Raw genomic sequence first — 229115 nt, forward strand, 5'->3', positions numbered from 1 at the left:
GATTGCCATAAATTCAAGGCCACCCTGAGACTACACAGTCAATTCTAGGCTGACTTGAAAGAGTGAGAAATTGGAGCCACATGCTTCTGGAGAACGCACTGAGGAACTGTGGGAAGATGAACTTAGAAGAACTTGGCTCCCTTCCTCAGGCCACAGATACCGATGGAGATCCTCACATCTTCTGGGTCTGGCCATGTCCAGACAATAATTCTGGGAGCTTTTTAGGTTGGGTAGTTCTGGACAGCAGCAGTGTTTCTCTCTCTGACATGGCAAGATGGTGTAGCCTTAACTGAACAAAAAACACAGAGGGGGTATAGCTCAGTGATAGAGCACATGTTTAACATGTGGCTCTGGGTTTGATCCTTCACACCAAAAACAAAAATAAAAACAAACTGGGCATGGTGGCTGGTGTATACCTTTAATCCCAGCACTTGGGTAGGAAAATCACTGAGTTCCAGGCCACCCTGAGAGTACATAGTGAATTCCAGGTCAGCATGGCACCCTACTTTGAAAAACAAAATAAGTAATTAACCCATAATAAATAAATAATACATAAATAACCCATGTTTTCAAAGAATATTCTTGCTGCCAACATTGTTTCCAGTCCTGAGGTCATAGTACACTATTACCTGTTCTAAAGTTGACCTCCTAGCAGCGCCTCCTATTGTCCTGGGAAAAGCATGGTACCTCCTTGAAGCAGTGAGTCTATGGAATTCCGTAGAAGAACTGGAGCAAGGCCTTGACACACCTGGAGGTAAAGGGTTACTCAGATTCCTGGAGTTAATCACCATCACCCTTCATTCTATTCCATTCCAGGGATCTACATTTGACTGTCAACTGCTTCATTCTCTGAACAGTGTCACATAGTGCTACTCAGAAAAAAATTTTTAAATATTTATTTGTTAGAGACAGAGAGATTGACAGAGAGAGAGTGAGAATGGGCACGCCAGGGCCTCTAGCCACTGCAAACTCCAGACATATGTGCCACCATGGGCATCTGGCTAACGTGGGACCTGGAGAATCCTACCAGGGTTCTTAGGCTTCACAGGCATGTTCCTTAACCGCTAAGCCACCTCTCCAGCCCAGAAAATGTTTTCAGAACGAAAGAAGTTAATCCTCACAGTAAATGCTGTCAGTTGGCTACTGCCATTTCATTCCATTATAGAGATTAGCAAGTGGGGCCCAGAGAAAAGCCAGTTTCCTAATGCCACACGACTAGTGAGTGTCCGGGCTCTGGTTCCCAAGACCATAGGCTCATTACATTAGTACTTGCCTGTTGCCGCTTTAACAAATCACTGCAAATTCAGTGACAACACAAACTCATGGTCTGGAGGACAGAAGTCCTAAAATCAAGGGCGCAGACACTTGGTGTTCTTCTTTTGGGCGGGGGGTTCCAGAGCAGAATCTGTTTCCTTGTCTTTTCCAGCTTGCAAGGGTTCTTGGATTACTTGGTTTGTGTGTGCATCAGTCAAGCTCCTCATTTTTCCTTCTGGAAGTCCTGTCTGTTACAAAGACCACTGCAGTTCATTGGACCACCTGGACAATCCAAGCAACCTTCCCACTCTCTCTTAAATTGTTTAAAAATTTATTTATTTATTTATTTATTTGCAAGCAGAGAGCAACAGAGATAGAGAGACACACAGAGAATGGGCACGCCAGGGCCAGTAGCCACTGCAAACAAACTCCAGATGCATGTGCCCCTTGTACATTTGGCTTGCATGGGTCCTGGGGAATTAAACCTGGGTCCTTTGGCTTTGCAGACAAATGTCTTAACTGCTAAGCCATCTCAACCGCTAAGCAATCTCTCTAGCCCCCCCCCCCCCTTTTTTTGGTTTGTCAAGGTAGGGTCTCACTCTAGCTCAGGCTGACCTGGAATTCACTATGTAGTCTCAGAGTGGCCTTGAAATGACGGTGATCCTCCTACCTCTGCCTCCCAAGTTCTGGGATTAAAGGTGTGTGCCACGGTGCCAGCTCCCCTCCCCCCACCCACATGATATTTTATTTTATTTAAGGGGTAGGGATGGGTGAGCAGTGAAATGCTCCAGTAGGGAAGGCACACATACCAGGGATGAGAAGGCTGCCCAGAAACAGGCCTTGGAAGAGAGTGTGGGCAAAGAAGACTTCATCCGTCTATGTTTTCCAAGTCACTTCAAAACAGCTTGAGGGCCTCATGGAAGGAGGATCCTCTTGCTCTAGCTGTGAGCTACTGGATTCAAGGTTAAGAATGATCTTCCTCTGGAGATCTGAGGAGGTTGTGCTCCTCCTGCTGGGCATCCTGGGCCCCGGTCCTGGCATCTGGGATGTGCACTTTGCCCTCCAGGTGCCCCTTAGTCTTCTGTTTCAGCAACTCCTGGTGCTGGCTTAGCTGCTCCCGCAGGAACTTCGGCTTCTCGCACTGACTGGAACTCTTCCCACAAGCCGAGGCTGCGTCTCTAGCTCCTGGTGGAGGCCCCTGGTAGTACTGTACTTTCCTGGTCTTGTTTCCATTTGACTTGGGCTAGATCCTGCACTTGGCTCCGAAGGCCCCGCATTTCCTTTTTCACCCCCCAACCCCCGCCTGGCGTTGCACCAGAAGGGCTCCCATTTCTGGGGCAGTGGTGAACTGGGAAAGCAGGTGACCTGGCTGAAACCTGTATTTCCTCTCATAGTCACCAAGCACAGTAGGATGTGCTGAAACCACCCCAATCCAGGACACTGATAGTCACACCAAACATGTAAGCAGCTCCCCATTCTTGGTTTTGTTTTTAAATTCTGAAAGGCAAGAAATGAACCTTTTGCTACGCCGAACTCTATATTTATTGCATTTTTCTAAAAAGCTATTGCTTAGAGTGAGTCTTGAGAAACTGGGAATGTTGGGGCCGACACAAACTGGCGCTGTCCCCTCTCGTGGCCAGTGGGATAACGGGACTGAAGGAGCTCGCTCTACGCAAAGGCTCCAACAGTGTTCATCGACTTTCCTCCCTGGACCCGTCATGCAGACACCAGGGGACAGACCTTGAGCATTGCGGAGGTGATCGGAAGGGGGGTGGTGGAGGGGGCGGTAGGGAGGGTCCCCTGCAAGCTGTGTTCCCCGGGGGACTCGAGCCTAGCCTAAAGCCTGCGGCAGCGCGACACTGCCCTCAGGTGGCCGCAGACAGCATCACACCCATGGAAAACGCAAAAGTCAAATTCGACTCACCCGTAAGGACTGGATAGTAACGTTAATATTCGGAGAATTATTCTTTTCCTGCTAATGGTGCATTCCTACTTGTATTCACGTGTGGGTCACCAGAGCACTGAAGTTATCAAGATTCCTAAGGAAGCCAGCTCCTCAGGTTTGGGGACAAGCGGACACCGGGATCACACTGGGCATGCGGAAGCCTCAGGGAGGGTGGAGCTCTCAAGGCTCTCCGACTACGTCATCGCACTAATATACTCTGAATGGACGGCCTCGCACAGGGGAGGTAGCGTGGCCGAGTGGTCTAAGGCGCTGGATTTAGGCTCCAGTCATTTCGATGGCGTGGGTTCGAATCCCACCGCTGCCACATCCCTTTGGTTTCCCTTTTTACCCCCATTTCAGCACCGTCTTTGCTGTTTCCTCTCTTCTGACGCTCTATTTTAAATCATGAGATGGAAAGGAACTACAGCGCTAAGCCTGTTCATTCTTTAGTATACAAACATCTTACAACTACCAACTCACCACTTCTCTTCCTTTAAAACCCAATCAGCTAACAAAAAGTGCTCTTCTTTTGCCTCTTGGAACCCAGACTGAGATTCCTTGAAAGTTTTCCGCCAGCTGCTTGGTCTTATTTAATGCTTCCAGACCAGAGGCCAAAAGGAGTGGGTCTCTCCCAGGGACAAGGGGTAATTGTTGAGTGCTGACTGTGATCCTGACCCGAGTTAAGGAAAGATCCCTTGCTGACACGCATAGACCTCTATTGGTAAAAATGTCCCGTGACTGTAGCGGGGCTGGAGCCGCTGGGGTGGAGTTTATGCAGAAGCCTCCCACGTGACTTCTAGGCTTGGTTTGGCCCCTCATTCAGTTATTCACTCAATGACTACGGAGGGTCCACCAGGCATGGAAACCGAGCTCGGCCTGAACAAGACACTAAGTTCATTAATTACGCCCGTTAAGAGCTCTGCACTGGGCCTTCAGCTGGCCCAGGGGAAGCAAGAAAGTGACATTTATAACTGCAACAAAACTGGGTTTCCAGGAAGAGGGAACTGGGCGCAGCAGAGGAGTGGACAAGAGATGCGGCTGGCGCGGTGGACCATGAACTACTAGTTAAGGATCTGGATGTCATCCTGAGGGCTCTGGGGACCCACCCAAGGGTTTTAACCTGGCGAATAGCATACTCCAATTTGGCTTTACACAGTTCAGCAGGCGCCTGGGGTCCTGTAAGACCATGGGAGTGGGTCAGGAACAGGGTCCTAGCTGGGCGTGGTGGCGCACGACTTTAATCCCAGCAGGCTGAGGTAGGATGACTGTCTAAGTTTGAGTCCAGCCTGGCACTACAGAATGAATTCCAGGTCAGCCTGGGCTAGAGTGAAACTCTACCTCGAAAAAACAAAACAATAATAATAATAATAATAATAATAAATAAAATGCGATCAATGAAGCTATTTTGTCCATCATAAAATTCTATTGTTACTTTTTTATTTTCCTCCAGGTAGGGTCTCATTCTAGTCCAGGCTGATCTGGAATTCATTTTGTAGTCTCTGGGTGGCCTAGAATTCATAGCATCCTCCTACCTCTGCTTCCTGAGTGCTAGGATTAAAGGCGTGTGCTGCCACGCCTGGGGTATCCTTACTTTTTTTTTTAAAATATTTTATTTACTATTTGAGAGACTGAGAGAGGGAGATAAAAAGGCAGATAGAGAGAAAGAGAATGGGCGTGTCAGGGCCCCCAGCCTCTGCATATGAACCCCAGATACATGCGCCACCTTGTGCATCTGGTTTACGTAGGTCCTGGGGAATCGAACCTGAGTTCTTAGACTTCGCAGCGTGCCTTAACCACTAAGCCATCTCTCCAGCCCTGTATTGCTTTTATGAGATTCAATTTTTTTACAGTTTTTTTTTTTCTTGCCTCTTCTGGTAGTGAAACCTAGGCTTACTATTCTGAGTCATCTCCAGGTTCATAACGTGAGAACCTGAAACTGCCAAATTGTTTTAAGCCTAAGCTGGTGTCCTCCCCGACCGTGGCTAATCAACCCAGAAGACATCGTGTCAATGATGAGCCTCACATTTGTGTCGCGAAGGATCAGAGGCAACGTTACTACAATGGATCAAACCCTAGGTTTCTAAAATCCATCTTAAAACACGCCTAGAGAAGCCGCTGTCCCGGGAACAGAGCAGACAGGACAATTCCAAAAGCACCACCAACCAGTAATAACCCCCGGGTCCGCAGACCCCACCGCGAGGCGGGGCTGGGGATGGGGCCAGCGGGGCGGGCGGGACAAAGCTGAGTTACCGCAGCCCAGAAGGGAGCGGACCTCGGGGAGGGAGGAGTCAGGCCCGGAAGGGGAAACCACATGGTGGGTAGAGCGGAAAGGAGCGAAATCAGGGCCGGGGTGTGGGGAGACCGGGCTGAGCTGGACCGGCCCCGGGGAGAGGGTCGAGGAGGCAGGCGAAGGGGGAATGTGATGCTGGGCCTCCTGGCACCTCGCCGAGCCCGGGGCTGGAGCGAGAGGCGGGACCAGGGCTCGGAGGTGGAGGGACGGTCCGGCCGAGACTAGGGGCGGGGCTGGCGGCGAGAGCGAGACCCGGGCTAGAGAGTGATCAGGCGGGGCCGGGAAGCCCAGGTGTGCGCCCACGCGGACCGCGGAGCCTGGTTGGTTGAAGACCCAAGTGTGAGGTGTGGGCGTGACCAGGACTCGTGGGCGGGGTCAGGGCGCAGGGGTGGGGACGTGGTCAGGACTCAGGGGCGGAGTCAGGGTGCAGAAGTGGGGACGTGGTCAGGACTCAGGGGCGGGGTCAGGTGCAGAGGTGGGGACGTGATCAGGACTCAGGGGCGGGGTCAGGGCGCAGGGGTGGGGTCGTGGTCCGGACTCAGGGGCGGGGTCAGGGTGCAGAGGTGGGGACGTGCTCAGGACTCAGGGGCGGGGTCAGGGTGCAGAGGTGGGGATGTGGTCAGGACTCAGGGCCGGGGTCAGGTGCAGAGGTGGGGACGTGGTCAGGACTCAGGGCCGGGGTCAGGGCGCGGGTGGGGACCTGGTCAGGAGTCAGGGCCGGGGTCAGGGCGCAGATGGGGACCTGGTCAGGAGTCAGGGCCGGGGTCAGGGCGCGGGTGGGGACATGGTCAGGACTCAGGGCCGGGGTCAGGGCCCAGGTGGGGACGTGGCCAGGACTCAGGGGCGGGGTCAGGGTGCAGAGGTGGAGACGTGGTCAGGACTCAGGGGCGGGGTCAGGGTGCAGATGGGGACATGGTCAGGACTCAGGGGCGGGGTCAGGTGCAGAGGTGGAGACGTGGTTAGGACTCAGGGGCGGAGTCAGGGTGCAGAAGTGGGGACGTGGTCAGGAGTCAGGGCGGGGTCAGGGCGCAGAGTTGGGGACGTGGTCAGGACTCAGGGGCGGGGTCAGGGCGCAGAGGTGGGGACATGGTCAGGACTCAGGGGCGGGGTCAGGGCGCAGAGGTGGGAATGTAATCAGGATTCAGGGGCGGGGTCAAGACGCAGAGGTGGGGCGTGGGCAAGCCTCAGGGGCGGGGTCAGGACTCGGGGGTGGGGTCAGGGTGCAGAGGTGGGAATGTAATCAGGACTCAGGGGCGGGGTCAGGACGCAGAGGCTTGCCTAACCTCCCGGCCCCGCTAGAGTGAAGCCGGTGGGGGGCCGGTGAGGGGGTCAGAGGTGCTGCACCGGCGCCGGCCGTGGGTGTCCGCCGAGGAGGTGCAGGGCCAGGCCGAGCAGTCCTGCGCAGAGCAGCAGCACGAGCAGCAGCCGCAGGAGCGTCCGGGCCGTGGAGCCCCGGGGCTGCGTGGTCGGAGTCGTGGACTGCACGTATCCTTCCACCGCGTCCGCAAAGCTGAACTTGTCAGGCGCGTAGCCCAGCTGGGCGCGGGCCTTGGCGATCTGGAAGGTGTGCGTCACGGTCATGCTGAGCACCTGCGGGAGAGGAGGGACAGCCAAGGGTTGGGCTAGTGGGAGGAGCGAGCATCCTCTGCTGCAGATGGACAGAAAGGGAGGACAGAGATGGCTCCTCCATCACACAGGGATTTAAAACTATCGGCAGCTGCATCTTGTTCCTGTGATGCCCTGATGGGGGGGGGGGAATTCCTCTCTAACAACTGTTTCCTTGGAGGGCACTGCTTCCAGGATGCCTGTGCTGGGCCTGCGATGAATTCTTGGATATCAGCAAGGAGGGGCCAAATGCCTCCTGCCTGTAGCTGCCGTGTGGCTTCTCAGGCAAACGTCTCCAAGGAATGACGTTGGTTTCTTGTCTCCAGCCCAGACCATCCCGCAGGGTGGGCCTCGGGGGCAGCTTTCACACCCTCCTGGCTGATTAACTGAGTCCCTATGCGAGGAATTCAATTATGCACAAGTGGTTACTTTCCAAGTTCTGAGCTACGTTTTCCTCGCTGCCAATTGGCCAGAGACCCACCTGCTTCAAGGGTAAAATACATGACAGCTAACAACTAGGTAATGTGTATTCTGTTTGGCGTGAGCTAAACCCTTTATACACTTTTTTTCATTTAGCCCTCTGAGGTGGCACTGTTTCCTCTTTGCACACCTGGAAGTTGAACGTCAGAGAGTGACTTGCCTATTTACTAGACCATGGTCTTCTCTGCTGTGCTGGAGCCTGGAGATGCCACCTGACTCATTTACTTCTGTCCTGTTACTCTGCTGGACAGCAGCTGCACGACTTTCTCACAACACTGACAGGCCCCTGGGGTCAAATCCCTGGTCCTGGATACTTCATTGGGGGAGGGAGAGAGGCCAGTTTTTGTCTCCTTTTGCCCCAAATATTGAGTGCAGGCTTTTAGGAATGTGTGAGTAAGTTTGCTCCAGCTGGCTTATTTAATATTTCAAAAAGAATTGAACAACTATTTCATGGAGAACCGGCTATGAACTAGGCAAGCAGATCCTGATACAGTGCCCTTGAAGTTCAGACTCGATTGTGGCCTCCTCCCAGACGTCCTCAGCCTGGCTCCTGCATGCTGGGAAGTTCCTCAGAGCATCCACAGAGTAGCTCTTGTTACCATGTGTTGAATTTCCTGGTGTCTGAGATATCTCCCTCTTTGAACCATGAGTTTCCCAAGCTAAGGACTGTCTTCTTACCTACAGTGTTCAAACTAGTGCCTGGCACACAGTAGGTGCTCAGTAAACTGATGCATGGAAATCTATAATCAGATTGGAGGGGTGATTGGCGTGTCATAGACTGACCAGAAGAGGGCGCCTGAGCCACAGCCTCAAAACTTCTCAGCTTCTTTGCCCCAAGGCAAAACAAGGAAATCCACAATTTACAGAGATGGCTAATGACTCTGCAGCACTTTGGCCGCTATTTTGCATTGGTTTGATTGTCCGTACGCTTCACACACTAGGGGTTAAGCTTTAAGTATAGGTTCAAATCCCAACAACAACACTTAAGCTAGTGATTCTGGTAGGTAACGTCACTGTGCATTTTATCTCCATTCCTGTACTGGGGCTTGACAACACATCTACAATTTACAACACAGTGTAAATGGACTAACACTGAAGGTACTTAAGCAGGGCGTGGTGGCGCATGCCTTTAATTCCAGCGCTCAGGAGGCACAGGTACAAGGATCACTGTGAGTTCAAGGCCAGCCTGGGAGTACAGAGTGAGTGAGTGCCAGGTCAGCCTGGGCTCTTGATACCCTATCTTGAAAAGAACCCCTCCCCTCCAAATTAGTACTGTGTGTGTGTGTGTGTGTGTGTGTATGTTGCATGTATGTGGACGTCAGAGGATGACTTTGGGTGAGAGAAATTGGATAGGTAGTTTAAGGTAGTAGGGCCCCCAAAGGTGAGCAGTTTGTTTCTTTTTTCTTGGCTAAAAGTGGGAAATGTCCCTGAACCTGTAAAGAAGGATCTGGTTTTCCTTTAGATCCTTTTCCCTAAATTACTTCTAGCATTCTGAGTCTTTTTTTTTTTTTTTTCCTGACCCACCAACCAATCAAGGTCCTTCACATACATTTAAACCTAAACAGGGCCGGGCGAGGTGGCGCGCCTTTAATCCCGGTACTTGGAAGGCAGAGGTAGGAGGATCACCGTGAGTTCGAGGCCACCCTGAGCTATAGCGGTCCTCCGCCGCCAGGCCCCAGCGCGGGAGAGCGCGAGGAGAGCCGAGGAAGAGGAGGCGGCGGAGGGGAGCGCGGGCCGCCCGGAGCCGCACTTTCTGCGCAAGCCGCCGGGCCCTAACCGCCCCCGCTCTCCGGGTCTCCCCTCCTTCTCCGAACCCGCCCATCGGGGGTAGGATGCTCAGCCGGGCGACGACGACGACGAGGCGGCCACCGCAGCTGGGGCCGCCGCCGCCGGAGCGACCGGTGATTTGGCTTCTGCACAGTTAGGAGCACCAAACCGATGGGAGGTTTTGCCAGCCACGCCTACAGCTATAAAAGAAGAAGCTGGTAATCTAGTACAGATTCCAGGTGCAACTTCCAGTGGGCAGTTTGTCCTTCCCCTTCAGAATTTGCAGAATCAACAAATACTTTCAGTCACACCAGGATCAGAGAAAGAGAGAGAGAAGCAGGGAGATGGTAAGGGAGGGAAAGAGAATGGGCGCACCAGGGCACCCAGCCCCTGCAAAGGAACTCCAGACCGTGCGGGGGCTTTGGGTCCAGGTGATCAGCTCTGGGACCTCATGGAAGTTACCCAGTGACAGGGCCACGGCAGTGGGGGGTGTGGAGAGGGAAGGAAGTGCAGGGCCTGGGGCTCCACCTACCTCACTGGGGGTGAGCAGAGGTGGAATGCTGCAGAGGGGCCTCAGGGCCAGATGAAGGTACTCCGACACGGCGGCTGTGGGGAGAAAGAGGTGAAGGGGCCCTGGCTCTTCGCCAATGCCAGGGACCCTGGGACACATCTACCGGGGGCAATGCTTACTTTGCTAGGGTCCCCTTTGCAAGGCAATGGGTTTCTTTAAGTAAGCAGCACTCACACGTACGTGTACCTTGTTATCTGGGAGATATGTCAGTATATCATAAGTAACTTTATATTACAGGGCAGAAGTTTTCAAATGAATCTGACAATACTTAAATCTCTGCTTTTTCTCTCTGTCTGTGTGTGGCTCCAGAATTTGATATGTGGCTCCAGTCTGGCCTTGAACTCTCCACCCTCCTGTCTCCCCTCCCAGTGCTGCACCGCGGGCGTGACCACCGCGGCCCGCTCTCTCCTGTCTTGCTAAACTCACTTGTGCTTCTCGCCCTGGGCTACATGCTGGTTCACCTTAGGAAACGCCAGTTTGCACCCCTTCCTGCTGGTCCTGACATCACTGGGGATTTGTTCTTGAAAAAATTATTTATTTATTTGAGAGAGAGAAAGGTAGAGAGAGAGAGAGGGTTGGGGAGAGAATGGGCACGCCAGGGCCTCTAGCCACTGCAAACAAACTCCAGATGCATGCGCCACCTTGTGCATTTGGCTTATGTGGGTCCTGGGGAATTGAACTCATGTTCTTAGGCTTCTCAGGCAAATGCCCTAACAGCTAAACCATCTTCCAGTCCCTTGGGGTTTTTGTTTGTTTGTTTGTTTGTTTCAAGCTAGCCCAGGCTGACCTAGAATCCACTATGTAGTCTCAGGGTGGCCTCGAACTCATGGTGATCCTCCTACCTCTGCCTCCCCAGTGCTGGGATTAAAAGTGTGCACCACAACGCCTGGTCTTACCTTGGGGATTTTTTGAATGGAAAAGCCCCAAAGTGTCAGGACAATCATGCTTAGGATTTTAGCCAGCATCCAGAGGAGAAAGAGAGGAAAAAAGAAAAGCTATGCTTTTTTTTTTTTTTTTTTTTTTTTAAAGGGAGGGTCTTGCTCTAGCCCAGACTGACCAGGAATTCACTATGTAGTCCCAGGATGGCCTGGAACTCAGGGCGATCCTCCCACCTCTGCCTCCCAAATGTTGAGACTAAAGGCATGCACCACTATGTCCAGCTTTTTAAAGGCATGCGTCACCACGCCTGGCTTCAGCTTTTTATTTTATTTATTTTTTTCAGCTTTTTATTTTTTAATGTTTATTTATTTATTTGCAAGCAGAGAGAGAGAGAGAGAGAGAGAGAGATTATAGCACACGAGAGCCTTGCTTCTTCAAATGAACTCCAGATCTATGCACTACTTTGTGCATCTGGCTTTAGGGGGGTCCTGGGGAATTGAACCCAGGCTAGTAGCTTTGCAAGCAAGCACCCTTAGCCACTGAGCCATCTCCCCAGTTTTGCAAACAAAGGACCATATGGTATTTTAAATCCTAAGGAGGAATGATGCTTCCCTTTCTAATTTGCCAGGGAAAAAGGACGTTGAGTCTGTCCTTCAGTGACCTCCAAGCCTAATGCCTGACTAGCCACCTGTCATCCCCCTGGGGGAATTGAGGCTGTAAATTAATTTAGAAGATGGGCATTGACTAGATCTAGCTGCTTCAGGATGAAGCAGAGCACGGATGGTTTTTAGGGATCTACTCATGCTAACTTTCAGCCTGTGGAGGATGATCAAAGGGGACCCAGAGAGATAGAGTTAGGTTGTCTTAGGACTATCTGAAAGTGGATCAACTTTAAATGAGAGGAGATAAAATCACATAATGTCTAAAGATTAATAGGATCACTATTAAGATTATAATGAAGCGGAATGGAGAGATGGCTTAGCAGTTAAGCTATCTGCCTGTGAAGCCTAAGGGACCCAGGTTCGATTCCCCAGGCTCCATGAAAGCCAGGTACACAAGGTGGTGCATGCATCTAGAGTTCGTTTGCAGTGACTAGAGGCCTTGGAGCACCCATTCTCACTCTATCTCTCTGCCTCTTTCTCGCTCTCAAAAAAACAAAAAAGATTATAATAAAGGGCACTGGAGAGATTGCTCAGTGGTTAAGGCACTTGCCTGCAAAGCCTAACGACTGCAGTTCGATTCCCCAGAACCCACATAAAGCCAGATACACAAAGCGGCATGTATCTGCAGTTCATTTCAGTGGCTACTGGCACTCTCATTCTCTCTGTCTATCTCTCCCCTCTCTCTCTTTTCTTGAAAATAAACAAATAAATAAAAAATAATAGAGGAACTGGAGAGAGGACTTGCTTGTGAAGCCTGATGGCCTGGGTTCAGTTCCCCAGTATCCATGTAAAGCCAGTTGCATAAAGTGGTGAATGTGTCCGGAGTTTGTTTGCAATGGCAAGAGGCCCTGCATACCTATTTTCTCCTCTCTCTGCTTGTAAATAAACGATAAAATATTTTTTAGAAAAGATTTCAAGGGGCTGGAGAGATGGTTCAGCAGTTAAGGAGATTGCCTGCAAAGCCTAAGGACAGGTTCAGCTCCCCAGAACCCACCTAAGCCAGATGCACAGGTTGCACATGCGCACAAGATGGCACATGCATCTGGAGTTCAATTGCAGTGGCTAGACGCCCTGGTGCCTCAATTCTTTCTCTCTCATAAATAGGATAAATTTAAAAAAGATTTTAATCCAGGCGTGGTGGTGCACTCCTTTAATCCTAGCACTTGGGAGGCTGATGTAGAAAGATCGCCATGAGTTCAAGGCCACCCTGAGAATGCATAGTGAATTCCTGGTCAGCCTGGGCTAGAGTGAGACCCTACCACGAAAACATCAAACAAAGGGGGCTGTAGAGATGGCTTAGCTGTTAAGCACTTGCCTGTGAAGCCTAAGGACCCCGGTTCAAGGCTCGGTTCCCCAGTACCCACATATGCCAGATGCACAAGGTGGTGCACGCATCTGGAGTTTGTTTGCAGTGGCTGGAGGCCCTGGTGTGCCCATTCTTCTCTCCCTCCCTCTCTCTATAGCTCTCAAATAAATAAACAAAAAAATAAAAATAAAAAAATCAAACAAAGGGCTGGAGGGATGGTTTAGAGGTTAAGGTGTTTGCCCGCAAAGCCAAAGGACCCAGATTTGACTCCCTAGGACCCACGTTAACCAGATGTACAAGGGGGCACATGCAACTAGAGTTCATTTGTAGTGGCTGGAGGTCCTTGTGCACACATTCTCTCTCCTTCCTCTGTCTAATAAATAAATAAATAAAAATATTTTTAAAAAATGGTCTGGAGTGGTTGAGGTGCTTGCCTGCAAAGCCTAAGGTAGACCCAGGTTATAGTCTCCAGGTGCCATGTAAGCCAGATGCATGCATGGACTTTGTTTATGGTGGCTAGAGGTCCTGGTGTGCCCATTCTCACTGTCTCTGTCTCTGTTTCTCTCTCTCTGGGTCTCAAATAAATGAAAAATTAAAACAAAGAAGTTCTAATTCTATACCCTTTGGATGCCTTTCTGGCCTCCCCTGGCCCAAACAGTGAGGCGAAGCATGCATGCCTGTGTGCACACGGGCCACATGGGGGGAGGGCTTCAGTAAACTCTCACCTGTCACATAAACCAAGGAGGTCGGCACCTGGATCCAGGGCTGCCTGTATCCCAGCTTCTCAAACTGCAAGGGAACATGGCCTGAGATGAGAACAGGTTGTTCAGGGACTGGTGTGGAAAGATCAGCTGCTCCCTGTACCCAACCTGGCAGAGGACCCCCACTGGCCCTAAGGGCAGACCTTGAACAAGCCCCAAGCCTGTATCAGTCTAGATATAAAATTCACTCTTTGGCCAGGGCAACTCAAGCAGGAATTAAATTTGTATGGTGGGTTTCTAACCTGGGATCTTTCAAAATTGTTGTTACTATATCTGCCTAGTTATAAAGATGCTCCCAGGCACTTGAGTAGAATAGTATATTTTCCCCCTAGAATTGAGATTTTCTGCTATCAAAGAAAAATGAATAGGGCTGGAGAGATGGCTTAGCAGTTAAACGCTTGCCTGTGAAGCCTGAGGACCCTGGTTCGAGGCTCGATTCTCCAGGACCCACATTAGCCAGATGCACAAGGGGGCGCACGCGTCTAGAGTTCGTTTGCAGTGGCTGGAGGCCTGCCTCTCTCTCTCTCTCTCTCTCTCTCTCTCTCTCTCTCTCTCTGCCTCTTTCTCTCTGTGTCACTCTCAAATAAATAACTAAAAATGAACAAAAATTAAAAAAAAAGAAAAATGAATAAATAAAACCCAGCAAGTGTGTGGGGTAGAAGGAGATGCAAGAAGAGGCAGGTTGGCACAGAATGAATGGAACTCTCTCTAGATCAAGAAGAGGGACTAGCGGGGGCAGGCAGGATGGGAAGAGGCCACAGTCCCCTCCCTGTGCTAGGGAGAGGCAGAACCAACAACCACCCTGGAAAAGTGCCTCAGTGAGAGGTTATCGTGTAATACAGCAAAAACACACATCCACACAAAAATGTGCACATGAGTGTTCCCTGTGGTATTATTCATAATAGCTCAAAAGGGGAGAATCCCAAATCTCCATCAACTGATGAATAGATATGACAACATGTGGTAAATCCATAGACTGGATTTTCTAGCCATAAAAAAGGATGAAGTCTTGACATGACTTATGCCACAACATGGATGAACCTTGAAAGCTAAGGCAAAGGAACCATGTAAAAGATCATGAGCTGGGTGTGGTGTCACACACCTTTAATCTCTGTACTCTGGAGGCAGAGGTAGGAGGGTCTCTGTGAGTCTGAGCCCAGCCTGGGACTATATGGTGCATTCCAGGTCAGCCTGGGCTACACTGAGACCCTACCTGGAAAAATCGAAAAACAGGATGACAAATCCTATGAGTCTGTATATGTGAAACACCCAGAATAGGCAAATCTATAGAGTTGTGACTAGCTGGAGGTGGGGGTGGTGTGAGAGCCAAGGTGAGGTGCGTCAAGTACAGGGCTGTGACAGCTAACGGGCAGGTTTGTTTTGTTTTCTGAGGATGAGGACCCATTGTTCTTTTTTTTTTTTTTTTTTTTTTTTTTGAGGTAGGGTCTCACTCTAGCCCAGGCTGACCTAGAACTCACTATGGAGTCTCAGGCTGGCCTTGAACTCACAGTGATCCTCCTACCTCTGTCTCCCAAGTGCTGGGATTAAAGGCGTGCACCACCACGCCCAGCTATTGTGGGTTTTTGTTGTTGTTTTAATATTTTATTTTGATTTATTTATTTGAGAGAGAGAGAGAATGGGCATGCCAGGACACATGTGCCACCTTGGCATCTGGCTCATGTGGATCCTGGGAAATCGAACCCAGGTCCTGTGGTTTAGCAGGTAAGTGCCTTAATCTCTAAGCCATCTCTCCAGCCTCAGAGTTGGTTTCTAATGTGAAAGTTGGGGTTTTGGATGTAGGAAAGGATGAGAAGGAAGGCAGGATTCTCACTGGGGTCGGGGGTGTGGACACTTACCAGTGGAGCTATCCACTCAAAGAGGTTGACGTTGTCCCCGTCGTTGATGTAGTATGCTTGTCCACTCTGAGGGGGACGTGAGGGAAGGGGGTCAGTCGGTTGTTTGCCTCCCAGTCTGACCCCACCCTTGGGGATGGCTCCCTGTTGCTGCTTCAGTTCCCTCGTTTTCTTGAGTAGCTCCCAGGTCTGAGGACAGACCTGTGCTACTCCCTGTGAATGCTGGGGCCACCACACTGACAAGCTGTGGGACTCTGGTGAGGTCACTCAACGTCTCTGGACCTTAGCTGCTTCATCTGAGGAGCGGGAGGAAAATAATGGCCTTCCCTTGTCATTGTGAAGATTAAACACAATACTCTATGTGCAGTTCTTATTTTGCAACTAAGATCAGCCAAGAGCCATTGATGCTCTATGAGGAGCCCATCCCAGCATCCCTGGGACTCCTCTAGGGCGGGGCCCCTGCCTACGAGCTGCAGGGTCGCAGGACACTCACGGCCACATAGCCTTTGGCTGCAGTAAGGGCCTCAGCGGCCAGCACATGTGCCTGCACCAGATTCTGGACGTGGACCCAGTTCATCCGCATCCCGTGGTCCCCGAATCGGAACATGAACAGTCTCTTCTTAATGTGGTTCTGGTGCAGGGCAGGGGCAACAGAGGTGGGCTCAGCTGGTGGTTTTTCACTCCATGTACCTGCTCACAGCGCCCACGTGTCCAGCGCCAGGCAAGATCCCTGACTCCTGTGTCCAGGGACCTCCAGTCATCACCACCTGCTTGTCTCACAGTCAACCTTGGACCACCTCTGACCTTCCCACTGCTCTCACACCTCCCATTCAAACCATCCGCCAAACCCGATGCCCCATATTTATTTTATTTTATTTATTTTTGGGTTTTCAAGGTAGGGTCTCATTCTAGCCCAGGCTAACTTAGAATTTACTGTGTAGTCTCAGGGTGGCCTCCAATTCACGGTGATCCTCCTACCTCTGCCTCCCGAGTTCAGGTGCTGGTATTAAAGGCATGTGCCACCAAGCCCAGCTATGTATCTATTTTTTATTTTGTTTTATTTATTTATTTATTTATTGAGGTAGGGTTTCGCTTTAGCCCAGGCTGACCTGGAATTCACTATGGAGTCTCAGGGTGGCCTTGAACTCACAGTGATCCTCCTACCTCTGCCTCCCGAGTGCTGGGATTAAAGGCATGCACCACCACGCCCGGCTTTTATTTTGTTTTTGAGAGCGAGGCCATCTTTTCCCTTGGGTGCTCAAAACCCAGCCTTCTCCAAGGGCCTTCCCCAGCTCTCCAGTTCTCTCACCCCACTCCATTTTTTTTCCCACCACTGTGCCTGGCACCTTCCAATATGCCTTCAGATCCAATATGCCTATTGTTTAATCTATCTCTTTGTGTGAAAATAAGACACCTCACAAAAGGAGGGACCGCGTGCTTTGTCCACTGATCTGTCCGCAGACTAGACTAGCGCTGAGCACACAGTAGGAATTCAGTAGGCATTTGCTGAATGAATAACTGAATGCGTGGAGGAGTCATTGCAGCTGCCCCTTACCCCTGTGAGAACCATCAGCTTTGAGGCCCCAGCAGAGGACTGTTTGAATCGGCTGAAAACGTCCCAGGGCTCCCCATGGCCTTGCGCTCACACACCAGATGCTTCACAGGGACGTCTTGCTGCTTCCTGCACTGATCGAGCCCTGTCTCACTTCTAGGTTTGGGTCTACGCTGCCTCCTCTGTTTGGCCTACTTGGCTGAACCACTCTTTCTCCTCCCCAGAGTCGTCTTTGGCACCCCCTGCCTGGCCCTGGTGTCCTTCTACCCAGCCCTCCCACACTAAAAATGTGACTGTTCTGTCTGATGGGTTTCTAAAGATAGGGCCTAGAGGCCCTTGTACCTATATTTGTAGCATCCAGCTTCTTCTAGAATTTTCTAGCATAAAGACCCTTCAACGGTAGCCTGAGATGAACCACCACCCTACAGGGAGCCAAATGAGAGTGACAGTTCCCTGTCCCCTCCTCAGTGGGCAGGCTTGGCCAGCACACACGGACAGTTATGACCAGGCTGCTAAGGGGACCGGCTGGGGGCAGGGACATCTCCTAGCATGGAGGGTCTCAGGCTGGGAACACTGTCCCCAGACAGACATGGTAAAGGAGGGCTGTGAGGGCCCGATCAATGCGCACAGCAGTCTGGCTCCCTCTGCTTTGCTCTCCAGAAGGCTGGGATGACATACCGCCACCCGGGGTAAGTGCCTCTGCTCTTCGGGGCCGTAGATCCCGGGAGGTCGCAGCACACAGGTGCGAAGGATGCCTCCTCCTAGGACGCAGGGGAGGGTGGTCAGGAGTCTGAAAGAGCAGCTCATAGGCATGGGAGCCAAGGCTAGCTACACCTCCCGCTCCTTATCTAGTATGGGAGGCCCAGTCTTTGGCAGAAGTCTGTACAGGTGATGCTGTTAGGCTGTTCTCACCTGGTAGTGACTCTGAACATCAGTGATACTGGGACACCAAATCCTAGGAGAAGACTCACCCCAAGAACACTGGCCATCAGCTCTTGTCATCTGTCTCTCAAGCTGCCTGACTCCATCCTTTCTAAGTGTGGTAGTCATATTTGTACAAATCTGTCTTCCAGATACTACGTTATATATCCCAGGACCAGTGTCTCCTCGTTACAACCAAACATTCCAATGGCTATATCTCTCAATTCTGTCCCTTCATAATGAGGCCAGGTGTAGTGGACCCCCAGAAATATGCCCACATTCCAGAACCTGTGAGTGATTTTGTTTGGGAGAAGGGCCTTCATATGTATAATTAAGGATCTCAAGTTGAGATCTTCCTAGACTGTCGGCTGGGTTTCAGTCCAATGACAAAGGTTTCAAAGAGATTCACAGAGAGCAGGCGGAGAGATGAGGCCATGGAAAAATGGAGTCAGGGCCAGGCTTGGTGGCGTACTCCTTTAATCCCAGCACTCGGGAGGCAGAGGTAGGAGGATCACTGTGAGTTCGAGGCCACCCTGAGACGACATAGTGAATTCCAGGTCAGCCTGGACCAGAGAGAGACCCTACCTTGAAAAACAAAAAAACAAAAAACAACAACAAAAAATGGAGGCAGGGGCGGGAGTTTTGTAGCCACTGGCTTGGGGCTACCAGAAGTGGAAGAGACCAAGAAGGGCCTTCTCTAGAGCCTATGGAGGGAGTTCTGACCACTGTCCTCCAGAAGGCAAGAGAACTTCCTGTTGTTCTAAGCCACCATGGGAGTGACAGAATAGTAACCAACCCTGGCAGAGGCAGGAGGAGGACACGGACTGCCACTGAGCTGGGACCCTATCTCAGGACTGCTCTTCAGATCGGCGCCGTCTATGTCAAATGACAGGGACAGTCCCAGGAACCAGCCTGGGTTGTAGGGAATGCAGATCACCCCAGGTGACCATGGCTGGCCTCCTGGAAGGCAGGTATCAGGTGAGCTTTTCTGTAGTGTCCAGCTAAGTTTAAACTCTCAGTCCCGAGGGCATGGTGGAGGGAGGTCAGGTTGCAGCTGACAGTGCCCAGCGGGACACTGGGCAGCTACCACGGTGGGGCCGGCCCAGGGCCTCCCTGACTCCCCTGAGCATGGAAAGCTGTGGACACACGTATGAATACTTCCCAGTCACAGATTAGGTGTCTGCGCCTGATAGGGGAAGCCCCGGAGGAGAAAGTACTTCAATTGCATGGGATCAAATCCCCAGGGAAACAAAGTGGATGTGACAGGAGTGGCGACATCTTAGGGCAAAGTGCCCATACTCAGGAACCTGCTCTACCATGCCTACAGAGCAGCACGGTGGGTAAGACGCACGCTATGGTGCCCAAGTCCCTCTTTCCCACCCAGGAGCTGTGGGAACTTGAATGACGCCAGTGAATCACGCTTTCCTCACCTGTAAGTTGGGCTAATAATTTCAAGTGTTTCTTGCTCTCCAAATCCATTTGCCTTCCAAATTTAGTTTGCTTTCTTTTCTTTTTTTCTTTTGTTCCTTGGTGCCATTGGGCCTTGCACATGCTAGGCTAGTGCTTTATCATTGACCTCCCACCTTTTTTTCCCCTTTTGGTTTTGTTGTTTTCAAGGTAGCGTCTCACTCTAGCCCAGGATGACCAGGAACTCACTCTGTAGTTCCAGGTTGGCCCCAAACACAGGCAATCCTCCTACCTGTGCTTCCTCGGTGCTGGGATTAAAGGCATGCACATGCACATCCCAGCGCCCCCCCCCCGCCCCCGCGCCGCTTTTTTTTTTTTTTTTCTGAGGTAGGGTCTCACTCTGGTCCAGGCTGACCTGGAATTCACTATGTAGTCTCAGGGTGGCCTCGAACTCTTGGCGATCCTCTTAACTGTGTCTCCCGAGTGCTGGGATTAAAGGTGTGCGCCACCACGCCCAGCTTCCAGCCCCTCTTTTTGGACATAGGATCTTGCTAACTTATTTGGGCTGGCCTTGACCTCATTCTGTGACCCAAACAAACCTTGAACTTGGGATCCTCCTGCCTCAGCCTCCTCTGTAGCTGGGATGATAGGACTGTGTCTCTGAGCCCAGTTAGATAATAAAAGGAAACCAAGTTGTCTGGGTCTTTTTAGCTTCTGAATTTCAGGTAAAGATAGGGTGATGGCAAGGAAGTGACATGAATACATTGGGAAGGCCAGGGACACCCAAGATGCGGCTCGCAGGATGCTTTAAAGAGTGAAGTTAGCAGGTACACAGGACCTGGCAGGTAGGAAGTACTCAACAAGCAGGGACTGTTCACATCCTATTATTGCTTCTCCATCGCCAGAAGAGATAATGCTTCTTGCCTTCTTGGCAGGTGAGGCACATTTTTCTGGAACGTTATTGCAGGTTAGCTTCAAGGCTCCACATTTGCACCACCCTTCCAAAGAGCTCTGGCTCCCGCATCCCTGACGCGCTGCGCTCCCTTCCCTAAAGCCTCCTCACAGTAACCCTACGCCAACCAGACCGCACCAAGTCTCTTCCCCGGCAGATCATGCGCACATGATGTGACTGTCTGGCTTGCACCCTGCTGGAGGTGGTGCACAGTAGGTGCTCAGAATGCTCTGAAGAATGAAGGCCCCAGGCCAGGGGAAGCTGTCCCTTGGGAAGTCACTGGGCTTCAGATCGATGTCAGCTAAAAGCTGACACACCAGCTTAAGAGAGGCAGTAGTGATCACGCACGCTTGTTGTGAGCAGGGAGGTCCCTGTGGCACTCACCCAGGAGAGGTGTCCCATTAGCCGTGAGGGTCAGCTGGTCAGCAATAGCTTTGGTTCGGGAGTAGTGGTCCATGTGCTGCCAGAGGACAGGGAGAACAGCCACCAGACAGGAGTCAGTGTCGTCATCAGCAGCACCTGCCCAGTCCTACCTGGCCTGACCCATGGTCATACCTTGCTTGTGCCAAGGAAGCAAGTGTCAACCTCCAGTGCCTGTCCTGTGTTGGATGAGCACTGGATGAGCTACTCACTCACATGTCATTATTATTAATTTTTGTTGTTTGTTAGTTTTTGTTTTTTTGAGATAGGGTTTTACTCTAGCCCAGGTTGACCTGGAATTTACTATGTAGTCTCAGAGTAGCCTTGAACTCACAGCAATCCTCCTACCTCTGCCTCTTGAGTGCTGGGATTAAGGGCGTACGCCACCATGCCCGGTTTCCCATGTCATTCTTTAGTGTTCCTGTGGTGTTCTCACAGGCATTATCTCATTTCCCACTCACTACAGAACTACAACTATGGTGTCATCATGCATGCCCAGGTGACAAAACAGAGACTCGGACTACAAGGCCACTGCATAGGGCTGCAGAGGTTAAAAGGACACAGGTTGGAGGTCAAGCCCAGGTCTGTCTGATTTTGAAGGCATGAGAAGCTTGAGGCATGCAGTTTGGAGGTCCTTCCTGCTGGGATGCACCCTCAGTTGTGATGTGAACCTGCTTCCAACCCCTCAGTGAGTCTTGGGCCTGCCACCCCCCTCCCTCTCCTGGGAGCCAGTACCTTGTCCAGGGGGAAGTATGGCACAGAGTCCTCGTTGCCCCAGTCTATGGGCTTTCCTCCAAATGCCACGTTGACAGTGCTGGTGTACACAAGCCTGGGCACCCGCCGACGGACACACACTGCAGTGACAGACATCCCCCCCAGGCCAAAGTGTGAGCAGGGAGCCCACAAGAGTCTCCTGGGGTAAAGCCACTGGTCTCTGCCCAGTCCTCAGCACATCCCCAACCCCAAGGGCTGCCTGGGAGCACAGAGCCTTCTTCCCTCAACCTGGGGTACAAATGGAGCCCCGGCTTCATCAGCTCCTGGGGGCCAGGTCTGCTTTCCCTCCCAGTGTGGTTTTGGCCCCTGGAGCTGCCCTGCCAGAGGCAGTTTGGAAGAAAGGGCACACTTGGTGGGACGGACAGAAAAGACACTCCAGAATCAGGGAAAAATGGGACTTCAGGGGACCCAGACAGAGATCTTCTATTTGGTACTTCAGTGACTTTCTCATGGCCCACCCCAACCCTTGAGTGCCCCTCTCAGCTCCCCGAGTTTCCAGACACACTGAGATTTCTGACACTTGCACGCAAGCAGGGTGTGCTGACACGCACAGACCTCGCTGGGGCAGGCAGGTGGGGCAGGAGGGTCCCTCCTCTGCTTCCCAGCCCTGCCTCCCCCCACCCCTCCGAGCTGGGTCAGTGGCAGGAAAGGGAAGAGGATGGGTCACAGGGCAGGCCACACTCCACTCTGAGCACCTACCATTAATCACTAGTTTGGTGCCTCCAACATTTATAGACTCAATCTGCTCTTTCTGCAGCTAAAAAACAAGATGGAGGTGGGAAGTGATGTGCTACCTCCTGCCTGGTCGCGGAGGCCACGGGCAGGGCTCAGGGTTGGCAACATTCTCACTGAAAGATACTTGGCACCAGCGGGGGGCAGGACAGTGCTAATGCAGGGCTTGGCACAGGCAAATGACTCAAGGCATGGTGAATCCTTCTCTAGCTCCCCATGCCTCATTCTCTTTTATCTGAGAGATGGATGTGGTAATATTGGGCATGCCCTGGGGATGACACTGGGGTGTGAAAAGCAGAACTGATCTGTGGTGACAGGTTCTCCGGTGCCAGGGACAAGGCCAGCAGTATAGTTCTGATTTCATTTAATCTTTACAACACACCACTAACGTGTGTCAGACTGTATTTTCAAACCATATTTATTCTTGTTGCAATGGTTCATTTTAATAAGGTTAAAAATTCAAATGGCAAAAAGGATAGCCAGTGAAGGAGAGTTCCCTCTTACTCCTGATTCCAGATCTTTCTCTCTTCTCCCAGAGGTACTGCTGCTAACAGTTTTGTGTGTTTGTACAGAGAATCTGTGTGTAATATCAATGTATACACCTGTGTGTTTAAATAAGTATTAGCCTAGCTTATTTTTATTTTATCTCACTTTCTTTCTTTTTCTTTTTCTTCTTCTTTTTTTGCTTTTGTTTTTGAGATAGGGTCTCACCGTAGCTCAGATTGTCCTGGAATTCCCTATGTAGTCTTAGGCTGGCCTTGAACTCACAGCAATCCTCTGATCTCAGCCTCCCAAGTGCTGGGATTAGAGGTGTACACCACCATGCCTGGCTTTATCCTAGCTTTAAAAAAATTATTTGAGAAAGACAGAGAAAGAGGGAGATAGAATGAGTATGAGTGAGCCAGAGTCTCTGCCATCGCAAACAAACTCCAGATCCATGCCTCACTTTGTGCATCTGGCTTTACAATGGGAACTGGGGAATTGAACCTGGGCTATCAGGCATTGCAAACAAGCACCTGTAACCGTTGAGTCTTCTCTCCAGCCCTATTTTAGTTTTTTTTTGTTTGTTTGTTTGTCTATTTGTTTCATTTTTCATGGTAGGGTTTTACTTTAGCCCAGGATGACCTGGAACTTACTCTGTAGTCCCAGGCTGGCCTTGAACTCACAGCGATCCTCCTGCCTCTGTCTCCCAAGTACTAGAATTAAAAGTGTGTGGGGCTGGAGAGATGGCTTAGTGGTTAAGCGCTTGCCTGTGAAGCCTAAGGACCCCGGTTCGAGGCTCGGTTCCCCGGGTCCCACGTTAGCCAGATGCACAAGGGGGTGCACGCGTCTGGAGTTCGTTTGCAGTGGCTGGAAGCCATGGCGCGCTCATTCTCTCTCTCTCTCCCTCTATCTGTCTTTCTCTCTGTGTCTGTCACTCTCAAATAAATAAATAAAAAATTTTTTAAAAATCTAAAAAAAAAAAGTGTGTGCCACCATGCCCAGAAAAACAAACAAACAAAAAAACCAAAAAACAAAAAAACAAACAACTATTGCGTTGGAGAAAATGGTTCAGCAGTTAAGGTACTTGCTTGCAAAGCCAAGGGACCCAGGTTTGATTCCCCAGGACCCACATAAGCCAGACGCACAAGGTGGCGTATGTGTCTGGAGTTTGTTTGCAGTGGTTGGAGGCCCTGGCACGCCCATGCTTTCCCTCTCTCTCACTCACTCTCTCTCTCTCTCTCTCTAAAATAAATAAATAAAAATAAAATATGAAAGTGTTTATTTATTTGCAAAGAGAGGGAGAGCATGGGCGTGCCAACGCCTCTTGTCACTGATAGGAGCTGCAGATGTGCGCACCACTTTGTGCATCTGGCTTTTTGTGGGTACTGAGGAATTGAATCCAGGCTTCAGACTTTGCAAACAAGCACCTTCAACCCCTCAGCTATCTCTCCATCCCTATCCTAGTTTTTCTTTTTTTTTTTTTAATTTTATTTATTTATTTATTTATTTGAGAGTGACAGACACAGAGAGAAAGACAGACAGAGGGAGAGAGAGAGAGAATGGGCGCGCCAGGGCTTCCAGCCTCTGCAAATGAACTCCAGATGCATGCACCCCCTTGTGCATCTGGCTAACGTGGGACCTGGGGAACCGAGCCTCGAACCGGGGTCCTTAGGCTTCACAGGCAAGCACTTAACCGCTAAGCCATCTCTCCAGCCCCCTATCCTAGCTTTTTAGAGGCAAACAGGAAGATATCGCTTTTGAACTCTAGACACTGGGATATTATCAAGACCTTTGAGTCACCTCAATCTCTGAATGGCTGCATGGAATTTCATGGTTCATATACAACACAATTTCTGTTATTAGTTTCCCCCAAATGAAATAGTAATAGCTGGGATATTCCTAGTGTTTCATTATTAAAAACCATGGTATAAGGCGGGCGTGGTGGCACACGCCTTATACCTTAATCCCAGCACTTGGGAGGCAGAGGTAGGGGGGTTGCTGTGATTTCGAGGTCACCCTGAGATTACATAGTGAATTCCAGGTCAGCCTGGACTAGAGTGAGAGCCTACCTCGAAAAACAACAACAAAACAAACCATGGCATAAACATACAAATAAGTTGTAGTTCTTGAGTCAAATGGTCTATGTGTTATACCGTTATTCTGTTCCCTCAAGAGCTTGTGGCATTAATTCATAGTGGTAGAGTCCTCCCTTTTCAGGAGAGGAAAGAAAGGCTCATAAAGGTTAACATAAAGGTCACAAAGCTAGAAGGTGACGAAACTAGTATTTGGGGCTGGAGAGATGGCTCAGCAGTTAAGGTGCTTGCCTGCAATGGCTGATGATCTGAGTTTGATTCCCCATTACCTATGTAAAGCCAGATGCACAAGGGGGCACATCTGGAGTTCCTTTGCAGTGGTTGGAGGCCCTGGCACCCATTCATTCTCTCTCTCCTTGCAAATAAATAAATAAAATATTTCTTTTGTTTATTTTGGTTTTTTGAGGTAGGGTCTCACTGTAGCCCAAGCTGACCTAGAATTCACTCTGTAGTCTCAGGGTGGCCTCAAACTCATGGTGATCCTCCTACCTCTGCCTCCCGAGTGCTGGGATTGAGGGTGTGCGCCACCACGCCCGGCATAAATAAAATATTAAAAGCAACTAGTGTTTGGTGTCATGCTGACTGCAGGCTGCGAGCAACCCAGGTAATGCCTAGAGGAAAGAAAGAGCGATAGGACTTGAACTCTACTCACCTTCTCAGCGCCAGACATGCCATAGGAGGCCACGTGAAAAACACAGTCCACTCCTTCAAAGGCGCGGTACAGCGCCTCTTCATCTCGGACATCCGCCTGACAGAAGAAAGAGATGGGGCAGGAAGCTAAAATGCCAGGCAAACTGGCCCAACCCAGGCCAACAGCTGGAGGGCCAGTGTTCACAGCATGTCCCCAGGGCATTGGTGTGTTACTGGCTGGCCCCCACTCCAGCTCTTGGGCCTAGACTTGGGCTGGGTATTTCACATGCTCTCAAAACCCTTGTAAAGTGGACCTAAGTACTGAACCCGGCTGCACATGAGGACCCAAGGCTCAGGGAGGAACCGTGTGAGCGCAGCTGCCCGTTAAGAGTTAGCGCCGAGCCAGGCTCCAGAACCTGAGAGCTTAAACTTCGCCTCTGCTTCCCCATCGGCTACCATCCCCTTGACTGCCACCACCTGCGCCCCCCCCCAAGACCCCCATCTCTGCACCTGGATAAATTCAATCCCTGGGGGCAGAGCCCACTGGGGTCTGCGGAGGTCAAGCAGGATGACTGAAGTGCCGCTCTTAGCCAGGCTGGAGCCCAGGCTAAAACCCAGGTAGCCTCCTCCTCCTGTCACCAGAAACTTCTGTCTGGGGGCTTGGGTGGGTTTGACTTGAGTCTTCTGCTGCAGCCCTGGTGGTGGGGCTGTCACTGATTCACTGGTGTTAGAATGAGTCTCAGACCTCTCTCTGGACCCAGGTCCCAGTGCTGGCCCAAGTAATGGTACAGCCTCTGGCCCAGGTACTGACTTAGCTCCGGACCTAAGTACTGATCCAACCCTTGGCTGAGTTACTGACTTAGCTCCTGGTCTAGGTCCTGACTCAGCTCCTGGTGCAGGTACTGACCTAGCTCCTGGTCTAGGTACTGACTCAGTTTCTGTTCCAGCTCCTGGTGCAGGTACTGACTCTGCTCCTGACCCAGGTACTGATTCAGCTCTCAGTACAGGTACCAACCTAGCTCCTGGCCTAGGTACTGACCCAGCTTCTGGCTGAGGTATTGACCCAGTTCCTGGCCCAAGTCCTAGAGCAGCATCAGGCCTAGAAACCAGAACAGCACTGGGGCCTGGAGCAGGCCCTGGAACAGTACCAGGTCCTGAGCCAAGGCCTGACTCGGACCCTAAAGCAGACCCTGAGCCCAACACCCCTCCCCAGGCCTGGCAGACAGGGCAGCTTTTCTGGCCCTGCGCTGCAGCTCGACAGGCCTCTGGCAAGGCGCCTGCAGGGTTGCTCTTCATCCTCCACAGAGTGCGCAGCCCACAGGGTGTCCACCTGCGGAGAAATCAGAAGTGTTCTCAAGTTATCCCAAGACACACAGATCACGAGCCGCTAAGACCGAGGGAGCTCTGAGTAAAGCAAACCTCTGAACGACTCAGACCCTCTCAGAGCCCCCGAGAACCTCCAGGTGGCCCCTGATCCCAAGGGAGTCAGAGAAGGCAGCCAGGCCTTGAACTGCTGCATGACTGACATTTACAGAGCCTTCCTCAGTTTCCTGTGGGTCCAGAGGAAGAGAGAGCCAGTCATGCCACGGGGAACCTCACCAGACTGGGAGGTGTGTTTTTTGACTTGGAAGGTGGGAAGGCTTCCTGGAGAAAGAGGAAGAAGCACACGGTATCCAAAGGGCTTAGCACCTGGAAAAGTGTTAGAATCCCAAGTTCTGCACGGGGAGCCCCCCACGTGCTGCCTCCAGTGCCCCAAGACAGCAGTTGGTTGATATCACGGGGTCTGCCCAAGCCCCCTGCAGACTGTCAGTCCTTCATACCCACCCACCTAAGCAGGAGGCTGGACCAACAGCCAGGTCATTATCATCGGAATAAAAGCAGTGGAGGTGAACTGTCGACCTACTGTGTGTCGGGCCCTGCAGCTACAGGTAGGTTAAGTCCGTTCCACATGGTGCATACTAGCCACGCCAACGAGCAAGCGTTTGCTGAGTTGAGTGACTGAAAAGCTCTAGCTGGTGGACCGCAGGGCAGGGACCCTGGACAGTTACAAGAACTGTCTCCTACGCCACTGCTTTATTGCCCAAGCTCTGTGACAAAATACAGTCGTGCCCCCATATGAGGAGGGGGAGAGGGGCAGGAGGAGGTGGAAGAGGCATCTTGAACTAGAATGATCAGAGGAAGGATGGTGGGGTGCGCCTAAAATCCCAGCACTTGGGAGGCTGAGACGGTGGGCCGGCCTGGGATCACAGTGAGACCGAGAGAGGTGGCTAGCGAGGGGGAGAGGGGGCAGGGGCAGAAGGGAAGAGCGTTGAAGGGCTCAGTCCACATGCAGGTCCCTGGGGATCCCAAGCAGGGCTTGGTGGAAGGACCTGAGACCCACCCCAGGAACTTCATCCTTCTGGAGCATGCTCCCTACGGGGGGCAGCGGATCCCCTCCCCTGGTGGGCGCTCGCCGTCCTTCCCCAGCCCGCGCTCACCTGGCCGGGCTCCCGGGCTCCGCGCGCTGCGCTCCCGGCGCCTCCTCGCAGGTCTCGGCGCCCGGCGGGGCGAGGTGGGCGGCGCCTGCGGGGACCCGAGCTTCCCTTCGGCGAGGAACCGCGCAGGCCCCGCCTCCGAGGGACCCGTGAAATGGACCGTGGGGAAAAGACGCCAGGGCTCCTCCCAGAACCCGAGAGGGTGCTTTCCACTCGCCAGCCATGCAGGCTCCTACTCTGGTATGACTGGTGTCCCAAAAGAGAGGGGGCCATGTGGCCACGGCAACACCCAAAGGGAGAGCATCATGTGAAGACTAGAATTAAGATGGTGCCCCCCCCCATCTCCCCTTATCCCACACGAGCTACTAGAAGTGAGGAGCCTGGCCAGGTCATTCCTCCTGCCTTCAGGGAGAGCCTGGCTCTGCTGGCATATTGATCTTGGACTGCCAGCCTCCAGACTGTGAGGTGATGCATCCCTGTTGTTGCAGCCACTGTTTGTGTTTGTGTTTTTGTTTTTGTTTTTGTTTTTCGAGGTAGGGTCTCACTCTAGCTCAGACTGACCTGGAATTCACTACGAAGTCTCAGGCTGGCCTTGAACTCACAGTGATCTTCCTACCTCTGCCACTGGAGGGCTGGGATTAAAGGTGCCACCATGCCCCGCTTAGGGCATCTCTAGCATTTTCCCTGTGTTTCTGGTGACCCAGAAGTCAACCTTGCAAGATGAACCTGACTGAGATTCACTGTGACAGGAGCTGTGGTCACAGCTGTCTCGCTGGGCACAGTAGAGCGTGGCCAAGGGAGCTTGTCAAATCTCAGTAAACTGAGTGTTTTATCTGTTCCTTTGATTGCTTTCTTAAAATTTTATTTATTTAAGAGAGAGAGAGCAAGAGCTCGCGCATCAATGCACAAATGCCTCCTGCCACTGCAAATAAATTCCAGACATGTGTCACTTTGTATGTTTGGCTTTACATGGGTACTGGGAATTGAACCCAGGCCATCAGGCTTTGCAAATAAGCACCTCTAACCACTGAGAAGTCTCTCAGCCCAATGATGGCATTTTTATTTATTTATTTATATTAAGAAATGATTGAGCCAGGAGCGGTGGCACACGCCTTTAATCCCAGCACTCGGGAGGCAGAGGTAGGAGGATTGCCATGAGTTCGAGGCCACCCTGATACTCCATAGTGAACTCCAAGTCAGCCTGGGCTAGAGTGAAACCCTAGCATGAAAAAAAAAAAAAAAAAAGATTGATTTTGTTTTTTTTTTTGTTTTGTTTTTTCAAGGTAGAGTCTTGCTCTAGCCAAGGCTGACCTAGAATTCACTAGGTAATCTAATTGTGGCCTCAAACTCAGTTATCCTCCTACCTCTGCCTCCCGAGTGCTGGGATTAAAGGCGTGTACCACCATACCCGCCTTACTTGATGGGCTTTTGAAAATATTTATTGATTTATTTGAGGGGGGGAGTGGAGAGAGAGAGAGAGAGAATGGGCATGCCAGAGCTTCTAGCCACTGCAATGAACTCCAGACACATGTACCACCTTGTGTGCATCTGGGTTTATGTGGGTACTGGAGAATCAAACCAGGGTCCTTAGACTTTGTAGGTAAGTGCCTTAACTGCTGAGCCATCTCTCCAGCCCAGTTTGATGGATATTTCTCCCCAAGATGTGGGTTTGCTATGTCTGCATCTCAGGCTGGTCTTGAACTCCCTATGTAGTCCAGGCTGGTCTCAAATTGGCAGCAATCCTTCTACCTTAGCCTCCTGGGTGTGCTTGATGAATAAATATATATATATATATATATATATATATATATATATATATATATATATAAATTCTCCATTTTTTGTTATAATAAAATGTCTGAAGCTGGGTAACCTTACAGAGGAAAAACATTTAAGTTTTGTTCAAAGTCTAGAGGTCATTACCAGGCTATATCTGGTGATGGCCTTCTAGCTGGCAGAGACCTGAGATGACACAGGACATCACAGAAGAGAAAGGGCATGTATATGTGTCTCTTTTGCATTCTCTTGCTTGTCTTATAAAGCCTCCAGGGTTCATTAATTGGGGGGGGGGGCTCTGCTTTCATGACCTTAGCCAATCCCAGTCACCTCTCACAGGGCTCATCCCTGAGCATCATAGCAAGTTTCAACAGAAGTATTGCTTGGTGGACACATTCAAATCCCATCCATGTCAGAGCAGTACCCCGGTGTAACTTCCACTCAGATGAAGCTGTAGCCCATTTCCAGCAGCCTAATCTTCATGGGAACCATTATTCGGATTTTACCTCCATGTAACTTCATACAAACGGGATTCTGAACCATGTACTCTTGTGTCTGCTACCACTGTCTGGGAGTTTAATGCATCTTGTTGAAGGCAGGTGTTATTCATTCATCTCTCTCTCCATACGGGTATTGAACACAGGGCCTCAAGCATGCCAGGCAAGAGCCTTGCCAACTGAACTACATCCTGAGCTTGTTCTTCATTCTCTTTCCATTTATGTGTCCTTTGCCACTATGTAAATACATCACACTGTGACATGCATGACCTCATAGTGGGTGATGCTACCTGCACAAGACCTGCCTTAAAGGAGGGGGGAAAGGGCAGGAGAGATGGCTTAGCGGTTAAGCGCTTGCCTGTGAGGCCTAAGGACCCCGGTTCGAGGCTCGGTTCCCCAGGTCCCACGTTAGCCAGATGCACAAGGGGGCGCACGCATCTGGAGTTCGTTTGCAGAGGCTGGAAGCCCTGGCGCGCCCATTCTCTCTCTCTCCCTCTATCTGTCTTTCTCTCTGTGTCTGTCACTCTCAAATAAATAAATAAAAAATGAACAAAAACTATTTAAAAAAAGGAGGGGGAAAACTAACACTAAAATGGAACAAGGGAAGCCAGGCATGATGGTGCATGCCTTTAATCCCAGCACTCAGGAGGCAGAGATAAGACAACCGCCATGAGTTCAAGGCCACCCTGAGACTACATAGTGAATTCGAGGTTAGCCTGGGCTAGAGTGAGACCCTACTTCAAAAAACCAAAAATAAATAAAAATAGAACAAGGGAAAAAATAGAACAAGGATTAATTGTAAAGAAAGGATAAGCCAGGCGTGGTGGCGCACGCCTTTAATCCCAGCACTCGGGAGGCAGAGGTAGGAGGATCGCCACGAGTTCAAGGCCACCTTGAGACTACAGAGTTAATTCCAGGTCAGCCTGGACCAGAGTGAGACCCTACCTCAAAAAACCAAAAAAAAAAAGAAAGGATAGACTCAGTGGAGGGGGTACATGGTATAGTGTGTATATGCATGGAAGTTGTCAGTAAGCTTAAAAAACCAGGTGTGGTGGAGCATGACTTTATTTCCAGCACTCAGGAGGCCAAGGTAGAAGGATCGCTGTAAACTCAAGGCCAGCCTGGGACTACAGAATGAGTGTCAGGTCAGCCTGGGCTAGAGTGAGCGCCTACCTCGAAAAAAAAATTTAAAAATATATATCCAAACATGTCATAATTTCTTTGCCCATTGTGCATGGATGGATGGATATTCTGATTTTTCTCTTTCATATAAACATATATATATATATATATTTTTTTTTTTTTTTTTTTTTTGGTTTCTCAAGGTAGGGTCTCACTCCAGCTCAGGCTGACCTGGAATTCACTATGTCGTCTCAGGGTGGCCTTGAACTCACAGTGATTCTCCTACCCCGGCCTCCCAAGTGCTGGGATTAAAGGAATGTGCCACTATGCCCACCTTGATTTTCCTCTTTTTAAAATATTTATTTATTTGAGAGAGAGAGAGAATGGGCACACCAGAGCCTCCAGCCACTGCAAACGAACTCCAGATGCATGCACTCCCTTGTGCATCTGGCTTACTTGGGTCCTTTGGCTTTGCAGGCAAATGCCTTAACTGCTAAACCATCTCTCCAGCCCAGATGGATATTTGAGTGGTATCCAGTTTGGGGCTCTTACAAATAAAGCTATTGAAAACATTGCTGAGTCTGTCACCACTTCCTGCATAGTGGAACTGCTGGACATACACTTGCCATATGCTTTGCCTTAGTAGGAAGTGCCAATTTTGGGGCAGGGATTAAAGGTGTGTGTGCCACCACTCCTGCAGTTTTTTTTTTCTAAAAAATATGGAACACTTCATGAATTTGCATGTCATCCTTGCACAGGGGCCATGCTAATCTTCTCTGTATTGTTCCAATTTTAATATATGTGCTTCTGAAGTGAGCACTGTATATATATAATTTTGTTTGTTTTTTGAGGTAGGGGCTCACTTTAGCTCAGGATGACCTGTAATTCACTATGTATTCTCAGGGTGGCTTTGAATTCATGGTGATCCGCCTACCTCTGCACACCTGGCTATTTTTTTTTCCCTGAGTTTTGAGGTAGGGTCTCACTCTAACTAAGGCTGACCTGGAATTCACTATGTACTCTCAGGGTGGTCTTGAACTCACAGTGCTCCTCTTACCTCTGCCTCCCAAGTGCTGAGATTAAAGGTGTGTGCCACCATGCCTGGCTCTCTGTTTTTATTTTTGTTTGTTTTTGAAGCAGGGTATCACTCTAGCCCAGGCTGACCTGGAACTCACTCTATAGATCAAGCTGGCCTTGAACTAACAGTGATCCTCCTATCTCAGCCTGTTGAGTGCCAGAATTAAAGGCATGTGCCACCATGCCTGGCACGCCAATTTGTTTTCCAAAGTGGTACAGCCCACTCATGTTCTCTTTCCCTGAGCCCAGCCTGCGATGTGAGCGTCACTTGCTCCGTGTCTCCACACAGTCAGCGGTTTGGTTCCAGCCATCCTTGTGAGCATGTGTGCATCTCGCGATCCTAGTTTGCATTCCATGACAAGTAAAGCTGTTGAGTGCCTTCCCATTTTCTCTCTTTTCCCCCCTTTATTTATTTATTTATTCTCAATTTTTATTAACATTTTCCATGATTATAAAAAATATGCCATGGAGCCGGGCGTGGTGGCGCACGCCTTTAATCCCAGCACTCGGGAGGCAGAGGTAGGAGGATCGCCGTGAGTTCGAGGCCACCCTGAGACTAGAGTTAATTCCAGGTCAGCCTGGACCAGAGTGAGACCCTACCTCGAAACCCCCCCCAAAAAAAAATATGCCATGGTAATACCCTCCGCCCCCCATTTTCTCTTTTTTGAGGGATTCTGGAGGTTAGGTTTGTGGAGACGGTCTCACGTAGCCCAGGCTGGCCTTGGACTCCTGTTTCTACTGCCTCTACCTCCCAAGCGCTAGAATCACAGGCATGTGCTACAATCATAATCATGGCTGGCAGTTGTATTGTGTGAAGGGGCCACTGAAGATTGACCCCAGGGCCTTGTGTATGCTAGACAAGCACCTACCACAAACACCCTCAGCTGTTGAACAGTTTTTCATATGCTAATTGTCTAATTTGTGCTTGAGTATCTGTCCATTTTTAAAAATCATTTTTATTTGTGTGTGTGTGTGTGCCATGGCAGACATGTGGGGTTCAGAGGACAACTTTGAGGTGTCTGTGCTCCACCTTCTTTGAGACAGGGTCTCTTGCAAGTGCAAACAAATTGTCAGACTGCAAACAGACTACAGACAGTTAGGTTAGCTGGTCTTCAAGCTTTAGACTCTCCTGGCTCTGCCTCCCATTGTTGGAGAACATGGTGTTAGAGTCAGTTTTACGTTGCTGGGATGAACATCCAAACCAGGCAGTTTAGGGGAGTGTTATAGTCAGGTTCACATTGCTGGCAGAAGTCACCCAACCAAGAGCAGCTTGTAGGAAAAAAGAGGTTTATTGTGGCTTACAGACTCAAGGGGGAAGCTCCATGATGGCAGGAGAAAATGACGGCATGAGCAGAGGGTGGACATCAACCCCTGGCCAACACAAGGTGGACCACAGCAACAGGAGAGTGTGCCAAACACTGGCATGGGGACACTGGCTATGATACCCATACGCCTGCCCCCAACAATACACCCCCTCCAGGAAGCATTAATTCCCAAATCTCCATCAGCTGGGAACCCAGCATTCAGAACACCTAAGTTTATGGGGGACACCTGAATCAAACCAGCACAGGAAGGAAGGGCTGTATTTCAAGCTTACAGACAGGGGGAGGTCCATCAGCGGCGGAAGAAGCTGCTTCCATCATCCAGGCAGAGACCATCGCCAGCCAGCACACACCAAAAGCAACAGGCACAAAACTGACAGCAAACAGCAGGGGCCCCCGGCAGAGCTCAAACCTCTCTGCATCCCTTTGAGCTAGAAAATCAGATCCCCGCCCCCCCAATACACCTTAGAGCTGGACACCAGGATCCATGCCCAGTGACACCTCCTCTAGTCAGGTGGCTGGAGACAAGATTTACTAAAACATCCTGGTCGATGGGGGACATATGTTCAAACTACAACACTTGAGATCACAGATAGTTGTGCCCCTTGCATCTGGCTTTATGTGGGGGCTGGGAAACTGAAGCTGAGCAGGCAGGCAGGCTTTGCAAAGAAGTGGCTTTAGCAGAGCCATTTTCCTAGCCTCTCTGTCCATTAAAATTTTTTTTTTTTTGCTTATTTTTATTAATTTGAGAGCAATAGCCAGAGAAAGAGGCAGATAGAGAGAGAATGGGCACGCCAGGGCCTCCAGCCACTACAAATGAACTCCAGACATGTGCGCCCCCTTGTGCATCTGGCTAACGTGGGTCCTGGAGAATCGAGCCTTCAACTGGGGTCCTTAGGCTTCACAGGCAAGTGCTTAACTGCTAAGCATCTCTCCAGCCGTCTGTCCGTTTTGTTAAACAATAAAGGTATTTATCTTTCATATTGAAGTTCTTCATATAGTCTGATATGCTTTTTTATTTTATAAAAATTATTTATTATTGGGGGAGGGAATGGGCATGCCAGGGCCTCCAGCCACTGCAAACAAACTACAGACATATGCGCCACCTTGTGCATTTGGCTTATGTGAGTACTGGAGAATTGAACCTGAGTCTTTAGGCTTCATAGACAAGCACCTTAATCATCAAACCATCTTTCTAGCCCAAGTTGTATTTATTTATTTTTTTATTGATAACTTCCATAATTGTGAACAATATCCTATGGTAGTGCCTTCCCTCCCCCCATTTTCCCCTTTGAAACTCCATCCTCCATCATATCCCCTCCCCCTCTCAACCAGTCTTTTATTTTGATGTCGTGATCTTTTCTTTCTGTTATGATGGTCTTGTGTAGGTAGTGTCAGGTGTATTTTTTTTTTTTACTGTATTTGCATGTATTCATACACATGCACATGCCAGGACCTCTTGCTACTGCAAACAGATACCTCTTTTTCATCCAGCTTATGTAGGTTGCTTGGGAATTGAACCAGGGGCAGCATGCTTTGGAATTAAGTGCCTTTAACTACTAGGCGATCTTCCCAGCCCCATGAGATGAGTCTTTTTTTTTTTTAAATTTTTTTATTTGCAAGCAAAGAGAGACAAGAGGAGAAAGAGAGAGAATGAACAAGCTAGGGCCTCCAGCCATTGCAAACAAACTCCAAATGCATGAGCCACTGTGCATCTGGCTTTATGTGGGTACCAGAGAATTGAACTTAGGTCATTAGGCTTTGCAGGCAAGTGTCCCAACCACTGACCCATCTCCCCAGTCCCTGATATGAGTCTTTTTATAACAAAAAATTTAAATTTGCTGGGCATGGTGGTGCATGCATTTAATCTCAGCACTTGGGAGGCAGAGGTAGGAGGACTGCCATGAGTTTGAGGCCAGCCTGAGACTACATAGTGAATTCCAGGTTAGCCTGGGCTAGAGCAAGATCTTACCTTGAAAAACCAAAAAATAAATCTTTTAATTAATTTACTAGAGACAGAGGGAGAGAGACAGATAGAGGAAGGGAGAGAGAGAGAATGGGCATGCCAGGACCTCTAACCACTGTAAACACACTCCAAATATGTCTCCACCATGAGACCTGGTGAATCAAACCTGGATCCTTAGGCTTTGCAGGCAAGTGCCTTAACTGCTAAGCCATCTCTCCAACCCCCACAAAAATTTTAAAAAATACTTTATTTATTTATTGGAGAGAGAGAGAAAAAGGGAGAGGGAGGCAGAAAGAGAGAATAGGTGCACCAGGGCCTGCAGCCACTACAAATAGACTCCAGACACATGCGCCACTTTGTGTATCTGGCTTATGTGGGTCCTATGGAATTGAATCTGGTCCCTTAGTCTTCACAGGCAAGCACCTTGACAGTTAAGCCATCTCTCCAGTCCCTGATGTAAGTATTTTAATAAAATTTCATCTCACTCAATATTTACACACACAGAGCCGGTGTGGTGTTACACACCTTTAATCCCAATACTTGGGAGGCAGAGGTAGAAGGATTGCCATGAGGTTGAGGCCATCCTGAGACGACATAGTGAATTCCAGATCAGCCTGAGAGCCTACCTTGAAAAAAAAAATCTACACACACATGCATGTACACACACACAGCTCAATGATCACTTCAAGCATTTCAAATCATTTTGATTCTATTAAGGAATGAAAAGTTAAGTCTTACATGTGCACACAATGCAGCTGGGTCAAAGGCTTCTCTCTGGGCTGGGCCCTGGGGTAGGCTTCCATCAGTCTGTAGCAGAGGGGGGAGCCATGATGAGACTGGCGGTTTCTTGTCCCAAGCTGGGCTGTCAGTGACTGCCTTGGCATGCACCAAGGTGGTGGTGGGAGGCATAAGAAAGACCCCAGAAAAATAACCTCTTCTGGCTGCTCTCCTTAGGCTCTCACATTCCAAAGGGTGTTCACTGATTTCCACGTGTCTTCCAGGTGGCAGGTTCTGAGACCCATGAGGCGTTAGGAGAGCAGCCTCCGTGGGGAGCCACCATCGGGAGGAGTTAGGAAATTGAGCTGAGTGTTGTGACATGGTTGGTCAGGATGCTACCAGAGGAAGGCTAGAAGCTTCCAGATCTGTCTGGAGGTTTTTAGCTCTGAATGCGTCACAGGGACATCTTCACAGTGGAGCTGTGCCTCGATGGATGAGCAGAAGTCACCAGGCAGGGGTGCAAGGTGGACATCCAGGCAGGGGGCTTAATGCAGAGCTTCCCGGTCAGTGACAGTCTTGCAGCTGGACTGTAGCGGTGTGCTTGCTGGGGGACAGGGCAGGAGGCTGAGGTAGACCCAGGTCACCCCATGTCCAAAGGACAGAGCCTTTCCACCCTCTGCTTCTGGGACATCCTGCCAAGAATTGTGTTTATTGTGGTGATCTCAGTCACAACTGCCATATCAGACAGCTTGTCTCCAGGCCAAGGAAGCTCCATGCATGGTTCTCCATGTGGGATGGTTTTGTGATTAGAAATCATAGTTTCTGATCCCTCCCTACAGTGCCAGCTTTCTACCTAACAAAGCATATGCCTAGCCCTCAGTGGGCACTCAGCGGATACAACGACCCTTCCTTCCCTTACCTGAGAACACTTGTCTAGCAAAGAGTGACGTTTGGTTCCGTGTTGTTTTTCTTCTGCAGATGGGATCTGGAAGGCAGGAGGTGAAAAAAGATGACTCCCCAGGAGAGGAGAAGGCAAGGGGATGGGGAAGGATAGCATGCTTTCCCTCACGTGTGGAATCTAGAGTTAACTGCATGACATAAAAGCAGACAGGGACCAGTGAGAGGAAGACGGCGGACAGGGAAAAGGAGTTCACACAGTGGGGGAGGTGACTGTGAGCAAAGAACAGTGATGTGTACCCATGAAATGTTACACTGAAATCCATTATTTTGTATACTAACAAAAATATTTAAAAACTTTTTTTTTTTTTTTTTTTTTTTAGGTAAGTTCTCATTCTAGCCCAGGCTGATCTGGAATTCGCTAAGTAGTCTCAGGATGGCCTTGAACACACAGTGATCCTCCCACCTCTGCTTCCCAAGTGCCTAAGTGCTGGAATTAAAGGTATGAGCCACCATGCCCAGCACACAAATATTTAAATAATTACATTTTGGTTTTTCAAGGTAGGGTTTCACTCTAGCCCAGGCTGACCTGGGATTCACTATGTAGTCTCAGTGTGACCTCGAACTCATGGTGACCCTCTTATCTCTGCCTCCCGAGTGCTGGGATTAAAGGTGTGTACCACCACACTTGGATTTTTAAAAAAATATTTCTTTTTATTTATTTGCAAGCGGAGCGAAACAGAGAGAGAAGGGGCATGCCAGCGCTTCTTCCATTGCAACTGAACTCCAGATACATGTGCCACTCTATCTGGCTTTATGAGGGTACTGGGAAGCAAATGTGGGCCTTTGCAAGCAAGGGCCTAAACCATTAAGTCATCTTGCTGGCCCTCTCCATCTTAGTTTTTGAGACAAGGTCTCTTACTGAACACAGAGCTTATTTATTTGGCTAGCTAGCCAGTAAGCACTAGGAATTCTGCTGTCCCTGCCTCCCCAGCTCTGGGATGTCAGGCACACAATGCCACAGTAAGCTTTCATGTGGGTGCTGGGGATCTGAACTCAGGTCCTCACATTCATGTGGCAAGCACTTTACTTACTGAGCCATCTCCCCAGCCCCCTCCACACTCTTATTAAAAAATATTTTTGTTGGGCTGGAGAGATGGCTCAACGGTTAAGGCACTTGTTTGCAAAGCCAGACTGCCCAGGTTTGATTCCCTAGTACCCATGTAAACCAGATGCACAAAGTGGCACATACATCTGGATTTTGTTTACAGTGGCAAGAGGCCCTGGTATACCCATACTCTTTCTCTTTTTGCAAATAAATAAAATGCTTTTATTTATTTATTGTTTTTTTTTCAAGGTAGGGTCTCACTCTAGCTCAGGCTGACCTGGAGTTTGCTATGTAGTCTTAGGGTAGCCTCCAAGTCACGGTGATCCTCCTACCTCTGCTTTCTGAGTGCTGGGATTAAAGGCATGCACCACCATGCCTGCTCATTTTTATTTGAGACAGAGACAGAGAGAAAGAGAAAGAGAAAGAGAAAGAGAAAGAGAAAGAGAAAGAGAAAGAGAAAGAGAAAGAGAAGGTGTGACAGGGTCTCTAGCTACTGCAGATGAACTCCAGATGCATACAGCACCTTGTGCACCTGGCTTATGTGGATCCTGGGGAATTACACTTGGGTCCTTTGGCTTTGCAGCCAAGCACTTTAACCACTAAGCCATTTCTCCAGCCCTCCTGCAGAGATGGCTTAGTGGTTAAGGTGCTTGGCTGCAAAGTCAAAGGACTTTGATTCAATTCCCCAGGATCCACATAAGCCAGATATACAAGATGGCACATGTGTCTGGAGTTCGTTTGCAGTGGCTGAAGGCCCTGGTGTGCCCATTCTTTCTCTCTCTCTATCTGCCACTTTCTTTCTTGCTCCCTCTCATAAATAAGTAAATAAATAAATAAATAAATAAATAAATAAATAAATAAATAAGTGGCAACCTCTGGCTCTCACACACATGTGCACACACAATGTATGCATGCACCCATGTATACACATATGCATCCCCCCCATGAACATGCCCACATGAGCACACCCTAAGTACATACACACACACATGCAAAAAAGAGGGAACGGTTTCCCACATTTCAAGGATTTTAGGGAGAAGCCCTTGTAGCCAAGGTGCCATGTCTAGGGTGGGCACTACCTTGGTTGGGGTAGAGTCTTCGTGGCTCCACTCTAGGTCAGATGGAAGATCTTTCAGGCATACCTGACAGCCTGGGCTTGCTCAAGGAAGCTTCTAGCTTTGTTGATCTCCTGGGCCAGTGTCCTTAAGTCATCTCCTTCAAACAGTGGCAATGTGGGATCCTTGGAAAGGGGAAAGGAATGTGAAGTTCAATCCATTACATGACTAGCTTTGCCTACATTGGTAGCAGACTCTGAATGCAAAGACATTTGCATAGCTGGGCAGGTAGCTCACACCTGTAACCACAGCACTTGGGGACTAGAGGCAAGAAAAACAGGAGTTCAAATCCAGTCTCAGCTACATAGTAAGTCTAAAGGCAGTAGGAGCTACCTGAGACCCTATTTCAAAAACCATGATGGGGCTGGAGAGATGACTTAGAGGTTAAGGTGCTTGCCTGCAAAGCCAAAAAAACCCAGGTTCAATTCCCCAGGAACCACATAAGCCAGATGCACAAGGTAGTGCATGTGTCTGGAGTTCATTTGCAGTGGCTAGAGGCCCTGGTGTGACCATTCTCTCTCTCTCTCTCTCAAATAAATAAATAAATAAATAAAATATTTTAAAAATACCATGGTGAAAACCAGCTGACAAGCAACATCCCCCCCATCCATTTGCAGACCCTCCCTTAACAAGGTTTAACCTGAGAACTTGGGTAGTGTTTGTCACATTTGCCCCTAGAAGAGTCAACTGAAGAAAGGACTCACATGAGGTCAGTAGACTTCAGAAATTACACCATGTCCTATAAAACTAACCATTACTAAAGAGGAATCTGAATTCTGATTGGTTGTCTTATTTGACAACCTGCTGCCCTGGAAATATTTTTTTATTTTTTTGTTTAAAAATTTTTTTTTAATTTATTTTTATTTGAGAGCGACAGACACAGAGAGAAAGACAGATAGAGGGAGAGAGAGAGAATGGGTGCACCAGGGCTTCCAGCCTCTGCAAACGAACTCCAGACGCGTGGGCCCCCTTGTGCATCTGGCTAACATGGGACCTGGGGAACCGAGCCTCGAACCGGGGTCCTTAGGCTTCACTAGCAAGTGCTTAACCGCTAAGCCATCTCTCCAGCCCTGCCCTGGAAATATTATCAGTGACAACAGTGCATTCCTTAAAGTGTTAAGTCTGTGGCCAGGCACACGCCTGTGACCCTAGCCCCCAGGAGGCTGAGGCTGGAAGATCGTGGCTTTTAGGCTGCAACTACCTGGGAGGTTCAAAGCCACCTTGAATTACGTAGTGACATCCTGTCTCAAAAAACCAAGGGCTGGGGGATCTGGGTACATAGCTCAATAGGTAAGAGTGCTTGCTGGGCGTGGTGGCGCACACCTTTAATCCCAGCACTCAGGAGGAAGAGGCAGGAGGATCACTGTGAGTTCAAGGCCACCCTGAGACTCCATAGTGAATTCCAGGTCAGCTTGGGCTAGAGTGAGACCCTACCTTGAAAAACAACAATAACAAAGTGCTTGCTTAGCATGAATAAATCCCTGGGTGAATGTGGTGGTAAACTATGATCTCAATAATCCCAGCACCTGGGTGGAAGAGGCAAGAGAAGCAGAAGTTCAAGGCCAGCCTCAGCTACATAGTTGGTTCCTGTCTCAAAACAAAGCAAAACCAAAACCAAAACCAAGGGCTGGGAATCTGGGAGTGTACTTCCATGTCCTCATCCACAGTGCCTGTCCAAGCCTTGGGTTTGATCCCAGTGAAAAGAAAAAAGGAGGAGGAGCTGAAGCAGACATCTCAGTGGGTGATAGCACTGCTGTGTGGGTGGGATGACCCATGTTCACGTCTCCCAAACCCACACAAAGCCAGATGCAGTGGTGAGCACCTATGACAATGGCACCTCCCCCCCCCCCCGCAAAATAGGGAGCAGCGATAGGAGAACTCCTGGAAGCTTGTGGGCCAGCTAGCCTGCTTTATGCAACAGTAAACAAGAGACTGCCTTCACCCAGGCCGAAGGTGAGGACTGACACCCAAAGACCTCCATATGTGAACTGCGCATGTGCATACCCATGCTCGAGACATGTGCATCCCAGCCACATGCAGGCCATTCTACAAAGAGAGTGGGGAAACAAAGAGAAGGAGGGAAGAAAGGAAAGAGAAGACAAAAGAAGGGCAGGGAAGGAAAGGGAATGGAAGGGAGAAAGTTAAGCTGGGAGCCATGGCACATTTATCACCAAAGCACTTGGGAGGTGGAGACAAGAAGACTGGGAGATCAAGCCTGGCTGAACAGCAAAACACTATCGCAAAACGAACAAAATTAAACATGCACACCAGTTTTCTGTCAAAGGGATAAGGATCACTGGAACCTTTACATTTTTTTTAAAAATATCATGGCTAACCTACCACTTCACTAGATCTGTTGCCTAACAGATGACCTGAACATCTGTGAGCCTGGAAGACAGAAATCCACAGCTTAAGCATGTGGATAACGTGTGTTGAGCTCTGGCTCACTCTGACTTTGGCAGTTTCCTCAACTCCTTGAGGCTGTTTGATCTAAGTGGGTACAAGAGTGGTCAGGAGGCCTTAAAGAGGTTGTCTATGTAAAATAATGTGAATCACGCAACACATGTAAGATAGTCTATTAGTAATGGCACCCCAAACTATCTTTCTAAACCTCGAGGGGTGGGCTTAGAAAGACAGCCATCTGGAAACATTCTTTTAGGTCAACATTTTGTCTTACTTTTCTTTATTTATTTGAGAGAGAGAGAGAGAGAGAGAGAGAGAGAGAGAGAGAGAGAGAGAATGGGCTCACCAGGGCTTCCAGCCACTCCAAACAAACTTCAGATGCAAGCACCCCATTGTGCATCTGGCTTACATGGGTCCTGGGGAATTGAACCTAGGTCCTTTGGCTTTACAGGCAAGTACCTTACCCACTAAGCCATCTCTCCAGCCCAACATTTTGTCTTACAAGAGAAGCAGAGATCTCCGTTAGAAGGAATCCACAGCTGTTGATATTTAATTAAGCTGCTTTAACAAACATATTCAGCAGCTGGTGACCTACCCTTTCCTCAATGAAGCCTCGAGTGAGCAGGCTACAAATGCCACTGAGCGTGTCCTCATCCACAGGGCAGTGGTAGCGCCCACCAGTGAGGGAAGCCAGCTTCCTCAGGAACTCTACTGCAGCTCTGGGTGGGGATCACAGAGAAAGAGACTGACAGAGGTTAAGGGAGACAGGCTGAGTCCCAGAACTATGGGGGGAACATGCGTCATGTGAGGTTTAACACCAAAGTGGCCTGGAAACTGGGTTGTAGCTTGTACCTTTGAGACCTTTGTTATCACTGATCATATGAGACCCCTGTTAGCATCACCGATCATACTAGACAACTTGTAATATCACTGATCATACAAGACCACTGTTAGCATCACCAGTCATACGAGACCCTTGTTAGCATCACCAATCATACCAGACCACTGTTAGCATTGCCAATCGTACTTTCCCAAGTAGTGTATGGAGAGTCACCAGGCCACTGGTACCATTTAGCATAGACACCCTCAAAGCACATAGCCAACACTTTCTGCCCCCATTCCTTTACTGGGCAGCTCTCCAGTGCCTACTATGTGTTAGGCCTATAAGAGACACAAACATGACTGTCAAGGAACGTACAGTTTAGACACAGAGTATGTAAGTAATTAAGTTTGCTAATAATAGAGCTTTTTTTTTTCCTGATGGGGACTGAACCCAGGGCTTCACATGTCACATTACACCAAGCTGCACTCCAGCCCTGATAATAAAGATTACTTTGAAGGTGTTGTATCTTGACTAACATATGTTATGGGATGTGCTCATTTATAATAACAGTGCTATACTAATGTTTCCTCTCTATCTTCCCCCCATAAATATTCACAGATGTTTTCTCAAGAAAGGTCAGAAAGCCCTGGGAGAAGTTCAGAGTCTCACTGCCCACCTGTCTGTGCAGTTCAGGGAGATGGTATGCACCTTCACATCTCGATCCTTGCAAAGCCTTTGGACAGCACTGAGAACAAGGCTGCAGCTTGTGTCTGGCTTTCCGTCAGTCAGGAGGTACAGTCCCTGCACGTCGTGAAAGCTGAAGGCTTTCTGAGACAGCACAAGACAGGTGTCAGGCGTGGGAAAGGGGTGCTTATTAGGAAGGGCAGAAACTGACTATGTGGCATAGCCACTGCTGTCCCCAAGGAAAACATTGCTGACTGGATGGCGACACGTTTGTCCACTGAGATCAACATTCTGAGTGTGAGGAGATGGCTCAGTGGGTAGAGTGGTTTCCATGCACGCCTGAGGACCTGCGCTCAGATGCCATGACCCATGTAAACATGCCAGGTGTGTGCCTGTGATCCCAGGGTTGGGGAGGCTGAGGTCAGGGATCCCTAGGGCTTGCTGACTAGCTAGTCCAGTTGAATTGGTGAGCTCTAGGTTCAGTGAGACCCTGTCTCAAAGAATAAGGGGATACCCAATAACCTCTGCCCTCCACACACGTGCGCACTCTCTCACACACATAAAGACAAAGACTGAGATCCCTCTTGAGTGTGAGAGAGACTCAAGAAGCTTCTGAGGTCTAGGAGGATCTAATTCCCATCGGGTTCATCCCAAGCAAGCCCCAGAGCCTCTGTGAACCTCTGCATCTCCACCTGAAGGAGAGAGCAAGAATCCCTTTCTCATCTGGTTTGGGGGAAGAGGAAATGAAGTGACACATGGTACATCCCGCATGACAGGATATCAGTCTAGAGGTGATGCTATTTCCATTCTGCTACAAGGTCAGGTCCAATGGAGGCACTTGCCAGTAATGCTGAGAAGACCGAGGTGCTTCCCTGAGCTTGCAGGCGGGTCACCCACTGCAGAGCCTCGTGACATGCTGCATCTGTGGAATCCACCAGAGTGTCGCGCCATGGCTGCAGGCCCCCTGCAAAGCTGAGCAGGTTAAAGCTGGGTAGAAGGAAAGAGAGGATTGAGAGGGGCAAGCAGAGAAGAGAGAAAGGAAGGGTTAGTTAGAACAATTGGTCAGTCTGCACTAAAATTGTAGGAAGTCACTTCCGGGAGGACTGTTCCTTGAGAACCCCTACAGCCAGCCCCGTGGCCCCTTGGAGAGGACTGTGGGCCACCTGACACGGAAAGGGTGCACCTTGTAGACTCGATGCACATCAAAACAGATTTAAGTACTGCCCAGCCACAAATTACTTAACCTCTCTGTCACAGTTTCTTTTTCCAAATAATAAGAACAAGAGTGCTGAGAGGAATGGTGATCTCATGCAAATGAAGTGCATATATAAAGTGTCCAGTGGATGTTTACCCTCATTAACTTCAAGACAAGAACAAGTCCTAACCTGAGGGAGCATCTCCCATCTCCCTCTGGGTAGAAAGAACTTCTGCAATTAAAAGTCAAGTTCTGGAGCCGGGTGTGGTATCACACACCTTTAATCCCAGCACTCGGGAGGCAGAGGTAGGAGGATTGCCATGAGTTCAAGATCACCCTAAGACTACGTAGTGAATTTCAGGTCAGCATGGGCTAGAGTGAGACCCTACCTCGAAAAACAAAAACCAAAAAATCAACTTCAGGGCTGGAGAGATGGCTTAGCAGTTAAGGCATTTGCCTGCAAAGCTTAAGGACCCAAGTTCAGTTCCCCAGAACCCATGTAAGCCTGATGCGCGTGGTGGCCCATGTGTCTGGAGTTTGTTTGTAGTGGCTAGAGGTTCTGGTGTGCTCATTCTCTCTCTCTCTCAAATTAATCAATAAAATATTTTTGAAAAATCAAATCCAGAGGACTGGGGAGATGACTCAGCAGTTAAAGGCATTTGATTGCAAAGCTGGACAGCCCAGGTTAGCTCTCTAATACCAACATAAAGCCAGATGCACAAAGTGGAGCATGCACCTGGAGTTCTTTTGAGTGGCAAGAGGTCCTGACATACCCATTTTCTCTCTAGTGCTCTCTATCTCCTTGCAAATGTAAAATAAATATTTTTTTAGTATTTTTTATTTATTTTATTTGCAAGGAGAGAGAGAGAGAGAAGAGGAGAGGAGACAGAAAGAATGGGCATGCCAGGGCTTGTAGCCACTACAAACAAACTCCAGATGCATGTGTCCCTTGTACATCTGGCTTACATGGGTCCTTTGGCTTTGCAGGCAAATACTTTAACCTCTAAGCCATCTCTCCAGCTCAGTGTTTATTTATTTATTCATGAGAGACAAAGGAGAGAGAGAGAGAAAGAGAGAGAGAGAGAGAGAGAGAGCAGGAGTGCCAGGGACTTTAGCCACTGCAAATGAACTCCAGACACATGCACCATCTTGTGTAATTGGCTTATGTGGGTCCTGGGCAATCAAATCTGGGTCCTTTGGCTTTGCAGGCAAGTCCCTCAACTGTTACGCCATCTCTCCAGCCCAAATATTTTTTTCTTTTTGAGGTAGGGTGTCACCCTAGCCCAGGCTGGCCTAGAATTCACTGTAGTCTCAGGATGGCCTAGGACTCACAGCAATCCTCCTACCTCTGCCTCCTAAGTGCTGGGATTAAAGGCGTGTGTCACCAAAGGTGTGTGTCACCATGCCCAGCTTCCAAATATATTTTTAAAAATCAAGTTCAGCAGGGGTTGGTGGCATATAACTTTAATATCAGCACTCAGGAATCAGAGGAAGATCGCCATGAGTTTGAGGCTAGCCTGGGACTACAGAATGAGTTTCAGGGCAACCTGGGTCAGAGTAAGACCCCACCTCGAAAAAAAAGGAAAACCAAGGAAGGACTGGGCAGTATTGCTCAATGGTAGAGCTCTTGTCTAATGTGCATGAACCTTGAGTTCAATTTCTGGTCCTATAAAAACAAACTAATAAATAATCAACGTCAGTCAAAGCCACAACTCAAGGCCATATGGTGATCCTTTTGCTGTGCTTGTAACTATCCCAGACCCAAGACAGAGTTCTAAAATCTGCATTCCTAGTGAAAGGCCCAAGAATTCAGAAGCTCAGAAATACTATCACGCTCCAAGGGGAGCTTAAGCGGGCTCCCTGCATACCTCAAACTCCAGGCTTTACTCTCTGTTGGAAGCAAGTAAAGAATCCCTCTTCTCATTATATCAGAGCCCACTCCTAATATAAAACTAGGTAAAAGGGCATGAGATAGCCCTCAGGGATGGGAAATAAATAATAAAGTAAACCACTTATTTAGTTTCTGTAAATAGCCTGCACCATAAGCCTTAGTAGCCTACACTGTAAGCCTTAGTAACTCGCACCATAGGCTGTAGCAGCCTGCCTCAGACCACCAAGGTCATAGGAGGCTGATACCATACTCTGTTACCCCCACCTAAGGAATTGCACAAGTGCTGACCTCCAAGGTCACAGGAGACTGATACCACACTCTGCTACTCCCACCCAAGGACCTGCGCAAACGCTGACCACCAAGGTCATAGTCATAAGAGAGTGATTGGTCCATGAGGGGCTTGAGCAAAGTAAACTAATTGGCTTAGAAACTGTGGGGTGGCACAAACTGACTGGCTAACACCCTGCAGGGGCTCCTGATATTAAATAATGATTGGTCTAATACACAGGCTTTGTTAGAAACCCTATAAAAACTACCCCATTCCTGCATTCGGGGCTCTGCAGTCCTCTACCCCTGTGCGGTGTACGACTGTGGGCCCCAGCGCGCTTGGAATAAAATCCTCTTGCAGTTTGCATCAAGACCGCTTCTCGTGAGTGAGTGATTTGGGGTGTCGCCTTATTCGGGCAGAGCGTGGGGACCCCCTGCGGGGTTTTTTTCCTACACTAGTAGAGTGTGATGGGACATGGCTACAATCATAGTATTCTGGCGGCAGAGGTAGGGGGATCACCGCAAGTTCGAGGCCACTCTGGCATACATATTGAACTCCAACCAGGACTTTGTCTCAAGGCAAACTAAAACACAGAAAAATTCTAAAACTGTATTCTTTCCACAGCAGAGCAAAATAGAGCATTCTTTCTTGCTCAATAAAATTTCAGAAGAGCATTGTTTTGTTTTTGTTTTTCAAAGTAGGGACTCACTCTAGCCCAGGCTGTCCTGGAATTCACTATATAGTCTCAGGGTGGCCTCAAACTCACAGTGATCCTCTTACCTATGCCTCCCATATGCTGGGATTAAAGGTGTGTGCCACCATGCTGGGCAGAAGAGTATTTATTTAATATTTATTTTTAATTTTAATTTAATTTAATTTATTTTTTTTAATTTTTATTAGCATTTTCCATGATTATAAAAAAAAAATCACATGGTAATTCCCCCCCCCCCCACTTTCCCCTTTGAAATTCCATTCTCCATCTTATTACCTCCCCATCACAATCATTGTACTTACATATATACAATATCAACCTATTAAGTACCCTCCTCCTTTCCTTTCTCTTCCCTTTATTTAATTTTTATTTTAGAGAGAGAGACACACACACACATGTACACAGAGGGTGGGCCTCAGCCACTATAATCGAACTCCATGTGCTTGTGCCACCTAGTGGACATGTGAGATCTTGCACTTGCCTCACCTTTGAGCATCTGGCTTATGTGGGATCTGGAGAGTAGAATATGGGTCTTTAGGCTTTGAAGGCAAGTGCCTTCATTGCTAAGCCATCTCTCCAGCACTAGAAGAGCATTTTTTAACCCTCCTAGCTCTTTGGAACTATGAGGTAGTGTACTTGGCCAGGGAAGCCTTGAAACTGCCCTTTGACTTTCCTGACCCCCCCACAGCCCCACCTCCTACCTGTCACAGTGCATCCTCAGCTGCTCCCAGATCAGCAGAACCAGGTCCGTTTTCAGCTGTTGCAGGTAGGGGCCTATGGACCCTGATGTGTCCAGCAAGATGCACACTTTGCTCTCCAAGATGGAGCCAAACAGTCGGCGGCTCCCTGCTCCAAGATGAGTGGGGATGAGGGAGGGAAAGGGTGAGAGATTTGCTCACTGCATCTATCAGATACAAAGTCTTGCAACACCTATTGCTTGCCTGATCATTGGCCATGCGTCTGCCACTGGGAGACTGCCCTGTGGGGTTGTTAGAAGGGTCAGTTGTCGAGGACAGAAGCAGCTAGTGATATGAGCTTGGGGAGATCAAGGTTGCAGCTTTAAGGTCTGGGGAGATGGCTCAGCACGTATGAGTGTTTGCTCTGCAAGTATGAGGTTCTCAGTCTAATCCCCAGCACCCACATAAAGAGCCAGGCCTGGAGGCTGGGGAAATGGATCAGCGGTTAAGCGTGATTGCTTGCATAGCCTGTCAGCACGGGTTCAGCCTAGATCCAAATCCCCAGTGTTCATGTAAAGCCAGGTGCACTGTTTGCTCCCATCCCAACAGTCATGGCCAGAACCAGGAAACCTCAGTCATGTGCATGGCCTTGGAGAAGGCCTGGACAGACACAAGTTCTCTCGGCTCCATTTCACCTTCCTGTCATCTAGCACCTTGCCTGACCTCTGAACCAGAGCTCATATTGCACACAGACAAGCCTCTTGATGTAACCCCCTGGCCTGACAGTTCTTGAGGGCCCAGCTTTGAAGGAATGACCCTGGCTGCCTGGAATTAACCTTTCACTTCCTCTTGGGCTGCTTCAGTCTCTCCAGGGCAGCAGGCAGGCTCACCAGACAGCAGCCACTGCAGCCTCTGCACGTAGCGCCGCATCACCTTCTCCATGCACGTGATGTATGCCTCCATTTCCTGCAGGGTCCACCGAATGTGTCTCACCACACCCTGGAAGAGGCAAGCAAAGGCCATTACCCCCATCAGCTGTTTCCTCATAGTCTCAGTACCCCTAAACTAGTTTATGCTATTATAATGTGTTTAATGTATAATATATTTTTAAAAATCAAGTTCAGCAGGGCTTGGTGGCATGTAACTTTAATCTCGGCACTCAGGAATCAGAGGAGGATCGCCATGTGTGCACGTGGAGGCCAGAGGTTAACATAGGGTGTCTTCCCTAACTGCGCTCCACCTTATTTTCTGAGGCAGTGTCTCACTAGGTCTGGAGCTCACTTATTTGGTTAGACCACCTAGCCAGTAAACCATAGAGATCCTACTGTCTTGGCTTCCCAGGGCTGGCATTCTAGGCACACACAACCACGTCCAGCTCTTGTGTGGTTTTGGGTATCTGGACTCAGATTCTCATGTTTGTGTGGCAAGTACATTACCCACTGAGCCATCTCCCCAGATCTGTCTGTTTATTTCAAGTCAGGGACTCACTCTAGCCCAGGCTGGCCTGGAACTCACTCTCTCGTCCAGGCTGGCCTTAAACTCACAGAAATCCTCCTATCTCAGCCTCCCAAGTGCTGGGACCAACAGTATATACAACCATGCCTGGTTCTGTTTAATTTTTGAAACACTGTCTCACTATGTAGCCCAGTCTAGCCTTGAATTCACACTCACATTTTTTCCTCTGGGTCCTGAGTCCTGAGATTATAGGCATGATACCATGACCGGCCCATTTTTGCTTATTCAAAATAAAATACTTTTTTGGTTAATAAAAATGTTTGCCTTTAAAAACATTTGGTGGGGAGGGAGGGTATTACCATGGGATTTTTTTATAATCATGGAAAATGTTAATAAAAATTAAATTAAAACTTAAAAAAAAGAAAAAAAAATTTGGTGGCATGTGTTTGTGATATGATGTGTGCAGTGTGTGAACATGAGTGTGCAGGTGTGATGTGTGCAGAGTGAGTACATTAGTGTGCAGGTGTGATGTTACAGTGTGTATGTGCTTGTGCAGATGTGATGTGTGCAGAGTGCATACATGAGTGTGCAGGTGTGATGTGTGCAGAGTGCGTACATGAGTGTGCAGGTGTGATGTGTGCAGTGTGTGAACATGAGTGTGCAGGTGTGATGTGTGCAGAGTGTGTACATTAGTGTGCAGGTGTGATGTTACAGTGTGTATGTGCATGTGCAGGTGTGATGTGTGCAGAGTGCATACATGAGTGTGCAGGTGTGATGTGTGCAGTGCATACATGAGTGTGCAGGTGTGATGTGTGCAGTGCGTACATGAGTGTGCAGGTGTGATGTGTGCAGTGTGTGAACATGAGTGTGCAGGTGTGATGTTACAGTGTGTGCATGTGCAGGTGTGATGTGTGCAGAGTGCGTACATGAGTGTGCACGTGTGATGTTACAGTGTGTATGTGCTTGTGCAGGTGTGATGTGTGCAGTGTGTACATGAGTGTGCAGGTGTGATGTATACAGTTTGTGTACATGAGTGTGCAGGTGTGATGTGTGCAGTGTGTGAACATGAGTGTGCAGGTGTGATGTGTACAGTTTGTGAACATGAGTGTGCAGGTGTGATGTTACAGTGTGCATGTGCTTGTGCAGGTGTGATGTGTGCAGTGTGTACATGAGTGTGCAGGTGTGATGTGTGCAGTGTGTACATGAGTGTGCAGGTGTGATGTTACAGTGTGTATGTGCTTGTGCAGGTGTGATGCGTGCAGTGTGTACATGAGTGTGCAGGTGTGATGTGTGCAGAGTGTGTACATGCATGTGCAGATGTGCATGCCCTCAACATCCTCATGCACAGGCCAGAGGAGAATGTCAGGCGTCTTCTTTCTATTCATCTGCCTTCTTCCTTGAGGCAGAGTCTCACTCAAACCACAGCTGCCATTTTCACAGGGCTCTGGGTCAGCAAGTCCTGGTGATTCTCTGGTCTCTCTCCCCTCCACCCTACTTCCCTGCACATTACACATGTGTGTGCATGGGCATGCCCAGCTGCTTAGGTCGGTGCTGGAGTAGTTGAATTTCAGTAGTCTCAGATCCTCTCAGGCCCCATGTTTGAGCAGCTAGTGCTTTTAAACCACCAAGCCATCTCCCCAGCTCTTCTTTCCCTTCATTAACTACTAGACTTTCTGGTCTATGGAGGAGTGGGAGAATTAGGATGATGGTTTTACTACATGCAGAAGCTATGAACATAAAAACTAAAATATCCCCAAGTTTTAAAATAGAACATCCTTAATGGAGGGGTGAAAGGGTCATAAATTTCAAATTGAAAGATGATCTCAGATGGATGGGGTCAGCTTGCTAAAATGACCCTAAGTTCTTCTAGTCAGTAATTCTGATGTTTTGTGGCTACTTTTAGCTTCCTGAAATGTTGATAGTATGGTATAAAAGGGCAAAGAGGGAAATAATCAGATTTACATTTTGTACTAAATATACATTTGCAGCATCAAAATAATGAAGAAAAGAAACCCAGCACTCTAAACGTAGAAAATAGAGAAGGGAACCTGTTGCCTCCCGCCAACCTAACACAGCCATTGTCAGTACTGGGAGCAGGTACCGCCACCTGTGTGCTCAGTACCTGCTCCTAGCTCTCCCTACAAGGAGCTCATCTTCCTTTGGGTGCCACCTCAGGCCTTGAGGTTTTGACTGTTCCAAGAGGATTTCATTTCTTTTTTTTTTAAAGTTAAAAAAATTTTAATTTATTTATTATTTATGACAGAGGGAGAAAGAGGGAGGGGAGAAGGGGAGAGAGAGAGAAAAAAATGGGCATTCCAGAGCTCTAGGTGCTACAAATAAACTCCAGACATACGCGACCACCTTGTTCATCTGGCTATATGTGGGTACTGGGGAATTGAACCTGGGTTCTTAGGCTTTGCAGGCAAGCATCTTAACTGTTAAGCCATCTCTCCAGCCTGGGTTACATTTCTTTTTTTTTTTTAAAGATTTTTTTTTAAATTTTTTTTTAATTAATTTATTTATTTGAGAGCGACAGACACAGAGAAAAAGACAGATAGAGGGAGAGAGAGAGAATGGGCGTGCCAGGGCTTCCAGCCTCTGCAAACGAACTCCAGATGCGTGCGCCCCCTTGTGCATCTGGCTAACGTGGGACCTGGGGAACCGAGCCTCGAACCAGGGTCCTTAGGCTTCACAGGCAAGCGCTTAACCACTAAGCCATCTCTCCAGCCCCTGGGTTACATTTCTTTCATTGCCTGGCGTACTTTTACTTTAGGGGTGGTTTTTAAAAGAAGCAGCAATAGAGGCCAGGGTGCCCCATCTCCCACTTGTGGCTAACAAAAGACAAGGGTCTGGGGAATGTGACTCACATTGATCTCTATGCTGGGGACAACACTGCAGGATTTGGGCCACGCTGACTTTCGATGTCTACAGTTGGGGCCGAGGCACCTGGAAATCTCCATCTTCAGTTTCTTCAGCCCATAATTCGCCACCCACTTTTGAATAAGAGAAAGAAATAGTATGTAGATAAGTTAGGCGTAATTGAGTGGTTGACTACTCTGCACAAAACCTGGTTGAAATGTGGGGTTCCTGGACCCTCACTGCACATCCATCCCATACAGAAGAATCTCTGCACAGCTCTGGAGAGATATGAATACGAAATGACAGAGGGTCTGGAGAGATGGAGCAACTGTTAAAAGCATTTGCTTGCAAAGCCTGATGGCTGAGTTCCATTCTCCAGAACCCATGAAAAGCCAGATGCACAAAGTGGCACATGCATCTGGAATCCATTTGAAGTGGCAAGAAGCTCTGGTGTGCTCATTTTCTTGCTGTCTCTCTTCTTCTCTGCAAATAAAAATAAAATATTTTTTAGACTGTGGCAGGGAAGGGAATTTTTTTTTTTTTTTGAAAAAAAGAAATGAGCAACAGAGACCAAAATGTGTCTACTTGGCTTGATCTAGTTGCTTCTCCAATAGCCACTACAAAGTTGAGTTGGAAAGTACTGATTAGACTAAAGTTCAGACTATAAACCAATTATCTCAGGCTGTCAGAATATGCAGGCTCAAACCAATCAGAGCAGAGTATCAAGGATCAGCCTGATCAGAACCAAGCACACTTTTTAGTGAATAGTTGTGGGACAATGACATAAACAAGAAAAGGGATTTCTGTTGTTTACTGCCAAAAGGATCTGATAGCAATAAGTACGTAAAATTTACTTTTTTACTTTATTTTATTTTTCAAGGTAGGATCTCACTCTAGCCCAGGCTGACCTGGAATTCACTACGTAGTTTCAGGCTGGTCTCAAATTCACAGAGATCCTCCTACCTTTGCCTCCCAACTGCTGGGATTAAAGGCATGCAACAACACACCAGGCTCAAAACAGTTATTTATCTATTTATTTTAGAAAGGCAGGGAGAGAGACAGAGGAAGAGGGAGAGAGACAATGGGCACAACAGAACCTCCAGCAACTGCAAATGAACTCCAGATGCATGTGCCACCTTGTACATCTGACTTACATGGGTAGTGGGGAATCGAACCTGGGTCCTTGGGCTTCACAGGCAAATGCCTTAACTACTAAGGCATCTCTCCAAGCTAAAATATACTTTATGGTTTCAAGTCAGTCTTATTAGATATGTGCAGTTGACTTCATTTTACCAACATGAACATTGACACTGAGTGAAGCTCTGTCACTTCTCCAGGGTGACCTAGCTTTTGCACTTAGGTTGACTGAGTCATTATCCTACCAGCTGCAGGAAGTAGGGTCATTCATAGTAGGTTTTTCCTTTTCCATGATTGTCCTAGAAGCCATAGTAGATGGGGGAAGTGACTCTCTGTGCAGGGACATGTTCCCCATCTAGACAACTTAATACCTCTTGACTTGAGCAGAGCATGTCCTTCCCGGGCAGCTCAACAGACGAACGGGTCCTTCTCGCACACCTTCCTTGAGGGTACTTCTTGTACACAGAGCCTAGGAGACGCGGGGCGAAGCTACCCTGTATTCCTCTTCCCTCCATCACTCATGACAGTTTCTCTACCAGCCAGGTGGGTTGTAGAATTCCTTGTGTGGAATTTGCTGAAGAGGTCGAAGGAGGGGCTGGCAGGTGGGTGGAGGAGGGGTTCTCAACACTGCCCTGTGCTGCCAGGGGTCCGGCCAGGGTGGCACTGCAGTGGTTCATCCTCATTATCAGCTTGGCTGAATTTGGAATCATTTAGGAGTGTCTGAGGGAGTTTCAGAGCCATTTCACAGTGGTTCATCAGACTGTCCTAGGGAAACCTCACCTCTTTCCTCAGCAAAATGCCCCTTCCAGATGGCACCTGAGTGCCTAATTACCCCTGGAGAATCACGTTTACAACACTGAGCTTTCTCATTCTCTGGCAATCTTGAGACTGTGTGTCTACTGCTCTGGGCAAACAGAGGTGTTTGAGGATGTGCCTGGACAGAGGCTGAATGGGGTGAGGGGATTCTGGGATAGCTGGAGGGGTCTCCCTCCCACAGGACTGCTCCCCTTCCCTGTCCCCTGGGGCCAGCTTACCCACGTTATTCCCTGAGTCTGTGTAGAACAGGGAGAGGACAGCCTCTCCTGCCCTGGGCTTGCTTGGCTTCCTCTGAACCACCGTCCTTTCTTTCCTTGGCTGGGCTGCAGCTGGAGGACATTTGGCTTGTTGGCTGGGCTCCTTTGTGGATCTCAGTGATAAAACTGTGTAGCTTGGCTTAGAGGAACCTCCATCTCATCTCTAATCTACTTCTAGAGATGGGGCACTGAGGCACCCCTTTCCCCACCCCAGGTCCCCTGGCCTTGCTTGGACTAGTAGTAACTGAAGCTATCACCACCAAGTCCCAATGTTAATAGTGACAAGTGCTTTGTGTGCTCTGGGTCATTCCACCTGCATGGTCCCCCAGGTTAAAGGTGAGCTAGCCAGGGGCTAGAGAGATGGGTCAGTGGTTAAGGCACTTGCCTGCACAGCCTAACAACCTGAGTTCAGGCCCCCAGTACCCACATAAAGCCAGATGCACAAAGTAGCACATGCATCTGGGATCTGTTTGCAGCAGTTAGAGGCCCTGGCATGCCTATTCTTTCTGGCTGTCTCTCTTCTATCTCTCTCTGCTTGCAAATAAATATATATTTTTTAAAAAGATGAGCTAGTAAGGAGAGAAGACTTCATACTGATCTGCTGTCCCAAGTCACAATGTAGCTATATCTCTGGCTTCTGAATAAAGATACATGGTCTTGGGTTGATGAACCAAATACTTTCATAAAAATATTGATGGCCCCTCTCAGCCTGAACTCCTGTCAGTAAAATGAGCTGCTAGAGAACTGGCCATACAGGATGATTGCTATAGGCCTTACACAGACCATCTCAGCAGCTGGGTAGGCCAAGAGTCATGATCACTGGTCATTTAGTCACTATCATTAAGAATCCATGCCTCACTGGTACCTGGGCTGTCCCTCCACCCCCACATCCACAGCCACACCCTACCTTGAGAAAGACCAGCTCTGCCACTGAGGGGATGCCACTTCAGAGCTTTCTGTGGGAGGCTCTTCTCACTGCCTGGGTCATCTTTAGTGGTCTAGAAAACAGACCATCTTTCCCATCAGGGCCCTGAACCCTGTGGCAGGCAGTTTCTCAGTCACCCTGACCTCAATCTGCCACAAGAACCTTTTCAGGGAGGAACCTATGAGAGCTAGCTCCTCGGTAAGGTTTGCTCCATCTTCTAGAGCAGATTCAAAGGGGCCTCTGGGTTTGGGAATGAAAACGTGAATGAAATGTGTGGATTTGTGCATGTGGTATGAGAAGGTGAGAAAGATTAGAGAGAGAATGTGTGCACTTGGGAACACTGGGATTTTGCCAGGACTTTCTTCAACAGTTGCTTTCCCCTTCCTACTTGATTAGAATTTCTGGGCTTCTAGAAGTTATCACTTAGGTAACTTTTGTGCCCTCCTGGGTACCTCAGTTTTAGGGGAAGTCTTTCCTTACTGTGTACAATTGAAATCAGAAGGCAGCCATGCTCACCACTATGCCACCAATGCCACTTCTGGAATTAGAATGTGATGCTGGCACTGGGCCAGCTCAGGAGACCTCTGGGTGGGCTGTTGTGGAGAGGGCCTGGATATTGCCATTACTGGGAGCACCTAGCCTGGTATCAGGAGGGCTTGTTTGAGGTCATGCTGCAGCCTATGCTATCAGTTTAGGGGTCCAAGAGGAAGGCCCTGAGATTCTGGGGTCTCCCTCAGAATTTGGGATGAGAGAAGAAGGAAGAGGAGGAGGCAAAGATGAAGAAGAGAGGACAGAGAGAAGATGGGTCTGGGCTATTGGAAGTGTTTCTTTTTCAGAGACAGAGAGATGGAATAAATGTGGATGCACCAGGGAATCTAGCCACTGCAAATAAACTCCAGATGCATGTGTCACCTTGTGCATCTGGATTTAAGTGGTCACTGAGGAATTGAACCTGGGTCCTTAGGCTTGGTTGGCAAGCACCTTAACTGCTAAGCCATCTCTCCAGCACAGTTTTTTAAAATTTATTTTATTGATTTGGAACAAAGAGAGAGAGAGAGAGAGAGAGAGAGAGAGAGAGAGAGGCAGATAGAGAGAATGGGTGTGACAGGGCCTTCAGCCACAGCAAATGAACTCCAAACACATGCATAACTTTGTGCTTAAGTGCGTCCTGGGGAATGGAACCTGGGTCTCTTGACTTCGCAGGAAAATGCCTTAACTACTATGCCATCCCTCTGGCTCCCCCATTTTTTTGAGGTAGGGTCTCACTCTAGCCCAGGCTGACCTGGAATTCACTATGTAGTCTCATGTTGGCCTTCAACTCAGAACGATCCTCTTACCTTTGACTTCTGACTGCTGGGATTAAAGGCGTGCATCACCACACCCAGCTGTTGGAGTGTTTTGAATGAGGCAGTGTCTGGATGTACAGAGTGCCACAGAAATCCACAGAAACTCAGCCCCCTGCCTGGAAATAAGCTATGCACTTTCTGGTACACAGTCCCTCATTGTGAAAGGAGTGTTGTTCACAAGTGTTATAGTCAGTCAGCTGCTGAACAACCTCTAAGTTTCACCAACCCTTTTGCTCAGTGCGTTGCTGTGTGAGGATCTTCCCTTTAGAGGCCCCACTGACTGCTGGGAGGTGAGTATTTTATACTAGACAATGTTGTCAGGCTGGGAATGAGGATGAGCTCCCCCACCGCTAAGCAGGCCTATGCCCACCCTCAGGTTCCCATCATTCCCCCACTACTTGGGCTGAAACAGAAGGTCCCCAAAGAGACGTCATTCTTTTGCCCCCAGAGAGCTTCCAGGATAAGCTATCACATGCGATGGTGGATGCAGTCCCATGGAGACCCTTGAACCCGGATAGAGAACAAAGCTAGGATAGCCAGGCAAAGGCAAAACTGGGGTGAGGGAGGCCACAGGAAGCTCGAGAGCTGGAGGACTATCTTACCCTGGAGGACCCCAGGGGCCAGCCTCCCCCCCCCCCAAGCTTCTACCCACACTGTGCTAGCCCTGGGCCCTTGGGCTTGGGGCCTGGAAAGTCTCTCTCAAGACCTAGGAAAGACAAGGAGACAAGCTGGGAATAAGGCTCTGCATGTTTTCAGGGAGGGGACTCAAACCGTTCTGGTCACCGAGGGGGCTGTGGGCCCGGAAGGACAGGATCTCTGGGGCTGTTCTCTGTGCTTGAACGTCTTTGGCTTGTCTTTCGGGAAGGCCATACTTGACAGTGCTTTTCTCGAGTTGTTCTTCAGGGAGGCCACGAGGAGGGCACACTGCAAAGGCAATGGCGGAATGGGGAGATATTAGTGGCACCCTGGACGCTGTGAACAGACAGACACGCATAGAAATAGGACAGAGTCCACTAGACGCTTTTTTCTCTCCCAGGAATGTGACTGTGGGTAAATCTTATGATCAAGATTAAGTACCCATGAGGAAGGCGTGGGATGCGCTGGACCCTGGGGTCCTCAGACTCTCAGGTCATCAAGACGTGCCAACTATCCCCATAGGGCTGGTGCTATCCTACGCCCACCCACTTGTTATGGTTTGAACACGAACTGGGCCCCACACGTATTGAATGCTTGGTGCCCAGCTGGTGGTTATACTTTGAGAGGTTCTGGAAGTTTCAGGAGGTGGGACCTCTAGGGGCATGTTCTTGGGGTCATATCTTATCATGGGCCTGTGTGTCTCTCCTCTCCGTTCCTTTCTGCCATGAAGCGAGATTCTTTGCTCTGCTACACGTCCCTGGCATTGACATACAGCCTCGCATCAGGCCGATGGCAGGGGAGCCAGTGACTGTGGACAGTCCCAAGCTGTCAAATTTTGGGCAGTGTGGTGGTTTGAATGTAAATGTCCCCCATAGCCCCAGATTTTTTTTTTTTTTTTTTTTTTTTTGGTTTTTTGAGGTAGGGTCTCACTCTGGTCCAGGCTGACCTGGAATTAACTGTCATCTCAGGGTGGCCTTGAACTCATGGCAATCCTCCTACCTCTGCCTCCCGAGTGCTGGGATTAAAGGCGTGCGCCACCATGCCCGGCTAGCCCCAGATTTTTTAAATATATATTTTATTTATTTATTCTGGAGAAAGGGAGGAAGAAAATGGGTACACCAGGGCCTCTAGCCACTGCAAACGGATTCCAGATGCATGCGCCATCTTGTGCATCTGGCTTACATGGGTACTGAGGAGTAGAACCAAAGTCCGTAGGCTTCATAGACCAGCACCTTAACTGCTAAGCCATCTCTCCAGCCTGCCTCAGGCTTGTTTTTTTTTTTTTTTTTTTAAGTTTTTTTGAGGTAGGGTCTTGCTCTATCCCAGGCTGACCTAGAAGTCACTATGTAGTCTCAGGGTGGCCTTGAACTCACAGCAATCCTCCTATCTTTGCCTCAAAGTGCTGGAATTAAAGGTATATGTCACTATGCCTGGCTTCAGGTATTTTTTTAATTGTTTTTTTAGAATTTTTTATTGACAACTTCCATAATTCTAAACAATACCCCATGGTAATTCCCCCCCCCCCCACTTTCCCCTTTGAAACTCCATTCTCCATCATATCCCTTTCCCCTCTCAATCACTCTCTCTTTTATTTTTATGTCATGATCTTTTCTTCCTATTATTATGGTCTTGTGTAGGTAGTGTTGGGAACTGTGAGGTCATAGATATCCAGGCCATTTTGTGTCTGGAGGGAGCACGTTGTAAGGAGTCCTACCCTTCCTTTGGCTTTTACATTCTTTCTGCCACCTCTTCCACAATGGACCTGGCTTCAGGTATTTTTGATTAAGCTTCCTACTTAGTGGCCAGCTGGTGGAGTCTTTGGGAAGTGGAGCCTTGCTGTGGGAGGCAGATTACTGCAGGTGGACCTTGGGGTTGAGGAGTGCCAGCCTTAATCTGTGTTCACAGCCAGTTTAAGCTTGCTGTTCTGTGGATATATGATGAAGTGGGCCGGCTTCCTGCACCATGATAAAGCTTCCTCTCAAAACTGTAAGCCTGAAATAAGTCCTTTTCTCCTATAAGCTGCTTTTGGTTCTTTTTAAAATATCTTATTTTTACTTATTTGAGGGGGGACAGGTAAAGAGAGAGAGAGACTACGAAAGAGAAAGAGAGAGAGAATGGGTGTGCCAGGGCCTCCAGCCACTGCAAATCAACTCCAGATGTATGTGCCACCTTGTGCATCTGGCTTATGTGGGTCCTGAGGAATCAAACCTAGGTCCTTAGGCTTCATAGGCAAGCACCTTAACTGCTAAGCCATCTCTCCAGCTCTGGTCGAGTGTTTCATCTGAGCAATGAGAAGGTAACTACAACAAGACCAGTCCCAGGCACTGGCAGAATTGCAGTGCAATGCTTATTTCTTTTACCTGCAAGTTTCTCAACTTCCCTAAGCTCCAGGAATTTCATTCAAAATGCTAGACAAAAGGACACTATTCAAACAAGCAAGTATCCTAACGAAGGTCAGATTAAACCATTATTATTCATTAATGGTTTATGGATGAGGGTTATTTTTTTTTTTGAGGTTTTGAAGTGGGGTCTCATTCTAGCTCAGGCTGACCTGGATCTCACTCTGTAGTCCCAGGGTGGCCTCAAACTCACAGTGATCCTCCTACTTCTGCCTCCCAAGTGATGGGATTAAAGGAATGCATCACCATGTCTGGTGTGAATGATTTTTTTAAATTAATTTATTTATTTGAGAGAGAGAGAGAGAGAGAATGGGTACACCAGGCCCTCCAGCCACTGCAAACGAACTCAAGACACATGTGCCCCCTTGTGCATCTGGCTTACATGGGTCTTGGGGAATTGAACCAAGGTCCTTTGGCTTTGCAGGCCAGTACCTTAACTGCTAAGCCATCTCTCCAGCCCTGAATGAGGTGTTTTTTTTTTTTTTTAATGGGAAGTAATGCAACTGGTTTGCACTTGGCAAGAAAGGCTCCACAAATCCCCAGCTGGGTCCCTTCAGGAAGGGAGCTAAGGTATCTCTAGGGGGACACAAATCATTGACCCAGTGACCACAGAGGAAGAGAGAGAGGATGGGGACATGGCCGTGTCCCCCAGGAGGTCACAGTTTAGTGGGGAGGTGAGTTATTTTGTAAATGGCAGAGAGAGAATGGCATGCCAAAGCCTCTAGCTACTGCAAAGGAACTCCAGATACATGCACCACTTTGTGCATCTGGCTTTGCGTGGATTCTGGGGAATCAAACCCAGGTTCTCAGGCTTTTCAGGCAAGTGCCTTAACTGCTGAGCCACCTCTCCTGCCCACATTTGGCTTTTATGTGCATGCTAGGAATTTGAATTCAGGTCCTCATTCTTTTATGGAAAGCACTTCACTCACTGAGCTATCTCTCAGTCCATTCCCACTCAAATTAGAAGCATGTATTAATTAAGTGTTCTACACAGAGCCTGTGGGGAGGGCATGGTCTCACTGACCCTTCCAGCCTTCTAGCCTGCAGAAATGTTAAAAACATAAGTGGTTTTGTTTGTTTGTTTGTTTCCAGTCACCTAGTTTGTCATACTCTGTTATGACAGCCTCAGTACTTAATCAGAAAAGCCGCACAGGCATTTGGCACATGCCTCAGGCTTACCTTTTGGGAGTAGTTGAGGGCCTTTTCTATCTCAGATATGATAACTTTGATGTCATCACTCTCATAAATGCCTGGAAGTAAAAGCACATCTTGAGTGTTGGGAGTGAGGTGTGGATCTGGCAAGCGTCCACATTTGCGAGCTCACATGGAGTTAACACCAGAACAAGGAGCTGGGGAGATGGCTCGGTGGTTAAAGGGACTTGCTTGCAAGGCCTGATAGTTTGGGTTTAATCTTCAAGCTACCCAAGTAAATTAATTAAATTAAAATAAAACACAAGAAACAGGATGAGACCACATGGGCTGAGCTAACTGGCCCCCACTCTACACCATCCAGTGGTGTGTGGTCTTCAATACTGGTGCTGGCCTTGGGACTGAATATCCTGGCCTGTACTCACTCACTCACTCACTCACAGGAAGGATAGGCTAGACACAAAGGTCTTTAACTTCATGGACTAAAAAGACCAGAGCTGGAAGATGGCTCAACAGTCAAAGGTACTTGCTTGCAAAGTCTGCAGGCCTGGGTTCCAGTCCCTAGAACCCATGTAAAGCCAGATGCACAAAGTGGCACACATGTCTGGAGTTTATTTGCAGCAGCAAGAGGCCCTGGCACACCCATACTCTCTCTCCCTTCTCTCAAATAATTTTATTTATTTATTTTGTTTGAGAGAGAGAGAGACATAGAATGGGCATGCCAGAGCCTTTAGCTGCTGCAAATGAACTTCAGAAGCATGTGCCACCTTGTGCATCTGGCTTATGTGGGTCCTGGGGAATTGAACGTGGGTCCTTTGGCTTTGCAGGCTAGTACCTAAACCTCTAAGTTATCCCTCTAGCCCTGAAATAGTTTTTTAAGATGTATTTTTAATTTTGGGGGGAGGGTTTTTCAGTATAAATTCTCACTCTAGTCCAAGCTGACCTAGAATGCTTGAACTCAATCTTCCTACCTCTGCCTCCCAAGTACTGGGATTAAAGGCATGCACCATGTCTGGGTTATTTTTACTTATTTATTTTGGTTTTTCTAGGTAGGATCTCAGCTCTAGCCCAGGCTAACCCGGAATTCACTATGTATTCTCAAGCTGGCCTCGAATTCACAGTGATCCTCCTACCTCTACCTCCTGAGTGCTGGGATTAAAGGCGTGCACCACCATGCCCAGCTAATATGATTTTCACAAGCTACTTTTCCGAAATAGTTTTAAATATATTTTATTTATTTGAGAGAGAGTGAGTGCGCGCGCGAGAGAGAATGGGCATGCCAGGGCCTCCAGCCACTACAAATGAACTCCAGACACATGTGTCACCTTGTTCATCTGGCTTACGTGGGTGCTGGGGAATCGAACTTAGTTCCTTTGACTTTGTACACAATTGCCTTAACTGCTAAGCTATCTCTCCAGCCCAGAAATATTTTGATGACATAAGGGATCTATGCCAATGCTGAGATACTGTATAGAAAGAAAGAGGTGAGGGACAGGAAACACCCACGCACCTGTGTCTCCAAACCAGTGGAAGCGGCCACCAGCAGCCTGGGCGATCTCCCTGTAGGCAGTGGCTGTGTCAGTGCGACTGGCATAGCAGGCAGGGGGCGTGGTGTCCACCCGTGGCTCACCCACATAGAAGAGACACACATTCAGCTGGAGGTCACAGCCCGCACAGGCCTCGGCCACATAGGCACTGAGTGTGGGCTGTGGGGAAGAGGAGGCGGGAGGTCCACAGCTTGAAGGCCTAGAAGTGGCTGGCCCTCCAACACTTAGCTCAGCTGATGGTCTCTTATGAGGCCCTACTGTGTGCCTGGTCTAGCGCTAAGCACTGAGGGTGAAAAGACACAAGGCTGGGACCCAGTTTCTTCCTGTCTTTTTTTTTTTAAAAAAATATTTATTTATTCATTTAGAGAGAAAGAGAGAGGTAGGTAGAGACAGAGAATAGGCATGCCAAAGACTCCAGCCACTGCAAACTCCAGACACATGCACCACCATGTGCATTTGGCTTTATGTGGGTACTGGGGAATCAAACCTGAGTCCTTTGGCTTTGCAAGCAAGTGCATTAACTTCTAAGCCATCTCTCCAGCCCTGCTGCCCATCTTAATACTGTGGTGTGGTGGGGAATATAATCTCAATCCCTCCCCATCCCAGACACACCTGCTGAGCCAGGTGCTTCATTTTAAATATTGTTAATTATTTGCAAGGAAAGACAGAGAGAGAGGAGATAGGTAGATAGGTAGGTAGGTAGACAGACAGGTAGATATAGATAGAGTGAGTGAGTGAGTATGGTTGCACTAGGACTTCCTGCCACTGCAAACGAACTCAAGATGCATGCACTACTTTGTGCATTTGGCTTTATGAGGGTACTGGGGAATTGAACCTAGACTGTCAGGCTTTGCAAACAAACACTTTAACCACAGAGCATCCTCTCCAGCCCCAGGCGCTTCATTTTAGCAATGTCCCCATGGGTTAGTGTTAATGTTTGAGAAGGAGTAGTTTAGAAAACGTGCTGGAGATGGGGGTGTAGTGGTAGAACACGTGCCTAGTGTGAGCAGGGCTCTGAAGCCTGGCAAAAAGAAAAAGAACTCACCGGAGCGAGGGAGCGGGCTCAGCGCACAAGATCGCTGGCTGCACACGCAGGAGGACCAAGTCCGATTCCCCAGCACCTATGTAAAAGCCCAGGCACGGCTGCACATGCCAAAGCCTCAGTGCTGAGAGAGAAGACAGAGGATCCCTGGGCTCCCTGGTCACTGAGTCTAACTGAAAAATGGCAGCTCCAGGTTCAGTGAGAGAGACTTTGTCTCAGGGAAAAATGCAGAGTGCTAGAGGAGAGGACATCCAGTGTCCTCTGGGCTGCACATGTGGGCATACAAGGCGAGTGCACCTGCACGCACACATGCATACATCATACGCACACACACAAATTAACCAACAGGTCGGGCATGGTGGCGCACGCCTTTACTTCCAGCACTCAGGAGGCAGAGGTAGGAGGATTGCCGTGAGTTCGAGGTCACCCTGAGACTACATAGTGAATTCCAGGTGAGCCTGGGCTAGAGTAAAACCCTACCTCGAAAAACCAAAGAAATAAAGAATAAAATTAATTAGTTAAAAATGAAAGTAAAATCTTTTATTAAAAAAAATCATGCTGTGGGGAGGTAATATGATGAAGAATGGAATTTCAAAGGGGAAAGTGGTGGGGGGGGCGGTATTACCATGGGATATTTTTTATAATTATGGAAAATGTTAATAAAAATTGTGAAAAGAGGGCTGGAGAGATGGCTTAGCAGTTAAGCGCTTGCCTGTGAAGCCTAAGGACCCTGGTTCGAGGCTCAGTTCCCCAGGTCCCACGTTAGCCAGATGCAAAAGGGGGCGCACGCGTCTGGAGTTCATTTGCAGAGGCTGGAAGCCCTGGCGCGCCCATTCTCTCTCTCCCCCTCTATCTGTCTTTCTCTGTCGCTCTTAAATAAATAAATAAAAATATTTTTAAAAATTGTGAAAAGAAAAAGGCTGGAGAGATGGCTTAGTGGTTAAGGTGCTTGCCTGCAAAGCCAAAGGACCAGGTTCGATTCCCCAGGACCCATGTAAGCCAAATGCACAAAGTGGTGCATTTGGAATTTGTTTGCAGCAGCTGGGGGCTCTCTCTCTCTCTCTCTCTCCTCTCTGCCTCTTTTCAATAAATAAAAATAAATAAATAAAACTTTTCCTCCCATTAAAAAAAAAATCATGCTGGAGCTGGGCGTGGTGGCACATGCCTTTAATCCCAGCACTCAGGAGACAGAGGCAGGAGGATCGCCATGAGTTTGAGGTCACCCTGAGACTACGTAGTGAATTCCAGGTCAGCCTGAGCTAGAGTGAGACCCGACCTTGAAAAAAACAAAAATCATGCTGGGGGCTGGAGGGATGACTCAATGATTAAGGTGCTTGCCTATAAAGCCTAACAACCCAGGTTCAACTTCTCAATACTCATGTAAAGTCAGGTGCACAAAGTGGCACAGGTATCTAGAGTTCATTTACAGTGGCTAGAGGCCTACGAGCATATCCATTCTGTCCCTCTCTGTGGTAGAATATACATAAAATCATGCTACAGAGGCCCCTGTGAGGCGTCCACCTGGGGAAGGAGGTTCCAGAAGGGAACGATGCCCAGAACAGGACCTACTCACCACATCCTGGTCAGGGATGCCCCCTGTGAAAAGGTAGATGCCCTGCGACTGGTGTTGGTCTTTCTCCTTGAAGTCCACTTCCATGGCCTTGCGCAGGGCACTGAGGACGTTCCTGCTACCTTGACACCTCAGGCCCAGGGCCCACCTGGGGAGGCAGGGACCTGAGTCTGCCAGAGGCTACCCACAAGGTCGTGAGGTCCCAAGGCCAGAAAGCAGGGGGCTGCTTCCTGACACTGGTGCGGGGCTGTGGGAGGGCAGGACTGTGGAGGGTTACTTCTGGGTAGAGAGGGGCATGGAGAAGACATTACTGCCAGGTACCACTCTCAGACGCGGCGCGGGAAGGCCCTGCCACCACCCACCTCCAGGCGCTCTGTAAGTGGTCGTGGCTCACGGGGACCAGCTCAGACCTCCAGCTTTCTGTCGTGCTTCCAAAGCTGTGGAGGAAGGAGAGGCTCGTCAGCAGTCCCTGCTCTCTGAGCAGCGCAGGCTTCCAGAGGAGTGAAGCCCTGCCCATCCTCCTCAGATGTTGCGCTGTCACCGGCCCGGGCCAGCCACGAGATGTTCTGCTCGTGACCTGTTGCAGCCTATCCCAGGTACGGCAGAACCGAGACAGAGTGAGCGCCAGCCTTGGTGGCTTCCTTTGTGACACACTGACTGTAGCATGTAGCTTCTCTTCTCTGCAGGAACAGCTCCACCCCCACTGGGAGCAATTCATAGTTCCCTTCAAACTATCTGGACATGGGTTCCACTCACAGCACAGCCTCCTTCTCAGACTTTTCATACACATCTACGCTATCTCTTTTTCCCCTATAAGGCAGAGTTTAGCCAGGTGTGGTGGCCACACCTTTGATCCCAGCACTTGGGAGGCAGAGGTCGGAGAATCTCCATGAGTTTGAGGCCACCCTGACACTTTATAGTGAATTTCAGGTCAGTCTGGGCTAGAGTGAAACCCTACCTTGAAAAACAAACAAACAAACAAACAAAACTGTCCAACAATACAGAAATGAAAATTCTTCCAATTTATTTGTTTTGTACCAAAAAAAAAAAAGTATAGATAGGGCTGAAGAGAGAGCTTAGGAAAGCCAAAGGACCCAGGTTTGATTCCCCAGGACCCATATAAACCACATGCACAAGGTGGCGCATGCATCTGGAGTTCGTTTGCACTGTGCGCCCATTCTTTCTCTGTCTCTTTCTCTCTCATTAATAAATAAATAAACAAGCATGGATAAATATATATGTGTATATATATATATATTTATAGAAATGGAACTATTCAGTATGTCCTATGTGTTGTAACCTGCTTGTCTGTTCATTTGGACTTACGGGGACATGCATTCCATGCTGGGGAAGGAGCCCAGGGTGATGTGCGTGTAACAGAGCCCTCTATCACTGAGCTACCCCAGCCCGGCTTCACTCTTTGGAATGGTCTGCTAGGATTATTCCACTGTCAGGATTATTTCATCCGTTTCCTCCTGATATCCGTGAAGCCTGTCCCCAGCATTATTCACTATCATTATATTGCAGGGAATACCTCTGTGCAGTTGTTCTTGTCTGGTTTTGAGACAGGGTCTCTATATGTAACACAGGCTGGCCTTGAGCTCATGGTCCTCCTGCCTCAGCCTGGTGAGTGCTTGAATTAGAGACCTGCACCACCGCACATGGCTCCCCTCTGCACACGCCTCCCAGTATTTCCCGAGGATGATTTGTAGGAGTTCAGTGGCAGCGACAAGGGCCATGCACTAGAGTGAACCACGTGATACAGACCTCTGCCCTCAGTCATGCTCCTCCTGAGAGTAGGCGACAGAGCACCCTGGCCTCATCATCATTCTCCTACCTCTTTCTTTTTGGATGAGGAGGGTTGCAGCTCAGGCTAGAAAATACTTTAGAGATAGGAAAACACCCACACTCAGGCCAGCCTGAGACAACATAGTGAATTCCAGGTCAGTGTGGCCTAAAGCAAGACCCTACCCTGAAACTAAAAAGTTTAATTTTAGAGCTAGGTGTGGTGATGTACAACCTTAACCCCAGCACTCAGGAGGTTGAGGTAGAAAGACAGTCATAGGTTCAAGGCCAGCCTGGGCTACAGAGTGAGTTCTAAGCCAGCCTCAGCTACAATGAGACCTTGCTTCAAATGAAAACCAAAAAATTAAGCCAGCACCTGCCAGGCAGAGGTAGGAGGATTTCCATGAGTTTGAGGCTACCCTGAGAATACAGAGTGAATTCCAGGTCAGCTTGCACTAGAGTGAGACCCTTCCTCAAAAAAAAAAAAAAAAAAAAAGGTTAATTTAATTTTTTTTCAAGACAGACTGTCTATCTAATAGCTCAGGCTGTCCTTGGACCTGTTATGTTGCCAAGGATGGTCACGAACTGATCCTCCTGCCTTCACCTCCCGAGTGCTAGGATTACAGCTATGTGCCAACAGTCCATCTTCACCTTTAAAGGTCTACTCTACCTAGGCTATCATCTCTTCACTCTTTCCTCACCCCCTACAAAACAAGACACCCCTCTGCTGCTTGGAGCTCTCAGCACTCTTTCATACACCCCCTTTCCTGCTCCCTGAACTGGCCTGAGTGCCCTCCACAGGAGGAGGAGATGGACTCTGGTGTCCACTGCTTTACATCATCCTTCACACACAGGCTTGAGCATTTGAAGATGAAAATCTAGTCACATTATTGCTCTGCTTAAAATAGCATCAAGTAGGGTTGGAGAGATGGCTTAGCTGTTAAGGTGTTTGCCTTAGAAGCCAAAGAACCTAGGTTCAATTCCCCAGGACCCACGTAAGCCAGATGCACAAAGTGGTGCATGCATCTGGAGTTTGTTTGCAGCGGCTGGAGGCCCTGGTGTGCACATTCTCTCTCTCCCTTTCTCATAAATAAATAAATACCACCAAGCTGGATATGGTGGCTCATGCCTTTAATCCCAGCACTCTGGAGGCAGAGATAGGAGGATCACCATGAGCTTGAGGCTACCCTGAGACTATACAGTACTACACAGGTCAGCCTGAGCTAGAGTGAGACTCTACCTCAGGGGGCGGGGACCAAAAACCCAAACCCCACCAAGTATATTTAGGAGATTCCTGAGCATGGCTTAGGCAGATCTTCCAGCATCTGGCATTTTTCTCATGCAGTCATTGCCTCTTGCCCACATGGATGGTCACACCCAGTTCCATCACACTTCTGCTCATGCTGTGCCCTTCCTCTTCATTGCTCCTCACTCCTCGGAGCTGGGCAAACACTCATTTGTCATGACACATGAGGACCTCCTGACCTTCCTATCCCAGCAGAATGAATAGCCTGCCTTTCGTCCTTCATGGTCCATAGCTCCTGCCTTCTACCTGTGTCTTCAGGAAGCATTCAACAGCACTTACTTCCTAACATGCCTGTCTCCTCTAGACAGTCATGACATGAGTTCCAGAGGACAGGCATTGTATTTACACACTTCAGGGACTCCAGAGCCAGCACAGTGGCTAGGACAAAACAGTTCTCAATAAAACTTTGTTGGACGGATGGGTGGGCAGATAAGTAAATGAAAACATGGTGTAAAATGTTTTCCTAAGGGGAAGGAGGATGAGAAGGTAATAATAGAAGGAATGGATATGATCAAAACCCATTACAGACATACACAAAAAATGTTATAATGAAACCCATTATTATTATTATTTTATTTGAATTTTTATTTTTTGGTATTTCAAGGTAGAGTCTCACTCTAGCTCAGGCTGACCTGAATTTCACTATTTAGTCTCAGGGTAGCCTTGAACTCACAGTGATCCTCCTACCTCTGCCTTCCAAGTGCTGGGATTAAAGGAGGGCACCACCACTCCTGGCTTGAAACCCATTATTTTTATGTAATTAATATGTGCTAACAAAACAGAAATATCTTTCTCTAAGCATTTTTGTAGGATTTACTAAGGAACTATGACAGTTGGGTACAGGATAATATTAACTATTGCTGCTTTAATCGGCCAAGATGCTACCTTGTTTGCAATGAGATCACATAGTTGTGTACACTTCACAGTCAGAGCCGCAGAGCGAATTCCAGGTCAACGTAGAGTGAAACCCTACCTCACCCGCACTCCAAAACAGTTGTATTTCAGGTGGATTTCTCTTCTGCCTTCCCTCACAAGTTAGAATGGTATGCAATTTATTTACTTATTTATTTATTTTTAAATAGTTTATTTATTTGACAGAGAATGAGAGAGAGAGAGAGAGAGAAAGAGAGGGCGCACCAAGGCCTCCAGCCACTGCAAACAAACTCCAGACGTGTGCGCCCCTTGTGCAACTGGCTAAAGTGGGTCCTGGGGAATTGAACCTGGGTCCTTTGGCTTTGCAGGCAAATGCCTTAACCGCTAAGCCATCTCTCTAGCCCTGTCTTTAGCTTTTTGAGATAGTGCCCTGCTAGCCCCAGCTGGCCTGATTTACATAGTTCAGGTTGCATCTAGATCTGAAGCACTCTTCCTGCCTAAGGGTTATGGGTTATAGTGTGTGCCACCTCATTGGGCATGAAGTTCTCACAAAAACCTATACATGTGATATAGTATATGTATAATATATGTAATTTAAAACTTGGCCAGGTGTGGTGGTGCATGCCTTTAATCCCAGCACTTGGGAGGCAGAAATAGAAGGATTGTCATGAGTTTAAGGCCCCCCTGAGACTACATAGTGAATTCTAGGTCAGCCTGGGCTAGAGTGAGACCCTACCTTGAAAAAACACACACAAAAAAGAAACCTATATAATTAGAGCTGGGGAGAAAGCTTGGTGGTTAAAGGCACTTGCTTGCAAAGCCTGACGGCCCAGGTTCAATTTCCCAGTACCCACAAAACAGCCAGATACACCAAGTAATGAATACATCTGTATTGTGCTCACAGCGGCAAGAGGCCTGGTGCGCCTATGCTCTCTCTCTTTCTCTCTTCAAATAAATAAATAAAAATATTTTAGGAACTATGTAGTTAAAAGTTAAAAAGCTATATGTGGGGCTGGAGAGATGGCTTAGCGGGTAAGGCACTTGCCTGAAAGCCTAAGGACCCATGTTCAACTCTCCAGATCCCACATAAACCAGATGCACAAGGTGACACAAGTGTGCAAAATCACATATGTGTACAAGATGATACCCACATCTGGAGTTCAATTAGAGTGGCTAGAAGCCCTGGTGAGCCAATTCTCTCTTTCTCTCATTAAAAAAAAGCTATATACATATGATGTAAATTCTATAATTTCAGCTAGGCACGATGGCTCATGCCAGCACTGGGGAGGGTAAAGCAGGTGGATTGTGATGAGTTCAAGGCCAACCTGGGCTACACAGTGAGCTCCAGGTTAGTCTTGACTAGACTGACACCCTATCTAAAAAAAAAGTAAACGGCTGGAGAGACTGCCCAGTGGTTAAGGCACTTGCCTGCAAGGCCTAATGACCAGAGTTCAATCCCCTGGTACTCATGTAAAGATGCACAAAGCGGTACATGCATCTGGAGTTCGTGTGCAGTGGCCAGAGGCCCTGGCATGCTCATTCTCTCTGCTGGGCATTGTGGCCCATGCCTTTAATCCTAGAACTCAGGAAGCAGAGGTAGGAGGTTTGCTGCAGGTTCAAGGCCAACCTAGACTACATAGTGAATTCCAGGCCAGCCTTGGCTACAGCAAAACTCTACCTTGAACTCCCCGCCCCACAAAAAAAAAAAAAAAAAGTTTTAAAAAAGGGCCTGAGAGATGGCTTAGTGATTAAGGCGCTTCAGTTGCCTGTGAAGCCTAAGGACCCAGGTTCGATTCTCCAGGTACCACTTTAGCCACATGCACCAGGTGGCACATGTGTCTGGACTTTGTGCTGGCTAGAGACCCTGGCATGCCCATTCTCTCTCTCTCTCTCTCTCTAAAAATAACGAATCTTAAAAAACTTTAAAAAAAAAAGAAACATCCAAAATATGTATACATTTTTTTCCCTAAGGTAGGGTCTCGCTCTATCCTAGGCTGACCTAGAATTCCCTATGTAGCCCCAGGTTGGCCTCAAACTCACAGTGACCCTCCCACCTCTGCCTCCTGAGTGCTGGGATTAAAGGCGTGCACCAGCATGCCTGGCACATATATTTTTTAAAGTATAATTTAAAAAAACTTCTATGCTACATATAATTTTTTAAATTATTAAACTGCTAGATTTTATTGACAGAAGTATAAAACCAAGGGAAGGAGATTGATACCCATGTGGTCTGAGAACTCAACTACATATAATTTTTTTTTCTTTTCACAATTTTTATTAACATTTTCCATGATTATAAAAAATATCCTGTGGTAATAACCCCCGCCCTTTCCCCTTTGAAATTCCATTCTCCATCATATTACCTTCCCATCTCAATCATTGTAGTTACATATATACAATACCAACCTATTAAGTACCCTCCTCCCTTCCTTTCTCTTCCCTTATATCTCCTTTTTAACTTACTGGCCTCTGCTACTAAGTATTTTCCTTCTCACACTGAAGCCCAATCATCTGTAGCTAGGATCCACATATGAAGGAGAACATCAACTACATATAATTTTTAAAACTACATAGTTTTAAAACTTTGTATGAACTACATATAGTTTGAAATTTTGTATATTATTGGCATAGATAAAATTAAAATTTCTATATGCAACATTGTTACTTAAATTTAAAAGGAGAATCCCAAGCATTTGAAATGTGGCTTGCTTGAACCAGACTAGGCACTAAGACCAGGGTAAGGCTGGGCCTTCCCTTTCTCTGTTATGTTTAGCAGCTTGGAAGCCAAATGGGGCGATGGACTGAATTACATTACTCAGGCTGATCAAGCGGTGTGTTTGGGGCCACTCACCACCTTTGCCCCTGTAGGACAGTCCTGTAGCCACTTAATTATTTAATACCTCAAACAAGATAACCTGAATCAGATAAATGGATGGCCATCCTAGGATGCTGGGCGCTGGAAACACCACTGTGTAGGGTCCAGCTGTGGCACCAACACACAGGCCCCCTTCCCACGGGGAGCCCTGGGGACATACGCGATGAGGTTGAAGTAGTCCTTGTTGGACAGCTGCTCCTCCAGCAGCAGCCTCAGGGCGTGCTGGATATGAATAATGTACATGGAATTGCTCTCGGAGACATCCAGCAGTATAACCACCCTGCAGAGAAACACAAGCTTCAATACGAGAACCAAATCTCTCAGATAACGTTCATTCTGTTCCATTTTACTATTTAACGGTTTTTCCAGGGGCACTTCACATGCCAAATTCAAAGCTGGTCAAAAACAACACCACCACCAAAAAACTCCATGGGCTGAGAGGTGGGTTTATGACAGGACACCAAGAGGGTCGTGGAACCTTCCCTCCCTCTTCCCTGAAGGAATAAAGTCTCGTGGTGGACATGGCTTAAGAGCTGATGACTGCCTCTATTGATTTTCATAAATTTCTTTATTTTTTACTTACTGTTATTCCTTTTCTTTTTTTTTTCCCCTCCCCGCTGCCTGGGCGCAACTCTCTTTTTTTGAAACAGGGGTCTCATCTGTAGCCAAGGCTGGCCTGGAATTTGAGATTCTCCTGGCTCGGTTTCCCCAAGTGCTAGGATTACAGGCAAGATTCACCATGCCTGGATAATTTCTTTGTTTTAAAGAAATAACTCATTTTAAAAGGTCAGGGTCATTGTAGGGCAAACAGAAGCAAGGTGAACAAGCAGGGTGAGTTAGGCATGGCCAGGCCTCTGGACCTCTTGGGAAATGTTTTTATGTTTGTATTCTGTGTTTCAAGATTTCTAGGCCAGGCCCCTCCCACCTCCTTCTCTACCCGCCTTTTGTTTTTTTTTTAGGTCTCACACTCTAGCTTAGGCTGACCTGGAATTCACTATGTAGTCTCAGGGTAGCCTCAAAGTCACAGCAATCCTGCTACCTTGACCTGGGATTAAAGTCATGTGCCATCATACCTGGGACCTTCTGCTTTCATTATTTCATATCTTTACTTTTAAGTTTTCTACTTTTATTTATTTGGGAGGGAGATAATGGGCATGTCAGGGCCTCTAGCCACCACAAACAAACTCCAGATATGTGTGCCACCATGTGCATCTGGCTAACATGGGTTCCGGGGAATCAAACTTGGGTCCTTAGGCTTCACAGGCAAGTGACTTAACTGCTCAGCAATCTCTCCAGCCCTTTTTGTTTTTATTATCTTGTTTGTTGTTGAGGTAGGGTCTCACTGTAGCCCAGGCTGAACTGAAATTACTACGTAATCTCAGGGTGGCCTCAAACTCACAACTATCCTACCTCTGCGTCCTGAGTGCTGGGATTAAAGGTGTGCACTACCACACCCAGCTATTTTTTAAATTTTTATTTATTTATTTATTTATTTATTATTTGTTTCTTCAAGGTAGGGTTTCACTCTAGCCTGACCTAGAATTCACTATGTAGTCTCAGGCTGGCCTTGAACTCATGGCAATCCTCCTACCTCTACCTCCCAAGTGCTGGGATTAAAGGCGTGCGCCACCACACCCAGCTGTGTTTTTTTTTTTTTTTGTCTTGTTTTGTTTTGTTTTTCTTGGTTTTCAAGGTAGGGTTTCACCCTAGCTCAGGGACTGACCTGGAATTCACTCTTTAATCTCAGGGTGGCCTCGAAATCATGGCGATCCTCCTACCTCTGCCTCCCTGAGTTCTGGGATTAAAGGTGTGCGCCACCATGCCCGGCTGTTTTCAAGTTTTTAAACTTTATTTTTATTTATTAGAGAAAGAGAGAATTGCTTCATATCTTATTGTTCCACCTCCTCTCTCCATTCTTTAAGTTTTTTTAATTTTTATTAGCATTTTCCATGATTATAAAAAAATCCCGCGTTAATTCCCTCCCCCCATTCTCATTTTGAGATAACCAAGGATAGCAAAAGAAAATCCACCAACTTTAAAGTCAGAAGAGAAAACCTGTTTTCCCTTTTTCCTTCCCTTCTTCTCTCCCCTCCCCCTTTCTTTTCCCTTTCCTTTCTTCTTCTTCTTCTTTTTTTTGAGACAGTTTCTCACTCTGTAGCCCAGGCTGCCCTCAAACCTGTAGTGATCCTCCTGCCTCAGCCTTCCACACCACCCCCAGCTCTCGGGCTGCTTTTCAGCGCCTTGGCGGCACCCGCCCACTGACTGATGGTGGTGGTGCTTCTTCACGATGGTCCTGAGGCCACCCACAGGGAACGATGCACGGGCTTAGCACTGGACTACAAGCACACCCAGCAAGGACCAGAGCGCTGGGGCGGTGAGGGGAGTACCTCTTTTCGCAGACGGTGCCCCAGATTCTTCGGCTGGCCAGGGAGAGCCACTCCACGCGCCTCTCATACGTCCGCACTGCTCTCCCAAGCTGCTTCTGTGAAAGCACAGGCCACCAGGCCCGAGGCTGCCAAGGGTGGCAGCTTGGAGGGAGGGGCGGGAGGCCCCCCAGGTGGCGTCTGGGAATGGTGTGTCAGGGTAGTGTGAACGTTCTAAGTGCAGCCCGAGACTAGGAAGGGGTGAGGCAAAGTATTCCAGCGCTTCTAATGTGGGAGGAGGCAGGGCTTGCCCTGAAGGATCAGGGACTCTTGTTTGTGGCCTCCAGGTCCCCTCCTTGGGAAGTGCTTTTCAAGGGAGCCCACAGCAAATCTTGGCACCAGGGAGTTATAGAACTGTGGCTTAGTGTTTCCAGGACCCCTGGCACCTCCCTACAGGGATCTTCCAACTGGCGGGACCCATCACTGACCTGGTACTCATAAAGGAAGGGTGGGTCCACGTGGATGTTCTTCACTGTACCGTCGTGCCATTCAAATTGTACCATCGCCCTCTGCACCCAGGGGTGGGCAGGACGGGGAGGAGGGCGTCAAAGGCATGTATGCAGAAGGATGATGTTTAGCGTGGTTGCTGGACTCTCCAGCTCACATGCACCCGAGAAATTGGTTCTGAACACAACCAGGGGTCCGAATTCTCCACCCACCCACTCACAGACGCCACCAGGCTATTTGCCTTGTCTAAAACTTTCAGGAGGGGTCCCCTAAATGAGTTATGCTTGAGAACAAGGCAGGTGCCTTCTGAATACCACAGTCAGTAAAATGTAATTGGAGAGTTATGGTAATGCAGAATAGAGTCAGAAACATTAAAAGACTGGGGACTGGAGAGATGGTTCAGCAGTTAAGGCACTTGCCTGCAAAGCCAAAGGACCCAGGTTCGATTTTCTAGCACCCACATATAGCAAGATACACAAAGATCTGAAGTTCATTTGCAGTGGCTAAAAGCCCCGGGGTACTTTCTTACTCTTTCTCCTTGCAAATAAATAAATTAAATATTTTTAAAACACAGACAGGTGGACTGGAAAGGTGGCTCAGTCATTAAAGGTGCTTTCTTGCAAAGCCCAATGGCCTGGGTTCATTTCCCCAGCACCCAAGTAAAGACAGATGCACAAAGTGGCATATGCATCTGCATTTCATTTATGTGACAAGAGACCCTGGCATGCCCATTCTCTTCTGGCAAATAAAAAAATAAATAAAATTACTATCTTATTTTTGAGATAGGGTTTTGTTCTAGTACAGGCTGCTCTGGAATTCACTATGTAGTTTCAGGGTGGCCTCAAACTCACAGTGAACCTCCTACCTCTGCTTCCCAAGTGCTGGGATTAAAGGGATGAGCCACCACACCTAGCATAAAATTATTTTTTAAAAATAGACAAGCCATGGCTTCCAAGGTTTCAGAATCTAGACAGGCCTTCACAGGCACTCAGCACCCAATCTGTTTATCCTGCTCTGTCATGCTCCACCAAGCCATCACTTTCAGCTTTCTACCACTCCACTCATCTAGGTGACTAATCCATCTACTGCTAGAATCATAGCCTCCCACTTCTCCCTCTTTCCTTTAGTCCTCTATCTTTCCACTGATCTTTCTATTTACCTCTTGTTTCATTCTTTCACTTCTTCATTCTTCTATCCTTACTTTAATTATCTTTCTTTCCTTACTTCTTCCTGTTGATATATGTTCTATTTTCCCATTTATCTTCCCATCTGGTCACATTCCCATTTACCTGTCTATCCATCCATCCACCCAACCATTTATTCGGCCATCCATCCATCCATCCATCCTTTTCCCTATCCATCCACTCACCATCCATATTTCCACTCATTGACATTTCCATCCATCCAACTGCACATCATTCTTTTCCTTCTCCCTACTCTTCCTTCTAACCCACCCACTTAACCATGCAGGGACTGTCTATTGATTGTGCACGTGTACTAGACATGGAAGGCACATGGAAGAGTCTTTTAAAGGGCTCACACTTGCTGTGGATTTGCATGCGTGGTTGCATTACAGCAGCAATCACATAAGTCTGTACTCATTGCTTTCATTGAGAATAGCAGTAGAACCAGTCTGTCCTATTGAATGGAGTGGAGGAAAACATTTGTGGAGGAGGTGACCATGGTACCTAACTTAATCCCTCTTGCTTCATCTCTCAAGCTGAATTTTCAGATCTTTGAAAGCCAGCAGTTACAGTAGATTTTTGTTTGATTTGTTTACTTCTTCTTTTTTTTTTTTTTTTAAGGTAGGGTCTCACTCTAACCCAGGCTGACCTAGAATTCACTCTGTAGTTCCAGACTTGAACTCACAGAGATCCTTCTACCTCTGCCACCCCCTGGCCTTGCTTATGTATTTTTGCTTTGGTGCTGGGGATTGAGCCCAAGTGCCACGTGTGTGTTGAGTAGCACTCCACCTGAGCTGTGTCTCCAGCCTTGTGACACTAGATTGCTCTGGCTTCCCAAATAGAAAGCTTACATCCCAGCCAGGCCCTCAGGCCCCTGCTCCTCTGGCTCTGCCCCATGAGCCCCCTCCTGAATATATAGGATAATAAGACAGGAAGTTCTCCAAGGAAGCACCGGCCCCCCCCAAGCACACCCCCTCTTCCGCCCACCCGCTCAGGGCTGGAGAGAAGCAGCCTGAGTTTGCATTACCTCATGGACAGTAGAGGATACTGTTTTCTGGAGAATAGGCACAAATTCTTCCACAGGGGAGAAGGCATTGGGTGCCAGGACCTGATATAGGTTTAACTTCTTAGCTTAAACAGAAAAGTTGAATTTGAGCCGTCTTCCCAGGGATCCAAGCCTTGAGTCAGCCAGCTGGGCCCTGGGAATGGCTTTCTTGGAGATTTACCTTTTAGACTATTAGTCTTAAGCCATTCTGCGGAAGTCTTGTCCAAGTTTGGGAACTCAATTGTGAGTGGAGCGTCATGCCTTGGGGGTTTTGGTAAGAGACTTGTGGATGGCCCCTTTGCAATCTCTGTAGAAATCTAAATTAAAGATAAAAGCCGAGCGTGGTGGCACACACCTTTAATCCCAGCACTTGGGAGGCTGAGGTAGGCGGATCGCCATGAGTTAGAAGCCAGTCTGGGCTACAGAGTGAACTCTAGGTCAGTCTGGGCTAGAGTGAGACCCTGCTTCAAAAATGAATAAATCAATATAACTGTCAGTACATACTCATGTCTTAGAGCTGGAAATTTCTCTCCGCCCCTCACCTCTCCTGACAGCCACCCCCCCCCACACACGTGTGGCATCTTAAATATTACCAGACAGAATAAGGCAATTCTCTCTTCCCCTCACGCCATCCCCTCTCCTTCTTTGAGGATTCCTGGAATTTCCAGGGCAGAAGGAGAGATTTCTAGCAATCTCCTGATCCCATTTACCTACCCTCTTCACCTTTCCCTATCCTTCCCACAAACTCCAAAATACAGGTTACTCCTCTGTAGGCTCAAATCACAGGCTTGTGGAAACTCATATGTAAGTCACTTAGGGAGCTCTGACCCACCCCAGCAAGCCTCTCCCCCTGCCCAGTAGGGAAGTAAAGCTGATGCCCTGAGAGGTTAATTCACACGGCGCACCGAGGCCCTCCCCAGGCGTGGGGCATCACCTACTTCCTTCATGGCGCCGGCCAGCTCCTCATATGAATTGTTGTGGCGCAGGGCTTGTACATGGTGGAGGAGGCTGTGGGCCTTCTGGATTTCTGCCAGGAGCTCGTCCACATCCCTGTTGGTACAGAGCTGGGGGTGACGGGAAGCATCAGCTCTCCAGCAGTCACCAAGGTGGGAAAGGGCAAGAAGCCAAGGCAATCTGCAAGCCTGTGTAGAGCAGAGGTTATCTGGGCTCCTCGCACCAGGCAGAGCCCACAACATGTCCATTCTGCGTTCACAGGGCTGACTTGTATGCGTCTAAACAACTGAAGGATGTTCCAGATTAAAAAATGTAAAAGAGCAGGCTGGAGTTGGCTTAATGGTTAAGGCATTTGCCTGCAAAGCCAAAAGACCCAGGTTCAATTCCCCAGGACCCATGTTAGCTAGATGCACAAGGGGGCACATGCATCTGGACTTTGCAGGGGCTGGAGGCCCTGGCGTGCCCATTTATTCTCTCTCTCTCTCTCTCCCTCTCCCTTTTTCTCTGTCAAATAAATAAATAAGTAAATAAAAAAGACTATTGGTTCTCATAGTGTTTTAAAAAACGTAAGAGAGCTGGAGAGTTGGCTCAGCAATTAAGGTGCTTACCTGGGAAGCATAAGGACCCAGGTTCAATTCCCCAGTACCCACATAAGCCAGATATACAAGGTGGCACATGCATTTGGAGTTTGTTTGCGATGGCTGGAGGCCCTGGCATGCTCATTCTTTCGCTCTTTCTCTCTGATATATAAATAAATATTTGAGCTGGAAAAATTGCTTAGCAGTTAAGGCAACTTGTCTGCAAATCCAAAAGACCTAGGTTCAATTCCCCAGGACCCATGTAAGTCAGATGCTCAAGATGGCACATGCATCTGGAGCTCATTTGCAGTGACTGGAGGCCCTGACATGCCAGTTCTCTCCCCCACCCCTTTCTCTGTCAAATAAATAAAATAAATAAATAAAAGAATTTTTTTTTTAAATGTCAAAGAAAGCCAGGTGTGGTGGCACACACCTTTAACCCCAGCACTCTGGTAACAGAGGTAGGAGGATCGCCATGAGTTCAAGGCCACCCTGAGACTACATAGTGAATTCCAGGTCAGCCTGGAGTAGAGTGAGACCCTACCTTGAAAAACAAAACAAAACAAAAAAATCCAACAAAAAAACCCTAAACAGAAGCCAAGTGTGGTGGTACACACCTGTAACCCCAGCACTTTCAAGGCTGAGGCAGGAGGATCATAAATCCAAGGCCATCCTGGACTACATAGTGAGACCCTGCTTCAAAAGATTAAAAAAAAAAAAAAAAAGAGGACAGCCAGGCATGGTGGCACATGCGTTTGATCCCAGCACTCAGGAGGCAGACATAGGAGGATCGCTGTGAGTTTGAGGCCAGCCTGAGACTCCATAGTGAATTCTAGGTCAGCCTGAGCTGGGGTGAAACCCTACTTCAGAAAAAAAAAAGAAAAAAAGAAGACTGGGGAGATGGCTCAGTGGGTAAAGGGGGCTTGCTGAACAAACACGAGGGCCCAAGAGGGCCTGAGACCGCCTGAGTTGATTCCCTAACACCCATGTAACCAGATGGATGAGGCCATACATGCCCAGAACCCCTGTCCTGTGGGAGTGGAGACTGGAGAATCGCTGGGACTCACTGGCAGCCAGTCTGACCAAAAATGACAGGTCCAAATGCAGTGAGCAACTCTGTCTCAAGGAAACAAGAACAGAGGAGCCCTCGTGAGCTCAGTAGAGAACACCAGCCTTGTTCTCTGGCCTCTGCACGTGTTCATATGGGGCCTGTACATATCCCCCACACACTACACCATACCCACATACATCACACATACTCAACACACATACAAACACATTTAAAAAAGAAAAAAAGGATGAAAAAGATCTGGGCCAGGTGTGGTGGTGCACACCTTTAATCCCAGCACATGGGAGGTTGAGGTAGGAGGATTGCTGTGAGTTTGAGGCCAACCTGAGTGTAATTGCAGGTCAACCTGAGATAGAGTGAGACCCTACCTTGAAAAGCCAAAAATAAAATTTATTATGTGCTGGAGTGATGGCACAGAGGTTAAGGCATTTGCCTGTGAAGCCTAAGGACCCAGGTTCAGTTCCCCAGTACCCATGTAAGTCAGATGCACAAAGCGGTACATGCATCTGGAGTTTGTTTGCAGTGGCTGGAAGCCCTGGCGTGCCCATTCCCTCTCTATGCCTGCCTCTCTATCTCTCTCTCAATTACATGAATAAACAAATAAGATATAAAGAGATCTGATTCTGGGTCTAGTGGCACACATCTGTAAAAGCAGAGGCAGGAGGATCACTGTGAGTTTTACGGCAACATGGGCAACAGTGTAAGGCTTTGTCTTGAAAAACAATAACGAGGGCTGGAGAGATAGCTTAGTGGTTAAAGCCATTGGCCAGTGAAGCTAAAGGACCCAGGTTCAATTCCCCAGTAACCATATAAAGCCAGATGCACAAGGTGGCACATGTGTCTGGAGTTCGTTTGTAGTGGATAGAGGCCCTGGCATTCCTGTTTTCTCCATCCCTCCCTGTGCCTCTGTGCCTCTTTCTCTCTTTTGCAAATAAAGAAAATAAATATTAAAAAATAAACAAAAAACAAAAACAGGCTGGGTGTAGTAGCACGCACCTTTGATCCCAGCACTCAAGAAGCTGAGGTAGGAGGACCACAGTGAGTTCTCAAAAACCAAAACCAGGCTGGAGAGATGGCTTAGCAGTTAAGCACTTGCCTGTGAAGCCTAAGGACCCTGGTTCGAGGCTCGATTCCCCAGGACCCACACTAGCCAGATGCACAAGGGGGCGCATGCATCTGAAGTTTGTTTGCAGTGACTTGAGGCTCTGGCGTGCCCATTCTCTCTCTCTCTCTGCCTCATTCTCTGTCTATTGCTCTCAAATAAGTAAATAAAAATAAAAAATATTAAAAAAACAAAAACAAAAACAAAACTCAACAACAAAAATGGGCAATGAAGATGGCTCAGCAGTTAAAAGTGCTTGCTATTTAACCATGAGGGCGTCTCAGCCTGAGATTACCAAGTTTAACTCCACAAAACCAATATTAAAAAAAATAGGGCATGGGGATGGAGAAATGGCTTAGTGGTTAAGGCATGCACTTGCAAAGCCAAAGGACCCAGATTCAATTCCCCAGGACCTATGTAAGCCAGATGCACAAGACATCTGGAATTTGCAGTGGCTGGAGACCCTGGCACACACATTCTTCCTTCCCCCATACCGCCTCTTTCTCTCTCCCTTTCTTTCTTTCTTTCTTTCTTTCTTTCTTTCTTTCTTTCTTTCTTTCTTTCTTTCTTTCTTTCTTTCTTTCTTTCTTTCTCTGTCTCTCTCTCTCTCTCAAGTAAATAAAGAAAAATAAAATATTACAAAAAACATCCAGGGGACGTTCATGCACATCTGTAACCCCAGTCAGAGAATTGCTGGGCTCAGGGATAGAGAGCAGTTCCAGGTTGAAGGAGAGAGCCTGTCTCAAGCACATGCAGATGTAGAATAAGAAAAGGATACCCCACATTCTCCCTGTGTGCACATGGGGCATGTGCATCTGTACACATGTGTGCATACATCATACAACACACAACCACCCCCACACACACATCTCAAACCAATGCTGGTTAATTTCTGTTGTCAACTGGATCAGATCAGGAATCACATAAGAGACCTCTTGGGTGTGTATATGAGGGTACTTCCAGGAAGGGCTAGCTAAGGGGGCGGACCATCCCTCAGAGGGAGTGTATATAAAGAAGCTTTCTCTTTCTCTCAAATAAAAACAAATTTCTAAAGGGCTGGAGAGATTGCTTAGTGGTTAAGGCACTTGCCTGCAAAGCTTGAGGACCCATGTTCAACTCTCCAGATCCCACATAATCCAGACACACAAAGGTGAGGCAAGCGCAAGGGTGCACATGCCCACAAGGCGGCACAAGCGTCTGGAGTTTGATTGCAGTGGCTGAGGCCCTGGCTGCCAATTCATTCTCTCTCTCTCTCCCTAAATTTAAAAAAAAAGAAGCTCCAAGAGGGCACAGGGCCTTTGCCCTGGCTGCCCGTGCTGCTCACCAGTGCGTGCTCCTAGCTTGCTGCTGTCATACTTCCTGGACATCAAACCCAGTTTCATCGGCCTTGCAACGTGGACTGAAGACCAGTGGCTCTTCAGGTCTTCAGGGTTAGGTGGGGACTGCTGAGACACCCAGCCTTGTGGACGGAGCAGCTACTGGGTTCTCAGATTCTCCAGTCTTCAGACAGCCATTGGTGGATGCCCAGCCACTATGGTATAGGCCAATCTTCACAAACCCCATTATAATACTTATTCATTCTATCTGTTCTGTTCCTCTAGAGAAAAAACTCTTTGTAATACACCAAACAAACAAACACACTCCACACACATACTAGAATTAAACTCAAGTTACCATCGCATCCATAAATTCTACTTGAGTTATGTCCCTGAAGTTACTGAGCGTGGGACTTCCATCCTAGTACACTCATTTTCACAGTGGCATCAGTCACAGTGGTCAACAGTAGAAGCAACACAAACATCCATTAGCAGATGAGTAGATAAACACATACCACCCAGACAATGGAATGCTAGTCCACCCAAATGAAGCACTGACCACTGCTACAGCACATGAACCTTGAAAACATGATGCTACGTGGAAGAAGCCAGACATTGCCTATATGTCTCTCAGCACGCCCACAGAGAGGAAGTGGAAAGGGCTTTGGAGTCAGGAGAGAAGTGACAAGTGAATCTTTCATGGGTACAGGTTCCTTTATCATTATTATTATTATTATTATTATTATTATTATTATTATTATTAAATATATTTTGTTTTTTTGAGGTAGGGTCTCACTCTAGCCCAGGCTATCCTAGAACTCATTCTGTAGTTCCAGGCTGGCCTTGAACTCATGACAATCCTCCTACCTCTGCCAACTGAGTGCTGGGATTAAAGGTGTGCACCACCACGCCCGGCTAAAAATTGATATTTTTTAAAACTATTTTTTTTGAGAGAGAAAGAAAAAAGAAGCCGGGCGTGGTGGCGCACGCCTTTAATCCCAGCACTCGGGAGGCAGAGGTAGGAGGATCGCCGAGTTCAAGGCCACCCTGAGACTACAGAGTTAATTCCAGGTCAGCCTGGACCAGAGTGAGACCCTACCTCAAAAAAACAAAAAAAAAAAGAAAAGAAAAAAGAGACACAGAGAGATAATGAGCACATCAGGGCCTTTCGCCATTTCAAATGAACTCCAAATGTATGTGCCAATTTGTGTATTTGGCCTTACGTGGGTACTGGGGAATTGAACCTGGCTCATCTGGCTTTGCAAGCAAGCACTTTAACCTCTGAGCCATCTTTCCAGCCCCTAAAAAATGTTATTTCTTACTCTTCTTGAAAATTCAGAAGACTCAGTAACCTCAGGATCTCATTCTCACACGGCAGCTCTTGGCTGGGGCCGAGCACAGCCTGCCTTTCAGATGGGGTGTCACATCCTCACCACTTGAGGGTTTATTGTTTGTTTACTAATTATTTTTTTTTTGGCATGTGTGTGTTATGTGTGCATTTGTGTTCATATGTGTGTGGGCCCATGGGTGTGGAGCCCAGATGTTAGCACTGGGTATCTTCCTTAATCAGTTTCTACCTTATTAATTTTTTTTCTTCATTTTTTTTGAGGAAAGGTTTCATTCTAGCCCAGGCTAACCTGGAATTCACTGTGTAGTCCCAGGCTGGCCTCGAACTCATGGCGATCCTCTTACCCCTGCCTCCTGAGTGCTGGAATTAAAGGTGTGCGGCACTTTGTTAACTGTTTTTGAGTCAAGGGTTCTCATGGAGACGGGAGCTCACTGACTCAGCTAGACAAGCCCCAGGGGGTCCTCCTGCTTCCACCTCACCAGCCCTGGAATCACAGGCACATGCTACCTGGCATCTCATGGGGGTGCTGGGCATCCAAACTCAAGTCCTCAAGCCTGCACAGCAAGCGCATTAGTGAAGCTAGTGAGTTCTAGTTTCTCTTGTTCGTATTTCCTCTGACAATACGGCGTGTGTGATGTCCAGCTATCAGCAGGGACGAGGACACCGACAGGCGGCTGCTCACATCCTACCCTTCCGGGGGTCTCTCCAGCGGAAGGGTCTATCCAGGGGCGAGGCTGGAAGCGCACGTTTCCACGGAGGACTCTGGTGGGGGCAGAGGCAGGCTGCGCTCATGCTCAAGGTCAGTGACTCAAGGCCCTGCTGGGCTGTGACATGGCCTCTAAATTCTCAGGCACGTGAGCAACCCAGCAGAATGCTGGCCAAAGGAGCTCGTAGGGCTTCAGGTTGTCCCTGTTCATCCCATATTTTCATTGTGTCTGATTTTGCCTGTGAAAACTCACTGAGCCTGGATGGCAGGGAAGGGGAAGGCAAGCACATGGCGTGGTCTGTTCTGGCCCAGAGGCCCCAGGTGTAGCCTTGAAAGCAGGTACAGGGCGTCTGCAGAGAACTTACCTTCGATTCTGGGCTGTAACAGTGGTAGCGGCCTCCAAGCGTGTCTGCCAGGTTCTTCAGGACAGCCTGCAGCAAGGCGAGAGTCAGTCAGCATTTGCAGGCCTCACCCACACTCTCTCAAGCCTTTCCTTCTAGAGACTTCTGGCTCTCCCATGCTTCCCTTTTACAAACAGTACAAGTGGATGTAGGAGGGGTGTATTCTGGTACACATCTAAGAGGGTCCTCTCTAGAACCAGCCTGTCTCATTCTGGTCAGTTCAGAGGAAAGCCTTAGAGAAGCTCAGATACTCACAGAGGGCACATCATTGTCACATTTGTAGGTGATGATATGGATGAAGAGATCCCATCCCATGGTACACTGCTGGATATAGTCACAGAGGACTTCAGAAGGTTGATCGGGGCTAGGAAGTAGACAGAAGATGAGACATGGGCATGCCACTGAAACCATGTTCAGAACATACTGAAGAGTTAATGACATTCCTTGAAACTAGAAGGAACTAAAGAGTTAAGGACTATCCCTGAAACTAGGAGGTCTCTGAAACATCAGAGGAATCCAGTCACAGACAAGCTTGACAACTGCCCTGACTGACAAACCCCCCTTAACTCAGAAGGTCTTGAAGGAACAGAAAACATCTGGGGCATCCTGCTACAGACAAGTTTGCTTAAAAAAAGAAAAGGAACAAAAGCTTATTCTGATTCTTTCAGAACAAGGATATAAATAGCTCAGATCCTTAACTTCTCTTAAACCTGCTCTGGGTCCTGTTTTCCTCAGGTCCTTCTTTTCTTTTTTTTAAATTTTTTATTTATTTATTTATTTGAGAGCGACAGACACAGAGAGAAAGACAGATAGAGGGAGAGAGAGAATGGGCGCGCCAGGGCTTCCAGCCTCTGCAAACGAACTCCAGACGCGTGCGCCCCATCGTGCATCTGGCTAACGTGGGACCTGGGGAACCGAGCCTCAAACCGGGGTCCTTAGGCTTCACAGGCAAGCACTTAACCGCTAAGCCATCTCTCCAGCCCCTGATTTTTTTTGTTTTTTTAATGTGGATTCTGAGGAGTAAAATAAGCACTCTCCCTAGCACCCTCCCTTATGTTTTTAGCTTTTTGAGGAAGACTCTCAGTTTGTATTCCAGGCTGGTGTTAGATGCTCCATCCTCTTGCCTCAACCTCCCAGCAAAGTGTTGGGATTTCAGGTACGCACTACCATACTTGGCTGGATCTTTGAATTTTTCTCAGTAGGGTTTTGCTCTAGCCCAGGCTGACCTGGAATTCACTCTGTAGTCTCAGGCAGGCCCAGGTAAGAGAATCACTGTGTGTTCAAGGCCAGCCTGAGACTACATAGTGAACTCCAGGCCAGCTTGGGCTACATGTAGAGACTCTACCTTGAAAAATCACAAAACAAAAACAAAAAACCAAAACCAAAAATGTGAACACATTTCAAGTCACAGAAACTGCAGCTGCTTTGGCTATAATTGTTAAAGAGATGACCACCATTAAAGGTAAGTCAGCTGGGGCTGGAGAGATACCTCAGTGGTTGAAGGCACTTGCTTGCAAAGTTGGAGGCCCAGGTTAAAATCCCCAGTATCCACATAAAGCAACATGCACAAAGTAGTACATGCATCTGGAGTGTGTTTGCAGAAGCCCTGGTGCACCCATGCATTCTCTCTCTCTGCTTGCAGATAAAGAAATAAAAATAGCCAGGCGTGGTGGCACACGCCTTTAATCCTACCACTCAGGAGGCAGAGGTAGGAGGATTGCCATGAGTTTGACGCCACCCTGAGACTATATAGTGAATTCCAGGAGAGCCTGAGCTAGAGTGAAACCCCACCTCGAAAAACAAAAACAAAAACAAAAAAGAATAATAATAATAAGAAGTAACATTAAAAAGATACTCCAACTGCTGTGCACAGGGACAATAAGAATGATGCCCAGCCCACTGACTGAAGGCCCAAACTAGTAAGAATACAAATTATTTCCAAAAGAAAAAACAGTGGTTGTTACAGCTGTGGTCCAAGGGCAGGCTTCATTCTGAGCTGGTGATAAAACTGGACAGCACAGTCCACATGGCGCTGGTTTTAGAAGTATGAAAGGTGGAGGGGGTCATGGTTCCAGAGAGCCACTGTGGCCGAGCAATGTGAGTCAAGGTCAAAGCCCCTGCAAGGAGGCCCTGTGAGGATTCACAGGCAAGTGCTTCATTATTTTTTTTAATAATTTTTTTATTAGTTTTCTATTCAGCAAATACAGGCAGTTTGGTACCATTATTAGGCTCATATGTGACCTACCCCCTCCCTAATGGCCCCTCCTTGTTGATGTATATGGGTCGTGTATTGTGGCGAGGCAAATGCTTTAATCGCTAAACCATCTCTCTAGCCCTTATATTTTATTTTTATTTATTGATTTTATTATTATTATTGTTTTCTTTTATTTTTGTTTTTCAAAGTAGGGTCTCGCTCTAGCCCAGACTGTCCTGAAATTCACTATGTAGTTCCCGGTGGACCTTGAACTCATGGCAATCCTCCTACCTCTGCCTCCCAAGTGCTGGGATTAAAGTTGTGTGTCACCCACCCAGCTTTTTAATTTATTTATCTGAGATTGAGAGAGAGAAATAAACAGATAGAGGGAGAATGATGGAGTCAGGACCTCCAACCTCTACAAGCAAACTCCAGACTCATGCACCACCTTCCGTGTCTACTTTACATGGGCACTGGGCAAGTGAACTGGGGTCCTTCGTCTTTGCAGGCAAGCGCCTTAACTGCTAAACCATCTCTCCAGCCTTGTTTTGTTTTGATTATTTGAATAGAGTCTCACTTAGCTCGCCTGACCTAGAATTCTATATGTAGCCTGAGCTGGCCTCGAACTCATAGTGAAGCTCCTAAGTGCTGGGACTAAAGTGCCCAGCAGTGGGTACTTTTAAAGTTGGACTAAATGCAATTTTCTTTTCTTTTTGGTTTTTCAAGGTAGGGTCTCACTCTAGCCCAGGCTGACCTGGAATTCACGATGTAATCTCAGGGTGGCCTCAAACTCACAGCAATCCGCCTACCTCTGCCTCCCGAGTGCTGGGGATTAAAGGTGTGCACCACCACACCCGGCTAAATACAGTTTTGCATATTAATATTGCCATAACAGGCTTGAGGGATGGCTTAGTGGTTAAGGCACTTGCCTACAAAGCCAAAGGACCCAAGTTCAATTCCCCAAGACCTATATAAGCCAGATGTACAAGGTAGAACATGTGTCTGGAGTTCATTTATAGTGGCTGGAGACCCTGGTGTGCCCATTCTCTCTCTTGTGCATGCTCTCTCTCTCTCAAATAAATAAAATAAGATGGCAATAAGTCTATGAAGTCCAGTTGGTAAATATAGTAGTTTGAATGTAAAATAGACTCATATACTTGAATATTTTACTCCCCAGCTGGTGACACTGTTCTGAAAGGTTGTGGAACCTTTGGAAGGTAGAGCCTTGATGGAGGAAGTATGTCACTAGGAGCTGTGCTTTGAGGCTTTCTAGGGCAGTCCCACTTGGTATTTTCTCTCCCTCTACTTTCTCACTGCTGACATGACAATATGACGCCAGCTTCCCGCCATGCTTTCACCACCATGATGAAGTGTTCCCTCAAAATTGTAAGTCAAAACACTCTTTCCTTCCTTACGCTACCTCTGGCCAGGTATAAAGTCCCAGCAATGAGAAAGTAACTGATACAGGCACTATGCTTGGTGATGTTTTCTCCAATACTGGTTTGGTTAAACAGCTCCCTTCACGTAGTCTGTGACATGCTTAGTAAGAAAGGAGACCTACCAGCTTCCCATTATGGTCACCAGAGAATTCAGTCCCTCTACAGTGAAAACTTTCTTCAGGGCTTGAAGCAGATTGCTGCCTCCCTCGGGCTGCAATTTCTTTACCCAGAGCTTGAGTTCCTGGAGGCTAGAAGGATACAGCAATGATTTACTGTCATCACATGCTATTCCAAGACCTGATTCTCCAAGGATTCTCTTGGATTTGGCAATACTGAGCTACACTGGCCTATAGGGCTCTATGCCTGAATAGGAGCCCAGCCTACGAACCAGAACACATTCTGAGACACATTTTGCTCAGTGATTTTTAAAAATATTTTAGTTATTTTTATCTTATTTTTTTGGTTTTTCAAGGTAGTCTCACTCTATCTAGCCCAGGCTGACCTTGGATTCACTATGTAGTCTCAGGGTGGCCTCAAAGTCAAAGTGATCCTTCTCCTTCTGCCTCCTGAGTGCTGGGATTAAAGGTATATGCCACCATGCCCGGCTTTTATTATTATTATTATTTGAGAGAGAAAGAGAGAGAGAGAGAGAACAGACATCCCAGGGCCTCTAGCTACTGCAAACGAACTCCAGACACATGTGCCACCTTGTGCATCTGGCTTTACATGAGTACTAGGGAATTGAACCCAGGTCCTTTGGCTTTGCTGGCAAGCGCCTTAACTGCTAAGCCATCTCTCTAATCCTCTTTTTACATTTTTTATTGACAACTTCAGTACATATAGATAATATACCATGATCATAATTGCTTCTCACCAACCTCTCCATTCCCTCCTGAATCCCCTCTTCAATCAATCCTTTCTTCTTTCCAATTTGTCTCTTCTATCTTGTTTTTATTTAGTTATTTGACATAGAAAGAGGGAGAGAGGGCTGGAGAGATGGCTTAGCAGTTAAGATGCTTTCCTGCAAAACCAAAGGATCCCAGTTCAATCCAGGACCCATGTAAGCCAGATGCACAAGGGGGCACATGCATCTGGAGTTTGTTTGCAGTGGCTGGAGGCCCTGGCATGCCCATTCTTTCTCTCTTGTTCTCTCTCTTTCTCTCTCTCTCAAATAAATAAATAAAATACATTAAAAAATTCCAGCCACCATGCCTGGCATATGCCTTTAATCCCAGCACTTGGGATGTAGAGACAGGAGGATCACTGTGAGTTCAAGGCCATGCTGAGACTACATAGTGAATTCCAGGTCAGCCTGAACTAGAGTGAGACCCTATCTCAAAAAACCAAAACAAGAAAAAAAGAAAGAGGGAGAGAGAGAGAGAATGGGTGTGCCAGGGCCTCTAGCCACTGCAAACGAACTCCACATGCATGTGCCCCCTTGTGCATCTGGCTAACGTGGGTCCTGGGGAATCGAACCTGGGTCCTTTGGCTTTGCAGGCAAGTGCCTTAACCATTAAGCAATCCCTCCAGCCAGTCTCTTCTATTTGATGCCATCATTTTCCCCCATATGATTTATTTTTTATTTTAATTTATTTATTTGAGAGTGACAGACACAGAGAGAAGGACAGATAGAGGGAGAGAGAGAGAATGGGCACGCCAGGGCTTCCAGCCTCTGCAAACGAACTCCAGACGCGTGCGCCCCCTTGTGCATCTGGCTAACGTGGGACCTGGGGAACCGAGCCTCGAACCGGGGTCCTTAGGCTTCACAGGCAAGCGTTTAACCACTAAGTCATCTCTCCAGCCCCCAATATGATTTCTTTTTGCATACATATGTGTGGGCACAAGTTTGAGGACAACCTCAGATGTCACCCTCAGGAGCATCATCTCCTTTTTGAGCCTGGTTCTCTCTATGGTCTGGCACTCACCAATTGGGCTAGACTAGCTGACTAGAAAGCTCCAGGGATCCACGGGCCTCCACCTCCCTAGTGCTGGGCTTTCGGGTGCTCATCACCATGCCCAGCGTTTACATGGCTTCTGGGGATTGAACTCAGGTCCTCATGCTTAGGAGGTCAGCACTTTACTTACTGAGCCATCTCCTTAGCCATCAGCTTCCTTACCATATGTTTTTGCATGTGTGTATGATGTGCATACATGTGCATACGCATGTTTGCAAGCAAACACCTTTAACTGCTGAGTCATCTTTGTATGTGCATGTATGAGCATGTTTTTGTTTGTATGTGTTTGCATATGTGCAGACACACATGCACACATGTGTGTGTGACAGAGATTAATGTCAGATATCTTCCTCAATCACTCTCCATCTTATTTTTTATATTTTTATTTATTTATTTGAGAGAGAGAGATAGACAGAGAAAGAGAGAATGGGTGTGCCAAGGCTTCTAGCTACTGAAAACAAACTCCAGACCCATGCACCACCTGTGCATCTGGCTTATGTGGGTCCTGGGGAGTTGAAACTGGGTCCTTAGGCTTCCCAGCCAAATGCCTTAACCACTAAGCAATCTCTACAGCCCTCCATTTAATTCAATTTAATTATTTTTTTTCTTTTTGGTTTTTTGAGGTAGGGTCTCACTCTAGCTCAGGCTGACCTGGAATTCACTATGTAGTCTCAGAGTGGCCTCGAACTCATGGCCATCCTCTTACCTCTGCCTCCTGAGTGCTGGGATTAAAGGCGTACGCCACCACACCTGGCTCCATTTTATTTTATTTTTTGATGCAAGCCCAGAAGATTGGTCTTTTTTTCTTTCTTTATGATAGAAAGAGAGAGAAAGAATTGGTGTACCAGGGCCTCCAGCCACGGCAATTGAACTCCAGACGCATGCGTACCTTGCGCCTTGAGCTTTGCGTCACCTTGTGCATCTAGCTTATGTGGGACCTGGAAAGTTGAACATGGCTTCACAGGCAAGGGCCTTAACCACTAAGCCATCTCTCAAGGCCTCTCCATTTTATTTCTTTTTAATTATTTTTTATTTATTATCCATTTTCAAGCAGAGAGAAATGATTGTGCCAGGGGCTCCCATCACTACAAATGAACTCCAGATACATGCCCCATTCTGTGCAGCTGGCTTTATGTGGGTACTAGGGAACTGAACTCGGGCCCTCAGGCCTTGAAAGCAAGCAGCCTTAACCTCTGAGCAATCTCTCCAGCCCCATATCTTATTTCTTTGAAACAGGGTTTTTTACTGAACCTTGAGCTCACTGATTTGGCTAGACTGTCTTTCCAGTAAGACCCAGGGACCCTTCCATCTCTGCCTCCCCAGTGCTGGGATTTTAGGCGCAGGCTGTCATACATAGCTTTTACCTGGGTGCTGGGGATCTGAACTCATGTCCTCATAGATGTGTAGCAAGCACTTTACCCACTGAACCATCTCTCCAGCTCCATTCATTATAATCTTCTGTTTTGTTTTTCAAGGTAAGGTCTCACTCTAGCCCAGGCCGACCTGGAATTCACTCTGTAGTCTTAGGCTGGCCTTGAACTCACAGCAGTCCTCCTACTGCTGCCTCCCAAGTGCCCAGCCATCTATTATAATCACGTCAGATTTGTGGTTTATAAGTGATTAAGATGTTATTATGTGGCCCAAATATTAACTCATTTAAGCCTAATCATAACTCCCTGAAGTGGGTGCCTGTTATAGACAGATCCATGTAGTGGGATGAATATCCAACCAGGTAGTGTTTATGGGAGGAAGGGATTTATTTCAGCTTCTAGATTCAGGGTCAGCTCCATCTATGGCAGAAGAAGCTGGCCCCTATTCAAAAATACAAGTGGAATTACCATGGGATTTTTTTATAATCATGGAAGATGTTAATAAAAATTAAAAAATTAAAATTAAAAAAAAAAAAGACAAGTGGAGAAAAACCATCACCAGCCAGCAAACACCAAAAAAAGCAACAAGCACAAACCTCTCTGCATGCCTTTGGGCTGGAATTCAGATCCGCCCCCAGTGACACCTCTTTTAGCCAGGTGGCTGGATATCCAAGTCACAAGTTTTAATAAAACACCTGAGTCTATGGGGGGCATGCATTAAAGCTACTGCAGTGCCTTTAGTCCCATTTCATAAATGATGAAACAGGCTCAGAGTTAGGACCTACCCAGGATAGTTCTATTAAGTAACTGGCAAAAGTGAGATTTCAGACAAGGATGAACTCTAGAAACTAAACTCTTGGTGTCTCTGCCACTTGAGATTAATTCAGCGTGGGACTGAATTCCGTCTTCCTATAACACCTCACATATCTCCTGTGGAGCCAGATCAGCATAGGAAGTATAATTAATCCCCAGTGCAGGAAGGCACAGTGGCTGTGTGACTATGTCCCATGCGGATCAGAAAAGCACACCAGTGAGATAGAAAATGACTTAACTCAGACCTTCCTTGGCTAATGCCTTACAGGATGCCCTGTTCTTTCTACTTCTCTTTTATTTGTTTATATTTAATTATTTTATTTGTTTGTAAACAGAGAGAGAGAGAGAGCACAAGAAAGAGTGAATAGGCACAACAGGCCTCTAGCCACTGCAAATGAATTCCAGATGGTATGTGCCACCTTGTGCACTGGCTTATGTGGGACCTGGCGAATTGAATCTAGGTCCTTATGCTTCTCAGACAAGTACCTTAACCGCTAAGCCATCTCTCCAGCCCACTGCTTCTCTTTTAGCCTGACAAAAGGAAAGTCCTAGGTTGGGCTGTAGCAGCTCAGTGGTAGAATATTTGCCTGATGTGTACAAAGCTCTGGCTTCCGCCCCAGCACTGCAACCCTGGGTGGCAGGATTCACAAGCAAGTGCCCTTAACCGCTGGCAAATCTCCTCAGCCCCCAAATTTCTTCATTTACAAAATGAGATTAGGAGCTGCAGAGATGGCTTAGTGGTTAAGGTGCTTGCTGGCAAAGCCAAAAGACCCAGGTTCAATTCTTCAGTACCTACATAAAGCCAGATGCACAAGGTGGGGCATATGCCTGGAGTTTGCAATGGCTAGAGGCCCTGGCAGCCCATTCTCATTCCCCCCCCCCCCCGCTCTCTCTCTCTCTCTCTTCTCCTTCTTTATCTCCCTCTCAAATAAATAATTAAATTTGAAGTAGGGATAATCCTATTGTAATACCTATAAACATTAAACATGCTCACACCTGTGCCGTGCCTTAGCCTAGTGAGTAATTGAGGACATTTCCCTTTTTAGAAGATATTTGTGCTTCTTGACATAAGCAGAAATTCTTGTACCCCCTCCCAGTACCCCAAGCCCCAAAATAGAATTCCCCAACTAATGGCTATCTATGGAGTCAAACAGCATGTAATCATATAGCGAGGCGTGCCTATATGCATTGAGAGAATGATAACCAAGTTGGGTGAAAAGCCACAGGACAGGGTGGTGTGCATATACTTTTGTTGGATTGTCCCTGTGGCCTGGAGATGGAGCCCAGGGTCTTGCACGTGCTAGGCAGGTGCCCTGACACGGAGTATCCCCAGGTCTTTGCACTTTTACTTTTTATTTATCATCATTATTATTATTATTTATTTTTATTTATTTATTTGAGAGTGACAGACAGAGAGAGAGAGAGAGAGAGAGAGAGAGAGAGAGAGAGAATGGGCACGCCAGGGCCATCAGCCACTGCAAACGAACTCCAGATGCATGCACCACCCCCTTGTGCATCTGGCTAATGTGGGTCCTGGAGAAACAAGCCTCGAACCAGGGTCCTTAGGCTTCACAGGCAAATGCTTAACCACTAAGCCACCTCTCCAGCCCTTATTATTATTTTTAAAATCATTTTACTTATTTATTTATTGTTGGCTTTTTTGAGGTAGGGTCTCACTTTAGCCCAAGCTAATCTGGAATTTACTATGGAGTCTCAGGGTGGCCTTGAACTCATGGTAGTCCTCCTACTTCTGCCTCCCAAGGGCTAGGATTAAAGGCATGCACTACCACACCCAGCTTTATTTCTTTATAGTTAAAGTATTTTGTCTATTTATTTGCAAGCAGAGAGAGAGAGAGAAGAGAGACAGACAGAGAGAATGGGCATGCAAGGGCCTTCAGGCACTGCAAAAGAAATTCCAGATGCATGCACCACTTTGGGCATCTGGCTTTACGTGGGTACTGGGGAATCAAACTTGTGTCATTAGGCTCTGTAGGCAAGCACCTTAACTGCTGAGTCATCTCTCCAGCCCCTACTTTTTATTTTGGGACATGATCTCCTTGAATTGCTCAGATTGGCCTTAAATCTACAATCTCTTGTGTTAGCCTTCTGAGTGACTGGGATTACAAGCATGTGCCACTCCATTCAACCAGAGAAAAACACAGATCAGTGGTGTGGTGGTTTGATTCAGGTGTGTCCCATAAACTTAGGTGTTTGCACTGTTAGGTTCCCAGCTGATAGAGATTGGGGAATTAATACCTTTTGGAAGCAGTGTATTGTTGGGGGCAGGCTTATGGGTGTTATAGCCAGTTTCCCCATGCCAGTGTTTGGTACACTCTCCTGTTGCTATTATCTACCTTATGTTGGCCAGGGGGTAATGTCCACCCTCTGCTCATGCCATCATCTTTCCTACCACCATGAAGTGTCCCCCTCAAGCCTATAAGCCAAAATAAACCCTTTCTTTACCCAAAGCTGCTCTTGGTCAGGTGATGTCTATCAGCAATGCAAGCCTGACTGCAACAGTACCAAGGAGTGGGATTGCTGCTAGACACCTGACTGTGTGGCTTTGGCCTTTTGGAGATGATTTTCAAGAGGAATGTGGAAGGATTTTAAACTTTGGCCTAAGAGAAGCCTTGCAGTGTTGTAAGTACAGCTTGATGGACTATTCTGGTCAGAGTTGAAAGACATGAATGCAGTAAAAACTCCAGGCTGTGAAGTTTGGATTATGAGGGTGAGAAAGAGCTTTGCTTGGACTGGGCTACCAGTTTGTGTGAGAAGCTTGCTGTTATGCCCGTGTCCTGAGAAGCTATGCAGGGTTGTTTTGAGTAGAAATGAGCTGGTATGAGCAGAGGGATTATGGCACAGAAAGAAAAATCTTTGGGTGAACTTCTGCCCATTCAGCTGCAATTGAGAGATTACAGCCTTTGAGATTGGGCCAGCTGACCTGCACTGGGGCAACAGGAAGAATGTAGACTCTTTGGAAGGGGTCTGAGTGCTCAAGGAGTGTCCTGTTCTTCAAAGTCTACTTTATTAACCCCTGGATTAACAAATTGGCACTCCACCCGGTATTGTGGAGTATAAGAAATGCAGGAAAGAGAGGGTCATTGAGTTTACAATACAGTCTTGTGTTTTGAAAACGGCCTTGTAAAGCAGGTTTGCTGGTTGCCTGCATGGAGACCCCATGGGGCCATGAGGATGAACCCTGTGCTGCAGTGGAGACCCAGTGGAGATGCCAGGAGAGCTGCTGGCCCCAGATGAAGTTTTCCAGGACTGTGAGTAGCCTAGGTGGATGGGGTAGAATTGGAACTCCAGAGACGTGTTGCTGATTAGAATTATTGGACTTGGAGACTTGTCACTGACTAGAGTTGTTGGACTTGGAGCTACAGAGTTTGATGTTTGCCCTGGTTGTTTTAAATCTTGTATTGGCTGAATGTTTTTTGGTTTTTTTTTAAATTATTTATTTATTTATTTGAGAGTGACAGCCACAGAGAGAAAGACAGATAGAGGGAGAGAGAGAGAATGGGCGCACCAGGGCTTCCAGGGGTCCTTAGGCTTCACAGGCAAGCGCTTAACCGCCAAGCCATCTCTCCAGTCCTGAATGTTTTTTGCTATGTCCAATGCCATCTTTTTTTTTCAATGCCATCTTTTGTAGTGTGAATGTTTATTCTGTGCCATTATGGATTTTTGGGGGAATTTCTTTTTTTGGCATTATGGCTCAGTTAGAAGATCTTGGACTATGGGGATGTATGGATATCATTGGAATTAATAAAAACTATGGGACTTTAAAAGTTGGATGAATGCATTGCATTTTATATCATGTATGCTTATCAGTTTATGGGAGCCAGGGGCAGAATGTGGTGGTTTGATTCAGGTGTGCCCCATAAACTTAGGTGTTCTGAATTCTAGGTTCCCAGCTAGTGGATATTTGGGAATTAATGCCTTCTGGAGGCAGTGTATTGTTGCGGGTGGGCTTATGGGTGTCCTAGCCAGTTTCCCCTTGCCAGTATTTGGCACACTCTCCTGTTGCTATTATCCACCAGGGAGTGATGTCCACCTTCTGTTCATGCCATCATTTTCCCTGTCATCATAGAGTTTCCCCTTGAGCCTATAAGCCAAAATAAATCCCCCCCCCTTTTTTTTTCAAAAAAGCTGCTCTTGGTTGGATGACTTTGGCCAGCAAGTGAACCTGATGTGTGTAGAATTTTAGAGGACAGATGAACTATTATTGGGAGGAAAGAGTAGAGGCAGCAGCATGGAGATTCATTCACTATGATTATCCTTTCATACTGCTTGAGCTGTTTAAAACATACATTGCTGTTTTCATAATAATAAAATTATCATTTCTAGTTTGCTGCATAGAAATGGTGTCTTGGGTTTGGAGTGTAGCTCAGTGGTAGAACACTTGCCTAAATTCCATCCCCAGACTGAAAAAAAAAAGTTGTCTTTCACTTTATATATTGCTTGTAGAGGCGACTATCTTAAAAACAAAACAAAACAATGGCTGCCCGCATTTCTGCTTCTGTAATTGTCACGCTGTGCTCATTTATCTGCTGAGGACTTGGGGTTTTACATCTTAACCACTCAGTGAGGAGCTGGGGATACGGCTCAGTTGGTAGAGGGTTTGCTTAGAATGCATGAAACCTCGAGCTCAGTCCCCAAGATCACATAAATAGGACATGGGAGTGCATGTGTATAACCCTAGCACTTGGAAGGTAAAGGCAGGAAGATCAGAAGTTCAAGGTCATCCTAGGCTACATAGTGAGTTGAGGCCAGTCTGCGGTATGAGACCCTGTCTTAAAAACAAATAGTCCTGAGCCAGGTGGTACATGCCTCTAATCCCAGCACTTGGAAGGCAGAGGTAGGAGGATTGCTGAGAGTTCAAGGCCACTCTGAAACTAAGTAGTAAATTCCAGGTCAGCCTGGGCTAGAGTGAAACCCCACCTCAAGAAAAAAAAAAAAAAAAAGCACTACCCTCCTCCCCCTGCACATCAAAAATGAAGAACTTGGGCTGGAGAGATGGCTTAATGGTTAAGTTGCTTGTCTTCAAAGCCCAAAGACCCATGTTCAACTCTCCAGATCCCATGGTAGCCAGATGCATAAAGATAAGGCAAGCACAAAGTCACACATGCCCACTATGTGGCACAAGTATTTGAAGTTCAATTTCAGTGGCTGAGGACCTGGTGAGCCAACACTCTCTCTCTCTCTCTCTCTCTCTCTCTCTCTCACACACACACACACACACACACACACACACTCGTTTTGTTCTTGCTTGCTAAAATAAAGATTAAGAGCCGAGCATGGTGGTGCACGCCTTTCAGCCCAGCACTCTGGAGGCAGAGGTAGGATTGCCATGAGTTCAAGGACACCCTGAGACTACAGAGTGAACTCCAGGTAAGCCTGGGCTAGAGTGAGGCCCTACCTTGAAAAACAAAAAATAAATTAAATAAATAGAGATTTAAAGAAATGAACTTTGTGGAGGCTGTAGTCACTCACGTGGAGGTGCTGACTTCCACAGGGTCTGGCCAGAGGGGCTTGGCGGTGATACCAAAAGAGAGGACATACAGCTTCTCCTTGAGGCTTAGCTGCTCGTCGATGAGACTCTGTGGACAAAAGGACACTAGTGACTCACAGAGCAGGGGCCGGCTTCCCCCTCTTGCCTGGGCTGGCTCCTACAGGTAGGGTTTTGAACTATGCTGAAATCGGGGTACCTGGGCCTCAGCTTGCTGGCCAGCCTCAGGCTGACATTTCTTTCAAGCCTGTTGGGTCTCATGTGTGTGAGATGAGCATCTTTGTTACCCATCTCATCTGCTATGCCTGGGCAATGGGCACCTAATGGTGGCACACAGTGAGGGAGAACAGAAGTCAGGGCAGAGATGAAGCAACAGACAATACCAGCCTGCTCTGTACCTCAAGCAGTGGCCAGTGAGTGTCTCATAGGAGCCACCCCCTCCCTCTTCCTGACCAGCTAGAAAGTTCACCTGCCTGTACCCACTGGAGCTTCACTCTGGATAACAGTAAACCAGTAAGCGTCTGCCTCAGGGGTCACTGGAAACTCAGCCCAGAGGACTTGTCATCAGGGGAGCCTGTCCCCCAACACCAATGAGACCCAGAATGGGGATAAGTCTGGCCAACACTGAGCCTTCAAAGGCTTTGCTTGACCTTTATAAAATACAAGGAGTGCCAGGCGTGGTGGCACACGCCTTTAATCCCAGCACTAGGGAGGCAGAGGTAGGAGGATCACCAAGAGTTCGAGGCCAACCTGAGACTCCATAGTGAATTCCAGGTCAGCCTGAGCTAGAGTGAGACCCTACCTCAGGGGGAAAAAAAAAATACAAGGAGTGATTGATGTTGTGGTGCCCATCCCAAACTTTAGGGACTTTCTCACACTTGCGAGTCTTTCTGTGTCAGACGTCACACTGGGCACTTTCTACAAGCTCCTTTCATCCGACAGCAGCTGGGTGAGGCTTGTTTCACAGAGGCAATGTAAGCACCGAGACTGAGTAGCACAGTCCCACAGTCTGGAGGTGATGGAGGGCCAGGAGTTGACTCCACTCACCTCACTGTGCCATTCTGGGCATTTCTGTTCTGGATACACCAAAGAAACTAGACTAGCTTCTCTGTCTAGAAAAGACCAGGCCTGTCCTGGATTCAACCTTCAACTGCAGTTCTCACATATGCTGTCCAGGGAACCTGGAGCTTTTGAGGCAAAGTCTAGGTAGATCTACTGCTGTGGGGAGAAATACTCGAAGTTCACAGTGCAAGTGGAAATGACTTGGTGGTGAGGTTTTGAAGAATTCCACACATTTCTTTCACAGTAGGCGCTAATTAAGTGCAAACTGTTATTTTTCTAAAACACCCGGTTTGCCTTTGTTTTTAACACAGCCAGTGAATGAGTGCATGAGTGGCTCGCTAGAGAGACTTACCGTAAGGTCCGTTTGGAACTCCTCCGTCTGAGGGCCACTGCTGACCGCAGACACATCAATGAGGATGCCCACCCTGGCTCCCTTGATGAGGCCAAACACCTAAAAACAAAGAGGGCATTCAGAAGCAGTCAGGTCTCTCAGCGCAGAGAGGAGAACTCACCCAGACAGGAAGAAGCAGTGGAAGACCCATTCCATGGGACAAAGCTTAAAGACCCGAGGTCCTGGAGGCTGGAGAGATGGCTCAGTTAAAATTGCTTGCTTGAGGGTTAGAGAGACAGCTTAGTGGCTAAGGCGTTTGTTTGAAAAGCCAAAGGATCCTGGTTTGACTCTCCAGGATCCACGTTAGCCAGATGCACAAAGGGGCACATGCATCTGGAGATCGTTTGCAGTGGCTGGAGGCCCTGGTGCAACCATTCTTTCTCTCTTTCAAATAAATAAATAAAAATATATACTAAAAAATTGCTGCTTGAAAAGCCTGATGGCCTGGGGTTCAGTTCCCCAGTTTCCACATAATGACAGATGCACAAAATGACATATGCATTTGAAGTTTGTTAACAGAAGCAAGAGAACTTGGCATATCCGTTTTCTCTCCCTCTTTTTTATTTAATATTTTATGTTTTTATTTATTTATTTACTTGAGAGGGGGAGCACACACAAAAAGAGAGTGAGAGAGAATGGGCACACTAGGGCCTCCAGCCATTGCAAACAAACTCCAAATGCATGTGCCACCTTGTGCATATGGCTTACATGTGTTTTGGGGAATCAAATGTGGGTCTTTTGGCTTTGCAGGCAAGCACCTTAAGTGCTAAGACATCTCTCCAGTCCTTTATCTTATTTTTAACTCGTGTGTGTGTCTGTGTGTGCGAGAGAGAGAGAGATGGAGGTCAGAGGACAAGTTTAGGTGCTGGTCCTCACTTTCTGCCTTGTTTGAGGCAGAATCTCTTGTTTGCCACTGCACATGCCAGGTCCTGTGAACATCTGGGAATTTTCATGCCCCCTTTATAGACCCACAGTACCATGTCCAACTTTATGGGGGTTCTGGGGATTGAACTCAGTTCTTTAAAAATATTTGAGAGAGAGAAAGAGAGCGAGGATGGGCACACCAGGGCCTCTAGCCACTGCAAATGAACTCCAAACACATATGCCACCTTGTGCTTCTAGCTTACATGGATACTGAGAAATCGAACCTGGGTCCTTAGGCTTTATAGGCAAGCACCTTAACTGCTAAGCCATCTGTCCAGCTCCTCTAATTACATTTATTTTTAATTTTTAAAAAATATTCGATTTATTTATTTGGTAGAGTGGTAGAGTGACAGAGAATGGGCGCACCAGGGCCTCAGCCACTGCAAACCAACTCCAGACACATGCGCCACTTTGTGCTCTGGCTTTACATGGGTCCTGGGGGAATCAAACCTGGGACAGAAGGCTCTGTAAGCAAGCACCTAAACTAATGTGCCATCACTCCAGCTCATAAGTCAATTTTTTTTTCAAGGTAGGGTCTTACTCTAGCTCAGGTTGACCTGGAATTCACTATGAAGTCTCAGGGTGGCCTCGAACTCACAGCAATCTTCCTACCTCTGCCTCCCAAGTGCTGGGATTAAAGGTGTGTGCAACCACACCTGGCCGTTTTTTTTCTTTTTTCTATTTCCTTTTTTGAGGTAGGGTCTCACGCTAGCCCATGCTGACCTAGGACTCACTCTGTGGTCCCTGTGTGGCCTCGCAGCTGACCCTCCAGCCTCTGGGATTCCATGCATGTTCCACCACACCACCATCAGTGCTTCCACGCTGACCCTCTGACTTGAGTGACCTTGACCAGTCCTTCTCCTGGACCACCAGCTCTTTGCTGGGCATAGTTTCTATCACCCACCACACAAAGAGGCTGCTCTAGGGAGGTAGAAACAGGGGCATTCCCAGACGCTTGCCAGCCAGCTAGCTTGGCATACATGCAGTGTACAACACGAGACTTTGCCTCAAGCAAAGTGGAGGGTGAAGACCAATACCTGCGGCTCTCCTCTGACCTCCACACACACTTGACAATACACAGAGAGAAGGGGGTGGGGTGCAGAATCTGAGCTGTGCATGGTGGCTCAAGCCTGTAATCCCAGTACTTGCGAGGGTGAGGCAGGACTTCTGTGAATTCAAGGCCAGCTTGGGATACAGAATTTTTGGAGATTCTGTCCCCAAAACAAACAATAAAAACAGAATATGAGGCCCCATCTTGTCAGGCACTTCCAGGCACAGGCTAGAGCCTTCAGGAGATAGGCCTGAGTTGCCAGGTACGGCTAAGGACCCCAGGGCTACAGGAGGCCACTCCCTCTCCAAGCCTGGCACACCTGAACTTAGGCTTTGCCCTGTGACCTTTGGCCAGTTGCCTAGGAAACTCCCTATCAGCCAGCAGCCTTCACACAGCCCATCCCCCAGCGACCCGCTTCCCACCACTATGTAGATCACCTGCCTCCCTATGTGCTGGCATCAGCTAGCAACTTTTGAACCCACCAATACCCTTAGGGCCCCCTTCCTGCTCTCAACTGCTTATAAGCCCATTCCCCTAACAAATAAAGTAAGCTGTCCACTGAGACTGCCTCCTGGAAGTGGTTCTTTCGTTGTGCTTACACCACTCAAGACCCTGCTCTCCATGGTTGCCCAGATGCCTTGGGGGAACGGCGGCCTGGAGGATCCAGGTACCCACACCACCTGATGTTATGTGTCCCCCAAAAGACTCATGTTCTGAAGCTTGATGCCCTGCTGATAGACCCAGTCACTGAGGGCTAATTGGATCCTGAATGCTCCGCAGGTTCATCATTTGCTGGCATTATTGGGAGGTGGTGGAAACGTCTAGATGAAGGCCTGCTTGAAGGAACTCGCCCTGGGCCTCTTCACTGCCGCCCTCTTGTTTTCTGGCTGCCATGAAGTGAGCAGCTTGGCTCCGTCACATGATCCCCACCAGTATGTTTTGCCTCCTCACAGCATAAAAGCAAGGGAGACCACCAACCTTAGGCCAAGTCCTCCAAAACCATGGGCCAAAATAAACCTGCCCAACTTGTCTTTTTCAAATATTTTCTTACAGTAATGGAAAACTGAATAACACACCTAATTAGAGTATACATTTTAAAAAGGATCCCCCCCACCCAGAAAATGTGATTTGAATATACATTGTAAGAGGCAGTGGGTGTATACAAGCCCTGCCCAGCCGCCACAGCACACCAAAAAGCAGCAAGAAAGAAAAAAAGTCACGTTTAACTACAGACTATAAGGAACTGAAGTTTTATGTAAAAAAAAAAAAAAGTCATACTAAGAGGCAATGGGCTCACATACTTGGTGGTTATGCTCCCTGTCAACGTGAATGGATTAAGTCGCCTAGGAGACTAGTGAGACGAGCCTCTGGGTGAATCTATATGGGCTTTTCCAGAGAGGATTAACAGAGCGGAAAGACCCACCTGAATGTCTCCAGATGTTGCAAGCTGTCCCCTGTGGGGCAAAATCACCCTTCCCCACCAGTTGAAAACCATGCTATTGGGACTGGAGAGATGGCTCAGTGGATCATGTGCTTACCTGCAAAGCCTAACAACCCAGGTTCAATTCCCCCATACCCATGTAAAGCCAGATACACAAAGTGGTGCATGTATCTGGAGTTCGTTTGCAGCACCTGGCTTTCCTATTCTCTCTCTCTCTGCTTGCAAATAAATAATAAATACTTCTAAGTTTAAACCACTCTGTTGGTGAACTCACTAGTCTTGTGTCTTCTGCATCGGAATGCTTGTGATCATTCTGGACCATCTCCAGGCAGAGCTGGCTGGAACCTCCAGACACATGCTTCTGACCCCCTCTCTGCATCTCTGACATATTAGGTCCCAGACAAGAGCTTCCTGGTTAACCCTTAAACTGAGTCCTCCCGTGGCTTCATCCCAGTATGTGGCATTCAATAGCAATGGCCTAAGCACCCTGGCCCCAAATCCATGCCCAAGTCCTGTCTCTTGACTTCCCACCATATCCCAAACCCATAGCTCATCCCATCTGCACTAGAGCTGAGGCTCACTCACCTACTCCACACCTACCTGCACTTCATTGGTCTCCTGTGCTTTTTATGCAACAGCCAAAGGATTCTTTGTCAGACCAGGGCTGAAGAGATGGCTTAGCAGTTAAGGCATTTGCCTGTGAAGCCTAAGGACTCATGTTCGACTCTCCAGGTCCCATGTAAGGCAGATACACAGTGATGCAAGTGTGCAAGGTCACACATGTGCACTAGGTGGTGCATGTGTCTGGAGTTCGATTACAGTGGTTGGAGGCTCTGGCATGGCAATTCTCATTTAAAAAAAAAAAAAAGGCCAAGAGCCTGGCATGGTGGTGCACGCCTTTAATCCCAGCACTCAGGAGGCAGAGGTAGGAGGATCGCTGTAAGTTCAAGGCCACCCTGAGACTACATAATGAATTCCAGGTCAGCCTGGGCCAGAGTGACACCCTACTTTGAAAAACCAAAAAAAAAAAAAAAAGGCCAGTCTGTTGGGCTTGCCTCAAAAAAAAAAAAAAGAAAGAAAGAAAGAAAAGAAAAAGAAGAAAGAAATTTGTCATATCATATCACTACCTACTTAAAACCTCACCTTTGGTCTCAAATTCACAGTGATCTCCTACCTCTGCCTCCTGAGTGCCCTGCTGGACCCAAACCTTTTTATGCCATCCCATCTCCACTTCCCACTTTGCCCCCTCCATGCTTGTTGCTCTGGGAATGTGCCCCACTTGCTCCTGGCCTGGGATCTTTGCCCTCGCCATGGGCTCTGCTGGGACATTCTCCTCCAGCGGGCTTACTCCCTCACATCCTTTGGGTGTCTGTTCAAATGTCCCATCCTCACAAGGTTCTCTGACTGCTACATTCAAATGGCTTTTTCCTGCTGTTCCTTACTGGCTTTTCCCCTGGCTGGCACTGTTCCTAACTGACCGCCAGCTTCTTCCTCCACAGCATGGTGGCCCCGTAAGGCGGGGTCCTGGCATGTGTCACTCTTGTGCCTCCATGCTAGAACAGCGTTGACATGTAGTGCTCCACGGATCAATATCCGTTGTATTTATCATTCAAGCGAAAAAGCGTAAGGCTCCCTAACCAATCTTCAGGGGCTAGATGAAGCGAAAATTTAGAACTACCTAGATTACATTTAAGGAACAAAAATATTTTTAAAAGCCACCACTGGTTTTACAACGTTTGCCATTAAGAACATGTATTAAATAATGATGCTAAAATAAAAGAGAGACTGATGGAGATGGGGAGGGAATATGATGGAGAGTGGAATTTCAAAGGGGAAAGTGGGGGGAGGGAGGGTATTATCATGGGATATTTTTAATAATCATGGAAGATGTTAATAAAAATGAGGAAAAAAAAAGAACATGTATTAGGGACTGGAGAGATGGAATACCAGTTAAGGTGCTTGCCTGCAAAGCCTAGTGATCCAGGTTCAACTCCCCAGAACCCATGTAAGCCAGCTGCACAAGGTGGCACACGCGTACAAGGTGGCACATACATCTGTAGTCTGTTTGCAGTGGTTAAGGTCTCTCTTGCTTTCTCTCTCTCTCTTGCTCTCATAAAAATCAAAAATATATTATCTTAAATTTAGTCATTCAAATTGTCGAAAGTTATCTCATACAAATAACTAGACAAGTCCATGTGAAGAAACTGGAGTCCAGTAATACCAGACAGCCTCTGATATGTCAAGAGAAGTCCCAAAGCAGACAAAAAAATAAAATGCAAAGATTTTTAAATCTTGGTAAGTAATGTGAAAAATATTTGAAACTATACAGCCAAAGTAAACACACTCATGAACCTGATTTGGCCTGCCTGATGACCTTGCTTTCGTGCCACCACAGATGACAAGACACACTTCCCTTCTGATAGGAGCACTGTGGCTTCCCACGAGTCACCACCCCTCCCCTTTCCCAGCCTGGTCTGTAGGGCTCAGGACTGCTTATCTAGTCTCCCCACTTCTCAGGCTCAGTTTTCCTCCAGGAATGAGGAATGGCTTGAGGCATAGTTTATATGTTTTAGTCTTTGGCTGTTTAAATTAGCTCTCTCTCTCTCTACACACACACACACACACACACACACACACACACACACACACACACATTTACTTATTAGTATTTTTTAATTTATTTGAGAAAGAGGCAGACACAGAGAGATAATAGTCATGCCAGGGCCTCTAGCCATTGCAAACGAACTCCAGATACATGCACCACCTTCTGCATCTGGCTTATATGGGTTCTGGGGAATCAAACAGGGGTCCTTAGGCTTCACAGGCAAGCGCCTTAACTGCTAAGGCATCTTGCCAGCCCAAATAAGTTAAGTTTAAATGTTTAAATTAGTCCAGAGTCAATCCCAGGACTGGCGAGGATTACAAAAGAACATGATGTGAGGTCTTTTTTTTTTTTTTTTTTTTTTTTTCTTGGCAAGGCTACGTTTGTATGCTGTGAATTCATGGATGCATGCTTACTTGTGTGTGCGCATTCATGTGCCTGTGGAAGCCAGAGGTTGACATCAGGCATCTTGTCTCCTCTACTCTGCACCTTTATATTTTTGAGGCAGGGTCTGTTACTGAGCCTGAAGCTTGCTGACTGGGCTAGCCTCAGGAGTCTTCCTATCTCCCTTCTCTGTGCTGGGGTTACAGCTTGAGCTGCCATGCCTGGCTGTTACATGGGTGCTGAGACTCCACACTCAGACCCTCATGCTTAGACAGCAAGCACTTTACCAACTGAACCATTTCTCTAGCCCCTTGAGGTTCTTTTTTTTCAAGGTAGGGTCTCACTCTAACTCAGGCTGACCTGGAATTCACTCTGTAGTCTCAGGGTGGCTTTGAACTCACAGTGACCCTCCTACCTCTGCTTCCCGAGTGCTGGGATTAAAGGTGTGCGCCACCATGCCCGGCTTGAGGTACTTTTTGACTAGTGGTCTGACATGGAAGCTTAGGGGTGCTAGCAACCACTTTCCTAAGCCTGGGAGAGGCAACCTGATAATTAACCAGGCCAGGAAGAAGCAGAGCTCGGGATACCTGGACACATTTTCATTTATGGGGGTTCATTAAGAATCCTCTATTTAGGGCTGGAGGAATGGCTTAGCAATTAAGGCATTGGCCTGCAAAGCCAAAGGACTCTGGTTCGATTCCCCAGGGCCCACGTTAGCCAGATGCACAAGGGGGAACACGCATCTGAAGTTTGTTTGCAGTGGCTGGAGGCCCTGGGGTGCCAATTCTCTCTCTCTACTCCTCTTTCTATGTCAAATAAATAAATGAATAATAGAAATACATATATATACATATACATACATATATATATTTAGTTGAAGCCAACCTAACTTGGAGAGCTGTCATTTGCAATGGAAAGGGTTCTAGCCAACACAAATAGAACCAGTGAAGGGGACAAAGAGTGACCCGTGACTATTACCTTCTTGCTGTCCTCTGTGAGCCATCGCATTCTCTGCTGGTAGCGCTCAATGGTGCTGTCAAGAGACCAGAAAGATGCATCACCCATGGCCAGCATCCCCACTAGGCAGGACACTTACATTCTCAGAAGAGAGGAGGGTGGCGTTGCAGTCAGATTTGCACTGTTGGCAGAAATCACCTGACCAAGAGCAGCTTGTAAGCTTTGGCTTACAGGTTCAAGGAGAATCTCCATGATGGCAGAGGAAAATAATGGCATGAGCAGAGGGTGGACATCACCTCTTGGTCAACATCAGGTGGACAACTGTAACAGAAGTGTGTGCCAAACACTGGCAAGGGGAAACTGGCTATAATACCCATAAGCCTGCCCCCAACAGTACACTGCCTCCAGGAGGCATTAATTCCCAAATCGCCATTAGCTGGGAACCTAGCATTCAGAACACCTAAATTTATGGGGAACACCTAGATTAAACCGCCACAGGTAGGATTGCAAGTTTTATTTATCTTTTTTTGTTTTTAAAGGGCATAACTTAAAAAATTATTTTATTATTTGAAAGACAGAGAGAGGCATAAATAGAGAGAATGGATACACCAGGGCTTTCAGCTGCTGCTAATAAACTTGTAACACATGTGCCACCTTGTGAATCTGGTTGATGTGGGTCCTGGGGGATCAAATCTGGGTCCTTTGGTTTTGCAGGCAAGCAGCTTAACTGCTAATCCATCCTTCCAGCCCAAGTTTTATTTATTGTGATTTTTTTTTTTTTTTTTGAGGTAGAGTCTTGCTCTAGGCCAGGCTGACCTGAAACTCACTCTGTAGTCCCAGCCTGGTCTTGAACTCATGACAAGTTTCCTACCTCTGCCTCCTAAGTGCTAGGATTAAAGGCATATGCCACCATGGCCTGGCTTAATTTTTTTTTTTTTTTTTGAGGCAGGGTATGATGTAGTCCAGGCTGGTCTCAAACTTGCTATCAATTGAGGATGGCCTTGAACTTCTGATCCTCCTTGCCTCCACCTTCCAAATGCTGGGATTACAAGTGTGTACCACCATGCCCAGTTGTCTTAATGTTTTAATGAAATATTTTAGAGAGAGTGAAAGCAAGTGGGGGAGGGAATTGACACCAGGCCCAGTTGTCTTAAGTTTTAAATTAAATTTGTTTAGAGAGAGTGAGAGCAAGGGGGCAAGGGAATTGACACTCCAGGGCCTCAGCCACTGCAATGGAACTCCAGATGTTTGCACCATCTAGTGAGCATGTTCAACTTTGCACTTGCCTCACCTTTGTGCATCTGGCTTACATGGGATCTGGACAGAGATGAAACATGGGTCCTTAGGCTTCGCAAGCAAGCCCTTTAACTGCTAAACTATCTCTCCAGCCCCAAATTTCTATTTATTTTGAGAGAGAAAGAGGCAGATAGAGATAGCTTTTTTTTTTTTTTTTTGCAAACAAACTCCAGATGCCTGTGCCCCCTTGTGCATTTGGCTTATGTGGATACTGGGGAATTAAACCTGGGTCCTTAGCCTTTGCAGGCAAATGCCCTAACCACTAAGCAATCTCTCTAGCCCTTTTTAATTAAAACTTTAAAAAATTATATTTATTTATTTGAGTGAGAGTGAAAGAGCTAGCTAGAAAAAGAGAGAGAATGGGTATGCCAGGGCATCTAGCCACTGCAAACAAACTCTAGACGCATGTGCCACCTTGTGTATCTGGCTTACATGGGGTTTGCAAGATAGCTTAGAGGTTAAGGTGCTTGCCTGCAAAGCCTAAGGACCCAGGTTCAATTCCCCAGGACCCACATAAACCAGATGCACAAGGTGGCTCATGCATCTGGAGTTCGTTTGCAGTGGTTGGAGGCCCTGTTGCACCTATTCTTTTTTTTTTTTAAAGTTTTTTAATTTTATTTTTAATTTGAGAGAGAGCGAGGCAGAGGAAGAGAGAGAGAGAGAGAAAGAATGGGCATGCCAGAGTCTGTAGCTACTGCAAACAAACTTCAGACACATGCGCCACCTTGTACATCTGGCTTATGTGGGTCCTGGGGAATCGAACCAAGGTCCTCTGGCTTTGTAGGCAAGCACCTTAACCACTAAGCCATTTCTCCAGGCCCTATTCTTTTTTTTTCTCTCTCTCAAACAAATAAAAATTTTAAAAAATTTAGATTTGTGTGTGTGTGTGTGTGTGTACATGTGTGTGTTTGTGTGCAGATGTGTGGATGCCAGAGCACAACCTTGCATGCTGTCCTTCCAGGAAGCTATCACTCACTGGCAAGGAGCTTGCCAAGCAGGCTAGACTGACTGGCCATCAAGCCCCAGAGACCCACCGCTCTTCACTTCCCAAGTGCTGGGATTAGAGACATAAGCCACCATGTCTGGCTGCTTTGTGATTTTTTTTTAATTTAAAAATTTAGTTATTTATTTAAGAGAGAGAGAAACACAGCGAATGGGCATGCCAGGACCTGTAGCCATGGCAAAAGAACTCCAGATGCATGCGCCTGCTTGTGCATCCGGCTTACCTGTGTTCTGAGGAATCTAACCTGGGTCCTTTGGCTTTGCAGGAAAGTGCCTTAACTGCTAAGCCATCCCTCCAGCCTACTTTGTGATTTTTTAATGTATATTTTACTACCCAGTTCAGAGTTGAATTGGTATTGTTTATGAGAGAGAGAATTGGCACACCAGGACCTCTAGCCACTGTAATCGAACTCCAGACACATGTGTCATCTAGTACACATCTGGTCATCTAGTGCATCTGCCTTACGTGGGATCTGGGGAGTCAAACATGGGTCCTTAGGATTTGCAGGCAAGCACCTTAACTGCTAAGCCATCTCTCCAATCCTGCTTTTTTTTTTTTTTATAACAAGCCCCCTTTTTTTTTTTTTTGGTCATTTTTTATTTATTTATTTATTTGAGAGCGACAGACACAGAGAGAAAGACAGATAGAGGGAGAGAGAGAGAATGGGTGCGCCAGGGCTTCCAGCCTCTGCAAACGAACTCCAGACGCGTGCACCCTCTTGTGCATCTGGCGAACGTGGGACCTGGGGAACTGAGCCTCGAACCGGGGTCCTTAGGCTTCACAGGCAAGCGCTTAATCACTAAGCCATCTCTCCAGCCCCTGATTTTTTTTTTTTTAATGTGGATTCTGAGGAGTAAAACAAGCACTCTCCCTAGCACCCTCCCTTATGTTTTTAGTTTTTTGAGGAAGACTCTCAGTTTGTATTCCAGGCTGGTGTTAGATGCTCCATCCTCTTGCCTCAACCTCCCAGCAAAGTGTTGGGATTTCAGGTACGCACTACCATACTTGGCTGGATCTTTGAATTTTTCTCAGTAGGGTTTTGCTCTAGCCCAGGCTGACCTGGAATTCACTCTGTAGTCTCAGGCAGGCCCAGCTGAACAAGTTAGTTTTTAAGGCCTTTGGAGAATGGAAGAGAAAAGCTAGTAAAGAAGTAGGACGTGGTAGCACACACATTTAATCCCAGCACTTAGGAGGCTGAGGCAGGAGGAGTGCTGTGAGTTCAAGGCCAGTCTGAGACTGCATAGAGAATTACAGATCAGCCTGGGATAGAACGAGACCCTACCTCCAAACGCCTCCCCCCAAAGTAAAAAACTAATTAAAAAAAAAAAAGAAAAAAATCTAGCAAAGAGAAAACTAACCAAATATATGAGCTTGCCAGGGCACTAAGTAACGGGTGGGGAACTGTGAAAGAGACCAGAGGATAGGTGCTGCTCGGCAGGTGGCACAAGGCATGTTGCCCGTGACCATGACTGGTGGACAATGGGTGAGCTACCAAATGGGGTAGGTCTGGAAGGGAGGGTGTTCCCATGAGGAAGGGAGACCATTCTTGTCTTTATGCAGACCTGAGTTCTCGCAGATAAAACTCTCTAGTCTTCTATGACAGAAGTTAGTCAATAGTTGCTTCCCAGATTGCTTAATAAAAACCAGAGGACCTTCTCGAACTTCCCTACAGCCAAGCAAACATTCCCATGAGCAGCTGGACACCAGCATATGACAGCACCTGCTTGAATTGAACTGAGTTGCCTCACTGAGGTCAAGTGGGATTTAGGGGCACAGAGAAGCATTAGGAAGGACCACGGGTATGAGAACATGGGCAGAAGTAGCAGGTAGACTCTCGAGGAATCTGTGAGTGTAAATACAGAGTTTCGAGAAAGAGCACTGTAATGAGACCTGCTTGTGTGTGAGACTCGGCTTCGCCATGTACTAACTGTGGGTCCTCGGGCAGGTGTGGAACCTCTCTGAGCCCCAGTTTCATCATCTTCTGCATGAAGATAATCACAGGACTCTATTCAAGTCAATTTTCCAAAGATCAATTTATTGAAAATCAATTTGCTAAATGACTGACTAGCTAAACATACTTGAATTCTCCTTGAAAATGCTGACCTCACTCAAAGCAACCAACCCAAATATTATGAATTCTACATGTGTGCAGTGGCTTTTACTTGTAATCTTAGTAGTTTGAAGGCTGGTTAGACAGGAAGGATCACAAGTTCAAAGCCAGCCTAGGCTATATAGTGAGACCCTATCTCTATCTAATTAACTAACTTAGCTACCTACCTGTTATATGATTCTTTAAACCCTTTTAAACATCCTAACCCCCCAAATTTTCTATAAAGTTTATAGCTAAAGTGTTTTGGTAAATTTGACAAATTGGTTATTGTGTGACTAACCTTTTAGCAAATGACTTTTGGTTAGCTGTTTTGAGAAAAATACAGTTTTAAGGATGAAATAAGATAATGCATGTAGTCCTTAGCAGAATTTCTAGAACATGAATAAATACTAGCTATTAATTTTCATCATAGCTCTTTGGAAAACCTCAGACCAACAGTAATTGTGGATCAAAGATAGCTGCAGTGGGGATGGCATTTTAAAGGACCTTCCTGTATACTGATTATCAAGTGACATGCTTGTATGTGTGTGTATTTATAGTAGGTATGTGTACATGTTTATAAGTGTATACATGACACTTATGCCATCAAAGTTGATTTGGGAATGGGATGTATGTACTTATCTATACATATTTGAAAGCTGTGAACCCAACCAATCCAACACTGAAAGTAGTCACTTAGCCACTAAACATCAAATGAGGCTGGGAGATTTTAGGCATTCTTACAAAGCCCCATAGATATCAACTGTTGGGCTCTGAAAGGCCCAGGCGTGAGGTCTAGTGGAACTTCCTGAGCCTAGCTAAAGTTTGGCGACCTGTCTCTGGCCAGCTAGGACTCAGCAAGACCCTAATGGCTTCTGGCCTGCCATCTCCGCATGGCAATTGTAATTACCATTTCAATAGTTACAGTTTACTATTGGCCCTTACCTCTACCTCCCCGCCTTTGTCCCCAACATTATATAGGCAACTGCTCAGAGTAATAAAGCGAGTTTTTTCTGCGAGTTCCTGACTCAGTGTGGTTTTTCTCCGGTGGCCAGGAGAGGTCTGGGTCGCCCAACGCTCATCATCCCCTCAACCCCTAGGGAGGAACCAGCAGGCCTGGTCCTTCCCTCGGCACTACCTGCCCGGGGAGGAGCCCTACAATCAACCTTTTTAAAAATATTTTTTATTTTTATTTCTTTATCAGAGAGAGAGAGAGAGAGAATGAGCTCACCAGGGCCTCTAGTCCCTGCAAATAAACTCCGGATGCATATGCCACCATGTGCATCTGGCTTACATAAGTCCTGGGGAATGGAACCTGGGTCCTTAGCCTTCACAGGCAAATGCCTTAACCGCTAAGCCATCTCTCCAGCCCAGATATCAACTTTTTAATGGGAGAAAAGAACAAACTAGGGATAGAGGTGGACAAAGGCTGTGTGAGGTCCCAAGGAGATCACTTGTGGTGATCAAGTGTTCAGGCTGGGACATGAGATAAGGCATCAATGACCGGTGCTGGGAAGACAGTGACAAACATACTTACTCAGCAAGCTTTGACTCAAAGTGGCAGATGGTCTGGGTGGAGAAATGAATTTTCTGCGTGAAGTTGCCATGCTCTTCCCTGAAAGAGAAAAGCCTTAGGAAGGCTCTCTCAGGCCCAGGGACTATGTGTACCACTGCAGCCGCAGGTGCTTAGGGGAAAGGGAATAATTTCAGACTTACAACACGGCTGTGCCCTGGCTTATCAGATCAGTTAATGTGAGTTTTTCGGACTTTAAACTGTGAGTTGAAAGCCAATCTTCTGAGTCTTCCAAAGCCGAGGCCGAAATGTCACGCCCCTGTAGCCTCTGCAAGACAGTCAGACAGAAAACTGCAGGCAGAGAGGGGGAGACCGTCCCTCGTCCCCCTCACACAGATACTCAGGAATGCCACCCCAAGACATTCTAAAATCCCTTAGTATCTGGGCACAGTGGTGCATGCTAGTTATCCCAGTGCTCACAGTGGAGGCAGGAGAATAACCAGGAGTTTGAGGTCAGCACTGGGGAGACTGAGGAGGTAGATGGATGACTGAGAGTTTGAGACCAACCCGAGACTACATCGGGAGTTCCAGGACAGCCTGGGCTAAAGATGAGCGTAGAGGTCTGTTTTATGGGCTTCCAGGTGTGGCTCCCCACATTCAACAATTCACCCTGTGAATGATTATACAGCGACCAGATATGAGAGTATAGTTCTAACCCACGCCCGCTGCAGAAATTGCTCCAGAATAGCCAGAAATTTGGTCAATGATGTTAGAGTCTCTCTCTTTTTTTTTTTTTTTTTCTGGAGAAAATCAAATATGTCCCCAAACCAATGACATGAGATGCTGTGTTCTGTTGTGTCTGCCTCCAGCCTCCTGCTAGAAGCCTATAGTCAGGTTTGCTCAAGCCTTCCCTTTCTCCTTTGATGACATTCCCCTCCTGCCTTTGGGCCAACTCCCTCAGTGTGCGAGTTCTGAATAAATGTCCTTGTGGTCCTCATTGGGTGGTTTCACTTCTTTTTACATTTGTGTAGAAAGTCTAAGGGGTCCCCCACACACATTTGTCGAGTGACTGGTCAAACAAGGAATTGGGTATTCTGTCCATTCTAGAGGCCAGAACCCGTAGCAGTGAGTGCATCACAGGACTTGGCTATGAAATGCATGATGATCCCTGCTTGTACCTGGTGACATGTGATATCTGTGTCACTTAGCACCAAGCTCAGGATGTGCAGGAGCCTCTGTGGTGGAGCCAAAGCTAATCCTGGCAAGTATTCAGCATTGCAGTGCTTTCTAGAAGCCATAATGTGGAAAATACTGATTAAGATTGTGCCTGGAGCTAAGGGGGTGGCTCAGAGGTGCACAGGAATAAGGACTTGAGTTTGATCCCCAACTTCCACCTAAAAAGCTGGGCAGCCAGGCGTGGTGGCACACACCTTTAATCCCAGCACTCAGGAGGCACAGGTAAGAGGATTGCCATGAGTTCGAGGCCACCCTGAGACTACATAGTAAATTCCAGGTCAGCCTGAGCTATAAGTGAAACCCCTACCTCAAAAAACAAAAACAAGGGCTGGGGAGATGGCTTAGTGGTTAAGCATTTGCCTGTGAAGCCTAAGGACCCCGGTTCGAGGCTTGACTTCCCAGGACCCATGTTAGCCAGATGCACAAGGGGGCGCATGTGTCTGGAGTTCGTTTGCAGTGGTTGGTAGCCCTGGCATACCCATTCTCTCTCTTTCTATCTGCCTCTTTCTCTCTCTGTCACTCTCAAATAAATAAAAAACAAAAACAAACAAACAAAAAAAGCTGGGCATGTTCACACATGCCTGTAACTGAGGGGGGCAAAGACCAAATAATTACTGGGGCCACCTGGTCAGTCTAACTAAAATAATGAGGAGTTCCAGGCTCTCTGTTTTAGGGAAATAAACCAGGCATGGTGGATTAAGCCCGTGATGCCAGCACTAGAGAGGCTGAGGTAGGAGGATCATCACAGGTTAAAGGCCAGCCTGAGCTAGAGTAAGACCCTGCCTTAAAACAAACAAACAAACAAAATGATTGAATCTGAGGGGCTGGGGAGGTGGCTCAGTAGTTAAAAGTGCTTGCTTTTAAAGCCTGCTAGCCCAGGTTTGATTCCCCATACCCACATAAAGACAGATGCACAAAGTGGTGCATGTGTCTAGAGTTCATTTGCAGCTCAAAAGACCCTGGCACACAAATACTTACTTGGTCTCTCTCTCTTAAGTAAATTATATATACATATAATTCATATATAAATAATATAATGTTGTATAATTTACATTACATTATATATAACCTATATACATGTATATAAATATTTATGTATGCCATAGCCTGCCTTGCCTCTTTCACTTCTCTGGAGCTAGTCTTCCTTTTCCAGTGAGCCACTGTTGTGAATAGGCCCTGTCCCTAGTCTATAGTGTGAGCAAGATAAAACATGTTCTTTCCTTCTTGGAGCTTATGTTCTAGTGTGGACAAATGGATGGACAGTGAACGAGAAATGGAGTCAGTGTGCACAACAGTTCAGAAAGCAGCGGGGCAGCTGGAGCCTGGGATGCCGCTTAGCTGAGCAGAGGCCGAAGAAGCCTCCAAGCCCCCCTGAAGGCCAGGAAGGAGCCAGCCCTGTTTGCAGCACGGGAAGACGCGTTCCAGTCCGGGCAGGGGCCTGGAATGGTGGAGGGTACCCAGTGCTTGAAGACCAAAGCGCCAGCCAGGTGTTGCTGGGTGGTAACTCAGGAGTGATGTGTCAGAGACTATGCAGGTGTCAAGGCCTGTCAGCCTGGTGAGACCTTTCAGTAGAAAAACTAGTGTATGTGTTTACAAAAGGGTCTTGAATGTTGCTGGAGTTGGGCATAAGTCATTGCATTTGCTCTTAGTCAAAAGGCTGAGAGGTGATGCTATAGTTCGCTGAGGGTGTGGAATCCAGCCCAATCCTGCGGGGAGAGATACGCACATACGCATGGCACACGCACACACACACACACAACATGGACAGCTGTGGAAAGGGCCAGAACCCTTTAACCCACTAGGACCCCCAGTTCACAGACGCCTCCACGGGCACCTGCTCAGCAGGCTAGGAGTGCTTTCTGTGGACTTGCCAGTGTGAGGTCTTCCTCTGTAGCGGCGAGCGGAGAGCCAGGACTGACAACTGTCTGTGGCCGCAGAATGAGCTACTCCGCAGGGGGCAGAGGAGACAGGAAGATGGGCGGGCTGTAGGAAGAGGGAGAGAAGGCCTGCAGCGTGTGAGTCCTCTATGCCTAGCTTTCTACGGGGCAGTGCCTCCTCTCCTTTGGCGGTCACATGGGCAGTGCGAAACCACCGTGAGGAACATAACCTTGTGTCTTTCTGCATCAACTGCTCTCGACACGGATCCTCATTTCCCCTTAACTTTGGTTGTCAACTGAAGATCACCAGAAAGCAAAATGAAAATAAAATGCTGCAATTATCATCCAGCTATGTTGCCTTCCTTCATTCTGTGCCCAAGACCTGGCTCTGTGAAGCTTCAAATGGAAATTAGCAAATGTTAAAGAACTGTGGAAAACACACTTCTAATTACAGCAGACACTAATGTAGCACTTACAATATGCTGAATGCTTTTCATTTAAGTTTTTTTTTTTTTTCTTTTTTTCAAGGTAAGGTCTCATTCAAGCCCAGGCTGGCCTGGAATTCACTATGTAGTCTCAGGCTGGCTCAAACTCACAGCGATCCTCCTACCTCTGCCTCCAGAGTGCTGGGATTTAAAGGCATGTGTCACCATGCCTGTCTTAAGATTTTTTAAAATTAATTTGACACACACACACACAGAGGCAGATAGAGAGAGAGGGAAAGGGAGAGAGGGGAGATGGGCGCGCCAGGGCCTCCAGCCATTGCAAACAAACTCCAGACACATGGGCCGCCTTGTACATCTGCTTTACATGGGTCCTGGGGAATTGAACTTGGGTCCTTAGGCTTCACAGGCAAGTGCCTTAACTGCTAAACCATCTCTCTAGCCCTCATTTAAGTTTTTATTTTTATTTATTTACTTATTTGAGAGTGACAGAGAGAGAGAGAGAATGGGTGCATCAGGGCCTCCAGCCACTGAAAATGAATTCCAGATACATGCACCACCTTGTGCATCTGGTTTACGTGGGTCCTGGGGAATGGAGCCTCAAACCGGGGTCCTTAGGCTTCACAGGCAAGTACGTAACCACCCAGTTAAGTTTTTATTCCATAAAGGAGGTTCCATCATGAGCTCCATTTTACTGACAAGGAAGTTGAGGCACAAAGTTATTTGTCCAAGATCCCATACCTAGTACTCCAGAGTTGGGATTCCCTCCACAAGTCAAGTTTGTTACTGTAACACTATTGTTTCTCCAAGCTAGCACCAAATTGTGATTATCTCCATGAAGAACTGAGAGAAAGAAGACTGGCAGGATAACATTCTCATTATGTGATGCCATCTTAATGAAGGTCCTGCCTGTGAAAGGCTGGGCCAGAAACCACAGTCCCTGCGGTTTACACTTCAGCCAGCGCTGCACTGCAGCGGACGGACACCAGGTGGTGCTGCTCTCATCTTTCGGGACAACGTGTCCCTGTGTGTCACTCTGAACCTGCTTTGAAGTGGTCTGAAGATCCACTTATTACACACGACTCTCTTGACGGCAGCGCTTTGCCAAAGCAGGCACTTCACCTAGAAGAAGGCTGCGAGCTTGGTGTCGGGCTATCTGAACTCTTCCCACCTTCTGCTGTTTGTGAGAAAGAAGAGAGACCTGCCTGAAATGTCCTTTCACAACCAAGAAATCTCTTATTCTGACCCCCAATTTCATGAAATAAACACCCATGCTGGGCTGGAGGGATGGCTTAGCAGTTAAGGCATTTTCCTGAGGAGAAGGTGGCACATGCATCTGGAGTCTCTGTGCAGTGGCTGGAGGGCCTGCCACACCCAGTTTCTCTATCTGCCTCTTTCTGTCTCTCTCTAAATAAATAAAAGTACTGAAAAAAAAAAAAAAAGACCCATGTCATCAGCAACTGAGGTCACAGAAGGAGTTTTTCACTATTTCAAAACTATAACTGTATTGACAGTTCCTCCTTTTCTTTCTCTTAAAAAATATTTCAGTGGGCCAGGCATGGTGGCACACGCCTTTAATCCCAGCACTTGGGAGGCAGAGGTAGGAGGATTGCCGTGAGTTCGAGGCCACCCTGAGACTCCATAGTGAATTCCAGGTCAGCCTGGGCTAGAGTGAGACCCTACCTCAAAAAACCAAAAAAAAAAAAAAAAAAATTTTTTTTCACTGGGCTCGAGAAATGCCTTAGTGGTTAAGGCATTTGCCTGTGAAGCCTAAGGTCCCAGGTTCAATTGCCCAGTACCCACATAAAGCCAGATGCACAAGGTGGCATATGCATCTGGAATTCTTTTGCAGTGGCTGGAGGCCCTGGTGCACCCATTCTTCTATTTATCTATTATAAATAAATATTAAAATAAAGTTTTAAAATATTATATTTTTATTTATTTATGCAAGAGAGACAATGGGCACGCCAGGGCCTCTAGCTACTGCAAACGAACTCCAGACGCGTGTGCTGCCATGTTAAGCCTGGGTTCTTAGACTTTATATATAAGTGCCTTAATTGCTAAACCATCTCCCCAGCCCCCCCCCCCCAACTTTTTTTTGAGACAAGGTCTCATATTCCAGGTTGGCCTTGAACTTGCTATATAGCCCAGGATGAACTGGAACTCCTGATCTCTACCTTCTGAGTTCTGGGAATTATAAACATGTATCACCATACCCAGGGTTTTTTTGTTTTTTTTTTTTTTTGAGATAGGGTCTCACTCTAGCCAAGGCTGACCTGAAAATCACTATGTAGTCTCATGGTGACCTCGTTCACGATGATCCTCCCACCTCTGCCTTGCAAGTGCTGGGATTGAAACCATGTGCCACCATACCCAGATCTCATTTTCTTCCCCCCCACCCCCCGAGGTAGGGTCTTACTCTAGCCCAGGCTGACCTGGAATTCACTATGTAGTCTCAGGCTGGCCTTGAACTCATAGCGATCCTCCTACCTCTGCTTCCCAAGTGCTGGGATTAAAGGCTTGCGCCACCACAGCCAGCTTCTCATTTCCTTTTGATTAAATTGTTTTCTTATAAATGCCAAAACCTGAGAAAAATAACTCATCCCCACCTGTGGTGGTTTGATTCAGGTCTCCCCCATAAACTTAGGTGTTCTGAATGCTAGGTTCCCAGCTGATGGAGATTTGGGAATTAACACCTCCAGGAGGTGGTATATTGTTGGGGGCAGGCTTGTGGGTGTTATAGCCAGTTCCCCCTTACTAGTGTTTGGCACACTCTCCTGTTGCTATGGTCCATCTGATGTTGGCCAGTAGGTGATATTCACCCTCTGCTCATGCCATGGTTTTCCCTGCCATCATGGGGCTTCCCCCTCGAGCCTGTAACCCAAAATAAACCTCTTTTTCCCACAAGCTGCTCTTGGTTGGGTGACTGCTACCAGCAACGCGAACCTGACTGCAACACCACCTCTCTGAGGATGAATAGGCAATTAACAATTGCTGGAGAGGAGGGATTCACAAGGCCCTCCCCTCCCTGAGGATCTATAAGTAGTTAATGGTTGCTGGGGGTACCTATTGCTAAGTTGTCTATACATATACAAGCAAACTAGCCTGGCTTACAAATAAAAAAGAAAGATATGAAATTCGAAGGGAGACTAACTGGAAAGAGGAAGAAGGTAAGTAGGAGGGGGACAAGAGAAGATAACAGGTGAATATGATCAAAATACATTATATATGTGTTTGACAATATTGTAAAAAAAACCTTACTATTATGTATAACTAATGCATAATAATAAAACTCTTTGGGGTGTGGGGTTGAGGTTGGCTATCACTGTAGCTGAGGCTAAGCTGGAATTTCCTATATAGTCTCAGGCCTCAAGCTCATGGCAATCCTCTTACCTCTGCCTCCTAAAGTGCTGGGGTGAAAGGTGTGTGACACCACGCCCAGCTAATAAAACTTTTTAGTTAAGGCTTTTTGGCTTTTGGTTTTTGTTGTTTGTTTTTTAGAGGTAGGGTCTCCCAGTAGCCCAGGCTGACCTGGAATTCACTCTGTAGTCTCAGGGTGACCTCGAATTCATGGAGATCCCCCTACCTCTGCCTATTAAATGTAGGGATTAAATGTGTGCCTCACCACACCTAGCCTACAAAAACTTTTTTAAAGTAGAGCATAATTATTTTTTGGATTGTTTGGTTGCCAGCATAACTGTATAGCTCCTGACCAATTATAATTTCAAGGGTATCATGTTTACATTCACATGTGGATTTCCTAGAAGGTGGCTGAGGGCTGGCCTTGCACCTGGCAACCCATGAGGACACGTGTTTCCATGGTAGAAGGGATTCTGAGTCCCTGTTTTAGGAAGACATCTCACTAGCAACGGGCATGGGTTAACACTACCACGTGGTCAAGGCAGGGGTTAGGCCTCCTGGCCGGCCCTCTGGTTCCGACACCACTTCCTGGAATGGAGCTCAGGATCTAGATTTCAGGGAACCCTGAGAGAAGAACCTCTGGAAGGAGACCATTTTGATGAACTGCTTTCGACTCCATTCGGACACCGATAACACGATCCTCAGTATGTCATGTTGTGGCCATGTAAGCTACAGGGGTTCTATGAACATAGAGCTTCGTCATGTATTTCTACATGCAGATTGGAAGCGGGTGCTTACCTAAACTCTGCCCTAGGATCCTATGTGAAAAAAATAAATGGCCGGAATTTGACACCCTGCATTCCCTGGCTATGATTTCTAAGCATCACTGGTAAGTTTGAGTGGGATGGTTGTTACCAGCAAGTCCTGGGTCTGGTTAACATGTGTAACCATCAGTCCATCATCGGCGGGGTTTTGGCCAAGTGCGTTCATAGCCTCCTGGTTCAGTGGCTGTGTTGGGTCTCTGTCAGGGATTCTCTCCATGCTACAAAACACAAAGTGATTCCATCAGCTCCCAGCCTTATGTCACATCCACACGGCAGGCACCGCTTTCTTTCCCCTGTCTCCTGAAATGGTTTCCAGAAACAGTTTTAAATATTTTACTTACTTATTTATTTACTTATTGCTTTTTTCGAGGTACAATCTCACTCTAGCTCAGGCTGACCTGGAATTCACTATGGAGTCTCAGGGTGGCCTTGAACTCATGGCGATCCTCCTACCTCTGCCTCCTAAGTGCTAGGATTAAAGGTATACACACCACACCCAGATAATATTTTACTTATTTATTAGAGAGAGAGAATGGGCACGCCAGGGCCTCCAGCCAATGCAAACAAACCCCGAACGCATGTGCCACCTTGTATTCTGGCTTAGGTGGGTACTGGGGAATCAAACCTGGGTCTTAGGCTTTGCAGGCAAGCGCGCTAACCACTAAGCAATCTCTCCAGCCCACCAGAAACATTTTTAGCTCTGTGTGAGAACTGAGAGGTTTCCTGATACAACGTGATCTCCAGGTTCATGAAACATTGCACTACAGCTTGGGTAGTTAGATATCAAAAGCCCACAGGTATTTGTCCAAGGCTGCAGTGACCACTTACCTAGTCTCACGTCAAGACTTATTTCCCTCTCAACACCCATGAGCAAAATCGTGCTGCTGCTTTCTTTTGCAAAACCAGAGGATCATGTTTACCAGGAATTTTTCTACAGATCTTAACCATGTAAGACATAACTAATACCTACCACTTTCCTAAGGAGGAAAGTGTCCTAGACAAGAAACTTCAGCACTCTGTGCAGCTCAGCTCTTCTCTCATCAGTACAACAAACACTTGCTGAGCATCTACTAGGTTCGAGGCTTTGTGCTAAGGGAGCCGTGGATGGGGAGGACAAGGTCTCTCAGCCTCCGCACTGCGGACAGTTGGGTAAACGATTCTGCTGCAGGCTCTCCCATGTTCAACAGCATCACCACCCTCTACCAGCCAGGGGCATGTCATCCTCGTATTGTGACAGCCAAACTGTCTCTAGACATGTTACCCACGGGAGAAAACTGTCCCCAGTTGAGACCCACTAAGATAGACATTGGCCTTCTCCATGCAGAACTCATATTCTTTTTCTTTTTAAAAAATATTTTATTTTTAGGATGGTATTGTATATAGATATAAGTAGAAGAATAGATTAATGGGGGTGGAAAGGCCCAAAGTGAGGTCAGGGGAAGAGATTGAGTAAAGGAAAGGTGCAGGGAGGGCTAATCAAAATCTAAGAGGATATCAATAAATCACATGGAATCCTACTTTTTGGGACAATGAAACACTCAGGAGCCGTAGATTGTTGCTAGAAAATTTTCAGTGCCAGGGATGGACTACCCTCCAGTGAGATGTTGGCCAGGGAGGTCCCTGATGCTCTCAAAACATCACAGGCCATTGCCAAGGCCCTTGGTTTCTCACCAGGAATAGATGGTAAGACCCTATGGCTGAAGACTCCACATACTTGGGCTGCAAGGCCACTGAGAAATCCTGCTGGAGCTGAGCTGATAACCTCCCCCATGTAGACCAGCTGACAGAAAACTGAAAGAAGCCATTCTGCGTGCAGTTCAATGGGAGAAAGAGAAATCACCAGTGAAGATACTCAACAGTAGACACTGTAAGCCTTATATTTGGCCAGCCAGGCCAAATGAGCCAACGGGTGCAATAGTGGCACGTCTGTCATGGGGGAAACCAACTGCCCTCCAATTGGACTGAAGGCCCACTCCATGGGAGGGAATACATCCCTGATACTGAAAACTAAAAACAGGGGTAGTCATGAGCCCTAGGGGTGTAACATCTGCTGCTGTCTGGCTAAATGTATATACTATGCTTATCAAACTGCCCAGTAAGCACTTCTCTTAATGTTCATACCTTTATATTAATGCTACTCTCACTTTTGGTAGAGAATCTTCTCTTTTCAGATGGCAGTGACCTTGGGACGACTCAGAAGGTATCATGGTACTAGAAAGAAGTAACTGGGGGCTGGAGAGATGGCTTAGCAGTTAGGCGCTTGCCTGTGAAGCCTAAGGATCCCGGTTCGAGGCTTGATTCCCCAGGTCCCACGTTAGCCAGATGCACAAGGGGGCACATGCGTCTGGAGTCTGTTTGCAGTGGCTGGAGGCCCTGGTGCGCCCATTCTCTCTCTCTCTCTCTCTCTCTGCCTGTTGCTCTCAATTAAATAAAAATAAAAAACGAAAAAAAAATTTTTAAAAAAGAAGTGACGGGAGTGCTCAGCACTGCAATATCTCTATCTTACCTTCTAAGGCTCAGGGTCTATTGTGGAAGAGGTGGTGGAAAGAATGTAAGAGCCAAAGGAAGGGTGGGACTCCGTACAATGTGCTCCCTCCAGACATAAAATGGCCTGGATATCCATGTCCTCACAGTGCCTAACACTACCTACATAAGACCATCACAAGAGGAGGAAAAGATCATGACATCAAAATAAAAGAGAGACTGATTGAGATGGGGAGGGGATATGATGGAGAATGGAGTTTCAAAGGGGAAAGTGGGGGGGTATTACTATGTGATACTTTTTATAATCATGGAAGTTGTTAAAAAAATTTGAAAAGAAATATTTATTTTTACTTATTTGAAAGAGAGAGAATGAATGGACATGCCAGGGCCTCTATCCACTGCAAACAAACACCAGACGCATGTGCTACCTTGAGCATCTGGCTTTATATGGGTACTGGGGAATTGAACCTGGGTCCTTTGGCTTTGCAGGCAAGCACTTTAATGACTATGCCATCTTCCCAGCCCAGCCCTTTTTATTTATTTTTTTATTTATTTATTTATTTTGGTTTTTCGAGGTAGGGTCTCACTCTGGCTCAGGCTGACCTGGAATTCACTATAGTCTCAGGGTGGCCTCGAACTCTTGGCGATCCTCCTACCTCTGCCTCCTGAGTGCTGGGATTAAAGGCGTGCGCCACCACGCCCGGCTCCTTTTTAAATATATATTTTTTTCTTTTAAGTTTTCATTTATTTATTTGAGAAAGGCAAGGAGAGAATGGGCATACCAGGGCCTCCAGCCAGTGCAAATAAACTCTAGATGCATGCACCACCATGTGCATCTGGCTTAAATGGATACTGGGGACTTGAACCTGGGTCCTTAGGCTTCAAAGGCAAGCACATTAACTGCTAAGCCATCTCCCCAGGCCCTGCTCTTTTTTTCAATAGTTTACTTATTTATTTGAGAAAGAGAGAGTGAGAAAGAAAGGGTGTGTCAGGGCCTCTAGCCAATGCAAACAAACTCCACCACCTTGTTGCATATGCCACCTTGTGCACTTGACTTTATGTGGGTACTGGGGAATTGAACCTGGGTTGTTAGGCCTTGCAGGAAAGCACTTTAACCATTGAGCCCTTTCCAGCCTCAGAGCTCATATTCTTTCCTTTTTTTTTTTTTTAAGAGAGAGAGAGAGAGAAAATTGGCACACCAGGGCCCCAGCTACTGCAATTGAATGCCAGGGGCTTGTGCCACCTAATGTGCATGTGCGACCTTGCGCTTGCCTCACCTTTGTGCATCTGGGTTAAGTGGGATCTGGAGAGAATTAGAACGAGGGTCCTTAGGCTTCACAGGCAAACACCGTAACAGTTAAGCCATCTCTCCAGCCCAAGCTCATATTCTTTTTTTTCCCTAAATATTTTATTTCTTTATTTGAGAGAGAGAGGAAAAGGCAGAGAGTGGGTGCTCCAGGGTTTCCAGCCACCACAAACAAACTCCAGATGCATGTGTCCCCTTGTGCATCTGGCTTACATGGGTCCTGGGGAATCGAACCAGGGTCCTTAGGTCTTATAGGCAAATGCCTTAACTGCTAAGCCATTTCCCCAGCCCCAAGCTCATATTCTTGATGGAGAGACTGTTATTTTAAAATAGTGAAGTCAAGTCGGGTATGGTGGTGCATGCCTTTAATCCCAGCACTCGGGAGGCAGAGGTAGGAGGATCGCCATGAGTTTGAGGCCACCCTGAGACTACATAGTGAGTTCCAGGCAAGCCTGGGCCAGAGTGAGACCCTACTTCGAAAAATCAATGTGTGTGTGTGTGTGTGTGTGTGTGTGTGTGTGTGTGTAGAAGTCATTACAAATTGGCAGGTTCTACAAAGGAAGCCAATCGTAGGTGTAATGGAAAGTCCCCAGGAAGAGGACTGTTTTTGCATAGGTGGTGGTGTGCTTAGGAGGTTGGTAGTGTCTTCTGAGCTCAGATATTCTTTTTCTTTTGTATTTGTGTGTGTGTGTGTGTGTGTGTGTGTGTGTGTGTGTGAGAGAGAGAGAGAGAGAGAGAGAGAGAGAGAGAGAGAATGAGTGAGCAAGCGAGAGGGAGAGAATTGGCATGCCAGGGTCTCCAGCCACTGCAATCAAACTCCAGACACGTGCACCATCTTGTGTGCATGTGCAACCTTGCACACTTGTGTCACCTTTTGCACCCAGCTTACCTGGGATCTGGAGAGTCGAACATGAGTGCTTAGGCTTTGCAGGCAAGTACCTTAAGAGCTAAGCCATCTCTTAAGTCCAGATATTTTTTAAATATTTTAATTAATTTATTTGCAAGCTTAGAGAGAAAACAGAGAGAATGGGTGTGCCAGGGCCTCCAGCCGCTATAAATGAACTCCAGATATACATGTGCCACCTTGTGCTTTATTTTTATTTTTATTTTTTTTGAGAGACAGAGACAGAGGAAGAGGAAGAGAGAGAAAATGAGCTTGCCAAGACCTTTCTGCCACTATGAATGAACTCCAGGTGTGTGATTGTGCACTCCCTTGTGGCCATGGGTGACATTGCATGCTGCGTCCCTGCTACAGTCTGGCTATACGTGGCATCTGGAGGATTCCAACACTTCTTAGGCTTTTCAGGCAAGCACCTTAACACTAAGCCATCTCTCCAGCTCTTGTGTTTTTTTGTTTGTTTGTTTTGTTTTGTTTTTGTTTTTTAGAGGTAGGGTCTCGCTATAGCCCAGGCTAACCTGGAATTCACTATGTAGTCTCAGGGTGATCTCGAACTCTAGGCAATCCTCCTACCTCTGCCTCCCAAGTGCTGGGATTAAAGGTGTGTGCCACCACACCCGGCCTTCCTTGTATATATATATATTTTTTAAATATATTTTTATCTATTTATTTTCAAGTAGAGAGAGGTAGAGAGAACAAAGAGATATTCTTGAAGGAGGACAAGGAGGTCAAGAGAGTAGAGGCTGAAGTAGGCAGGGGAAGTAGCAAGTGTTAAGACCACGCATGAGTTGGCTCACTCAAGGAATGAACAAAAGACTGTTGAGCCTGATTGTAGGGACTTCTAGAAGAAGGAAGGAAAATAGTGAGAGGTGGCTACGCTCTACATTGTGTCTATACTCTAGGTCACAACTTCCTGAATCAGTGTTTCACGTGTGTGCAAAGTACAGCAGCCTGATTCTCCCTCTGGGGATTTGAAATTAAGAGCTGTAGGCATAGAACGTATACCCAGAAGCAGGAAGACTGCAGGGAAAGAGGAATGGATAGTCATTCCCCAGGTTGGTTTCCATGGGGCCGTTCTCTCCTAGCTCCCCTGTCCCTGCCAGCCCCTTCTCTGTGCTCCTCCTTTTCTGTGCCCTGTGAGCTGGTGCTCCCTGAGGCCAACCAGAACACACCATTCCTCCTTGGGCAATTTTACTGTGCTCAGGGCTGAACTACCAGCTATCTCTCCACAGCTCTCACCTGTGCATCGAGAGCCCAGACCTCTCACTGACTGCACGTGGAGATTGTGGGTTGAGGCCCCTGCACAGCCACACTTCTATTAAACATCTTAGGCTGGTTACTGATTAGAACTTTTTTTTCCCCTGGTTTTTCCAGGTAGGATCTCACTTTAGCCCAGACTGACCTGACTTCACTATGTAGTCTCAGGTTGGCCTCAAAATCACAGCGATCCACCTACCTCTGCCTCACAAGTGCTGGACACCCTTAGTTTTTGAGTTGGTGGGAGCTAGTAGTCTGTTAAATTAATACATTACTGGCAGCACTCAGAAGGCAGAGATAGGAAGATCGCAGTGAGTTCGAGGCCACCCTGAGACTACATAATGAATCCCAAGTCAACGTGGACTAGAGTGAAACCCTACCTTGAAAAACAACAACAACAACAATAATACTACTACATTAAAGGTTTTACTAGATAATTGAAAGGGTGTTAGGTCAGATACAGAAGTGGGCAATGAATGGCTATTAAGAGACTAAAGATAGCAAGATAACTTCTTTGGAGCTGCAACATTCTACAGTCAAAAAGTTCTAATCAGCTGGGTGTGGTGGTGCACACCTTTAATCCCAGCAGAGGCAGAGGTAGGAGGATCACCATGAATTTGAGGCCAACCTGAGACTACATAGTGAAGTCAGGTCAGTCTGGGCTAAAGTGACATCCTACCTGGAAAAACCAGGGGGAAAAAAAGTTTTAATCAGTAACCAGCCTAAGATTTTTAATAGAAGTGTGGCTGTGCAGGGGCCTCAACCCACAATCTCCACGTGCAGTCAGTGAGAGGTCTGGGCTCTTGATGTGTATATGTGTTTGTATCTGTAGGGGCACACACATGTGTGCAAGGATATATAGGCCCAAGGACAACCCTGGGTATTATCCTCAGGTAAACCATCCACATATATATATATATATATATATATATGTTGGAGAGGGAGAGGGAGAGGGAGGGAGGAAGGGAGAGGGAGGGAGGAAGGGAGAGAGAGAGAACTGGCACTCCAGAGCCTCATCCACTGCAATCAAACTCCAGATGCTTATGCCACCTAGTGGGCATGTATAACCTTGCACTTGCCTCACCTTTGCGTCTGGCTTATGTGAGAGTTGAACATGGGTCCTTAGGCTTCACAGGCAAGCACCTTAACCTCTAAGTCATCTCTCCAGCTCTCATCCACTTCCTTTTAAAAAATATTTTATTTTTTATTTATTTGAGAGAGAGATATAGATACAGAAATAGGCAGGGAGAGAGAAAAAAACGGGTGTGCCAGGGCCTCCAGCCCTATAAACAAATTCCAGATGCATGTGCCCCCTTGTGCATCTGGCTTACGTGGGTTCTGGGGAATCAAACCAAGGTCCTTTGGTTTTGCAGGCAAACACCTTAACTGCTAAGCCATCTCTCCAGCCCCCATCTACTGATTTTTAAGACAGAGTCTCTCATTGGCCTATAGGTCACCAATTAGGCTAGACTCTCTGGCCCACGAGCTCCAGGGAGCCTCCTAGCTCTACCTCCGCTGAGCTGGGATTACAGATGCATGCTGTCGCATCTGTGTTCTGGGAGTTCTGGGGATCCAACCCAGGTCCTCATACTTGCATGGCAAGGGCTTTACCGACACGGCCATCTCCAAGCCCCATGACTCTTTAATCTTTTATTCTAAAGACTCTTGTTTTCGAGAAGCACCAGGCTTGCTTGCAAAGCCAATGGGCCCGAGTTCATTCGCCAGTACCCACACAAATCCAGATGAAAAACATGGCACATGCATCTGGAGTTCATTCGCAGTGGTAAGAGGCCCTAGTGGACTCCTTTCTTTCTCTCTCTCTTTTTTTTTTTTACATAAAATTTTATTCATTTGCAAGCAGAGAGAGAGAGAGATAGAGAGACGAGAAACAGACACAGAGAGAATGGGCATGCCAGGGCCTCCAGCCACTGTAAACCAACTCCAGACACATGTGCCTCTTGCACATCTGGCTTATGTGAGTCCTGAGGAATTGAACCCGGGTCCTTTGGCTTCACAGGCAAAAGCCTTAACTGCTAAGCCATCTCTCCAGCCTTCTTTCTCCTTAAGTAAATCATTTTTTAAAAAGCACTAGGATAATGGGATAATCAGACTGTACCTTCCTCCCAAGGGTAACCATTCCTTCGAGATCCATTGCTATTACTTTCTGTCTCTGTTTCCTGGCAACCCCATGTACACACTTTATTATTTCATATTACCCTTTGTCCCTTCTGTTTCCCAATGAAACCCAGAAAGCTTTTCTTGAACCCTCTTTTCTGCTTCTCACCCCTCCCCCACATGGAAGAAACCCTGTGGAAGGCCTCCTTGCGATTCCTTCATACTTCCCATATCAAGCTGTCATGCTCTCTCCAACCAGCTCCATCTCTTCCCTGTCTAGTGCAGAGTGCCAGCATCTAGCTCCAGCCCAGCATGCGGAGAGCTACTGCTTGAGATCCCGAAGTCCTTCTCATGCAGTCCAGAGCTTAGCACAGGGCATCCTCCACCCTCCCTTTCCCATCTCTGGCAATCCTTGAGTCACTCACTTCCATGTCCAGATCTTCATTTACTCCTCATCTTGAGAAGGCTCCCCAGGACCTTGCTGCTTCTGGGCCCTACTTCTAGATGCTCCTCCAGGCAACTCTACAGTGAAGCTCGCTCTGTGGGTTAGTGTTAGCTGGTCTCCAAGGTAACAGACTGCACCACTGCAGCTTGGGGCAGGGAAGGAGAATCGCTTCACCTCAAGGGAGAAGGGACCACTTGGTTGCCTATAGTCTCCTGTCCCAGGCCAAGCTGCATTCTCCACTCTTATAGAAGCCTGAACCCAGGACTTGGAACCTCTTTTCTATTTTTACAACCTCTGGCTTAGCTGGGAACTGTGGTTTAGACCAGTAGAGTGCTGGGTGCCTGTTGCCTTCTTGTGGTAGGAACAGAAGGTAGCAGGGAACCTGTAACTAGTATGAGAGGTGGTAACCTCCTCCTGTGGGGAAGACTCCCCAGGTCTCCTAAGCAAAACCTGGGAGAGGTCTGCCAGCCCAACAACACAAAGTCTGTTCTCTGAGCATCTGCAGTGGCTTCTAAGCCCAGGTACCATAGAACTGCCACAGGGGTTATGGGAACGGTCTCATCCAGGCCGCTCAACTTGCTGGAGTGCAGGAACAGGAACCTTCAGCCACAGCAGGCGATTATGATGTAACTAGTCCTTGCCCACAGCTGGGATTCTCTAGATCCTTCTTTTCCAGAGGCTGACGAGTGGTCCACCCAGTGTCAGTCAGCTTGTACGTAGCTAAGCCTTTCTTACCCCAGTCATTTTCAAGTCACTCTTCAGTTCCTGAACCTCTGATTTGGGAAGTAAGGACATCTGGGGCTTGGGATCACTGTCCTCCAGATCATCACCCAAGGCCAGGTCAGACTCAACCATACTCCCCAAGTGAAAGCTGTTTATTGATCACCAGCCACTCTGGGCAGAACAGCCCTGGGGTGTAAACACTCTCTGCCCATGTAGGGTATTTAGCATTCACCCACATCAACAAGGCAGGACAGGAGGGCAGTCAGCAAGAAGGCAATTACAAGGCCATGAGTATCCAATGGCTGTGCTCTCAGTAGAGGTAACAAGGCCCTTGTGTCCACCTTGAGGGAAATCCTGGGTGGAAGGCTGAGGCTCTATTGAATTGAAAGTTCAAGGCCAGCCTAGGCTACCTAGTGAGACAGTCTTTCTTAAAATATTATTTACTAAGGGGGTGGGGGTAGAGAGATGGCTTAATGGTTAAGGAGTTTGCCTGCAAAGCTAGAGGACCCAGGTTCCACTCCCCAAGACCCACAAAAACCAGCTACACAAAAGGGGTGCATGTATCTGGAGTTAGTTTGCAGTGGCTGGAGGCCCTGGTGTGCCCATTCTCACTCTTTTTCCCTCTCTCTACTTGCCTATTTCTGTCTCTCTCTCTCAAATAAATAAATAAAAATAAAATATTTAAAAATATTGTTTATTTATTTGCAAGCAGAGAGAGATAGAGATAATGGACAAGCCAGGGCTTCCAGCTGCTGCAAACAAACTCCAGATGCATGCACCACTGTACATCTGGCTTTACGTAGGTTCAGGGGAGTCAAACTTGGGTCATTAGGCTTCAGCATGTGACCCACAGGCTAAAATGAGGTTCATGGAATGGTCTTCCCTTTTGCAGCATGTCTTCAGGTGTGGCTGTTAAATCTGGACAAAATGGCATCAAACTCCCCCATAGCTTAGGAACACTAAAAGAACATCTTTCCTAATGGTTCTAGCACACTTCAGGTTTGGGTTCTAGGCCACATGGTATGATAAACCAATCAGTGTGACTCTGGACAAGCCCAGCTTCTGCCCATGGAATCAGCCTTGTGAGGTCACATGGGTCTGAGGTAAGAAAGGAGCAGTTCTCCAAGAGAAAAATTTTTCTTTCTTTTCTTTTCTTTTCTTTTTTCTTTTCTTTTTTTTTTTTTGAGGTAGAGTCTTGCTCTAGCCCAGGCTGACCTGGAATTCACTATGTAGTCTCAGGCTGGCCTCAAAGTCAAGGTGATCCTCCTACCTCTGCCTCCCTAGTGCTGGGATTAAAGGTATGCACCACCAAGCTTGGCTTTTTCTTTTTTTTTAATTATGTATTACAAGCAGGAGAGAACAAGAACGCCAGGGCCTCAGCCACTTGCACTCAAACTCCAGATGCACACGCCAATTTGTGCATTTTGCCTTACACAGATGATACCGGGAAATCAAGCTTGAGCCATCTTAACTGCTGAGCCATCTCCTCAGACCCAAGATTTGCTTTTTAGCTGAAACATGAATAGAGGTTAGTTAACATGCCTCGAAGGGAAGCCAAAAGGCAAGGGATCTTCTCCCAGATGGACAGATGTCAAGAAATCAAACTAGGGCTGGAGAGATGGCTTAGCAGTTAAGGTGCTTGCCTGTGAAGCCTAAGGATCCATGTTCAACTCTCCAGACCCCAGATAAGCACAAGGCAAATGCAAGATCGCACATGCCCACTAGGTGGCTCAAGCATCTCAAATTCGATTCCAGTGACTGAGGCCCTAGTGCATCAATTCTCTCTCTCCCTCTAAAATAAATACATAAGAAAAAAGAAATCAAATTAGAGGGAGCGGAGGCCTGCTCAGTGTTTGGGTGCAACACCTTAATGAGATGGCAAGAGCTAGGAATAGGTCCATGGTGCACCAGGGAGGTTTCAGAGGCCTCTACAGTGAAGTGCAGACAGATGACTCCTGAGCGCATGGACCTAGTACTACAGTAACCCATAAAGTCCCTTGCCTTGTGGTAGAAAGGATCTGGCTAATTATTCATCTATTTATTTATTTATATTTTTAGGGAGAGTGAAAGAAAGGGAGAACTAGTGTGCCAGGGCCTCAGCCACTGAAATCGCACTCCAGAGGCTTGCACCACCTAGTGGGCACGTGCCTCACTTTTGTTGTCTTTCTGGCTTATGTGGGATCTGGAGAGTCAAACAAGGGTCCTTAGGCTTTGCAGGCAAGCACTTTAACCTCTAACTCATCTCCCCAGCCTGATCTGGCTAATTTTTAATTGGCCTTGGAGGGGAATAGGGAACATGCTGTTTGGGGACATTTCCCTAGCTGCTCAAATTTTGAAAAAGCCCCAGAAACTAATGGGCCACCTTGCTAGCTTCATCAGTGAAGGTTACGCTGAGCAAGGAGGAATGACCAGATCTTAGACAGCCACTTAAGTAGGTTCTTCTTGTCTCTTTTCTGCCAGCGAGGTAGAGCATATGCACAACCACTTCACAGGGACTACCCTTTGGGGTGCTCTGCGTTCCACATCCAGAAGCAGACCGTGGGTGCAGCTGCCCATGTTTGACCAAGGCACCATGCAACTAGGGCAAGCTATTTTTACTTCCTTTAGACAAGCCAAAACTGGCGATGTGTGACAGCAGGAACCCTAGATTTGAAGTCAGGAAACCTGGGTTTGAAATCCAGATTTACACCAATTACGAGTGATAGAACCCAGACACGTTCACAGTCCTGTTCTGTAGCATGTAAAATGTCAGCACTACAAGAACTGCGAAAGATGACATGGGAAAGCACACAATGCATGGATTCAGAGTTGGCTTCCCTCTGCACATGCTGGGTGCTACTATCACCTCCCCGCAGCACTTTTCAAAGCGTGAACGGCCACAGTAGAGTGGCCAGTGGGTCACGTTATTCTGGCAGCAGGGAAGCTGTTGTAATCTAAGACCTAAATTCAAGGCAGCAATATTTCAAACAGCAAAACCCAGGAAGCAGCCTGCATGGGAAAATGGTATGTGTACATGTACAGACATGTATACTTATAAAAATGATTGTGCAGCCTAAGTGTTGGCATGTTTGTAGCTATATAAAATATGGTCTTGTTTTCGTTAAGTTGAACAACAGTAAAATGTCTGTTAGAAATCCCAATAAACTGCTAACAGTAGTTCTTTGGAAGGTGGATTATGGAGGTAGGAACTTACAATTTCCAACACTCCCGGGCTTCCTTTAAGATGGCTTAGCAACTAAGGCACTTGCCTGCAAAGCCAACGCACCCAGGTTCAATTCCCCAAGACCAGCATAAGCCAGATGCACAAGGTGACATATGCATCTGAAGTTCGTTTGCAGTAGCTGGAGACCCTGGCATGCCCATTCTCTCTCAAATAAATAAATAAAAATAAAAACTTTAAAAATGTTTAAGGGTTGGAATGATGGCTTAGCAGTTAAAGTACTTCCCTGCAAAGCCCAAGAACCCAGGTCCAATTCCCTAGTACCCACATAAGCACATAAGTACTCCACATCTGGAGTTCACTTGCAGTGGCTGGAGGTCCTGGCATGCCCATTCTATCTCTGCCTTTTCCTTTCTCTCTCAAATAAATAAAATATATATTTTTTAAAGTTGACAGGTATATCCTATTGTAAAAAGAGAGTCCTTTCAGCCGGGCGTGGTGGCGCACGCCTTTAATCCCAGCACTCGGGAGGCAGAGGTAGGAGGATTGCCATGAGTTCAAGGCCACCCTGAGATGACAGTTAATTCCAGGTCAGCCTGGACCAGAGTGAGACCCTACCTCGAAAAACCAAAAAAAAAAAAAGAGTCCTTTCATTTCAATTTAGACTCAACTTCCTTCTCAATAGCACTCGGAACAAGAAGCTGTTGAAGGACCTGAGAGCAAAAATGAGCCGGGCGTGGTGGCGCACGCCTTTAATCCCAGCACTCAGGAGGCAGAGGTAGGAGGATCGCCATGAGTTCAAGGCCATCCTGAGACTACAGAGTTAATTCCAGGTCAGCCAGGACCAGAGTGAGACCCTACCTCGAAAAACCAAAAAAAAAAAAAAAAAAAAAAAGACTGAATACCCAGGCTGGTGTCAGGTGGGATTGTAGCTAGTCCACTCTGCTACTCACTGACTATACATATGAGTCAAATATGTACAAGGCAAGGTGGTGAAGACTGTGTTAGACATGTTTATTAACCTTCGCACTCTAGGCAATGATGGAAAGATCTCTCTACTGTACTTGAACAAAGAATAAGTGCAAGCCTTAGCATTTCAGATCATATCTATCTTAGAGAACTAATGGGAAACATGTAACCCACATGAAAAGAGAAAATAGTATTTAATGACTGGACCTGACAAAATAAATGGGGATTAACTTAATAATGACAAATACAATTGGCAATATTTACCTAAAATGTCTTAAAATGGCCACTTAGAGGGCTGGAGAGATGGCTTAGCATTTAAAGGTTCTTGTCTGCAAAGCCAAAGAACCCAGGTTCGATTCCCCAGGACCCATGTAAGCCAGATGCACAAGGTAGCACATGCACATGGAGTTTGTTTGCAGTGGCTGGAGGTCCTGGTGTACCCATTCTCTCTCTCTCTCCCAAATAAAATAAATTAAAAAAAAATGGCCAGTTAGGGATAATTGCATCTATAATGAGAAAAAAGAATCCAAGTCCATTCCTTTCAGCAAAGCTAATTAAAAATATCTTGGGAGGCCAGGCATGGTGGCATATGCCTTTAATCCCAGCACTCAGGAGGACAATCGCTGTGAGTTCAAGGCCAGCCTGAATACCACATAGTGAATTTCAGTTCAGCCTGGGGTACAGCAAAACCATACCTTGGAAAAATTCTTGGCAGGATCAATTCTTTGCAAAACCTATTGGTTTCATGATTCACAAGCTTGAGGAAACCTCCAGTTTTCTCAGGAACAGGGTGCATGTCTCATCTGGTCCTCCTTGGGCAGGTAGCAATGTCAGAGCACTGTGAACTTAGCAGTAAGGGTTCTTAGTCAGCACAGAAATCCTAAGAAGACTGGTGGAACCAATAGTTTGCTGCCAAATATGTCCTGATAGAAACCACATGAATAAGGTGGATACAGGCAAGTGTCTGCTTGCAGGAAGAATTTCACCACAACATTCCTGGCAGAGTCTCCAACTTTCCAGGAAATAATGTGGTTTCATAATTTTCCTTTATAAACTAAATGAAAATTTAATTTTGGTAATTCAAATCCACATAAAAAAAGCATTGAGCCTTGTCTCTTGGGAATTCAATACAAGAACACCATACTCCTTGCACTGAGAACTCTGCTTTAGACAAGAGGAGTTTAAGAATGGCCTCAGCAGTGATGTTAACACCTGGATACCCCTGTGAGCCAGCTGTTAACCATCGAGCTCTCTAAGTAAGGCAGGCACTATTTTTTTTCCCATGGTAGGGTCTTACTCTAACCCAGGTTGACCTGCAATTCACTATGTTGTCTCAGAGTGGTCTCAAACTCATAGTGATTGTTCTACCTCTGCCCCCTGAGTGCTGGGATTAAAGGTGTGTGCTACCACACCCAGCTTGTTTGTGTGTTTTTTCAAGGTAGGGTCTCATTCTAACCCAGGTTCACCTGAACTCACTCAGTAGTCCCAGGCTGGCCTCAAACTCATGGCCATCTTCCTACCTCTGCCTCCCGAGTGCTGGGATTAAAGGCGTGTGCCACCATGCCTGGCTAAGGTAAGTACTATTGATGCTCCATTCTACAGATGAAAAACCAAGTCTCAGGCTGGAGAGATTGCTTAGTGGTTAAGGCATTTGCTTGCAAAGCCAAAGGACCTTGGTTCAATTCCCCAGGACCCATGTAAGTCAGATGCACAAGGTAGCACATGCATCTGGAGTTCATTTGCAGTGGCTGGAGGCCCTGGCATACCTATTTTTCTCTCTCTCTCTCAAATAAATAAAATAAATTAAAAAAAAAAAAGAAAAAGAAAAACCAAGGGTCATAGAGGCTAAGTGATTACAAAGGGTACACAGTTAAAATTGCCCAACTGGGATTTGAGATTTGAATCCAGGCAGCTTCCTACCCTCTAGTACTGTTATGGAGGAATAATGAAAAGGGACACCATGAGCTGGAGAGATGGCTTAGCAGTTGGGGTTTGCCTGTGAAGCCTAAGGACACAGGTTCAACTCCCCAGAACCCACATAAGCCAGGTGCACAAGGTGCTGCATATGCGTAAGGTGGCACACACATCTGGAGTTCATTTGCAGTGGCTGAGGCTCTGATGCCCCAATTCTCAATCTCTGTCTTTGGTCTCTCACAAATTAAAAAAAAAGGGGGCTGGAGAGATGGCTTAGCGGTTAAACGCTTGCCTGTGAAGCCTAAGGACCCAGGTTCGAGGCTCAGTTCCCCAGGTCCCACGTTAGCCAGATGCACAAGGGGGCGCACGCGTCTGGAGTTCGTTTGCAGAGGCTGGAAGTCCTGGCGCACCCATTCTCTCTCTCTCCCTCTATCTGTCCTTCTCTCTGTATCTGTCACTCTCAAATAAATAAATAAATAAATAAAAATTAAAAAAAAAGGGGGGGAGCACCATGGACAAAAGATGAGATCGATTTTAAGTACGGGGGAATGAGGAATGGGGGAAGTCGAGCAGCCAGCCAGGATGGGCGCAGGCTGTACTGAGAATGAAGGGCTCAGAAAAAGTGAGGACAAGCCAGGTGAAGACAGCACTCGGGAGGCAGCGAAGGAGGATTGCTGTGTGTTTGAGGCCAGCATGGGACCACAGAGTGAGTTCCAGCTCGGCCTGGGCTAGAGACCCTACCTCAAAAGCAAGAGCAACAACAAAAAACAAAAGGGGAGGATGACACACAGCTTGAAGCTGGGGCATGCAGGTTTTCAGGGCTGGCCCATGCCAGATGGGAATGACCAACATGAAAGACCGCAGGCTTTCTCCTGAGCTGTGTCTTGGAGATGAGCTGAAGGAGGGCGCGTCCTGCTTCTGAGAACAAGCATCCGTTCTAGATCCCAGCCTGTGCCAGAGGCCTCCTTCCTGGGCTCAGTGCTCCGGAGATGATGGTGTGGTGCTGGGCAAGTCAGTTAAGTTTTTTTTTTTTCTGAGGTAGGGTTTCACTCTAGCACAGGCTGACCTGGAATTCACTCTATTCTCAGGGTGGCCTCGAACTCACTGCAATCCTCCTACCTCTGCCTCCCAAGTGCTGCGATTAAAGGCATATGCCACCACGCCTGGCCAGTGAGTCTTTTTGAGGCCTCCATTTCATCTGAAAATGGGAATGCTGGACAGTTTAGATTTTATCCACGAAGTCTGTCCGTGAAGTTTAACCTGAGGTGATCTTAATATAACTGCAACTGGGGCTGATGTGAAAAAATGTTGAATGTGTTTGAAAATCTTATCAGTGTTTCCTACCCCAAGACAAGAACCCAAACTAAAAAAAAACAAAAAAAAAAACTGCTCTGTGCCTTTAATACCATTTATAGAAAGTACTTTTACTTTGTTGCTGGGTGACTGACCTGGAGTTGACTTGGCATGAAAGAACTCAGTTTTTCTAGGGTCTTCGCATAAGGTAGTTAGAAGACTTGACGGAAGACTAAGTTAAAAGAGAAAACTGACATGTTTCAGCCCAAGTGCATTGTTAGCCTCACTGCTCCCTTTTCCTAAGAATTACCAAAGACAAGGAGGCATCTTCCCACCTCACTCTACGTCTGGCATAGGCCATGACGATTTCCAATGAACTTATTGGTGAACATTTATGGGAAAGAGCCCTTCAGAGACCGGGGTGGTGTGAAGATTGTAGGCAGCAGAGACAACCCGGGCGTCTGCAACGCATGCCATTCGTGTTGATGGCAAGATCCTTGCTTTAGGCAAACCTGGATGGTTGGGCACCCGATAAAGTTCCCTCCTATCCCAGAACCCAAGAAGACCTAGTGCTTACAGTGACCGGACCCCAATCCCTCTTCCCCCACCACAAGGCTCCTGAAGTCCGTGTAGAGGCAGCAACAGTGAGGTATTTATTCCTACCATCCCGAGGGCGAATCTGAGAGCTACAGTGATGCTGCCATGGGCAGCTGGGGTGCCTCACTTGCTCTTCCAATCCAGATTTTAAGAACTTGGAAGCTAAGATTCCTTGGCCTGAAATAAAACAGAAACAGATAAAGGCAAGATGGACCAGGTTCTATGTGCAAGGAAGGAAGAAAGATGGCTGACCTTGGGGCTCTGGCTGTTTCACACATAGGAAAGAGGCATATATATATATTTTTTTTAAAATCAGAGAGAGAGAGAAACTGGTATGCTAGGGCCTCCAACTACAGTAACTGAACTCCAGACATGTGTCATCTTGTGTGCACACACGACCTTGCCCATTTTTGCATCACCTTGTGTGTCTGGCTTACGTGGGACCTGGAGAGTCAAACATGAGTTCTTAGGCTTTGCAGGCAAGCGCCTTAACCACTAAACCATCTCTCCAGCCCAATATGATCTTATATTAATAAATATGGTCTAATCCATGTCTTGGAATAGTTATGGCACCCATCCCTAGGAGAGAGCTAGGAGAGGAGTGGAAGAAGTGAGAGGAAGGTCCCTCCACCTAATACTAACAAAACCAATCCAAGAAGCATTCAACATGCTTGTATGAATATATGAAACCTCTACAAGAAATTATTGTTATTCTGTGAGACAGGGTCTCTGAATAACCTTGAACTTCTGATTCTCCCGAGTGCCGAGATTACAGGTATGTGACACCATGCCCAGTTTGACTAGGGATCAAACCTGGGGACTCATGCATGCTCTCTACTGACTTAGCTACATCCCCAGAAATCAATCTTTAAAAATCAAAGCTCCCTGAGGTTTAGTTTCAGTGACGTCCCAGAAGTAGACTGGCAGGTGGAGCTGTAGACTGTTTTCTAGTCCAGATGAAATGGAGTAAGAAAAACTTTAGTGCTTCAGAGCAGAATTTAGGGGTGTTGACACTGCTTATCAGCACAGACCATGTCTACCTTACAGAGCTGGGCAGTGCATGGTGCAGCCATCTTGATTGCCAAGGTTTATCCTGGAGAGGTAGCCTCCTAGACTGCCAAAAATAACCCCTGGCTCCTACTTAGCCCGCAGGATTGGGTGTAAGGTGTTGGAGGAAGATCATGCTGGATAATCCCTATGAGCCCCACACAGTCCCTGTAAGGGATTCCACTACCTGGATCCTTCAGAAGAGCCAGCAGAGGCTTGAGGGCAGGGGAGATGCCATGCTCAAAAGTACCAGTGGGGCTGAAGAGGTGGCACGTGCTCACAAAGCCTGTTGGTCTTGGTCCAGTTCTGTAATACCACTGGGTGTGGTGGCAGAGATAAGAGGATTGCAGTTCTTTCGAGACCAACCCTAGACTACATAGTGAATTTCAGGTCATCCTGGCCTAGAGTGAGACCCTATCACAAAAAGAGGTAAAGACAGATGTGGCCAAGGACATTGTGAAAGCTGTTTAGAGCTGGGGCAATTTTAGCAGCCAAAGTGCTTGCGAAGCCCAAGGACCCAGGTTCAAGTCTCCAGATCCCCATGTTAGTCAGATGTGCATGATGGCACATGCATTTGGCGTTTGTGTGCAGTGGCTAGAGGCCCTGGCACACCCATTCTCAAGTTTTTGGTGTGTTTTAGGGGTGCAGTAATGGGAGGCTGCAAGATAATCTAATATGTAAAACCATTTTCATTTGTGATAATGCGTAATCAACTGACATAAACTTGTAAAGGTTTTATAATAAAATATTTAAGCAAAAAGTAAAAAAAAAAAATCAAAGCTCACTTCAAAGCAATAGAAGCCCTTTTAGTTTCTTTAGTAGACAATTTATTTTGATAAACTTGCTCAATAACAAAAATACAAGTGAAGAAAATTATGTTCATTTTATACAGTTGTATTAACAATTTGTTTTGAACTATTAATTGAGAAAATGTTATAACCAATTAGAAAACAATTTTAATAAGGTTTGGGATAGTATAATACCCTGGCCACAGACGTTCAAACTGGAGGTGACGTGACTAAAAGTCCTGTGTCTGGAGTGTCCTACAAAGGCCACTTGTTTCCTTCATATCTTTATCCTTCAAAAGTTTTCTGAAAAGACAGCTTACTGTTTTGAGTTGTGAATGTAAGTTTAATTTTTTTAAAGAAAATCAAAGTGGGTTGACAAAACAGTTACTACAAGAGTAACTTGTGGCGAGTAGTCTTTTAATAAAGACAAAATAAATGCAACATGTTCTTCCTATGAAGCCCACGATGCAAAGTTAACGGCTAAGAATATAACTAAAGTTAGTTTTCAATACTCTTCAGGGCTTTTCCTCTGAATCAATAGATTTCTTGTCACCAGGACTATTATTTCACTTAGATTAAACAGTGAGTTTACAGAACATCAAGTGGAGATACCAAAGCTTTAGGCAAAAGGCTAAAAACCGATAGTGTTTGGTCATCTAGAACAAGAAGAAGAAAAGCAAGCCGCCCTTCAGGATCAAAACAGCCGAGACAGAGAAGTTCACAAGAGATGGAAGAGCTGGAAAGCACATACATACATTTAACATGGAACATGAATTACCTTTGCAAAGAATCATACTGAAATGTGTGTTTTTAATGAACTGAAGATTTTTATGTTTACAGATGTTTTGGCATGTTCAATAGGAGCTCCCAAAAATTTCAAACTAATTCAGTCTTGTGCAAATAATAAAATAAAAATAGCTTTCAGCAGTTTTTACAGTGATATTCTTAGGCATGAAAAGAATATACAGTCTAGAAACGATAACAGACAAGATTGACAAATGATTGCACCATAAAAGTGTTTTATATACATTTTACAAGATAGGATTTCCTGCTATCAATTAACACTGTACTATATAGTACTTATGGTAGTGAGCTTTTAGGAAGCAACTGCTGACAGCTGGCTATCGCTTCACTTACAGGACTGACAGAAGCTTAGATGATGTGTCCATTTCAGTGTTTGGTCTGGAAGAGTTACAAAGACTGGACTTCACATACTACTGGATGGATGGTCTCAAACCCAGGTTAAGGTGCTCACTGGCCAGAGGGGCTTCCCCCATTGGCCATTCATGCACTGGACCTCTTAGACAATGATGAAATTAAAGACAGTTTAATGGTTTGGGTAATAGATACAAATAAAACCTTCAATTGATGTAATCTTATATGTAATACCACTGTAAGTATAAGAAGTAAACAGTGGGGAAATTCTTAGCAGCTGAGAAACTTTCTCTCCCCATGCTCATAATCCAGTTAAAAATATTTTGAGAAACTATTTACAATACAATCCATCTTTTGGAAGAGAAAGGCTCTTGGTCATATCAATTAACGTGAGCCACACTTTGCTAACATGTATCTCAGTGGGAAAATGGCAACAACTAACCAAAGTCATCCATGTGAATGAGGGCCAATCACATCCCAGACCCAAATGTCCACTGGTAATTGTCGGGTTAATCAGATACAGTAATATTTGGGGGAAATGGTCTCCCTTGAATTTACTAAAGGTTTCTTACAGTGGTGGAAGGAAAGGTATGGTCTTCTTCTTGTAGAATAATCAAGGAACTCACCATAGAGGTGGTTCAACTCCTTGATTCCTACATGAGCAAAAACACTGTGCTTTCATTCACAATGAAATACTGGATAGACAAATATTAAACAAGCCAATGTGAAGCCACCAAGCACCTTCATTCCATACTGTGTGCATCTGAAAAGGAAGCTCACTGTGAAGTCAGCGTTCTGACCTCAATCAGCTTCCTAAGAACTGCATTATTTCTGCTGAGACTGACCCTACTAACAGGAACATCTGGATTGCCATTTCACTCAGCTCCACTGCTACCTAACACTTTCCCGCCCTTCACTTCAACAGGAGACTTTGTGTAGTGTTCTGCCAGGAAAAATCCAGGTGTTCATGTGAAGGCATGGAAATGTGGAGAAGATAAATATTGTATTTTTAAACTATCTGTGAGTTCAAAGTTTAGCTGCAATGCTTCTTTTAGAAAAAAAAAAAAAAACTTACAGCTGTGGGTTTAGTACAGCCCTTTAAAGTAAATGCAAAAATGTCAGCTTTTAGCAGAGACATGTAGCATATAAAGAAAATGTTGTATTGCTCAAGTTTTTGGTAAAGATGTATCAGTAATACCTAAAAATGAAAAGACATTTAATTTTTATGGTAGAGTGAACTTAAGTGTCATAAATAGCTAAATCATCCACATATTTGCTAGTCAACTTTATACTTATAATGTAAAGTTGTGTGAACATATAAGATGCATTTTTAATATAACAGACTGAGCCAGTAGAAAAAAAAGAATCTCTACACAATAGACAACAGTTGCCAATAATTTAAATAGTGTTAGATTCCCCAAATTATAATGTTTGACATGATCTTATCTTATGCTACTATCATATACAAATAAATTAAACCTAGAAAGAAACTTTAGCTTAACTTAAAATTGCACCTGGAAAGGTGTGGAATTATTTGTACCTATTACAAAAGCCTGTTAAAACCAAGGGCTGCTACAAAGAATGAGGTAAACTGAAGACTCTCCACTACACGCCTTCAGATAAATGGCTTTTTTCTATTGAGTTCTAGGTTCGCACACCACAGTGTTTTGCTAGCAAAGCATTCAGAGTTCTCTTCCAGGAACTGTGCATATGTGTGCATATATAAATTTATACACACATACACACGCGCACACACACAAACACACACACACATATATATACACACTGTATACTGCATCAGCAAAATATATATATTATATATATATATATTTATATAAATATAAGGAAGATTTTCCCCACCCACCCCAAACATATCTTTTACTGTTTGTTTTTTCTTTTGTACACAGGGAATTTGAGATTTTTTTTTTTTTTTTTTTTTACATTTTAGTGAACAAGTTTTGATCTATTGGCTTTGTGGTACAGTAATGCAACGGCAATCCACTCTGGTGCCAAAGGCTCTTAACACTACAAGGAAGTTGTGAACACTAATTTCTTAGGAGGTGAGGCCAGCCCCACATGAACTTCTCTTGCATACCTCTGGTCCACCATGATTCAAAATACTTAAGATTTTTTTTTTTCCCTCAAATGAATCATTAGACAGTAAAAACAGAACCACAGAGTCACAAAGGGCCACATGCTTTTCAGTATAAAGCATTCTCCTTCACTAAGTTGCTATCACAGTGCAGACTGACTGCCTGAATATGCTCAGGAGATTTAGTCAATATTGTATTTGGTTATGGAAAAGGCTCTCATTTGTTTTAAATCCAAAGTGCATAGTGAGAACAAATCAAAGCGTCTTTTCTTTCTGGCGTCAGTCTCATCTGAGCGCCTCCCATGAGGAGCTCAGCCTTGTCTCTGCCCTCCCTCTTCACAAATCAAAACCAAAATAAAAATCACGGGACTCAAGCAGTTTCGACATTCATCAGCCTGGTAAACAAACTTTGCCAGCAAATAGAAGTCCTACTATTGTAAAGAAAATGGATAAGACAAAAAGTACATATGATGACCCAACCACTGTGTTGTTGGGTAATTTATAAGGTTGACCTCCGACTTCGTTGATGTAAAATCCTATTGGAAATATGAGGGCAGCCATACAGAAAAGGATCACTGTAAAATAAACCAAAACATAGCATTAGTAACATGCTTTGGGATTAAAAAAAAAAAAAAGCAATGAAAATCTGGCACAAAGGCAATTTATAAGGAGGGTTAATAGATCTTTAACAAGGACAAACCTGTCAAGACATGGGTTACTTGTGAAAAGATTTGCTTGTATTACAAGTCATATAATATCCCCAAAGTCTAACAAATCCAGTAAAGGCTGGGTCAGCCCTTTATATAAGTTATAGTTGTGAACTGTCAGCTTTAAGAAAGGTGTTCTCCGGGCTAGAGAGATTGCTTAGCAGTTAAAGGGTTTGCCTGTGAAGACCCATGTTCTACTCTCCAGATCCCATATTAGCCAGATGCACAAAGGTGAGGCAAGAGCAAGGTTGCACTAGGTGGTAGAAGCTTCTGGAGTTCGATTGCAGTGGCTGAGGCCCTGGCATGCCAATTCTCTCTCTGTGCTTCTCCTCACATACATACATACATACATACATACATACATACATACATACATACATGTGTGTGTGTGTGTGTGTGTGTTCTCCAAACCTACAAAGTCTTAATATTTATACAATTCTTACCATTTATACTAGTAACTAAGGGTACTGGCTCAATAGGGTAATGTTCTGTCCCTACCACTTACTTGTTGACCTCTGGTTCCCTTTTCAAAATGGAAGGAATATTAAAAGGAGAAATAAAATAATGTCAAGTCCCTGGTAAAGTACCAGACTGATGGGGAAGTTGCATACTCTTCTCATCATGTTATTACTCTGCTAGTTCTCCACTCCTCACAAAATTAAAGGGGATAGAAGGACAAACCTGTCAAGACAAGGGCAGTGGTAGGAGGATCACTGTGAGTTTGAGGCCACCCTGAGACTCCATAGTGAATTCCAGGTCAGCCTGGGCTACAGTGAAACCCTACCCTTGAAAAAACAAAAAGAGAAAAAGAACATCTGGGCTCCAGGATGGTTAGCAAGCGGTCATCTCTCATGGATGATGTTTCTGAACACAGGTAATAAAGTGAAAGAGTGAAAGAGGAACAGAAACCTTCCTTGAGATTTTTATATAAACACAATAAAATATATTATTCACTAAAATGTTTCCAGAAAGATATCAGAAAACTCAGTATCTGGGCAGAAGTAACTCCAGTCTAATCTTTTTTTTTTTAATGTAAAATTTTATTTATTTGAAAGAGAGAAAGGCAGATAGATATAGAGAATGAATGGTGTACCAGGACCTCTCACCACTGGCAAATGAATTCCAGGCGCATGCACCACCTTGTACATCTGACTAATGTGGGTTCTAGAGAATTGAACCTGGGTCCTTAGGCTTTGCAGGCAAGAGCCTCAACCACTATGCCACTATGCCATCTCTCTAGCCACTCCATCCAAATCTTTTAGCAAACCATGGGCAGCCCAAGAAAATGTTTTTCTCAGTGAACATAAATTATCTACAAATAGGCTAGCTTTTCCAAGAAGATATTCCTGTTTTCTGAAGGTTTTTTGTAATAGTCCTTCAAATTTCTTTGGAGACTATCAGTATATATGAAGAGTTGAAGCTTTCCACTGTGAACAAACCAAGAAACCTTTTTCCAAAATAACCCTTTCCTCAGACATACTCACAGAGCTCTGGACACATCTCTGAAATGCTCTGTGTGGGTTCATCAGTCCACAGAACTTAATAAGAGCATCCTTACAAAGCTAATTAGGAAACCTGTTGTAGATGGAGTACTTCCAACAACATATTAAGAAGTAAATTTCCATCTGCCTAAGTCATATACCACTTGAGAAATGAAGCAGCAGTCTTCTTTGCCTTATACCATCAAGGTAGGGTTTTTTGTTTTTTTTTTTTGGTAGGGTCTATAGCTCAGGCTGACCTGGAATTCACTATGTAGTCTCAGGCTGGCCTCAGATTCATGGTGATCCTCCTACATCTGCCTCCTGAGTGCTGGGATTAAAGGTGTATGTCACCATGCCCAGCTAGATTATAATATTATTTTTAAAAATATTTTATTTTTGGGCTAGAGAAATGGCTTAGCGGTTAAAGCACTTTCCTGCAAAGCCAAAGGACCACGGTTCAGTTCTTCAGGACCCACATAAGCCATATGCATAGGGTGGCACATGCATCTGGAGTTCATTTGCAGCAACTGGAGGCCTTGGCATGCCCATTCTCTTTCTCTCTCAAATAAATAAATAAAAATATTTTAAAAATATTTTATTTTTAATTATTAGAGAGAAAGAGAGAGGAAGAATGGACACACCAGGGCCTGTAGCAACTGCAAATGAACTTCAGATGCATGCATCAACATGTAGATCTGGATCATCTGGATTACTTGGGTGCCGGGAAGTCGAACCTGGGTCCTTAGGCTTTGCAGGGAAGAGCCTTAATCACTAAGCCACTTCTCCAACCCTATTATTTTTTACATACATGTGGCATGTGTGGTGTATGCACAGGTGCACGTGTGTATGCTCTGCAGATGCATGCTGAGGATGCAGGAGACAGAGTCCCCTGAAGATGGAGTCTCTTTCTGAGCCCTATGCTGCCTTTTTCAGCCAGACTGGCTGACCAGTAAGCCCCAGTGATTCTGGTCTCGACACCCCACAGGACTGGGGTTGCAGGCTTACGTGGCCACACCCAGCTGTCTGTGTGTGTACTGGGGCTCGGACTTAGTCCATCTCGAGCTCCCATGCTTGCACAGCAGGTGATTTTATCACCAAGCCCCCTCCCCAGCCCAGATGACTTTACATTATACAGAGAACCTATTTCATTTTAGAGAAATGACCCCATAAAGTAATATTACTTAAGCTGGGGTTCTTTGTAATACCTACTATGAAACAAATCAAAACTTAACAGAAAAAATAAATTTACTGTATGATCCAGCTATAGCACTCCTAGGCATATATCCTAAGGGCTCTTCTCACTACCTTAGAGATACTTGCTCATCCAGGTTTATTGCTGCTCTAGTCACAATAGCTAGGAAATGGAACCAGCCTAGATGTCCTTCAACTGATGAGTGGATAATAAAGAGGTGGTACATTTATACAATGAAGTTCTATTCAGCAGTAAAGAAAAATGAAATTTGCAGGGAAATGGATGGATCTGGAAAGGATTATATTAAGTTAGGTAACCCAGGTCCAGAAAGCCAAATGTTGCATGTTCTCTCTCATTTGTGGATCCTAGCTACAAATGTTTAGATTTATGAATTGAATTAAAAGTCAGTAACAAGATGACAGTAAGCTAGAAAGGGGCTACAGGGGAGGGGAGAGAGGGAAGGACTTAATGGGATGGTAGTGTATATATATATATGTAAGTAGATGAACAGATTACATGAGTGGAATGGCCTAAGTGAGATCAAGTGAAGAGAATGAATAAAGAAAGAGTAGAGGGGTTAATCACAATTTTAGATGTTATGAATAAGTCATATGGAAACCTACTTTTCTCAATAATGGCACACCCAGAAGCCACAGATTATTATTAGAAAATTTTCAGTGCCAGGGGTAGGACACCTTCCAGTGAGTTGTTGGCCAGGGAGGTCCCTAATGCCCCCAAAACATTACAGGCCATTTGCCAAGGCTCTTGGTTTCCCACCAGAAATAGATAGTAAGACCTTATTGCTAAAGACTGCATGCTTAGGCTACAAGGTCACTGAGAAATCAAGTTGGAGCTAAGCTGAAAACCTCCCCCCTGTAGACCAAATGACAGAAAGTTGCAAAAAGCTATACTGCATGCAGCCTTATGGGAGAGGGAAGTCAGTGGAGATAAACAACAGTGGACAGTGCAAGCCTTAAGTCTGGCCAACCAGGCCAAATGAGCCAATGGGTGCAACAGTGGCATGTCTGTTATGGGGAAAACCAACAGCTCTCTAATTGGGCTAGAGGCCCGCTCCATGAAAGGAAATATATGCCTGATACTGAAAACCTACTCAAAAGCCTATGACAGGGGAGGTCAGGAGCCCTAGGGGTATAACACCTGCTGGTGTCTGGCTAAATGCATATACTATGCCCACCAAACTGCCCTGTAAGCACTTTTCTTAACATTTATACCCATATATTAATAATGCTATTCTCACTTTTGGTTAGAGAAGCTTCTCTTTTCAGATGGCAATGATCACTGGGATGACTCAGAAGGCACCACAGTGCTGAGAAGAAGTGACAGATGAGTGTTTAGCATTGAAACATCTCTATCACACCTTCCAAGGCTCAGGGAAGGGTGACAGAAAGAACAGAAGAGCCAAAGGAAGGGCAGGACTGCTTACAGTGTACTCTTCCAGACACAAAATGGCCTGGATATATCTTGCAGTGCCTGGCACTACCTATACAAGACCCTCATAATAAGGAGGAACAGATGATGACGTCTAAATAAAAGAGACTAATTGAGTAGGGGAGGGGATATGATGAAGAGTGAATTTGTGAAGGGGAAAGTGGGGGAAAGGAGGGAATTATCATGGCTTATTGTCTATAATTATGGAAGTTGTCAATAAAAAAAAAGCTGAGGTGGGGGGAAGAAAGTTAAGGGCTGGAGAGATGATTTAGCAGTTAAGTGCAGGTGTTTGCCTGTGGAGCATAAGGACCCAGGTTCAATTCTCCAGAACCCTTGTCAGCCAAATGCACAAGATGACACATACATACAAGGTCACACATGCTCACAAAGTTGCGTGCGTGTCTTGAGTTCAATTGCAGTGGCTAGAGGCCCTGCTGTGCCAATTCTCTCTCACTCTCTTTCATAAAATAAATTAATTAATTAAAACAGGTCTTACAGGCTGATTTTAAAAGATTGTTAAAAAAAAAAAAAAAAAAAGCCGGGCGTGGTGGTGCATGCCTTCAATCCCAGCAATTCATGCCTTCAATCCCAGCAATTGGGAAGATTGCTGTGAGTTCAAGGCCACCCTGAGAAGACAGAATGAATTCCAGGTCAGCCTGGGCTAGAATGAGACTCTCCCTCAAAAGACCAAAAAATAAATAAATAAATAAAAAATAAACCACCAAGAGAAGATTAGACTTCATTAGCATTTGGGTATTTATGTCCTCAGCAACAAGTAATGTTCTAAGTACATATCTGTGTTATCAGTCACTGGTTTCATGGCTTGTTTAGATAAGAAAATGAAACCACAACCTAGGCAGCTGTGCACGACCTGGCAGAAGCAGTGAGCTCAGTGCGGAGGTGCACACCTCAATCCCAGCATGCTGGAGGTGGGGGCAGGAAGACCTTCAGTTCCAGGCCAGCCTGGGCTCCATCATGAGACTGTGCCTCAGCAAACACATGCACATACACACTTGGTATTTGAAGGAAATTTCAACTTGTTTCAGTGTGGGGTATGTGGATGCACATGTGTGTGGGTGTATGTGCATGTGTATGTGGGAGGAAGAGGATAAGCTCAGGTGTCATCCTTATGAATGTTGCCCACCACCTTTGAGACTGGGTCTCCCATTGGCCTGGAGCTCACCAATTAGGCTAGACTAGCTGGCCAATGAGTTCGAGAGAGCCTCCTGTCTCCGCAGCACTGAGACTGCAGGCACATAAAACCACACCAGGCATTTTATGTGGGTGTTGGGAGAATGAACTCAGCCCTTCATGTTTGCAAGGCAAACTTTACCAAACAGGCTATTTCCCTAACCCCTGGAAGCAATGTTATTTTAAAAATACTTTTTTCCTTAATGTTGACTAATTCAAGAAACACAAAAACCATCTAGAAGTGAAATACTGAGTGTGTTCATCCTGTTAACATGCCTACTTTGTAACTATTTATTTTCTAATTTATTTCTGTAAAATAAAAATATATTCCTTATAATAGAGTACTTATTTAGTGACTACAGTTAGAATTTAATATTTTCAAGTGTCAAATATCTTCTAAATTGATTAGAAAAAGCTTAATCAACTTTTGAGGAAGCAATGAATTTTTTATTCAATTTAACCTTGGTTTTTTGTGTTCTCTATTTTCTGGGGTCCAGATTTAATGTAGGTGGATGAGTTTTAGAACTGTGACACTGCTCTAGATCTTCAATCATCATTAATTCTGATAATACCGATCAAGCTGTGAAGATTAAGCTCTGGGTTGGTTATAAGCTTGTAAAGATGTAACTTCATATCCTCCATGGCACATATTCTTGGCAGGGAGAGTCAAGAACCAATCAGGTAGGCGTACTGGTGGATAGAAGAGGTGGAAAAATCAAGTGAGGGAAGAACAGTGAGACCTGAAGGAAATGCCTCATTGATGTCTCTCTTGCTCCATAGGTAAGGCCATGCTGTGGGCTCTCTTCAGAGACAGACTGCCCCACTGTCTGTAGCCACCAGCACATGCTACCCTCTCATGATTACAAAAACTACAACTTAACTGTAAGAAAAATACAGATATGAGGAAGAAAGTACATCTTCCAGGGCCGAAAAGCTGGGGAGCCAATTCCTCTCTACATTGCTACCCAGCAAGTTAGCTTTGGCAACAAAAACTGTTTTTCAGGAAACTAAGAAGTAAAGTAATCCAGGCATGGTGATGCGTGCCTTTAATCCCAGCATTTGCGAGGCAGATTTAGGAGGACTGCTGTGAGTTTAAGGCCAGCCTAAGACTACATAGTGAATTCCAGGTCAGCCTGGGCTAGAGCAAGACCCTACCTTGAAGAAACAACAGTGAGTAAATAAATAAATAATATATAGAGAAAAGTCAAGTAAATGCTAACTTAAATAAAATTTACTCCAAACCATCTAAGTTAAATAACAAAGGTACAAAACCTGTGAAAATTTACATATTAATATGTACTTGTAGAACAGATTTTTGTCTGTGTATAGAATGCTGCTAGTTAGGAACTTGAGAAACTGGTTCATAGTGATGGCTTCCAGCACAGCTCTGATGCCTGGGTAACAACAAGAAAACAAAGACTTTCCCCTTGATCATCCTCTCATAAACTTCAAACTATGAATCATGTGCATATATTATTTCAAAAATGAAGGAAAAATGCATTGCATTTGGGGGGCAACTATATACATTTAAATTTTCTCTATTCATGGGAATGGTGGTACACATCTTTATTCCAGCACTCAGGAGGCAGAGGTAGGATTGCTGTGAGTTGGAGGCCAGCCAGGGACTACACAGTACATTCCAGGCCAGCCTGGACTAGTGTGAAACCCTACTTTTTTTTTTTTTTTTTTTTTGGTTTGTTCGAGGTAGAGGCTCACTTTAGGCCAGGCAGACCTGGAACTCACTATGTAGTCTCAGGGTGGCTTTGAACTCATGGCAATCCTCCTACCTCTGCCTCAGACTGCCCAGCTTAAAAATTCTTTCTTGAAGGGGATAAAAAGTGAAGACAGCATGGAGAGAAGGCTCAGTGGGTAAAGGCACTTGCAGACTAGGTTCGATTCCCCAGTATCCACGTAAGCCAGATGATGTATGCGTCTGGAGTTTGTCTGCAGTGGCAAGAAGCCCTGGCTCATCCATCCTCTCTCTCTGCTTGTTTTTTTTTTTTTTTTTCCTCCAAGACAAACACTAATCCTTCCCTTTTCTACCCCTGTGAGTATCCTACTGTCATCTTTGCCTCACACAACTTTGCTACATTCTACTTTGAGTTTTTGCTACTTGGAGCACATGTATTCCCACATGTCAAGTAAGTGTAAGCACTAAATCCTTTTTTGAGATTATTTTACTCATCAATGATGAATCATATCTACATAAATGAGTCTTTACCAAAATTCTCAACATGCTTTGACTTAGGAGCCTTGTTTCTACCACTGCTTCTGGCCCTGTTCTCTAGAAAAGAGTGGTCTCAGAAGATCATTCTCTCTTCCTTTTTTATTTAATATTTTATTGATTTATTTGTAAATAGAAAGAGATGGGGAGCAAGAGAGAGAATGAGAATGGGTGCGCCAGGGCCTCTAGTTGCTGCAAAAGAACTCCAAATGCATATAACACTTTCCATTTGGCTTTACATGGATACTGAGGAACTGAACCTGGGTCATTAGCTTTGCAAGCAAGAGCCTCAACTGCTGGGCCATTTCTCCAGCCCCAGGAGATCTTTTTGACAGGATAAAGGTTATCATTTTGTTTCACATTACTCACAAGGATGAGATGTTCTTTACATCCAAGGAAACTTAATCTAAATTTTATTTTATTTTATATTAACATTTTCCATGATTATAAAAAAAAATCCCATGGTAATTCCCTCCCTTTCTAAATTTTAAAATTAAGAGTGATATATAGAAAGCCAGGTATGGTGGTGCATGTCTTTAATCCCAGCACTTGGGTGGCAGAGGAAGGAGGATCACCATGAGTTCTAGGCCACCCTGAGACAACATAATGAATTACAGGTCAGCCTGGACTAGAGTGAACCATACCTCAAAAAACAAAAACAAACAAACAAAAAAAAAAAAGTGTTATATAGACAAAAATACAATGGAGTCAGAAACATAGAAGTTTCAAGGAATGCTAGAGAGAAGCAGATTCATGAAGAAATTCCTCAATTCTGCAGCCTTTAAGATGCAATGAGTAAACTGGGTGTTGTGGTACACACCTTTAATCCCAGCGCTCAGGAGGCAGAGTTAGGAGTTTGAGGCCACCTGGAAACCACACAGTGAATTCCAGGTCAGCCTGAGCTAGAACAAGAGACCCTGCCTTGCAAAACAAAAAACAAAACAACAACAAAAAAAGAAAAGATGGGTGTGGTGACACACCTTTAATCCCAGCACTTGGGAGGTAGGAGGATCACCTGGAATTCAAGGCCACCATAAGATTACATAGTGAATTCCAGTTCAGTTTGACCTAGAACAAGACCCTACTTCAAAAGACCAAAAAGGGAAGAAAAAAAAAAAAAAAAGAGCACTGAATTATTATTTTGTTTGTCTCTTCTAGTGCTGGGGATGGAACCTAAAGCTTTGTGCATGGTAGGCAAGTGTTCTAACACTAAGCTATATCTTCAGCCCAGATAAACTGAGTTTGATATTAAGTTTTAAAAATATTTATTTAATTGGAAGAGAGAGAGAAAATGAACATGCCAGGGTCTCCTGCTACTGCAAACTAACTCCAGACACATGCACCACTTTGTGCATCTGGTTTTATATGGGTACTGGGGAACTGAGCCTGGGTTGGTAGGCTTTGCAATGAGTTTTAATACTGATAAGGACAATAAGATTATCCCTTACTCCAGCCATACTAATTCTATGTAAAAATAACAGGTAAAAGTAAGCTGTGCTGGGCTGGACAGATGGCTCAGTGGTTAAGGTGCTTGCCTGCAAAGCTAACAAAACCCAGTTCAATTTCTCAGTGCCCACATAAAACCAGATGCACAGAATAGCGCATGAGTCTGGAGATCATTTGCAGTGACTAGAGGTCCTGGCATGCCCATTCTCTCTCCTTACCCACCCCCGACCCCATCTCTGCATGTAAATAAATAATTTTTTTTTTTAATGTAAGCTGTTAGCTGGGCATGGTTGGGCACACCTTTAATCTCAGCATTCAGGAGGCAGAGGTAGGACGACGATTCCTGTGAGTTTCAGACCACTCTGAGACTACACAGTGAATTCCAGGTCAACATGGACTATAGCAAGACCCTACCTTGAAAAAAAAGTAGCCTGTGTTAAAGCAGTCATGTTTAGAAATGTATGCAAACCGGAGGTGATTTTAAGACACTGAATTAGGAATCTGAGAGTGTTTTGCATGCGCATCTTCATCTCAGTGCTTTAGAGCAGGACTCCTCAGCAGTAGTGTGACTGCTCCTTGGAGCGGGAGAAGTCGGCTTAGGAGGTGTTTCACAGCATTCCTGGCCTCTGCACACAAGCTGTCAGCAGCATCCCCTATTTGTAATTATTGAATGTTTTCAAATACTGCCAAAGGTCCCTTGGGATGAAAAGCAGCTTTAGAGAAGAAAGCAGAATTAGAAATTTCCTATTTGGGGGTGCATTTATGTATTTCTGATGAGTCCTGAAATTAGGCTAACTTTGCAAACTATAAGTGAATATGTAATATACAAATTTATCATACCACAACAATAACTTAGTAAAGTTAAGAAGTTTTGATAAACAATTACCAAGTAACCAAATATGTTGACTTTTCAATGGCCATACAACATACAGTAGCAACTCAAAATCAATGATATTAAAACACAAATCATACCTTTACCTATTTTATATATTTTATGTATTTTTCTATATTTATCTTTATTTGATGGAATATACCAACACCTTCCAGCTAATTGTAGCTCTGAATTACAAGCCTGAAACCTATGTCACAATGTGAGCAAAACCAAGATTCTTAACACAGCATTTCACAGAAAACAACAACCGTGGATGTCCTGGTCTTGCAGTAAGAACTGACGAACTGATGGCACTGTGAAAAGTTCCTCTCAGGGCCATACAAGCAGTGGTCTCTGGAGATTAAGGAGTCTTTATTACTGATTCTCGGTGCTCTTCATCAAAACGCCACTGTGCCTGCCTTCCAGACCCACTGAGCAAGTGCGGTTACTTACTTCCAGTGAACGCTATCCATCGAGCATATTTTGTAGCTTCTCTGCGCCAGTGCGAAGCCACCAGCAAGCCACATGTGACAGTCAGTGAAATGATTCCCATGATGATAAAAAACAGTGTGGTGACCCACTCTGGGGGAAGCCGGGGAGGGATGCAGGTCCGGTCTCGTCCATGGATTGTTTGACACTGTCGCACGAGGCCCACGGTAAGCGCTCCTGGGAAGATGCAAAGGGGAGAGTTCTTTAGTAGGTCTGGCATGCCCAGGGTATTAATAGTTCCTACTCCTGCCCCTTAGGTCCCTCTTCCTGTTCTCTGGCTAGTTCAAACACTTAACTCAGGAGCCCTCGTCAGCATTCAGCTATTGTTCATAATGCAGCTGCAGACATACTGGCTACACATTCAAAGTGAATCCAAGGCCGAGGAGATGGCTCGTCAGTCAAGGCACTTGCTTCTTGTTACATGAGCCTGAACAACCACAAACTATGTGAAAGCCACAAAAGACAGTTAATCCATTGTTTATTAAACACTGACTTTTTAAGAGACAGAGTTAACTTGAGACTTATAGACCCGGTTAATGGGAGACCCAAAAGTCTCTGTCTCCTAAATATTTTTTTAAATGCCTGTGTGTGCTGCGTATGAAGGTACACATCTGTAATCCCAGCCCTTGGTAGGAAGTGTGAGTTCAAGGCCACCCTGAGACTACAGAGTGAATTCCAGATCAGGCTGGACTACAGCAAGACCCTAACTTTTTTTTGTAGGGAAAAAAAAAAAAAAAAAGGCTGGTAGTAGTTAAGGAGCTTGCCTGTGAGGCCTAAGGGCCAGGTTCGGCTCCCCAGAACCTATGTAAGCCAGATGCACAAACTGACACATGCACACAGGTTGCGCAGATGCACAAGGGGGCGCACACATCTGGAGTTCGTTTGCAGTGGCTAATGGCCCTGGAGTGCCAGTTTTCTCTCTCTCAAATAAAAATAAATAAATAAAAAATGCCTGTGTGTGTGTGTGTGTGTGCATGCACAACAGTGAGCATGTATATTTTTATGTGTTTGCATGGAGGCCAAAGCAGTGCTATCTTCCTTTTTGGAGACAGGGCCTCTCACTGGCCTAGAGGCTCACAGGCTGGCCAGTAAGCCCAAGATCCACCTTGTCTACCTCCCAGCACTGGGATCACAGGTGTGCACCAACATACCCAGAATTTTTCCATGGCTGCTGGAGTCTGAGCTCAGGCCCAGTGAGTCACAAGCACCTTACTAGCTGAGTTATTGCTCCAGTCCCACATTCTAAGGGCATAGCATACTACTGTCAGGTAGTACTCTACATTCCAGGAAAGCACCAGCAAAGAAGACAGATGAGGTTCTCCTCACCCTTGAGCTTCATATTACAAAATACAAATTCTTCTATTCCCAGATTTGACTTATTGTATACTACTTTTTGTGGCTAAGGAGAAAAATACATTTTAGACTATTAAAGATAAACTTGAAATATGCCTAATGATAAAATAAAAATAAAATTAGAGGGCTGGAGAGATGGCTTAGTGGTTAAGCGCTTGCCTGTGAAGCCTAAGGACCCCGGTTCGAGGCTCGGTTCCCCAGGTCCCACGTTAGCCAGATGCACAAGGGGGCGCACGCGTCTGGAGTTTGTTTGCAGAGGCTGGAAGCCCTGGCGCGCCCATTCTCTCTCTCTCCCTCTATCTGTCTTTCTCTCTGTCGCTCTCAAATAAATAAATAAATAATTTAAAAATAAAATAAAATAAAATTAGATACATACTAAAAGTAGTATGTTCATCCAGGATAAAGGTCTAGCCCACTAATTTTTTCACACTATGCAGAATTCATATTGTTAAACCCTTATTAGCATGTGTCAACAGAAAAGCACAGAGACAAATCTCAAAGGCAAGTTGTACAGCTACCCTCATTACCTTGAAGTAACATGGAAGAGACCTTGAAAAACACTTTTTTTTTTTTCAAGATAGGGTCTTAGTCTAGCCCAGCCTGACAAGGAATTCACTCTGTAGCTTCACGGTGGCCTTAATTAAACTCATGGCATTCCTTCTACCTCTGCCTCTCGAGTACTGAGATTAAAGGCATGCGCCACCATGACTGGTGGACGACACCTTTACTAAATGTTGGGTGAATTATTCTATAACAGATCAGTGAGAGAATAATTATTTCCTCCTTTTCTGCACAAAGTGACTAAAATGTAAACTGTTGTGTTTCGTTTTGTTTTGTTTTTCCCCCGCTTACAAGGGCCACTACAAATGGGAAGTAAGTAAAAACAGAAAAGCAGAAACTTCAGGAGGCACTGAACAGATTTCTGCAGCTTTTCTGGATGGTCTTTTTTGGTGAGCCTTTTGTTTTCACTATGGACACCACACACACACACACACACACACACACACACACACACACACACACACAAATGCCTTCAAAATCACAGCCTATGGAAGGAACAAAACAGGACCTGTGAGAGGCAGTCACGTTCCTAGAAGCTGCCTTCGTGGGAGCAACAGAACAGGGCTGGATCTGTCTGTACAGATGTTTGTGGGTATATGATGTTTTGAAAGGAGGTATTTTTTTTTACAACTGCTATTTTAACATTGATCTATTTTTAGAGATAAAGCAATGCATGGAAAGAAAATGAAGTAAAAAAAATCAGTTCTCTTAAAAAGGCATTGTGGTCTCCCTACTTTTTCCAGGGCCAGCTCTACCTGACCACAACACAGAGCAGAAGGTAAGTAAAGTGCGCTTTCTCTTCCTTCATCTAACTAGTAGCCCTTCACTGGTGTAGTGTGGGGTTGCCACAAGCATCATGGAAACACACAGGTCCCTTCATAATCCTGCCATTTATGATGCCCCAAGCTACCGTTTGGAGCCCAGGGACTCATAGACCAAAGAGCAGGCTCCAGGAGTTTTGCCTGACTTCTTAAACTTTGCAAGATAAGTGGAGGTGGGTGACACCCTTACTGTAATTCTGAAAGTAAAGAAGGCACTCACAGCAGTGCCCACAACTCTTCACAGGAAAGGACTTCTAATAAATGATTCTCTTGTAGTCATAGTTCCATTTATAAAAGCTGCAACTGTTATAAGAATAGACTACCGGCAGTGAAAGATGCTCTGACAAAATGTACTATTGTAGATTCCTATTGTAGAAAACTTTCTTCACAATTTAACAAGCAAAGCTCACTGGTAACTCTCCATGCCTACTGACCTTAGATTCACACTGAGAACTATTTGTTGAAACCATTTTTGTTGACAATTATTCAAAATTATGTATTCAGTAAATTATGAAGTATTTGCACCCCCCCTAGGTTCCCTCTTACTCTAGCTGTGGACATGGTAAGGAGCACTATGCCTGTTTATTGTTAGAGTCAGTACCCAAACTTTGACCAGGTCTGAAATAGGATCTTTTAAAAATATTTATTTATTTATTTGCAAGCAGAAAGAGAAAGATAGATAGAATGGGCATGGTAAGGTACACGCGCCACTTTGTGCATCTGGCTTTATGTGGGTACTGTGGAATGGAACTCAAGATCATTAGGCTTTACAGGCAATCGCCTTAACCACTATGCCATCTCTCCAGCCCAGAAATTCATCTTTTATTTTAGTGAGTCATCCCCCTGTATGTAGACTCAAATCCATCACTCACAATGACAATCAAGAGTTTTTACTTTAGGTTGGAGAGATGGCTTAGCAGTTAAGGCGCTTGCCTGCAAAGCCAAAGGACCTCTGTTCTATTTCCCCAGGACCCACATAAGCCAGATGCACAAGGAGGCACATGTATCTGGAGTTCGTTTACAGGGCTGGAGGCCCTGGCGCACCCATTTTCTCTCTCTCTCTCTCTCTCCCTGCCTATTTCTGTATCTCTATCTCAAATAAATAAATAAAAATAAAATATTTTAAAAAATAAAATAAGTTTTTGCTTCCTCCTTACTCTCAACACATTTAGTGTGCATCATAATCATGAACTGGATTTCAAAACGGAGCTTTGGCCAGGCATGGTCAAAAGTGCATACCTTTAATCCTAACACTTGGGAGGCAAAGGTAGGAGGATTGCTGTGAGTTTGAGGCCACCATGAGACTAGTGAATTCCAGGTCAGCCTGGGCTAGATAGAATAAGACCCTACCTTGAAAAACAAAAACAAAATGAAAAACAAAAGGAGCTTTGGGGATGGGTTTCAATACCTGAGCCTTGTGCATACTACAAGTATACTCTACCTCTAATCCTCTAACCCCTGTTTTTCTTTTTTAAAAAATTTTAAATTTAGTCATTTTATTTACTTGAGAGAGAGAGAGAGGCAGCTAGAGAGAATGGGCATGCCAGGGTCTTCAGCCACCACAAATCAACTCCAGAAGCATACACCACATCTAGCTTACATAGATCCTGGGGAATTGAACCTGGGTTCTTGGGCTTTGCAGGACAGCACCTTAACCACTAAGCCATCCCTCCAGCCCCGCTATTTTTTTTATATTGTATTGATTGATTGATTGATTTGAGAGAGAGAATGGCCCCATCAGGGCCTCCAGCCACTATAAACGAACTCCAGACTCATGCATCACCTTGTACATCTGGTTTTATGTGGGTACTGGGGAATTGAACTTGGGCCCTTAAGCAAACACCTTAACTGCTGAGCCATATCTCCAGCCTTTTTTTAAAAAACAAACAAACAAACATGTAAACAGAACACAAACTTTTCAGAATTATTTTATCACCACCACCCCAAATGGCCTGTAGCATGGGTACACAGCAGGAAATCGAAGGCATTTGGTGACTTTACATGACCTATGAACAAGCCAGCAAGAAGTAGGGGCACATGCCTTTAGTCCCAGCATGGAAGAAGTTCAAGTAGGAGGTTCACTGTGAGTTTGAAGCCAGCCTGGGGCTACAGAATGAGTTCCAGGTCAGCCTGGCCTAGAGTGAGGCCCTGCCTTGGAACAAAACAAAACCTAAACTTACAACTCCACTGCATTTCCCTGGGTTCTCTTGTAAAAACTACTCCTCAGTGTGACTTCTTGATTAAACAAAAGCCCAACCACTCAATATTTATTTTATCCAACAAGTCTTTTGACCCTTGAAGGAACCTGTAACTAACTGCATTCCCAAACAGCCAATCTATCTTTCCCTGTAGCTGTTGCCTAGGTAACCAACCAGCCAAATAAAAGATTTACACACACACACACACACACACACACGAATAAATAAACTGGAAGCTATAGCATCCCACACAGCTCACAGAATCTCACCTGTGTATCATCACACACAAAATGAAGTCTTAAGTCCAGAAAGCAGGGTGTCTTAACCAAATTGGCCATAATACTCAATCATCCGCAGACACTGAAAAGAAAGCATTAGCACAGCCAGTCTGAGCATGTCTGCTGCCCCAGTGAGGATGATTTAAAGGCATGGCACTATGTGTAAAAGCAGTGTCATAGAAAATCTGTACCCCAGGCTTGTAAAGAGGAGGCATATGCCCACCAGAGCTTGCACATGCAAATCATGCGAAGTGTCAGCCAATTTGGACAGAGACAGTTTGCCTACTGCTGGACCTGAGCAAAAACGGTGAGATTGGGCTGGGGGCGTGGTTCAGTAGTACAATCTGTGATTATCATGTGTGAAGCCCTGGGTTCAACCCCAGCACCATCACCTCCAAAGCAACACCCACACTGGGGCGGGGGTGGAGGGGGGCATATGATTGCTCACTTGCAGTGTCTCTTCTAAATTTTCCAACGACTGTTCTCTCAAGGGCCCTTGTCAGCTGCAGTGACTGTGCTCTGACATATCCTCCATCAATGTTTAGCTCGGGCTTTTCTTTCAGCAGATACAAAAATCTGTTCTTGGCAAGCTGTCTCATTGGTTATACACACACTAAACAAATGCTTTACCACAAATGTCTTAATGGCTGATAAAAGCCTAATATACTGTCCATGGCCCATCCAAAGAAAATTTGTACCTAAGCAAGGGACACTTTTCCAATTTAACTGAAATTAAGGGGTGTCTTAATTTATTGACAGCTTGGCTGCAGGAATTTAGAACTATAGTAGCTTTGAGAAAGAGGGAACTGTGAAGAGGAGATTCCAAACTAGGCAGACAATAACATATATGAAGCCTCAAAGTAATATTCGTCATAATGTCAAAAAGTGGACAAGGGCTGGAGAGATGGCTTAGCGGTTAGGCGCTTGCCTGTGAAGCCTAAGGACCCCGGTTCGAGGCTCAGTTCCCCAGGTCCCACGTTAGCCAGATGCACAAGGGGGCGCACGCGTCTGGAGTTCGTTTGCAGAGGCTGGAAGCCCTGGCGCGCCCATTCTCTCTCTCTCCCTCTATCTGTCTTTCTCTGTCTGTCACTCTCAAATAAATAAATAAATTAAAAAAAAAGAAAAAAGTGGACAAAACCTGACCAATTATCATTTGGTAATTATTACTACAGAAAGTAGCATTTCTCAACAATTTTCTTAAAGTGATGTCCTTTCTGCTTCCTGGCCACCCTCAGTATGACCAACATTGCTCTGCCACAGCCTCTTGTTGCCGGAATGTCCTGCCTCACCAAAGCTCCATGGCTCTGGAGAACAACCACTGCCAAAATAAATCTTTCCAAGAGACCTGGCAATGCCCATTATGCCCAGCATTGTGAGACCTAAGTGTTGCCGTTTTCAGTCTGGCTTTGGCTCTACCCTCCTTTCTGCACCGATCCCCAGTTTGGCGTGGGAGTGCTTACCCTGCGCCCATGTCTTACAGCAGGTTCTCCGCTGTGGTTTATAGTGGCGCACAGCTGCGGGTTCTCCTGCGTCTCAAGAGGAGCTGGGCTTGGACTTCAAAGCAAGCCTGGATTGTGTGCAGGAAACTGTGTGCACACCCACAGGTGACGAAATCAGCTCTCCACAAAATTGCCTGCTTCTCAGACACTGCTCCAAGTTCTGAAGGCCCCTAGTTCTACCACATTAAGTGGACTTAAGTGACTTTGTTATTGTCCATATTTAGAGGTTAATTACAGTTTAAGGAGATTTTTTTTAAATTTTTAAATCTTGTCTCAAGATGGTGCACACCTTTAATCCCAGTACTCAGAGATAGGAGGATCACTTTGAGTTCAAGGCCAGCCTGGGGATACAGAGTGAGTTTCAGGTCATTCCTGGGCTAGAGTGAGACCCTACCTCAAAAAAACAAAAGTTTGTTTACCTAGCAGTCACTGCCATCATCAAAAAGAAGCTTGGGCTGGAGAGATGACTTAGCGGTTAAGCACTTGCCTATGAAGCCTAAGGACCCCGGTTCAAGGCTCGATTCCCTAGGAGCCACGTTAGCCAGATGCACAAGGGGGCGCACGCATCTGGAGTTCGTTTGCAGTGGCTGGAAGCCCTGGCATGTCCATTCTCTCTATCTGCCTCTTTCTCTCTCTCTCTGTCACTCTCAAATAAATAAATAAAAATGAACAAAAAATTTTAAAAAAAGAAGCTTCTCTACCAAAGATGAAAGCAGCACTAGTCTATGGACATATTTAGAGGGCAATAAAATAGCTACAACAAATCCAGTTAGTAGAACAATAGTAGCTTCCCCTCTAGGGCCTATGACCTTCCCAGCACAGGCTTCTGACTAGGTTTTCAGTATGAGGCAAGAATTCCCTCCCATGGAGCAGGCCTCAGTCTAATCAGAGAACAGCTGGCTACCCTCACAACAGTCATGTCAGCACTGCCCCAGCAAGTACATCCTGCCTAGCAGTCTGCTGTGTAGATCGCAGGGTCCACTGCTGGTTAAGACTACTCATAACTTTTCTCCCTCAGAAGCCTACATAGCACTTCCCAGCACCATGGTACCTGGCCAGCCGAAAGATGACATATGCCAAAGTGACAAGAATTGAATTTAGAATGGTTAATCTTGGTTATCAACTTTATTGGATTGAGAGACACCTGGGAGATTAGTAACACAGAGCTCTGGGTGTATCTGTAAGGTGTGTGCAGAGACAATGAGGTCATGAAGGTTCTGGCCTAATCAATGGTTAATCTGCACAGACTCTTGGCGAAGGTAGAACTGGGGAAGGCAGGGCCCAGCTGGAGGGAGTAGACTACTGAGGATCTCTGAAGGGCCTGTCTTCGTGTTGGCCTCTTCCTCTTACACCTCTCTGCTTCACAGCTGCTATGATGTGTGATTTACCACAGGCCCATGGCACATCAACAGCCTGACCATGTGTGTTGTGTGACCTTCTAGGTTCCTAGGTATACAGTAGAGATTTTCAAAGAGTCTTATGAATATCAGATTTCCTAGTTTTTCCCTTGTTTGTTTTCTTTCCTTCTGTCAGTCTTCCATTGCCCTCACCTGGAGCAGTCTTAGGTACTCCTGTGTTGTTCATCAGCTTGGCTGCTGTTTTCACAAATGCCATGGGGATAGGAAAGAGCAAGCTCTCCATCTGGTCAAATAAAGATAAAGTCTGCAGTGCAAATGGCTGGTGACTTGCCCGCTAAGTCCAAACAGTAATCATAGTGACTGTATGGGGACTGGCCTTTAAGGAGGGCAAACCCTCTCCTCTCGGGGCGGATTCCAAGCCTGCTCTTTTCACAGCTACAATCACGAGGCTACTGGCCTCCTTCAAGGCTAATAGGGAGAGGAGGAAAGAAATCCCTTAATTTAAACTGCCACAAAGCTCGCTATTCTTAGTAAGTTAAGGCAATTTTCCTGAATAAATCCTTAGACTGTTTAAAAAAAAAATTTTTTTTTTCCAAGGTAGGGTTTCACTCTAGCCTAGGCAGACCTGGAATTCACTATGTAGTCTCAAGGTAGCCTCGAACTCACAGCAATCCTCTTACCTCTGCCTCCCGTGTGCTGGGAGTAAAGGCGTGCGCCACCAGGCCTGGCTTGTTTCAAGTTTTTACTTTAGTTAACTTCTGGAATTCTAAAAAGTTGAACCAACTTTTCTCCCTCTCTCTCTCTCCTTTGCCAGCCACTAATTTTGTTGCTTTTAAAGAGGTAGATTTTTGGAGGTCCTTATTCTGTCATTATGGAAGTCAAACCCAATAGGTCAGTGTTTTTTGTTTTGTTCTGTTTTAATTTGTAAGCAGGGAGGGGGGTAAGGAAAGGAGAGAATGGGTACCAGGGCTTCTTCCTACTGCAAATAACTCCAAACACATACACCACTTTATGCATCTGGCTTTACGTGGGTACTGTAGAGTGAAACCCAGGCCCATCAGGCTTTCCTTACTTTTTGCACCTTTACTTTAAGTGCTTAGCCACCTCTCCAGCCTCAGATCACAGTTTTAACTTCAGCTTTGCCACTAACTTTGGCAAGTTATTTTTTTCTACACCTGCTTTAGCAGGAAAATAACACAGCTACAATCTAAATTTGTATGAAAAGTAAGTAAGAGAGCAAATGTAATGTATGTAAAGCAAAGGGAAGTATATAAGCATTGAAAAATGTATGTTTTTAGGAAGGGAATTCGACAAATGTATTTTGGCACACATAAAAACAACATGATGGGTGGCTGGAGAGATGGCTTAGCGGTTAAGTGCTTGTCTGTGAAGCCTAAGTACCCCGGTTCAAGGCTTGATTCCCCAGGACCCAAGTAAGTCAGATGCACAAGGGAGTGCACATATCTGGAGTTCGTTTGCAGTGGCTGGAGGCCCTGGCACGCCTATTCTCTCTCTCTCTCCCTCTGCCTCCTTCTCTGTCTGTCACTCTCAAATAAACAATAAACACAAAAAAATTTTTAAAAAACAACATGATGGGCTACAGAGATGGCTCAGTGTTAAGAATGCTTGCTTGCAAGCTGTCAGTCCATGTTTAATTCCCCAGTACCCATGTAAAGGCATATGCACAAAGTGGCACATGTGTCAGGTGTTCATGCACAAAAGGTCCTGGTGTACCCATTCCCCGCCCCCAAAGAAATAAAAATGTATTTTAAAATAACATGACATCCTATTTTAACGCAGTAGTGTCCTCATGAAACTAACATCTCAAAATAAAATAAAGTGAACATTTGATGGTTGTTAAGGCTGTTCATTATAAAAAGAACTTAGGCCGGGCATGGTGATGCATGCCTTTAATCCCAGAGGAACAAAGATTGCCAAGTTCAAGGCCACCCTGAGATGACCAGTGAATTCCACGTTAGCTGGGGCTAGAGCAAGACCCCACCTTGAACCCCCCTGCCCCCCCCACACACACACAACGAGAACTCAGGACATTATTCCCTTCTCCAACTACTCTGTGTATAATTCACATTGAAGGCTAAACACAGGTCACATTCAGACTTGTTGAAATAAAAGTTCTGGGACAGGCTGAAGGAATGGCTTAGTGGTTAAGGCACTTGCCTGTGAAGCCTAAGGACCTAGGTTTGATTCCCCAGTACCCATATAAGCCAGATGCACAAGGTGTCTAGTTTGTTTGCAGTAGCTTGAGGCCCTGGTGTGCCTATTCTCTCTCTTTCCTTTTATCTGCCTCTTCCTTTCTCTCTCTCTCTAGCTCTTTCAAATAAATGAATAAATAAATAAAAAAGTCTGGGACGAATATTCTAGAAATAGCAATGTTAGAAGGAAAGAGGATGTTTTGCCAATGCAGTAAAATCACTAAATGTTTTGTCAGGTAGCAAGTCAAAAAAAAAAAAAAAATCAGGGGAAATGGTTCAGCAGTTAAAGGTATTTGTTTACAAAGCTAGCTAGCCCAGGTTCAAACCCCTAGTACCCACATAAAGCCAGATGCACAAAGTGGTGCATGCATCTGGAGTTGTTTTCAGCAGCATCTTGGCATCCCTACTCTTTCTCTTTCCCTATCTCCCCTCAAAATAAATATATATTTTTTTAATATCCTTGGTGGGCTGGAGAATTGGCTTAGCAGTTAAGGCACTTGCCTGCAAAGCCAAAGGACCCAGGTTCAATTCCCCAGGACCCACATAAACCAGATCTTCATCACCCCTAGTTAGAAAGGGTTCAGTGGTGGACACGAGTCAAGAAGGAGACAAACCACGCAGTACACCGGAGAGCTCTTCACAGCCAGCACAAAGTGCACACCTGTAACCTTGGCTCCCAGCAATGGAGGCAAGAGGACCACAGGTTTTATGCTAGCCTGGACCCTGGCTCAACCAACCAATCAATTAAAAATGGGAAGAGAGGGCTGGAGAGAGAGTTTAGCAGCATTTGCCTGTGAAGCCTAAGGACTCAGGTTCAATTCCCCAGGACCCATATAAGTCAGATGCACAAGGTGGCACATGTGTCTGGAGTTTGTTTGCAGCAGCTGAAGACCCTGGTGGCACACATTCTCATTCATTCTCTCTCTCTCTGTGTGTGTGTGTGTGTGTAAGTGCGCGCACGTCTTTCTCTCTCTTAAATAAAAGTAAATAAAATTAGGGAATGTAAAGTTTGAAGGAATCGTATAGATCTATCCTAATCTCCCTGAATAAAAACTATTCGCCAAGTAAAGAAAATGAACAGGAACATCAAGTTTTATAACAGAGCAGACTTAATTACACTTTTGTAAGCACAATGATAGCAAATGTAAGAACATACACTGGAAATGTACCTTCTCCCAACCTAGCCACTCTTTTTCATGAATGTTAAGTAATAACATCCTCCCAGCTTCTGTTCTTTACAGACGTGTCCCCATTTCTTTGTCTCAAGAACATGAGAATTTCTTGTACCAAATTCCCACCCTGTCCTATTTCTAAGGAGCTCTGGCTACTTATAGCCCATTTTCAAGTACCAAAATGAGCATTCAAATTTGCCTTAACTTCTATAGCCCAGAAAATGTGCACAAAGGAATGTGTAATGTAAGTCAAAATCTGAACTTTTTTTTTTTCAGCATAGGATCTCGCCTAGGCTCACCTGGAACTCACTCTGTAGTCCCGGGCTGGCCTCGAACTCACAGCAATCCTCCTAAATCTACCTCCTGAGTGCTGGGATTAAAGGTGTGTGCCACCATGCCCAACTTTATTGGGAGGGAGGTTAAAATATTTACCTTTCAAAAAGAAAATCTTTACCTTTAAAAAAAAATTATTTATTTGAGAGAGGCAGACAGAGAAAGAATGGGTGTGCCAGGGTCTCCAGCCACTGCAAATAAACTCCAGACGCATGTGCTACCTTATGCATCTGGCTTACGTGGGTCCTGGGGAATTTAACCAAGGTCCTTTGGCTTTGCAGGCAAATGCCTGAACCACTAAGCCATCTCTACAGCTCTCTTTACCTTTCTTTAGCTTAGTAAAGGTTCCAGTTCCATTCTACCAGAGCTCTCAAAATGATTTTTTTCTAGCTTTATCTCAATATTAAATAACTCTATACAATTTTTCTCATAAATTATACTTCTTTTTAAAAAATACATATGAGAAAGAAAGGTAGGGAAAGAGAGAGAAAAAATGGATATGCCAGGGCCTCTAGCCACTACAGATGAAATCTAGACATATGCACCACTTTGTGCATCTCACTTCATGTGGGTTCTAGGGAACTGAACATGGATCCTTAGGCTTTGCAGACAAAGTGATTTTTTTTTTCGATTCTATTTATTTTATTGACAACTTCCATAAATGTAGATAATAATCCATGGTAATTCCTTCCCTCCTCCCTACTTTCCCCTTTGAAACTCCACTCTCCATATCCCCTCCCCCTCTGAATCAGTCTCCCTTTTATTTTGGTGTCATGATCTTTCCCTCTTATTATGATGGTCTTGTGTAGGTAGTGTCAAGCACTGTGAGGTCATGGACATCCAGGCCATTTTGTGTCTGTGGGGAACACATTGTAAGGAGTCCTACCCTTCCTTTGGCTCTTACACTCTTTCCACCACCTTTTCCACAATGGACCCTGAGCCTTGGAAGGTGTGATAGAGATATTGCAGTGCTGAGCACTCCTCTGTCACTTCTTTCCAGCACCATGATGCCTTCTGAGTCACCCCAAAGTCACAGCAGGCAAAGTGTTTTAACCTCTGAGCAATCTCTCCAGCCAAAACTGTATATTTTTAACTTATGTAAGTTCAGCAAGTCTTTGATGTAAAATCAAATTCTAACCTATTTAGTTACATATCTGTTGTGCTAACTAGGTGGTATATCCAAACGGTACATGCATGCATCTGGAATTTGTTTGTAGGGGCAAGAGGCCCTGGCACACCTATATATTCATCCTCCCCTTTTTCTTTCTGTGTAAATAAATAAAAACATTTAATTTTTTTCTGGGCTTGTCCACAACCCTGTTGGTACAGAGCTGGGGGTGACGGGAAGCATCAGCTCTCCAACAGTCATCAAGGTGGGAAAGGGCAAGAAGCCAAGGCAATCTCAAGCCTGTGTAGAGCAGAGGTTAACTGGGCTCCTCGCACCAGGCAGAGCCCACAACATGTCCATTCTGTGTGCACAGGGTTGACTTGTATGCTTCTAAACAAATAAAGGATGTTCCAGATTTTAAAATGCAGGGCTAGATTTATTGTCTGTAAGTACAGAAGTTGTCAATAATAAAATTATACATTAAAAAATTTTAATGTAGGGCTAGAGAGATGGCTCAGCAGTTAAGGCACTTGCCTGCAAAGCCTAAGGACCTGAATTTGATTCTCCAGTACCCACATAAGCCAGATGCACAAAGTGGCACATGCACCTGAAGTTGATTTGTAGTGGCTAGAGGTCCTAGCGTACCCATATTCATTTTCTCTCCCTCCCCCCCCCCCCCCACACACCATGTTTGGTGGCACAAGCCTTTAATCCCTGTACTTGGGAGGCAGAGATAAGAGGATCACTGTATGTCTGAGGCCATCCTGACACTACATAGTGAATTCCAGGTCAGCCTGGGCTACAGTGAGACACTACCTCAAACACCTCCCTCTCCCAAGACAGGAATGCAGTCTGTGGTATTTCATCTTTTTTTTTTTTTTTGGTTTTTCAAGGTAGAGTCTTGCTCTAGTCCAGGCTGACCTGGAACTCACTATCTAGTCTCAGGGTGGCCTCGAACTCATGGTGGTCCTCCAACCTCTGCCTCCCCAATGCTGGGATTAAAGGCATGCGCCACCACAACCGGCCTTTTTTTTTTTTTTAAACTACTGAGGATTCAACCCAAGGCTTTGGGGAACATGGGAGGCAACCCTCTCCCACTGAGCTAGATCCCCAGCCCTCACCTTCCTTTTAAGTTTGTTTCCTCATATTATCATATCTTTGACTTCCTTGCTTTCTGGAGCTTAAAGTTTACGAAGATCTACTATTATTTTAAAATATCAGAGCTATAAAAGCTTGGAGTCTTGCATATGTGAGTGTTTCCTCAGCACCATTAGTATGGTCTCTCGGTTATAAAAGGGGATGGATTCAGGGTGGAGAACTCTGGAGAAAGATGCACACTCTCCTTCTGACAGCTGTTCTATTTAATCTTCAGAAGAGCTCGTATCCTCCCTCCCATTTATTTTTAGACTCCAGGTTGAAAACGTAAGTTGATATCACCTTCAATTATCAACATCAGAAAATACTACTTAAGCTTTTCCAGAAATAAATCAATCTCCCATTAATTACCTACATTTGTGGTAGACATGATCTCTTAGGTAAAGGGATGGTGGTCTAGGGAAATCATGTATTAGAGACAGTCTCTGATGAATTTGGAACCACGCCATAGACACTCCTGACTTTAAAAATATTATTTATTTGAGAGAGAAAGAGGGAGAGAATGGGCATGCCAGGGCCTCCAGCCACTATAAACAAACTCCAGACACAGGCACCACCTTCTGCATATGGCTTACATGGGTCCTGGGGAATTGAACCTGGGTCATTTGGCTTTTCAAGCAAGCGCCTTAACTGCTAAGCCATCTCTCCAGCCCACTCCTGACTTTTCTACCCAAGTCTGCTAGGCACAGTGTTACACTAAGCTTCTGTACACACAGCAAAGACTCAGTCAGCACACACTGTGTAATTCATTGTGGGAAGTTGAAGGACAGACTTCAGCCTTTCGGTCCAAGAACTTAGAGTCAAGATGCATACCACAGAAAATTTAAAAACCTGATACAGCACACAGCAGGACTTGATTCAAAGTCAAGGAAACCATGGAGCCTCATGGGCCCAGGACTCTGGAGATAACATCCATAGGCACACCACTCATGCACTTTAAGCAGGAGGCCTTACTTTAGCTTGTTCTACCATACAAATGAAGTATTCCCAAAGGGGTCCTCAGTAACCTGTCCCATTATTATTAGCTTTCTTGAAGTATAACTTATTTCTAAGACTCATTTAAAAGTGTACAGCTCTAGCTGGGTGTGGTGGCACATGCCTTTAACCCCAGCACTTGGGAGGCAGAGGTAGGAGGATCACCATGAGTTCAAGCCCACCCTGAGATTACAGAGTGAATTCCAGGTCAGCCTGGGGTAGAGTGAGACCCTACCTTGAAAAACCAAAACAAAACAAAACAAAACAAAAAATCTTATTACTTCAACCCTTTACAGGCAAAAACAAAGGAGGAATACTTCTTCATGCCTATCTTGTCCTTCCTAAACCACATACTTAGAGAATCAACTGCATTACTCTTTTTTTTTTTTTTTTTTTTTTTTGGTTTTTCAAGGTAGGGTCTCACGCTGGTCCAGGCTGACCTGAAATTAACTATGTAGTCTCAGGATGGCCTCGAACTCACGGTGATCCTCCTACCTCTGCCCCCCAAGTGCTGGGATTAAAGGCGTGCACCACCACGCCTGGCTGCATCACTTTTGAAAGACCAATTAATTGATGTCCATTCATTGTTTGAATATGTAATAGCTAATATATATTAACAAAGATCTATGTGCTGGTAAGAAGAGGGTTACTATGTAGCACAGTTCCCATTATAACAATCAAGGTTATTATAAAATACAAATCTGTCATTGATTTTTTTAAAATTTTTAATTTTATTTATTTATTTATTTGAGAGCGACAGACACAGAGAGAAAGACAGGCAAAGAGAGAGAGAATGGGCGCACCAGGGCTTCCAGCCTCTGCAAACAAACTCCAGACGCGTGTGCCCCCTTGTGCATCTGGCTAACGTGGGACCTGGGGAACCGAGCCTCAAACCAGGGTCCTTAGGCTTCACAGGCAAGCACTTAACCGCTAAGCCATCTCTCCAGCCCCATTTTTTTTTTTTTTTTTTTTTTTTTTGAGATAGGGTCTTACTCTTCCCCAGGCTAACCTGGAACTCAATCTGTAGCTCCAGTCTGGCCTTGAACTTTAAGAGATCTTCCTATCTCAGCCACCTGAGTGCTGGGATTAAAGCCATGTATCATTACAGCTGGCTGAAATACAATTTTATCAAACCAAACCTGGCAAACAAAAATTATCTAGCTGAGCATGGTGGAACATGCCTTTAGTCTCAGCACTTAGGAGGCAGAGGTAGGAGGAATACCATGAGTTCAAGGCCACCCTGAGACACACAGTGAGTTCCAGGTCAGCCTGGGCTACAGCAAGACCCACCCTTGAAAAAAAAAAAAAAAAATATATATATATATATATATATATATATATATATAGACTATCACCACCAAGTTCAACTCTGTTCACGGCTGCTTTTCTCTTCTCATTCCATATTTTTTCCAGGCAACTTTGGCTAGACTCACTGAATCATCACCTTAAGTCAGTAGGTCCCAAATTTACCTCTGGCTAAAACCTCTCTTAAGATCCAGATTTCTACTTACTCACCTGGGTCCTTAGGCTTCACAGGCAAGTGCCTTAACCACTAAGCCATCTCTCCAGCCCAAATTTCTGTTCTTCATGAACTATATACTTTAAGGTATTCTGCTATGCCAGTACAAAAGAGACTCTAATATCACCTCTATCCCCAGAATAAGACAAACAAGGAAAAGCCAATTACTTTTCATTTTCAGGAAGAGGAATCAGTCAGACAGTAGTTTCCATAGGAGTCTGAAACTGCTTAGTTAATTAACTTTTTGAGAGGAAGGAAACTAGGAAAAATTAGAAATGGGTACATATCTTAATTAGGCAGTTAAGCAAGTGCATTTTAGTGGCATATCCAAATGATTCCCAACAGCATTCTCACTTACTTTATGGGCTAACCATGTATCTAGAACAGAATCAGAAATAATTTTTTTAAAAATTTTTATTTATATATTAAAGAGGGAGTCTAAGAGAGAGAATGGGACCTCTAGCCACTGCAAACGAACTCCAGACATATATGCCATCATGTGCATCTGACTTACCAAGGTTCTGGAGAACTGAACCTGGGTCCTTCACAGGCAAGCATCTTGACTGCTAAGCCATCTCTCCAGCCCAGAAATACTTTTTTTTTTTTAATGTAGTGTCTCACTGTAACCCAGTCTGACCTAGAATTCCCTATGTAGTCTCAGGATGGTCTTAAACTCACAACAATCCTACTGCCTCTTCCTCCTAAACCCTGGGATTAAAGGCATGTGCCATCAGGCTCAGCTACATTTTCTTCAAATAACATTTTTTTTTTTTGGCAAGCAGAGAAAGACAGAAGAGACAGACAAAAAGAATGGGCATATGGGCATACCAGGGCCTCCAGCCACTGCAAATAGACTCCAGATGCATGTGCTACTTTTGCATCTGGCTGGCTTTACATGGGTACTAGGGAACAGAACTTGGATTATTTTAGGCTCTGCAGGCAACCGCCTTAACTGCTGAGCCAGCCCAGAAGTACATTTTTAACATGGTCAGCCAAGTGTTATCTGATACAGGGAATATGCTCTTCTTAACAGAGTAGGCTACCTCCTGAGATAATTAAATGCAAATATAGACAGAGCAGAGAGACATTCCATTTCTTTTCTGTATTCAAATTGGAAAGGAGCCGAGCATGGTGGCGCATAACTTTCATCCCAGCACTTGGGAGGCTAAGGAGGGATGGGTGAAGAGCATATAATATGCCTGTTCTTCATGAATGTGTCTGTCATCCTTGCACAGGTGCCCTGCTAATTTCCATACTGTTCTTATTTTAGGGTATGTATTGCCATAGCAGGACTTCTATGCAATTTATTTTTATTGGGTTTTGTTTGTTTTGTCTTTCGAGGTAGGGTCTCACTCTAGCCCAGGCTGACCTGGAATTCACTATTTAGTCTCAGGTTGGCCTTGAACTCACAGCGATCTTCCTACCTCTGCCTCCCAACTACTGGGATTAAAGGCGTGGGCCACCACATCCAGTTGGTTTTTGTTGTTGTTTGTTTCGTTTTGTTTTTAAATTGAAGAGGGGAGAGAATGAGCACACCAGCAGACATTGCAAATGAACTCCAGAAGCATGCACTTCCTTTTGCATTTGGCTTATGTAGTACTGAGGAATCAAACCTGGGTCCGTAGCTTTGCAGGCAAATGCCATACCACAAAGCCATCTCTCCAGCCCTTTCAGGTTTTTTATTCTTTTTTTTTGTATTTTTTTAAATTTCTTTTGTTTATTTTATTTATTTATTTGAGAGCAACAGACAGAGAGAAAGAGGCAGAGAGAGAGAGAGAATGGGCGTGCCAGGGCTTCCACCCACTGCAAACAAACTCCAGACGCGTGCGCCCCCTTGTGCATCTGGCTAACGTGGGTCCTGGGGAATCGAGCCTCGAACTGGGATCCTTAGGCTTCACAGGCAAGCACTTAACCACTAAGCCATCTCTCCAGCCCCCCCCCCCTTTTTTTTAATGAAAGAGAGTGAGCTAGAGCGAGAGAGCGAAGAGAAAGAGAAAGAGAAAGAGAGCGAGAAAATTGGCACACCAGGGCCTCTGGCCACTGCAATTGAACTCCAAACATGTGTGCCACCTAGTGTGCATGTGCAACCTTGTGTCACCTTGTGCATCTGGTTTACATGGGACTTGGAGAGTCAAACACGTGTCCTTAGGCTTCACCAGCAAGTGCTTTAACCACTAAGCCATCTCTCCAGCCACTTTTATTTATTTATTTATTTTTGAGGTAGGGTCTTGCTCTAGCTCAGGTGACCTGGAATTTACTATATAGTCTCAGTGTAGCCTTAAACTCACAGTGATCCTCCTACCTCTGCCTCCTGAGTGCTGGGATTAAAGGCGTGCGCCACCATGCCTGGCCTTCTATCAAACTTTTTCACTAAGAAAGTCCAAATTTCAGCAAACATTAGATTTTCCTAGCTAACTGCTGAGATTCACAGTATAATGGCTATAACAAAAGAGGTGCTCAGTAAATATTAACAAAATACAAGGAGGCAAATTTGTGAACAGACTAGGAAGAAAGAAATATCCACATAAGTGGTATAAGGATATATTTAAGAAAAATAACCACTACATGAATCAAGTAGTGATGCCAGGAATGCAAATGTGCTGCTGTGGCTTAAAAACTAAAATTTTACATACTGAGTTTGCAGAAAACTTTTAAGTTCCTACTCTTCATAATTCTTCCTTATTCAGATGAATGTTCATTCAGGCCTAAACTAATACCCTAATGGCCTAAGGGAGTCAGATGATCACAGAAACTAATCCAAAACTTTCCTTTTATTAAATTTCAAAGGCTGCATGTCTTTAATTATTGATCTACACTGGGCAGTAAATTGTTTCTAATTAGAAGTTACTAATTAATCCATATCCTACTGTTATTTTACTTCATGGATAAAGGCTTAATTAGCTGGACTATTTCCTACTCAATACAGCATAATATAAAAAAAGAGTGGGGTGTGGACTGAGAGAGAGGAGGGTTTGCTTTCCAGCTCTCCAGCCTCTCTGCTCTGTGACTGCAGGCAATCTGGGTCCAGAAGCCTAGCTTCCTCACTTGTGATGGAGACACTCCTGTGTGTGCCTCATAGATTTATGCCAAGTATTCAGAAAAGGGAAGGACAAAGGGTGCCTGGGCACTCCTTCCCACCGCATGTACTGACCGCCATTTATACAGAACCTGGAGAGAGCCCAGCAGGCTGATTGTCTTTGCCTCTACCCAGCAGACTGTCCTCATTTGGTGCTAACTTCTGCCGCCTAAGTGCGATAAAGACCCTTGACAGGGCTGGCCATGGGAACACCCATCTGTAAAATGACAGCAAGATGGGGCTGGGGTGATGGCTGAGCAGTTCAAGGCACTTGCTTACAAAGCCTGCTAGCCTAAGTTTCATTTCTCAGCCAACCACATAAAGCTGGGTGGACATTCACATGCAGTGGCAAGAGACTCCGGCATGCACACACTCACGTGCAAATAAAAAATAAATAAGGACTGGAGAGATGGCTTAGCAGTTAAGGTGCTTGCCTGTGAAGCCTAAGAACCCCTACTCAAACCGCCAGGTCCCACATAAACCAGACGCACAGCGATACAAGTGTGCAATGTCACACATGCACACAAGGGGGCACACACACCTGGAGTTTGTTTGCAGTGGCTGAAGGCCCTGGTGTGCCCATTCTCTCTCTCCCCCTCTTTCTCTCTCTTTCAAATGATAAATAAATAAATAGTCTCATATGAATATGATCAAAGTCCACAAAAACTTAAACAATACAAAGAGGACACAAAAATATTCTATTGTGGGTCAGTGCTTAAAGGCACTTGCTTGCAAAGCCTGATGGTCAGAGTTCTAATCTCCAGTACCCACATAAAGACAGATGCACAAAGTGGCACATGCGTCTGGAGTTCTTTTGCAGTTGCAAGAGTCCCTGATGTGCCCATTCTCTCTCTCTGTCTTTCTCTGTCTCCCTCTTTCTCTCTGCTGGCAAATAAAAAGCAAATAATTATTTTTAAATGTTCTGGGCTAGAGAGATGGCTTAGTGGTTAAGGTGCTTGCCTGCAGAGCCAAAGGATTTTGGTTCAATTCTCCAGGACCCACATAAGCCAGATGCACAAGGGGGCGCTTGCATCTGGAGTTTGTTTACAGTGGCTGGAAGGCCCTGGCACACCCATTCTCTCTCTCACACTTTTGACCACTTTCTCTCTCAAATAAATACATAAAATATATTTAAAAAATAAAAATAAATGTTCTGATCAATCACAGCAGGCATTTCTGGACTGAAAGGCATATTTCATATACTTTATACCTGGATAGTAAGTAGGTCATTACTGTATGAAGTGGCACAGGATGGACGCATCATAAATGCTTATCTACAGATGATAAAGCCAGGATGAATTATGAAAGAAGACACATGTTTTCTGGACTATTCCTCACTTAGAAAAAGGTCAGGTAACTTCTGGGGTTCACTTGTAAACTCATGCAATGTGCTTAACAGAACCCTGACAGTGCTCAGTGAAGTCTGTGCAAACCCGGCCATTCCAAGTTCAATTACCCAGCACCCATGTAAAGCTAGATACATAAAATGACACAGGCATCTGGAATCCATTTGCAGTGGCTAGAGGCCCTGGCACACCCCTATTCCATTCTCTATCTAATCACTCGAATAAATAACTTTTTGGGGGGTGATTCAAAATAGGGTCTCACTCTAGCCCAAGCTGACCTGGAATTCACTATTAATCTCAGGCTGGCCTCAAACTCATGGTGATCCTCCTACTTCTGCCTCCCAAGTGTTGGGATTAAAGGCATGCACCACCATGCCTGGCTAAATAACTTTTTATTTTTAAATCCTTATGGGACAATAGGAAAACCTCAATTGCATGATGAATACCTAAAAGCTCTGTGCAGTCAAGTTTGAGAGCAAATAGATCCAGGAGGGATTTGAGTTTTGTCTCTAGTTGTCAAGGGGAGGATCAATGAAAAGGTTGTCACAGTGAAGTTCAATGACAGGTGGACTCCTAGTGCTGACAGGTAGTGAAAGGTGAAAGTAGCCATTTCGAAATAAGCCCAAAAAGATCTCATTCAACAAGAACTGACTGAAAAGAAACCATTTTGCAAGCCAAACTGAACAGCAAACTCCATCTAGCCTTTTCTGGCCTTCCTGTCTTACCTAAGTGGGAAAGGAGACTGAGAATCACACTCGCGAAGGCCACAGCCCAGGGCACAGGACATTACTGTATGAAGTGGCACAGGCTAAAAGCATCCAACTACCACATGTCACCCGTGGCCCTCACAAACTCACAACCATCTCATGATGTAAAATACATTTAGGTCAATTCTAAGAACATTATTTATTCATTTATTTATTTATTTATTGGAGAGAGAAATAGAAAGAAGAGAGAGAGAATGAGCACACCAGGGCCTCCAGCCACTGCAAAAGAACTCCTTGGGTACTGGGGAATTGAACCTGGGTCCTTAGGCTTCACAGGCAAGAGCCTTAACTGCTAAGCCATCTCTATAGCCCATCAGTTCAACTTTAAAAGTCTTTATAGACTGTACAATCACAACACTGTTCAAAAGCCCATACTTGGGCTGGAGAGATAGCTTAGCAGTTAAGGCACTTGCCTGTGAAGCCTAAGGACCCATGTTTAACTCTTCAGGTCCCACATAAGCCAGGTGCACCAGGTGATGCAAGCACGCAAGGTTGCACATGCACACAAGGTGGTGCATGCGTCTTGAATTCGAGTGCAGTGGCTGGAGGCCCAGGTGCACCAATTTTCTCTCTTTCTCTCTCTCATTAAAAAAAAAAGTCCAAAGTCTAAGCCAGGCATGGTGGTGCATACCTTCAATCCTAGCACTTGGGAGGCAGAAGTAGGAGAACTACTATAAGTTTGAGGCGAGCCTGAGACTATATAGAAAATTCCAGTTCATCCTGGGCCACATCAAGACCCTACCTCAAAAGAAAAAAAAAGTACGAAGTCTAAAGTCTCATCTGAGACAGTCTCATAACTGTGAGCCTGTAAAATCAAAAGTTAAATCACATATTGGCACAGAGTAAATATTTCCAATGAAAATGAAGGCATAGCAAAAAAAGATTGTGCCAGGCATGGTGGCCCATGCATTCAATCCCAGCACTAGGAAGGCAGAGGTAAGAGGATTGTTGTGAATTTGAGGCCAACCTGAGCTAGAGTGAGACTCTACCTCATAAAAACAACAAAAAAAGAAACAGAAAGAAAAGATTGAACCAGCGCAACATTTTTTTAACTTTATTTTTACTTATTTATTTGAGAGAGAAAGAGAATGGGTGCACCAGGGCCTCTAGCCACTGCAAATGAATTCCAGATGCATGCGCCACCATGTGCATCTGGCTTAAGTGGGACCTGGAGAATTGAACCAGGGTCCTTAGGCTTCAAGGCATACATCTTAACCACTAAGCCATCTCTCCAACCCCCAATGCAAGATCTTAAGCAGAGAAAACAGCAAATCTTGCAGGCTCCTTCCCTTCAAAAGTCATTATTCTTCCTACTGTCCCAATCTAGAATAGCCCAATCCCAATGGTGGTAATATAAACACACTAGTTAGTCCAGTACTTTAAAATTTAAAATTGGAGCTAGAGAGATGGCTCAGCAGTTAAAGGTACTTGCTTGCAAAGCCTGCCAAACTGGGTTTAATTGTCAGGACCCACATAATGCCAGATGCACAGTGGCACATGCCACTGAAGTTCCTCTGCAGTGGCAAGTGGCCCTGGCACTCCTCTTTCTTCTCTCTATCCCTCTCCTCCCAAATAAAATGTAAAAATAATTTTTTCAGCTGGGCATGGTAGCACATGCCTTTAGTCCCAGCACTCAGGAGGCAGAGGTAAGAGGATCTCTGTGATTTCAAGGCCAGCCTGGGACTACAGAGTGAGTTTCAGGTCATCCTGGACTAGAATGAGACCCTACTTCAAAAGAGAGAGAGAGAGAGAGAAGGAAGGGAGGGAGGGAGAGAAAGGGCGCACTAGGACCTCCAGCCATTGCAAACGAACATGCACCACCTCGTGCATCTAGCTGACATGGGTACTGGAAAGTTGAACCTGGTTCCTTAGGCTTCACAGGTAAGTGCCTTAACTGCTAAGCCACCTCTCCAGCCCAAATAAGTTGTGGGATTTTTGTTGTTGTTGTTTGTTTTGTCTTTCAAGGTAGGGTCTTGCTTTAGCCTAGGCTGACCTGGAATTCATGATGTAGTCTCAGAGTGGCCTTGAACTCATGGCAATCCTCCTACCTCGGCCTCCCAAGTGCTGAGAGTAAAGGCATGTGTCACCATGCTGGGTTTCAACTACTGATAAGAAATCTCTTTTGTGTTAGTAGTATAATGGTGAACATAACTGCCTTCCAAGAATCTCTTTTGTTATTATTTGTCTGCTCAAAAGAATACTTTTTTAAAAAGTCCTCTTCCAGGCTGGAGAGATGGCTTAGCGGGTAAGGTGCTTGCCTGCAAAGCCAAAAGACCTAGGTTTGATTCCCCAGGACCCACATAACCCATTGCACAAGGTGGTGCATGCATCTGGAGTTCATTTGCAGTGGCTATAGGCACTGGCACACCCATTCTCCCTCTCTGTTTCTCTGTCTCTCCTTCTCCCTCTCTCTCAAAAAAATAAAATAAATATTTTTAAAAAGTCCTCTTCCAAGAAAAGTCACATATACTAGAAAGGTCTCATGGTAAAGAGAAAAGCACTGATGCATAATGTAACACAAAATGAATATGAAGCACTCAACATTCAGATAGCCAGACTTTCAAGGGAAAAGTAATTTGGTTAAGCTTTGGTCAGACACATGCATGTTTAACTTGATTATCTGGAAAACACAGTTTCAATGTTCAAATACTAGTCTGGATCCACAGCTTCCCTTGGAGTGATGCATGACAGGTTGTGACATCAAATCCTCAAGAACATTAAGGCTCAGTGCATTTACTTTTTTCATTTTGTTTGTTTATTTGAGAGAGAGAGAAAGAAAGTGGCAGAAAAGAAAAAGAGAATGGAGCCGGGCGTGGTGGCGCACGCCTTTAATCCCAGCACTCGGGAGGCAGAGGTAGGAGGATCGCTGAGAGTTCGAGGCCACCCTGAGACTACATAGTGAATTCCAGGTCAGCTTGAGCCAGAGTGAGACCCTAACTCGAAAAACCAAAAAAAAAAAAAAAAAAAGAGAGAATGGGCATGCCAGGGCCTCTAGCCAATGCAAATGAACTATGGATGCATATGCCACCTTGTGCATCTGGCTTTATGTGAGTACTGGAAAAATGAACCTGGGTCCTTTGGCTTTGCAGGCAAGCACCTTAACCACTCAGCCATCTCTCCAGCCCCTCAGTACATTCTAATCAATGAAGAACTAGGATGAAAATAATATACTGATGGGCTCTTTGTAAAAATTTTTCAAATTTAAGAATAGATTTTGCAAACACTTTTACTAGAACATTTTCAGAAGTTGAGGGAGAGAGTGGAGAAGCATGAGTTAATGGCAGGAAGAAGCAGAGAAAACAAGACTTTTCTGTTGTTTGTTTGTTTTATGTTTCCAAGGTAGGGTCTCCCTCTAGCCCAGGCTGACCTGGAATTCACTATGTAGTGTCAGGGGGCCCTAAATTCATGGCAATCCTCCTACCTCTGCCTCCCAAATGCTGGGATTAAAGGTGTGTGCCACCGCGCGTGGCCTAAACTATTTAAACTATCATTAATTTTAAACTTTTGTTTTTCTTTATTTGTGAAGAGACAGAGGGAGTGAGTATAGGTGGGCTAGGACTGCTCTGCTGCAAACCAACTCCAGATGCATATACCACTTTGTGCATTTGGCCTTACATGGGTACTGGGAAATTAACCCAGGCCAATAAGTCTTTGTAAGCAAACACCTTTAACTACTGAACCATCTCCCCAGCCCAGACCATCATTAATGTTTGTGAAGATGTTTAGGAAATTGATAAGTAATAAATTTCTATCAAGGTCCACATAACTGCTCATAGGCCTTTAAAAATGCAGCAGCATTTTTCTTCCAGTAGATTTCAGTTCTGGGTTTAACTACTGAAAATCAAATTTTGAAAAGAAAAGCCCAGTGTGGTGGTGCGCACCTTTAATCCCAGCATTGGGAGGCAGAGGTAGGAGGATTACCGTGATTTCAAGGCCACCCTGAGAATACATAGTGAATTCCAGGTCAGCTTGAGCTAGAGTGACACCCTATCTTGAAAAACCAAATAAATAAATAAATAAATAAATAAATAAATAAATAAAATTTTTTTGAAGGGAAAAAAGTAAAGAAGCAAAAGCTTTAAAACAGAAAAGTTCTAAACAAAAAGAAATTTTCCTCAGCCATATGAGCTGCAGTAATGTACATGACATTTAAGGCCAGAAGATGCTTAAATAGCAACTCTTCATGAATCAATCCTATATGTAACAGCAGGTATTTAAAATGTCAAGAATGTACATTAGAGCCGGGCACTGTGGCACACGCCTTTAATCCCAGCACTCAGGAAACAAAAGTGGGGGGATTGCCTGAGACTGCATAGTGAATTTCTGGTCAGCCTGAGCTAGAGTGACACCCTACCTCAAAACCAAAAATTTTTAAAATGAAATTTATTTAGAGCCCAGCGTGGTGGTGCACGCCTTCTATCCCAGGCAGAGGTAGGAGGGTCACCTTGAGTTCGAGGACACCCTGAGACTACATAGTGAATTTCAGGTCAGCCTGGGCTAGAGACCCAACCTCAAAAAAAAAAAAAAGAAGAAGAAGAAGAAGAATGTACATTAGGGCTGGAGAGATAGCTTAGTGGTTAAGGTGCTTGCCTGTGAAATTTAAGGACCCAAGTTCAATTCCCCAGGACCCACAATGTACAAAGTGGCACATGCATTTAGAATTCATCTGCAACAGCTAGAGGACCTGATGTACCCACTCTCTCCCTCTCCCTGTGCTTTCAAATAAATAAAATTTAAAAAGAGAATGTACATTAAATCATCTTTTATGACTTTTAAAATTTGTATTTACTTATTTGCAAACTGAGAGTGACAAAATAGAGATAGATGGAAAAAGAGAATGGGTGTGCCAGGGCCTCAAGCTGCTGCAAACTCACTCCAGATATATGTGCCACTTGGTGCATCTGGCTTTATGTGAGTACTGGGGAATTGAACTTGGATCATTAGCCTTTGCAAGAAGGTGACTTAACCACTGAGATATCTCCCCAGCCCCTTTTATAACTTTTTAAAACATGATCCTCACAGAAACGGTAAAAAAAAGAATGTTCTGGTGACATGTACTCATTAAGTTTATGGGAGTAAGGGACACTAACTACAGTGTAAATGCAGAACATGAAGGCTGAAACCTTTGGAAAAGCAAAGTTTTAGTAAGAGAAAAATAAAAGGAAACACAACTGTATAAATTATGTTTAACAATTCCAAAAAGGGACCAAGTATATTAAAAGTTCTAATTAAAGCTGGGCATGGTGGTGCACGCCTTTAATCACAGCACTCAGGAGGCACAGGTAGGTGAATCACTGAGAGTTTGAGGCCACCCTGTGAATAGTGAAACCCAGGTTAGCCTTGGCTAGTGAGACCCTACCTTGAAAAAAAAAGTTCTATTTAAAAAGAAAGCAGAGTCAAACGTGGTGGTGCACACCTTAATTCCCAGCACTTGGGAGGCAGAGGTAGATGGATCACTGTGAGTTCAAGGCCACCCTGTAACTACATAGTGAATTCCAACTCAGCCAGGGCTACAGTGAAACCTTACCTCAAAAAAAAAAAAAAAAAAGCAAGCAAGCAGGAAGTTGGGGATGGTGGCACAAACCTTTAATCCTAGCATACAGAAAGCAGAGGTAGGAGTATCACTGTGAGTTCAAGGCCACCCTGAGACTACAGAGTGAGTTCCAGGTCAGCCTGGGCTAAACGGAGACCCTACCTTGAAAATAAAAGAAAAAAGGAAGCAGGGGTGGAGAGATGGCTTAACAAATAAGGCAGTTGCCTGCGAAGCCTAAGGAGCCAGGTTCAATTTCCCAGGACCCATGTAAGCCAGCTGCACAAGGTGGAGCACACATCTGGAATTCATTTGCAGCGGCTGGAGGCCCTGTTGCACTCATTTTGTCTCTCCCTCTCTCCAATATTTTTTTCAAAGAAAGGAACTGAGCATGGTAGTGCACACCTTTAAATCTCAGTACTCAGGAGGCAGGAGTAACAGGAGTTCAAGGCCACCTGAGAGTACAAATTGAATTCCAGATCAGCCTGGGCTACAGCAAGACCCTACCTCAAAAAATCAAGCAGACAAAAAAAAAAAAAAAAAGCAGCAGCAGCAGAAGCCCAGCATGGTGCAGCACACTTTTAAATCTAGTCCTAGGGAGCGTGAGGTAGGAAAATTACTGATTGTTATAAGTTCAAGATCAGCCTGGACCTCAATGTGAGCTACTAAAGTGACACCCTTCTCAAAAAGAAAAAGGAGGCAAGCAGTTGTTTTAGAAATAAGTTTAAAACAGCATTCAGGGGCTAGAGAGATGGATCAGTGGTTAAAGAACCTGCCTGCAAAGCCTAAGGATCTGGGTTTGATTCCCCAGTACCCACATAAAGCCAGATGCACAAAGGGGCACATGCATCTGGAGTTCATTTGCAGTGGCTGGAGGCTCTGTTGTGCCCATTCTCTCTGTTTCTCTTCTATTTCTCTCGGTTTGCAAAGAAATGTAAAATATATTTTTTTAAATAACAGCATTCAGATATTTAGAGTATTTAATTAGGTGGGCTTCTAATATTAAAACTCCTCTCTAAATTCCAGAGTTCAACAGCCTATCCATGAAATGACTAAAATGGTTATAATAACACAGGCATTTTAATTTCTACACAAAACAACAGAGCAATCTATAAAAAGTACCTTTGTATACAACTGGTCTTCTATATACACATTCTATATTCACATTCTCCGATGCAACAACTCTGACTGAAAATATCTGAACATGCAAAAGCCTTTTCCCTGCTTATCACTGCTCTCTAAAACAACACAATGCAACAACTGCGATATGTCCATGGTGTTAGGTGTGAGAAGTAATCACAAAGATGGCAAATAAACAGACCAGGAAAGTGGTGACATAGGTAAATGCACGGTTTTACCCAAGAGACGTGCAAATCCATGGACTTTGGTGTCTGGGGGCTGGGGAAGGGTTCCTGGAATGGATTATCTGTGGATAGTGAAGAAGGACAAATGTATATATTGTACATGTATATGTATGTAAAGACTGTATTCTGAAAAATTAAAGGGAAAATTCCAGTAGCTTAATTGAAAGTCAAAATTTTTACTATCACCTATATACTTTTTATTTCCTGGATGAAAGACATACATCTCAAATTGAATGGGTACAGTGTAGGAAAACAACTGAAACCAACAATTTAGAAATATACTAATCTAATGGCTTCAAAAATTTTAGACTTTAAGCTGGGGTTCGTGGTGCACGCCTTTAATCCCAGCACTTGAGAGACAGAGGTAGGAGGAGTGCTGTGAGTTCAAGGTCACCCTGAGAATACAGAGTGAATTCCTGGTCAGCCTGGGTTAGTGACAACCAACCTTGAAAAAAAAAATAGACTTTAGCCAGGCATGGTGGTGCACACCTTTAATCTCAGTACTTGGGAAACAGAGGTGGGAGGATTGCTGTGAGTTTAAGGCCAGCCTGGGACTACAGAGTGAATTCCAGGTCAGCCTGCAGACCCTATCTAGAAAAACAAAAAAGTTACTGTTAGCCAGCTGAAGATTAACTATTGGTTTAGTCAGGTAACTATCTCCCAAGAAGAGGAGCATTCCCATATTGAGGTAGAGGAACTAAAGCCGGGGTCAGGGAAGGAAATGAATTAGCAATCCAGTCTTCCAGAGGTGGTACTAGTAAAGTTAAGTGTTTAGCACCTTTCTTTCTCCCTTTCTAAATAGGAGCTCTAGGGTTTTGGTTCAGAAAAATCCAGTTCTGTCTTCAGCTCTATTTCAAAACCCAACAGCAAAGCAAAGGAAGTTGGGCTGGAAAGATGGATCAACAGTTAAGGCGCTTGTTTGCAAAACTTAATGGCCTGGGTTCAATTCCCCAGTACCCATGTAAAGCCAGATGCACAAAGTGCAGCATGCATCTGGAGTTTGCTTGCAGTGGCTGGAGAGCCTAATGTGCTCAGTCTCTCTTTCCGCTTGCAAACAAATACATGTTTTTTTTAATTAGGCTTTACTCTTCCATGCCTTCTCGTGGGCAGAAGCTCTCTGTACTTTCTCTTTTAAAAAAATGTTTAAATATTTTATTTATTATTATTTGAGGGAGGGAGATGCAGATAGAGAATGGGTGTACCAGGGCACTAGACACTGCAAACAAACTCCAAATGCATTTGCCACCTTGTGCATCTGGCTTATGTGGGTACTGTGGAATCAAACCTGGGTTCTCTGGCTTTGCAGGCAAGCACCTTAACTGCTAAGTCATCTCTCTAGCCCCATCTTTCCTTCTCTTAATTGAATACTCTCTCTAAACCTTTAAAAAAAAAAAAAAGCTGGCTATGGTGGTGCACACCTTTAGTCCCAGCACTTGGGAGGCAGAGGTAGAAGGATCACTGAATTCAAGACCAGCCTGGGAATACAGAGTAAGTTCCAGGTCAGCTTGGGCTACAGAGTGAGAGCCTACCTTGAAAAGACCAAAATAAAAAGGGCTCTTGGGCTAGAGAGATGGCTTAGTGGCTAAGGCGCTTGCCTGCAAGGCCTAAGGACCCATGTTCTATATTCACCAGATCCCACAAAGGTGAGGCAAGTGTCACGCATGACCACTAGGGAGCGCAAGCGTCCAGGGTTCAATTTCAGTGGCTAAGGCCCTGGCATGCCAATTCTCTGTCTCTCCCTCTGTCTCTCTCTTACTCTCACCCTCTAAAAGTTAAAATAGAATGCTCACCAGGGAAAACAGCTACTATTATTTGACTAATGGATATATTATGCCCCAAGTTTGCTTTCAAAATAGTTGTTTATTATACTAGTGTGGCTCTCACTTTTGGTTTGAAAAGCTTTTCTTTTCAGAGGTCACTACCATGGAGCTTCACAACTCATCAGTGTGAAGTGACAGCTGAGTGCTCAGCACTACATGAAACGTCTCTATCACATCCTCTAAGGCCCAGGGAACACTTTGGAAGAGGTAGTGGGAAGAATGCCAAGACTAAAAGATGGGGAAGAGTGCTTGAATGCTGTCTTCTAGATACGAGTGGCCATTGCATTCATAACCAACAGCAGCTCTCATTACTTACACAAGACCTGAACAACACTGGGATCATGATCATATAATGCATGATGGGAGGCAAAAAAAAAAAAAAGACATGCATACATAGCATGCCACCACATGCGCCACCACACCTGGCTTTTTGGGGGGGCTAAGGGGGAACAATGAGGTCTCACTCTAACCTAGGCTGACCTGGAACTCATGTTGATCCTCCTACCTCAGCCTCTCAAGTGCTGGGATTAAAGTTGTGAGCCACCATACCCAGCTATGAAATTTTATTTTTTGTCAGTCACAAAGCTAGACAGGATGAAGGAAGAAATAACAGCTTTGATTTTAAACTAAGTGCTTATTTAATGGCATAGTTTTAAGCACTCACTTCATTCTCAAAATCATTCAATAAGGAAACTGGGTAACATGCTTACTTGAATCATCTAGGAAAAGCTGAAGTCAGGACATGAACCACATCTGCTTCCATAGATGTGCTCAGACATTATTATTTAGAAATATTTGGACAGAACAGTTTGATTTTTCTTGAGTATTTATTTGGAGTCAAAATCTTACAAACATCAAAGATGTCTCATTAACACTGACATCCACAGAGAAGGGGCACATTTCGCACAAACAGCTATTTTGGACAGAAAATACTAAAATAATCTAGTGTTTGAAAGTTCAATCTAGGGGCTGAAGAGATGGCTCAGCAGTTAAAGGTGCTTACTTGCTTGCCAACCATGACAATGGGTTTGATTCCCCAGTACCCACATAAAGCTAGATGCATAAAGTGGTATATGTGTCTGTAGTTTGTTTGTGGTTGGCAGGAGACCGTGGCACACCCTTACTCATTCTAATTTTGTCTGCCTCTTTCTCTCTCAAATAAATTAATTAAAATTTTAAAAAGAATACTATCAACAGATTTAAAAAGAAAAAAGCCAGGCATAGTGGCAATGCCTTTAATCTCAGCACTTGGGAAACAAAAGTAGGAGGATCTCTATGAGTTTGAGGCCAGCCTGAAACTACATAGTGAATTCCAGGTCAGCCTGGGTAGAGTGAGACCCTACCTAAAAAGGGGGGAAAGGGCTGAAATAAATGACTTAGTGGTTAAAGCATTTGTCTGCAAAGCTTAAGGACTTAGGTTTGACTCCCCAGTACCCACATAAGCCAAATGTACATGGTGGCACATGTGTCTGGATTGTCTGCAGTAACTGGAAGCCCCAGTGTGCCCATTCTCTCTATATATCATCTGCCTCTGTCTCTCTCAAATAAATAAATATAATATTTAAAAAATAAATAAATAAGCTTTAAACCTGGGTCTCCAGCTGCTGGGCTAGAATAGGTATCACTGGGGGGGGGGGGGAGGAATCCTGGAGTCCAGCCCTAAGAGCAAGAGAAAGAAGCAGGGAGAGGGGGAGGGAGGGAGGGGGAGAGAGAGAGAGAGAGAGAGAGAGAGAGAGAGAGAGAGAGAGAGGGAGAGAATGGACAAGCCAGGGCATCTAGCCACTGCAAACAAACTCCAGACACAGTGGTGCATCTGTTCTACATGGGTCCTGGGACTCAAACCTGGGTCCTTTGGCTTTGCAAGCAAGTGCCTTAACCACTAAGCATCTCTCTGGCCCTGTAAATCTTTTAAAAAGAGAATTCCAGCCGGGCATGGTAGCACATGCCTTTAATCCCAGCACTTGGGAGGCAGAGGTAGGAGGATTGCCATGAGTTTGAGGCCAACCTGAGACTACATATGAATTTGAGGTCAGCCTGAGCTAAAGTGAAACTCTACCCCAAAAAACCAAAAAACAAAAAAATAAAAAAAGAAGAAGAGGAAGAGGAGGAGGAAGAGAAAGAAAACAGAAGTCCAGCTCAGGTGGTAGCGCACAGCTTGAATTCCAGCATTCAGGACACTGAGGTAGGAGGAGTGACATGAGTTTGAGGGCAGTCTGGGGCTACAGAGAGAGTTCAAGGTCAGCCTGGGCTGTGGTCGGGTATCTTCCATAATGAATTCATGTGCTCTGGAGGTTTTGGTCCCCAGACAGTGGCTATCTGGAAGGTGGCACCGTGCTAGAGGAGGTGTGTACTGGGGCACACCTTGAGGTTTATGAACTCCAGTTGCCAATGCTAAGCTGGCTCACTGTCCTGCTGCTGTGGCAGAGATGACGTCCAGCCTGTACTCATGTCATGCTTCTTCCTGCTGTCATGAAGCCTCCCCGTGAGACTGTAAGGCAAAATATAACCCTTCCAGAACCCCAGCAGTTGCTTCTGGCAGGAGCTTCATCCCATCAAGGAAAATGTAACAGCAACACTGCCTCGGGAAAGAACAATTCCGTTTTGATCCTGCTAACTGAAAAATATAATTTTCAAATACTTTAGGTCGAAAAAATGTTGGGAAAATTACTACACAAAGTACTTGAAGCAACATCCAACTAAATTCCTACAGTTTAGTTTCCCCCCTCAATTCAGTCTGTAAATTTGAAACAGCAGCTTGTCTACTCATTATTTACATACTTTCTTCATGACTCATTCCCTTTCCAAAGGACACAGAGTTCATTTAACAACCAGTTATTATGCCTTTATTTCACTGCTATTTTTATTTGCCTTCTTTAATGAGTGAATCATTTCAAAATCAGTTATAAAGTAATACTTGTTTCCAAGATCTTGCATATAAAGAATGTGGGCCCACAATTGCATTCTTTACCATTCTCAAACCCAATCAGAAGACATCTAAATTACCAATAGATTTGTGTCTATAAGAATGCAGCTGGGCTGGGCATGGTGGTGCATACCTTAAATCCCAGCACTCAGGAGGCAGAAGTAGGAGGATCACCGTGAGTTCTAGGCCACCCTGAGACTACATAGTTAATTAATTACAGGTCAGCCTGGACCAGAGTGAGACCCTACCTTGAAAAAAAAAAATGCAGATGGGCTGGAGGGATGGCTTAGCAGTTAAGGCCACACATTTTCAATTCCCCACTCTTGCATTCCACCACCTGCTTGCCTGGGATAAGGAGAGCAAAACGTAAGAGTGGGACCAGGAGAACATTCTATCAAAAGCAGCACAAGGGCTGCAGAGATGGCTTAGCAGCTAACGCGTTTGCCTGCAAAGCTGAAGGACCCAGGTTTGATTTCCCAGGACCCACGTAAGCCAGATGCACAAGGGGGCACATGAGTTTGGAGTTCGTTTGCAGTGGTTGGAAGCCCTGGCGTGCCCATTCTCTCTCTCTCTCTCTCCCTCCTCTCTGTCTGTTGCTCTCAAATAAATAAATAAAAATAAACAACAAAAAAAAAGAATTTAAAAAATAGTTTGTATCAGCCTGACATGATGGTGCACACCTTTAATCCCAGCACTTGGGAGGCAGAGGTAGGAGGATCACCATGAGTTAGAGGCTAGGCTACCCTGAGACCACAGAGTGAATTCCAGGTCAGTCTGAGCAAGACCCTGCCTCGAAAGACCAAAAAAAAAAAAAAGAGTATATACCATTTTTGAGACAGGTACTTATAGCTACTGAAAAGATTACAGCAAAGAATCTCCAAAAGTTAGTCCCAGGCTGGGGAGACGGCTCAGTGGATAAAGCTTGCCACACAAGTGTGAGTACCTGAGTTCAGATCTCAGCACCCACATAAAGCCAGACAGCATAGTAAGTGGGATAATCTGCCAGAAGCTCTCAGGTCAGCTAGCCTGGTGTATGAAACCCTGCTCCAAATGAGGTGAACAGCGAGAACCAACACTATGCAGCCTCCACATGTGCCCTGGTACACATGCACCGGCACTCACCCGTAAGAACACACCCCACGTGTGCCCTGGTACACATGCACCGGCACTCACCCGTAAGAACACACCCCACGTGTGCCCTGGTACACATGCACCGGCACTCACCCGTAAGAACACACCCCACCATGCAGCACTGCCAGTTAGTCCATTCATACAACACCCAGCACTACGAGCTAAGTCCACTTAGTGCTTTATACCCACGGACTTTTTTCTTGTTCTTTTTTTCAAGGTAGGGTCCTACTCTAGCCCAAGCTGACCTGGAACTCACTCTGTAGCCCCAGGCTAGCCTTGAACTCATGGTGATTCTCCTACCTCTGCCTCTGGAGTGCTGAGATTAAAGATGTGCAGCACATAATAATGCTCAAGCAGACCTCTGCTAGGCCCCTCAAGATCCCACTGCTAGGAAATGTCAAAAGGGGACTTTGAACCCAAGTTCTACTGCCCAACTTCTTCAACTGTAGGCAACTGAATACTGGGGGTCATGGAACTTTCAGCAATTTCTGCACACCCAACAAATAAAACTGATACAAAATCAAAAGCTTAAGGAATGCCAAGTGTTGGCAGCACTTGTCTGCAGTATATGCCTCAGCTTCACCACAGCCTTGCTTGGAACACACATGTGCACTTTGCACTGGGCATGTTGTCATGCCACACCTCAGCAAAGCACTGCAGACATGCCCAGCTCAGGTGTGAGATTACTGTGTATATATCAGGAGTAGCAGTGCTTTTACTGTATATTTTCTACTCTTAGGAACGTAACAGAAAGCAAAGAATATTGTCCTACTGTTATGCTTTAGCATATTAAGTATCAAATTAGTATTTGATTCTCTCTATATATACATACGTATGTGTGTGTGTGTGTGTGTGTGTGTGTGTGTGTGTGTATCCCCCCCCCCCAACACACACACAGTAGGGTCTCATTCTGGCCCAGGCTAACCTGGAATTCACTATGTAGTCTCAGGACGGCCTCAAACTCACAATGATCCTTCTACCTCTGCCTCCAGAGTGTTAGGATTAAAGGTGTGCAACACCACACCCAGGTAGTATATTTTTGTATTATATTGTGTTAGAATATTTGACTTAAAAATGGCTGCTTGAGTTTCTGACCAGTTTCATAAAAAAAATTATTAAATGAATTTTGGCTTGAGATTAGGACAGAAATGCCAATAATTTCTAAAATGGCCCTAAACCTATTTCTGCCATTTTGTACTATGCATTTATGTGAAGCATAATAATTGATCATAATTGATGCTTATAGAATCAAATTATTGATCAACTCTGAAAAATGTTGAAGATTCTTTATATCCTACAGTATCAAATATGCATTCAAGACTAATTTATGTAAAATTAAACACATATGTTCATCATTACCAAAGTTACTTTTGTCAATAAACAATAAAAAATATATGTACATCAAAATAAATTTTTAAAATTTTATTTATTTGTAAGCAGAGAGAAATAACGAGAAGACAGAGAGAGAAAACAAGCATGCCAGGGCCTCCTAATGCTGCAAACGAACTCCAAAAGCACATGTGCCACTTTGTGCATCTGGCTTTACATGGGTACTGGGGGAATCAAACCTGGGTCATCAGGCTCTGCAGGTAAATGCCTTAAGTGCTGAGCCATGTCTCCAACCCCCAAAGAAATGTCTTAAAACAAGTATGGACTAAGTAAATCCCTTATACATACTTGTTACGATCAGACGAAATAAACTATAGTACCCAACAAATTCAATCAACATTTATTAAAAAGCACAGGGAGGTAAAAGTGAGTCAGTTTTCTGTCCTTCCTCCAAATCCCACCTAAATAGCTGGAGAGTCACAGGTAACTGTAACTCTATATCAATCAGCATGGGGAAAGGACAGGGATAGTCAACCAAGCAAGCCACTGAAGAACTTCTGTAATGCAGATGAGAAACGTTCACAGATAAGGGGTCAACACCTGTGTAGGCATGGTGGTGCACACCTTTAATCTCAGCACTCAGGAGGCAGAGGTAGAAGGATCACTGTGAGTTCAAGGGCACCCTGAGACTACATAGTGAATTCCAGGTCAGCCTGGGCTAGAGTGAGACCCTACCTTGAAAAACCAAACATAAAGAAATAAATAAAAATAAAATAAAACAAGGGCTAGAGAGATGGCTCAATGGTTAAGGTGCTTGCAAAGAACACTGGTTCAATTCCCCAGTACCCATGTAAAGCCAGGTGCATAAAGGGGCACATGCATCTGGAGTTCATTTGCAGTTTCAGGAGGCCCTGGTGTGCCCATTCTCATTCTCATTCTCATTCTCTCTCTCTCTCTCTCTCTCTCTGCTTGCAAATAAATAAAAGTTTTTAAAAAGAAAGATGGTCATTTTCATTAAAGAAGTGGAGTAAAAGAAAAAAGAACACAAAGCTCAATAAAACCACAAGGTCATAGAAACAGGAGCTGAATGCAGGAGGCGGCTGAGGCAGGAGGGTTACAAGAGGACCAGGAGGCCAACCTATGATGTGGAGCTTGAGGCTAGCTGTAGGGTAAGAGTGACTCACTGAAATCATCTGTATCATATAGAAGAAAAAAAAATTTTGCTCAGGCTGACCTACAATTCACTATGTAGTCTCAGGGTGGCCTTGAACTCCAGGCAATCCTCCTACCACTGCCTCCCAAGTGCTGGGATTACAGGTGCGCGCCACCATGCCCAGCAAGAAGGAATAATTAAATTAATTATTAATAATTAAATTAAATTTTTAAAAGTTACTTTTTCTTACTCCCTTTTCTCTTCTTAAAATGATAGAGGTAAATCAGTTGTACTGTGTCCTGCTATTTTTTGTTATTGTTATTCTACTATTTTTGCTGTTTTATTGTTACAGAAGTAATGGAAGTACAGAAGTAAAGAGCTACAGGGTCTCACAGGCTAGTCTAGGAATCTATTAAACTATAAATTGTCTTTTATATTTTTTAAAAGTTGAGAATGACCACATGATATGCAGACTTCATTTTCCAAATAAAAACCAACTAATACATCTCAATGCCATTGCCTGAATTCTGTGCACATACAGCTATAAACAACTTGATATATGCAGCAGTGTAATGCATTTGTAAAAATGAGTTAAACAGAGAGGGCAAAGTATTAGTCCTCTTTCCTGAAACCTAATCCCTTTCTGCTGTGGTGTTCTTACTCGCACCTCAACAAACCCAACGTGTCTAAATAAACTCCTTACTTTCACAAGCACCAACTTTGCAAAATTCCCACTCCTATTTCCCAGCCACAGCTCAAAATCTGTCAGCATTGATACCTCCTCTTCCTGCCACTTCAAGCTCAACTGACACTACCTCAGAGCCAAAGATCAGCAAATCACATCCCTTGTTCTTGTTTTATTTTATTTCATTTATTTATGAGAGAAAGGCAGAGATAGAATGGGCACACCAGGGCCTCAAGCCACTGCAAACAAACTCCAGACACATGTACCAACTTATGCATCTAGCTTTACATGGGTACTGGGGAACTGAACCTGGGTCCTTAGGCTTTTCAGGCAAGCACCTTAACCATTAAGCCATCTCTACAGCCCTTGCCCCTTGTTCTTAATACCTGGGTGCAGTGGCCCCCACCTGTAATTCCAGCACCAAGTAGCAAAATAAAAGAAAAATCTACGTTAGAAATAGGGCAAGGAGGGCTAGAAAGATTTATAAGTGGTTAAGGCTCTTGCCTGTGAAGCCTAAGAACCCAGGTCCAATTCCCCAGTACCCAAATAAGTCAGACAGCACACGCGTCTGGAGTCCATTAGCAGTGGCTAGAGGCCCTGGTGTGCCCATTCTCTCTCTCTCTCTCATAAAGAAATAAATTTTCTTTTAAAATTAGGGGACTGGGGTTGGAGAGATGGCTTAGCAGCTAAGCGCTTGCCTGTGAAGCCTAAGGACCCTGGTTCGAGGCTCGATTCCCTAGAACCCACAAAAGCCAGATGCATAAAGTGGCACATGCATCTGGAGTTCATTTGCAATGCTGGAGGCCCTGGTGTGCTCATTCTCTATCTGCCTCTTTCTCTGTCTGTTGCTCTCAAATAAATAAAAAAAAAAAAAAGTTAAAAATAAGGGGCTGGAGAGATGGTTCAGTGGTTAAGGCACTTGCTTACAAAGCCTGATGGGCCAGGTTCAATCCCCCAGCACCCACATAAAGCCAAATGCACAAAGTGGCACATGCACCTGGAGTTCGTTTGCAGGGACTGTAGGCTCTGGTGCACCCATTCTCTCTGTCTTCTATCTCTCTCTGCTTGCAAAAAAAAAAAAAAGAAAGAAAGAAAGAAAGAGAGAGAGAAAAAAAAAAAAAAAAGGCAAGTAGCCATCACCATGAAAAAAGCACAGCGTTACCAAGGTGCTTCAGACACGGAATCCAAACAGGTTTTATAAAGATGCCAGATGTTGGGCTGGAGAAATGGCTGAGCAGTTGAGCGCTTGCCTGTGAAGCCTAAGGACCTTCATTCGAGGCCCAATTCCCCAGGACCCATGTTAGCCAGATGCACAAGGGGGCGCACACATCTGGAGTTTGTTTGCAGTGGCTGGAAGCCCTGGCGTGCTCATTCTCTCTCTCTCTGCCTCTTTCTTTCTGTCTGTTGCTCTCAAATACATAAACAAAAATTAAAAAAATTAAAAAATGATGCCAGATGCTGAGAAAATAGGGACCAAAGTAAGCAAGAAGGCATTTCAGACTGGAAAAATACATAAGCAAAGCCAGGAATGGTGGTGCACGCCTTTAATCTCAGCACTTGGGAGGCAGAGATAGGAGGATTGCCACGAGTTCAAGGCCACCCTGAGACTACATAGTGAATTTCAGGTCAGCCTGGGCTAGAGTGAGACCCTACCATGAAAAAACAAGCTATATATATGTGTGTGTGTGTATACATACATACATACATTAATACATATATATAGTTGGAAAGTGGGAGCTACACCTAATCATCTTTGATTGCCTCTGATTATGGAAGCAGAAGAGGTGCTCATCATCTCTACAGAGCATGTGCAGAATCTGGATCAGCTCTGTGGGCAAGGTATGGGACTGTTTTAGTTAATATATGCAAAGTGCCCAGAAGAGTATCTGCAACAAAATACACACTATAGTGTTTACTATGATTACCTATGTCCTTGTAGAGAGATGGACTGGGATGGGAAACTGCTCTACTTTCTGCCTGCCTTTACACATGCCATTCCACCTTCAAGGACAAGGACTGCCCAAGACCTCCCAGTTATTTAAATATCCAGTACTCACTGATCTGCAAACTCCACCTCCTTTCTAACCATCCAGTCTACTTTATCTTCCCAAAGTACAGGTAGTTCATGAATAAAATGTTTTTTTCCTGAAGCAAAATACAACTCCTTTGAATATTTAGTACAAATTTCTTCTAGACCACAAACACTTCAATCGTCCTTTGTTGTAAAACCATCTGGAATGAAATTCAGTGGTTTATGAATACCTATGAGAATATTAAGGTTTAGGGTAAGATCAAGATTTGGGCTGGAGAGATGTCAGCAGTTAAGGTGCTTGCATTGTGTGAACCAAAGTTCCCAGAAGAGCACTGTATCTGCTGCACCTACCCCCAGCAAGAAATGGACTTGAATGAACTGACAACTGTGCCCAGAGAGGGATGGAATACTGCAAGGTCAGAGCCAAATTACCTTGAGCTACCATTAGCCCCTTAATAGCCATTGACTTGCCCACCTCTGTGCCTGAGCATGACCACATGACTATCAGTTGATCAGGTACCTTTTTGGAATGTACTAGCAGACCACCACTTTCCAGCGACCCAACGGCAGAAAATGTCATCAGACAGCATCTGAAACCTATGGTGGAGACGTCTCCCACTACTTGATGGTCAGCCAATGTATTTGAAAGTGCCTTGATTTATGACTTTCTTCTGTTCTGTAACTATAAAACCTTCATGAAATTGTTAACACGTTGGAACATGGAATTTTGGGTAACTTAAATCTGTGCTCCCAAGCCATGGTCATTCATACTTGCCTCCAGAACAATCTCTTCTCCCCTTTGAGGTGACAGCTGTGTCTTTTGCATTAACACTTGCAAACCCTGACAGCCCAAGTTCAATTCCCCAGTACCCATGTAAAGCCAGATGCATAAAGTGGTGCATGCGTCTAAAAGTACATATGCACGGGCAGGAGGCCCTGGTGTGCCCATACTCACTCTCTCTGCCTGCCTATTTCTCTTTCTCTCTCTCAAATAAATGTATAAATAAAATATTTTTTAAATTTTTTGTTTATTTTTATTTATTTGAGAGCAAGAGAGACAGCGAAAGAGAAAGAGAGAGAATTGGTGCACCAGGGCCTCCAGCCACTGCAAATGAATGCCAGACGCGTGCGCCCCCTTGTGCATCTGGCTAACATGGGTCCTGGGGAATCGAGCCTCAAACCGGGTTTAGGCTTCACAGGTAAGTGCTTAACTGCTAGGCCATCTCTCCAGCCCTAAATAATTTTTTTCACAATTTTTATTAACATTTTCCATAATTATAAAAGATATCCCATGGTAATACCTCCACCCCACACACTTTCCCCTTTGAAATTCCATTCTTTATCACATTACCTCCCCATCTCAATAATTCCACTTACATATATACAATACCAACCTATTAAGTACCCTCCTCCCTTCCTTTCTCTTCCCTTTATATCTCCTTTTTAACTTACTGGCCTCTGCTACTAAGTATTTTCCTTCTCACGCACAAGCCCAATCATCTGTAGCTAGGATCCACATATGAGAAAGAACATGTGGTGCTTGGCTTTCTGAGCCTGGGTTACCTCATTTAGTATAATCCTTTCCAGATCCATCCATTTTTCTGCAAATTTCATAACTTCATTTTTCTTTACCTCTGAGTAGAACTCCATTGTATAAATGTGCCACATCTTCATTATCTACTCATCAGTTGAGGGACATCTAGGCTGGTTTCATTTCCCAGCTACTATAAATTGAGCAGCAATAAACATGGTTGAGCATGTACTTCTAAGGAAATGAGATGAATCCTTAGGATATATGCCTAGGAGTGCTATAGCTGGGTCATATGGAAGATCAATCTTTAGCTGTTTTAGGAACCTCCACAATGCTTTCCACAATGGCTGGACCAGATTGCATTCCCACCAGCAGTGTAGAAGGGTTCCTCTTTTTCCACATCCCCGCCAGCATTTATGATCATTTGTTTTCATGATGGCTAAATAAAATATTTTTAAAAGATACTTACTTTACCAAAATGATGGAACTTTATAAAACAGTCACATTTTTGTACACTGAAGTCAGTGCACTTCTTTTTTTCTTTTTCCAGGTAGAATCTTACTCTAGCCCATACTGACCTAGAACTTACTCTGTAGTCCCAGGCTAGCCTCAAACTCACAGCAATTCTCCTACCTCTGCCTCCAGAGTGCTATGATTAAAGGTGTGTGCCATCACACCTGGCCATGGTCACTTTAAAAAAAAAAAATTTTTAACCCAGGATCAGAAAGCCAAGCACCACATGTTCTCTCTCATATGTGTATGCCAAATACAAATGTTTGGAGTTGTATGTGAGTTGGAATAAAACATGGTAGCAGGAGCCAGTAAGCTAGATAGGGGCTACAAGGGAATGGTATTGTATATATGTAAGTAGAACAGATTACTGGGGGTGGAAAGGCCTAAATGAGGTCAGGGTAAGAGACAGAATAAAGGAAAGGTGGGGAAAGGGTTTATCAAAATTTAAAAGGGTATGAATAAGTCATATGAAACCTACTTTTTTGGACAATGGAACACTCAGAAGCCAGAGATTGCTACTAGAAAATTTTCAATGCCAGGGATGGGATACTTTCCAGTGAGGTGTTGGCCAGGGAGGTCCCTGATGCCCCCAAAGCATTACAGGGCACTACCAAGGCTCTTGGTTTCCCACCAGGAATAGATGGTAAGACCCTATTGCTGAAGACTCCACATACTTGGGCTGCAAGGACACTGAGAAATCTTGCTGGAGCTGAGCTGAAAATCTCCTCCATGTTGACCAGCTGACAGAAAGCTGTAAAAAGCTACACTGCACACAACACCGTGGGAGATCATCAGTGGAGATAAACAGTGGACACTGCAAGCTTTAAGCTGGGCCAACCAGGCCAAATGAGCCAATGGGTGTAGTAGTGGCATGTCCATGATAGGGAAAACCAACCACTCTCTAACTCTCACTTTTGATTAGAGAAGTTTTTTTTTTGTTTTTGTTTTTTTTTTCAGATAGCAGTGACCACTGGGACAACTGAAAAGGCACCTTAGTGCTGAGAAATGACAGAGGAAAGCTTCACACTGAAGCATCTCTATCACACTTTCCAAGGCTCAGGGTCCATTGCAGAAGGGATGGCAGAAAGAATGGAAGAGCCAAAGAAAGGACAGGATTCCTTACAATGCACTCTTACACACACAAAATTGCCTGGATATCCATGACCTTGTAGTGCTCGGCACTACCTGCACCAATTCCATCAAAATAGGAAAAGATGATGACATCAAAATAAAAGAGAGACTGATTTGAGAGGGGGAAGAGGTATGATGGAGAATGGAGCTATGAAGGGGAAAGTGAAGGGGGGGGGGTTATCATGGTTTATTGTCTGTAATTACAGAAGTTGTTAATAATAAAAAATAAGATAAATATTTATTTGAGAGAGAGAAAGAGGTAGACAGAGAGAATGGGCATGTCAGGGCCTATAGCTACTTCAAACCAAGTCCAGGTACATGTGCTACCTTGTGGATCTGGCTTATGTGGGTACTGGGAAATCAAACCTGGGGCCTTAGGCTTCACAGGCCAGCACCTTAACCACTAAGCCATCTCTCCAGCCTGGCATTTTTAATAGTCTAAAAGGTTTTGGAGACTTTTTTTTTTTTTTCCAGAGGTAGGTTCTCACTCTAGCCCAGAATGACCTGGAATTCACTATGTAGTCTCAAGGTAGCCTCTAACTCATGGTGATCCTCCTACCTCCGCCTCCCGAGTGCTGGGATTAAAGGTGTGCACCACCACGCCTGGCTTTGGAGACTTCTACCTTTGTAAATTAGTGAACTGGTGAGCCTAGCTGATCTGAAGACTTTTTGTTCGTTTGCTTTATTGAAATAGGGTCTCACTCTAGTCCAGGCTGACTAGAACTTGCTCTGTAGTCCCAGGCTGGCCTCAAATCCAGGCGATCCCACCTTGGCCTCCTGAAAGCGTGTACCACCATACCCAGCTTTGAAAAAATAAATAAACAAAAATAAAGAATGTTTACAGGGGCTGAAATTAGGGCTCTGCAGTTAAAGGCACTTGCTTGCAAAGCCTGAAGGTTAGGGTTCAGCTCCCCAGCCACCTACATAAAACCAGATCGGCATTTGTTTGCAGCAACAAGAGACCATGGTGGACTGCCCTCCACACACATATGTGAAAATAAATAAACACATAAAATTTGAAATAAAAAATAATGAAAGAGCCAGGCATGGTGGTGCATGCTTTTAATCCTAGCACTTGGGAAGCAGAGGTAGGAGGATTACTATGAGTTCGAGGCCACCCAGAAACTATATTCCAGGTCAGCTTGGGCTAGAGAAAGACCCTACCTTGAAAGAAAAAGAAAAAGAAAAGAACATTTATTGCCATAGCTAAAAGTAGATCTAAGGACATCTGTAGTAAATGACTTAGTAAGAACACTGTAAGCAGGAAGAGCTTATCTGACTCCCCCAAATACACTTTTCTATATTCTATTTGATCTCTAGTTATAGTAGGATGTGGTTCTTAGTTGAACAGATCTATATTAAAAGTTAACAGCTGTCTTTTGCTCAATATGTACACCAAGTGTCAAAATGCCAAATGTGACATTTTATTTATAGCAAAGCTAGTATGAAGAGACATAAAAAGTTCAGGCTTTTTCTAATTAAAAACAAATGAATGAAAACAATGATGCAAAGAAATGTGTCCATTCCAGAAGTGACCTGGAGTTACACCCTGAAACTTCATGGAAGTAAATCACACATGCCACTTAGGACTTACTCACAAATATATGTATCACTCACAGCAACACCCAGACCCAGCTCATTCTGTCAATTCTAAAGCATAAATCCCAAAGGATCGTCACATTCATTCTACTTGCTCATAGAGTATATAGCAAGTATTCTCCTCTGCACATTTGACCAAAGAATACACATAATTACATAGATGTATCACTGAAAAGTAATACACCTATATAATCCAAGTATTTTTTCTTTCTCTTTCCACACCCCTAGTGAAGTAAACCACAGAATACATTTTCTTGGGCTGGAGAGATGGCTCAGCACTTAAGACGCTTGCCTGCAAAGTCTAGCGACCTGGGTTTGATTCCCAAGTACACACATAAAGCCAGGTGCACAAAGTGGCACTTGCACCTGGAGTCCATATGCAGCAGCTGGCAGATCCATTCTCTCCGTCTCTCTTCTATCTTTTCTATCTGCTTGCAAATAATAATAAAAAAAAAGTTTTAAAGAATATACTTTCTCATAGTTCTAAAACTGAGCAGTCCTAGATCAGGATGTTGGCACGGTCAGTTTCTAGTGAGGAAGGGGCCTCTTACTGGCTTTCAGAGGGCTTCTAGACTGGGCCCTCAAATGGGAGAAAGGAGTTAGGGAGGAAGAAAGAAAAGAGACTTTCACCAATCTAGTCAAAGGATGAAATCACCACCACTGTCAATCTGTTGTTACTAAGCAGAACAGGTTTTGTAATTCTTAACCTCTTTAAAGGACAGCTGCTTAATTGGGCAAAGAATTCTTAAAAATACAGCTCTTAGCCAGGTGTGGTGGTGCATGCCTTTCATCCCAGCACTCGGGAGGCAGAGGTAGGAGGATTGCCATGAGTTCAAGGCCACTCTGAGACTACACAGTGAATTCCAGGTCAGCCTGGACTAGAGTGAGACTCTTACCTCAAAAAAAAAAAAACAAACAGCTCTTGCCAGGTATGGTGGCACACGCCTTTAATCCTAGCACTCGGGAGGCAGAGGTAGGAGGATCACTGTGAGTTCAAGGCCACCTTGGGACTACATGATTAATTCCAGGTCAGCCTGGACCAGCATGAGACCCTACCTTGAAAAAAAATAAATAAATAAATACAGCTCTAAAAAGCCAGGCATGGTGGCACACACCTTCCCTAGCACTCTGGAAACTGGAGTAAAATGACTGTAACCTGGGGTTACAGAGTGAGTTCCAGGCCAGCCTGGACTACAGTGAGACCCTGCCTCAAAATAATAGTAGCACTAGAGCTTAAAAATAAAGCATTTTGACAATCAAATGGATATGGACACCATGTTGATATAAACCACCCTAACTAAGCAGGTGCCACAGCTGATGCCACACAGCCTAACCTCCTGGGTACACAGGGGAGAATGGAAGATAAGGTCAATATAGAGAAGCCATGAAGCTTGCTTAGTTAAGCTCTAATTAGAATTCAGTGAAAACAATTTCATAAATAGCAACATTTCCTTAGGTGCCAAAATTTCCTCTATAAAAATCACAAGCAGGGCTGGAGAGATGGCTTAGCGGTTAAGGCATTTGTCTGCAAAACCAAAGGATCCTGGTTCGACTCTCCAGGACCCACATAAGCCAGATGCACAAGGGGGCGCATGCATCTGGAATTTATGTGCAGTGGCTGGAGGCCCGGGTGCGCCCATTTTCTCTCTCTCCCTCTCTTTCTCTGGCTCTTTCACTGTCTCAGATAAATAATAAAATATATCTTTTAAAAAATCACAAGCAGCGGGCGTGGTGGTGCATGCCTATAATCCCAGCACTTGGGAGGCAGAGGTAGGAGGATTGCCATGAGTTTGAGGCCACCCTGAGAGTACACTAGTGAATTCCAGGTCAGCTCTGGGATAGAGTGAGACCCTACCTCAAAAATAAATAAATAAATAAATAAATACCAATATTTAAAAAAAAAAAAGAACTATTCCAGCCATTGTGATGGTCACACCTGTATCTCCAACACTTGGGAGTCTGAGGCAGGAGGATTGCAAATTCAAGGCTAGTCTGGCCTACATAGCAAGACCCTGTCATTAAGAAAATAAAAGAAAAGAAAAAGAAGGAGGGAAGGATTGTAGAAGAATGAACTAGCTCATACACTTCAAATTACTTTTACATGTTGAGGTGAGACAAGTTGACTCAACCATCCAAGTGGCAAAGCTTTTAGATTATCAGCTTTAGATACATTCCTTTAGAAATGGGTTAGTGTGCAAGCTGGCCATGATAGTACACCCCTTTAGTCCTAGCACTCAGTAGGTTGAGGTAGGAGGACTACCATGAGTTCAAGGCCAGCCTATGACTACAGAGTGAGTTCCACGTGGCCTAAGATGGAGTAAGATCCTACCCTGAAAAACAGAAATAAATAACATGTGGTGTACACCTGTAATTCCAGCACTTGGGAAATAGAAGCAGGAAAATCAGAACTTCAAGGTCATCCTCTGCTCTAAAACAAGCTTGAGGGCAGCCTGGGCTACCTGTGACCTTTCCTCAAAATAATAATAATTTTGAACTAAATAACAAAATGATTTTCATAATCCTATTTTTCCCCCCTTCAAGGTAGGGTTTTGCTGAGGCCCAGGCTGACCTGGAATTCCCTATGTTGTCTCAGGGTGGCCTCGAACTCATGGCGATCCTCCTACCTCTGCCTCCCAAATGCTGGGATTAAAGACATGTGCCATCACGACAGGCTTTACAATCCATTTTTTAGTCTCTAGGAAACATAACTGCTCATATGGCTTGACCTTTATTCATAAGAATTCCTTGCTGGAGAGATGACTTAGCAGTTGAGGCCTGTGAAGCCTAAGGACGCATGTTCAACTCTCCAGGTCCCAAGTAAGCCAGATGCAATGACGCAAGTACGCACATGCACACAAGGGGGCACATGTGTCGGGAGTTCAACTGCAATGGCTGGAGGCCCTGGCACACCAATTCATTCTCTCTTTCGCTCTCTCACATTAAAAAAAGAAAAAAAAAAAAAGGCACTCTATTGGGCTTGCCTCAGGAAAAACTCCTCAACTGCAACCTAAGAATGACCATGTGGCTACTAGTGACACTGGGACTTACCTACATGTTGGCTGGCTCCAAGAACTGTGACCCTTTCCACTCTGCCTGGCTGTCTTTCACTTAAAACCCTCTTTCGTCTGTTCCTGAGACATACAAAGCAGATGCACTCCTTGCATGTGGCACTTACAGGTGGCTGATAAATTGATATTACCACTACAATTTGCTGTGCAGTCTCTCTGCCCAGATTGGACACAGTTGGGTTTCAAGAATATTCAACCATTCACACCATTTTGCCTTAAATCTTTTTAGAGCAAGGCAGAGCATAAGTAAACATACAAAAGAAATACAAAAGTAATACAAAAGAAAACAACTAAAAACTTCAGGTATTTTGACTTTAAAAAATTTACTAGTGGCCAGGCATGGTGGCGCATGCCCCTTAATCCCAGTACTTGGGAGGCAGAGGCAGGAGGACTGCCGTGAGTTCGAGGCCACCCTGAGACTCCATAGTGAATTCCAGGTCAGTCTGGGCTAGAGTAAGACCCTACCTCGAAAAACCAAAACAAAACAAAAAAATTATTAGAGGCTGGAGAGATGGCTCAGTGGCTAAGGCACTTGCATGCAAAGCCTAACAACCTGGATTCAATCCCCCAATATCCACATAAAACCAGATGCACAAAGTGGTATATGCATCTGGTGGTCATTTGCAATGGCTAGAGGCCCTGATGCACCCATATTCTCTCTGTCCCCTTGCAAATAAATAAATATTTTTAGCTGGGTGTCCTAGCACTAAGGAGGCAGAGGTAGGAGGATCACCATGAGTTTGAGGCCAGTCTGAGACTATGTAGTGAATTCCATATCAGCTAGGCTAGAATGAGACCCTATCTCAAAAAAAAAAGAAGAATTAGGTTTCATTACAGTATTTTCTTTTTGTGTGTGCACATGCACACGTGTGTAGAGTGTGGGGTGTGACACGTGGTATATGTACATGTGTGTGAAGTGCACACCTCATGCACATGTGCAGAGGCCAGAGAAGAACATCGGTGTCTTTTTCATTGCTCATCTGTGTATTGCTTGAGCCAAGATCTCTCCCTCATCCCAGAGCTGCTATCCTTCAGCAAATCCCAGAGATTCTTCTCTCCAACTGCCCACCGCCATCCCAGCTCCACAGACTGGGGTTACAGAGATGCATGCCCCCCCCCCCTTTTTACATGGGTTCTGGGGAGCCAAACTTGTCAGTCTCCACATGGAGGCACTCATGCAGCAAGTACTTTTAACTGCTGAGCCATCTCCCCAACCTCCAGTATGGCGATTTCAAATGCTTTGCTTTTACCTTTTACATAATAATTACAAATGCCTGAACATTTACTATGTATCAGACACTATGCCATATTTATACATATTTACTATGTATCAGGCAACCCATACATGTCATATTTTATTTCTTCAACACCACCCTCTGAGATAGTATGTCATTTCTACTTTATAGCTGAAAAATCACAGCATGCCTCAAATCATAAAGCTAATAAAGAGAATCAAATCTAGATATACCCGATACCAACACCTACACTGCAACTCCAATACAACCCCAGTATTTATCAGGCAAAGGGTTAAGCAATGGCATTACTTTTGTCACTGTAGGCTAAACAGTGGAGGACTGATGTATGTGACTATTACTATGCCATTCTAATGGGGCCCTGGCAACCCAGTACCAATGGTTCAGCAGGTGCTGCTGTTCTAATGGAGGCCCCAGCATCACTGTTAAGTCCTGAATTTCCTTCTTCAGTGCCTTCTGGTCATAATCTTAGAATCAATTTACCCCACAGGACTTATGGGCCCACTAGCTTTTATCTGTCTTAAAAAAGTGGTTATCGGGCTGGAGAGATGGCTTAGCGGTTAAGCGCTTGCCTGTGAAGCCTAAGGACCCCGGTTCGAGGCTCGGTTCCCCAGGTCCCACGTTAGCCAGATGCACAAGGGGGCGCACGCGTCTGGAGTTCGTTTGCAGAGGCTGGAAGCCCTGGCGCGCCCATTCTCTCTCTCTCCCTCTATCTGTCTTTCTCTCTGTGTCTGTCGCTCTCTAATAAATAAATAATTAAAAAAAAAATTAAAAAAAAAAAAGTGGTTATCTCAGGTTAGAGTTAAAGTTGCTTGTTTAAAGCCTAACAGTCTGGGTGAAGCCAGATGCACAAAGTGGTGCATGAGTCTGGAGTTTGTTTCCAGTGGCAGGTGGCCCTGGTGTGTCCATACTCTTGTCTCAAATAAATTAAAAAAAATTTTAATATCTTATTTATTTATTTAATTCATTTGAGAGCAAGAGAAAGAGAGAATATGGGCATGCCAGGGCTTCTAGCCACTGTAAATGAACTCCAGACTTTGTGCCACCTTGTGCAATCTGGTTTATGTGGGTACAGGGGAATCAAACCTGGGTCCTTAGGCTTCACAGGCAAGCACCTTGACTGTTAAGCCATCTCTCCAGCCCTAAAAATATTTTTTAAATTAGTGGTTATCTCTTTGTTGATAATAGTATTTTTTTAAAGAACCTTTTTTTTAATTTTTATTTATTTATTTATTTGAGAGCGACTGACACAGAGAGAAAGACAGATAGAGGGAGAGAGAGAGAGAATGGGCGTGCCAGGGCTTCCAGCCTCTGCAAACAAACTCCAGACGTGTGTGCCCCCTTGTGCATCTGGCTGACGTGGGACCTGGGGAACTGAGCCTCGAACCGGGGTCCTTAGGCTTCACAGGCAAGCGCTTAACCGCTAAGCCATCTCTCCAGCCCGATAATAGTATTTTTTAAAAAAGTTACTTTGGGAACTAGACAGATGGCTCAGCAGTCAAGGCACTTACCTTCAATGCCTAATGACCTCAGTTCAATCCCCCAGTACCCATGTAAAGCCAGATGCACAAAGTGACACATGTATCTAAAGTTTGTTTGCAGAGGCTGGAGGCCCTGCTGTGCCCATTCTCTCTCTCTCTTTATAAATAAATAAAATATTTTCTAAATGACCTTTGGAGTGAGGCAAGCACAAGGTCGTACATGCCCACTGGGTGGCACTGGGTGGAGGCTGAGGCCCTGGAACACCAATTAATTCTCTCTCCCTCTCTATCTCACTCTAAAAGAAAAAAGAGCTGGGCGTGGTGGCACACACCTTTAATCCCAGCACTCGGGAGGCAGAGGTAGGAGGATTGCCATGAGTTCAAGGCCACCCTGAGACTACATAGTGAATTCCAGGTCAGCCTGGGCCAGAGTGAGACCCTACTTCGAAAAACCAAATAAACAAATAAATAATTAAAGCCGGGCGTGGTGGCGCACGCCTTTAATCCCAGCACTCGGGAGGCAGAGGTAGGAGGATCACCAAGAGTTCGAGGCCACCCTGAGACTACATAGAGAATTCCAGGTCAGCCTGAGCCAGAGTGAGACCCTACCTTGAAAACCAAAAAAAAAAAAAAATTAAAAATTAAAAAATGACCTTCAGAAGTAAGACTGTAAAGGGGAAAATCAATGCTTTGTTCAGGACATTTATTTATTTATTTATTGAAAAATCTGGTCTACACTGAAATTCAGTATCAAATGATTTCAAACTTTAAGCATATCCTATGAATATTATGTTATGAGCATGTAAGGACCAGCATATGGTCCAGGGACAGTTTAGATAAATAAGTTTGTTTTTCTTTGTGTGTGAGAGTAAAATTGCAAAGTCAACCTTTGTAAGCAAAAATCTAAGAAAAAAACTGAGTACAATGACATAGTAAGAGATTACCAGAAGGTGTGTGCAACCCTAGATAAGTAGTGGAAAATACAAAAAACCCAGCTGCTTAGCAGCCGTTGTCCCAGTCCTCCCGACACTATGACTGACTGAACAGCTGCTCAGCGGTCCGGACTGAGACCTCCGCGAGACGCATCACTGATCCGAATTCATCTGCCCGACACGCTGTCCGAACGACCGAGACGACTGAGACTCGCCTTGAAAACTGCGAACCGAGAGAAAGTCGGAGCACGGACCCCGCGTCGCCAGGTTGTGACGTCAGAAATCTCACAGACCGAGTCTCGCGTTGAGCCCAAGTCTCACGATATCAGGTTGTATACATTTTAGACTCACTAGAAATATTGTGTTAGTAGTGATGAATATAATTTGGATATATATTATATTAGCTATAATATTAGTTGTGATAGTTTGGACTTGCTTGTGTGTGACTTTCATCCCAGTAAACTCCTTTGCGAGTACACCAGCGTCTGAGTATTATTGACCTTCATGGGCGGAATCCTCTCAACCAATCACCTTTGAGAGTGCTCGCGACATATTATAGAAGACTGACTTTCAAATTCTTATCTAAAGTTATTAGTTGATACATTAAAATAAATACCAACAATATCACTTTTTAAAAAATGTCCTTGGAACAGTTTACAACTATGGAGTTTTATTCTTGGAGGGAGCAAAAAGTTATGGTCCAAGAATCCATCATAAATGGACTATTGTAAATGGAATAGACAAATAAAATTCATCATAGATTCCATATAAAATGAAATGGATAAACTGTGGTCAGTCACATAATGGAATATTATTTGGTAATAAGAGACATACAATTTAACCTGGATAAACTTTCAAAACTATGCTAAGTGAAATGAGCCAGTCACAATATGGTAGATTCCATTTATCTGAACTATCCAGACTTGACAGAAAGAGTAATGCTATCCAGGGCTAGAAGGTTAAAGGTGATGGCTAAAAGGTGTGGAGTTGCTCTCTGCGTAACAAAAAGATTCTAAAATTGATGTGATGGTGGTATAAAACTTCATGGACAATCTAAAATCCACTAACTATAAAATTTAAATGAAAGTCAATCGTAGTGGCCCATGCCTTTAATCCCAGCATTGGGAGGTGGAAGTAGAAGGATCACCATGAGCTCAAGGGCCACCCTGAAACTACATAGTGAATTCCAGGTCAGCCTGAGCTAGAGTGAGACTACCTTGAAAAAAAAAAAAAAAAAATTCAAAGGAGTAAATCTTAAATGGGAACTTTATTTCAGTAAAATTATTTTTTAAAAAAAAAGAGAATGCTACTAGAAAAAGACTCAAAGCCTATGAAAAAACGTTATTGATACTTTCTAAATTAGAGAATACAAGCTCAAGATTTTTGCCCTCCTTAAGTAATCAAATTCTTTTTCTTACTCTAAGCCACATGATTAACAAAATAAAGCTCTGAGTAGGCAGGTTAAATTTTTTTTTTTTTTTTTTGTTTTTGGAGGCAAGCCCAACAGACTGGCCTTTTTTTTTTTTTAAATGAGAGGAGGGGGGGTGTAGCAGACAGCTTCAAGTTCACTGAGATGAACTTCCAGACCAGGCACAGTTATGGAGGAAGGGATATTTATTGAAGTTTACAGATCCAGGGGAAGTTCCATAAATGGCAGAAGAAGCTGGCCTGCCTTCACAGGACCAAGCAGAGAGAGAGAGAAGTACAAGCCAAAAGCCACACAGCACAGCACAGTTCAGGAACTCCAGCTAGGCACACTTTGCATATCTTTAGATTGAAATCTGAAATCCACCACCACACCTAAAGATCCACCCAGTGACGTTGCCTAAAGCCAGGTAGCCAGCAGATGCAAACTACAAACAATAAAGAACTGAATATATTGGGGGCCATCTATTCTATTCAAACCACCACAGGAAGGGAGGATGAGAATTGGTAAACCAGGGCCTCCAGACACTGCACTCGAACTCCAGTTACATATGACCCCTGGTGTGTATGTGCAACCTTGTGCACTTACATCACTGTGCATTTGGCTTATGTGGGACCCGGAGAGTCGAACATGTATCCTTAGGCTTCACAGGCAAGCGCCTTAACTTTAGCTAAACCATCTCCCCATCCTGTGGGTTGGTTCATTTTGCATCTGATGTTAAAAATGCTCCAGACCTGGGCCCACTTGTGATCCTTGATGCTGTCATACCTAGAGGAAAACGCCTATTCTTTTTTTAAAATAAATATTTAAATATTTTATTATCATGTTAATTATACATAGTAATGGGTTATTACATAATGATATCTTCATACACATACATAATATATCTTCATCAGATTCCTCCCCTTTATGCTATCTTGCCCACTTTTACTCCTACTGATCTCTCCTCTTCCCAACTTGCCCCCACTTCTAGTTTTGTCTCTTCTTTTTTGTGGCCCAGTAAGCTTCATTAGGGTTGCTTATGGGAACACAGGTGAGGGTTTGCTCACCAGAGCATGAGCACCTTACCAGTGTTTACAACACTGAAGAAAACATCTTGTCCTCCTCCATCACCACTGACTGCCTAGAGATCCTCAGAAGGGGTAGGGCCCATGAGCTCCTCCCACCCTCCATGAAAAGATGTTGACCAGATCCACCAGCGTAGATCTCATCCAGTTGCTGGGAGATCAAGAGTGTAGCTGGAGGGGTTCCATCCCACTGCCCTCATAGCATATTGGCACTATTCAAAACCTCAGTAATAGATTTTGTTTGTTTGTTTGTTTTGTTTTTCGAAGTAGGGTCTTACTCTAACTCAGGCTGACCTGGACTTCAATACTATGTAGTCTCAGGGTGGCCTTGAACTCACTGTGATCCTGCTACCTCTGGGAAAAAGGCCTATTCTATTCGAAAATAATTCAGTATATTTAATGAGGGGATCTGCTTAGGCAGGTGCAATTTTTATGCTTAAAACCAAGGACCCCCAGTTTGTGGGCCAGGACCTACTTGTGGATATTACAACATACTGAGATACCAGTCAAGAACCACAGACACCTAGGAGAGGCTTAACTACTTCCTGTGGGGAAGATACAGGAAATGGAAGGCAAATGACACCTCTGTGGCCAAGTCTTTCACTTCCCCAAGCATCTGCCAATCTTTACACTGAGCAAAAGGAAACATTCCCTCACAAAATGCCAGACATTTCCTGAGTGTTAAAAGATAACCAAGGCTTTCTCCTTATTCCTGGTTTTTCTGTCCACAAAGGATGGGAGAGGACAGGAAAAAGGGAAAAGACGGCTACCATAATAACTGCAGCTAATCTATGTCCCTGACTCATTCTCTTCCACGTCAGGAGTACTTGTATCTGTAGTACAGGATACAGAGCTGGCATCTGTGCCTAACTGTGTGCCTGTGGGATGCCCTCACTTCTACTGTTTTTTGACTAGGGAGGTCTTACCCCGTCAGGTCTCTGGCGCTGCATCGGTCTGTTCAATAGTGAGGTCCAGTAGTAGTAAGCTGCTTACCGCCCCCCAATAGTCACATTTCTCCACATCCTCTTGACCAGTAGTAACATCCCATCTTCTGCATCCTCTTGACCAGTAGTAACATCCCATGCTCCGCATCCTCTTGACCAGTAGTAACATGACATCCTCCGCATCCTCTTGACCAGTGGTAACATGACATCCTCTGTATCCTCTTGACCAGTAGTAACATCTCATCCTCCACATCCTCTGGACTAGTAGTAACATCCCATCCTCTGCATACTCTTGGATAATAGTAACATAATATTTTAACCCCAAATTACCCCATTCCTTTATCTCCTTCAATTAATTTAAAATAGAAACAGGCATAGGGCTGATCATGGCAGCACATAACTACAATTGTAACACTCAAGATGCAGAGGCAAGAGAGTAGAAAGTTAAGAGTCCAGTGGGCAACATAATAAATTCAGGGTCAGCTTGACCAGGACCCTTGTTACAAAACAAAAACAAAACAAGCCAGCCATAGGTAGCAGGATCACTGTGAGCTCGAGGCCTGCCTGGAAATACAGGCTGAGTTCTAAGTCAGCCTGGGCTACAGTGAGACCCCACCTTGAAAACAAAAGCAGGGACAAGGTGTTAGTTCCTCTGGCCCCGCACCGTGACTATCAAATATCAACCACTCATCTAAACAATTTAAAACAGAAAGAGTAATTAAAATATTTTAGGAGCTGGGAGTGGTGGTTCACACCTTTAATCCCAGCACTCTGGAGGCAGAGGTGGGAGGATCACCATGAGTTCCAGGCCACCCTGAGACTCCATAGTGAATTCCAGGTCAGCCTGGGCTACAGTGAGATCCTACCTCGAAAGACCAAAAAAAAAAAAAAAAATTTAGGATCTGGGTGTGGTGATACATACCCTTAATCCCTGCACTCAGGAGGCAGAGGTAGGAGGATTGCTATAAATTCGAGGCCTGCCTGAGACTACATAGGGAGTTCCAAGTCAGCCTAGACTAAAGCGAGATCCTACCTCAACAAAACCAGAAAACAAACAAAAAAGTGCTTAGTAGTTAAGGTGCTTGCCTACAAAGCCAAAGGACCCAGGTTCAATTCCCCAGGTCCCACATAAGCCAGATGCACAAGGGGGCTCATACATCTGGAGTTTGTTTGCAGTGGGTGGAGAACCTGGCATGCCCATTCCCTATCTCTCTCCCTATTTCTTTCCCTCCCCCCCTGCCTATTTCTCTCTCTCTCTCTCTCTCTCAAATAAATAAAGAAAAATTAAATATTAGCTGGGTATGGTAGAGCAGAGCATGCCTTTAATCCCAGCACTTGGGAGGCAGGGGTAGGAGGATCACTATGAGTTCGAGGCCACACTGAGACTATATAGTGAATTCCAGGTCAGCGTGGACCAGAGTGAGACCCAACCTCAAAAAAAAAAAAAAAAAAAAAGGAATGAATACACTAATCTTATCATAACTAGCAGAGAATTTTTAGTTAAATATGATAGAGAGCTATTTGCTACAAAAGAGAGTTTGGAGAAACATCTAGAAATCTTCATAAAGAACACTAGGCAAATCAAATCTATTTAGGATGTATCCTAACAGTCACTGGTGGAGGGCTGATGCTTCAGGAAAGGGACCCGCAGTTTGGGAATTAGTCTGCTTAACTGTTCACCTGTTTAAAATGGCACCAACTTTTCTTCTATAAAAAGCGTGGGGGGGGGGGGGCAGAGACATGGCTTAGAGTTAAGGCGTTTGCCTGCAAAGCCAAAAGATCCAGGTTCAATTCCCCAGGACCCACGTAAGCCAGATACACAAGATGGTGCATGCGACTGGAGTTTGTTTACAGCAGCTGAAGTGCCTGGTGCAGCCATTCTCTCTCTCTGCCTCTTTCTCTCTCTCTCAAATAAATAACTTTAAATATCCATATATACATATATATATATATATATATATATATATATAAAGGTTGCCTAGGGACTAAAGAAATAGGCTCAGTGGTTAAGGCTCTTGTTTGCAATGCCTGATAGTCTGCATTCAATACTCCACTACCTACATAAAGCCAGATGCACAAAGTGGCACATGTGTCTGAAGTTTGTTTGCAGTGGCAAGAGGCCCTGGCATGCCCATTCTCATATCCCCCCCCCACTCTCCTTGAAAATAAATAAATAATATGTAAGTAGAAGAAAAGATTAACGGGGGTGAAATGGCCCAAAGTGAGGTCAGGGGAAGAGATTGAGAAAAGGAAAGGTGGAAGAAGGGCTAATCAAAATCTAAGAAGATGCAAATAAATCATATGGAATCCTCCAGTTTCAGACAATGGAACACTCAGGAGCCATAGATCGTTGTTAGAAATTTTTCAGTGCCAGGGATGGGATACCTCCAGTGAGTTGTTGGCCAGGGAGGTCCCTGATGCCTCCAAAACATTACAGGCCATTGACAAGGCCCTTGGTTTCCCACCAGGAATAGATGGTAAGAGCCTATTGCTGAAGACTCCACATGCTTGGGCTGCAAGGCCACAGAGAAATCCTGCTGGAACTGAGCTGATAACCTCCTCCATGTAGACCAGCTGACAGAAAGCTGGAAGAAGCCATTCTACATGTAGTTCAATGGGAGAAAGAGATACCACCAGTGAAGATACTCAGTAGTGGACACTACAAGCCTTATAATTGGCCAGCCAGCCCAAATGAGCCAATGGGTACAATAGTGGCATGTCTATCATGGTGGAAACCAACTGCCCTCCAATTGGACTGGAGGCCCGCTCCATGGGGGGAAACACATCCCTGATACTGAAAACTTAAAACAGGGGTAGTCATGAGCCCTAGGGGTATAACATCTGCTGATGTCTGGAAAAATATATATACTATGCTTATCAAACTGCCCAGTAAGCACTTCTCTTAATATTTATACCCTTAGTTGAAGGACAAAAACCACATAATCATCTCATTTGACAAAATCCAACATCCCTTCATGATAAAAGTCATACAGAGACTGGGAATAGAAGGAACATATCTCAATATAATTAAAGCTATTTATGACAAGCCTACAGCCAACATATTACTAAATGGGGAAAAACTGGAAGCTTTTCCACTAAAATCAGGAACAAGATAAGGGTGTCCACTGTCCCCACTTTTATTTAATACAGTTCTGGAAGTCTTAGCCATAGCAATAAGGCAAGAGACACACATAAGAGGAATACGAATTGGAAAGGAAGAGATCAAGTTATCATTATTTGCAGATGACATGATTCTATACATAAAGAACCCTAATACTAGCAAACTGTTAGAGCTGATCAAAACCTACAGCCATGTAGCAGGATACAAAATAAATACACAGAAATCAGTAGCCTTCATATATGCTAACAACAAACGCACAGAGGATGAAATCAGAGAATCACTCCCATTCACAACTGCATCAAAGAAAAAAAAAAAAGCACCTTGGAATAAATCTAACCAAGGAAGTAAAGAATCTCAACAATGAGAACTTTAAAACTCTCAAGCGAGAAATTGCAGAAGACACTAGAAAGTGGAAAAACATCCCTTGTTCCTGGATTGGAAGAATCAATATTGTGAAAATGGCAATCTTACCAAAAGCAATCTATACATTTAATGCAATCCCTATCAAAATTCCAAAGACATTCTTCATGGAAATAGAAAAAAAAAACAATCCAAAATTTCATTTGGAATCACAATATACCTCGAATATCTAAAATAATACTGAGCAACAAAAATAAGGCTGGTGGTATCACACCTGATTTTAACCTATACTACAGAGCCATAGTAACAAAAACAGCGTGGTACTGGCACAAAAACAGACATATAGACCAGTGAAACAGAATAGAGGACCCAGATGTAAGTCCAGGTAGCTATAGCCAACTGATATTCGATAAAAATGCCAAAAATACTCATTGGAGAAAAGACAGCCTCTTCAGCAAATGGTGTTGGGAAAACTGGATATATATCTGTAGAAGGATGAAAATAGACCCTTCTATCTCTCCCTGCACAAGAATTAAGTCCAAATGGATTAAAGGCCTTAACATCAGACCAGAAACTCTAAAACTGCTAGAGGAAAAAGTAGGGGAAACACTTCAACATATTTGTCTTGGCAAAGACTTCCTGAATACAACCCCAATTGCTCAGGCAATAAAACCACAGATTAATCACTGGGACCTCATGAAATTACAAAGATTTTGCACTGCAAAGGACACTGAATAAAGCAAAGAGGCAACCTACAAAATGGGAAAAAATCTTTGCCAGCTATATATCTGATAGAGGATTAATATCTAGGATATACAAAGAACTCAAAAAGTTAAATAATAAGGAATCAAAGAAGCCAATCAGAAAATGGGCTATAAAGCTAAATAGAGCATTCTCAAAGGAAGAAATACGAATGGCATATAAGCATCTAAAACAATGTTCTATGTCACTAGTCATCAGGGAAATGCAGATTAAAACTACATTGAGATTCCATCTCACTCCTGTCAGATTGGCTACCATCATGAAAACAAATGATCATAAATGTTGGCGGGGATGTGGAAAAAGAGCAACCCTTCTACACTGCTGGTGGGAATGCAATCTGGTCCAGCCATTGTGGAAAACAGTGTGGAGGTTCCTAAAACAGCTAAAGATTGATCTACCATATCACCCAGCTATAGCACTCCTAGGCATATATCCAAAGGACTCATCTCATTTCCTTAGAAGTATGTGCTCAACCATGTTTATTGCTGCTCAATTTATAATAGCTGGGAAATGGAACCAGCCTAGATGTCCCTCAACTGATGAGTGGATAATGAAGATGTGGCACATTTATATAATGGAGTTCTACTCAGCGGTAAAAAATGAATTTATGAAATTTGCAGAAAAATGGATGGATCTGGAAAGGATTATACTAAGTGAGGTAACCCAGGCCCAGAAAGCCAAGCGCCACATGTTCTCCCTCATATGTGGATCCTAACTACAGATGATTGGGTTTCTGCGCGAGAAGGAAAATACTTAGTAGCAGAGGCCAGTAAGTTAAAAAGGAGATATAAAGGGAAGAGAAAGGAAGGGAGGAGGGTACACTAGGTTGGTATTGTATATATGTAAGTAGAATAATTGAGATGGGGAGGTAATATGATGGAGAATGGAATTTCAAAAGGGAGAGTGTGGTGGAGGGGGAGGGTATTACCTTGGGATATTTTTTATAATCATGGAAAATGTTAATAAAAATTGTGAAAAGGTAAAAAATAAAGTAAAATAAAACAAAAAATATTTATGCCCTTATATTAACGCTACTCTCACTTTGGGTAGAGAATCTTCTTTTTTCAGATGCAGTGACTTTGGGATGACTCAGAAGGTATCATAGTGCTGGAAAGAAGTGACTGGAGTACTGAGTAACATCTCAATCACAACTTCCAAGGCTCAATACTTCAAGAAAAACATTTCCCCCAGTGCTGAACAAATGAGACCTCACATGTACCAGGCAGGGTCTAATGTGGAAGAGGTGGCGGAAAGAATGTTAAGAACCAACGGAGGGGTAGGACTCCGTACAACGTGCTCCCTCCAGACATAAAATGGCTTAGATATCCATGACCTCATAGTGCCTGACACTACCTACACAAGACCATCGTAAGAGGAGGAAAAGACCATGACATCAAAATAAAAGAGAGACTGATTGAGATGGAGACAGGATATGATGGAGAATGGAATTTCAAAGGGGAAAGTTGGGGGAGAGGGAGGGTATTACCATGGGATACTTTTTATAATCATGGAAAATGTTAATAAAAATTGAGAAAATAAATAAATAAAAACAACAACAAATAAATAAATAAATAGTGTGTCTTACCAGGCATGATAGTGCACTCAAGAGGCAGAGTTAGGAGGATCTCTGTGAGTTCAAGACCAGCCTGGGATTACAGAGTCCTAGGTCAGCCTAGTCTAATTAGCAAGACCAAACCTCAAAAAAAAAAAAAAGTGTCTCTTTAAAAACAAGGAAAGAGTGACAGTAAAGTTAAGAAACTTACAGGGAAGGCAGGCGTGTTGGCACACACCTTTATTCTCAGCACTCGGGAGGCAGAGGTAGAAGGATCTCCATGAGTTTGAGGCCACCCTGAGAATATGTAATGAATTCCAGGTTAGCCTGAGCTAGTGTGAGACCCTACCTCAAAAAATAAAAAAAGGAAGGAGGGAGGAGGAAGGAAAGAAGAGGGAAGGAGGAGGAAGGAAGAAGACGGAAGAAGAGAAGATGACGACAATGATGATTATTATTATAGGAATTCAACCAAGGATATCACTTTAGAACTGAAACTAGGCCAGGCATGGTGGTGCACACCTTTAATCCCAGCACTCGGGAGGCAAACATAGGAAGATGGCTGTGAGTTCAAGGCCAGCTTGGTACTAGAGTGAGTCCCTACCTTCAAAAAGGGGAAAAAAAGGACTGAAGTCCAAATTTCTTCCTTTCTTCTCCTGTGATTTGACAATTCAAACCTCATTTAAAATAAATAAGAGCATTGCATAAATAAGACATAAGCAATACTTCAAGAAAAACATTTCCCCCAGTGCTGAACAAATGAGACCTCACATGTACCAGGCAGGCACTCTGCCATCGAGCTATAACCACCAGAGCCAGAAAAGTTGTGTTTTTTTGTTGTTAATATGCATACTTGGTTTGGGTTAAGGCTTCTCCTTGCCTTCCTCCTGTGCTTATCTCCCCAACTCTACCCCGTCTCACACTCCCACCCTCAGTACTCTACCCTGTGACTTTTACCCTTTAAGATCTGCCACCTTCCCTGCCCTTCTCCCTTGAAGCCATTTTTTTTTAATTTTTATTTATTTGAGAGTAACAGAGAGAGAAAGAGGCACATAGAGAGAGAGAGAGAATGGGCGCGCCAGGGCCTCCAGCCACTGCAAACGAACTCCAGACGTGTGCGCCCCCTTGTGCATCTGGCTAACGTGGGACCTGGGGAACCGAGCCTCGAACCGGGGTCCTTAGGCTTCACAGGCAAGCGCTTAACCGCTAAGCCGTCTCTCCAGCCCCCTTGAAGCCATTTTTAAAACACTTTATTTTATTTATTTGAGATAGAGATAAAAAGAGGCAGACAGAGCCGGGCATGCTGGCAAACGCCTTCAGTCCCAGCACTCAGGAGGCAGAGGAAGGAGGACCACCGTGAGTTCGAAGCCAGCCTGAGACTACATAGTAAATTCCAGGTCAGCCTGAGCTAGAGTGAGACCCTACCTTGCAAAACGAAGAAGAAGAAGAAGAAGAAGAAGAAGAAGAAGAGGAAGAGGAAGAGGAAGAGGAAGAGGAAGAGGAAGAGGAAGAAGAGGAAGAGGAAGAGGAAGAAGAGGAAGAGGAGGAAGAGGAAGAGGAGGAAGAGGAAGAGGAAGAAGAGGAAGAGGAAGAGGAGGAAGAGGAAGAGGAAGAGGAGGAAGAGGAAGAGGAGGAAGAGGAAGAGGAAGAGGAAGAGGAAGAGGAGGAAGAGGAAGAGGAAGAGGAAGAAGAAAGAAAGAAAGAAAGAAAGAAAGAAAGAAAGAAAGAAAGAAAGAAAGAAAGAAAGAGGCAGACAGAGAGAACAAGAGTATGGGCATGCCTGGGCCGCTTGTGGCTGTCAATGAGCTTGTACCACTTGGAGCATTTGCTTTTATTTATTTATTTTTATTTTATTTATTTATTTATTTATTTTTGGTTTTTCAAGGTAGGGTCTCACTCTGGCTCAGGCTGACCTGGAATTCACTATGTAGTCTCAGGGTGGCCTCGAACTCTCGGCAATCTTCCTACCTCTGCCTCCCGAGTGCTGGGATTAAAGGCATGCGCCACCACGCCCAGCAAGCATTTGCTTTTATGTGGGTACTGGGAAATCAAACCCAGGCCATCAAGCTTTGAAAGCAAGTGCCTTTAATCTCTGAGCCAGCTCGCCAGGCCCCACTTGCAGCTTCTTTTCCCCCTGTCATGGGCTCTTTCTAGTTTCTTGGCATCTGCACACACCTGTAACACAGTAACACATATAAAGAGTCTGAGCTGAGGAAAGTTCTCTTGAAGGAAGCCTCCATCACAGTGAAACTCAGGTCTCCTGCAGACAACTGCCGGATAGGGGAAATGCAGGAACAATTTTACATCAGCCAAATAAATAGAAGCCAAAGGAATCAAATCAAGTAATGAAAGCCAATGTACTTCAAAACTACACAGCACCACTATTGCTGTTCAGTTCTAGCAATCTCACCTCAGGCAGAATTATGTAATTTTGTCATTACGTTTATCTACCATTAAACATTTTTGGATATCCTAATGGAAACTGCTAAGGTTCCTTACTAGAGTGTTTTCCCATGTACTTTCCCCATGCATATATTATCTGTTTCATTATATCTGCAAAAGCCAGTGCATAAGCCACAAGCCATTAGAACAAATGCAGGAGATGTTATCACGCCGAAGAGAAAATATGAGAAAAGTGTCTTTTCTGCATCTGGACAGTATAATAATAAAGCAGACACTCTGCCAGTACAAAGTATGCTGCTCCCTCACTTTATGGCGACACAGCCTGGGGTAGAGGGGAGGAGGTTACCCCACTCCATTTTTTTTTTTTTTTTTTGTGGGGAAGAAAAGTGTTTATTTTGGCTTACAGACTCGAGGGGGCGGGGGCAAACAATGGCATGAGCAGAGGGTGGACATCACCCCCTGGCCAACATCAGGTGGACAATAGCAACAGGAGAGTGTGCCCAACACTGGCAAGGGAACACTGGCTATAACACCCATAAGCCCGCCCCCAACAATGTACCAACTCCAGGAGGCTTTAATTTCTAATTGCCATCAGCTGGGGAACCTACTATCTCGAACACCTAAGTTTATGGGGAACACCTGAATCAAACCACCACACCTTCCATCTTGACTTTTCTGTGTTCTGCAACCAAAGCAGGTCCCACTCCATTTTTTTTTTTTGGCATTTCATTTCTTTCTAGGGGTGTTTGAGTAAGCTGGGAAGACAGAGAAAAGAGTACAAGAAGAGACAATAAGAAAGAGGAAAAACCTGGAAGTGGTGAAGACATACAAAGCCGAGGGGGGAGACAATTTGTTTTAAGCTTGGGTGTCTCATTCTTGATTTTTCTGTAGTTCTTAGAACATCTAGTAAATATATGTCACTTCTCACAGCAAACACCGAGAGCTTTCATTGCAAAACTGAGGCTCTGATGCTTTCTCATAAACTAGAACAGCAATACAACAAAATGTAATTTTTGATGTCTTTTTTTTATGTCCTCCATCGATCATGAAAATATGTGGATGGGCCCAATATTAATTACACAGGTCTTATGCAGGCAACCATAGCCACTGTGAGGTCACGAAAGCAACTGCCACTTTGTGTCTGGAAGACAGTGTTCCAAAGCACACCTCCTGTCCTTTGGCTCTTAATAATATGTAATTTTTAAAATGTTTTGTGTATTTATTTGCATGTGTGCATTTGTAAAGAAATGCCAGGGTCTCTTGCCATTGCAGACTACCTATCCAGCCTTACATGAGTGACTAGGGAATTGAAAACAGGCTGGTGGGCTATACAAGCAAGTGCCTCTAACCGCTGAGCCAGCTCCTGAGTCTCGTACAATACCTAATTGTTTTTTGGGGGCATATACTTTGTGGCAGGCATCATTTTGAGTGTTTTCTATGATCAATGCAGTTAACCATGACAATACACCAATGAAGCAGCTGTTCTCAGTCCTGCTTTGGAGAAGACAAAATAGATACAGAAAGGCTAAGGAACTGTGCTAATGCCACAAAGCTAGTGGTGATGACATTTCAGTTTCAATTCTGAGACTTTTCCTTAGTAGCCCACTGCAGTGGTTTCCAAACCACAGTATGCAAAACATTTAACTTCCAACAGTTCTACTGTAAATGTATTTTAAGTCCATTTTAAAATTGAAATAAAACATTACAACCAAAATGTTTACAGACCGAATATAATGTACAAAGGGAACATTTAGGTCATTTTGTGCAGACCTAGCGTAGCCTAGTCCTGCCACCTCAGAGATCTTATCTGTTCTTCTTGTAACTCTTTTCTGGTTTGTGTTTTTAAACTCCAGACAGCATCTGTCTGCTCAGGTAAAAATTGCACACTGAGCATTCAAGTGAATACCACTATAAGGTGCACCTTGTCTGGGCACAAGAGCACCACACTGAACAGGAACATTTCTGACTGTTCATCTGGGCCCTGCCCACTCCAGCAGGGGCTTGAAGCCAAGGTCTCATGTAGTTAAGGTCTACCAAAGCTACCGCCGGCCCCAATGCTAACCAACTTTGAAAGGCCCTATTTCGTGACATACTGAAGTTAACAAATGAGAGCTGGAATTCTGCAAGTTTTCCTGAAGTCTCCTGTTATTCTACTCTCCTCTTGTCAGCCACTGAAAAATTAACTGGACATCCTGAGACAGCAAGGGAAAAGGCCAGGGAAGGCCCACCTCTGAACACTCCCACCATACTGCTACCCTCTGGACCTGTGCCCTCCATCTCCTGGCACTGTACTTTATCGTATTAATTATTCTCATGTTGATTGGCCTTCAATTTCATTGTGTCCACAATCCCATTGACCACATACCATTTGCTGTTTGATTGGCCAATCAACATTTTCTTTCCTCCCTTCAACTGTTTATCCAACTGCCATGCTACAAGCCATCATTACTAAGACGTTCCGGCCAATGTCCTCAACAACTTGACTGCTCTGTCATCTTTGCAATTATCTAGCAACCTCCAACCACAATGAGGCTTCTCCTGGCTTCCACATTAGTGTTCCCCCCCCCCCCCACTCCTCCCAAGGCAGGGTCTCACTCGAGCCCAGGTTGACCTGGGATTCCCTATGTAGTCTCAGGCTGGCCTTGAACTTACAGCAATCTTCCTACTTCTGCCTCCCAAGTGCTGGGATGAAAGGCATGCACCACCACACCCAGCTCTCACATTAGTATTCTTGATGTTTTCAAGAACATCTGCAAATTTCAACTGCCTTAGCAACACTGTTCTCAAAAAGGTTGAGCCCTAGTAGAGAAGGTCAGGAGGGCGGTTTAGCTATCACACTACATCCTCGACCACCACGTCCACCAGCTTCGCCACTGCTAGACAATCCTACCATACTGTCACGCTCTCACAGCCATTTCCTTTCTTTCAAACACTTTCTGCTCCCTGCAAACTTTGGGTTAGTGAACTGCCATGTGTGAGGAAGTCACAGCCAAAGACTGGAACTGCGCATCTGAAAGAGCCAAACCATCCCAGCCTTGCTTTCTTTTGAATGTAGTAAGCAGCGCGTCCCCTTGCCATCAGTCCAGGAATGCTAATCCATCACCTCTCTCTTCTCCTATGCAATGCACCCATTCCCTCTGCAATACTGTCTTCCTCATGGACATTCAGTCTATCATCTATGGGGATTCTACCCAAAGCTTCTTTGGAAAAAGGATCTCTCACTGTCCTCCAGACATGTACTGACCAGTCCATCTGTGTCCTCACAACAGTTGTAGTCCCACAAGACCTGCGCGATGTTGAGCCCATCAACAGAGAGCAAAAGGAATGAGATATCAAACCAGAAGGAATGCCTGGAAAGAACATACTCCATGGAGTAAGAGTGGCAGGGGGATGGACGAGGGGAATACAATAACATTTCGTTATGTCCATGTATTAAAACTCTTCATTAAAATGTTAAAAAAAAAAAAAAAAGCCTGGTGTGGTGGTGCATGCCTTTAATCCCAACACTCAGGAGGCAGAAGGATCACTATGACTTTGAAGTCAGCTTGAGAATTCCAGGTCAGCCTGGGCTAGACACCCTACCTGGAAAAACCAAAACCAAAAAAATGGACCTCTCTACTAATGAAACTCCTTTGCTCCTAAGTATAAAATGTCCAAAGAAAGTCTCATATACCAGTCACATAGTCACTATACACGAAATTAGGACAAAAACAATGGTGAGGTGATCGTCATATAGAATTGCACAAATTGTCAGGAATCAGCAACTCAGAAATAAAACCCACAATGTCCCCAAATTCTAAACCATCCTGAAGCTTCCTTTATGTATTTCACAGCTAAGGTCTCTACTGAAACTCCACAGGGAAGGAAAGTAGCAGAAATCCTCAGAGTGTTATTTTAATAACCGGTAAGTCTGACAGCGCGATTTTGTGTTACTAGATCTAGATTAGAGGAGCGAAGGGAGGGAGGGGGGAGGAAGCAACAAATGTCCAGCTACGTTTTTTTTTAAGAGCTAAAAATATTGCAGAATAAACAGAGAACCGTGATACTTAAAGAGTTTGGCAGCATCGTGATACATTTTAATAACAAATTATTCAGAGAGCTCTTGCCATTCCCAGAAGCCCCCATGCCCTCCACCTGCACTGACCAGTTAAAAACCACGACCATCCCATCATCCTGAGCAGCACTCCTGGCGGCTGGTTAACATGAATTTGGTTTGGTCTCACAGGTCTGGGTGAGAAACAGGGAAGCGATGGGCTGAGCTGAGAATGCTGCCAACGCATTCACCTGGGATACCCTTCGGAAGATGACCGCCTTCCAGCTCAACAGTGTTAACCGCAGCCTCAGCTTCGGCCGCGGGGCTGCCTGCGACTCTCAGGTGTTATTTAATTCTGTAACTACTAGTAAGACCTCTACAGCGTTTTGGGCGATGCGCTGGAATGAAAGGTGCGAGTTGATTATTGAGTATCATTATAGCTCCAGGGCCTAAAATAAAGCTAGATTTATCTCCATCCATCCCTACGTGCACTTCAAAGGGAAAATGGGAAGCGGCGAGCGCAGAGGGCCAGGGGACTCCGACCCCCGCGGCCTGCGCCCACCCGACGCCACCACCGTGAACCCTGCCGCGTCGGGTGGCCCGGGCGCCGGGAACCTGCGTCTCGCCGGGCCGCAGCCCCCGCGGGGACAGCGGAGGGGCGCCGGTGGGAGCCGACTCCCCCGGCCCCGCCGCCCTCCGCGGCCCCGCCGCCCTCCGCAGCCCCGCCGCCGGGTTTCCAGTGCCCCCGCCGTTTCCGCCCGTCTCGCCCCGCGACTTCTTTCTAAGCCCACAGCGAAGCTCCGGCGTCCGGGCCCCGGGGCGCCCGTCAGCCGGGTCTCCCGAGCCAGCCACTTTTCACAAAGCCGGGGGTGGGCCGAGGGGGCTCGGCTCGCGTCCTCCGCGGCCGCCCGGCCCCTTCCTCCAGGCCGGCCGCCGCCTCGCGCCCTCCGTCAGCCCCGGCCCCGCCTCCTCCCGCCCCCCGGCGCCCCCCGGCCCAGCCCGCCGCTCACCCGCCGACTCGCCGGTGTTGATCCAGTCCGGGTTGGCGATGCTGGCGATGGCGAAGATATCGGCGGCCAGAAAGAGACATCCTGAGATGATGGTCAGTTTATCCATCTCCCCGCCCCGCTCCCCCCACCCCCCGAGCCCCGGGCAGGCCGCGGCCTCACGCCTCCCGCCCCATGGGCCGCCGCCGGGGCCCGGAGTCCCCCGCGCCGCCGCCGCCGCCGCCGCCGCCGCCGCCGCCTCGCGCCCCTCGGCCCCCGCGCGCCGCTCGCGCCCTCCGCGCGCCCGGGACCAGCAGCCGCCGCCCGCCCCGGAACTGCTCGGCCCTGCCCGCCCCTCACCCGGAAGCGAAGCCGCGGCGCCGGCGAGGGCGGCCGGCTCTCCGGGCCGCGGGCTTCCCGCGGGCCCCGCCGCGTCTGGCCTTTCTCGGGGGTGCGCGTCGCCCGAGAACCGGAGGCGGCGCCCGGCAGGCCGCGGTCACCTCGCTGGGGCGGCTGTCAGCCCCCGGAGCGCCCCACGCACGACCCGGCTCCGGACGCCCACTGGGCCCTGAGGTGCTAGGGACGCCGCGGTGGACGGTTTCCAGCGCCTGGAAGCTTACGTGCTGATGGGGAAAAGACACAGACAAACTTAAAGCCTATGTTTATAAGCGTAATTTCAGCCGGGCGTGGTGGCGCACGACTTTAATCCCAGCACTCGGGAGGCAGAGGTAGGTGGATCTCTGTGAGTTCAAGGCCACCCTGAGACTGCATAGTGAGTTCCAGGTCAGCCTGGATTAAAATGAGACCCTACCTCGAAAAATTAAAAAATAAATAAATAAGTAAACGTAATTTCAGATGTTGCTCTACGAGCTTCATGGGATTCAGAGTCATAAGGGCTAGTCATGATGGTCTGGTAAGCACGTATTTCCACTGAGACACTGGAATCTTCAGTATCTTTGCTCTGAAGATCTTCAAGACTGTCCCAGAGACAGGAAGCAGCAAATGCACGACCAGCATTTAGGGAGAAGGCAGGGACAGAGATTGTCACATTCAGGGATCCTCGAAGTGCCCTGTATGACTAGAGAGGGTATGAGAAAAGGTAAGGAGAGGCCAGTAATGGGGACTTGGAGCCACGAGGAGTGGTGGCCCGTGCCCAACTGGAGTCCAGCCTGTGCTACACAGCAAGACCCTGTCAATAAATAATAAACAAAATGTATGTTTGGATTTTGTTCCAAATGCATTGGGAAGGAACTGGAAGGTTTTCAGCGAGGAAAGTGCCATCACCTTACATAATTTGTAAAAGTCCATAGTGGAGATTGAAGGGAGAGGGTCAGAGATGAAAACAAGCACACCAGATATAGCCCAGTGGTTAAAGGTGCTTGCTTAGAGCCTGCCTGCCAAGGTTCAGTTCTCCAGTACCCAGGTAAAGCTAGATGCACAAAGTGTTACATGCATCTGGAATTTGCAAGAGGCACACCCATTCATATTCTCCCTCCCTCCTTCCCTCCCCCCCCCCCCCCCCCGCAAATAGAAAAACATGGACAGATTTGCATGTCATATAGATAGAGGTAAGGCCTTGCTGATAATGGAGGAATTGGAAAGGCTGGCTTTGGTCTTGAGTGTTTTTTGGGGGGGGAGGGGCGTTGAGGTAGGGTTTCACTGTAGCCCAGCTGACCTGGAAATCACTGCATAGACTCAGGGTGGCCTCAAACTCACAGCAATCATCCTACCTATGCCTCCTGAGTGCTGGGATTAAAGGCTTGTGCCACCAAGCCCGCTGTAAGTGGGTTTTTAGTGTCACTGTTTACAAAGTAAAGGTATGAGGGAATGTATTAGATTAAATGCATAAACAGGAAGAAATAAGACTCTTGTATAATTTGTTACCAGTACAGATGACCTGTCTATTCTGCTCTCTAGTGGGGATTTTCTTTTCTGTGGCGCGTGGGTGATTTCACCATTAACCTTGCCTCTCGATCAGCATTTTCAGAGGGTACTCCATGCAGCAAATGAGATGCTCATTTTTCCAAAAGGGCCATCTCTAGAAAGACCTAAAAGAATGACATCCTTCTCTATTTTTGGAATGCCTGCATGTCCACAAAATTTCAGGAGGTTTCAAATTCCACCAAATCCAACATCCTTGCAGAAATGTGCAGTTATCCACGGCAACACATAGACTGGGAAGGAAGGATTTGACTGCTGCTAAGGACTAACCATCCAAACAGTGGTCTCTTGGGGAAAGTTTTTGTTGTTGTTGTTTGTAATTCCATAATGTATGTTCTTCTGACACAGACCTTGACATAGATAATTCACATAGTCTAAGGATCTAGGTAGAATACATACCTCATTTCTGCAGTGGGTCTTCACTTTTTAAAAAAATTTTTTTTTGTTTATTTTATTTATTTATTTGAGAGCAACAGACAGAGAGAGAAAGAGGCAGATAGAGAGAGAGAGAGAGAGAGAATGGGCGCGCCAGGGCCTTCAGCCACTGCAAATGAACTCCAGAGGCGTGCGCCCCCTTGTGCATCTGGGTTACGTGGGTCCTGGGGAATCAAGCCTCGAACCAGGGTCCTTAAGCTTCACAGGCAAGCGCTTAACTGCTAAGCCATCTCTCCAGCCCTTCACTTTTTTTTTAAGTACTGGAGAAGTTTGACGGTCATAGTTGTGTCTTCTTGTCTGCTCTTTTGGTTGTCCACTGATGGGAGAAGCTGTCACTGTGCAGTACTGAGTTCTGTGCAGTGTCCACCCATTGGTGCTCATGACCGGCCGAGATCAGCTGTGTCACAGCTTGTGACTATTCTAAACTCTAACGGAGTAGAATGATACTGACTTGATTCTTTTGTTTAAAACATACAATGTAGGCTGGAGAGATGGCTCAGCACTTAATGATATTTGCCTGCAAAGCTTAACAACCTGAGTTCAATTCCCCAGTACCCACATGAAGCTAGGTGCACAAAGTGGCACATGCATCTGGAGTTCATTTGCAGCAGCTGAATCCCTGATACACCCATATTCATATCCCCTCCCTGCCTGCCTGCCTCCCTCCCTCCCTCCCTCCCTCCCTCCCTCCCTCCCTCTCTCTCTCTCTCTCTCTCTCTCTCTCTCTCTCTCCCTCTCTTTGTCATTGCAAATAAATTTTAAAAATCTTAAAATATATATAATATAGGCTGGGAAGGTGACTCAGCAGTTAAACGTACTTGCCTGCAAGCCTGACAACCAGGTTTGAATCTTTAGTATCCATACAAAGACAGATGCACAAAGTGGAGCATGTATCTGGAATTCATTTGCAGTGGCAAGAGTCCCTGGCATGCATGCTCACTCGCTCGCTCGCTCTCCTCTCTTCCCCCCTTGCAAATAATAAAATACTTTTTTTTAAAAAATCAAGTGTTTATTTATTTATTTGACAGAGAAAGAGGGAGAGAGACACAGAGAGAGAGAGAGAATGGACATGCCTGGGCTTCTAGTCACTGCAAACGAACTCCAGATGCATGTGCCCCCTTGCGCATCTGGCTAACGTGGGTCCTGGGGAATCGAACCTGGGTCCTTTGGCTTTGCAGGCAAATGCCTTAACGGCTAAGCCATCCCTCCAGCCCGACTTTTTTTTTTTAATTAAAAATTTTTATTAACATTTTCCATGATTATAAAATATATCCCATGGTAATTCCCTCCCTCCCCACCCCCACACTTTCCAATTTGAAATTCCATTCTCCATCATATTACCTCCCCAATAAAATACTTTCTTAAAAAGCATACAATATAGGGCTGGACAGATGGCTCAGCTGTTAAGGTGCTTGCCTGCAAAGCCTAAGGACCTAAGTTCAATTTCCCAGTACCCACATAGCACCAGATGTACAAGGTGCTGCATGCATCTGGAATTTGTTGTGGTGGCTAGAGGCCCTGGTGTGCCCATTCTTTCTCTTCCTATTTGCCCCTTTCCTTTCTTTTTTTTTTTCTTTCTCTCTCTCTCTCTAATAAATAAATAAAATATTTTTAAAATACAATATAAATTCTTTTTTTCTATACTAGCAAATTTCTCTGGCTGTCATGCTGTCTTTTCATCCATCAAAGGTTCTAAATATCAGACTAAAGTAGATTGAGTTAAAAGATTTTAAAATATTTTTATCAGATTAATGGTTGTACATCACTATAGATAACAGTGAGCTATTCAAACCCTTCCTACCAACTAGGATTGAGGGTAGAGTTATCTGGAACAAAATATACTGTTTACAGATTTCCCATTATTTTACATTTTCAGCCATATATCATATTCTTGCCTTCAATAGAGCTGCTGATTCCAACTCTCTGATATCTACAGGACAGAACAGTTTCCTCTATAGCTCAGTCTATCTTTTCTTTTAGTTTTGTTTTTCAGTTTTTTTTTTTTTTTTTTTTTTTGTTGTTGTTGTTGTTGTTGTTTGTCTTGCTTTTTTAGGTGGGGTCTCTCTTACCCAGGCTGACCTGGAATTCACTAAGTAGTTTCAGGGTGGCCTTGAAATCACAGCGACCCTCCTACCTCTGCTTCAGTATCCTGGGATTAAAGGCATGTGCCACCATTCCTGGCTGCTAGTTTTGAGGTTTTTTTTATTGTTGTTTTATAATTTTTTATCTTATTTATCCATGTTGAGAGGGGGCAGATAGAATGGGCACGCCAGAGTATCCAGCCACTACAAATAAACATGCAAACAGATGCATGTGCCCCTTTATGCATCTGGTTTATGTGGGTCTCTGAGGAATTAAACTTGGGTCTTCAGGCTCTGCAAGCAAGCACCTTAATTGCTAAGCCATCTTTCCATTAGTTTCGTTTTTTTGTGTGTGAGGTTTTATAATTTTTTTATGAAAGAATTGGTACACCACCTTGTGCACTTGCATCACCTTGTGCATTTGGCTTATGTGGGATCTGGAGAGTTGTACATGGGTCCTTAGGCTTCACCCCTAAACCATCTCTCCAGCCCTAGTTTTGGTTTTCTGAAGCAGAGTCTCACTCTACCGTAGGATAACTGGGAACTCACTCTATGTCCAGGCTGGCTTCAAACTCACAGTGATCCTCCTACCTCAGTGTTGCAGTCACCTCCTTGTTAGGACAAACACCTAACCAGAGACAGCTGATGGGAAGAAAGGGTTTATTTGGGCTTACAGTCTCAAGGGGAAGCTCCATGATGGCAAGAGAAAGATGTGATTAGCAGAGGCTGGATGTCACCTCTGCCACAGCAGGTGGAAACAGCAGCAAGAGAGTGAGCCTAGTTCTAGCAAGGGGGAGCTGACTGTAACAGCCCTAAGCCTGCCCCCAGCAGCACACCTCCTCCAGCAAGGCGCCTCCTCCCAAATTGCCATCAGCTAGGAACCAGTCATCATTCAACACACATGAGTTTATGGGAGACATCTGATTCAAACCGTTACACTCAACCTTCCAAGTGCTGGGATTAAAGGCATGCGCCACCATGCCCAGCTCTCAGCCAATATATATGAGGTGCTTTGTTTTGTTTTCTTCCCTGAGGCAAGGTCTCAGTAGTTCGAGACTAGCCTTGAACTCACAGTGATCTTCCTACCTCTGCCTCTCTATTGCTGGGATTAAAGGTATGTGCCACCACAACTAGTAATGGTTTTGTTTTAGTTTGGTTTTTTTTTCAGGGTAGGGTCTCACACTAGCCAAGGCTAACCTAGAACTCACTATGTAGCCCCAGGCTGCCTTCTGATGGTGGGATTTAAAAACTAAAGAAAAAGAAAAACGCCCAGCTCTCAGTCTAAATTTTAGTAGCAGCAAATAATGGGTTTGGGAGGGTGATGTGGTGGAACCAAAAAGGTACAGATGTATGTTCTAGCCCCAGCCCTGCTGCTGATTAAAACTTGAGAATTCATGTTGCCTCTCTGGGCCTCCTTCCCCCATCTCCCTGTCTCACCCGAAGAAAACAGCAGGGCGTTTTTTGGTTTGGTTTTTTTTTTTTTTTTTTTTTTGGTGGGGGTGCTTTCTGAGGTCAGGTCTTGCTATAGCCCAGTCTGTTCTAGGATTCAATTTGTAGTCTCAGGCTGGCCTTGAACTCAAGGTGATCCTCCTACCTCTGCCTCCTGAGTTCTGGGATTAAAGGCATGTGCTACCACACTTGTCTTTTTTTTTTTTAATTTTTATTTATTTGCAGGCAGAGAAACAGAGAATGGGCATGTCAGGGCCTCCAGCTGCTGCAAATGAACTCCAAACACATGTGCCACATTGTGCATCTGGCTTTATGTGGGTACTGGGGAATCCAACTGGGGTCGTTAACCTTTGCAGGCAAGCACCTTAACCATTAAGCCATCTCTCAGCCCAGCTGTGGCTTTTCTATCGCGGGATGAACCACCCGTTTCCTTATGGCAAAAAACCCTTGAGGACCCAGAAGAACACAGACGGCCCCCAGGAGGGAGCAATGCCTGCAGCCTGAAAACATAAATAGCCACACTGTGGCTGTCTAAGGGCCCTGAACATGGAGTGCTTTCTTGTGATCAATGGTAGGCCTCAGCTCTGAAAAGGCTAAATCCAGATGGGACTTCTGGGCAAGCTGTGGAAGAGACTGCACAGTAACTCTTCACTGTAAGGAGTATCTTTAGCCTGACAGGATAACAAACATCCTTCCTCCAGGGATCAAGTCTATGACACGGGCTGAGTTTGGTGGATATGCCCCTGTGTACACCTGAGGCTTCTGGGTTAGCGGAGACAAATGAGTCACATCCAGAGGTTGGCGGTGTGCACACAGGGCTCAGATCGCAGCTTGTCTCAGGTTGGCTCCTCTGGAAGGGGCTCAGTGATGAGAGATTAGTGAGCGGCTCGCAGGAAGCTTATTAGGGAGTGCTTTCAGGACCACCTTCTGTGGGGAGACAAAGGAGGTGGCACTGGACAGAAGTCAGTTGCAGGCCCAGGGGTTGTTGGCTGACCAGAGGGAGGGTGAGTTGCTTGAGTAGGGGACCAAGCATTTCCATTCCCAGCACTGTCCAGCATTTGGATGCTGGCTACCCCCTCCCTTAAGTGAAACATGACCTTGGGGAAGGCAGCTCTCTTCAGCCAAGGGCAATTCTTCCAGAAGACCAGCAGTTGAGATCTGTCACTCAATAGCTGGGGCACAGTCTCAGCCTTGAAGAGGCACCCATGCAGCATGGTGCAGCATTTGCCACAGGACCCTTAGTGCTGTACACATCACAGAATTTTACAGTATACTCTAATTGTATATATATTTGAGACTGGACTTCACTATGTAGCCTAGGCAGGCTTGGAATTCAAAAATCCCTTTGCCTCAGACTTCAAGTGCTGGGATGGCAAGGTGTAATCCCACCATGCCAAACTAATGATTTTTGCAACTCCCCACTATTTTCACATAAAAACAACTCTTAAGAGCTGGGTGTTGTGCACGCCTTTAATCCCAGCACTCAGGAAGCAGAGGTAGGAGGATCACTGTGAGTTGGAGGCCAGCCTGAGACTACAGAGTGAATTCTAGGTCAGCCTGGGCTAAAGCAAGACCTTACCACATGATTTGAACTAAAAGGGAGAAGCAGGGAGGGAAGAAGGTGGGAATGTCAGGCATGCTTGTATGTATATTGCAGAACCTTTTTTAAATATACATTTCGGGGAAGTTCTGAATTTCTTTTTCCTTCAAACATTTT

The 229115-nt window shown here is 45.6% G+C and overlaps 3 protein-coding genes and 2 non-coding genes across 5 annotated transcripts; 1 reads left to right on the plus strand and 4 right to left on the minus strand.

Moving 5' to 3' along the window:
- Nucleotides 1-3442: 3442 nt before the first annotated feature.
- Nucleotides 3443-3524, plus strand: Trnal-uag. The gene has a single exon. It is a non-coding gene; the product is annotated as a tRNA-Leu (tRNA).
- Nucleotides 3525-6818: 3294 nt separating this feature from the next.
- Sdr42e2 (short chain dehydrogenase/reductase family 42E, member 2) lies at nt 6819-26633 on the minus strand. Its single transcript, XM_012951595.2, has 12 exons — nt 26579-26633; nt 25848-26044; nt 25360-25455; nt 22099-22156; nt 21361-21479; nt 20590-20665; nt 17604-17686; nt 15867-16004; nt 15377-15442; nt 13485-13548; nt 9874-9947; nt 6819-7079 (listed from the first exon to the last, which is right to left on the minus strand). The coding sequence occupies exons 1-12, from the start codon at nt 26631-26633 to the stop codon at nt 6819-6821; spliced, it is 1287 nt and encodes a 428-aa protein (XP_012807049.2).
- Nucleotides 26634-31919: 5286 nt separating this feature from the next.
- Nucleotides 31920-32026, minus strand: LOC123453803. The gene has a single exon (XR_006632981.1). It is a non-coding gene; the product is annotated as a U6 spliceosomal RNA (small nuclear RNA).
- Nucleotides 32027-36308: 4282 nt separating this feature from the next.
- Nucleotides 36309-128907, minus strand: Vwa3a (von Willebrand factor A domain containing 3A). Its single transcript, XM_045131396.1, has 33 exons — nt 128827-128907; nt 120433-120559; nt 112805-112929; nt 112626-112703; nt 106722-106776; nt 99303-99401; nt 97873-97979; nt 88367-88492; nt 84867-84975; nt 84576-84641; nt 78076-78201; nt 77319-77454; nt 77120-77223; nt 74890-74970; nt 74426-74520; nt 72199-72318; nt 65562-65636; nt 65203-65347; nt 62551-62746; nt 61071-61141; nt 57628-57780; nt 55493-55583; nt 54547-54657; nt 53884-53981; nt 52384-52509; nt 48952-49060; nt 48086-48230; nt 44161-44305; nt 43311-43462; nt 42407-42530; nt 39436-39533; nt 37208-37273; nt 36309-36892 (listed from the first exon to the last, which is right to left on the minus strand). The coding sequence occupies exons 1-32, from the start codon at nt 128844-128846 to the stop codon at nt 37222-37224; spliced, it is 3465 nt and encodes a 1154-aa protein (XP_044987331.1). The 5' UTR covers nt 128847-128907; the 3' UTR covers nt 36309-36892; nt 37208-37221.
- Nucleotides 128908-139353: 10446 nt separating this feature from the next.
- Mosmo (modulator of smoothened) lies at nt 139354-221634 on the minus strand. The gene is made up of 3 exons (XM_045131405.1): nt 221517-221634; nt 153599-153811; nt 139354-143159 (listed from the first exon to the last, which is right to left on the minus strand). The coding sequence occupies exons 1-3, from the start codon at nt 221620-221622 to the stop codon at nt 142975-142977; spliced, it is 504 nt and encodes a 167-aa protein (XP_044987340.1). The 5' UTR covers nt 221623-221634; the 3' UTR covers nt 139354-142974.
- Between the last annotated feature and the right edge of the window lie 7481 nt (nt 221635-229115).

The sequence above is a fragment of the Jaculus jaculus genome, chromosome 12 (assembly GCF_020740685.1).
Source record: "Jaculus jaculus isolate mJacJac1 chromosome 12, mJacJac1.mat.Y.cur, whole genome shotgun sequence".
In the NCBI taxonomy this organism is placed as follows: domain Eukaryota; kingdom Metazoa; phylum Chordata; class Mammalia; order Rodentia; family Dipodidae; genus Jaculus; species Jaculus jaculus.

What these genes read in the sequence shown, in the direction of transcription:
- Sdr42e2 (XM_012951595.2), bottom strand. Translation starts at nt 26,633, where the DNA reads ATGAAGAGCAACCCTGCAGGCGCCTTGCCAGAGGCCTGTCGAGCTGCA. An exon ending in GGCACTTACCCCGGGTGGCG is followed by an intron (nt 16,005 to 17,603) that starts GTATGTCATCCC and finishes GCCCTGCACCAG; the next exon opens with AACCACATTAAGAAGAGACT. An exon ending in CTCTGCTCACCCCCAGTGAG is followed by an intron (nt 7,080 to 9,873) that starts GTAGGTGGAGCC and finishes CCTCTCCCGCAG; the next exon opens with GTGCTCAGCATGACCGTGAC.
- Vwa3a (XM_045131396.1), bottom strand. Translation starts at nt 128,846, where the DNA reads ATGAAGATCTGGACATGGAA. An exon ending in AGTTCCAAACGGACCTTACG is followed by an intron (nt 97,980 to 99,302) that starts GTAAGTCTCTCT and finishes TTTTGTCCACAG; the next exon opens with AGTCTCATCGACGAGCAGCT. An exon ending in GCTGCAGTGGCTGCTGTCTG is followed by an intron (nt 48,231 to 48,951) that starts GTGAGCCTGCCT and finishes ATCTTGGAGCAG; the next exon opens with GGAGCCGCCGACTGTTTGGC.
- Mosmo (XM_045131405.1), bottom strand. Translation starts at nt 221,622, where the DNA reads ATGGATAAACTGACCATCATCTCAGGATGTCTCTTTCTGGCCGCCGAT. An exon ending in CAACACCGGCGAGTCGGCGG is followed by an intron (nt 153,812 to 221,516) that starts GTGAGCGGCGGG and finishes GCATCTTCCCAG; the next exon opens with GAGCGCTTACCGTGGGCCTC. An exon ending in ATGGATAGCGTTCACTGGAA is followed by an intron (nt 143,160 to 153,598) that starts GTAAGTAACCGC and finishes TTTATTTTACAG; the next exon opens with TGATCCTTTTCTGTATGGCT.